This window comes from Anguilla anguilla, chromosome 2 (genome assembly GCF_013347855.1).
Source record: "Anguilla anguilla isolate fAngAng1 chromosome 2, fAngAng1.pri, whole genome shotgun sequence".
Classification (NCBI taxonomy): Eukaryota; Metazoa; Chordata; class Actinopteri; order Anguilliformes; family Anguillidae; genus Anguilla; species Anguilla anguilla.
Window position 1 is genome coordinate 25,645,547 of NC_049202.1, and position 253,539 is coordinate 25,899,085.

A 253,539-nucleotide genomic window follows, 5' to 3' on the forward strand; every position below is an offset into this window, starting at 1 on the left:
TCAACGGGTGCCTCTGCACTTAAATTATTCACATATCCATAGTAACCGCTCTGTTAGTGCACACATGCTGTACTGTTACTGAAAGAGACCAAAAGGAGACCAAAAGCACTATCGAGCATCTAAAAGTATTTAGGGCTGGAGTGTCTCCAGGCTAGTTTGAAGTTTTAAGTCCATTGTAGGATATGTAGTGTTTATATTTTGGCCTTAGAGAGGGAATCAGTGAATAAGAATATGGCCTGGCCTCCCTGTCACAGGCATCAAAGCAAATGTGATTGGGGCAATATAAAATCCACTGATACCCTAATCTAGGCAGACAATCTATGGGTCTCTCCCCCTCCGAAGAGACAAACCAGATGACACAGGACACCATATCAGGGGTCGGAGACCCTACATGCCTAACATTTCCCTTTCCCATGTCCTCTTTAAGTTTGAATGCAATCTTTAGGTAGGCCAGTCCTTGTCATAAATTAGACTGACCCCCTTCCCTTCTATCCTACACCTTAACTCAGCATCACCCAATCAGGGCAAAACATCCTCAAGCCATTCTGGGTAAGGTATTTAAGATTGCCATAAGAAAAAGGTTGTTGTATTGCGTTGGTGTCGGAGCCTTGAAGAAGAAGTTTTCCTCTTTTTATTTTGGCGGTGGTTCCTTGGTTGCATGCTTTTAGCTGGTTTCCTTGTGGCGCTTATACTGGAAGTGGGTGATACTTTGGCAAGGTCTGGCCGATCCGTTTTTTTTTTTTCTCTCTCTCTCTCTCTCTCCTGGTATTTCTAGATTAGTTGTTTAATGTTTTGATGTATGTCATCTGTTGTGTAATTTAGAAGTTGTGTGCCTGCATTCAATAAAGAATGTATGTTTTCAATTCATTATAATTGACTGCTACTTATTGAATTCAATTATTTAATCTTAAATCCTGGTATAGAGCTTGTTTTGACTTGTTGGTTGATTCCACCAGTGCACTATAGGCTGACCTATCAATGAATTTGGCGATTTAATTGATAATTCTCATTTTAAATAATAATTATTAAATGAAATCACATAAAATATATTTTACATGTAGGTTAAGTGAGTGGTTCTAGCATGCAATATCACTTGGTTCAATATTCAGAGTGCTGAACATCTTAACAAGGACATTGATTGTGTCATGGTTCTGTGTTTCTGTCTGTTTTCCCTGTTGGGCCACCAGATGGCAGCACTTTTGTTTTGTGTCCTGCTCGGTCCCCTGTTGGTTAATTGTATTATTGCTTTCAATTATTTTATTATTGTCTTGTTATTTAATCATCGTCCCCACCTGCCTCTCGTTTTCCCTTCCCTCCGGTTTGATTGTTCTTTGAGTTCACCTGTGTCTTGTTACCCCTGTCTATTTAAGTTCTTTGTCCCCTTGACTCAGGTGCTGGTTCCTTGCGTTTGTCTCTGACCATATGTACCTACCCGTGTACTCTGCCTGCCCTGCCCTGCCCTGCCCTGCCCTGCCCTGCCCGTGTTTTTGAGTTCCTCTTGTTTTCTGTTTTCTTAGATATTTTGGAGTTTGTGTTTTTGCCCATCGTGGCCTTTGTTAATTTTCCCTTTTTGAGTTTGTCTTTCCTTACTCTGCGTTTGGGTCCTCCCTACCCGTTATGTGACAGATTGTTGGAACCGCTGGATTCAGAAAATAAACATTCTTAATTAATCCTTGCTTGTTTGACACCATCAACAAAAGAACCATAGAACTTGTTAGTGTATCCATACACAATATGGAATAAGTATTGTTTGCATCCATGTGTAGGCCTAACTTTCCCCTAAGGGGGAAAATATAATACAATTGCACTTGCCCATACTTAAGCATTTGTGAAAAATATACTAACTCACAGTTACAGTATTGCTTTTGAGCATAACAGATGACGGCCCAAGTGACACAAAGTTTCTCCCACATTCCCTGCGTTTCCTGACACTGCTGAAAGGCAATAACACAATTATTTAATGGAAGGATTGCCACAGGAGCTGAAGGGGTACAGAACTGAACAAATTCAGCAGGGTTATTTAATCAGTGCAAGTGGTCCCATCTTAAATGGGTCAGAGAAATAAGCTTCCAGTTCTCTCTTCCACTGTTTACAGTCAATGGCAATATCCCTTTGGGGGGGGGGGGCAGAACTTCAGCTTTCACTGTTGGATTCATGAGGCAGTACATCATATTAACATTGTGGGAGAGTGCAGCATCCCAGAATATGTTGTCCTCTCATCCAAAGTGTAAGGCCCTGTTCCATACCAAATGCGACCAGACTGATGGGTCATAAGAATTCTGCACGAACAGACGTGGGTTTTCGGTTATGACCTTCATGATGCATATATGTTAAAAGAACATGACAAACAAGGCAGGTTCTGGGAGAAAGTAGCAGAGCCTCATTCAAAGTTGAGAATAATGTAACACGGCACACTTTTCTGTATTACACGTGGAGAAATGCATACTGTCCCTATTCTGTTCTGTATATTCCCACACTTGCACATTTCCATGTACCGTTCAGTGTAGTTCCAGAAAAAAAAGAAGGGAGGGGGGATGCGCAAATAATACTGAGTGTGCAAGTCTCAGTTGGCAAGAGTGCAGTATAATAAAATTTACAAGAGTACCTACATTTTATGTTTCAGTATCTATTGAACACTCTGTTTTATTTAGGTTATACTGAAATGCTCTTCATTGAAATTACAATAATGATAAATACGAGGAAAAACAGACAGAACCCCTCAGCTAAGATTCTATATGTATAATCCTGAAGACTTGCTGGGATTCCCAGTGTAAGTCAGACACGCAAAGTACACATGGCTCTCAAACAGTATATATAGGGAGTGGAATCTTTTAATTTTTTATATAGGGAAATAAACAGAATGCACAATAGTGATATAGCCTATTATGCACTTTCTGCATTGTCTCTGCACTGACCCACCAGAAATTATATTTGGTTTGATTTTTTTTTTTTTTGATTTTGTTTTGTCTAGCACTTGAAGTATAACCATGAATTAAGAAAAAAAAACTTCCAGAGTATAATTTTTTCTAGGGCAGTCTCTACGACGGGATTATTTGTGACTGTATGGTTAAATTGAATGCATTCATCATGAATGACACTAAAATACAAATTAATCCCCAACAATGAATAGTCTGTCTTGTCTGAAGTCACCAGCAAATGTGCAGTACATTATGTGATCACTTGGCAGAAACAGTGAACCAGTCTATCAGTTTTTCAAGGCTCTTTCATAAATTCCCTCTTCACAGAGAAACAGCAGAAGAAACAGGCTAAATTATGAGCTGTCAGAAACAGTGCGGATGCTAAAACAAATGTGCCACACAAAGCAGGCTACCATGATTTAAAACAGCAGTCAGGCTTATATTTTCACCAACCAGGAAGCAGAACATTTACCATACAGAGGATCAACAAAACTGTGGAATTCAAAAATATTTTTTGCTATATTTAAAGGGGAATTGCACTTTCAAACATATATGGGCTTATTATGTTTATATTGTTCTTCTAATGAATGTGTCGACCTTCATTTTTCGATTAGTTATTTCGTTTTAAATGTCTAACGTTAGAAACAAGGACCTAGAGGTAAGCAACAAAGCATCGTAAAATATTAACAAAACGAAATAACTAATCGAAAAATGAAGGTTGACACATTCATTAGAAGAAAATTAGAAATAATAATACAATTAGAAATAAAATAAGCCCATATGTGTTTTAAAGTGTAATTCCCCTTTAAAGCTCAGAACTGACAAAGACACTGAGAGCTTGTAAACATATTCAGCAAGGGTTCCAAAGGGCTAAGGGAATGCTCCAATGAGATCTTCTGGCCACCACCAGCATAGGCGGTTTTACCATAGGTCATAGGTAGGCAATTGCTTGGGGCCTCGTCCGCCAAAGGGGCCTCATGAATTTGTTTCCTTTTTTTTTTTTTTTTTTAATTTATAAAACATTTCTCCTTTCTTGTCACTCCAAACAAATGATAATCTGTAATAGATAAAAATAAATCTATCCACATGTAAATGTGGGCTTATCCAATTAAATATCTATATTTGCCAATATTTATTATCACCCACATTTCACATTTAATGGACTATTCCACCTTGACCTTCCTGCATTTTCGCCTAATCAATGACGTAGAAATTTGAGTTGCCATCAGAGGCGGAGAGTCACTATCTTTGTTACCATGAAGCGTTTTCAAAGTGTATTTGAGATAGTGATGGGCAAAACAGTTCTTTTTAGTGTACTGAATCAGTAGAATCAGTTTACTAAAAAGATTCATTCACAACAACAAACAACAAGGCTGAATCCTTTTGACGTAATTTACATAGCGACTGTATGCTCAGATCGCCTAGTTTCACTCACTATGGCCAAGCAGAATCGATAATGTTTCAGAAAATATATAACTTTTAAAGATGCAATCTTCTACTGGGACTTTTGCAGTTTATTGAGAGTGTGACTGAAAATGTCGGTGCCGCTGACTATAATCGAATGTTTTTCACATTTACCGTTCGATTGATCAAGTACCATTTAAAGTACATTTTTATGAGTTAGTACTGTCAGATTGTGCTAGCTACTTCACATTAACCTTGTACGGCAATCAATAAAGGCTAACAGCACAGTACCACTTAATTGTAGTCACTTCTATCCCCACTGCAATGAACTAAAAAAGGCGACAAACCTTGTCGCAAGACCTTTTCTGTGAGAAATGTATTGTCAAGCTCACGCGCATACACTGCTGGCGACATTCTAAAGCTCCGTTTTGCCCTCCCTAATACTACAACTTCTGTCTCTGCTGGTTGCGGTGAACCAGCTACAGTGTGGGAGGAAAGTGTCAGAGGCAACACCGGCAGAAACCAGCAGCCCACCACAAACCAGACACCTGCTCGGACCGGAACTTTTACCCCTAGAGAATAGTGGATGTTCAAATGCTTTATCAAAAAGCATGTACTATACTTTTGTCTTGAAAGAATTAAAGATTATACACTTATACTATAATCTTTTTCTTGCCATATCGTCTTCTTCTAACTGACTAAAGGTCATTTGAAGTTCTTCAGTTAGAATTCTCATTTGGGTCTGTCCTTTAGTTCTGTGGCTTTGTTAACTGAAAAGAGCTGCCTCCAAATAGTTTTTGTTCACTAGCTATTATTGCGTTAAGCAAAATGGAGAAGGGCCTCACATTGGTCTTTGATGGGGCCTCCAAATCACTAAAACCGCCGCTGACCACCAGTAGTCCATGATTGGATAAGAAGAGGAGGATCTGGAAGTCTCTGTGGAGTCTCAGGCCTGATAGCAACACTAAAGGTTAAAGGGACACTTCTGGCAGTATAAAATGCCATTGAACTCTGGGGGAATCAGTTTATGGGAGAGGAGGTTGAAAAAATGTAGTTGTATCCTAGAGCAGTAGAGTTGTTAATGTGAATGGCTTCAGTAAAATCAACCTGTTCAAATGGATAGCATATTTCCGGGGTGTTTTTCATGTTGCCTGGGGTTTACCTGCCATCTGGACTTTCTATGGAAATCCAGGAAAACTCAGGTAACCAGGTTACCACCGAAGTAAGATGGTTGATTTTGTGGCTTCTACTGTCAGCTGCAGAGTTAGCATATTGGTTTTTCTTTTGAGAACAGACATGTAATCAAAGCGATATAACCACATTTCTGAAGGGTATTCAAAACTTAATTCTTTTATGCTCTTCTGACAGCAATTCAGCAAAAAGATTTTCTTTTGTCAAATACTATTTTCACTGATAACACTGTTAATCATGCATACTTGATTTTTCATGATCATACATTAGGACGGTTTCAAAGATGATCAATATGCATGCAGGTTGCTATGGAAAAATGACCCCAGACTAGTACTTGGGGCACTTTCTCTCCAAATCATGTGTTAATTTCAGTTAGCATGGACACAGGCTAGGGCACTGGGAGACAGTAGAATTATTTCGATGCAATTTCATTTCAGCTTGAATTAATTCAGGTTCTTGTGTTGCTATTTCATAGTTCAATCAAGCTGAAATAGTAGGACCTAGTTAGAGTTAAATGAATTCTGCTTAGTTGCATGTTATGCTCACTAGAGGTAACTGCAAGTAATTTCTCCAACAGACCACTTGTATTTGGTTCTGTTAAACAAAAAAAATGCAATAAGAGTCATCTGCAAAGCGATAGGTTGGCAGGACATATCCCATGTAACAATGAGAATCGCTACCTATACAACAATAAGATTCCCAAAGAATTAAGTGTAAAAACCACAGACATTCAGCCCTTATAAACACAGAGTAATCATTCAGATAGTGCTTTATACAGTCACACAATATACAGTAACTCTGACCTTGAGTTACTTGTGTTTCTTCCTTAACTTCTTTATCTTTTGTCCCCTTTTCTTGACTTTGCTTATCATCATGACGATATACAAAACAACTGCTCCATACATGCAATTATAAATTCTAGCTATTGGTCAACATCTACTTCAGCAAATAACATTCGCCAATTTCAGTATGCACAGGTATTAAAAAAACATATTTTTACAAAGTCGATTGGCCACATGTAATGTTATTTCAGCAAACAGAATATTTTCAAAAAGCTTGAAGGATGTTACATTTCGTTCTCTTGTTCCTTGCTAATTAAGAAATAAAATTAACTATTATGTTGCTAATAGAGATTTATCATTTCAGTGGTCAAAAAAATAAATAAAAATTAATTAAATTTTTTTTTTAATTCCTGTATTTTTTCTGATTTAACAAGTCTTGAATCAGGCTAGCTACATTGCAAAGTTCATTCATGTTCCTTATTTTTTTAACAAAATTAAAAATGACAATTCAAAGAAAATTTCAATGCCTGACACATGCACTTTTTTGCTTCCACTAAAGTCAAACAATACACTATGAGACCATGTGACACTCATACACATACTTCACTGACAAATAATTCTTAGATAAAGAGTGGGGGACATTGAGTGTGAAGTATTTGTAAATCAGCCATGAAGAAGCCATCTACTTAATGGATGTGTGAAAAATCAAGTCAAACTCCTTGGCCTTTGTTATTTGATACTGAGGCAACAACTTCACAGAACATTAATAATAACGTCAATATTTGATTAACGTATAATCTAAAACAGTCTGCAGCATTACACCGAGGCACCTTGTACACCAATATACACCTTGGTTACACTAGAAAGCTTTTGAAAGTGAAAAACAAAAATAGCAACAAAGCAGGTAATCCCAGGACTGAATTTAAAAACCTTGAGTAAATACTCACTAGTATCTGTACAGAGACTTAAAAAACACCCAGACACACTTGAGTATTTAATGTTTATTAATAGTGGGGATAAATGAAAGAATATAATCAGAAACATGAGTTCAAAAGCTCAGGTGGCAGCAATGTTACTTGTTTCTGTACCCATTGAGAAATATGTCTATGTCAGAAAATAATTAGGCCCGACTGGATGAAATCCCAGCTTGATAAGGAACGTGACAGAAACTCTGATGTACCTGAATCACTTTACAAACTGCAGTTCTGGCCATATTTTAGTATTGAAAAGTTAAAATGCACATTGGAAACCCGATGATCAAGAGGGAAATGCAGATGCCTCCCTGGGTCACTTCCAGCAAAAGCATAGTGCAGTAATATATCTCATGGTCCAGATTGTGTCTGGTCCATGCAGGTTCTAACTGTTACTGGGAATTCTATAGAGTAATGCATAAATTGAAGTAATGTCACCAATAGGCAAAGTTTACATCGGCAGGGTATCCTTCTCCTCATTACTCGGTGGAGATTCTTCTGGTTAGGTACCTGCAGTTTGCCTGTAAAAGCTGCACAGTCCCTAAGAACAGCAAAGGTCATCTAACTAACATTAATTTGATAATGAAGGTAGATTTTTAAGATATAAAGCTAGCTAAAATAATGGCTTTTAAAAACAATAATATCCAAAATTAATCAGTAATTTTCTTCTTCTTGAGAATGCAAGACCAGAGCAGCTAAATTTCCAGTTTCTCTCACTTTGTTTTTTTTTTATTTTAATTTTTATTGGTGTTGTCACCCCAGAACAAAGACATTTTGTATATATATATATAAAAATAAAAAATAAAAAAACAGAAATTACATTCCCCAGTTCCTCCAAATCCCCGCTCCCCACCCACCCCACCCACCCCTACATAGTGTTAGTCAGGATAAGATGACAGAGACGGGCAGACAGACAGAGACAGACAGACAGACTCCGTAGGTTTATAATGAATCTCAACAGGTACTGATGTACAACATAAATATGCAAATTAATAATACTACTGCTACTACTACCACTAAAAATAAAAATAATAAAAATAAAAATAAAAATAAAAATAAATAAAAATAATAAAAATAAAAAAAAAAAAAAATATAATAATAAATATAAAAATAAAAATAAAAATAAAAATAAAAATAACAATAAAAATTAAAATAAAAATAAAAATAAAAATAAAAATAAAAATAAAAATAAAAATAAAAATAAAAAATAAAAAAAAATAAAAATAAAAATAAAAATAAAAAATAAAATAAAAATTTAAAAAAGAAAAGAAAATTGAGGTCTTAGTTCACTGGCAGATTCAGAGTTTTCAGGAAGGGGGCCAAGGTGTCATGATATTTTGATGTTTGATTTTTGTTAGATGCAGTGATTTGTTCCATTGAGAGATGTTCTGTTAACAAATTGAGCCATTGTGATGTTATTTTGTGTCTGTATTTCTGTATGTCTGTAAGTGAGTTTCTCTCATTTTGAGCCCCCTGCTAGGATCACCAGCTTCTCTTCTTATAGCAGAGCGCCTCCAGGTACGCTTCCTTTATCAGAACTATCCACTATCATGTGGAAATGGTCGATGTTTACTCCTCTGCACAATGCTAGCACACCTACTAGCCTTTGTCTCCATCTGTCGCCCTCCAACTTACCCATTGGTGTCACCCTCCGTGTGTTCCACTTGACCCAAGGGTTGGAACAACCCTCTATCCCTCTATACCCCACCCACTCCCTCATCTCATTCCACGCTCATATTCAGCTAATTGATTGGCTAATTGATTTTCTCCCAGACTTTGCCTGTAGTCCCTAGGACAGGCTCAAAGACCTCTATATCAACCACCCCTGTTATCCGTCTCATCACCTTTCTCCTGTGTACAGTTCTGAATTACACACCAGTCTACTTATCTTCTGCTGTCTGCACTACCATCTCCTGTTATATCCTCGGTCTATTTTTACCATCTCCTCCTTGATCCGTCCTCTTGTTCTTCTCTCCTGTCTGTCCACCCCTCTTCTTCTGCCACCCTCTCTTGTCTTGTTCGTCTCACTCTCTACTATCCTATGTATCACCACTTCCTGTCCTTCATTTCCTCTTCTCCTTCCTAGTTATGTATTCTCTTCACTCTGTTTATTTCTAGGTCTTGATTTCACATACTTTTTTTGTCTCTCCAAGACTGGCTGGAACAACATCCATTTGTAAAGGAGAAGTGATACTACTTAGACACGTAAACCAGCTATGAATTTTGTCTCTGCCTTGGCTTTTGTCTGAATCAACCACTGGGAACATCCAATGATGGCCCTGGCTGTAGTGCCAGCCAATCATAAGGCAGGCCTGCACAATTAAACAAATGGATAATAAACCACACTAAAAAATACATAAATCAAACGAAATAGTTTCTAAATAATCTTTCATATCTATATAATACATGGTAGTGCCATCCAGGTTTTACACTTGTTTTATCGCTAGCCAATAATGAGGAAACAGAATTCTTTGGTATTTGGGCAAAATTCAGGCTAATACACCTAATAGAGGTTTAACTTTGAATATATTGTAATATTATACATTGCATATCCTGCAGTCAATTTCAGTAAGGCAAAAAAGTCAGCATCCCAATCCAGCAAAACAAAGAGCTGTGCATTAACATACATAACGAGCAGATGAGATTGTCAATACAGGCCTTCAAAATATAAACACAATCCTGTTTTATTCATTAAAGTTAAAATATACGTATCTGCTTCACTTGAACTGAACATTTTGCACATACCATTTCAAATAATTTCAAATGACAAAGAACTTACTGTCTGACTGAAACATTATCAGTAAATAATTTAAACCATTTTTGTGCAGAACTGTAGAATGAAGAGAAGTATTACTCTGGAGATGACATCTACAGGATTATAAATACAGCAAGAGAGATGCACTCAGCTGAAAAGATCTCTTTCACCTCCTACCAAAGATCTCATTCTTATTAAGTGAATTATGATCACTTATCATCACAAGTCTTTCAGCAAACGTCAGCATTTGCTCCTAGAACTACAGTAAATTCTCCCGTTTCTTGGATGTGTGAAAATGACAACAGTCTTTGGATAAACATCCAAAGACACAGATGTACAGACCTGGCAGCCCTTCCCAAGATATGCAGCTCAGGTGGTGTGAAGAGGGAGCTGATCTTGGGCAGAGGGAGAATGAGTGAGGCTCAATGTGTGGCGGTTGCCAGTCTGAACGCTGAGGGTGTGGGGATGATTCATTTCAGAACAGCACAGGTCACCATGTATAACAGTCCAACACGCTTCCATTTTAAGTGAAATAGCCAATATTAACTAAAAAAACTGCATAACTTTTATCTCATGGTATAGCTTCTGATCTGTAGTCACAAATTTAGTTTAATTAAAAAAAGAAATAATTACATGTTTAGTAGGATGCATATTCAGAGCATATTCTAATGTCATTGGTCAGCACTGCCGCAGTCAGGATTTGATACCAAAGTGCATAGTAGGCCTACCACCAGGGATCCACCAGAGATTTTGGGCCCCATGAAAAGATTCCTACCAGCCCACCAGCCCAGGCCACCCATCCCTGCACAATTACCATCGCCACACCACCCGAACCTAATAATGAACCCATTCCATATTTCAAAAAGCTCTACCACTGCAGGCTTGCAGCTCTCGTAGAAAAAATAAGTTCTTCATTATTAATCCTTTGTTCTAATATTTTTGAGGGCCCCTATGAGTCAGGGCTCTTAGAATGGTCCTAACCCCAATCCCTCACACATATAATGTGCTGCCTATCACTGCCCTAAAACCAGTGCATTGACTAGATGAGTCATCCTGCTGAAGTCTGTATTCAGATTTTTCTTAGAATTCACTGCAAAATTTAAATTGTCAGCTTAGGGCTGCGGGCAGCATGCATGAAAAGGGCTATTGGAACAGTGGATAACTGGCTTCACAAAAGGAAAACAATATAAACATAATCTTTCTTCGGTGTATTTGTGCTTTTATTACAATAACACATCTGCATCTTGCCATACATCTTAATAGTGATAACGAAAAAGAACTTTTGACAACAAGCACATGTTTACAGCAGAGATGTATACATCATGTTGTCAGACTGGCTTTGTTTTGTTTTTTTCCTGCAGGTTTTGACAAGACAGGAAAGCAGAAACAGTATTGTACAATATCAGTGCATGACCCACCATCAACATTAGGTACATACACCTAAAACATAGAGGGCACGATACAATTCTGACTTAGTGTCATTATTACTAAACCACATAGATATTGATCACAATCAGTGATTTTATATGCATTCGTGTGGCAAAGACAGATGTCACAGGGCCAGGGATTTGAGGGAGTGTTGTGGATTAGACCTGGCGAACAGACTACACCACTTTACTGGGGGGGGGGGGGGCACCATTCCACATTCCACTAGAGTCCATTCAACAGAGTCTATGCACTGTTGTATTTTATCCTACATGGGGTGGTAACGGCTAATAAAGTAGCCCCTCTGTTTTCAACTAACATTGACAAAGCCCCCCCCACATTTCCAAAGCGGGCCATCTGAGGTGGGCCATGGTTTTGACCGACTCTAGCTCGAGGGAATATGAACATTGTACTATGCCTCTCCATGCCTATGCAGTTTATATAGTGGGAGAGAGTATGTTATACAAACCAAAAGGCACCCAAAGCACACACCACATTAATACTGAGAGACAATCTGAACACCAAGCAATGACCACAGAGAGTAAGCATGCACCCTTCTCCATATCGTCAGTCCCTGCTCTTCGGACCAAAGACACTTTCCTCTTTTTCATGCAACGAGGTACAGAATCACACATCTATACAAATACACCTAAAACGCTGATACTCAAGTCATTTATTCGTTTGGAAGGTGACAAAACAACCAATACCAATGTCTGAAAACAACCTGGCTTGCTGCAGGGATGCACAATCTACACAATTCGATTAATTTAAGTTCCATAAAAATCATTAGAGCAAGGAAAAGTACAGAGAGAATAAGAATGACGTTTAGGTATCTCCACCTCCTGGAATGATTACAGTTGAGGCATTTTACATATTTATATATCTATACAATATACAAAAACATTCATAAATCAAACGCATGACAGCTCTGCGCACGCATGCTGCAGAGAGCACAAAACACGCACAGCTCTATTGGTTTGTATTTATATACTGTATATATGTATATATGTAAAATGCATACAGGGAGCAAGAATGTAATGCTAGCAGAGCACAAGGCACACAACGTGCCTTCGAAACTGCTTTTAAGACAAAGACATATCTGAACTGTATTCAGATCTTAATTTATGCATTATTCAAATATTCAGATTTTAATTTATGCATTATTCAATATACAGATGGAATCAGAGAGGAGTGGGGTCAGTAAAAACGTGCAGACCATGGAGACTGGGGGAAGTAGAGGAGACTGATGGTCTCTCTCTCTTGCGCCCTCTAGCTGAGTGAGTGGATATGATGACGCTTCCTGTTGCCTCTGTCTCCCCCAGCTGGGCGAATGCGGATTCATTGGCTCTAGTCATAGAAGCTGCGATCACTGTTGGAGGAGAGGCATGGGATTGGTCAGATACCAGTGTGCGGTTGGGGGGGGAGGGGGGTTGGGTTAAGTGGGGTGGGGGAAAAGGAGGTTATACTGGCACTGGAAGACTGTTTCTGTTCTCATCCTCCCTTGCCTTCAGTCTCCTGGCCAATCAGGGGCCTCACAATGAAGCTGGGAGGGGTTCGCTAGGCTTTGCATGGGCTCCATGCAGAAGCCCCTCCCCTTTCATTTGCTCAATATGTGCTGTGAAGGGTCTGAGATTCAGAGCACAAACACATTGGCTCACGGTGAGGAGATTTTGCTCTCCATTTTTGGAGATAATTCAGTGGGCTTTGTCAGGGGAGTTGACCGTCTGCTCATGTCATATATCATGTTTCCATATTTTTTGGACAATGACATGCACCTGTCAACACAATATGCAATCAAGGATTCTCACTGTCCCCTATGCTCATGTGACACTGTTCTCTAATCATCACCTGGGATCAAAGCCAGGTTTGTATGCTGCTGCTTACAAATGTGTAACACACGTAGCTTGTGAAAAACACCAGCCATTAATAGGAACACATACAAGTGTAATTCAGTAAAACGTTTCAATAAACAATATGAAAATGAATGGGACCATGTGCGTTTTATGAAAGGATCTGCATTTCCTGCTATTAGTGCCAGTTATAATGGATTGGGTGACAATGCCATCGGTATGAGCTGACTGGGAGGTGAAGAAACCAAACAGAAAGAGCAGGAAATGCAAATTTTCATAAATCTGAGCTGGAGCGGTTGGAAAGGAAAGCAGAACAGACAGGACTCTGCAAAAATCCCATGTTTGTATTCATAAACATATCTGTGAATCACAAATATGACTGAGGAGTAAGGTTGTTACGGTGTCACCGGTTAACAGCACGTCATCGTGCATGATCTGACGGCTGGATTAAAATGGATGGATTAAAATACATCTGTCCACTTTTTTTCCTGCTTCCATAACAGGTGGGCTGTTTATATTAAGTAATTATTTCTTAAACTATGCATTTTATTTTCCATATAGGCTACTGCAATTTTCGTTAAAAAATATATATTTTTTTGCTGTGGGTTTTCGTTAACATTAAACTAATCCCTAGTTAAACAGCAATTAAACTAATCGTATGAACTGTTCATTGCCTGATTTCTTAGTACAACGGTTTCAAAAAAGCTGTTGACTCTCACAATCTAACAAGCTGATGAACAGCATTTGCTTGCAAATGATTTATTTTGTCCCCCTTCCAAGTGTTCATGTCCACCAAATTTCATGTTAACAAGTGCAAAAAAGTGTAAGGGGACATAGCTGATATTGCATCACAGCCCTATGTGCGTTACCTGGCAGGGTTGTTATTATGATACATTTTTCTTTCAATTTCTTTCAAAAACTACCTGTTTATGTTTTGCAAATGGCCGCATAATACGGTGATACCTAAAACTGTGATATTTTTGGACAAGGTGTCATACCGTGAAATACTCAAACCATGAAACCCCTGCTGAGAAGCCATAAGGACCCGAAGGTGGGCCTAGATAAACAGAGCCCTATAAATCCTACAACCCGATTTTTTCCTAACTTTGATCAAAGTTACAGCCAAATTGTGTTCTTCAGGTAAAACGGTAATAGGGAATCTTTATGGCTTACAGCTATTTGGACCAAACTATTGGAAAAAATTGAAAATGTGCCTTTTCTGTTGTACACTGTTGATGTTTCTTTGAGAGCCTTTATTCTTGTTTCACAAATCTGCACCCAGGTAAGTGTCATTAGAGGCAATACAGATCCAGACTGAGAGTACAACTCCCATATAATGGGTTAAACATTGAGCAGACTTTGACCCTTTCATTACGTTCCTTTTGGGAGCCTGGTCAACTGTGGTACACAGACGCAAGTCCATCTGTGGAGTCTGGCTCAGCAATTTGAGTGCAACTAGACAGTGACAGGGGGCTGGGCTGTGGTGACCGTTTCTGCAGTGGAAGTGAGATTGCTGGGGTTAAGTTGACCAAGGCCAATGCTGGCTGCAACTCGGGCTTTGGAATGGAGGCACTGCTCCCTGTAGCAGTGTTGGACCCCTTACCATGACTGAAGTCTGCTGGGCAATGCACCGGGGAAAGGGGGTTACATTAGGATGTTATTGCCGCCGTCCAACCTGGTGGTTACAAAACATAATCATAAGCAAAACAAAGGAAGGAAATGCAACAGATATGGGGGAGGGGGGGCGCTGCATAGTGTGCATTGCTTACTGTATGTTAGAATCATCGGGAGCCGTTGCACCTTCTACAAATTCTAAGGAAGCAGAATTTTAATGATTTAATAGTTAAGGGACTGTACAAATTCCAGGATACTGCATTTTTTCACAAATTCAAAGAAGTTTACATGTTAAATATCAATCAGTATAATCATAACAATTACTGAACAATAATTGTCTGTTACAATCTTAATTGCAATATATTATTTATAACACAAATATTATTAACAAATCCAAAGAATTGGTGCTATCAGAGGTACACTCTGGGATGTTACAGTAAATGTTCACAATTGTAAAAGTTCCATGAATACGTAATTTATCTTTTGGATAGATTACTTATAAACCCTTTGCACATAGCTGATTTAATCTACACTTTATTTTCCAGATCTATCCTGATCCGATTCTATTAATATTTTCTGATTTCAAGGGACAGCTGCCATGCTTTCTCAATCTAGGTTTCTGCTAAATAAATCACATTTCAGAATATAATGTTCTAAAGCACTATCAATACCAGGATACACACATACCAAGTAAATACAATACATTCAGTGTGGATCAATGCACAGCATGTTAAAGCTCATTTTACCCACAGTCTGTTCAAACTGTGTGTGGAATGTTTATATTTTTATTGGTAAAAAAACAGCTTCTTCAAAAAACTGAAGTGAGGAGATCATATGAATCTGGCCCAATCCTGGAAGCTACAAGAAAAGTCATATAATTTCTAAATAGACATCTGCTGTTAAATGATCATTTAAACACAGAGGTTTTCAAGTATAATATCTGTAAAAATTTATTTTCATTGATATTCTTTCAGCAAACTATTTTAGCAATAGATACAATGTATCTTACTCTTACTGACCCAAAACATAGGCTATACTGTAGGTAGTCTGAAGCATTAAGCTTCACACTTGCTTGCACACACAATTATTTAGCTGTAAGGTAAATGGTATTCATGACTGTGTATAAAGATGTGTACTGTAAACAAACAAAGTTTCTTGCTAGCTAATCTAATTAACGTTAGATAAGATTTGTTAACTAGCTATCAACTAACACATTATCAGTATTCTGGTTTCATTTCCTCACTTTTCACTCACAACTAGTTTCTCACCAGTATCAGCTTCAGAGTGTCATTGAATTACTGATACAGCCACAGATCACCCAGCTCTTGTAAGGAAAGGTTTTTCTATGATACAAAGCACGGACTTGCAATGGTTATGTTGAGAGGACTATGTCACAGCCTGCACTAGTTGGCAGCCATTTGCAACACGGCTTTGATGAGTGCTAACTGCGGCTGGAACCTAGCCACCTATTTCCCATAGCCCTTAGTCTAGTCAACCAAGGGCATTCTCAGGATCCAGACGAATGAACTGGTTAATCTGTCAAAGTTCTGCTGTATACCACGTTTGATATGTAGCACAGAGTGGGCCAGTTAATTAAAGTTGTTTCATTTTACATTACTCCACAAAGCCGCATAATAGTTGTGACTATGCTGGAATGGAGTGGATGTTATGGACTCTGCACCTGACTGCATATGGGAGTGTGAGAGGGGAGTGTAAAAAGTGGAACTGACAATGGCGAATATTTGGGAGGGGGGGGTGTGTGAGGGTGAAGCAGAGTGTGTGGCAGCAGAGGATGCCAGGGCAAATGGAGAGAGAAGTTACTCACGCTCCCTCTTCTCTGAGCAGCGCCAGGAACTTCTTGACTCTGTACTCTGGGTGCATCTGGAAAAGAAGCTGAACTGTTACTTGCCTTCTTTGGACTTGATAAACACTATGAGGACATAAGCATGCTAGTGACTTAAGCATGCTAGATGCTGATGGCTTGTGATGGAACACATCTATGATAATTAGGGTGGCATGTTTTTGCTTCCTTTTTTCAGGACCCATGAGTAATGAGAGCCACTGGCAAAGCCATCAAGACAATCTGCAAGAGGTCTCCAGGATCTGCATCCTTTGCAAAATTAGATTCTCAAATATAGTGTAATAATATTCATAAGATTCATTGTTAAAAAGATTTGCAGTCTCCCATCAGGGACCTGTTTACCAGCAGCACATTTTTTCCCACATTCTCTTCAGCCTATTGCACTCTCTTTCAGGAGTTCAACTTGATTGTCTGCTAAAGGGAAATTTCCAGGTTTCATGTAACCTTAAATCCCCCCCCCCCCCCCCCCCCCCCCCCCCACCCCCCCCACAGTTCCATGTGAAAGACCCTGTGTGAAAACCTGATAGTGACTGTAAACAAAGATTAATTGACATACACCATATTTACAAAATACGTATTACTTTAAGAAGAAATTTTAATTTCTTGGCTTTGAGACCAAGAGACACATGTGAATACATTTAGTAAAACTTAAATGGTAATATTTTTTAAAAATCAAAGGATAAGTAAACCTTTGCAGCTACCATGGTCAGGCAAAGCTACTGAATACATTGAATCATGGTTTTAAATTATAGTGTTAATCTGAGTCCAGGTAGGACCTGCAACACCTGGGTGCTGAGTTAGCTATAAAGCTATAAAAGTTGGGGTATCGTGTACACAGCAGAAAAAGTGGAAAGCTATGCATTTCAGCAGGGGCAATTCAGCATTTCATTTTAAAAGGCAAACATACCAGAAGGCAACATTTTCCGTTCTCAAGTAGGGCACTTTTGTTATACGACTATACTAATTTTACCATACTAATGTTTGCATGGATACTAATATGTTAGTAAATATATGATATGAAATTTTTTTTCCACATTGAAAGGCCCCTTAAGCTACAGTGCTGTGAAAAAGTATTTTCTCCATTCCTGATTTCCTCTATTATTGCATATTTGTCACACTGAATGGTTTCAGATCTTTAGACAAAATGTAATATTAGATAAACACAAAACAAATTTTTAAGAACAAAAATATTTTAATTAATGAAAAAAGTTATCACACACCATTATCTCCCATGTGAAAAAGTAATTGCCTCTTTAGGGTCTCAATGAACCAATTAATCGAATTTAATTGATAAGTAGATTCAGCAGATTGAACACAGCCAGGCCTGATTGCAGCCAGCCCTGGAGAACCTGAACCTCACTCATATTGAACCTTACCATCAGAGGGAAGTAGTTACCACAAAGTTTCTACAAGCACACTATGCCACAATCAAAGGAAATTCCAGAAGAGATGAGAAAACAAGTTGTTGAAGTATATCAGTCTGGAAAGGGTTGCAAAACCACTTCTAATGCTCTGGGACTCCACTGAACCACAGTGAGTGCCATTATCTCCAAATGGAGAACACTTGGAACAGTGGTGAATCTTCCAAGGATTGGTCAGCCTGCCAAAATTTCTCCTAGGGTGTAGCGACAACTCATCCAGGAAGTCACAAAAAAACCCAGAAGAACATCCAGAGAACTGCAGGACTTTCTAGCCTCAGCTAAGATCAGTGTTCATAACTCCACAATAAGAAAGAGACTGGGCAGAAATGGGAGAGTAGCAAGGCGGAAACCACTGCTAACCACAAGAAACGTGGTGGTAGTATGATGGTGCAGGGATGCTTTTGCTGCCTCAGGACCTGGACTTGTCATTGTTAAAGAAACCATGAATTCTACGCTGTACCAGAAAATTCTTAAGGAAAATGTCATCTGTCTCTGAGCTAAAGCATAATTGGGTTATGCAGCAAGACAATGATCCAATACCAAAAAGCAAGTCAACTGTATTTTTGAATGGCTGAAAAGAAACAAAGTTTTTGAAGTGGCCTAGTCAAAGCTCTGACTGGAACCCAATCGAGATGTTGTGGTAGGACCTGAAAGCAGTTCTGCGGTTTAGAGTGATCTAAAATTCCTCCACAGCGATGTGAAATACTGATATCAAATTATAGGAAGCGTTTGGTTGCAATTGTTGCTGATAAAGGTGGTGCAACCAGTTATTACATTTAAGGGAGAAATTTACATGTGTGATATGGGTGTTTAATAACTTTTTTCACGGGGGGTGTTTGATAGCTTCTGATTTTAGATCACTAAATAATTGAAAAAATGTGTTTTTTGTTTACTCAGGTTCCCTTTGTGTAATATTACATTTTGTCTAAAGAAATATGCAATGATATCAGGGCAAATACTTCTTCAAAGCACTGTACTTCCCGGGGAACTCCCAGAGAATATGAATATTAATTCAATTCAATTTTATTTGTATAGCGCTTTTTACAGAGACACAGTTACAAAGACACTTTATTGTAGGAATACAAAAGAAAATTTGGCCAAAACAACCAGGCCAGAATGCCAAAAAAAGGAGCAATTGAGGTTAAAAAAAACTCCTTAATGGGAAGAATAACACTCATTTCGGAAGGGAAGAAACCTGGCTACAGAGGGAGCCCTCATCCTCCGCTGGCCAGCTCAGTGTAACAGTTAAGATAAAATGAACAATAACATAAATGTAACAAGGGATCTAGCGTAAATGCAGTGTTTCCCATTAATTACCTAGACTGTGACGGCCTGCCATGGTCTAATTTGTCCCGCCACAGTTTCATAATGAACCGAAAATATTTTTACACTTTTTTGAATTTGTGATGCCTCAGTACCTTCCAAAATAGCTGTGCGTAATATAACACCTGTTGTTTACGGCGTTGTCGCCCTTTTTAGCACAGTCTGGCTTGATTGCCAATTCATTTATTCAGTAGGTGAGAGTATAAGCTTTCTAACGATATATAACATGTCTAATTTTGCTTTTGGAATAGCGTTTTTTAGGTCACAGTAACCGAAAATTTTCTTATCATCGCATTCACTTTGTGGTAGCAGTAAAAGATGCTGCACCTAACGAAACGTGGTCAACGATGTTTCGTAATTTCTTGGAAAATACTATTATTATTGAGGACTTCTGGGGCATAGCTAAGCCATATGTTTGCTGATAGACCTAGCTAACATCGTTTTCTGGGTCAAAACAGAAGCGAATAGAACAGTCTCATTGATTTACTGTCTCTGTCTCTCTATCTACTGAACACAGATAAAATTTCATCATTGCTATGTAAGTATTTCTGCTCAATATATTTCGGTTATATACGTTATTTTTGAAATTGAGTGTCTTTAAATAGGTTAGTGGTATTATGTAATGTGGATATTTCACACTGTAATGTAAGCGTTAGTTAGTAGTGTTAGTTAGTAGAGTTTTTGTGAAGCATGCAACAGTGATGACGTGAGAGTTGGAACACTGCCAAAATGTGGTGGACGGTTGAAAATTGTTTTCATATCATCCCATCCCCATACAAGAAAACATACGAGAGTACAGAGTATAGAAATACATACAAGAGTTAATTATTACACATTTAGTTACTGTACCGCTTTGTGTGACAAAATTTTTGCACTATTTTTGAATCTGATAGCAATGTTTCATCTTAAACCTTCATAAGGGGCTCATTTATATGCTTTATAATGGACAAAAAGCATTTTATTCATTTTTGGAGAGGTACAATACAAATGTCAGCTACAAAAGGCGATGAGAGTCGATGAATACCATGTCCTCTACCTATAAGATAAATCATAAATCTGTATTAAAGGCCCCCACGCATGAAATATGGACTTCTGTGTTTATGTGTTGACCAATGTGTTTATGATTAAATTGCTTACTAGAGCACAACATTGTTTACATGAGCACAAAGTTCTTCATAGATCTAGCCTCTTAATTTTGCTCTCAAAGTGCACCAGATTGATGCATTTAACTTTAAAATGTACAAAAATTTATTTCGGGGGAGCATGTCCCCGGAACCCCCTAGAGGGTCCGAGGTCCACCCACCATAGTCTCACAAAATCCTGTGGGAAACACTGAAATTATAAAATTGGTTGGGCAGGTTACACTCAGTGGTAGCTAAATACTATAATATTGTAATACTGATGTTGTTAAAATGTGAACAGGGTGGTGTGTTTCAATATTTCTACCAGTGGTAGTAGCATGGATAACAAAGAGGATTGAAAACCTGAACACAGTTCTATGATATTTGAGGCTACAAGTCAGGCTCTTACCTGCAGAGACATTTCGATGAGCATCAGAAGCTTCTTGATGCCAATCCACACCCTTTTGCCCTTCACCTCCTTGGTGATCATGGCTCGCTCACTGTCCTTAAAGCTGCCCAGAAGCTAACAAAAAAACACAGAAACCTGGGTAAGCACCATTCTCACTGATCTACAACCTACAATGGCACCATTACGTAGACCTCAATTAATGTTCATCATTGCAGAATCAAAACCCAACGATACATTTTTGCCTGTCAAATCATGAAAATCAGGCAAGGTGCAACGTTAAGGTAAGAAGAACTAGAAATACTGCCACGCGGTTGTATGCCTCTGCCAACCAGTAGCCAGTTTGGATATAAAATGTCATCACTTCATCATTTTATCCTATTAGACATTTGTGTAAAACTTAAAAATAATTAGCATATGAATCATTGAGTTATGGCCAAAAACATGTTTTGTCACAGTGACCTTGACCTTTGACCACCAAAATCTAATCAGTTCATCCTTGAGTCCAAGTGGAAGTTTGTGCCAAATTTGAAGAAATTCCCTCAAAGCGTTCCTGAGATATTGCGTTCACGAGAATTGGGACGGACAGACGGACGGACAACCTGAAAACATAATGCCTCCAGCCACGGCTGTGCCGTTTTGGCAGCATAAAAATGCTCCACACCATCTGTTCCACCGTTTCTCTCAGCCTGTCCTTCTCTCACTTCTGTGTTCCTTCTACCACTTCTGCCCCAAGATGCAGTTCCTTCTCCATGTCTGCATCCACTCCTTCTCTGCTGCTCTCTTGCCCCAGGGAGGGAAATGCCCTCAGTCACCAGGTCATTGAATATGAATATAGTGACCATGAAGGGGGGGGGGGGGGTTGTATTTTCTGTACAGGCTAAGAGTTGGCTAACCAGAGGACTGTGCCACCGAGCCTCTCCAATACGACATTTTTAATATTACCCCTTCAGGAGAGGACGGACAATATAGTGCATGTACAACCTAGCAACTAGATCAGAAGAAGCTTATTGCAATTGCTAAGCGCAAAAAAGCTCTTTTGAATCTTTCCACTGTGGACCATCACCTCACCACTACAGGAAAAAATTCTTCTTGCTGGATGGGCCCTCATTGTACACAAAAAGCAACATTTTGAGCATCTCTTCCAAGACGCATCTCTTCCCATGGAAAAAACAAAGGAGATGCATAGCTAACCAAAAATCATGTTTTTGTTTTGTTATATGCTTCTGTCATTCTGTCAGAAGTTATTGTATTGTTAACCAGTATGTGTGATATTTTGCCTTTATTAAACAATGTTAGTTGTCACAAATAAATAAGCATTTACACCAGAAAGCAGCTAATGCCCTTTCCTGAGAATCTCACAAGGGAATGCTGACAAAAGCAGTAGGTAACAATAGCTATCTACACAGAGGTTATTTTGTCTAAAGAAGTGAAATGTCCCTCACTCAGCCAGCATTTAACCGGATTGGGACTGAATTTATTATATGAGAATGGGACCTATAATGATTGCTACATGATTAGTACTATTTTGTTTAACATTTTCTGATGAAAATTGACTGCTTATTTAATGCACCATTTAATGTGAGTCATTCGCAAAGAAAGGCATTCATTTTGACAAGGAAAATCCAGCGGCAGCAGGGCATGGAGCCAAGCTGGCTGTCAAACCCTGCCCAGGGCTCCTATCCAGCTCCCTCCTCTCGTGTACTTTCTGTCTTTGCCTTTCCTCCACCTCCCCCTCACCTCCAGGGCCTCCACCAGTTGCTCCCCAGTGGCGATGTTGGGGATGTGGATGGTGGTGCTGAAGGCGTCCAGCATCTCCATCTCTTGCAGAACGTCCTTACGGCTTGTCGTTCCGATGATCAGCAACTTGCGGCCCTGAGGGGAGGAATGCGCAAGGGGGGGGGGGGGGCTTTAAGTGTTACCACAGGTACCTCCTGTGCTCTCACACAACAATCCTTCCTCCCCTCTCACTCAAGCGGAGTGTTACTCATTTAGGCACTTATACATCCATTGACTACTCAGTGGTTTCAGTGGTGACTCATTCTTGATTCATGCTAGCCCAGGCCACCTACTCGGATATGGCTTAGTAACCAAGCCCCAACCACAGCTCTCCCCATTAGGGCTGGGGTCACTTTCACATGCACACCATTTCAGATGAAAGGTGGGAAGCATTACAGCTGTACAAAGTGAAGTGATTGTTGGGATTACATCTGGATTAATTATAACAGGAATATTTACCCGAGGAGGAGTTTTCTTCAGCAGGACAAGCAATGCTTGCAGGACCAGATTGGAGAAGCGAGGTCCGATTGGGACGTAATCTGAGATACAAATAAGGCAGGTTTTACTTCAAACACTGTGCCCAGCTAACCCTGCCCACTAGAAACCTACCGTTTAGTTAAGGGGGAAAGCAAGCAAATCTCTGCACAGGTTTTTTTTTTTTTTTTTTTGCAAGAATTATTTGAAAATATTTCTGGGCCATTTGTGAATGCAAAAAAGTATAAAACAACATATCAGCAAAGAATTCACAGATTTCAGTTTCCTGGACCTTTAAATCATTCTTAAACAGTTGCATTAGTGCCTTATCAGTGGAATATGTACTGACACAAATCTTAGCAGATAATATGGGAGAACAGATATACTGGTCAGCCTCTGCCGACGATGTTAACTATCTGTGCAAAATATGCAGGTAAATGAACGGGATTTTTCTGCCTCTAAAAAGAACATATATTGAATTCTTAAATAATTTGCTAACAAATTGTTAAATTTAAAATTTTTATTTATACAGGGGTAGTAAGTACTTATACTTTGTCACTATAATATTTTTATTTTATTATTAAGTTTTTACTCCGTTACATTTGAGTGAAACATACTTTTTACTCCTTACATTTTCTTTCAGACCTTCAAATTAGTTGTAACAAATCTTGCACGTTCAACTGGAAACTTCTGATTTATTTATTTCTCAGGATAAACTATCAATCAAATCCTGTGCCCACGATGTGCACTTTAACTCAACTTTTAATTGAAACAGCTAATCAATTGCCAATCAATGGGAAATAAACCCGCCCACATCTGTGCTGATTGGTCCTTGTGCAAGGACCATCCATTAGACCCAAGAGGATCTTTGATTAGATACTACCTGAAGCAGATTTAACAGCTGCAGAAGATGCCCACACACCACAACCAAGCGAAGACATTGGCAAAACAATGTTTTTGCATTCACCACAAGATAAGCACCCAATGCCCGATCTCCATGAAATGTTCTGTTTTTATCAGTCCACAGCAATTATTCTAGAATGAAGTGTTTCCTTTGCCTTCCCCGATCTCATGAATTTTCTGCCTTCAAAAATTCTCCATAAAATTTGAAGAAACTTTATTTTTTGTTTCCTAACGTTAGCCTAGGGTTAACCAGCAAATCAAATTCTAATTAACCAGCAAACAAAATTCTAGCTAACATAAGCTAGTTAGCAGTGTGACTTCTCATGACTGATTAACTGAAAGTGCTATCACAGCACTTGCTGGACTAGCTAATACTAGTTTGACACTAAGCTGGCTACACATTTTCTAGCCAAGTACACTGAATCTCCCTCTTACATTTTTCACAACAGTTTGTGAAGCATTTAGTGTAGCTATATGTTTATATGTAGCTGAATGTAGAGGAGTCTCTGGGGAGGAGAGTGAGTACGGTATGGAATAATGGATAATAAATGGATAATAATCGAACATCACTTTTCAGTGTGCTGTTTATTTTCAATGAAATAACAAGACTTAAATTTTTTTTTTTTTTTTTACATGTCTCAAAGAAGTAGCCTACTATTTTATCGACTACATTTTATGAGAAAACGATGTATCTACTTAGCCAACGTAGATAACACTCTCTTTCAAGCAGCCGTTAGAACAAGTCACGATAAAGAAATCAGCATCCAGGGCTAATACAACCCATTTTGGGAAATTTAGTAAAATAAAATGGCCATATCAAACACATTCTTTCAAACTAAATTGTTTAGAATAAAATCGAAACAAAAACATTTTATTAAAAATAGGGGAAGAATGGGGCCTCCAGTGGGGTAGCCCATAGAGCGCTTTCCACATGCTCATTGCGAGCCGCGACGTCAGCGGTTCGAATCTGACCGCTGACCTTCGTCGCTGTCTCTCCCTCTCTCTCCTCCTAGTTCTTCCTGTCAACTGTGTTCGGTACGATTTTTCGGTACACTGGATTTTTTCACACCCCTATATTATAGGCAGTCCCCAGGTTAAGAACGTCCGACTTACGGACAACTTGTACTTACGAACGGACTGCCATAAAGCCTATTATATTAAAAATTAGAGTTAAATACAATAGTTTGTAATAACGAACGAACGCACGCACTACTTTGTGACGCTCATGAAAACATTGCGCGGCTTAGTATATAGTATATATTTTACTATATATAAGACAAACATTTGACTAACTGAAGCTAAATAAGAACCGTATGTACCTGTTCCGACTTACCAACAAATTCGACTTAAAGACAGACTTAAGAACGGATCTTGTTCGTAACCCAGGGACTGCCTGTATCTAAATGGACTGATGCACATATGAAATGAAATGGCCTCACTGAGATGATATTAAGATCGGATGTACATGGGTTGGTTTTAGTTTTAGAGGCAGCAAACTAACTGTGCAGAAATAACTGTGAAAAGACAAAGTCCAACCTGCAGATCTCTGTTCCCCAAGTACAACTGCAAGATATAAGTACAGATTCTCTCCTTACATACTAGTCTTGCACAGAATGGAATTTGTGAGCAATTAGAAGTTAGGCACATAATGGACATGTAAGCTCTTCATCAGCCAAATCCCCTCCCTCACTTTTCGTATAACCTTTCAGAGATACAGATGAACGTGGTGCCAGGTGACCACCATGGGAGGGCCTCTGGTTTGTTTGTGGGAGGTGACAGGAAAGAGGTACGAGCAAAATGGCCTTACCCAGCAGGCGCTCAATGTCATCCACCACCACACAGCTCAGCTGTGACTTGTAAGCATCGTCAAAAATCTAAAATCAAGGTGGGAAAAGACCGTTTGAGACATGTGACTAAAACCACAAAGCACTGGGGCATGAGAGACCCTAAATATTGTATGGTGTGTGTCAGTGCTTAGAACAGCTAGACTGTCATTTATCATAAATCCCTCTGCTCAGCCCTCTAAAATAATTAGGATGAGCGTACAACTTATTTTTTGATTTTTAGGATATAAGCATGAGGACAAAAGTCAAGACTTACACAACTTTCAATATCGGGATGCTTACCCATTAGATACATATACACACACACTAATAATTTCTCAGCAACCCTTGTTATTAAGCGACTGATCAGTGTGCATTATTTCTCATGTGTGGAACAATGGGTCCATTCACCTTCTTAATGGCCTGGCATTTGGCGATCTCCGAGTGGCCAATCATGTTGTCTGGAGAGCAGATCTTGATGAAGGGGAACTGGGACTCCTCTGCAATTTTGGCCGCCAGGGCCGTCTTCCCACTATGAGGGGGTCCTGGAATAAATAGAGAGGTATGACTCCATATGGTTGAGCGTGTTCTTTCCCATGTCTTCTGTCTTAGTGGAACATTCCCAATAGACCAGCCTGTAGAATGAGCCTTTGAAGCTGCAGTAAGCATTCCAGATTATAGGTTCAAATGGATTGTCAACTGATTCTGCCTGGACTGAAGGACTCATAAAGTGATGCATACTGCATCTTAAAAAAACCGTTTCTTGAATATCTAAGGAACAAAATAACAAGATTATATATTGTTTTACATGTAAATATACAGTATATGTGATATGAGAGCAGAGTGGCTCACCCTCTAGTAGCACAGCTACCAGGGGCGTACGGTCGCTGTTTTTGGTCTGCTGTACCAGCAGCTCCCCATCGTCCATGACTCTGGTTACAGGGTCACCCCACTTAATGATGCCATTCATGGTGTAGCTGGCATAGTCCTCCTGGTTTGTGCCAAAGGCCTGGGTGGTCGGGAGAGGAAAGACAGGTCAGACAGCAAAACCAGACTTTACCAAACATGACCAGTCTTAAGCAGATATGACCAGACTAAACCAGACATGGCCAGACTTAACCAGACATGACCAGTCTATAGCAGACATCACCAGTAAAATACGCATCCAGTTGTATCGTAATTTGATCACCCTTATATTTGCTTAACACCCCCTTCCTCCTGTTGTCTTCATTGTATCCCCTTGTCTGTATTTCAAACTTGTTACAGAATTATTTTCTTTTTTTTTAAACATCAAGTCACCAAGTTAACATGTAGCGTGTTTACTCATCGGAGCATCACTGTAAAATTTGTAACATTTGAAAACTGGTCTGATTTTCAAAAAAAATGTATTTTGGTATGGGCTATGTACACATTCAACATTTCACATGGTGACTCATGTGGTAGGCTGTCTTGTAGTTCATATTTCATTCATTCCATGCTTACTGTCTATTGTGTAAAAAAACAAATTCATAATAATAATAATCATAATAAAGTAAAGTAAATTAATTAATTCAGCCTTGCATTTTTGTAATTCACAAGTTTTTTGAAAAATGCAAATGATACTGCAAATTGATTCTATTGGCCTTATTTAACAAAATCAAAATAGTTTTCCATTATTATTCTAGAGTTAAAATTAAGCAAAATTAATTAAGCCATTTAAAAAAGATATTAGCATAATTAGGTTTGCTGGGAGGTTCCGAAGATCAGGAGCAGGCTACTTTATCACATTTGGAAATATTTTTTCACACAATGTGTGGAATAGCTTGCCTGGACATGTAGTGGACGCAGAAACACTGGGGGTACTCAAGGCCCGGCTTGATACAGTGTTACTACCTAGCTTTAAGGTAAACTAAGCATTAAGTAGTTTAGTGGTAGGAATAGACGAGCAGTGTTCGGCTGAATGGCCTGTTCTCGTCTTACGTTACGTTACGTTATGTTATGTTATCTTATGTTATGAGCAAGACATCCTCAATTAATTTACAGCATCAAATGTGTCACCTCTCTGGAGCATGTATGTTGTGTCATCATACTGGCCGGCCCATCATATCGGTCACAATCTTAGCACTGGCCAGATACCAACTTTCTGGTTTTCCTTCCGATCGTTGGCAGATACTGAAACAACCCCAATATTATTGCACATCCGGAAATAAAATGCTAGTGCAAAATGTTCCTTCTTTTGCACAGACTGCCAAAACACCCAGACAGTGTGAGGATTAAACTAAAGCGGAGGTTCGAGGGTGGGGTGGGGGGGACTCACAGGCTTGATGTCATTTTCCAGGGAGGTCAGGAAGTCATCTCGACTGACCAGCAGCTTCTCTGCCTTCTCCATGTCCACCTCCACCTTAGTGCTGGCCTGCAGAAAAACAAGGGTGCTTGAGCTATAGTCTATTTGACTGGGGGGGATACAGATACATCTGAATTTCATGCACCTAATTTTCACTAAGATAATGGAGACTGAACAGAATCAAATTTATGGAGGGAGGCAGACGGAATGAGAGGAAGAAGAGAAAGGTGGCTCACAGTAGATGATGACAACATACTATGGTAAGACAACCACAAAACCACTGTGAGTATTGCATAGTAAGATAAATTTTCTGTACACTTGTTGATTTGCTCTGTATTTCGTGTTACATCACAGTGAAAAACAAGCACTTAATGACCAAACCTGCTTTCACATTACACTGGCTGGTAAAACTGTACTGTCCTGAAAATACGTATCACACACCGGGTTAAACTCCCTGGTCACAGGGAGTATCAGCAATTCCAGTTTTCATCGGCGTTTTTTTCGCCGACAGACAGAGAAAGAACAAGCTCATAAAACAAACAAATAAACGCACACAGTTCCCCTTCAGTCGTTCCGGGTAATAACAATAAACGAAAATGACAAAGACAAAATAGACCAAACACAGCAAAATCTTTTCTGCCTTTCTGCTCTTCAGCCGTTCAGCTCTCCAGCTTTACCAGCTCTTCAGGGTTCCCGGTCTTGGCTTTGCCACCATGGAAAGTGAGCACACCTTAAGCCCTGGGCTGATTTGTCAATGCAACCCAGGTGTGCGGCCACTCAACTAGTAGTTCTGCAGTCCATATCTGGTGAGATCCTCCCCTATGTGTCCCACAAAATTTCCCTAGAACACAAGCTCTCAATCACAATTGACGGCACCACAGTGACTGCCTGACACTCTGCAAAGAGCCTGGGGGTGGTCCAGGACAACCAGCTTGATCTCAAGGAGCACATCAAGGCAACATCACGGTCCTGCAGATTCCTTGTGAACAACATTAGAAGGATTCGACCATACGTGACTACGCACTCCACTCAGCTACTGGTCCAGACTATGACCTCCTGTCTTGATTACTGCAACTCCCTCCTTGCAAGCCTGCCAGATTGTGCCATACAGCCACTACAGATGTATCAAAATGCTGCTGCCTGACTCGTCTTCAACCTTCCCACACCACTGGCTACCGGTCGCTGCCAGGATCAGTTTGAAAGTCCTGACCCTCACCTACACTGCAGCCAATAGGACGGCCCACTGCCTACTTGTAGGACATGATTCAATTCTATACGCCTGCACGACCACTCTGCTTTGCAGCAGCAGGGTGCCTTGCACCCCCTCACATCTGGGTAAAGGGTTCTCGCTTGTCTACCACGGAGCATCTCCACCCTAGCTCCCCAGTGTTGGAACGAACTCCCTGTCCCTCTACAAACCACTGCCTCATTGCCCATCTTCCGCTGTGGTCTGAATCTCTTCAGACGATACTTGGACTAACTATCACCACTGCGGATCATTTCTATCACTATTCCCCTCAATCAATCATTTCTATCACAATTTTGTGCTACACGTACCTCCTGTGCCACTCATGTTACATGTACCTCCATCCAGCACTTATTGTAGCTTGTATCATTGTCTTAATGTTGTAGCTTGTAATGCTCCTAGTTTGACTTAGCATAGGTCAGAGTAATGTTCAATGTGTGAACTGGACCATATGTGTTCATAGCTATGAATAACTGTACAGAATGAGAATGACCTTATTGAACCTGTGTTTTGTAGTTGTTCCAATGACCTTTGGTATGTACTTAGACAGAATCCTCACTTCCCTGTTACCAATGCGAAAGTCCCAAAAATAGAATGGCGGTTACAGTTTGGAAAGAAGTACCTAAAAGAGCCTGCAGAGTTTTTGAAAAAGGTCCATTGTGAGACAATTAAATAAATTGGTAAATTGGTTTACAAGAGCAATCAAGGAGAATAATAGAGGGGTGATTTAACAATTTATCTAATTGTCTCACTATGATTGGCTAGCAGCCTTATTGAATTGTCTCATAATAATTGGCCAGCAGCCCTAATGAAAAGCAGCTGTTACTTGTTCAAAAGAAGGTGGAATGTCTTAATCATTGTACCTGAACACTGGAGGCAACATGCTGAAACATTTGTGCATGATTCTGCATTGAAGAAAACAAAACAATAAATAATGACATTCTTTTGAAGCTTTGTAGCCATTTTTTGAGTGTGAACCAATTTCTTTTCAATTGATGATATTTCACTGGTTTCAGTGCACCAAACAAATTAAAATGGGTGAGCGCGGTGATTTCTCTTGCTATGAACTGATTATCAATATAGCAAATGAATAACAATAAATAAGAAAGGGAGTTTTCTGCACATTTTTCTTTGTGCCATACGAGTGTGTAGCATTTAAATGTAGTATCAACCGATTCGCTGGAGCATAAAAAAAGGATTATCTTTAAACAAAATAGTACTCTCAGTTCCCGTTTATTTTGCTTGATTAACAACCAAACAATTAATTCACTGAATTATGAAAACCGATAGGCCTATGAGCCTACAATCCCAGAGCTTTGCTGAACTGTATCTCATGTTATTGTTGCGTTTTCTCCTCATCACCGTAAATAATGAAATTAATGTAATTATCACCATGCACGTGGATAGCCCATTGGAAAATGCTGCAAAAGTTTTTGATGCAAAGAACAATAACACTATAAAAAATTGGTGATCATTCCGGAAGTGCTTTTATTAATTTATAATACCACGATAAATGTTAATGTGACTATCGCTGAACAGGAAGTTTGCCGTGAATTGTGGGCAATATAACCTTGCCGGGTCTGCTCTGTTGCAGAGATATTCCCTTCAGAAATGTTGGGGGTGGAGGTTCGTTGTCACTAACTTCACTTGACTTTTAACCATCGAGATATACAAGAACTGTGGGGCTTTTTTTGGCGCCAGTGCATGCGCACTGGGTACTTAAACGTGAAGGGCTGAATCGGAATTGAAAAAAAATGTATACACTACATGGCCAAAAGTATGTTTATTTAGTGAGTTTGGCCACTTCAGCCACAGCCATTGCTAACAGGTGCATAAAATCAAGCAAACATTGGTAGTAGAATGAGTCATTCTGAAGAGCGCAGTGACTTTCAACGTGGCACTGTCATAGGATGCAACCTTTCCAACAAGTCAGTCAGAAAATTTTCTACCCTGCTTGAGCTGCTGCAGTCAACTGTAAGCGCTATTATTGTGAAGCGGAAACTAGGAGCAACAACAGCTCAGCTGCGAAGTGTTAGGCCACATAAGCTGAAACAGGCCCTTTCCTGTTTCAGCATGACAATGCCCCCGTGCACAAAGCGGTATCCATCAAGAAATGGTTTGCCGAGTTTGGTGTGGAAGAACTCGACTGGCCTGCAGCTCCCTGACCTCAACCCCATCAAACACCTTTGAGTTGGAATGCCAACTGAGCTGGGGCTTTGTGCCCAACCTGACTCATGCGCTTGTGGCTGAATGGAAAGTGAATCCCTGCAGCCATGTTTCAAAATCTAGTGGAAAGCCTTCCCAGAAGAATGGAGGTTGTAATGGGAGCAACACCATATTAATGTCCATGGTTTTGGAATGTGATGTTCAACAAGCACATATCGGTGTGATGGTCGGGTGCCCACATACTTTTGGCCATGTAGTGTTTCTATGTCTGTGCAGCTCAGACTTAGTTTAGTGTGAAATACTTTTTTTTATTCAAAAGTACATAATACAACATAGTATAATTTTATCTGAGTAAATTCATAGTTTTGAATGGACTTCAATGGGGAAATTTGCTTTTTGGCATCAGAGGCCCAATGAGCTGCAATACCTCTAGTAACCACTGGAGTTTGCGAACTTCAAGGGATGGTAAATGGTAAATGGACTGCATTTATATAGAGCTTTTATCCAAAGCCCTTTACAATTGATGCCTCTCATTCACCCATTCACACACACACTCACACACCAATGGTGAAAGGCTGCCATGCAAGGTACTAATCAGCTCATTGGGAGCAATTAGGGGTTAGGTGTCTTGCTCAGGGACACTTCGACACGCCCCAGGCGGGGGATCGAACCGGCAACCCTCCGACTGCCAGACAACCACTCTTACCTCCTGAGCAATGGTGCCCCCAACACTTAAATGGCAACAGAGGGTAGATCCAGGTCTCAAAAGGGATTCCCCAAGTGAAGTCTGAAGCTGAAGTTTGCAAGGGTGGAGCAAAAGCTGGACTGGGATGCAGCCTTTGTGGATCTCAAATCAGTCTGTTTGTCTAATGTCGCCCTCTTGTATACAGGAGGTGAACACACATTTTATGAATTTTAGTGCATTTGAAAGCACAGTTTTCACAACAGACAATAGGCTACAATGTAGGGTACCAGAGATCATCCAGGGGGGTGGGAGTAGTAGAGAGAGAACACCCCCACCAGTTGGATTATCCCTTTCCCATTTCAATAAAAATTTAATTTAACTTTTGAAAATAATCCCATTTTTCAATTTCCTTTTTTTGGCTTTAAAAAACCACAAAAAGATATACACTTGCTATTTCACAGTACTAGCTGGGAGTTGGAGCATGTCCACACATAAACCCAGTAAGCATACATAAGTTACCATGACGTTTGCATGATGCAATCAAATCCATTGGTAAGACAAGGTATTTACAGTGTTTCCTCGCTGGCCCTACATCCCCACTATGCATTGAACAGCGACGTCCAGGCAACTCAGGGTCAAATGCTATAAGGATGAAGCCACACTGATTGCAGGAAAAAAAAACTTTCAATACAGCGTTCGTTAAATGTCTGTCAATCGTATCTATTTTGAAATTATGGCACAGGAATAATTATCGAGTCAACCTTAACAGATCTCTGGAATGGGGATATTGCACCATTGCTTCAGGTCGCTTCGCCGGTGTAAGTACACAGATGGCATCCCCAGCACTCACTGTATGCTTCTCATTCCGGTCCCCTTCCAGAACAGGTGGCACTTTGACGTATGAACCCCTTATTGGACATGCCGCTAAGCATGCGTAACTATGTACTAATTCACACAGGATCTTACCCGTTATTACGCTGTTGGCTAAAGCACTGCAAGTCAAGTAGTGAGCTAAAGCAAGTGAACTGTAGAAAGGCCTGTATGGTAGGCCTAGCGCAAAGATGAAGCTGGCAGTCCAGCAATGCACTGGGGTTACAACTAAATAATCGCATATAACTAATGCAATTATTGTGACAACAGACATTATCAACAACTTAACATTTCTATAGGTAAGCGCCAAGCTGTCAAGCTATTTAGCAAGGGAAAATGCATGGGCAGCAAAGTGATACATTTCCGTGACAGGAACTGAACAGAAGTTAACGTGGCTTTATCTTGCATATACAGATGACCTATTGTTATTGCATCTTTTAATGCTCGTTGCCATGGTAACATGTAAATGTAACTGAATCTTTGCATGAATGATAGGTAGCCCTGGTGTGGGTCAATGAAGGCTGACCTTGATGTGGCGGTTCATGGCTGTAGACTGGGCGGCCCTGACAAGCCCCTCCAGCTCGGCACCGCTGTAGTTCTTGGTCTCTGTGGCCAGCTCCTTCACGTCCACATCGGAGGCCAGCAGATTGAATTCTCTCATCTTGGCTGTGTGGATGTTCAGGATCTGAACCCGGCCTTTCTCGTCTGGCAGTCCTGGATAAGGAGAGGGAAAAGAGGGCATGAGACTGAAGGAAGAGATGGGGAGGATAGACAAGTACAAAAAGGAAATGTGCATGCACTTCACACGGTACGGATTGAATGAAAGTATGCTAAATGTACATAGAAATGTACATAAACATGTACATGTAAATTACATGTATGCAAACTCTGGGGGAGGATGTAAGAAGTAAGGCAGTAACATGTATATGAGAGCCAGAGGAAACCAGTGGTGACAACACCCCAACAGAAAAATGACCCCTGTATCAGCCCTTTTAATTCATTTAGACTCAAAGTAACATTTCACTGTTGATTGACAATTAAAAACCAATTTGGCAAATCCAGGGATCACTTAAATTACTTGCCAATCTGTGTTTCTTAAGAACAAAATCAAACACCAGCATTTATTTGTAATTTGAAGAGAACAAGAAATATTTTGATTTAATCCAGGCCGTAAAGCAAGCGACAGACTGGGCCACCCAAAAGAGAGGAAACTTAATTGCATATTGGCACAGTATACAGGAAATTACAGAATGGAAGGTTTATGAAGGAAGATTAAGAACCAAGTAATAACAGACACAAGCTATACGCAACCCGAGGAAAGGGACCGGTGATATGCTTGAAAAGACACTGAAGTGCTTGTGCTTTTCATAATTCTTACCTATCTCCATCTTCACCTCCAGCCTTCCAGGTCTCAATAAGGCTTCGTCAATCAGATCAGGCCTGTTGGTCATTCCTGATGGACAGAAAAGAGTTGATATGGGTGTCTCACATAGGCCATAGAAAAGAGCTCCCTCTACTGCTTCCTGCACCCAAACAATCGGTGCAACCAGTTTTCGTTGTTTTTAAAAGTTATACTTTCACAAACAACAAAAGAAAATAAACTAAGCACTTGTAATTCTATTGAAATTTTGACATATCCTTTTATCCTTAAAGCAAAAATGTATCCACTGCTTGATGATTTGGTATTACTCATTGAAGACCTTCCTGCTGAAGATCAACAAGGTGATTTGCATTAAACATGCATGGCGATGGAAAACCTGTTAATTGTACAAATATGTTACTGTGCCTGGTTGACGCTTACTCAGTACTGACTGCGCCATGGGTGCTATATGGGCAGACATCGTGACTTGCTGTATAAGCAACTGCTTGGATATGTCAAAATTTTAAAGTAAAATACAGCTCCACAAGGAGGAACACAGATGGAATTACTAACTCAGTTAGCTGGCTAATGTTATTCTACATCATTACAGGGTGAGTAGTATCATATCACCAAGGTTCAAACAGATGACATGGTATGACTTAATTATCAGATAAATAAAATTAGCCAGCAAGCGAGCTATCTTGGTTTTTGACATTGGTAGATGGATTGTTGAGAAACTGAGCAGCCAGATAATACAGACCTTGCTGTCCTAGATAGCCAACTACATAGGAAAAACAGCTTCACATCCCACTCCAGAGGTGGAGGTGGCGATGTTCCTATGGGCTAATATTGGACTATGTATGTACAGCAGGATTGCTCTGGTCATAGCGCTGATTCAATTGGTTTTTGTGTCCTTGATTTTAAGAGTAGGCATCCTTTTCCAAATAGTTCTACATGTTCTGCTAGGTAGCTGCCTTAATGCTAGTGTGAGTCCATTTAGTGGGCTGCCTATAAAAAGTGTCCTCCAGCTCTCCCATGCAAACATCAACTACATCAAAAGGAAATGTATTATTTTCCAGTTAATAAATTAGAAAAAGGTAAATATACATCCTGTCGTTATAGCTTAAGGAACACTACAAATGTTTAAAAAATGTAATAAAATTGATCGCACAATGGGGTGGTGGTGCAGCAAGAAGGCTGTGGGTTCGAATCTCAGCTTGAGGCCTTTCTGTGTGGAGTTTGCATTTTCTCCCCGTGTCCGCGTGCGTTTCCTCCGGGTAATCCGGCTTCCTCCCACAGTCCAAAGACATGCAAGTAGGCTAATTGGAGACTCTAAATTGCCCATAGGTATGAGTGTGTGAGTGAATGGAGAGTGAATGGTGTGTGTGCCCTGTGATAGATTGGCGACCTGTCCAGGGTGTATCCATGCCTCTCACCCAATGCATGCTGGGATAGGCTCCAGCACCCACCGCAACCCTGCTCAGGATAAGCGGTATAGATAATGAATGGATGGATGGATGGATGGATGGATGATTGCACAAGGTCTTTAACCATTTTATGCCGTCAGAAGTACCTATCCCAAAGCCAAGCATTAAAACTACACTGTAAACACAAAAATAACTGAACACACACACACACACACACACACAAACATTTGCGCCCAGCCGTACCTATGACCAGGATGTTGTTGAGTTGTTCCACGCCGTCAATTTTGGACAAGAGCTGGTTGACCACAGTGTCGTGGACACCCGTGCTGCCCGCCATACTGCCTCGCTGTTTGCAGATGGCATCAATCTCATCAAAGATGATTATGTGCAGGCCACTGTTGGCACCCAGCTGAGGGGAAAGGGGTCAGGGTTAGCAAAACTAAAAAGGTAATCTTGACAAAAACTATTTGTGTTGTTGCATAATAAAAAACAACAGAGAGTCATATGTATCTGAGGTAGTTGTTGTTCACTCATTTACAAAGTTGGGGAACTGAAAAATCTCTGCTAGCTGCAACCAGTTTTGAACCAGAACAAGGCTATTGTTTTTGTGGCTTGCTGTGGCCTTCCTGCAAATGTACTATGAATATGATTGATGTGGGTTCAAATCCTTGAGTAGGTGAATCAGATGTAGCCTTTGAGGTGAATCTGAATGGTTCTACAAAAAATGCATCTGCTGAGGGAAGATGGCACACACTGCAGAGATGTGGTTACAGCTTCTCCAGGCTACGCACAGTCTGAAAACCTAAATAGCAGCACAGAATAAGGTATAACCTAGCCCCAGTACAAGAAACTCCCATGGGGCTTATTGGGAGAAATTACTTTAAAGTTCAAGAGTTATTGAAGCCATATATTAAAGGCAAACACATTTTGTGAGAAACTGAAAAATAGCCATGCAAAAGTGCTGATATTGCTCCATAAATCAGTCATCGTTTATTTTTATTAAACGTGTATTATCTGGTTTATAAACTTAAGTTTATAAGTGCATCAAACAATGACCTGGCACCTCGGGTAACTGGCACCTGGGTCTCTCAAAAGTCTTCGTGGAAGCCAGGAGCAAGTCTGAAGTGCTGTCTATGACCACTGACCACGTACATCTATCACAAAGGTCTCTCATTAAGCCAACATGGACGCACAGTTGTGAGACACCACGTAACGTGTAGGGACAGGGTCACTGGCTCCCACACTTTCCTACTGCGCTGCATATTAGATGATGAGGAACGAGCCCATCACTGTCCCATGACCTGATGGACACTGGGGGGCTGGATGCAGGTATTGGGGGAGGGGCTATTCCAGGCTCTGCCACACAGGTCTGTAATCTTTCACCCGATATTTATCTCTCAACACCACATGCTGGTCACGTTTTCTTTTACCCTTTATTCCAGCGGCAAACAGTGTTTCGCGGTCCATACTGACTCCTGTCTTCCGTTCAGAAAAGTGTAGCATTGACTGTGACAGTGCAAATGTGAGTGGGTTTGTTTGTGGGTGGGTGTGCGTATGAACGAACATGTATGCGTATGTGTATACACGGCTGTGTGTGGCACCAGTGTGACTTTTTTGATGGGGAGCCTCACCCTCTTCTGCTCGTCCTCAGCGTCGGCAAACAGCTTGCGGATGTTGGCCTCGGACTCGCCCACGTACTTGTTGAGGATCTCAGGCCCGTTGACGATTTTGGGCTCGCGGGCGTTCAGCATCTTACCGATCTGTCGCGCCATGAGGGTCTTCCCACAGCCTGGGGGACCGTAGAGCAGGATGCCCTTCACATGCTTGCAGCCTGAGGAAAGACGCACAAGAAACATCAGTCCCTGAGAAAAAGAAGGGATTAAAACAGATAACACATACCACACTTCAGAAGAAACACATATTTTTTTTATTTACAAATGTCTTTCAGAAAATTGTCATTGTCTCACTCTCAGTTCTTGAAAGAAGAGGCCAAGTGACACAGAAAAAGAAAGCAAGAGCCGGAGAAAATGAGAGAAAAGCAGGGGTAGAGAGAGAATAGAGCACAAATGAGGAAATAAATGCACTGGGAGCTCTGAGGCAGTTAAAACAAAGCTTCAGATTTTAAAGTGCTAATGGTGCAAACCTATATGACTCATATGTCAATCAATCAACATGGAACTTGAGTATTTTTGGCACAGTCCAGATGGGTTAATAAATGCTAACCCCAACTAGACCTGCTGAGATTTTTTACAAGCCCAAGTTACATTTAAAAAGCTTTCTTTCTCACAGTGAGAATTAAAATATGTGTAAGATGTGTAAGCTAGCTAGTTAGCGATATTTACCTAACAACTACAATGTTAACTATGTGGGGGTATGTTGACTTTACTGTCCAGATCATTTAACCAATCAGACTTTATTTAGCTCAAGCTAAGCTCACTGACATGTTGTGTGGAAAAAGGCATTTAGACAGCAGACTTCTGTCATTGATACCATTTACTTTAGGCAGGCCTATACAGCACAAAACAAAAAATAGGTTTGTTTTAACAAGTGTTTTGCTCTTGTAATGAGAATTAAAATCTTATTTTTATTACTTTCTCTCTCAAATATAAAAATATTAGATTAGGTAAGGGCTAGAAGAAAATTTCTTTGACTAAATTCAACTTGCCTGACCGGCTTGTAGCCAGTAAAAAAATTTTTTCACCCGACCTGCAAAATTTACACCGTGGGTAAGCTCCATGATCTCCAGTCCTGATCACAATATTTAAGTTCAGCAAAATACAAATTCAGATTAAACAAGATTTTAGTGTAAATGTGTTGTGCTAAATGATGAAGTTTGTTCAATTGCAAGAACTGTTTCACAGCATCTTAAATACTTTTTGACAGATACAAGTCAAGACTTGATTTTAAAAATGCTGTTGGTAGATTTATGCAGTTGCATTTCAGGAATTACAACTGATGGGTTGAGATAATCGATGAATCATTATACCCTTATGAAATACCTTTCATATATCGTCATTTGGCCAAAATGATCACATGTGAACCTAACTGTCTATCTGCTTAATGCTATTTATTATTAATCACATAGATTAAGAAGAGTTGGTGGATACTGTCCTATATATATATTAAAATACAATATTTTAGCAGTTGAAAATATGACACTGGTGTTTTAGCTTGGAGGAGCTACAGTAAAGAGCTGAGACAATGTTCTGAGCCCCTGGGATAAGAGCACTTCCTGTGCTGACCTTTTAATGGACTGTTGAAATCAAACAGTGGTGTAGGCATTGGGGAGACATTGATGCAACATTATCTTTCTGGGTTTGCACGCAGAGACCTTTACCACCAGCTTTTACACAAAAATGTCCAATTACATCCTCACCTTTATGGTTTTGGGGGCCACCAGCTCATTACGGCTACCATTTTCCAGTCACCACATTAATCACAGCTCTCCTCAAAGGGCAGCTCTTATTGTGTGAGTGTGTGTGCGTGTGTGAATTCATCCACTGATGTGAGAGTAAGAAACTTCATCACCCATCAGATTCAGCCTTTCTGCTGGCACTACACTATAGAAAGAGGAGAGAGCCATAAGAAGGGATGAATGGTTGTAGGGAGGCGACAGAGGGCTGTAGGGAGGGGAGAAGGGTTGTAGAGAGGGGCAGAGGAATTTAGGGAGGGGACAAAGGGCTTTAGGGAGGGGAAAAGGGTTGTAGGGGGAGAACAGAGGGCTTTAGGGAAGGAACAGAGAGCTTTAGAGAGGGGAGAAGGGTTGTAGCGAGTGGACACAGGGCTTTATGGAGGGGAGAAGAGTTGTGAGGAGGGGAAAAAGGGCTTTATAGAGGGGAGAAGAGTTGTGAGGAGGGGAAAAAGGGCTTTATAGAGGGGAGAAGGGTTGTGGGGAGGGGACAAAGGGATTTAGGGAGGGGAGAAGGGTTTGTAGGGAGGGGACAAAGGGCTTTAGGGAGGGGAGAAGGGTTTGTAGGGAGGGGACACAATGCTATAGAGAGCGGGAAGTGCTGTAGGGGGGAAAAGAGAGTGGTAGCAAGGGGGCACAGGGCTTTAGAGAGGGGGAAGGGTAGTAGGAGGGGACAGAGGGCTTTAGAGAGGGGAGAAGGGTTGTAGCGAGGGGACACAGGGCTTTATGGAGGGGATAAGGGTTGTAGGGAGGGGACAAAGGGCTTTAGAGAGGGGAGAAGGGTTTGTAGGGAGGGGACAGAGAGGTCTAGGGAGGGAACGGAGGGCTTTAAGGAGTGGAGATGGGTCGTAGGAAGGGGACAGAGGGTTTTAGGAAGGGGAGAAGGGCTGTAGGGAGGGGACAGAGGGGTTTAAGAAGGGGAGAAGGGCTGTAGGGAGGGGACAGAGGGGTTTAGGAAGGGGAGAAGGGCTATAGGGAGGGGACAGAGAGGTTTAGGAAGGGGAGAAGGGCTGTAGGGAGGGGACAGAGGGGTTTAGGAAGGGGAGAAGGGCTGTAGGGAGGGGACAGAGGGGTTTAGGAAGGGGAGAAGGGCTGTAGGGAGGGGACAGTGGGAGAATGTGAGTAAGAAGCCACAGAAGAAGGACTCGCCCATTTGCTCCACTATGTCAGGAGGGAAGACTCGGGAGGCGAAGGCCCTGCGGAAGATATCGGAGAACTCCTTGTCCAGGCCGCCGATGCCCATTCGCTCAAAGTTCCAATCAGGATTGATGATAGACTGGCGGGCTTCCCTGGTCTTAGCCTTTCCTACAGGAAGAGGAAGTGGAAGGTACAGTAAATAGAGGGTAGAAGTAAAAAAGAGAATAAGGGGGTAAATGCATGGGAAAAGGCATGCACGTACTGTATGTATGGCGCCTGCTGAAAAGTTGAACTTTTCATGTGATCATTCAACACATCCAAATACCACAAATGTTGCATGAATCAAGTGCTATGATATTCCTGTATTCACCAAATTTTAAAACTTCTTTATTTGAATATATTTATTCACCTTTGTTAATATGCTGGACATCAACATCAACAGCTGAATGTTTTTTAAAATGGTTTTTATTGAACAGCAGAATTATTCACCATTATATGATTGTCACTAAGTGCATTACTGACATGAAAAGCTAGTCTCTATGTCAAGTACTATGACTGAAATATAGTGAAATATAGTGACACTTTTTCTGGTTCACATGGATGATTTGCAGACTGGGCAGTTTTCCTCCGGATTAACACTTACCAACCAGGGTGAGAGAAGAGCTCTCAGCCTTCTCGAAAATCACCTGACTGTTGCCCAGCAACAGACCAATGTCAATCTGCAGGGAGGAAGTACATCAGAAGAACAGACCAGGACAAAATGTTCAGAGATCTGAGCTGAATGTTGACTTTTCAACAGTAACATATTACATACTTGGATATTATTGGTAGCAGCACAGCACAATGGCTAGGCAATTAAATCCTTTGTGTGTTGAAAAGCAAGGTGGAACATTGCTGTCAAACCCCCGCAATGAGAGACTTCCTCTGAACTTTAAACATCCATACCACGGAAATATTAAATGGATATGCAGAATGAGGGCATGTAGCATTCATTGAGCAGGCACATGCAGGCACTTTAAATGTGTGCAAACAGAACTGCTGGATCCTAAGCGTGTGATGCTGGAAGTTCTCTGTACCTTGTGCTTCTTGCCGGACGCTGGCTCCCCCTTGAGGATGCTGGGGTCCATTGCCTCAATGTCCTTTATTAGCAGGCCAAACAGCTTGTCGCAAAAGCTGAATACCAGCTGAAGAAAGAGGAGGTGCAGAGTTTAGATGGTAAATCTGGCTTCTAGGTCTGTTCACCCTGATGCATTGATTTACAATGGCTTCACACTCACTGACAGCATAAAGCATTATTGGTCTCTACTGCTTCTGCACTCAGCATGATGGCTAATTTCCTGAACCATTTCAAATCGTAACAACATTTTTATGAATCTTTGACAAACATATACATTTTTGCTGTAAATATGTAAATTACTTTGTTAACAAACAGGCGTGTTTGGCATTTCTCATAACTTACTCACCACACTGCATCTGAGCAGACAAAAGCTAATATTTTGATTTAATTTTGGGTTAAAGTTAAGAGAAATGTTGGTTAAACCCAGGCCTCTATAGGGGATTGAGTCTGAAGATAAGAAGCTGAATGACAGCAAGCAAGCAAGAGACTCAAGGATCTATTGCAGCAGCGTAGATACACACAGCACTTAACCCTCCGCTTCCCTGGCCTACCCCTGTGCCACGCCCTGCTTGTCACTGTACCTGCTGCCCCACAGTGAAGCTCTGGCTGTTGAAGTGCTGGATGAACTCTTTGGCCATCTTTTCTGAGTCATAGGGGCTGCTGTCCACATTCTTCTTTTGCAGGAAGTCGATCTCAACAGTCATGGTGCCCACGCACTGCTTGGACTTGTCAAAGTTGTAGCTGGCAACTGCAGGGGGTGGATGGGAACATTGTCAAGTAAGAGTGCAAACTACCAGGACTACAGTTTTTGGAGTCTCCATCAACTGTCACCTCTAGAATTCGGCTGTTATTTTGCCCCTATAGGTGGCTGCAATTGCACTGGCTACGTTTTACATGCAAGTGTAGCATTGCCACAAGTGAAATGTTGTTAAAGCACTATATTTAAAACTACTGCCATATTACTAGGCCAAATGTGGAACTGACTCCAGCAACTCTCCATTATGAATCTGAATCACCATTGCAAACTGCCAGAGTGACAAAGGCATACAAATACCAGACCTGATTTCCCCCCAAAATCAACAATGGTTAATTACCCCTAATTGATTTGCTTTTACTCCAGCTCCAGAGAAACACAACCTAGATGATTTGTGAACACGCTGTTCCACGATGGAATAGACATATATGATAATTTGTTTTAAAAATAAATGAAGCTAAGCTTCAAATAAAAGACGCTAGACCCCTGTCAAAGTTCAAAAACATAAATATGAATTTCTAGCATACATCTTGATTGTTTTTAAATGATCATCTGTTTATCACTGATTGCACCGATAACAATCAACGGTTATGCAGAAAATTCATGTCTAAATTTTAATAGCATTTGAATGAATTATTGTTTGAAATGTCATTGACTTGCTATGCGTCTGACTTGCAAGGTCTATCCTGAGAAAATATTACTAGTCTCAAAAAACCAGGTTAAATAAAATTAATGTCCAGTAGCAACGTCCTTTAATAAGGTGGTCACCGTTTCATGATATTCTTTTCTTTAGTCGGGAATATGATTCAGCTGCCAGTTTTGACACCCACTTCATAGTCGATGACAATCCCACATATGAGAGGGAGGTGATAATATAAAATTTCATTACAAGCTGATACCCGACAGCCGTTCACCATGAAATCACATGCAAGAAAGCACTTTGGGCATTTCGTTAACAAGTGCACAGTATGCATTTGCGGTTTCCATCTATACGGATCAGCCAATGAGCACATCTGCTTTAGTGCAAACGATCCAGTAAAAATAGGCAATAACAAAAGTTTATTTGAAAAAGACCAACCGCTCAGAGAAAAATCATTCAAAGCAGGCATTTTCCTGTTCTGGGAAAATAAGGAAAAATCTCTCACTGAGGCACCCTTTGATGCTACCGACTTAAAGGTCCTAATTGATCGTTCTGAACACAGTGTATGTGAACAGGAGCGCATTCTGCAGAATGGCAACTCTAGTAAGGAAGGCTAGTTGCCTGGCAGCCTCACAGAACAAAAAATCTGATAATGCGGACAAGCTTGTTTGTTTGCACCTAAGGTAAAGAAAGAAAATTGCATTTCTGTTTTAATTATTTGTAGATGATTCAATTTGGACCAATTACCATCGGGCAGGTTTGGATTATACTCGTTCCTTCATGTAACAAAGATTCATTTGACAATAATGTGCAGAGGCTGCTGAAAGGAGACTCTCTCTTCGGAAGCAGAAGCCGCAATGTCTAATCACCACGCATGATCAAAGAACAAATGTGCAGCTCTACATTCCCTGTGCCTAACAACCGTTTCCGCAGTACTGTGCCTAATATTGATGACAGGGGGTCTGTACAGGGTTTAGTCAGCAGGGGGCACTAGAGCCAGAGGTACAAAAGAAACAGAAAGGTTACTGTACGGAAGGAATCGCTTCCTCTTAAGCCGAGGCCGCAGGCTGATGCCGACACCAGAGCAGCGTGGGCGACCATCTCCCCCCCTGGTCCCGATCAATCAGCCAGGGCCCTTTCCCTGCCACCCAGGGGCTTCGCTTCTTTCTGTGGGCCATCGATCAGCCAGGCACAAGGGGGAGTACGGCTTATTCAGCTGTGCCTGACAGCTGGAATACAGCATTTTTAAAGACCCTGTACAATAGCTCCCCCCCCCATGTAAATTATAAGAGCTGACTAAGCCGTAAGTTAAAGATGTGAAATTACTTTTAACAAATTCCTCTGACTGGCATGTCTAATCTGTAGTATATATTCACTTCAAGCCCAATTCTGAATGGCAGACCACTAAACACAGGTGATACAGGTTGGTTCAAATGTAAATTGGTTTACAGTTGATGATTACGTCTTTTGGGCAGTAAAAGATCTCGCAATATAAGAACCGCCACTTTAGCTCTTTATACAGTGGATTGCGAAAGTACTCACCCCCCAAGGACATTTGGACATATTATAGTGTTACAATCTAGAACTAAAATTGATTGATTTTTAATTGGGATTTTCTGTCACTTATCTACACAAAGTATTACAAAATTTTGATGTTGGAAACAAATCCTTTAAAAAAAAAAAAATCAACTACAAATAAAAAACAGAAAAGTCTTGATTGCATACGCATTCTTCCCTTTGCTATGACACCTAAATAATCTTTGGGATTTTAAATAATCCCAAATTTGAAGATTCCCCGTAGCACACTTAAATCCATTATTAAAAAAAAAAACAAGCACGAAACTGTCCTGATCCACGGCGCACCTGTACAAAGTGTCATGAGTAAAACATGGCTACCTATATATCTAGCTAGCTATGGCATGTCCTCACCTCTGTAACGTTATTTGTTGTCCTCCGTGTGTCCATACATCTGTATCGGTGGTACGTGCTAACTAGGTCAACTAAAGTAGGCGAAACGCTAACATGTTAGGGTTAGCTAAAGTAACGTTAGGCGATAAAGCTGTGCTTAAAAATCTTGTGTCGTTCGAAGTAGTGATTTTGGGAGATGCACCTGCACATGCGTCCTACTAAACAAAGCACCACCTGCGCATTCGTCCCTCCAAACGGCCCTCTCAGGTCGTCCATGAGGGAATGGGTGAGTGAGTGACCACAATTTGCCACGCATAGCCCACGGCAGCAGGCAGTTGTGCGCACCGTGGGAAAAATGGACAGAATGTGGCACAACCATCCACCAAATCTGTGCGACTGGGCAAGGAGAGTGGTGGCCAGAGAAGCCACCAAGGGGCCAATGGTAACTCAGAAGGAAGCTGTCGAAATGGCAACTATTACACATGCGCTCCACAAAACTGTGCTATATGGAAGAGCAGCACGGAGAAAGTCATTGCTACAAATCCGCCACGTCAAATCCCATTTAGATTTTGCCACAAGGCACGTGGAAGACACAGCAAAGATGTGACAACAGGTTCTCTTGTCAGACCAAAATTGATGCAAAATGCTATGTGTGAACAAAGTGAACCCTGCTCATCTCTCTCAGAACACCATCTCCACGGTGAACCGTGGTTGTGGCAGCATCACCGTTACGGGGCTGTTTTTTATCGGCAGGCACTGGGAAATTTCGGATTGAGGATTGAGGGCAAGTTGGATGGAGGCAAATATTGGAAAACCCTAGAGAAAAATCTGCTTCAGTCTGCAAGAAACATTGGACTGGGGTGGAGGTTCACCTTCCACCTAAACACACAGCCAAGCTACACTGGAGTGGTTTATAAATGGAATGGGCAATTCAAAGCCCAGGCCTCAATCTAATAAGAGAATCTGTGGCAAGACTTGAAAGTTGCAGTTAACCAATGCAGCCCATCCCACTTGAGAGAGCTTGAGCAATTTTTCAAAAGTCACACAAGCCACACAAGCTCACAGAACGGGACCACCAAGTCCTGAAGCGTGTAGCACGTAAAAATCATCTGTTCTCGGTTGCAACACTCACAACAGAGTTCCAAACTACCTCTGGAAACAATGTCAGCATAAGAATTGTTCATCAAGAGCTTCATGAAATGGGTTTCCATGGCCGGACAGCCGTACACAAGCCAAAGATCACCATGCCAAGCTTCGACTGGAGTGGTGTAAAGCACATCGCCATTGGAATCTGGAGCTGTGGTAACATGTTCTCTAGAGTGATGAATCACGCTTCACTATCCGGCCATCTGATAAACGAATATGGGTTTGGAAAAATGCATGGTGCCAACTCAACTGGCCTGAACAGTGCCAACTGTAAAGTTTGGTGGAGGAGGAATAATGGTCTGGGGTTGCTCATCAGGGTTTGGGCTAGGCCCTTTCATTCCAGTGAAGGGACATCCTAATGCTACAGCATACAGTGACATTCTAGAGAATTGTGCACTTACAACTTTGTGGCAACGGTTTGGGGCAGGTCCCTTCCTGTTTCAGACAGGAATGCCAATGCCCCCGTGCACAAAGCAATGTCCATAAAGAAATGGTTTGCTGAGTTTGGTGGGGAAGAACTTGACTGGCCTGCAAAGAGCCCTGACCTCAACCCCATCAAACATCTTTGGGATGAACTGGAATGTCGACTGCGAGCCAGGCCTTATACCCATCATCAGTGCCCAACCTCACTAATGCTCTTATCACTGAATGGAAGCGAATCCCAGCAGCCAAGTTCCAAAATATAGTGGAAAGCCTTCCCGGAAGAGTGGAGGCTGTTATAACAGCAAAGGGGGTATAACTCCATATTAATTACCATGGTTTTGGAATGAGAAGTACATATGGATGAGGTGTTCAGGTGTCCACATACTTTTGTAAATGTAATGTACAAAGCCTCTTCATCAAAAAATATAGTATACAGCAGTTACTGCGAGCACACTCTTGCTGTACAGGAAACAGTGATACATCTTGAAATTATAAAAATCACATGATTATGATGTCACTTCTGTAATAAAAGCCACTGTTTAACCAGCTGTCAAAACTCACTCTACAAATTTTCTCATATTTTCAGAGGAAGATTCTCTGCCTGAAACAATCCCATGTTTTTTGTGTCATTGCACATTAGTCTTATCGTTCAAGGTGCATTACTTATAGAGGGTATGCACTGACGTCACTTTCCCACCGGAATACGCCTCCTCAGTCGGGACTGAGTGGCAAAACATCCTGCGACACGGCTGCCTTTAGTAGAGGAAACTGCAAAACCGGGAGTAAAACAAACAATTATCTGCTTAAATTAAAGGCAGTTGGACTCGACAGTGATCCTTACAACTTACCAAAGAACCAGTGGTCCATGGACATTCAACAAGAAGTTGGAGCTATCGTTTCACAGACTACCAAAAGCTAAAGAAGAGAGAAGCAAATGCATCGCTGCAATTCGCAGAAACAACTCGAATCCAGGCACCGAAACGTGGATTTGCGGTTGTTATTTTGTGTCAGGAATGTTGGAATTTTGGGTAAAATCATACCTTAATAATTTATATGCTTGGCTAGCTAACTCTATCTAACCATCCCCCCTTTGTTTGTAGAACACAAGGCTCATCATCATGGATGTTTTTTAATAAATGCTGACAAAAACGTTACAGTTACACAGAATATAAATGAAAGATGCTAAATATTTAATTGATTAGTAGTCAATACAGTACATAACTTAAGGTATGATTTTACCCAAAAATCCAACATACCTGACACAAAATGACAACCACAAATACATGTTTCGGTGCCTGGATTCCAGTTGTTTCTGCGAATTGCAGCGATCCATTTGCTTCTCTTTTCTTTAGCTTTCGGCAGTCTGTAAAATGATAGATTCAACAAGAAATTGGAGCTATTTGTACAGTCAATCGCACAACAGCTCTTTCCCATTTTAGATGTGTTTTTTGTGTTTTCGCGGCATTCAAACTGACCGCTAACGCTGCCACTCAGTAGTCTTTCTGCCACTCAGTCGGTGTAACGGCAGTGACTTCCACTTACTGTGACGTCATGTGCATACCCTCTATTAATTGAATGTGATGAATTGATGTACTATAAGCACACAGCTAAATGCCTTTGGAGACTGTTGTCTCTGTGACTACAGGATAAATACATTTTTAACTTTGTGACTTACCTTCTACTTCCTGTCCAATGGAAAGGCCAGCCCATTTCCTCTGAAATAAGAAATAGCTCATCAGTGCCTCCTCCACTATGAGCTAACCTAAGTGCCCTAATTCTTGATAGATGGCACTCACAAACAAGTAAAAAGAACAATACATACAAAAATGTAAATCCTATAACTATATACATAAATATGTAATACAAAATATGACATATATTAAACATATATGTATTAAGCATATATGTTTAATATGTCAAAATATACTGTTTATGTTACAAATCATGAGTCACTACTGTTCATATGAATGCCATTTTTAATTACGTTGAATAAAAGTATGTACTTTTTTGACATACTAAATTATTCCTTGTATTTAGAATTTTATAATTGAAAGTGTACGTATACATACAGTATATTGACATACACAACTTAGTTGTTGTGGCTGACTCTGAACATTTACAGCAGCAGTGACTTTTGAGTTTGTAATCAGTTGTATGGGCAAGAAAGGACAGTGTCATAATTGCATAGTGACCCGAGTTTTAAACAAAATCCAAAATTCTTAAAAAATAAATAAATAAATAAATAAAATGGAATCAATCAACCAATCTAAATTCAGGTAAGGGAGAATAAACTTACATTTTTCAGAATTAACAGTCCTGCCAAGAAGGCAATTCTCAGCAGGCTGGGTAGTGTAGTGGTAAGTACAGTAGTACAGTAGTGTTTACTGTACTACTGTACTGGGTAACACTACTGTAAGATGATCAGTTAACTGCTTGACTTCTGTTTCCACTAATGCTTCATAATGATGTAATTATATTTTACAGGTCTGGCTGTAAAATATATTCAGTCTAAGGGGGTTTACTGTGGTACCTGAGTTGCTGCGGTCATGTTTATTGAAGGAGTTGGAGCGGGCAGAAGCAGCAGTTAGTGCAGAGACAGAAAAAGAGAGAAAAGGTGCATGCAGGTAGGCTGCTAAAACAGCTGAAGAGGTACGTCGTGTCCCAGTGTTGCAACATGGCAGAGCTCACGGCCAAAAATATCAAAACGTTACAACAAACAGTTTGAGATAACCTCAATCATGTTTTTCATGAACGTGTCCAGCTACAGTATCTCAGTGCTTTCAAAGAAACCTATTATTTTGAAGGAAAAAAGAACATACTCCATTCATAAAAACTTGAATATCTCGAGATGCTTCGATGTCAGTAAAATGGAAAATGTCAGGACACACTAAGTTATTATTCTTTTTAATTTATCTCAGGATTTGTTACGGTATACAATATTAGTCAAAACTAATAAGTGAAATCAAATTAGATTAGATTAATTGAAAAACAGAGAGCACTACAGTATGCTTTTTTGAAATGTCCAATTTTGACTGAAATACAAATGACCCTCAATGGTTCATCACCACTCTGTCAGCCATTTTGTAAACTAAAAAACTATGTTAATTTTCACCAAGCTGTGGCTGCATCTGATACAACTGAACTTCTTCAGCAGAGATTATTTTCAATAATTAATAAAGACTGACTAATCTTTCAGGAAGTGCAGCATTCTATTCCTAAAAGTCCTACATGTGCATGCATATGTTAATACAGTGAATGGAGGTGTGCATGTGTCCAGTGAAACGGTGCTTGGTGGCTTTCAGATGAAACGACACCACCCACCTGCGGTAAGCTGAAGGCAATGGTGCCTGGCACCACACTGTGGTGGGTTTTTACAGTGAAGACAAACTTGTGGGCAGGCGTGGTCTTGACAACGACATGCCTGCAGGGAATGAAAAATAAGAATGAAAAACACAGCGTGTACAGGTGTGGCTGTTTACATTACTTTACCTTAAGCATGCTAACTTGCTGAAAAAAAAATTTACATTCATGCAACCAAATGGATCAAGGTAAGCACTCGCTTCAAAAGAACACTGTGTTCCACAGAGTAACAGTGAGACATTCAACTCTATGGCTTCCTAAATGTGAGCCTACACAGTCTATGCAACAGGGGGGTCATATCACTCCTATTTTTTCAGATTCAGTGGTGATGCTAACTAGCTGGGGAGTAATATTCTGACCGAACTGATTGCTTGATCTTAAATACTATTAAATTGTACAATACACATCTCAATTAATGTGAAAACACTGACAATAACAAAGGATGGAAGGTTTTGAAAAATAATTTCATCATGCAGCTCTAAACTGTAGTTGAAATTCCAAATTGACTACATTTTTCCAGTTGATGATTAGCATTATAAACATATGGATAAAATTACAGGTCAGTCAATACTCAATGAAAGGGTCACAAGCCAATAAACAATGCACATCTGTCACTGCAAATCAATACCAATCTGAGATGCATCTGCCTCTGTAGATCTAGAGCAAACCTAGTGCTGCAGTGCCAGAGATGGTCCTGGTTTTTGTTCCATCAAAACCAATAAGTATATAACTGGATTAATTTTCATGAATCAGGTTTAATCAAGCTCAGATCGAACAGAACCCAGAAACAGAAACCAAATCACTGGCACAGGACCAGGGTTGCCGACTCCTGAATAAAGAGGATCATCACAAAACATGTCAAACGACCTGGCGTTCACCCCTCTGATGAAACAATAACCCTTTGGTTAACTGACAGATCGGTGACATCAGAAAGCCCCGGTTGCTCTATGCCAAAAGCCTTGATCTGCTGAATCCATATGAATGTAAAACTGGTCTATTGGCTCATTGAACGGGCAGTGAAAACCCATGTGGATGATGAATGGCCACTGCAAAGCAGCGGCATTGTAAAAGTGAAAGCACAGGCTAATATTTCAGGCTCTCTCTCCTCTGCCACAGTGCAGTATTGGCCAGACGGAAAGGTCATGAACTGGTTGCAGTTGATTTTAAACAAAAGGCAGAGCTAGCGTACACACTGCGGATAGAATTATACCTTGTGTGCTTGTGCCTTAAATTCGCAGCCAATCCCATCTAAGCTGACAAGAAAATGGGCATAGCTTTTAGGGTTTGAGAATTAAAGAGACTGCTTTTGCAGCAGACACAAACCACACAGCTGATCTTGGGGGGCCACAGGGCAGTACAAAGGCAAGGGCATCTCGTTTCAGATCATTCAGCAGGAATATTAAAAAGGGGGAGAGTGTCAGAAAGGCTATGGTCATACTTACATCTTTTGGTTTAACAACCATATGACTAATCATACTCACTGCTGTTACGTGCCAGTTTACATGCACATTTGAGAGGAGCAAAGGCCATTCCAGTATGTACAAGTAACAGAATTCACAAAATTAACAGAAGTAACAGAACTCACAACCGCATTTAGAACTGGTCGCTAATAGTTCTAATAATGTAATTGATGTAATGTTGCACAGACTGCTGATTTCCAACAATGTAGTTTGTTGTTCTCCAGAAATGTAGAAATTTGTTGCAGTTCATCTTTATAGATACATTATTGAGCCATGCCTTCTTTGATCCATTTTACCCTTAGTTGATCATATCATGCAGCTGGTGCACAGACCTCAAAGCTGGTGGTGTTCATTGCTGACTGGGCAAGTAGCTCACTGCGCAGGCCCTACCAGCAGTCTACTGGGCTGCTACTGTGCGTTCACACACAGCAATGCTCATATGCACATTTACTGTATTAAACATGTGGTTCCACTCCCTGCTTCAATCGAGCAGGACTAAATAGTGCAGTTATTGCTCCCTCCCAGGACCGTACCGTCTGTGAACTTAGCAATAAAATGAGAACACTCAACCATATCTAGCACTAGAATGAACACAGCAAAAGTACGGGTTCTCATGTTTGCCCATTCGAAGTAGCCTAATTAAAGGCAATAACACGATCTGGCACCTAAAGTGACAGTGAACAAAGATATGCATTGAATAGATACTATTCATTTATGAATAATAATTTCTCAGCTATCTTGGTCAATAATAGATTGGTCAATCGCTCAGGTGCAAGGCCAAACCAATTTACTGCAGGTGCATAAATTCCAATTAGAAATATTTTGGACCGTGTAAAGAATCCTGCACTGCTCATCAATAGGAAAAAAAGTTCCTTCTCATTGAGGTGTAGGAAAAATATTACATATATTTAAAATGTGCCTTGAGAGGAGCACATCATCCTATGAAAAAGAACAGATAAATAACTGCACAGCAGTTTTAGGCCCGAGCTCAGGCTGATCTAGAAATTTCTATGATCTAGTGTTCTGCATTACTATATGGGCCTCTGGTTGCCAAGAGGGACAGTGAATGTTGTTTTCCTGTCCAGAGTTGTACTCACTGTCCGGACTGCAGGTCTTTCTCGCTCACCACGGCGCAGTTTGTCAACGACAGCTCGTCTGTCGGGCATCGCGCGGCTTGCATAGTCTGTAGGAGCGACAGGGAAAGAGAAACAAGAAAGAGTCAGAGCAGTTACCATGGCCTGGCTTCACCCTTGTGTAAAATGTATAATATAGGTAAGATGCATTTTACTCGTGTTGACAGTGACCTTTGTGATGTGCTCTGTAAAGCCACGAACATCACAGGAAGCAACATGTGCAAAGCTGGGAAATGCATTCTAATCAGACCTCATTCACTTAAAACCCCTCATCAGTCCCAATCAAGTCGCAAGATCTCCAGGCTCAGATGATGTGGGCCAGAGAGCTTCCGCATTCAAGATAGTATTTGTAAAGGCTGGATTTACGTTTGTGTAAGATGTCACCTTCTCCAGTGCTGTGCTTCATGATCTGGTGGTCCGGTGCATAAATAGTCACCTCCGTACACAGTAAAATGTCCAGTGTTCATTCAGCTCTAACAGTGTTAATTAAACTCTTGGAATGTGTGACCAAATGCTATCTATTAAGAGTTAAATTAACACTGTTAGAGTTCAATTACCACTGGACATTTCACTGTGTAGCACGTTTGGCAGCCGGCAACTGGCTGGTATTCTGACCAGAGGGGCAGGTGCCCGCTGCCCTGCACAGGCAGCCCCAGCTGCTCACTACTTGATAGCAGTTTCACACTGCTACCATAGGATTCCACAGAGCAGATGCATCCCTTGCCGTGTGGCGCATACCCCATTTTTGATGTAGTTTGGCTGAGGTCTGATGCCTCACAAGTGATTTCTGTTGCACATACCAGAAATGGCTTATTCACAAGTGTACTAAGATAGTAGTCTTCAGTTAAGAGTATTCACATAATGATAACTTCATTTATACAGGAATTTGCACTTTCCATAAAAGGACGCAGGCCAAACTAATAATAAAAACAATTACAAGTACAAGTAACTCTAGCCTAAATTAGCATGTCTTTAAAAGAGACTGAGTTGAAAAATAGTTAATGTTCACTTGTGTACTTCTCCTAAACTCAGGTAAGGTGTCCCCTAGGTCCAGAAGGCTAAACAGTCTATTGTTTCTGAAATAAATTCCAACCAATGCCACTGTCCTCCCAAAACTAAAAAACTAACAAAGGAACACAGTCATCATGCAACCACATTGGAAGTGGATGTCTATACATCTGCTGAAGTGTCAAAGTGTCAAGGTCAGAGTAACTCGGGAGTAATCCCTCCTGTTCTGCCTGGCAGTGAGACACAAAAAATCCCTGTTCCGAGAGCCCAGCTGCCAGAGCTCATAACACAACCACACATTCACATCCTCAGCACCGGCACTTTCGCAAATTCAATCAGACCTCAGGGCTCCTGCCAGTTTCAACTCATATCCCACAGAGGCCCCATGAGAGGTGGGGGAGGGGACTGCAATGTAATTCACAGCAGCAGTGCTTACTGTGTCAAGACTACTGGCACACATTTCATTATGGGACAGATCGACTGGTATAAACTGCCACCCAAGTAGATGCAAATTTCCAAGTTAATCCCAAAGGGGCAATGACCAAAAAACATTAGGAAAAATACATATAACTAATAGAAAAGTATTCAGAAATATACAATGGGAATTTAAAAAAATTTTAACGGCAAATTTTTATTTGCAAAATGGCAAACTTAAAAAAAAAAAATATATATATATATATTTACCTGTGGGCTCTGTCATACCCAGCTAATGACCAAGCACATGCGTGAGACTGTAAATTGAATCCAGCCTACTTTCATAATAAAACCCCCAACCAACTGGTTCACCAACTGCACCAGCAGTTGTGCAAAACGTGATGCAAAAAACTAGCATTTCCTACACTACATTTCAATTCATTTTCCAAAGATCCCTTTGGCAATGCTGCTGGTTATTTTAAGATAAGGTCAAAATAGCCCTGAGCACCAATACAAATCGATGAATATACCATTATTATTCCTTATAAGTTACTCTGGATATGAGTGTCTGCTAATTAACAGCAATTGTAATTCTATTTTTGAAGTTCACCTACTATTTTTATTTTTACTTTTATTTTACAATCAAGTAGTTAAGGAGAAGCGCTGTGCTAGAGGGTGCAGACAGAGCTAGAGGAGGGTAAAACACAGCAAGTAGGCCACACGGGACATGACATTTTAAATTTCTTGGTCAGGAGTTCAGCTTCCAAGCCACTCCTTGCTGTTAAAACCCTCATTAGGCCAGATTTTGGAGAGTCCCCTGTGTCAGAGCACACAGTTGGAAAAGCCAGCTCAAGACACTTTTACTTAAACAGCTGATCTCCGGCATATTCATGTTGTCTCTACAAATATAAGGGAGTTCATTTCAAATACGTACTTCTGAAATAAGAAAATATGGACACTGACCGAAAAAGTCATATTTTCATACTGAATTCAGAGAAGTAAAAAAAACTATTCAAAATACAGCCTACTGTGTAGAGCCATAAACAAATTTTAAAAATGTGAATGCTAACTGCACACTTGATCATCACTGAATAAATATCATTACCCTTATGAATGGATGTATTTTGTCAATGATAGCTAATTTACACACTTCTTGGATCATCTGTTTAAATTTGGTCAGAAGCCAAAGATTACCTTGCATATACAAGTGGAGGCTTAGCACAGACACCTGGCTCCTGCTCTACCATGCAGATTGGATTAGGACAAGCCTTACAACTGACCATGTCACTTGAAGCTTTACATGTGGGCATCCTTGACATTGCACGATGAAGGGACATATTCAAACTGCAATGTTCTTTTTGTTTTTACCTTTCCATGAAATATCCATAAAAACAAAAATGCAAGAAAATAAAATGCAAATATTTAACAGTGCAAGTGAAAAGTTTTGCACTTTGTTTTCGTGGCTTTTTTCTTATTTTCTTTGTTTGGAGTGCAAGTATCCTTTTGGTTTTTATGGACAATGACTTCATAGCTACACACCCTTCAGCATAAGTGCTACTCAGGTACAGATATCACTTTGATTTTGTCTTACCTTTCCACGAAAACCATGCTTGTTCAGCCTTTTCCTAATGGTGGGGTCATGAACTCTGTGTTGGCAGAGGCCTGTAGATCCCTGGATGTACCTTTAGGGTTCTTTGAAATTTCTCAGCGCATCATACGTTCTGATCTTGGGGCTAATTTGCTGGGACGACCACTCCTGGAAGACTGGCAATTGTCTTACATGTTCTCCATTTGTAAATGATCTTCCTCATTGGGGAATGATAGCTTCATATTGTTTGGAAATGCATTTATATCCCTTCACAGACTGATAAGCAGCAGCAATTGCTTCTCTGAGAACATCACAGATATCATCTTTCCCCTCGACATGCTACACAAACCTGTTACACAAACTTGAAATAACGAAACCAAAGAAAATGGCAACGTAAAATTTGTGTGTGCGCGCGTGTGTGCATGTGTTATGAGTCACATAAGGCTAGATTTATCTACTGTTAGTATATGGTGAGGACCATAAAAACCCTTAGCTATGTCCTAATATGAGAAATCACAGTACTGAAAGAGGGTGTGCTTTTTTTTACATCACTGTAGCAAGCAATACATCCTAATAAACATTTGCCAAATGTGATGTTATAAATAAATGTGAATGTCACCAACTAGGTGGCTCATCCTGTTCTGCTAACACAGAATGTTCTCACAATGTTACTGGAATGCTTTGTCAATGTAATAACATTGCCACTACATGGCAGCAACACTGTGAAAACGTTTTGTGTTAGCTGAAAAGTATGCTCACCTCAGCACTAAGCCCTATGTAATGTAGAATCATTGCCAAAAACCCTACAGTGTGCATCTGACTGGAGTTGTATGTGTTGGGAGTGGAATTACAAAATGAACAACAACGGCATAGCACTTTCTCTGTCATACCTTAGTGGAGAAAATGCACAATGTGAAAAACATTACCTCCGCAATTACCTCCACAATACTATAGTCACAAAGGTGTGACTATAGTATTGCTTGGTGCAAATATTAAAGATTCTGGGTGCCTGTAATGGGGTGAAGATTAGTGGGCGACTGTACTGATGCACTGACAAAAAGCAGATGGCTGCAAAGTAACAAGCACTAAGCAATCAGCCCTCTGCACAGAACATATCAGTATATATTTGAATTCTGAATTATATGCCTTTCCACAAGAAGCGAATTGAATTATTCAATCTCAAAAAAACAAGAAACTTTTTTTTTTTTAACCAAAACACCTTGCTCACAGACTCTTACCAACAAATCATGCATTCCCCAAGAAGATATGCACACGAATTGAGACAAAAAAATGAACAGGCTAAATAAATAAAGCATGAAGTCTATTCCATTGACTGTGCCCGCATTACATTCTGGTTGCCATGGGGATGCTTTTCCAGCAGTAAAAGAAGAAAAAAAAAAGTTGGCTATCAACGGCCAATTCCAAACAAAGGGAACTTAATTTAAGAGAAATTTAATCCCTTGTTTTTAACTGAATGGCTTTCTTAATTACTCGCTAAAAAAATGCTAGCTTTGCATTTCTACTGAAAACGGATATATCATACAAGCTTTGTAAAAGGATAGACCAATAAGCACACTTTGATGTGTGTAAATCTTTTGTTACATAATTCTTGGACTGCAGCACTAACTGCAGCACTTCTTTGGTTTGGGTGACAACAATGCGCTGCGTTACCTGTGCTAGCAACAGAGCAGCCTAGCAGCTGGTCAGTCAATGCCTCTGCGTGTGCCTGCAGGTGTGCGCATGCACAGTGGCCTGTGTGACAGAATGCGCTAGAAGCAGTGAGCCAGTGAGAAATACCCACTGCAGGCATGGCTCCCTGCCCAGAGCAGAACATTTACCTCATACGGTATAGGCAGAGGCATACATCACTCCATAAGGGCTGCCTGCCGTCAGTCCCTCAGACCTGCAGTATTTCTTCCACACTCACAAGTCTATAAATACTACCCCTAAGTGTTCTTCATTAATCTTGACAAAACAAGAGCGCTCCTTCACTTTAAGCACTGCCAGTCATCAAAATTGGATAAATTAATCTGGCAGAAGAAAACTAAAACCAAAAGGAGCTGAATAGAATGGGGGAGGTGCCTGGTTCCTGAGGATCCTTGTAAATTTGCTACTTCACTAGAAATGTGTGGATCCATGTCTGCTGTGACATCGTAGTGCTGACTACTCATACCAAATTACTACTGCAGTGCCGCTGATCTGCTCCCTTTTCTCCCTGCTATTGATCACCAAGGAGACTTTTCCATGCTTGAGCTGTAAATTGTTAAATGACAAGAATGACGTAACTGAAACTTCTACTTAGTTAATATTTAATCTGGGGAAATGTGGGAGCAAAATGAATCTGTTGCATAATTAATCCCTTTAAATTTATGTTAGTAATACTATACTACTTCGCGATAGGCCTAGACATTAATTCTGAAAGGTATTAAACCATATTTTTAAACCATTATGATGTTCCTGACAATGCCCAAATGAATGCCCAAACAATAGGTGACACTGCTTCAAAGAAAACTGAAATTCTACATGAAACATCCACCTGATCAGTAGCAGTGTTACACTGACAGGCATTCAGGTTCTTTCTGCAAAACACAGTATGGGGCATGACCGCACAGAGCTCTGACAGAAGGGCAGTATGGAAGCGTTCGCCCTCTTCCTCCATTTACCCAGCATGCACAGCAGCATGTGGAAATAATGCTAATTAGATTGGCTTTTGAGCAGCGTGGGCTTGCTCTCTGTAGCACAACTCGCATGGTCCAGACAAAATAGTGCATTTCCACTACGCAGAGACGGCTTCATCCGTCGCGATCTTGATGGTCTGAGTCTCCAGCATCTTCGGCCACACCGCCGTTGAAGGAACAAGAGCCAAGATCAATCTGCGCTAAACAGTGCTACCAAGACAAGTTCAAGTTTATTTATATTATTTAAAAACAACAGAAGTTGACCAAAGTGCTGTACAATGAAAATTAAAAAGATGCATAAAATAAATAAACAAAAGGTATAAAATGCAATACACAACGACACAACACATGCCAAGCATTAAAACTCATACGCCAATGTAAAAAGGTGTGTCTTTATACGGGATTTAAAAGAGTCAATGGAGGGAGAAGACCTAATAGAAAATGGTAGACTATTCCAGAGCCTTGGGGCCGCATTGGAGCAGGCACGGTGGAAAGGTGGAGGGGAGCACAGCCCCCACTTTAATGCTTATATCCCTGCGGCAGAAGAAGAGCTATGAAGAGCTAAGAAAGGGCTAATGATCCCTCTCGCAGCCTAACGAACGCTCAGTGTCTTCTTTAAGGATGAGGTTGTGCCCTCTGGCCTCCTCGAACCGCGCCGGGGATGATAATAGTGAATGACACCGGCACGTGGGGGACAGGACGACGTTGCAATCTTGCGGGGACCTTGCAACAGCGCTGGGTAAGTACGGAGGGGACTGTCAAAGCCGTCCTGACTGTCCCACGTCCCTCGGTAGTGTCTGCCGCACGGAGGGGGCTGGTTTCACCCAGGAAGCTCACCCACATTTTCAGCATTAAGCAGGCAAGCCTTCACAGAAGCAGCGAGGAGGGCTTGGTGTTTTAGACTGGAGGCTGGATAGGACTTTTTCAATGGAATACTGAGACAGAGGGGCGGTATGCAGCAGTGTACACCAGTTAGAGACCTGGATACGTAACTCCAAAATTGCGGGTTCAATTCTAAGGTGGGACACTGGCAATTGGACCCGTGAGCTTTCAGTACACATCCTGGTGGACTGGATCTAAAATGTTAGCTGTGCGAATCATTCTGGACAAGAGCAACTGCTAAATGCTTAAATGTGATGTAAATGCATCATACTGCTTCTCCATCCTAACACACAGCAAAATGTCACTAGTGTCCTCAAGTCTAAAGTGGTAGTAGGAAAGTACACAGCAAAATGTCCAGTAGTAGTTCAACCCAATGAGAACAAAATGTAATTGGTTAGTGTTGAATTAACACCAGACATTTTACTGTGTAGGGCAGTGGAGTGTAGCTATTAACAGCTATTGCTGTTATAACAGTTGTCTAGACAAATAAATCAAAGTAAACTACCAAAAACACTGGCCTGGTCCCTGTAGTAAAGGGGTAAAAGCCACAATGCCAGACACACTTCTCCTAAGGATGCTGGTATGTTCTGTGTCTACTGGTAGAATTTCTCCTTTTGCCAAACAGAGAGGGAACCTTAATGTTGAATATGTCTTCTTATACAAGCTCTCATGGCGAAATACAATTAATTCAGAAGGTCCCGTCAGTTTTTGTTTGTTGTGATTTCTAAGGTCACTGAACCTGCAAGTTTGCAAACTCAGGTAAACTACTCCACTCTGACACACTACTCCAAAATATTTTAGCAAATACATGCATGCATGCAGTCCATGCATTCTGAAAAAAAATGAAAGCACCAAAGCAACCCTACTCGGGGAATAAATCCAGGTCATTCTATTGAGACTCAAACGGAAACAGTGCTGTCTGACCTTTTCCAAACATAAACTTTATTGTTGTGTGTCAACTTTCCAGAAATAGATAACAAGTTCCTGGTTTTTTTTTCCCTTAAAAGTAGTATAAATTGCATGTCAAACAAGCTGATTGTTAGCTACATGTAACCTCAGGATGTGAAGATATGTCATGTTAGCCTGACCAAATGTAAGAAAAGGCCGCGTTTCCACCGCAGGAACCAGGGTCTAAATTAAGTTCCGGGGACTTTATTTTACCCCCAAAAAAGTAGTACTTTCGAAAAGTACAGGAACTTTTGGGGTGGGGCGCAAGCGCTGAACATTGGTCGAGTACTCGCAGCATTTTATTTCAACCACCATTTAAAAAAATCTGCAGCCGTAAACCGATTTATTATTTATAAAATAATAACTTGAATTCAAACATTATGTTATGCGGCGCAGTAGCTTACTTTTGGTTATAGCCTGCCAACGTCTACAGATAAGAAATTAAGATTGAGGATTATAACGTGTGCTCTTCTGTTCTTTTCTTGCTTTAGCATTAAGTTGGTTTTTTATAAAATATTAAGCATTCGTGCTGGGACAGCATATTACGTACCGAAACATTCAAACGATTTAATTCAGTTGCTGAATATTTTCATCCGGATTTTCTTTGTAGCGTGTTATAATTGACTCAAAATGCTTGACACTATAAGCCGCGTTTCCACCAAAATTACCCGGAACTTTCAGTCCCAGGAACTACTTTACCAGGAACTAAAAGGTTCCTTCAGCCAATGGTTGTCTGCGTTTCCACCGGGGTCTAAAGTACCGCGAAGATTAGGCAAATTAGCCCACTGACGTTGTCGTCGGTCCATCTGTCATGATATCTTCTGTAACCCCATACTACCACCGAAGTAGCCTACATTATTTTCTAATAACCGGGACAGCCCGGAGGGGTTTATTCCACTTATATACAACGGGTTACCAACAATGACTATATATGGTTACTTTTGTATTTATTGATTTTCATATATCCTCTCAAACACATTCATTAACAGCAGAAAACATGCACACGTTGTAAACAATTTGCTGTTTTATTACTTTCTCGTCGTCAATTCCATATAGGCTAATCGCAAAATGACAAGAATACAACGAAAACTCGGACTTGCGTGAAAATGTAAATTAGTAGTGGTACAGCCACCGTTTGCTTTCCTTCGAAGTTACTGCTAGCCGAGCAGCGAAGTGTGCCCTCCAAATGCGAACCATGCACAATAAATGAGTCCATAGTCTTCCTGGTCTTTTCGTGGAATTGAAAAATGGCAGTAAAATTGAGTAAAATTACGGCAGTCTGAAAAAGCTAAAGGGAAGATTACTAGAATTAACCTGTTATTTTACCCGGATAAAAAGTGCGGAAGGTGATTTCCAGTTTGCTTGTACTGTATCACCAATGTTAATTATGCAGAACTACCGCATACCTCACATAACTGTATCAAACGTTTTGAGTCAATTACAACGGGCTAACAAAGAAAATCCGGAAGAAAATATTCAGCAACCGAATTAATCCGTTTGAATGTTTTGGTAGCCTACGTAATATGCTGTCCCAGCACGAATGTTTAGCATTTTATAAAACGAATACTAAAGCAAGAAAAGAACAGAAGAGCACACGTTATAATTCCAAGACGTTGACAGGCTATAACCAAAAGTAGGCTACTGCGCCGCATAACATACAAGTTTGATTTGAAGTTATTATGAAAATTAATTGGTTTGCCGCTGCATATTTTCAAACATGGCGGGTAATGGCGGAAAATAAATACAACACAAATGCTACGAGTACTCGACCAATCAGAAATGTTCAGCGCTGCAAGCTCCACCCAAAAGGTTCCTGTACTTTCGGAAAGTACTACCCCCCGAGCAGGAACGTTTTGGGGGGTAAAACAAAGCCCCCAGAACTACATTTAGACCCTAGTTCCTGCGGTGGAAACGCACTGAGTTCCTCAAAAGGTTCCTAGTTCCGGGGTATAGTTCCTGCGGTGGAAACGCGGCTTATGTGAGGCATGCGGTAGTTCTGCGTAATTTACGTTGGGGATACAGTAAAAGCAAACTGGAAAAAAATCACCTTCCGCACTTTTTGTCAGGGTAAAATAACAGGTTAATTCTAGTAATCGTCCCTTTTGCTTTTTCAAGCTGCCACAATTTTACTCTGCGATTCTGCTATTCCACAAAAAGACCAGGAAGACTAGACATATGGACTTTAATTTATCGTGCATGGTTTGCATCTGCAGGGCACGCTTCAAGTATTTAGCTGCTCCGCCAACAGTAACTTTAAAAGATGAAAGCAAACGGTGGCTGTAGCACTGCAATATTGATATAAATTTTCACGCAAGTCCAAGTTTTCATTCTATTTATTCTTGTCATTTTGCGATAATATGGAAATGACGATGAGAGTCGAATGAATCAATTCAACAGCCAAAATTGTTTACGATGTGTGCATGTTTTCTGCTATAAATGTTGTTACCAGTTATTTGTGGAATGTGAATGCATTCTGTCGCCTCGGATGTCAAGATATGAAAATGAATGTTCACATAAAAACATAGCCTAATGAATGTGTTTGAGAGGATATGTAAAACAGTTACAATCTGTATATTGGTCTGTTATATCCTGTTTGTTGCATAACAATGGTCCAAGTGGAACCACCAAGGGGAGTTTTGCTTGACAATGGTAAAATAATATGCCCAAACAGCCACGGAAAAATATTTTAATTTCAGGTGATTAAGTCGATAAAAATCAATAAATACTAAAGTAACCATATATAGTCATTGTTGGTAACCCGTTGTATAAGTGGAATAAACCCCTCCGGGCTGTCCCATTATTAGAAAATAACGTACTTCGGTGGCAGTACAGAAGAAATCATAGGACAGATGGACCGACGATGACGTCGCTTTTTCATACGTCAGCGGACTAATTTGCCTAATCGTCGCGGGACTTTAGACCGTGGTGGAAACGCAGACAACAACGGGCTGAAGGAACCTTTTAGTTCCTTGAAAAGTAGTTCCTGGGACTAAAAGTTCCGGGTACTTTGGGTGGAAACGCAGCTTTAGATTACCTTTGCATGAAATGAATTAAAATGCAGGAATGCACTCAGCATGTGAAATTTTTGTGGTAAACCCTTCTATCAAAACCACAATGCAACGTCCCATTTCTGTTTGAGTTGGCATGTAACAACTCATCTTCAACCTATCATCCTGAAAGATACGATATAGAGGGGGTCAGGGGTTTGCTCTATATAAAATTGTGGAAACCAGACTCTCGTTATAGGAAGGGGCTGGTGAATGAGGTTGGTAACAGTCTGCCCATTCAAATTCAGGCCCAAATATACATTTCTCAGCCAAAACCCACCAACCTGTTCAGCACAGCACATAATATGGTAGAAGCTGTTCAGTCAGACAACAGAACATCTCGCTAGGATTTCCGTTCAGAAAAGAGGCCAGCGCGCTTGGCAGCTCGGGAAGCACAGGCAGCAAGCCGTTGCCATGGTGAAAGATCCACAAAGGTGCAAGCCTGCCTTATCTTAGCTGCCAGCCCACAGGCGTGGGATCTAGGTCCTGGGCATCACACATGGGTGTCTGTTTAATTTGCTCAATTTGTAGGCTACAGTCTAAATTTTCCTCGAGTGGGCCTGAGAGTTAAGAGCGCTAACAAAGGGGACCCTCAGTCACCAGGGTGCCCATCAAGGCCGTCCCCAACGATCGGCTCAGCGGACGCGAAACACGCACAATGGTCAGCTAGTCATTTTAAGCCTAAAAGGAAAGAAGCATCGACGGACACAAGATGATGCGCGGTTGGCAGGTCTTGTCATTAGATACGCCAGCATCACTCACGGCATCTGTATTAGGCAGAACAGCCGCCCGCGAGCATCCCTACGGTCTTTAATTATGCAGAGGGAGGGGAACCTCATCTGTGTTCAGACTGCCAAGAGCAGCACTGGCCCCTCCCCCATATATCTTCAGCTTCGGCATCAGGGTCCACGGCGCTTAACCCAATCCTGTCCTTTCCTCTACTGCACTGCTTTACGCAACATCTACCTTAATCTTTACTCATTTGTTCTTAAAGAGAACCTCCACTGGAAAAAACTGAACTGAAAATAGTAAATTACTAATCTCACATTTGGTTCCGGTTTCAAAATAGTTTTTTTTGTATTGTTTCTAGACTATACTTCATACTTTTTAAAAATACTTTATAAAACACCTACAGCAATTTGTTTGGGGCAATGCACCACGGGATTGCTGGTGAAAATTCTTCTTTTAAAAAGACAGTTGATGGTTCACATTATCTAGAGGTAGGCTACTGTTTTAAGAGTCACTGATTGGATCTGAATACAAGGTGTGTAGTTGGATGTGACCACATTAACGCGAATCATCAATGATGAAAACCACGCCCCTGGATATTCAGCCTACTCGGGAGTGGAGCCACAGCCTCCAGCAGTCTTAGAATGCATTGCTATGTATCATTTCAGTTTATGTTATAATGCTTTTATTTTGGAAAACAGAGCTGTAGCTATGCTCTCAATAAGCCCTTGAGGGAAGTGAATCCGATTTAGAATTTATGACCATCACTAAATCTTTGGGTAAAGGATGCAAGGGTGAAAGACTAAATTGATTATCTTCTGATAATGGGATGTACTGTACAGTTTCCATTAGTGGAGATGCAGCCATTACAGAACATTGCAACATTCATTTGTAACACTCTCCTAAATGGTGTATAAACTTTTGTGTATCACTGCGATTCGGTACATGCACCACACGCCAAACAAACAAAAAACAACGGCTCACTTAATGCTTCCAGCAACATCTTGGCCTACCCACGCGTACACACACCCCCTAAGCAAAACAGAAATTTGCCATCAAAATCTGATGAGCCTTTCTTATGTTAAAGTGTTTGTGGCATAAAAACTGTAAGGCTAAATCAACAGTAGCTGTTGTTTTACTGTAGTGAATAACAGGGTAGCACAAATACTGTACCTACACAGAAAGCCACACTGAATTCTGTAGGGCATGTCAATGGAACACCGGTTGGGTTTTGGTCAAGAGATGAAGCAGAGTGTGTTCTTTAGGGGACTTGAGGTGGTTTTCAGTGGTTGCACATGAAAACCACCTCATGTTTTAGTATTTAATTATTGACTGTCTCCACTCTCCTGAAATGATAGACAGATGCTGCATTTACAAGATGGGCTATATAAAAAAAACATTTTAAATTTAGAGAAAAGAAATACTGGTTGAAAAGATTTGTTAAAAGGAAACTAGTGCAAGGTAGGCTACATGTAGCCTAGCCAGCCTATACCGTGCACAAAGTAAATATTTGTCATTTGACGTTTTTCAAACTCAAAGTCATAGATTATGATTAACCAAAACGAGACTAGACAGCGTTTCCCTGTCAGTTTCTTAATGCTGATGATAGCCAATGTCATCCCCAGCACTGATATTGATTGCACAGTCCATTTAAAACTCAAGTGAGTGGGAAACAGCAAAAAGCTGCAGAGTTCAGTGGAGTTCACACCTGCTGTGACAATCCTACAGCAAACAGATCACAGCAGAGCCAACCTGGCCTCCTCGTTCGACCCCACCTTCCTGCGGCAGCATCAACTGTGGTATTCTGGGGAGCCGCTACACAGTGACGGACCGAAAATGAACAGCGGAGAGACGAGTGAAAAAAATTCAAAGGTGGCTGGTGAATTAGTGATTTACTGAGGGAATGCAGGTACACGCAGTTAACATTAGGCAAAGGCAAAAAAAAAATATGTATGGGATTTACTGACCAGACATAATGTGTCATGACCAAGAAGTATTTTTGGTGATTTTTCATCTTCAATTTTGCAGCTAGAATGTTGTTATTTTGATCCAGTTCTCAAATGTTGGTTTCACTTTTTATTTATTATTCAGTTTCCGTTGGTTAGTCAAGAACACCTCCGGTTAAAAACCCATTGCTTGCTACCTAGCTAACAAGCTAGCGGAGCTAATGCCACCAGCCACCCCACTCACAGTTCCTGGTTAGCACTTCACGGTTGTCTCTTAGAACACTGACAGAAACTAGTACTAACCAGCGACTAGCAATTGAAAGTGTGATTACTCTGGTCCAGCATGCAAGTTTTGCTTATTTTTTTATTACTATTTTTTGTTGTTTGCACCAATATAATGCAAAATGGAACATTGCACTGGCTAAAAAAAAAACCCATATAACTGTTTTCTCGTCTTGCGTACAGAAAACCTCTGCATCACACAATCAGTAAATACACTGCCTTGCCCCTCCTGATCTGATTACAATGTTACAGCATTGACTGGAGCATAGACAGCAAACGTTGACCAGCTGGTGATTGGCATTAAGTCTGATCATTTTGAAAAGTGTTATCACAAAATGAAAAAGGAGAGTTTGAAAACAAAAATGCCATTTGGAATTACAACATATTATTATGAAATGAAATAATGTGAAAAGGACAGTCATGAGGTATGAATGATTTATGTCAAAATGAAGAGAGGTATTTATTATTTATTACTATTTATTCATATATCCATTTATGTATAATTCCACATTTATTTAACAATTTATTTCATCATTGGTATGTTTAGCCCTCCATAGTACAGACCCAGTTTTCAAAGAATCAGGACCCAGAGGGGACAATTCTTGCAGCAGTAAATTAGATTTCTCTGGGGGTCGCCCATCCAAGAATTAGCCAAGCCAAGCCCTACTTAGCTTCAGCCCGATAGCTTCACTGAGCCATGCATAATTATTCATGTATGGCTAACTGGGCTAAATGCACTAAAACCAGAAGAGGATTTTGTAAATAGGGTGCAGTATTCAATTCAATTAAGTAATGGTGTGGAAATATTGACCAAGAATCTAAGCTCTTATTATGGGCATACTCACACTTGACCTAAATTGTTGTATGAACTCAAGGAACACACTACAAAGGGGCCTTTGAACCTTTAAAGTTTACATTGTATTCAAAAAGTATGGCCAGAATTCAATCAACATTTGTCTTATTCCTGCGAATCCCTAACAGAAACCCGCAATTGCCAATAAGAGCCGAGCTAAATGGGAAATGGAAGTTGTGGAACAGGACAGGAAAATGGCGGCAAATACAGAGGACTTCTGCTGCCTCCCAGATGAGCAGCAGAAATGGAACACACCCGAATTATGGCAACAGTATGAATGCTTGTTCAATGCACACACAACAAGAGCAACAAGTTTCATCTGACTGTCAGCATCCATGTTTGTTTTGCTCTAGAGCCACATTGTATCACATGAGTTTAAGCAAGATCCCAGGTTCTGAAAGTTGGGACTTTGATTGATCCTGAGTATAAATGTTAAGTGTGTGATGCTCTGTTTTGGCCAAATCGTCTAGTGGGGTCTCCCACGTTTTCAATATCAGTTAGGATTTGAAAAGTCCTGCAGAGTGCACCAAGCATTACACATAAATGTTTCTTTTTAAATCCAGAAACAGGCCCAGTGACCCATTTTTCTGGCTACCATGGCCAGAAGACGACATCTGGGGGACTTTGAAAGACGGATGGTTGTTGGGGCACATATGGCAGGAGCTTCAGTGACTAAGACAGCTGAACTTGCTGATGTTTCACAAGGAACAGAGGCTAAGGTGATGTTAGCATGTAAGTCTAAAGGAAAGACAACATCAGCTAGGAGCAACAGTGGTTGAAAGTGCATACTCCTCGACCATGTTATCCATGTAGTGCGAGATTTTGGCAGGCTCGTTACCCATGGACGCCAAACGCACATAAAACACAGAGTAAATTTGGCTGAAATACTGCCTCCTGTCAGTCAGTTTATGAGAAAAACAGAAAAAAGCGCATGAACTCAAGTTTTACCTCCTTGTATATGTCAGTGTCAAACTCCAATGTCCTGGAGGCCTGCAATGCCTGAAAATATGTGTGGTATCCTTTCGATCAGCAGCTAAGAAACGACCTAAGAGCAAGGTGCATGGATTCTGTAGCCAATCAAAGACTTCACTGAAGTGAAGCACACTGAAAACAAGCAGACACTATAGCCTTCAGACATGTGCTACACATCAAGTCGGTGTTGGACAATACGCATCGGGTAAAACACGATACATGGGTTTTAACAGAGACTGACTAAATGCAAATGTTCCAGTGTTCCCCTCAGTGTTCTGTAGTGTTTCAGGCTTGGAGGACAGGTTTCGGGTGTATTGGGGACCTTCGGTTTTCCTGTGCGCAGAGCCAGTGAAAGGGAGGACACTGCGAATGCAGAGCCTGACAAGCTGTGACAGCACCGCACCGCAACTCCCACGCTTCTGGACTCGAAGCCAAGCAGGTCCAGGCTGGGGACCAAATAGGCTAACAGCTAAAGGCCTCTGCTGCAAACTGCAGTGAGAGAACAATCGCAGGGATGCAAACAGGCAGCGATGCTAAAGCCAAATTGTTCGCTATATATGCTTTCAAAATATGGCACATATTATGGTATAACTGCCATCATATGTAGCATGACCACATCAACAAAAATGTGTTTTATAATCAGGATTTAGCTTAATCTCTCCCCGCCCCTCCTCCCCCAGACATACTTGGATATGCAGGATATATTTATAAGGTACGGTATGTTCAGAGCCAGAGGGTTCCCAATCTAAATAACTTGGCGTTAAATGTAAGCAGCAGAGGGAAAACCGGGCTGATCGAATGTTAATTTTTGATGAGGGGAAACGGTCCAGAGCAATGCGCCATCTCACTCGGCCCGCGAGCCCACTGTGCGTCTCAGAGCGCTTGGCTGAACGGAGCCGCGACTGCACCAACAGTCAGCGCCCTGCATTACGTCTGGGAAAATAACATTACCCATTCACATGTAAATGACGCTGCATGCACATGTGTATAATCTACCGAGGTGGTACTCACATTAGCAATGTCTGCTCATTTAGGCCTAACTGTCAAAAAATACTGTATTGCGATAGGCCTAATTCCTTATGTAGTCTAACAGTATAACAAGGGATATATGTTTTGAATGTTTCTGCGTTCACACTACAAATGAGTAAGACCCTAAATCAGGGGTGTCAAACTGCAGCTGCGGTTTTTTCAGGTCTTTGCAGCTTTCTTCCAATCATAAGCCAATTGAGGACTTGAGGTTCTCTGGCCAAAAAAAGACTTTTGTGTTAATCACTGGTGCTAAAACACACCGAAAACCAGCAGACACTGCGGTCCTCTAGGACTGGATTCAGACAGGTTCCCTAGCTCATACAATGCATTATCCCATAAAAGCTTTCTCAGTAAATTGCAGCAAAGCCCACACAATATGACTTCTAATTGAGATAACTGACTTACTGAGCAAGTATCCACCTTACAATCAGCCTGTTACAGTAGATCCATATTCATACCGTGCAAAAATCACTCTGATATTGAAGCGTCATAAGATACTTAATGGTAACCACGCACAATTCGTCATTAATTCCAAGCTAACAATACTGTACACCAAACCTAAATTTGGTGAATTTAAATAACTTGGTGCTGAACTAAATCCAGTTATCTCAATTAGAAGTCATATTGTGTGGGCTTTGCTGCAATTTACTGAGAAAGCTTTTATGGGATAATGCATTGTATAATTTAGCTAACAATAACATTTATTATTACAGTGGCCCAAGATATAGCCTATATAACTAAAAGTAGTAAGAAATCAGTCAGTTTACGAATACTGAGAAAACTATTGTACAGTACCAGACAGTATTTAGCCTAAGTGTTACGAATGAGAAAGCGAGGAAGAACAAATTAATTAATATTCTCCAAACTTTGCGCCACTTTCGTTAAAGCTTGTCATTAATTATTGACGACTCTCTGAACAGCACAAACAATCGCCCGCCAGAATTGTGGGAGTGGAACAAAAAAATTAAAAAACAGCTGAAGCCTCAATGAGCTTGAGGCTTCCAAAGTATGGCTTGACAAAACGATTAACAAAATCACCCCAAAATCAACACACAAGGATCCAAAGAAGATCCAATTGTGCTTTAGTGTAATATCAGGGCTGCAGAGCTGTTAAAGCTGAAGCCTATATTTTTTCTGTGTTGCAGCCTGGCTCTTCTTCCTATAGGAACATCCATGCACAAGTGAACATGCAATTTATGTTTTCTGGGAACATGCAGTAGGCCTATAAGAGGCTCCTCGGTTCAGGTATTTTTGGTGAATTTCATCTACATTACATTCTACATTTAGTAATTCACTTACTCAACATGCTGTCAATTTATACATCTGAATATTGACAGAAGCAAATCTGGGTAGCCTGAAGAGTACAATGGCAGTTCCCCAAGTGGGAATTGAACCTGCTACCTCTAAGTTACGAGTTTCTTAAGCATTGTTTCTGGTTGTTCAACTGATATATTGGGCCAATCATGCAAATTACAACTGTCTATCAGACTATAACAGCAATGTATGTCTGTACTGCTGATAATACAGAGGCAATATTTGCCATGTTTAGCCTTGGATATGGTTCTCAGATCTTGGAATCGAGTCCACGGTGGATACTACAATCAGAAGGCTGGCTGAACCTGTTAACTAAGGGAGACTGCATAATCACCTGGCATGGAATGTAAACAATACTTTAGAACCTGCCAGCACTGTTTAGAGCAGGGTTTCAGACTGCAGTCCTCAAAGGTCACAGTTCGTGCTGGTTTTCCATGTGTCTGAACACTTGAGTGATTCACTTAAATCACTGATTCGCTACACAGTCCAGCCACATTTTCAAGGTCTAACTTGCATATTTGTCGAAAGGAAACCACAGCCACCAGCAGAAATGGTGACTCTACTTGACTTGAGTTTGTAACCCAGTTTAAAATAAGCAAGGAAGTCCTGATGTGAGGCTCTTAGTGATACAGTAAGTGAATTTCCAGACATTCTGATGTAGAACTCCAAAGTAATCCTCACAAAAAGAACAAAGCCACCCCGTTCTGAGAACAGGTCCAAACCAAACTTGCACATGACTGAGACCCTGCCCGTCCTAGCGCACAAAGTGTCAAAATGAGACAGAAAGCAGGAAAGGTACAAAAAAAGACAAAGAGAGGCTATGAGAGTACCCTCTTAACTCATCAGTACCAGTTCACGCTCCAGCAGTGCAACATGCCCCAGCCTTCATTCAGTGCGTTGGAGTGCACTGGCTTTATCAAATTTGCTCGTCACAGAAACACAGATTCTATCTGTCAAGATGGATACAGTGTGATGGCTTTATGCTTCTTTGTCAAAAAGCCCCAGATGTAATTTCCTTGACTGCACAGACTGCACTGCGTTTTGTAGGCTGAACGATGTGCGTAATGGCACTGCCTCATTTAATTACGTTTCCCCAACATCCCTGCCTTGTCTGCTCCTCAAGACGAGAGTTCTCTAGGGTTTGACCCTACACGTGTGACAGAGAAACGCTCTCGCACTTAGACCCACGCTGTCCCCATGGCTAACTCCCCTTGGGAAAGCAGGTGCTCTTGAGGGAGAGGAAATGGAAATGAGCAAGCCATTAAGGAGGGTTTTTTTTTGTTTCCTGGAGAACAGCTTGTCATGAGTTTGCAGAGTGCTGACAGAGCAGTGAGGTTCCATTATTGGAACCGTTTCAAGAGGGCTGGCCAAGCAAGTAAAGCATGGCACTGCAAAAGCATGTTTAAAATGCAAAGCATGATGACACAATGCATTTCCTCATGACAAGAGGGGAAGCTGAAGACACACCTAAAGACACCGTGAGTGATGCTTTATGAGCCCCCAAGCCACACACGCACACACACTGTGTATTTCAAAAATTCCAATTCTGTCAGGGTGGGTGTCTTCCCTGGCTGGGAAACTCGAAACAGTGTGGGGTAATTGGAACATGTCAGGGTCCCAGTCACAGTAAACCAAACAGAATAGTACCCGCAGTTCTGCTTAGTAGGAAAAGACAGTACTAAAACATGAAGACAGCCTTTCGGTTTAGATTGCTTGCTTTATCTTCAAGGTATATGAACAGTTACAATACTATACATTTAGCTAACTTCGTCATTTGCTAACGTAACAACAGCTGTTAGTTACGTCGATTCTAATGAATAGTAATATTCCTCGTTAGCCACCACATTTCCTTTTGCTGTTAGCCTACGTTTTCAAAAATGGGCAGCCTCACAGAATGGTTTACACTCTCAACAGCGCATTGCGTATTGGTAAGTAGCTAGTCATTGTTGAACTAATCTTGAAGAAAGTTTAAATACTTAGCTAACTAACTAGCTAAATAACTTGTATAATATTCCATAATGCTAGCTAACTAGCTACCATTATGGAATACCAGACAGCGGCCAACAACATAGATTTTTTTTCACCAGCCAACTTATTACTAACTAGCCAGCAAGTAACCAAACACCTGAAACAATCATTTCAACGTAACCATGTCTAATGATGGGTTCAGCTAGCTAGCAAATTATGAGATATTGCTCGCTTGCTAAAGTTTGCTCACGGGTCTAAACCGCCCGGCAGAACAGATAGTCATTTAAATTGCTCTTCTACTATAGCTGCCTATCTTGCCAGGTGGCAGACAAGCCTACCAGCTAATTTACTTCAGTTCTGTGCGCGATACTGGCAGACTGGCCAGCTTCATAACCAGGGGCAGAGCACACAAATACATCTTCCGGGCTGGTTGAGGTTTGAATGACGTGCATCAGCGCTACGTTTGTTAGCTTGACTGACTGGTTCACAGAAACTTTTAACTTCCCCACTTTTAACTTATGTCATTCGAGACTGGCGGCGAGAATTTCGTACACCCGCTTTAATACATAATAATTTAAAAACTTACCCGGGCCGCCATCTTCGTGTTTGTTGTTACTCAGCAGCAGTCCAGTCACAAGCTTCCACACAGCACCACTGACAGCGCAAAACAGAGCTTAGGGTAGTAGTGTACGCTTACGTTGGGACTGGTGCGCGCACGTACAGTGGGGTGTTCACGGTCGTCAGTCATAAACAGGGACTGCGCAAATTCACTGATACATATAAGTGTGAAGTGGAGTAATAGTGTAGCGTTCTTTTTTTGTTTTTTTGTTTTAATCAATTAATACTGTCTAGATTTGTGAAACCATAGACGTGTGAACTTTTTCTTATAAACTGACGAATATTTTTGGATCAGAGACGCATATGTTGACAAATCTTAGATCTGGCAATTTATCTTCCGTTTCAGTGAGCCACCGGCAGATGTAGCTGATCCTCGTATATGCAGATCATTAAATTCGCGCAGCACCTAAGCAGGCATGTGTACGAAACTCAGGATACCTGTGAACTGGAAAACACTGGCTGCATTTCGCCAACGTCATCGTTCTTTTGAACGACTGAATCAGATTGTAATTACCCGGAGCAGTTAAATTGTTGCAGATGTCTGGAACTTATTATTTAACGTTATGATTGATTTAGGATAACATTTTTAAATAATTAGCGTTGAATGTTCCTACACACGCATTCAACTTCCATTCATTAAAACGATGTCTTTATCAGCAATCCCAAAATGAAAAGATATTTTGTAAATAAAAAAAAAAAAATAAGCGCCAGGTGAAAATGGTGTAGCATTTGCCATTTGCCACACTGTATGACCACCACCACGTGGTCAAAATGCATATTGCCCTCATGTTCCAAATTCTGTGTGCGTGCGTGTAGAAACAGTCAACTTTCATTAAAATGTCTTTATCAAACAACATTAAATCATTAAACCACATAAACACGCAAACACACGCACGCACGCACATACACACACACACACACAACAGAACAACATTTGATACTATGCATCAAGGCCATGTATTGTACACATTGGGGGAGGGGACGTTTATGTTGTCAATCTCAATTGGATACGACATATATCAAGTCTAATTTTGAAAGGGGACACAGCCAAGAGAATTTGATATACCCTTTGTTATTTTGAGTCAGGATGTTTTGTTAATCATCTTTTTTTTAATAGGTGCGGTGTGTAGAATTTAGTGCCATCTAGTGGAGCAGACTAAACCTAAATCCAAACGAAAATGCGTTTCACTTGCTTAAAACAAGCCTGAAGGAAAATTATACCTAAAACAAATAAGAACTAAAGATGGCAGCAATACAGGTGTGGCAGAGCATCATATGGGAAGATACCCAGCATCTGGTGATGTTTATGGGTCACAGACTTCAGGCAGTCATGGAATGCAAAGGATTTGCAACTAAGTGCTAAATATGATGAATTTATATTAATTTGTGCAATTACTCATGGTCCCCTAACATGGGGAGACTATATATAAAAAGGCTGTCATTCCTACACAGATCACCCAATATGGATGTGCCTGAGCAGATCATATCAGAGCTAACAGCCTGCACTTTAAGTTTATTCATTTCAAATCCAATGTGCTGGAGTACAGAGCAAAAACTAAAATTGTGCCACTGTCCAAATACTTAAGGACTGCGCCGTTTATAATGCACACTACAGCATACAAAGGATGAAAAAAATGGAAACTGTATAGTACACCCGGAGCCCTGAATAAAAAGTTGCTCCCCCAAAATCTGTCTGTCCCCCCAATCAGAGCAGTCTAGAACCAGGGCTGGTGCGATTTATAGCACACAAGGCTTCATCCATTATGCAGTTCATGAAGCCTTGTGTGACCATTGTCAATGTTTACCTTCCAGTTCTGCGAAGGCCTGGTTAATCTTCTGGCAAATGCTGTCTTTCAACAGTGTAGATGGGACTTGAGTGCCACCTGCTGTACTGAGGGACCCTGAGCAATGACTTTTTTTCTTACATTTCAAGTATTCATTAAGCAATGCGATGAAGACAAGTTTGTAAACGTGGAAGAAAAACTCTTCTACCGTTAATCACGAGAGCTGGAAGTTTGACAGTATGTCCGTTCTGCAATGGATTTCCAGATGAAGTGTACTTCTGCTCGGCAGCTGGATGCACGGATGCACACCTGAAAATTGTAATCACTGGGATACTTTTGTATGTAATGTGGTCTGCAAAACCTACTACCAAATTTTCAAAAAACAAATTTTCTTGTAGTGCGTAGTTTTTCCAATGCTAAATAAATAAATTATTTAAAATTGCCACTGAAATAAATAGGCATAACAGCATTTGTTTGCTTTGGTTATTTATACTGTAAATTATTTTCATTGCATAGAGGCTTGCAATATTCAAAAATTAGCAACCAAGTTTAAGTAAACCTTTTTCTACTCAACAACTTCAATGATTCAGAGATAAATTATTTTTATCTAAATGATTTTTTCCTGAAGTGAATGTGAATTAATTCATTTTGTGACATTGGTCCCAATCCAAAATATGACCTGTGTGTTTGCCAACAAAAGTTCAGCAGTTTTTTGGGAAACTGTTTTTGGTTAATTCCTAACCTTGGCTTTCATCCTAGAAAACACTGCAGATATGCATTCTATAGACAGGTATAAAGATCCTATGTTCACATTGTGCTATATTGCAAACAACTGCATAAAAAGAGGTAACAAAAATTTAGAAACTGATCAAATTCAAAACTAAGGGGAATAAATAGGCTCCTAATTAGGTTGTTGAATATGTTTAAATTAATTCTTTCCCTTAAACTTATTAACACAATGCAGGTTTGGCTCGTTATCATTTGCTCCGTCTTTTAATTCTTTATTATTGACAAAATAGCTAATTTTAGTGTCCATGTGTCCGCACCCCCAATTACGGGCCTATTAATTCACATCAAACGTAAACTTGATCCATTAAATGATTTTGTAACTTCTTTTATGCAGTAGTTTGCAATATAGCACAATAAGCAGAATCTAAACGTGATTTTTATTCTTTATGGCATGCATAGCTACTTCTGACATGTGTCTTAAAAGGGTAATTAATCCCTGTAAAAATAAAAAACACATAATTAAGAAAAATCTACAAGTGGGTCCCCAGTCGGAGTCTGAATGCCTAGACAATAGGCTATGTGCATTAATAAGCCAGTATGTATGGGTTAACACACAGGCGTCAAACTCCAGTCCTGGAGGGCTGCAGTGTCTGCTGGTTTTCAGTGTTAAATCACTGATTGGCTAAAGAATCCACACACCTTGTTCTTCAGTCCTTAATTGGCAGCTGATTGAAAGGAAACCACAAAAGCACGCAGACAATGCAGCCCCCTTGGGATTTAGTTTGACACCCTATGGTTAGCAGGAAAAACGTTTATTGATGAATAATTAGTGAGTTATATAAATTAAATATATGTTTTTTCCAGTATTACAGAAAAGGCTGTGCAGATAATTTTTGTGAAGGAAGAGAATGTTTTCTGCTTGTATGTTAGAGGAAGAACGCCTGAGAAAAGGAAACGATAGTCTCCTCTCATTCATTACAATCTATCCTGTTTCACAGGTTCTTTAATTATCCGTTGCGGCTCTTCTTTGCCATGACCTGCATCACTACGCATTCAGAAACCATCACATTTTTTTACCGTATGTATTTGGTTTCTTTGAATTTAGCATATTTAATATTCATATAATTTAACAGGAAATATATTTAAGAGTTCTATGTTCCTAACTAAACAGCCCAAGCAAAAACGGGTATCAGCCATTCTAAATGGTAATCTATGAATTGCACGTCTTCTGTTTCCTATCCATTTAGTGAGTGCTCTTATCCAATGACTTACACAGGAAAGTATCTATAATCAGTAAATAAAGAGCAGCATTAACATAGAATAATGAACACCTCCTTAAAGAAACAGTTCTTGCATTAACTATATGGTTATCAAAATCAGTTGTCCAAACATTGTCAAAGATATTCATACAATTTGTTCTAATAATAAACTGATAAGAGCACAGTGGGCAACTGAGTGTGCCAACAGCACGGAGGTGTGTAATATTAGGAAGTCACTAAACAGTTTTAAACAATTAACTTATGTCATAGAACCGATTAACTACAAACTTTTATCGTTGTAGAAAGGCCATTTAAAACTCAATTACATAAATTTAAATGCATTTAGCAATTAATAGCAATCAAAAGTAGGCAACAATAAAGCCTTTTTGTTGTACAAGCCTGTTTACAATTACATTACAAATACACCATTCTTTCACACTTACATATATAGGTTTACTTTCCTGGATAGTAAACAATAGACATGGTGCCATCCAATGCATGTTACAACCTGCATTTGATCCGTCTATGAACAAGGGCAATTGAGATAAAGCTGACTGGATAAATGGAATGTATAAACAAGACAAAAAGTGACTCTTCTCATTAGAAGGATCCAAAGATAAGCAGCCACCATTTTTGCTAAAGTCAGAAAGGCCACCTCAATTAACTGGCATGCAATTCAGCCTAAAAAAGGACCTGCAAAAACACCCTTAACTGACCATGGCACATTGTGGGTGAGCTTTAATTGCAGAGATTGAGTCATTTTAAGGTCTCCTTGTCCTTGGTAAGAAAATGCAGTCCTATTATTTAACATCTCAACTCATTAAAGATAAAATTTGAAGATAGGGACAACCTATTGACACACAAAATTCCACGACTAAGAGAGGACAAGGGCTTGTACAGACAGACAGAAGTAAATTTAAAATGGTGGAACAAACTCCCTGTTACAGTCAGGGCAAGTTAGTCTTCCACCACCGAATGAAAACACACCCGTTTAAACTGCATCTTGGCTTAATGACTTTATCACTGCTTGTTGTTTAAACTGTACGTATGCACTTTTGTAAATTGTGCTGGGTAAGAGCATCTGCTAAATGCCTAAATGTAAACACTGAGGACAACGTACTACAATGGGGTGTCAAACTCAAGTAAGGGCAGCCTGAAAGGTCTTATTTGTGGTTTCCTTTCAATCAGCAGCCAATTAATGCCTTGGGAACAAGGTGTGGGGATTCTTTAGAAAATGAATGACTTCAATTAATCACTGGTGCTGAAAAGTATTAAACCAGCAGGCACTGCAGCCTTCCAGGGCAAGAGATTGACAGCAGTGTCCTAGAATGTCCTGAAGGAAGGTTTTCACTTTGGGGTCAAATCTTTAAAAACAAGGCACCAGAATGCTTTCGAGTTTAAGTGGCTAACTTCAGCAAACGAGGCTATGACAGTGGAAAATCATAGATGGGACACCATGTACAAAAGCTTATAAAAAAGATCAATACATCTGTTGCCAATGAGGTGATGACCCAAAATGTCTTTTGCAGAAAACACCACATTAAACGTTAGAAAGCTGAAGTACAAAAAGTCAAGAAACCATAACGCTTTTGAAAAAAAAAAAAACATTTTATTTGAACTCATCTGAACATCAGATATACTCGGTAATTGTTGGTCAGCAAGAACCGCTTGTACATTTGATATTGATGGCGTAAGAAACCCAAAACAAGCAATCATTCTTTTTTTGGTTTGGTTGGGTGGGAATCAGTGGAGGATTCTGTGGCCTAGGGGCTACAATACGAAGTTCTTTCAGAATAAGATAAAGGCCGAATAGGGGAAAAAAATAAAGAAAAGAAAAAGCCAAACAAAAACCTACAGAGTGGAGACCAGTTTATTAAATATCAGAGGCTAAATAAACTGTAAAGGAAAACTGCAACATAAAAAGTCCATGTTAAACACCGTTTCAGTTTTAGTGGCCAAAAGGCCTTCAACCTAATTTTGTGAAGGACACCGCAGTGACACAAATGTGTTCATAACACAAAATCATTTAACACAGGCTTGGCCCCAGTCAGTGAGGATATGACACTACGAGATCCTATGATGATGTCATAGATGAAATAGAGGATAACTGTGTAGCTGCATCACTTGCCTGAAAAAATTAGAACATAATATACCCATTTTTTCAAATATGAAAGAACCACGTAAACTTAGAGAAAGTAATTTGGGTGAAAAAATGCCAATTTTTCTATGACGGGTTGGAACCCAAGCTTATGCTTGACAAAATACACAAGCCATAAAGAAGATTGTGCTTGCCTTATAGAAGTCTAACTAAAATCAGACCGTGGGGTGATGACTTTTAAACATGGTTTGTGCCACTACAAAATGAAAGGAACACACCAAGGCAGCCTTGCAGTATCATAACTGATAGTGTGTCAGACGATGAAAAAATGTTTGGAAAATGGAGCCTTCTGATGAGCACGGTATCGTTCGGAATTTAATTTAAGCCCGTGGTAACCAAAAAGAGCCTGAAATACAGCCTATCGCGGCTTAGCTCACAAATCACATGAAGGTAAATAAATGTTGCTCTTTACATAAAAATTGGTTAAGCAGCAAGTTATGACGGCCAGTTGTTTATTCAGTAACAATAAAAAATCCTTTAAAAAGTAGAGGGCCATTTCGTACAAGTAATAGTTTCGTCAGATCAGATCTTGGCCATTTCTCAGCCAACTCAGCAGAACAAACTGGTGATGTTTGCACCAAGGGTCAGCAAATCCCATCATAACGCAGAATATCTAGGTTTTGAGAAGTCAAAAGGCTCTGATTTCTGGCAATAAAAAATGAACAATCCTATTCATAAAATAAATCAAATCATGCAATTACACCCTTCGGACTCCCAACAAATCAAGTATTCAGTGCAGTTTGATGCTTTGCACCAGCCATACACCAAGCAAAAATGAACACTCATTCATTCTCAGTACTCACTAGTACAATAATAAGAGTGGCATGAATCTCATTTGTTATTATTGAGGGGGGCAAAAACATTGTGAATCACTGCCAGCCTGACGCGAAGGTACAGTATTGGTATTGTCCACCCCTAATCAACAGAGCATCGAAAATGTACAATTGCAAACACTATATCTACATTTGGGGGTGCTAATATGCTAACAAAATGCTCAAAGGCAGGGATGAGAGATCCCACATTATAGAAGGGCTGAAGCCCAGCTGATTTTAGTCTCATCTTTCCATTAGCCACAACCTTACCCATGGTTAGTTACTCAAAAGAAATATTAATAAAATAGGCAAAAAAGAAATATAAAAAAATAAAAATAAAACAGACAGCCAACCCTGTGTCCCTTGATGAATCCTGTTACACATCCCAGGTGTAATGAGTTAGCCCTGTAATAGAAACTCCTTTCAAAATGGGCACACACGGTACATCTCCTCTGTGCTCCTCACAAATTGCAGGACACGGTGTACTGAACCCAAGTGTAGATTATGGCAACATGGTTTTCAGTGAACATAATTCCCAGCAAGCAACTTACTAAAGTAAAAGTTATTCTTCAACAAGAACTTTGCAACACTCTGTGCCCACAGCAATGCCACCTCTGGTTAGTATGCAATCGAGAACACAGTCAGGAAGTCAGGCAAAAGACAGGCACATGGCAATAACTGCTTCTCCAGCTTTACCATTCAATTAGAAACTGGCTAGCCCTCAGAACACACAAGCACTAATTTGCCCCTCCCTCACATGTTGTCCTGACAACAGTAGCAAGGCACCACTTTCAAGACCTGTTCCAAAAAAATGCTTATAGTCAACAATTTAACTAGTTTCAATGGCAAAGTGTTCAACATCATCCTGAAACCAGCTTTGACACTAAAGGCTTCTTAAATCAGCTCAACATGCTTAATATCAGTCTCAGTTAAATTCCCCATCTTTTCCCTTTTCCCCACAACACAAAAAACAACAAATAGGTCACTCGTTAAACCACAAGACATTTCTTGAGAAGGGCAAACTGTTCTGCAAGAGATACAATTATCCACAAAAATACAAAATATTTATTAGAAAAATTACCTTTAAAAAATACAAACTGGCGGTTGGCATGTCCTACTGGAACCTTTGAACTACCGTTTGAGTAACCATCAATATGGGAAGAGTAGGCAAGAGTTCAGCTTTGACCAGCAGACACCCCTACCAACAGACCAAAAACTAACATGACTGTAGCAGGTACTAACATCACAGAATATGGAAAAGATGTTAATTGTCCTCTCAATGAATGGGCAAAGAGTGGTTAAATTCCATACAGTTAACCTCCTCTACAAAAGCACTTGCATTTGGCTGATCATTATAAGAGGTGAAAGCAGGAGGTGCAGGAGAACAGATTGGTAACATCGTGCATACACAAGGACACAGCCAGGAGGAGTACTGTGCGTGTCATGTGACTAACCTGCTAGACCCTTCCACACATTTCCGTCCACCAACCACTCAATGTGCTTGAGTAAGAAGTACAACAGGGGAACGAGGGAGGTATTCTTAGACCACTTTGACCATGGCGGGTTTTGCACACTGCATATCTCTGGGCGTCGAGGCAGCAGCATGCCTCTGGATGGCAACAGAGTAGACTGACTTATTCTGAAAGAGATGGATATATTTATATATTTATACTGTATATGCTTTTAATTTTTTATTGTGTTTGTACAGTTTTCCCTGATGGCCTGCAGGGCCGCTGAGTATTACAGAGTACTGAAAAGGAATACCAAAAAGAAAGGGGGAGGAAATGATGCAATTGAAAAGTTCTGTCCGTTGAAAGAGAAGTTAAAAACTTTCCGTAGGGAACCGAGGAATCCTGGTGCAGTTTGTGGGTTTTTCTGTAGTCTTTTCCATTCCCGACCCTTTCCCCCACCCCTTCTCCCAAATGTTCCATACACCGGTCACACACATTCTCCACAGCCGAGGTCTTCACTTCTGTGAATGAGACGGACGACCGGTTAGTCCCGCTGCCGTGCTCCGTTTGAACATGCTGGCTTCAAAGAACACCTTTTCTTGTGTCCACGTCTCCGTTATAAACTTTAATTTAACAGTAAGGCTTAAGAGGGAAATCTATTAGACAACTATATTGGTGTCTATGATGCTTCTTTATTTAACTTTTTCCCCCAAGTAAAATATTGCTAAATGATCACAAGGACTGTAGCCAACCGAAAAACTCATAAGGCAAGCTAGCTTCCCAATTTATGTAGTTTACAAATCTAGCCGAAAAACCAAGCTTGAAAGTTTAAAAGGCGGTTTCCGAAACCATTTTTACCTATGAAATGTCATTTATTAATCATGAGATTATACTGATTGCATTTATAGCTATTAGCTAGCCTTCAGTTATGGTACACTAGAAAATTACAAGAGTTGCTCCTCTTTATGAAGGATGTTTTGTTAATTTTGGTAATATTGTGCAGGTAATCTAGTTACTGAAACCATCGGTTTCAATATCAAACCATGCAATTCACATCTCAGGTAAAATTACAAATAAGACTACATTTAATTAGCCATATAACAATGGGCTAAGATAACATGCACAGATGAAAAGTAGTCTAACATGCTACCTGGACAGATAACATTCTATAGGAATAATTGGCGTGGCAGATCTATGCTTACCTATGTCAGCTTCTTTGCTTTGTTGTAGAGCGAATCCACCACTTTGCTCATGTTCTGAATGGTTTCCAGGGCTGCCTCATAGGTTTTGTCTACAGGGGGCTCATCAAATATAATCAGCACTCCCTCTCCCTGGTCCAGTATTCCTGCTCAAACAAAGGGGAAAGCACAAGGTCAAGAACAAGGACAGCTGACAGCTAGCACACATGGCTGACGATGATGCTCCAGTGCACACAGACCAAAAATCTGTAATGTGACTGGGGGCCATCTTGCCGAAACGTGGTACAAACTAACTGAAAGTCACGCGAATTGGGACTCAACCCAATCCTCAGTAAGGGCCACTGTGAATGTTCTTATCTGTCCACTGTCCTGGCCCTAACCAGAAAGATGTGGTTATGTGATCGTAATGCGACAGATGGAGATTACGAACAGTAGCAGGACATGGGAGTTGAGAGTGAAAGGACACGCTGACCCCCAGGGCTTGCGAGATTAGCTTGGGCGGTTTTGCCATTGGGAATCTGGCAAGTGAGCCAGTCGGTTGGCATGAAAAGCAGAATGGCAGTGCCAATTTTCACCAAAGGGACTACACAGATCTGCTTGATAAAAGGGAAGACAGCAACTGAACAAAGCTACTGCATAAAACACAGACAAGAATGTACAGTGTGACGTGCAAAAGTACAATTTTAGTCATATTTACCGTGGAACTTCTTGTCCAAAATCATCTGCGACAATTTCCTCTCGACATCTCCCTATGAACGAGGAAGCACAGTCTAGTCAGAAGCACTCACAGAACATGATGCTCAATATTTTGCATTTGCCATTCTTGCTAATTTGTACAACCAGTCACCCTACTTAAAAAGACATGAATAAGTGACAAACCCATCAAAAATAAAGGAATATTACCATATACAGTACCACTCAAAAGTCTGAGTACACTTGCTGGGAACACGGTTTTTTTAAATATTGTATAAATTTCTGTACATGCCTGAAAATAAAAACTTGTTATAATAGACACAGCAAAACATAAGGAGTGTGACAATAATGTTCAAGAAAATTTTAAATTGTCTCTTAAATCTTGGATTCCTCAGAATAGCCACCTTCGCCTTGATGACAGCCTCACAAACACAAGGCATTCGGTTCGGACGTTTCAGCAGGAAATGATCAGATACGTCTTCCCAGCTATTCAGCAGATCTTGTATTTCAGGGGAAGATAACTGCAAGTTTCGCAAACTAGTGACTTCAATGGACCTGTGCTCTGAATTTGATGTCACCTTTGGCCTGCCTGACCTTGTTCGGCCATTTTCTTCAAATCGTTGGATGAAGTTCTTGAGATTTGTCTTAAAGATTGCTCTCCATTTCTAAAAGTAATTACTGACCGTTTTTTTTTGCTTAACTGAGCATATTTCCCCATTTTCTGCTCACTTACACTCAGGAATGAGTTGGAAGTTGCACCTATTCTACCTGTACTTGCAGCAATAATGAACCCTCACCTTTTAACAATGATTGTTGACAAGAGGTTAATTAGGTACCATGCTAGTTAAATCAGAGAATATCCATTTAAGCCAGGGTTCTAACACGGTTATACATATTTCAGAATTTTAACAGTGTTGGGCTAGACTGGGTCAGACTGAAATCCCCTTGCTTTGTGTGATTTCCATTTTCATTAAAAAATTTATTTTTAATGCAATTCACCAAAGGTTATCTACTTGTACATGTACAAATCATATAATGAAATATTAAGTGTTCACAGGCAAATTAATACAGATTACAGCACAAATCATTATGAAGAACCTGGTTTAAAGCAGGTGTACTCAAACTTTTGACTGGTACTGTACAGGTTAAATACCCTCACCATCTTCTCCAGACAATTATTCCATAATGCATAAAATAAATAAGACCAACTGGATTTGTCACCATAAATGAAGTGCAGCACATCAGAACCACTTCTGTACAGAAACACATTAAGCTGTGCATTTCATAAAACTACCTTTCCACAAAGGCACATCAGTCAATTGACTAACCACTGAAAATCCAAATAGTCCAAGGCTTGAGGAACTAATAATTCCTTCTAATGTCCCACAGAATTAGGAAAAGTAAAACTTGCATCAAACAACTAATTGATGCATGTAATCCCATTGTGTACGTGGGTATAAAAATAGTTCTGTATGACAGTTTTTGTAACTTGACAGAGGATGAAAGAGGTAATCCGCTGTTAAATGCTCCTGCACTACCTTCCCTCAAACTCCCAATTGTAATTTAACAATTGACCGTCTGCTTGACGTATGAATGCCTTTGGTTCTGGTACCAGGCCAGCCTCATCAGGGTGTCACCTATTGTCTGTCGACAGACTTCAACTGGAAGCAAGAATCCCATTTCTGCAGTGGACGTATGGTACTCACCAGGAGCAGGTTCTGCTCCGTTTGCTTTTGTGGTTTTAAAATAATCGCTTTCTGAGGTTTCACGATCAACACTTGATCCTGGCATGCCACTCTGTTTCATATCATTTCTATTAGATTAAGCTGGCAAATATAGAATGGCAGCCATGGAATGGCATGTGGTTGCGTATGCATTTTGAGTACTGAGATTGCAGCACATTTTGTGCAACTGCAACCAAGCTAAAAGAACTGAACTAAGCAATGGTTGTGAAAGCAGACCATCCTGAACATGACAAATGACATACACTGCCCACCTGTGTAAGGACCCAAAAAGCAGCTAATGTCACACCAACAAGAAAGAGAGACAGACTAGTACAAACAAACCTGGCGGTCAGAGAGGTGTGCTAAAATCTGCTCTTCCTGACACATTACCCATCATCTCTTCTGTCCCCTGGCGCTTGCTGTTCCATATTACCATATGATGAATATTCATGATGACAGCCTGCTGGCTCTAAAGGATAGGACGGCATTGGGAACTATACGGTACCAACCAATCAGAATGATCTACCAGCATAATTTTGCTTATGGAGAAAATACTGGCTGCCAAAAGAATACGCAAAAGATTATAAATTAAATGATAACGCATAACAAATCACCAAGTAAATGCACCACTCTGTGATTAATATCTTCCGCAGTTTTTTTTCTGTCAATCTTCTTTTCTTTCAGGTTTTTATAACACCTTCATCAAATACCAGCGGCTTCCAAAGACATGAACAGGTCGTACCTTTGAGAGTTTGATTAGAGTCGATATGTGTTCTATCTGCAAAACAAACACAACCAGAAAATATTAACAGTCAGACGGGGGAGGTTCTCAAGCACAGACAGAACAAGCATTCAGAGCGGATTATGAGGGCTTCGAAAAGACGACCGCCACACGCCTGTACTCTGGAGAAGGGCTCGATGACACGGATGAGGTTCTGTTCCAGCAGGTTGTCGTAGAGTTTGGCCAGGTGGGTGCTGATGATGGGGTCGTCCCTCAGCTCTGCTCTGTATTCTGTCAGGGCCTGAGAGACAGACCGAGTTACAATAACCTAACCAACATTTCACTGTCATTTTTGTTGATATTACTATAACATTAACATTGTTTTATTTAATACCGTACATGCATAATCATTTGGGAGATAGAGGTGTCAATGTGTATATGTGGAAGGAAAAACACACCTTTTCAAAATCTGCCAAGGACCTGTTCTTGCTGGCTAGCGCCACACATTTCAACGCATCTGTCTGCAGGGACATGGAGAGCAAGACCGTCAACTCACATCTGACTTTGACATAGCCATATTTCCACTGCTGGAACTTCAACACACACAAACCGGAAACGGCTAATTTCTTAACTTTCTTTCTGGGAATAGTGGGGCCACAACTGAACAACTGGGTGTTAAGCTTCAGCTAGTATTGCTTGTTCCATTGGTACTATGTAGCCAAAAGGAGTCATAGGACCATAGAATTATTTTTATTTTTTGCAGAAACATGGGAGTGCAGCTACTGAATGCCAATTACTGAGTAAAGCTGTGCATATTAAATGAGAACAAATAAACAAGCAATAATGCACTATGAACACTCTTGAACGCCGCTGAATAAGTGGCCAAGAGCACCGAAACCTGATTCATTGTCCAGCTGCACACAATCATGTGCTCCATTGTAAACCTGGATTGAGTACCTCCATAGAAACCTACCAACCAGCCTTATTTCAAAATGTGGATACAATTTTTAAGACATAAAATCATGGTGGCAATGTCGTACACCGGCTAATGAACTGAGCTTGTAACTGTGGGCTCGATTTCCAGTGGCGGCTTTGCGGCTGCACCCCTGAGCAAGGTGCTTAACCTGACTCACTTCAGTAAATATCCAGCTGTATAAGTGAATTGTGTGCGAAAAAGTAATATTTAATAAAAATCATCACTGTGAGCCCATATGGGGCCTCGGCTAAAATACTGAAATGCAGGACAATACACTAAACCCTTTTCGTTTTGCTCCTATGAGAACTCCATTCTAATTTTATCCTACCCTAGAAAACAAAAAAAAAAAAACTACAACTATCCTTGCTTCCTATCTTTATTTTCCCCCATTTTCACTATCCCATTTATCTGCTGTAATACAATCAATGCACGGGCCAGATGTGGATTTATTTCCCCAGCTCAAAGGAAACAGCAGTTGTTTGTGAAAAGAAAAACAACTCTGCTCCATCCAGCTGATTCATTGCCTAGCAGCGATGCGACCGGTGGGGTGACCGTCGTGACTGATACTGGAATGAACGCCTCACTCTGTAACTCAAAATTTTGCCTCCTGGAGGACGGAGCCAAACTACATCGGCAACAAGGCTACAAAAATACCCGTCTTCAGGGGCTTGTGTTCAGAATGCTCAGGCTCCGAGCCAAAGGACGCTGTAAAAAGAACATTGTAAACATTGAAATAGTTTTTTTTTTTTTCCCACGGGAGGACTGGAAGGAAGGAAGGGCCAGTCCAAAAACAGGCAGTGACCGTGGCTCTTACCTGTCGGCCTGCATACCGTAGGGCCAGTTTGCCGCTGATGAGGGCCTGTACGTCCTCTGGCCTGCGAGACAGACAGTGAAAGAACAGGGTCACTGGCTCTGATTCTCTTCAAAGCCAGACCATCAATGCACTGCACTGCCCCCCCATAGGCTCCCATCAACAGCTCCCGTTCACAAGCAACCAATATTTATTTATTATGCAAATATGGGAGAAAGTAAACTCGCACGTGATCAGAAAACCACCCAGCTCCAATGATTTATTTTTAAAGGTATATTGCAATTCCCTCTTCTGAACATGAACAGCAAACCCTAAATTAATTGTTTAATATGCGTTAATAGAATTCATGAAGCATTTCAAGACGGAACCCAAGAAACTCATTACATCTTACCCATCTCAAGCAAGGGACCTTAATAAAGTTCATTTATAAATGCTATACTACCACCTTCCCCAGGCTTTTTTTCCTACTCCATACAGACCCCTTATTGCCTCTTCCAAGACTGAGCTTATCATAAGCCGCGTTTCCACCGCAGGAACTATACCCCGGAACTAGGAACCTTTTGAGGAACTCAGTGCGTTTCCACCGCAGGAACTAGGGTCTAAATGTAGTTCTGGGGGCTTTGTTTTACCCCCCAAAACGTTCCTGCTCGGGGGGTAGTACTTTCCGAAAGTACAGGAACCTTTTGGGTGGAGCTTGCAGCGCTGAACATTTCTGATTGGTCGAGTACTCGTAGCATTTGTGTTGTATTTATTTTCCGCCATTACCCGCCATGTTTGAAAATATGCAGCGGCAAACCAATTAATTTTCATAATAACTTCAAATCAAACTTGTATGTTATGCGGCGCAGTAGCCTACTTTTGGTTATAGCCTGTCAACGTCTTGGAATTATAACGTGTGCTCTTCTGTTCTTTTCTTGCTTTAGTATTCGTTTTATAAAATGCTAAACATTCGTGCTGGGACAGCATATTACGTAGGCTACCAAAACATTCAAACGGATTAATTCGGTTGCTGAATATTTTCTTCCGGATTTTCTTTGTTAGCCCGTTGTAATTGACTCAAAACGTTTGATACAGTTATGTGAGGTATGCGGTAGTTCTGCATAATTAACATTGGTGATACAGTACAAGCAAACTGGAAATCACCTTCCGCACTTTTTATCCGGGTAAAATAACAGGTTAATTCTAGTAATCTTCCCTTTAGCTTTTTCAGACTGCCGTAATTTTACTCAATTTTACTGCCATTTTTCAATTCCACGAAAAGACCAGGAAGACTATGGACTCATTTATTGTGCATGGTTCGCATTTGGAGGGCACACTTCGCTGCTCGGCTAGCAGTAACTTCGAAGGAAAGCAAACGGTGGCTGTACCACTACTAATTTACATTTTCACGCAAGTCCGAGTTTTCGTTGTATTCTTGTCATTTTGCGATTAGCCTATATGGAATTGACGACGAGAAAGTAATAAAACAGCAAATTGTTTACAACGTGTGCATGTTTTCTGCTGTTAATGAATGTGTTTGAGAGGATATATGAAAATCAATAAATACAAAAGTAACCATATATAGTCATTGTTGGTAACCCGTTGTATATAAGTGGAATAAACCCCTCCGGGCTGTCCCGGTTATTAGAAAATAATGTAGGCTACTTCGGTGGTAGTATGGGGTTACAGAAGATATCATGACAGATGGACCGACGACAACGTCAGTGGGCTAATTTGCCTAATCTTCGCGGTACTTTAGACCCCGGTGGAAACGCAGACAACCATTGGCTGAAGGAACCTTTTAGTTCCTGGTAAAGTAGTTCCTGGGACTGAAAGTTCCGGGTAATTTTGGTGGAAACGCGGCTAAATAAACAGTTTCAAAAGCCCTTCTCAAATTCATGGCCCACTCCATTACATACTGTGCACTGTGCAAGTATAGCATTTCAGCATAGTGGGGTAAGGAGCTCAGCTGTAACACTCACAAGTTGAGCATGATCTTGCAGAGGAGCATGTACTTAAGCGCGGTTATAGCTCGGGGGCTGTCGATGGAGTCGTAGCCTTCGAACGCCTCGTAGAAGTAGGAGTAGGCCGTCTTCCAGTCCTTCTCCTCGGCGGCGTGAATGATCCCTGCGGAGAGGGCAGGACGCAGTCAGCTTTCTTCATGGCGGCACAGAGTACACCTACGTAAGACTGGCAGGTAAAGCCTTCAGCCAGAGTAGTTCTCATTACTGCCCAGTGACAGTCCTTGTTAGAATAGGTTAGGGCACTTCCCTTTACCTGAGAGACAGGTGTAAAGACAGTCTGGCCAATCAGTAGCACTAATTGATCAGTAGGGGTGAGACAAAATATTGTTGCATCGAATTTCGCGATACAAAACAATGGCGAAACGATTCGTGGCACTGTATCGCATATTGTGAAATTAATACGTGATTTAAAAAAAATTGATTTATTATTATTTTTATTTTACATTTCATCGTTACTCATTACTCATAATCATACTAATATTCTTAAAGAAAAACATGACTTTGTCCTAGAATTGCCTCTAAGACAAAGTTGCCGATGATCACAATTGTAGCCAGGGTGTAAAATTAACACCCGCCAAATGCGGGTGATTTTGCGGAGAGGCTGGTAAATTTGTGAGGCTTACACGCCACAGTGGCGGATGCCCAAACTTTGTCTGTACTGTGTTATTGCGTTATTTACATGGCAGTAACCTGGCAACCCATCTCGCGTCACGGCCACGAGACTCGTTGAACTCGGCTCCTCATTGGCCGGTTCCGCCTGCCCTTTCGCCTGACCAGGAAGTAGCCATCCGCTAACACTATGTAAGGCAAATAAGCCAAAAACAAGCTGCCCCTTAACTATCTAAGCTTCGCCTGTGACTTTACGGGAGGATTTTAATCACAACGCCTATCAATGCGATACACAATCTAATAGACTGTGTCACAGAGTGGACGGTGAACCCAAGCACAAACATCTTCATCCGTGGTCACATGAAGACAACAAACTAAAATAACAAAGTTAGTTCGCCAAATAGCTTTTAAATGGCAGACTAACCCTACAGCCTAACCAGGGCAAAACTCGTATTTTGTTTTTAGTCACCCTGCTTATGAGCATCGTGTCGGAAGCATAAAGCAGAGAGCACAGAACGACAGCCCGGCGTTTATAAGACGTCACACCGAGAGTCAACAACATTGCCATTGTCAACATACTTAAATAAATACATGAAGTATAGCCTTTAAGTGTGGCTTATGTTTCATTTGGATATTTAGCCTTTAATATTGAGGTTTAAAAAGTAGAATTTGCAAAAGTACATCGTGTCAGTGCAAAGAATTGTCTTGTGTTATAAAAAAGTAATCAGTGTAAATTAAACTAAACTAGGTTGGTTCTATGTGCATTATTATTTATTTATTTGTTAATTTATTTTATTTATTTCCAAAGGTTTAAAGGTGGTTGGCATGTGAATCCAAACATATCTTATTGTTATTGTATGGTTATTATTTATTATTGTTAACCTAAACTTGCACTTTATTTTGAGATGTTAGAATTCGCACTGCAATTACTCAGTTAATTTGACATATTAGTGACATTTTACATTACATTGTTCAATAAATAAGAAGACTAGTTCAATGAAGTGTTTTTTCCATTTTTTTAAAAGGAGTATCGTATCGTGAACACCGTATCGTGATATGTATCGTATCGTGAATTTTGTGTATCGTCTCACCCCTATCGATCAGTTAATTAATTGGGTGGAAAGCAAACCAGGGATGCATTTGGATTCGATGTCCAGATTTGAGTATCCATGTTTTAGTCAGTTGCTCATTTAAATATGAGACAAAGAAACACAGCTAAGGCCCTCAAGTATGGAGATACTGATCCCGGCCACAAATCAATCCAACGGTCGCTCTCTAAAACGAATGGCAGCTTCCTGCCATTTCAGTTTGGCATTAGTGTGGTCGCCGCACGTGTCCCAGCTACCACACCTCTTCATTCACTCGCACACAGAAAAGGACAAGCGCTGGCTAAGCGCGCATGTTCACCACAGGGTTAGCAGGCGGCGGTGGCTCACCTGACTGCATGTCCAGGGCTGCCTGAAGCTTGGGCGGGCAGTAGATAGCGTTGGCCGTGGTCCTGGCAGAAGTGAGGGCGGCTCGGGCCTTGGGCAGGTTGCTGAGCGCGTGGTAGGTCTTGCTCTCGAGCAGCTGCACCTCCACCAGCAGGGCCTTGTCGTCCATTTTCTTCAGCTCCTGCAGGAGCTGAGAGCCTGCAGAGGGGGGAGCAGCAGTAATGAGCATTTAAAACTTTGTTCCCTACCCAATGATCTACATGGCCGCACTCCCTCTGGATACCATAAGTTCTCCTATTGAAAATAATAGACCCCAAACATAATAGGTGTATAAAAGATCTTCGGTACAGCTCAGTGGTAATCAACTCTGTTCCAGGAGATCTACCATCCTGTAGGTTCTCATTCCAACCCTAACAACGCACACATCCTTCAACACCTAAAGATCTGCACTGAGCCAATTAGTAGATTCAGATGCACCAAATTAGGGTTTAAATGAAAACCTACAGGATGGTACATCTCCAGGAACAGGGTTGGTTACCACTGGTATAGGTGAATGAGTTCACTCAGCTTCTAGAGGACCAATATGGAGAAAAACAATCTGTGCCTCCCACAGAGAACAACACTTCAAAACTAGCAATACGTTTCTTTGAACAATTAATTTCATCACTATGATTTAGGGAAGGCATTCCCTAAAATCAAAAGCGGTTTGATCTTCTCCGCATAACTCCTCATTGAACAATCACAGCATGGATCTAGCAGATTTGTTACAAAGCTCCTAAACTTGTAAGAAGCTGACAGAAAGGAAAGCGGTTTATTGAAGTTTGAAAGGGAGAGATGGGTCAGATAAGAGGCTGACTGTAGAGGGAACGGATTGTTCGATACTTCTAGGTTTTGAGGCCAAAACTGAGGGCACCAACTGGACAGCCCTGCAACAAGGAACAGAATTACATTTCTGTTTGTTGTTGTAGAACAACTTAGTGACAGAACACCCTTCATGCAAATCCCTCATTGTGCTCATTGTGGCCGGAATAACAACGATCAACAAGGAACGTCGGATTGAATACCACCAGAAGAAGGGCAGTTGACAAAGCGCAGGGAAACGAGCTGCAACTCACCGAGCAGCAAGGCCTCCTGGTACTTCTTTGTGTCCAAATACAGGGAAACTAGACGAGCCTACAGAAAGGGAATGACAAGTAAAGATTGTTACATCTACCATCCAATTTCCCTACATTCATAAAATAAATCACAATATCTAATAAATAGGAGCAGCGAAATACCAAAGCTTGGAAATACAATATTCGATAACAAACTCACAATACTCAAACCAGCTGGAAAAAGCATAGGGACTAATTTTTCCTTGAGGGGGGAGGAAAAAAAAAAAAAACCACCATGTAAATTAACTTAGCACAGCCATGTGCTGAGCAGCCAGTATGCAGAGATCTGCTGCTCCCTTCTAGGTCCGACTGGACGAGGCCGCTTACCTCCAGGGCCTGGCGTAGGAAGGTCCTCTTCTCCACCTTGGCCCACTCGATGCACTCCAGGCAGAGCTCCACCTCCTGCCCCGTGGCCGCCTCCATGTCCAGGAAGAGGTCCAGCAGGGAGCGCACCAGGCGGGCCGCCTTGGCCTTGCTGATGGAGATCAGGAACGGCCTCACGTACTTCAGCAGGCCCCCCAGCTCTGCGGGAGGGAGCCAGAGCGCACAGTCCCAACACACTTAGAATCGGGGGTGCGGATCTGAGGGGAGCTACTCTTACACGCCAGACTTCACTTCTTAAGCTAAATTCATTTGTCAAGAAATGCCTTGTAAACTTATCTTCTTGCCAACTGTCAAAGATAGAACAGCATGTGGCCATCTTAAGATGATTTTTATGAATGATACAGTAGCTAACGCTCTCCCCAAATCTACCATTAGCTGCCACATAGGCTATTTGCCCCGTAAGTTGTACTAATGACAGCAGTCCAGTAAACCATAATCTGTGCTCATTATTAAATCGGACATGGAATTTTTCATGGTAATAATGTAAATCAAAAAAATTCTGACAGATGGAACTGATCACTAGTACTGTAACTGACTTGTGTCAACACAACACACGTCGATTCGATTGCCAACCAGCTCAGGGAAGCTGAAGGAGTCTGCACTCACTGGCAGCGATGCGCAAAGGTCTTACCCGCAGCCTGTCCCGTCTTGGCCAGGAGAGATCCCAGCTCCAGGATGCTCTGCTCTTTAACCCGAACAGCTTCCTCATCGTCCTCCTTAACGTCTCGCTTCACTGAGGGAATAACAGGCAAAGTTCAGGATTAGTGTTGATTACAGACCCCCATGGGCTTGAGAAAACGGGACAGGACGCGCAAGCTGTGCAGAAGCAACTGGCTGTTCGGTCATTCTAAGGCAGTGGCAACAAACTCTGGTCCTGGAGATCTACCATCCTGTTGGTTTTCATTTCAACCCTAAATTGGGGCACTTGACTCTAGCTCAGCAAGATCTCTAGCTGCTGAAGGTGAAGCTGAGCTTCGTTAGGGTTGGAATTAAAGCTAGATCTCCAGGAACAGGGTCGGTTACCACTGTTCTAAGGTAACACTCAAACCCTTGCCAAGCAGCAGATCACAGAGTTCTCCCTGGGCGAGTTCTGACACACTGCAGCAAAATCTGCAATAGCTTCCCAAAACACAATTTTATTTTTTTATTTAAACTTTATTTTACCAGGAAGTCCCATTGAGATCAAAATCTCTTTTACAAGAGAGACCTGGCCATTAGGTTCAGGTTGTCAGGTGTGGATTTTTTTTCTTCAAGCAAGTAACCCAGGTTCAAAATGTTTTCATACTTCTTAAGCTTAGTGATCAACCATCCTTCCCAGGGGAACAGAACAAAATAACCCTTGCCAAAAGTAAAGTGTTAAGAGGCATAGCCTCAAAATAGAATAACTGAGAAAATATTTTGGGAGAACTGGATGGGAAGTCATATCAATACAGCATGCTTTGCAACAACAATTATAAATTATTAGCTTCAATTTTTTTAAAGCAGGGACCATAGATTATAATCACAATGTAAAAAAGCAGCCAGTGCACCTATTCTAAAATCATACCAAGCACAAGAGGAAAAAACAAGACAGTCCAAATCTGTGTAAAATACACTGGCATGGACACCATCATTCATCTTTTTAAAAACAGCTTGCATGCAGCAAAATATTCACAAAAGCTGGACTTTTGCTTTTGCCAGGTGACAATAAAAACATCCTGGAGAGCATATCCAAGTATTTTGATCCTGGTATTAGTCAAGCACTAGAAAATACATACATGACACATTTTTTAAGCAAAGAACGGTGCACTTAAGTCTATATTTAAGCTGCCACTTGCATGTCATCATAATTAGCAACTAAGACAATTTTTTACAGAACAGTCTTAATGTTTTTCTTTGCAAAGAACACCTGACACTAAAGCTTTGCTTCAATTTTGTTGCTTGGCCATAGGTTATGCACTTCATTTCGTTTGGTGATGGTAACTGAATTTCCAATACAGAAGCTACTCTGACACGGTTCACTTCTTAGGTGAAATGAACATGTAAAGGGACTCCCTTGTAAGAATCCTTCCATGCAATCACCGGTAGAACAGTATTGTATGTGCATAACAACAGCATGGCCATCTTGAGACAGTCATCTTGAGAGTTTTTGCAAATCATTGAGCTACCCATTTCAAAGGCAGAGACTAAAATAGAACTCATGTTTTGACCTACGCGTGGCATTCCTTGATACACTTGTTTGCCCACTTCGAGCGCAGTGGAACAGAAAACGCTAGCCAGCTAACGTCATACCTACCTACCATAATAATGTGAAGTCACGCACCATTAGCTTGCAACTAGCTAGGGGCCAACACAACCCAACACCTATTTAAGTATGCACTCTAAGTATTGCAACGCCTGTACATAAAAAGATAAGTAACATTAGACTACATAATAATAGCCAACTAGCCAGATACTATAACTTGATTCGAAGCTTCACTTCTGGGTGGAGTGAATTAACGTTGACTAACGTTAGTTCACCAGGCCGTTAATTACGAAACAACTAGGTCTAGTCTTGAGGAACGATGACACCAAGTTACAAGTTTTATTCGTTAGAAAATCACAAAATGTAAATGTACAAATTCCTAGCTAATTATCGAACTCTAACGTTAACCATTACCGACTAATATCAGCAACTAACCTGCTACATTGATGTACCGTTAGCTAGCAAGTTTGTTTAATAGATGATGCTGCACAGCTAGCGACCTAGCTAGTAATCAGCTAGGTAGCTCATTAGCAAGCAAACCATGTTTTGGACAAAAACGCGGTAATATTCACCGATTAAAAAGATTCGCCTACATTAAATCCAAAACGTCTGCAAGCATATTTGAGTTTTTACTACAAAGTTAGCCAGCGATCCGCCAAACGTTACATGACTTGCCATATCCTAAATTGAAACGAGCACATCTTTGGTAGCGCCAACTATGACGCTTAATAAATAATAATAACTTGGCTACCAAACTAAGATATTCTGGATGTATTCTACTAACGTTAGCCACGTACCTTTCTAGCAAACAATGTAATGATGATAAAGCATCCAACAGCCAAAGACACTGGCAGTGGTGAGATTCCGAGCTTTACCTAGATAGCGAATACCAACGAGCTAGTCTTGCTAGCTAGCTAGCTATAGAATTAATTTACACTAGCTAGCTAGAATCGAAAGTCAAAGGATATATTTACATGGTGCCGATGTACAAATATAGAAGTGAACAGAATAATGTCTTTATTTAACAATGGGTTTTATTGAAAAAATGACTGAAATGTGTTGGCTTCAAGCACAGAAATCCAAGTTCACTCACAACCAGGGTCTCCATTTCCCGGCCTACCACGTCTGTCTCACAGTGAGTCAGCAGCAGCAGCAGTTCAAGATGTTAGCTAGCTAGCTAGACTACAGTAACAAGCAAACCGGCTCCCGCGGGTGGACAAAATGCACCTGGCAATGACGGAACCGCGAACAACCACACTCCTGATCCAACTTACCCAACGTTAACACACACCACGACCACTTAACTTACCTATTGAATGCAAAATGTCGATGGACGCGTTGCGGTCCGTACTGAGGAGAGATTGAGCCCTCTGAAACTCTACCACTGCCGCGGCCGCCATCTTACCTATTCACGGGCAGCCTGCCCAAACAAACGCGACAGCAGCAGGAAATTGCCGATAAAGCTTTATGGGAAATCGAGTTAATGGTCAACCTGGTTTTTGGCGGGAATTGTAGTCATTGAAGGAAAGTCATCCGGTTCAGATTTTTTCATTAACGTCCGATACAATATAGGCCTTACTAATGTAATTATTTACCGTAAATTTTCGCATATGATTAACACATTGCCCATGATCATGACCCATGATGTCCATACATCACTATCTATATATAATTTACCTTGCTACAGTATTTGTAACCCACAATAATGATCATGTGTTATTAATGTAGGATATGCGCTATGCATAAAGCTTAATTAGGCTGTGTAAGTGATTTCTCGGTAGACTATTCAGTGCATGGACATGTGGGCTCGTGGAATTCAGGATGAACCAAAGCTAAATGCACAGCAAATGCTTATATTTTCATGTCATCAATTCTTACATATTGCTATGATTTTTAAGCCAGACCCAATTTTAAGAATGCCTTCACATTGTTATAATTGTTAGCCTACAGTCGAATGCTCAATTGTGTGTGTATAGCCTACGTGTGTATGTGCTTGTTTATAGAATTAACAGTAACCATAAATTACATTCCAGAATCCATAGCTACTTTTCTACGACAATTACCAATTCTTTTTTAATAATCATTTTCCGTAACATTGTGATTCACATAAAGACATAACTAATAAATAAGCCTAAAAGCTCTTTCCATTCCCTCCTCCATTCCCTCCTAAATTCTAATTTTATTATGTTCTTAATTCTATTTTGCAAATGCAGTTAACAAAACACGATAAGCATACTTGTTTGTACTTTAAATGTGTTTAAAATGTATATTTAGGCCTATGCCATTTTCTTCTAGCCTAGCTTTGCTTTTGCTACATAGCCTACCACTGGTAAAATATATAGCCTAAGTCTAATAATAATAAGAATTGTAGTCAGCATCATCCTCATCATCTTCAGCAGCAGTGGGATCATCATCATAACCTCAAGGACATTATGACTTATTCTATTACCTTATAAGCTACCTTTAAATTCAAGGGGAAGACAGTGTGCTACAGTAGACCTCCGGTTTAAAAAATGTTCTATAAAATGAATAGCTTACTTGGCCTTCTATTATGGGAGTTTTAAATTCAAAAACATGGAAAACTACAAGAATTAAATGTTTCTTGTAAATTTAGCTCTGAGTCGTTACAGTAGGCTGAAGAATATGAACATAAATTGCATACGATAATCCGGCCGGCCCCCTTTTTTGTTGCGTTCTTGTTGAGATTTTGGGATTGAATGGTAAATACAGCACCACGGACAGAGCACACAGCGGCGCCCAACCACAGCCGAGCGATGAACAATCCGCCAAGCGCATGAGCCAGCAACAGCACACAGCCGCGCTCAAATCCGTCTCTCTACTGGCGAGGACCAATAGCATCATATCAGCATCCCCACCATTCCCCCCTCCCCCAGTCTGTCTGTCATCACCGGAGCTGCAGAGAACCTGCGGATGCCTGCGTCAAGGCGTGCGGATTCTGCTTATTTATCTGAAAACTGATTCTTTTCATTTTCGGAATTTGTACATTTTTGTTTTTGAGGTAGGCTATACATTCCATTTGAGATGACCGAGATACCTCATTGAAGCTCAAAACATCAAAGGGTAACAGAAATATCAATAAACGGTATCATTGTATAATATTTGCCCTCAAAGCAAAACGCTTTAGTTGATCTAATTTTATACTAAGGCTATTCGTCATTAAAACAAATAATGCTGTCAGGGGGTTTTCAGGAAAGGCGGAATCAAACGTTCTAGAGACCGTGAAAAAAATCAGCACAAGTGGGGCTTTTTAGCGAAAAAATTTGGTGATATTTCACTGGTAGTGTCATAGTGGAATAACATTGATCCGTCTAAAACAAATATTTATAACGAATTTTGGTAATACATCGGTATTATTTCACAAACTGCAAAAATTCAGAACCTTGGACAGTGGCCGACATACGCCGCCGTTAAAGCCTGGAAATTGGTGCGGTCGGATTTAAAAGATCAAGAAAAATAACTGCAGAACTTTGTGGACTATTTGGATTCTGCAAGAAAGCTCAACCACTTTTTTAAATCTGTGAGTATTCAAGTATTTTATTTAGGTATTTATGTTCTTAAAGTCAATTCCTATTTAGGCTACTTCTGCCCTGAACTGAACTGCCGCAGGGAAATTGCTCCTCAGCCTATACGATTGATAATCTAATAAACAATGCCCAATTCGAAATACCTTACATATCAAAATATATTTGATTGCGGCTTGAATATGATGCGAGGGTAATGAAAGAATATGACCTTACTGAGAATTCCATTTTGCTGAAATAGCTTACTCTGTTGCTGTGGAGTGTGTGTGTATGAGTGTGTGCGCTTTAGCGGTGTTTTTCTTTTATAAAATTCTTAAGACCTAAATAACAGACCACTTAGACTTAACAATTTGGTTTATTAACGCAGATAATTTCCCCTTCCTAAGCCAATGGAATGAAAATGATACACAGAAGGCTACAGTATTACGATATTGTATTTTTTATTCACAAACGACCTCAGCTTGCGGCGTTTTACTCAGTTGGCTTCCATTTTATTAAACCGAGGCTTTATTGACCTTATTATGCTTTAATCCAAGTCGAGTCAGGTTCTATATTTGAAGTAGCCTACCGAAAAAGACCCCGATTTATCTGTAGTAGACGAGAATAGGCCTTCCAGAGAGGGTTTTAAAGACTCAATAACATGAACATCCGCGCATGAAATTCGGGATACTGAGACCTAAAATACAAAACTAACCTATATGTAGCTTAGCCTGCTGCGTCATAGCATAGCCCACCGATGATAACCTTATAGATAGCCAAGTGCAAAAAAGGGGGCTATTTTTCGAGAAATATATAGATTTCCATAGACATAGGTCATATTTCCCTGCAAGATACGTTAGTGGATCAGAGATCTCATTGACAAGAAATTACAGTTAACAGTCGCCTATAACACAAAAAAGTCTCCTATCTTAAATCATATGTTACATTTAAACAACAGGCCATGTTAAAAAAACAAACACATTTTTTAAATCAATCATAATGTCATATTAAGGCTCAGGACACGACGTCACAAATATTTATTTAGGGTCATTGCAGACACCTAACTCTAAAGCTCTGTCATGTTCACTATCTTGTCCTCCGGTCTCCGTGGTTACGGCGAGTTCCGCTGGATGTCAAAACTGAGCATGAGGTCTGATTTGGCGGAGACTGACCAATAATTAGATTCTTATGAGTACATTGTTTACATGAAAACAGGAGCTGTTAAATGCCCCAGAATGTTTTTGATATTTTGATATTGGGTCTCTCTGCAGACAGTTAGAGAGCTAATTATTTATTCTTATGCCAGTTCTCTTGAAAACTTAGTTGAAAACCACCAGGTAGACGCCATATTTATTTTAAAATTGTGTGCTCCTTTCCACAGCTTCAATGATTGCAATTCACAAAAGTAATGAAAAGAAAGAAATTGAAGGAAAAATGGTACTGGGTAATTTTGTTCCTTTAAAGCAACCAATGTGCTTTGTGTTTTCAAAATAATTCACATGCTATATAGAAAACCCATATATAAAAACACAGGCTATAGTTATCTACGTTCCATTCTTATTAAATTCTTTAAGAGTAACTGAAAATGGTTCTATACTGCATTGAAATACTCTTGAAAAATAGATCAAATGTGAATCAGTGAATGTGATCAGTTATCCTTTTTTTATTCTTAACATTGTTCAGGCACGAAGAGAAAGAGAAAGCATAAAGCCCCTCTCCACAGTGTTCTCAGAGTTCTTCCTGGAGACTGGCTTGACAAGTTTTGGGCACCTGAGAGGAACTGGCCCTCATAGGTGCCTGTTCTTGAAAGCAGCCAAGGCAGGATCTCTTTTGTCCTCCTCTAATCCAGCGAGGCTTGTGCACGCCACCTGCCTGCCCCCCCACTCCCCGCCGCCATGGGCACCGTGCTCTCTCTGTCCCCCAGCTACCGTAAGGCCGCGCTTTTCGAGGATGGGCCTGCCACAGTGGGACACTACACAGCCGTGCAGAACAGCAAGAACGCGAAAGACAAGAACCTCAAGCGCCACTCGCTCATCAATGTGCTGCCGTGGAAACGCATCGTGGCCGTCTCAGCCAAAAAGAAAGGCTCCAAGAAGGTGCAGCCCAATGCCACCTACCAGAACAACGTCACCCACCTCAACAACGAGAACCTGAAGAAGTCGCAATCCTGCGCCAACCTCTCCACCTTCGCCCAGGACTCCGCCGCCCCCGCCCTTTCTGGCTCCAAGACCTCCGGCAATGTGGCCTCCTCTGTCAAGAAGGCTCCCCTGGGTGGCTCCACCGCCGCCCCCGGCACGCCCAAACGGGTGATCGTTCAGGCCTCCACCAGCGAGCTCCTGCGCTGCCTGGGCGAGTTCCTCTGCCGGCGCTGCTACCGGCTCAAACACCTGTCACCCACTGATCCCGTCTTGTGGCTGCGAAGCGTGGACCGCTCTCTGCTGCTCCAAGGCTGGCAGGATCAGGGCTTCATCACACCGGCCAATGTGGTCTTCGTCTACATGCTGTGCCGCGACGTGGTCTCCTCGGAGGTGGCCACAGAGCACGAGCTGCAGGCCGTGCTGCTCACCTGCCTCTACCTGTCCTACTCCTACATGGGCAACGAGATCTCCTACCCGCTCAAGCCCTTCCTTGTGGAGAGCTCCAAGGAGGCCTTCTGGGACCGCTGCCTGTCAATCATCAACCTAATGAGTGCCAAGATGCTGCAGATCAACTCCGACCCGCACTACTTCACCCAGGTCTTTGCCGACCTCAAGAACGAGAGCCAGAAGGAGGAGGAGAGGAGCCGTCTGCTCATTGGCTTGGACCGGTGAGGCCTGGTGGGCTGGAGGTGGTCAAAGGATGGCCACCGGCGGGGCAGCAGTCTGCTCTCATCTGGCATTTCTCAAAGGTGATACGTATCGTGTGCTATGGGAGATTGTGCACTGGACCTTGTTCACTAGATATAGTTCATCTAGGACGCAAAATCCAAATCCGATCCCATGCTCAGGTCTTTTTGAAAGGGACAATTATGAAACCTTCTTAGATGAATTTTCTGATATTGTGCCTCTAAGGCTAAAAATCCCCTAATTAAGAAAGGTTGAATTGGTGTGACAATAATAATAACCCCATACCAGTCATCTGGCAAGACTGAAGCAATCAAGTACCATCTCTATCATCTTTTTATTTGAGGAAGCAATAGCAGCAATGTGAGACGTGAATTTCCTAATGAGGCTTGTGGAGAGGGATATCAGGGCAGGGTGTTATGGGCTGCAAAATTGCTCAGAGAATTGCAGGAAGACAGAGGCTAAAGTCCAGTCTGTATCCACTCAAAATTTAACTGTATTTCAGAAATTTTGAAAGAAGTCATCAATACAGAGATATATACCTGCTATCAATACAAAAAAATCTTAATTAAGCATGTTATCAGAGTTCATTTTCAGGTCAGAGATGAAAGTATGACTAATAAGCAAAATAATATTTAAAACAGCAAGATTATCTAAAATAAATTAATACCCCCCAAATGGCATACATTTCCAGAGCCTCTTAGTTGTGAATGAGTATTGAGCCACAACCTAATGAAATGCCAGACTTGAGCAGATTCTCTGTTCCTAATACATATACATATATATATATATTATACATAAAATACACTTAGTTATTAAAAACGACAAACTAGACAAAAGACAAGAAAAGAAGAAAATACACACACACACACACACACACACACACACACATAAAAAAGATATGTCTGCAGCTCAGAATGTGGAAAGGACTGCAGACACTGTTGTGTCTCTTGTCACAAGACCCTTGACGGGTTGAAGGACTGCGCTACCCTATCATGAGAGCCGGGGGGAGGGGCTGGGGATTGATTGACGTATTGGTGTCATACGTGACTGGATTACCACCGACATTGCAGATGACTGGTCCATTGCAGCAGTGGTCTCTGCCTGCCTGAGACCTGGAGATGCTGAGCTCTTCTGCTCCTGACTGCAGTGGGGTGTGATGATGAGGCCTGACAGTACCGCACACATGCAGCTCCTCGCTGGTGCACAATGGTTTACCACCGAGGTGCATGTGCGTGTGTGCGTTTATGTGTGGGCATATATGTATGGGTCAACCAGTGATAAAACAAAAAGTGCAAATACTTGTGCGTGAGGGAGTGGAAGTGAGGGATGGGGAGAAATGGCAGATGAAAAAATAATGACTGAAGGGGGAAGCATGGCTTATATTTGGGATGTCACAAGAATGGTTATCTTTCCATGTCCAGCTCAAGTGTTATTGATGTCCAACTTTATTTTCTGGGGAAGGAATGCATCCTTTTCTGATTTCCTCAACAGGCTAATGTCTGAGGTTTATTTATTAATAGCATTAATTTATTTTCAGGAGGAGCTCCTTACACACATTAAAAGTCAACTGGCATTTTCAGAGGGCAACAGTTTCTTTGCGCACTCTTTCCCATTACATTTTCAGCCAAGGATCCAAGGTGCATTTAGAGAGCACTTGATTATCTGGTTATGATTTCTAAGACTAGTTATTTGTCTGATTGGGATTTTACTTAAATCTAGTATGAAATCATTTTGAAATCCCCAAAGAAATTCAAAAGACAGATGTAACACCAGTGCCAAACCTTCGAGGAAAATCCAGTGAATCTAAAAATAAAAACTCTTAAGGTCTGTAAATTCTGAAATGAATACATTGACAGCATACAGTTTATTGAATTCACGAAAAAATATTTAATATTTAAATACTTTCCTTGTGAATGAAATGACAAAAATTGTAGAATAATAATTTTATCATCAGTAACAAAAACAATCATTAACAAAATGTGTTAGAGAAAGACTGTTAGTAAGAAGTAGTACATTCAACAGATGGGAAAGACGATAGTGTTGAGATCAATGTATTTGAATTGGTGGGAATTTTGTATTTTAGGGCAACGCAACAGCAGATCTATCAAAATTGGAAAAGAGGATGGAAGGATCATAGGTGTGCGACAGCCTGTATAACAATATGAGTAAGGCACATATTCAACTATGATGAGAACATCAGTGATGTGTTGAAATTGGAGTGAGTCATATGGGGTGCTGGTGTATAGGAGGACAGATAGTTTCACCTGGGGGAACATTTCAGAAGAGGGCAGTCAAGTCTCCCCAGACTATGTAATCACACACTGCCTTTTCCTGTTTGCTGTTTGAGTACATTGGATTAAATGTCAGGAGTCGTGCAGGGAAAGTTCTTGTCAACTGCTGTAGGGAAAAGCAAGTTTACAATCTGTTTGGAGTCCATATGACAACGGGAAGACCGTTGTTTGGTAGGCCAACCACCACCGCCTCCTTGAATCTCATCTCCCATAGGAGATTTTGGTACTGTCTGTGTGGAAACTAGAATCAGAATGTGAGAATATCCCCTTCTTTGAGGAAACAAACACCAAAAAGCAGAAAGTATTCCAGAGACTGTGAACTGCTGCCAGCTCTCTGCGACACAGCTTTCAAGGGGAAACTGAGGAGCTGCCAAGATGAAAAGGAACAAACGCCACAATCAACAACAAAAAGGAACTAAAAAAAAGTATTCAATAAATATTTATTTGCCCGCTTTCTTATGACGTCAACGGTGATCAATTGTGCATGCTTTTTTTCAATAATTGTGTCTTTAGATTTTCTTTCAGGAAATGACAAATGGTGACAAATATATGCACATGTTGGTTACATTTTTTTTTTCTCTCTGATGTTCCGTGCTTAAAAAAAACAAACATTTGATGCAAGTCGTCCCTGGATACTGCGTCATTGTGCTCTTTTCTTATCTTCTGCATTGGTTCTTCAAAAAAAGAAAAAAAAAAAAGAAACTAGAGACAAACATTGGACACTGGAGACAGACATTGGACACGTACTGCATACAAGTGTCTCTGTGCCCTGTTAAATTGGCGTGCCATCCTCATGAAACGTGAAGGAGACAAATCTCCGTCATGCTCAAGAACTGACCCTGCACTACGAGTTTACAAAGGCTTGAGAAGTTGAGGACATGGTCGACAGCTGTGTTGTTCCATAGGGACAAAACAGGGACACACACTTTACTTTGTTTTGGGATTTTCTCTCGAGAGACAGCAGGACTTGAGAGGGAGCGGGGGGTGGGGGGGGGGGGTCTTGGGGTAAAAACAGGGGACTCTGGAACCATCCACCTGAAGATGTGGCTACCCCGATTCACTACAATGTGCCAATTTTTTTCACTTGCAACACTAAGTAGTTGATTAAGAAATACTTTTCAAAAGCTTAAAAAAACAAAAAAAGGTAACTGTTCATTTTTTCTCTTGGTTCTTTTGTGTATCTTGTTGCGTACATCTTTGTTGATCAAAAAAACAGTGTTATTAGATGATTAAAAAGGAGATGCACTCTCAGTGACTGCATGTGAGTGTGTGTGCGTGCGTGAGAGAGTGTGTTTGTACAGAAGAACGTGATAGGCTTATCTCACGGGGACAGGGGAAGAAAAGACTAGGAGAGATGGGTTGTTTTAAACGGAGGTTGGGAATATTTGGGGATGGATTCCGACTGGTGGGAGGGGGTGGGAACAGGGCGTTGAGCTGTTATGATTGTTTACTTTTAAAAAAGCCCTCGCTGTAACTGAACCTTTTTTTGGTTTCTGCTTACTTTTATTTATTTTTGTACTGTGATGGAAAATAAAATGCACTGATCGTTCATGGCGCACAAAAGACTGGCTCCATATGTGTCTTCGATGTCCAGAGCAGGCACAAAGTTCAGTGATCTTTGATGACCTGTCAACAATAAAACACAGTAATACCATTGGGAATAAATCTTTTTTTTTTTTTTACAGCCGGTGGTAAGGATATTCAACTGACATCAAACCAATAGATATATGTTATATTACCTATTTACATTAATATTACCTCTTCACAATAATATTACCTGTTTACATTAATGTCAGTTGAAACACAACACGTTGCTATCGGATCCTCTAGTCTTATCAAAAATGACACAGGCCATGCAAATTTCTTACATGAGCTCTTTATTGACCAGTACAGCAATGAGCCAGCATTACAGAGCCTTTAGATACAAGTCACCATTGCATGATGAAATAGAGCATACACCAAAGACATTTCTGGAAAAATGCTAGGCAGTCCAAGTATAATTTTGCTGTTCTTCACAGAAAGCAAAAGGCACAGGGGCTTTGTCGCACCTGCTGGAGGAAGAAGCTCCGCCCATTTAGTACTGGATCACAAAATGTACAACAGACTGCATAGTCTTCATTGGTAAAGCATTTGTTGGAAGTGCGTCCTCTCACATACCAAGCTGGAATGGGAAGCAAGCTCATCTGGATTACTGTGACTTCCATATTTATTTATTTTTTAAAACAAAACAAAAACAAAACATGCATCAGAAATAATGTATCAGAAGCCCTGCATGCACAGCTTTGGGTAAATTCCCATCAATAACTGATTCAGCATCAGTTTACAAACCTGCTCCTAATGCAAACAACTATGCAAAAAACTGACACAGGGTCAGTTCCTGGGGTTCAGCTTCATCCACCACTGCTCACAAGGATTACAGTACAACAGCAGGTTGATGGTAGAGTGCTATCACCTTGGTGAAAGAATGCACAGAAAACCTGGGGTAACTCCTTTTGGCAGACTGACATGTTTTTTAACTGGGAATGTTACATAAGGGTATGTTTTAATACATATGGAGCTACTACATTAAAGGCCAATTCCAATATCCCTGTGATTTTCCTGACAATGGGCCTCATTCACAAAACGTTTCTTAAATTATTCTTACTTTTGTTCATAAAAATTTTGCTATAAAAAACCAATATGAAACATGTGCAGCCGTTTGTTTTTGTGTATGAGATAATGCTGACAGTTTTTTATTTATTTATGTGCAATCCTGTTCATGTATTAGTATAAGGAAACAGCCTTGAACAAATATAGATTTAAAAAAAAAAGATGAAAGTCAACATATTTGTGGAAAAGTTCTTACAGTTTACGATCAAATATGATCGTACACATGTTTTGTGAATGAGGCCCAATGATTATAAAAGATTCATATTCTAGTATCTCCTAGTATTTAGAATAAAAGCTGACTCACCGGGAGGAGGGACCTAAAGTGGCCATTTGTAATAACGAAAAATGCTGGCATCATCACAACTTGGAGGAATTAAGTTGAAGGGCAAATGCATTCAGTTGGGCGGCATTGAAAAACAGCTGCTCCAGAGCAGATTTTCTTTTTGCATTCAACATTAGAAAATCAAAAGAATAATAACAACAAAAAATTTAAATAATTGGAATAAAAAACATCCACTAATCAATACTGGAAGAATTCAGGACAAAGCCTAGAGCAATCATTAAAAAACAAACAAAAAATTCTAAGGGTTTCAAATCAGGTCAACATTATATTCACACAGTTTTTGTTTCCATGAAAAGAAATTATGATCCCTGTGATTTGGTCCAATCACTGTCCTTAAAGAACAACCATTATGAATATATTACATAAATATGTCAAATACAAAATTAGGCACATATCATTAACAAGCATATATATACACACTGTATGCAATTTTCCCTTTAGCGTGCAGGTAGCATATATTTACTATGAAAATCTAGTCTAAAATCATCACATATACCTTTAATATGCTTACAAAAAGGCTGTTAGCCGTTAGCTATTGGCCATTACGAAAAGAATTATTTGTTTTGAAGGCACTCAGGTAAGAGAAAAGACAGGAAGTCTGGCTACCCAGTAGGAAACAGAAATATTGATTTCCACAGAGAACAGCATTGAGACAAGGTTTGGAGGCAACTTGCTCCACCAATTAAAAAAAAAGAATCTTTCTCATGAGAGAAGGCCCTCTCAGCAATATTTTCAGCAGTGACTTACATTAAATCTCGATTGATTCAGGCTCCAATTCGGCTGTCTGGTTTTCATACCGCAGGTGATAGATCTGTCAAGGATCCTGCCACAGTAATCATGCAGTACCTGAATATTTTGAAAATATTTGGCTGGAATGTACCTGTTAAGCATCACTGTGCGAATGTGCTAAATAAACTTGGTGTAAAATGGAAATTAAGAAACCAGTATGAAAACTGCTGTTGTCAATGGACAGTAACATATTGAAACCTGCTCTTTCTGTATCGTCCTGTCAGTAAAGGTGTTTATGGAACACGATTGGAACACATGGCTGAGGGTGGCCTCTATTCTCCTGTCTTACTGGCCATGAGCATCTGGGGCCCTGAGATGCTCTGCCCCTCTAGAGGGTCTGAAGCACCGAGCCACTGCCTGAGCCACGATCCAAGATCTGAGCCTCTGCCACTCAGGCAAGGCATGACATCGCAGTGTTGTCAGGCCCATCCCATGCTCCACTGCAGCGTTCTAGAGGCTTCCGCATTACTCTATCGCAGGCGAGGCGTCTGCCAATCAGACTCCACGGGACGTCTGGCAGCCGCCATTACGGTGCGCTCATCGTCCAGCTCTGCAGCTTTGATGTGGGCTCTCTTCCCCAGCTCGAGGGCGCAAGGGGTCATGTGATCGAAGCCTGTCCTCGCAGGACGCCAGCTTACGCTCAGCGGGGCTCCGAGCCAAGCCTCACGCAGAGACGGGAGGGGAAGGCAGAGCTCCGCTTAGTTCTCAGGAACATATCTTTCCCCAAACACGCAAACATCAACCAACTGCGGGGGCGTCCATTTCAGGTTAGCTAGCTGTTCGGCTATATTTCATTGATGGCTACTTCGGTGAGAGCATTGTAACTTTGGGCTGTTCATTTTTCCAGATTATTTTAACTGTACGACCTCAATCTTTCACCAATCTTTCTTCCAGGAAGTTATACTTTACGGTGAGTTGTGTATGTATGTATCAGCACATAAATGAAGGGGTGATAGCGAGCCTGGAGATTAAAAGGGGGGCCCCCTGGGGGCCACGTGCCACTAGCATAGCCCTCCATGTGTGAGCCAGTGCACACAACCTGTCCGCGCTCTGACATCACTGCGTCTCACTGAAGATGGCTCACACCCCCAGTCTCATAACACTCACTCTAGTGCTGCCAGAAGCACTGCGTGGATTCATTAGTGAACGACGCAACACGAGGTGCGGCAGGTTCTGGTGAGTGCTCAGTGTGTCGTTTTCAAGTGGAGAGGCTTCGATCAACCGAAGACGCGCAGATGACAGTCACCAGGCCCTGGTTCAGAGTGACTTTCTCTTTTCTCCCGAATGCAGAGATAAATAATGGATTTCACAGAGGCTGCAGTTTGCCACTTTCTCTTCTCTGCCGGAGTCGTTCAAACTAGGCCATGCGCCCTGGGAGCTCCGCATCAAAGCGAGCTGCCACCGCTCCAGTCGGATTTGAGTCAATGCCGCGCACACATGCACCCACACTGCGGCACAGCCGGGCGAGATGATCAGAAGGACAAAATAAAAGATAAATAAGTTTAAAAAACTATATTTTTGAGTTCAGGACTCAGACCCGGTTCTTAATTAACAGTGACAAATGCAGGAAAACTGTTCCTGGTTTGATTTATTGAATTCTCTTATCCCTGACAGATTCTGATGGCCACCAAGGGCAAGACTGTAGTGTTCAAGGTTTTTCAGAAGGCCAAACAACACCTAAAGTTATGACAATGTTTAAATGATATGCTAACAACGCTATCACAGTAGCCGTACAGTTAGAGGGAGTGTTTTAAATTGAACAATGTATCAGGAGTGAGTAATGGCTCTGACAGCTATCAACATGGAAATAAAGACAATTCACCTGTTTGTTTCATCACATTCTTTACATAATGTTTCAACAGAAGGACTGGCAAACTATCAAAGCCAACAAAAAGGTGTTCCAAACCTCTTCTGGTGCACGACTGCAGAACTCTTTGGTGGAATAGGTTCTAGATCATTCAAGCACAAGGGCTTGCTTAATGCAAAACAAGATTTCACTTACAGAGCAAATAAAGAATACGTCTGCTATTTTAGAAAACATCTTTTTTGGCTTGTAAAATGTACAATCGCTAAAACTTGGCAAACAGCGGAACTCTATCACGGTTAGTGGTGCTTTGCGGTCTGGAGCAAAATAGGCTGCTAAAATTAGATATGTAGGTTAAACGATGACTTTGCTGTGACGTACACGTTTCAAAGACACCCATTAAACAAGTAAATGGTCCTTCTTTACTCCGACAATAAGAGGACAGAAAATAACTCCTCCCACTCCTATTTCTATTGCCAATTAAACTGAAGCTTTTTGCAGGTCTCCCTGCACTGGAAACAGTAGAGCAGAAAGGGTGCCGGCAGATAATGAATGCTCCCTTCTCTTCTCAGTCCTGTGTTGCCCACTGACAGAGAGCCTGTGCTCCTCAAGTGCCACTGCGGCTACAAGAGATGCTAATTAGAGTCAACAGGCTCAAGAAAGCCTTTATCCATTGATACCAATGAGGATAATTCTCAGACGTGAGCGCTAGCCGAACATGAATGCTGACAGAGATTCTGCTATTCTCCGGCCTAAATTAAGCTGGTGGTCACATTACAAAGAGCATGTCCTGCAAGCTGGCTATCGGTTGTCATTAGTCTAAGATCTCTACTGTAATACAAATATAAATGTACCAAACTATGGTCATTGAAAGTACATCTGAACTAAAAATCTTGCATACATAATGGGAACGCATGAATATATACTATAAAGATATAGAAAAAAAGATACACATTTTAAATTAAGGCTCAATTAAGATTTTACTGCTCCTCTAAGAAGCAGTTTAAGGGTCTGAGGATGTGCTCAGCACATCCTTCTCAACATAAATCTGGGCTTAACGATGGACACTCTGCCACTGTAACAAGATGAACATCTTTGAAAGAGGTCATCATGCTTTTTCCATCAAAAATATGGTATATGGAAAAGCTATCCCCCACCTCCGCATGAGCACACACACACACACACACACACCCGTGCACACAAACACACAGACACACACCAGAACTTTGCAGGTGGATGTCAGGCAGGGTTAAGGCCCTGGAATGTACCGGTAAGAATACAGGCTGTGGTAAGATCCTTTCAAAAATAAACAAGAATGATTAAAATAAACCAGTACTGACGGAGGCAAACCTCACAACTAAAATGGCAGGAGGGTAAAAGGAGATGCAGGTGCTCCAAACTAACTATTCATGACTGAAATGAAAAGAAAACAATGATTCGCTTAGGATATGCATGTAGGGAGACACATCAGGTTGCTCCTTGAAGATGGAAACAATGTTCAATATTACATTCAAATGATGGGACAGTTTACTCTGATCTGGATGGGTTTTTAACTGAGGTTTCATGAAGAGCACCTGAAAGGGCAGACAAAAACCATTAATCCAACACACAGCCTACAGCTTTAAAGAATGTTTTCTCAAATCAATGAGAATGGAACCCATTTCTCACTTCAGAGGAACATTTTCATACTATTTCATAAAAACTGAAGCTTGCTGTTATTCTCAGAGAACCACGAGTTCCAGGAATTAAATGACTAATTATCTGTCATGGGATGAGCGTGCATATGCATGCTAAGGGGATATTACAGTTTATCTACTTCTAAATACATTTAGCCTAATAGTTTTAACTTGTGGACAGATCGTTCTCGCACCTAAAATTCTCCTTTGCGCTTCCGACTGAGGTCCTTTCCTTCAATATTTAACGTAAAACATATTTGGTATGGTTTCATCAAACACATTCTTCATATGATTTTCTTTTTTCGATTTTCTTTGTAATAATCGACTTATAGAACAGACTGAAACAAACAGAAATAATCTAGAAAAAACATCATCAAGCAGACCTGTCCCCAAAACTGGCCTACCATCGAGGTGCCCTGCCCCCAAAATCCTGGCGAAAGACCCCTTTGATCCCATCCCCCGTTAATTGCCTGGCACTGCCAGGATGTAGCCGGATCGGCTCTTGGTAAAGTCTGGCTGCGATTGGTTGATCTTGGTCTCCACAACGACGGTACACTTCCTGCCATGCATGCTGCACTGGATGGGGCTGACGATGTTCACCTGCAGCTTCCTCTTCTCACTGCAAAGAGAAGAGAAGGAGTGAGACTGATGCGATCAGGGGAGCAGCAAAGCTAAGGAAGCCTGTAGCGAGCCCTCCGTTTGCCCTCCCTCCACAAGGCAAACTTAGTTACCTCTTTGGTTCAGGACCAGTCCTGACTGTTACACCAGAAGGCTAATTAACAGACCTCATCCACAGCTCCAATGTCTCTTAATTGGGACTCCCAGGAGAGAAGGCAGTTAGGCTAATACTCTAATTAGAAACAGACATGGTGGCTGAAATATCTGGTTTCTGCGACCTAAATGTGGCAGTGGATTATCAGCATTTGACTCTGGAGTCTGCATTACTCTGATTCTTAACACTGTGGTGATGTCATTGGAATTATGGGACGTGGAATATCCTTCACACGTGGAATATGTGCGCATAATAGATGTCAATCTCTAATGCTGTATTCAGAACAGGATTGCAACATTAAAGATGAAGTGTGACCTGTTCAAGTAACTGCACTGAGTTCTTAAACTTCCAAGGGATATACTGTGGCATTCTGCTAAGAAAAACTAAAATATAGATGGACTTGTATGAGGATTATAATCAAAGATCTTAAAGCACATCAAAGAGTAAGGGAACCTCACCCCATTCAATATTAAACGGGATTTAGCAGATGATGCATGGCAGCAAATCTATGCATTTGACCATCCTCCACATACATAAACACGAAGGTGAAGATGAAAGAATTAATTAGACATTTTGAAAGCCTGATTGCAGTGCTGGTAGCATGGACATTTCCTGAAGACCCACAGCTTCTGGTGAAGGATTTCATTGGCGTTAATGAAAGCTGTGCCCTCAGTCACCGTCTGACTGGCACTCAGCATTATAGAGTCAGTCAGGGGAACGACTCTGTGATGGATGCTGCAAAGCTACACAGAGATAAGCTTCAAACCCAGAAGCCATTTAGGCTAGGGCACAACTTCCTGTTTCCTAGAGACTAGTTGTTAACATTCACCGAGCAAGAAGACAGAGGTTGAGCATCACTCTCTGTGTATTGTTGCTTGGATAGCCTGTGGCTTAAATACAAGATTAGCGACATCCAATCAATATAAATGGTCAAGGATAATGGAAGAGAGAGAAGTGCCCCCCCCCCCCCCCCCCTTCAGATTCAACTCTAAAGTGGCTAAGATTTTAGCTATGTGCTTGTCAGCTTGCGTTAGGCTTTCCTGTTCAATGGGCATTTTTCACCCTTTTCTCTCTCAGAGGATCAATACAGGCGAAACAGGGATTAGCCAGACGGATGGAGGTGAAGAGGGAGGGAGGAAGAGGTAGAGAGAGAGACAGTAGCATGTTACTTAGGAGCAACCAAAGTAAAAAGGCAAATGCTCTACAAGCACAGACTGGTACTATGATACGATACATAGCTAAATTAAAATGACAAAAGTAAATTGATACATAATACAAAGTGTCCTTAAGTATGCAATTGTGTAATATCAAGAGTCATCCCATCAGATTTGTTTACCTTTACAGTGAACTATTGGCACAGCTGAGCCTATACTTGAGGGAATGGTTGCTTAAAGATGCATCATTAGTTGCCCTTAGAAACTTAAAAACAAGGTCATGCAGGTACACATACAGAGAACTTGTGCGGGCTGAAGAAAGCACTGGTGGATCATGAGAGTGGGCAGAAGCACCCCATATGAGTTCTGCCTCAGTCAGCAGCGAGGATGAGACTGCTAAACCATTTCCCTGAGTGAGAGCATGTGCAATGCTGATGGCGGGATTCACCCACAGTTAGGCCTCCATAAGTAGGACTCTAAACTAAGGCCAGGGTCCCTGGTGAGATTAAGAACCAATAGAAAGCCAGAAACGTAGGGGAAACATGAAAAATATTTCAAAAGACAATGACAGAACGGATGGTACTATGTTCACCTTGGAATTTGATTGTGCAACATCCAGTTATGGTTACAGATCAGGCTTCCAGTTGGAGTATTTATTATAAAAAATATTCCACGGCTGTCCTCATTTAATAGGGAAATCACTGTAATATTACAGCAAAGGGAAAACAATGCTAATATCTGGTGACTAGACAATTCACCATAACAAAGGCTGCTATGTAAAGCCATGTGCAAAAAGAATAACAAAGCATTTCTCAAATGCTGTTTATACTCCTACATGCTCACCTTGGTCCAGTACGTGTGTGTCTATACATTACAACAGAAATGTGTGCCATGGGGCTCCTGGTTACTATAGCAACCCACTGAACCCTTCCATCTGTCATGGTTACCCGTTAGCCAATGGGACGCTTCCATCGATACATGTTTCTCCCTCCCTTTCCAAAGCTGCATTGTTACTCTCTCTTTCTCTCTCTCTCTCCATATATCCCATTTGCTGATGTGAGCCACATGGGTCTTATCACACTTAGGAGTGACTGGCAGTGGCAATCTCTCCCCATTTTTACCCAGAAATCCCTGCCCTTTAAGACACACCGGTAAATACTGACTGCCCCTATGCTACTGGTCTCTCTCCACCCCTTGTCTCTTCACCCCACCCTCTCCCTCAATGTATTTCACCTTTATTTCCAAGTCACAAAAAAAGGAAGGCAGGCCACCAAACCCTACATTTACCAATTCTCTCCTGCGTTGTGGTTGAAGGAACATTTAGACTGTGGTTTAGCACTGGGGGCATAAACACCACCTTAGTCAACTCAAATACACTGAAGTTTTAAAGCCATGCCTTGCTTTGATTGTATGAGATGATTCCAGGATAGTCTCATTTGTATCACATATGTACAGAGATACATTTTGTAAGCTATTTTACCGCAGCTCTTCCTGCAGTATGGCCTCATGAAAAATGTGTTCAAAATGCAGATGGTAAGTGGACAATAATTACACTACACTTTTCACATTGGCAGGTGTAGAGGTGGGTCTTTGTCATGCCCCTGGCTTTGTGTGCCCTTCACACCAGGCAACTATCCTCACTGCCCTATAATCCATGTTCTCTCCCTCTCATTCTCTCTCTATCTCGCCTTCTCTCTCTCTACTAATGAGCTTAGTGTTACTGGCAGGTAGAGGGATGGCCACACCTATATCTTGGCATCAAACCTGGGTGTGCATGACATCATCCTTCTCTGGACCACCAACTCATTTGAATCAAAAGTAAAGCCTCGGTGTGTATCGTAACTAATACTGAGTTATGGAGACTCGGTAACAAGTCCTGGTGTGTAACCTCTTTTTAAAATGAATGTCCGTGCTCTGAGCGCACAGGGGCAGAAACACAACCACCTTTCCAGGACCCTGTAAGGCCAAGCAGAGGGATGGATGTCTGTGCTGGGAGCATTGCTAATGTGGCAAATTATCCATGATTTACCGTCTCTGAACCACCAATCAACAAATAAGAGGGGCCTTGAAATGTCACGTCACATCATAGACAGACCGACACTGTGCACTAAATATACACCAGGAAAAGATCTCTATGTATTGTAGAGTTTCTTGGAATGACGCTAAATGTTGAAGAGAATCCATCAAGCAGCTCATTGTATTTGCAACTGTACGTCTAATGTTCGCTCTAGAATGAGTCCTCCAAACGCCACGTCCAGCCCTGCTACCAGCAATGGCACAAGGCGTGCACTGAGACCAGGGTTAAAAGCAATGGGGCCAGATGCCCAGAGCCAACAATGCGCGCACTGATTCCGAGCGGGACTGAGAATCATTCAGGAGGCAGAGGAAAGCTTAAGGAGACCAACAAATCCCAAATCCATACCAATCCCTTGATGTGAAATTACAGCCCTGCAGAGTTAAAAGAAACAGTTTGGTGCTGGTATACTTAAAAAAGAAAAGAAAAAAGGGAGACCCCCCCCCCCCCCCCAAATCTCACTCCCCGCTTCCTTTCTCAAAACCAGCTACATCCTGGGTGCCTGAACACTGTGAAAAGACCAGCCTCTCATGATCAATAGTTTGCATGTGTAGATATCCCTGTCCCCCTGCACAGAGGAATGAAGGGTTGAGAGGGAGGAGAGAGGACCAAGATCATCCACAGAATATTTTCCATCACATACACAAAAATCCCTATGGCAATCCTCACACAAAGAGCTTTCAATCCTAAAATACTCCATTCTAATGAAGGCATGTCCCTGCAAGGCTGTCAGGAATAAGCCAAGCTGGGCAGAATTTAGCAAATGGTTTTTATTAGCTGCGTTTCAGCTTACAGGGTTTTGGGATTACTGCCCTCTCTACCACAATCATATAGCCCAAAGAGTTCCCCATATTTCTTGTTCTCAAAATGTCACAAATACAATTGAGTATAAGCTGATAACTGTTGGTTCGGTCAAATTCTTTGCTCTCCTCAGAAAGACCTTCTGGTCCACCTCTTGCACACATGAACCCCCGTTTCATTAGTTTCATTATTCGCTGTCAGACCACAGACCCTATTTTCAGACCAGTGTCAAATCAATGTGTACCTAAAAAGAATGGGAAGACACAGGAACACTAAAACACAGCCCGCCAACCTGTACAATCTCAAATAAAACATACAGATGGGCTTTGGGCAGCACGTTCCTCTGAAACTACTGATCTTATTAACAGCTACCTCTACAAAACTGTTCTTGAATGCTCAATGCACTTTTCCTCATGGATCAGCAACAGCATCTGCAGTCAGTGGACTCTGAGCCCAAGAGCAGAACTCCTCCACCTGGGCCCCCAGGTTTACGGCGCTCGCACCTGCGTCGGAATGTGGGGGCTGAAGCCGCTACATCGCACCTCCTACCCGCAGCAGATCATTAGCAACACTTATGTAAAGATGCATCTCATTAGAAGCATGGCGCAGGGCTAACAACATCTCTCCAGCAGTTTCAGGTAAGCGGGTACTGTAATCTCAGCGCGTCCGGTTCCACCAACGTAACAGAAATGCGGTAATGCAAATGAATACAGCTAAACAGCAGGCTGCCAGCTAAAAATAACCATCAGAAATGTGAGAATGAAATCATCTTTATAAAATTGGTTGCAAAAAAACAAACAAACAAACAAAAAAAAAACTTTAGTGCAGCAGCCTCCTTCCCTAGCCCCCACAACAACCCAAAAAAAGAAACAACCCGAAAAAAACAAAGAAGAAAAACAACGCACAGCCGATGAAAGCCTCCGCATCCGATCTCTATTAAGCCGCGGGTGAGAGGCGAATCCGTAGCCGATTTCTTCCATTTGCCTCCCCTCTCTCTTTCTCTCCCCTTTCCTGATTTTTAAATACAGGGGGCTAAATTCTCAAGGAAGAGATTACAAAGTAGGTCATTTATGAAAAAGGAGGGGGTACGGTTGCGGCAAAGAAAGTATTTAATCCCCCCCACTCCCAACAGCCCGCAGATTACAGTGAAACTGATTCTGGGGGGGGGGGTGGGGGGGAGCGAGCCTAGCGCCGCAGCTGAGGGGTGCGCTGCCAAAAAGCAGCGCCGAATCAGCGGGCGAGATGCCATGGCTCTCATTTCCTTTCTGTCCCGCAGCCTGGCCCGGGTCGATCACGTAGGTGGGGCTGCAGCCAAATGGGACTGAAGCAGGTGGGGTGGGTGGGGCTGAATGTCTGCTTCATGTCGAAGGGAAGACCCCTTTGATGTGAAAGCGCCATTTTGTGGGTTTGAAGTCACCGCTATTGTGCCCCCGAGACACTTCATTAGTGCGGACAGGTTTCTTATATACAGTCTGTTGTGTTAACATCATATACATCATACAGAACCAAAAGCCTGTCTCATTGCACTGCAGCGGTTTCCGTTATAGGTTTGTAGCTCTGCTAATTGAAGCCCTTCTGCAATTTGCTCTAATATCAGCTGATCCTTTGAGAGGCAGTCAGGAGTTGAGTTACTTCTCATTTCCTGAGCTTACTGGAGACTTACCCCAGCAGAAGGCACAGACTGCTGAGAATGCGACCTGAGAAGTTTTTAGCCCAGCAGTGTGTGCTGAACAAACTACAGCTGTATAAAGTCTGCAGTTAGGCTTCAGGTGTATCAGTGTGCAGTTAAGATTGCAGCTGCGTCAGGGCACAGTTAAGACTGCAGCTGTATCAGTGTGCAATTCAACTACGGCTGTGTTAAGTGTGCATTTAGATTGCAGCCGTATCGGTGCACAGTTAAGACTACAGCTGTATCAGTGTGCAGTTAAGATTGCACCTCTATCAGTGCACAGTTAGGATTGCAGCTGTATCAGTGAGCAGTTAGACTGCAGGTGTATCAGAGTACAGCTGTATAGGTGCGCAGTTAAGATTGCAGCTGTATCAGTGTGCAGTTAAACTGCAGGTGTATCAGAGTGCAGCTGTATCAGTTCGCAGTTAAGATTGCAGCTGTATCAGTGTGCAGTTAGACTACAGCAGTATCAGAGTGCAGCTGTATCGGTGCACAGTTAGACTGCAGCAGTATCAGAGTGCAGCTGTATCAGTGCGCAGTTAGACTGTAGGTGTATCAGAGTGCAGCTGTGTAAGTGTGCAGTTAAGATTGCAGCTGCGTCAGGGCACAGTTAAGACTGCAGCTGTATCAGTGTGCAATTCAACTACGGCTGTGTTAAGTGTGCATTTAGATTGCAGCCGTATCGGTGCACAGTTAAGACTACAGCTGTATCAGTGTGCACTTATGATTGCAGCTGTATCAGTGTGCAGTTAAGATTGCACCTCTATCAGTGCACAGTTAGGATTGCAGCTGTATCAGTGAGCAGTTAGACTGCAGGTGTATCAGAGTACAGCTGTATAGGTGCACAGTTAAAATTGCAGCTGTATCAGTGTGCAGTTAGACTGCAGGTGTATCAGAGTGCAGCTGTATCAGTTTGCAGTTAAGATTGCAGCTGTATCAGTGTGCAGTTAGACTACAGCAGTATCAAAGTGCAGCTGTATAGGTGCGCAGTTAAGATTGCAGCTGTATCAGTGTGCAGTTAAACTGCAGGTGTATCAGAGTGCAGCTGTATCAGTTCGCAGTTAAGATTGCAGCTGTATCAGTGTGCAGTTAGACTACAGCAGTATCAGAGTGCAGCTGTATCGGTGCACAGTTAGACTGCAGCAGTATCAGAGTGCAGCTGTATCAGTGCGCAGTTAGACTGTAGGTGTATCAGAGTGCAGCTGTGTAAGTGCGCAGTTAAGATTGCAGCTGTATCAGTGTGCAGTTACATTGCAGGTGTATCAGAGTGCAGCTGTGTAAGTGCGCAGTTAGACTGCAGGTGTATCAGAGTGCAGCTGTGTAAGTGTGCAGTTAGACTGCAGGAGTACTAGAGTGCAGCTCTGTAAGTGCGCAGTTAGACTGCAGGTGTATCAGAGGGCAGCTGTATCGGTGCGCAGTTAAGATTGTAGCTGTATCAGTGCGCAGTTAGACTGCAGGTGTATCAGAGTGCAGCTGTATCAGTGCACAGTTAGACTGCAGGTGTATCAGAGTGCAGCTGAATCAGTGCGCTGTTAAGATTGCAGCTGTATCAGTGCGCAGTTAGACTGCAGGTGTATCAGATTGCAGCTGTATCCATGCGCAGTTAAGATTGTAGCTGTATCAGTGTGCAGTTAGACTGCAGCAGTATCAGAGTGCAGCTGTATCAGTGCGCAGTTAGACTGCAGCTGTATCAGTGCACAGTTAAAATTGCAGCTGAGTCAGGGTGCAGTTAAGATTGCAGCTGTGTCAGTGTGCAGTTAGACTGCAGCCGAGTCAGGGTGCAATTAAGATTGCAGCTGTGTTAGTGTGCAGCTGTATCAGTGCGCAGTTGGACTGCAGCTGAGTCAGGGTGCAGTTAAGATTGCAGCTGAGTCACGGTGCAGTTAAGATTGCAGCTGAATCATGGTGCAATTAAGATTGCAGCTGTGTTAGTGTGCAGTTAGACTGCAGCTGTATCAGTGTGCAGTTATACTGCAGCTGTATCAGTGTGCAGTTATACTGCAGCTGTATCAGTGTGCAGTTAGACTGCAGCTGTATCAGTGCGCAGTTGGACTGCAGCTGAGTCAGGGTGCAGTTAAGATTGCAGCTGTATCAGTGTGCAGTTAAGATTGCAGCTGAGTCAGGGTGCAGTTAAGATTGCAGGTGTATCAGTGTGCAGTTATACTGCAGCTGTATCAGTGTGCAGTTAGACTGCAGCTGTACCAGTGTGCAGTTGGACTGCAGCTGAGTCAGGGTGCAGTTAAGATTGCAGCTGTATCAGTGTGCAGTTAGACTGCAGCTGTATCAATGCGCAGTTGGACTGCAGCTGAGTCAGGGTGCAGTTAAGATTGCAGCTTTATCAGTGTGCAGTTATACTGCAGCTGTATCAGTGTGCAGTTATACTGCAGCTGTATCAGTGTGCAGTTAGACTGCAGCTGTATCAGAGTGCAGCTGTATCAGTGCGCAGTTGGACTGCAGCTGAGTCAGGGCACAGTTAAGATTGCAGCTGTATCAGTGTGCAGTTATACTGCAGCTGTATCAGTGTGCAGTTATACTGCAGCTGTATCAGTGTGCAGTTAGACTGCAGCTGTATCAGAGTGCAGCTGTATCAGTGCGCAGTTGGACTGCAGCTGAGTCAGGGCGCAGTTAAGATTGCAGCTGTATCAGTGTGCAGTTATACTGCAGCTGTATCAGTGTGCAGTTATACTGCAGCTGTATCAGTGTGCAGTTAAGATTGCAGCTGTATCAGTGTGCAGTTAAGATTACAGCTGTATCAGTGTGCAGTTCTTGGAGGCAGAGCTTCGCTCAGGTCAGCCACCAGACTGAGAGTACTGCTCTGCACTTAGGGCTTTCTGCTCTTGAGAGGAGGATGCTGTTTCGTTGACAGTGCATGGCTCACCACACATGTCCCCTAAAACAGACACTTCTAAGGTCCCTCCGCTAAAGTACAGGAGATTTCTGTGCTCACATCCCTCCTGCTTTAATTTTCTTCCATTTGAGAGGAGGAAATGTTGTTCCAGAAAAATGTAGGATGGTTCGTTTCCTGGGATTTTACTTCTGGTACATCAAAGTTAACAAGTGTTTTAAAAAATTCTGTACATATTTTCTGTGTAAATGTATATATTTTTCAAATAAGCATATAATAAAAATATATTATTGTCATTACTGTAATATATAGCACAACAACTTAGATATGACACAGCACACAGCCTGTTACCTTACGATTTAACACCTGCTCCTGTCAGTTTCTTCATTCATATACTGTATATGCCAATGTGAGGTGAAAGAGACTGACTTGTCTTAAGACAAATGCAGGAAGTGGGCATGGACAGGTCTGATTTTATAACACCAAAGAGCACATTCTGACAGCCTTCCATCTAAGAGGTGGCACGGTTTGATCACAACTTACGGAGTTTGAGCACGGCTTAGGCAGAAGTACACAGGGAATTGAACAGCACTGGAAATTAGGGGAAAAAATCTGAGAAAAAAAAAATAACTACATGAAAGCACACCACACAATGAATTTAACTAAGAGGAACATAAATGATTCTAAAGGAAATATGAAATGGTTTTATAAAAAAAAACAAACAATTGAGACTTGATGACTTGTAGTCAAAATGACCAATTTTGCACTTGACTAGAGACTTGCCCATTATTTCCTGGGACCTGACCGAGAACCCAAAGAAAAAGACTTTCAAAACTGTGACTTGATTCCATCGCTCCCCCACAGTCTCCAATCAAATCCAGACTGCACCAGTGCCAACTGAGGCCAGTAGCTCCATAAGGTTCACATTTCATCGCTCTCTAGCGATCCTTCTCGGGTGCCCATGGACTGTATGACAAAGTCGCATATGAAAGGTCTTCCTCTGACTCAGCTCAGTGTGAGATCAGCTATCAGCTGGGGTGTGAAAATAAGCAGGCTGGCGACATCATGTGTTTTGGAGGAAAACCACAAATGTCTATAATCCTGAGTCAGCAGTATATACCACGCATGAACATGGCTGCAATTGCAACAATTCAGTTAAACAGACATTCCAAATTTGGTATGAGGTGTATGGAGAGGATTGTGAGTATAAGGCGGTGAATGTGCGTATGAGGAGTATGATGGTGAATTTTGGCATGAGGAGTATGGAGGTGAATTTTGGGATGAGGAGTATGGAGGTGAAAATTTGGGTATGAGGAGTATGGAGGTGAATTTGGGTATGAGGAGTATGGAGGTGAATTTGGGTATGAGGAGTATGGAGTTAAATTTGGGTATGAGGAGTATGGAGGTGAATTTGGGTATGAGGAGAATGGAGGTGAATTTGGGTATGATGAGTATGGAGGTGAATGTGCGTATGAGGAGTATGATAGTGAATTTTGGTATGAGGAGTACGGAGGTGAGTTTGGGGATGAGGAGTATGGAGGTGAATTTGGGTATGAGGAGTATGGAGTTAAATTTGGGTATGAGGAGTATGGAGGTGAATTTGGGTATGAGGAGAATGGAGGTGAATTTGGGGATGAGGCGTATGGAGGTGAAAATTTGGGTATGAGGAGTATGGAGGTGAATTTGGGTATGAGGAGTATGGAGGTGAATTTGGGTATGAGGAATATGGAGGTGGATTTGGGTATGAGGAGTATGGAGGTGAATTTGGGTAGGAGGAGTGTGAAGGTGAATTTGGGTATGAGGAATATGGAGGTGGATTTGGGTATGAGGAGTATGGAGGTGAATTTGGGTAGGAGGAGTGTGAAGGTAACTGTGGGTAGGAGATAACAGTAGGTTACACATTCCACTGTTCACAAGCCACCCGCCTCTCTGATAGGGAGTCAGGTTGTTTCTTTTTTTTTCCAAAAGAGGAAAAATAGGTCAGGTCAATAGGCTAATCCCAGTCCACATACGTACAGTAAACCCCACCCTCTTCTCCATCACTCCATCTACCCAGATCCCTGCCCCGTTACAACATATAGAGCCGAGAGAGACAGGTGCAGCCACAGACAACAGCTCACAGGATAGAGATACACCCAGACAGGCGAGGAAGGGGGGTGGGTGTGCCTGTACATGCATACACATGCATGGGGATGAATGGACTGTGAAGCAGTCATGCACATGCATTAAGTGCTTACATCATCTAACACAGGACCATGGGGTACAAACCTGAGGCCCAAAGCTCACTCACTGCACAGAACAATGGTAAAGGAAAAGAAACAGTAAAACATTAAAGCTTTAAAGAAATGCAAAGAATTGGCTGATATATCACAGCTGCAGCAAAGGTGTCATCAGATGCCTCAAACAGAAAAAACAGAGAGGGTATGGATTTATTTAATGGGGGGATGAGATGGAATGCTGGGAGTATTTTGGATGGGGAAGTGCAAACACATGCATTGAAGCAGGTATACATACAGCATAACACACATGCGCAGCACACACACACACACACACACACACACACACACACGAACACACTTACACACACACATACATGCACGCATACATACACGCAGGGAGAGAACCTGCCATTAGTATTCTCAACCTGAAGGGTTATTAATGGACTAAATATCAGACAAACATGGTTGCTATGGGAACTGCATCTGCAGCAGCCAGGAAGGGAGAGAGGACGTGAGAGGAGCAGGAGGGAGAGTGAGAGAGAGGCAGTGAAGGATTCAGAAACAGGGCAGCTCAGCTAAGCACAGGGAGGGACTGGAAAGAAACAGAGAGGGAGGGATAGAGAGAAAGAGGGGGAATTGTGAGGGAGGGAGGGAGGGGAGGAGAAGAGGGGCTTTAACCGTGACTTCTTCAAGTCTAAAACCCCAATTCAGCATAAACAGTGACCTTGAGAGAGGAGACAGACAGCACCAGCCAGTCACAATGGACTAGCTTTCTGTCGGGGTTTGTTTTCCTCAAATTCAAACCCATTCTCTTTGCATTACAAAGATTCTATTAATCAAAGAGGGTCTAGGTATTTAAACCCATGACTCTTGTACTTCCTAAGCAGCGTAAAACATTTTATATTTATATATATCACAATGCTGATGGCTTAGTACAATAGGAGGCACATAGACAGGTAGGCAGACAAAATGAACAAAAACAATGAGACAACTCGCATAAATATTTCACTATTCGGATTTATTCTCCCTCTGCTATTTAAGTCACACGTCCCTATTCAGAAAAGAGACTTCAACAGCGGAAGAGAAAAAAAGAAAAGAAATGAATGAATGGGATTTCTCAGTCTGATGAACTGATAAACATGAGATAAGAGGTAGCAGTGTAGCATAATGGGTAGGGTAGGCTTGTAACTGTAAGGCTGTAGGATTGATTCCTGGGGGGCGCTGCCATTGTACCCTGGGAAGCACTTAAGGTACTTAACCTGAATTGCTTCAGGAAATGTTTGTAAAAGAAAACAAGCTGTGTAAGTAATTTAATAAGGGGCTGCTTAAATGCAGCAACTGCGACAGCGGAGGAAGGCAACGTCTGAGGCTCGTTGTGTGCCGTCAGTTCAGGCCACTTGATAAGACTGTGGGATACATTCCCTTTACCCTTACCCTGCGGCTGTCTCGCGCGCCAAACTGTGGACCAGGCCATTCACGGCAATGCTGCATGGAAATCAGGGTTATATGAACGCAAGGAGCATTCTATAATCAGTGACACCTGGGATCGTTTAGCCATCCTGTCAGGAGTCATGCGGAACAGCGGATCTGTTTCTGTCGAGCTGTGTGGGCTCGTCCATTTACTCAGTCACCAACATTTATCCTTACTTTTGGCGATAACCAGACTACACTCTTAGGTGCCACAGCCAGATCTTTCATCAGTGATATCTGTAATCGCCCGAGTGCCCTGCATGTTCTAAAATCAGAAAGGGGTGGACGCACTTGATTAAAGACTGAGTAGGCACAGACTATGGGCTGGTCAAGGCACAATCAATACAGAGCCACAGCGCACTATTCAGCTGAGTCACTCGATGGGGGAAGCGGGGTAAAGAGAGAGGGAAAGAGATTGAGAGAGAAGGAAGAGAGAGAGAACAGAAGAGAGTGTTTTGTGAAGAGGACAATGAGCCACCATCTATTGCCTACAATGCCATTGCAACGTCAATATAGGGGAACTGATATTCCATTGCAGACCAGTTCAGTTCGTAAACGTGTTAGTCAATGCAATAAATGTGTCAGTCAATGCAATAATAAGACGCCTTTGCATGGCATGAGGTAATGTGGCATGCTGTGCAAATCTCACAGGAACATGCCAATCATATTTAGCGGAAATTAGGCTAAGATCAAAATCAGAGATCGACAGGGAGATACAGGTTTTCAGCTAAAATGGCATGACAAAGTAGTTGGAACATAAGGTGCACAATGACATCTGGATCCAGACATTTATGATAGACCCAGAAATATCACAAAACCCTTTTACATATGGTAAACTTATTTGCTTAATACGTCTTCTAATGGCTCATGGTAGCATCAATCAGTGAAAGAACTGCATTATCTTTGGGGAAAAATAAACAAGAAAGGATGCAACATGCTTCTGTGGAAGGTCGAGTGACCCTTGATTCACTGTGTTAACTAGACTTCATGCTCACAGCTATGGACAGCTGCTACTTTATGAGAATAGTACTTTATCTGACCTGTGTTTTGTATTTGCTGCAATGACCTTCGGTATGCACTTACTGTATCTCGCTTTGGATAAAAGCTTCTGCCAAAGAAAATGTAATCACGGGGGATGAAAAGATGTTAATCAGGGCTGCTGGGCACGGTGTGATTGGCTCAGGTGTGGAGGATTGCACTGTCTCAGGTCAGGCATAGTTAATGGATTTAAGCAAGGTGGGGCACTGGGTGTGTAATCTAAGTACTTGGTTAATGGGCAGGTAGCGCAGATGGGCGGGTGCTGGGGTGGTTGGGGAACAGATGCACCCCCCCTCGCCCCTCCCCCAGGCACCTCGATTCCTGCCTCCTGTGCGGAGTGAATGCGAATGCGGCAGCTCGGAGCTAAATATAGAGCAGCCCCACAAAGCAGCCAGCTCTGCTCCTTAAATATTTCATCTCCAGGGTAGGGAGGAAGACAGGGAGGGAGGGAGACAGGGAGGGAGAGAGAGAGGGAGGCAAAGGGGGTGGGGTGGGTTGAAGCAAAGGAAGGGATAAATAAAGAGAAAGGGATAAGAATGAGATATAGGTTGAACCGTCTGAAGAACAGTATGATACTGCTAATACAAATAAGGCAATCAGCAATTATCAGACAGGTCACAAAAACAAACAGTTCTTTTTATAACATGATGTAATCTTCTGTTGCAAAACATTATATTTATCACCAATAAATGTATTTTGGTATCATAGTGGGCTCCACCTTATAAATATTGGTTCCACATGCATTATGAAGAATAATGGTTATTGTTTTATTCAGATAGATCAGTAAGCTGCTACAAAATGTCCAACGCTAACAAAATTATGTTTGGTAGGCGGCAGCCTTGAAAAACACTGTGTCCTTCTCCAGCTCCACAAATTCTGTCATACATAAGGATAAAGACATGAGCTGTGAGTCTCCTTCAGTGAATCACTGGTGGGTTGTGTAAGCCGGGTTTTATGTGAGTGATGCATGTTCTGTAGTGAAGGAGAAAACCTTGTCAAAGGATAAACATGAAAGTGGCTCTGAGGAGAACTCTTTGTTCGTACAAAGAAAGGTGCCTAGATTTCAGAGGATTCTTTTGTTACAATATCCTGACAGATATTTGGAACTGTCTAAAATGTTACGTCTCTATAAAACCCTTACTGCAGGTATTTATGAAATGAATAATAAAAATAGCTACAATTCAGTTTTGGCCTTCAAATACCTGAAGCATGGCTAAAAAAAAATACTGCTCCATTCTGAGCCAGAGCACGAGCTTTGACAGTGCATACAGGTTTATATTTGTTTTTTGTGACCCTGAAGAATCTGAATTATAGGTCATTTAACAAGGCTTTTCATTTGCTTTATTCTTCATGTTCCAATTTCTGTTTATATATTTATTGCTTCATTATCATTCTTTCGACCTGTACCACTGTCGCCCTATTCATACCACTCGTTCTGCTCAGTACCACTCTTCTGTTCGCTTCTGTTAATACACAGACACTTCAGTTCTGATTGCATCATTATAATAATTTCTCTCTGCTACAGCACATTTTATAGCCACTCTACAGCAAAATCTGAGGCAATGGGTGCACTCTGACAATGTAAGCACAAGGTCCCTCTGTTGTGTACAGAAACATAGCACCGCCTTTTGAAAAGGTAGCAAAAACATGCAAAGTGGACTGCATGCCTATACAGAGAAGTTCTAATGAGCTAGATGATAATATATTATTATACTGTATTAACCTTTAGCAGGTTCCACATTGGAATCAGGAGTCTTATGTATTCATATGTATAGCAAAATCGATAGTACAATGTGAAATTTCTAAGAACATTAAACTGAATGGTTAAATGAGGAACTGCTATGTTCCTCATTCACTGATTTCTAAGGCCTGCCTATAATAACCTATGGGCGGGCTTTGGAAAATGAAGATTGCAGAGTGACGGTATACATCAGAAAGTGATCTTACACCGCAGAAAACGCAAACAGCATTGGCATTTAAGGCAGCAGCCGAGCACTAGCGGAAGCTAACATTCTTCTGAAGGGTCATTTACCCATTTTCCTGATAACTCAAAAGCATGTTTGATATGGCTAATCAGAATATACATAAAAGATAAGTAGTTCCTCTTACCATCGAACCATGAGAGTACACTGGTCCAAGAATAACTATTTGCCTTTCAGATTTCTGCAACTGCAGGGGTAGATTACCTGCGATCTTACTGAAGAAATATAATACCTCTCTGTTCCTCGGTGGTTGGTTAAATGCATGTATATCACATGCTGTAACCATTAAGGCCCAAATAATTTAGACTACATTTGGCAGAGACTAATTTTTGAGGAACTTTGTTTTAACCAATACCCTGAGAGTATACGTTTTCAATACATACAAACTTTTTACTTGTTTGCTCCTTGCATAATGATTTCCTTGTAACCATGTTTAAGAACTTTTAAAAACAACTTTGTTCACTTTTGGCATTTATTGCCCTCTTCGGACATCCATGCATGTTTCTTGCCGCTGCCATGTCACAAGTCGTGTTCCTCTCTGTACAAGAGTACATTCCATTGTGTGACTCCCCCTAGTGGAATGGAGCACTTCCGTTGTATGAACTGGATTTGCAGCGATATTCCTCTTCTGCATTTGTTTTCATTTTTGTATGAACTTTTTTTGAATTTGCATTGTTTCTGAACTAGCAGCACATTTCCTTTCAACCTTTGCTTCGCCATACAGCAGTGTGTTCCCTCTCTTGCAGTATGTTTCTGCTGTTGATTTTGGTTTAGCTTAGCTTTGAAATCTGCATCGTTTCTGGATTTGGAGCATGGTTTCCTTAATGTTTGAGCTTCCACCTTTGAAGAGAGATTGCCCTTGAGGGCCACCCTAGGAAAGTATACAAGTATACATACAAGGGTACATGAATGGGACTCCCCAGCAATGTCATTGTTTAATGCCCACCCCAACAGAGAAGCAGGTGTCATATTGGCAGGATCCATTCCAGATCGAGCCAGCTCCTTACCTCTTGAAGTGGCTGAGGAGGGTGCCCACCAGCTCCCCAATGCGGCTCTCGCCAGCGGGCACCACGCCCTGAAGGCACACGATGAGGTCCCGGCTGTCCTTGGTGTGGAAAACCACGAGCTGGTCCTTCCCAGGGGACACGCTCACCCCCGTCACCTGACACGACAAAGGGACACCATGCAGAATTTAATTTCAACAGGGTGTCATCACCGTTACCGGCTCATAAACTTTCCTTCATTATTTTTGACATTCTTGACCAACATGCAAAAGCACATCTTGCTTTAAGAGTTGAACCCATGTAGCAACAGCAGTCTAAGCAACATGACAGCATAACCGCAATACATTTCAAGAGGAGTACATTAACCAAGAAAAAACATCTCAAATGATATCAGGTCTTCTCAGGTTTGAACTGAAAACAAAAAATGCTGAAGAAAGAAAAAGGGATTCCCACACTATTGGGTAAAGCAGTGGGTTCTGCTCTATAGGCATGAGTGAATGCATAAAGAGGGGAATAAAATGGCTGTCTCAAATAACTCAAAGCCAAAAAATACGAAGTGAGAGATATTTTTCTGGTTGTTTGGCAGGTGCACATTCAACCCCAGTCAAATGGCACAAAACATTCAAACAAATTGCACCATCTAATCATTTAGAGATGAGATAGATTAGAGTGGCATCAGGAGTGCTTGCCAGCTGGACATTAAGCCATCTGCCTCTTGTTTCAGGATTGCTACATTACAGGATTAATACAACTATGCATGTGTACACATTATTAAAAAACTTTAGATTCCAAATGAAGGCTTGCTAAATTCGTACAACATTGAACAGCACTGAAAAAAACAAACAAAATAAGAGGTTTCACAGTGCAGAGTCTCCTACTGCAACCTGACCCGACACTACCGCAGACACGCGAAGGGCTGGCAAAATGTACCGCCAGTAAACGGGTCAAATGCTGCCGTTTAGACAACTTGCAGACGGAGAAGAAGCAAAAGGCCAAAGCGGATTGCCGTAATGATCTCCGGTTCAGCCTCTGGTCCGCCGCCTGCAGACAGACGTAATGCCTGGTAATGGGGCCCGGTCTCCCGCCTTCCTCTGGTCTCCTTGCTCGGCGACGCGGTTTCGACGACGGCTCGTTGAGCACACTGGAAAAACAGCTGGGGGTGAAGGCGAGGGCTAGAGCCGCTGGGTTATAGGGGGGGGGGGGGGGTCACTACCAAAATAACTACTGAGATAAAAGCCCATGCGCATGGGAGCCGGAAGCATCCGTGATCCTTTTTTGTGCGTCTGAGGGTCCTCTGGGGGCAAGGAACACTCAGACTTCTTCGGAACACCGAGGCGATGGGCCTGCTCTGCAAACGCATCCCTCTGCAGTCCTTGGCTCAGGACCCTCTGCCCCAGTCTTGGTTAAGAGCTGTACCCAAAAGGACTCGCTGTACCCGGTGGCCTGTGCAGTCACCAGTAAAACTGCAGGATGGGCACAGAAGGTTGGAGGCCACGTGAACTGTGTACCGTTTGCAGTCATGTGGCCGTTACCGGCAGGGCCCTTCCTCCTCCTGTACGCAGTGAAAGAGCTCAGAATGTCCACGGTTACATAACCCTAGGCTGAATCACTCTGGACATCCACAGCACAGAAAGGCAGCTGCCCTTGGTTCAAGCGGAGAAATCAGGACAATCAACAGAGCTGCTGGGGTGGGGGATTCTTTGCACAACAAAACTGAATACATAAAGCTAGCCAATTTTTTGACATTTTTTATTGAGATGCTAAGACAAAAAATGATATATATACATACACAATAATAACAAAAATGATTAGGATTATCTTAAAAAAGAATTTTGAATGTGCAAAGAAACTCTGGGTTTCTATGGCTGCATTAAAAGAAACCTGGGAAAACCTGGAACAAAAAGCGAAACTAATTCAACTGCAATTCTCCACAAATTCTGCAAGGACATCGTGGCTTTGTTTGGCTTTGTTTTCGGTTTCTGTTGCCCGTTTAGTGTCCCCTTACAACATATGGGACTTGGTGAGCATGTATGGCAAAGCGGATTGTGATGCCAAGTGCCTGTGTCTATTTTTACAACAATCATTTAAATATCATATAAACTGCAAATACAAATGCTGCTGATTTTACTGTGAACAGCTGTGTTGTGGTGACTTGAGGTGAAACTGAACACTGTCTGGGAAAAAGGCCAGTGCAAACAATGCTTTCTTACCAATATCAAAAAGTCATATCTAATTCACACACTGGGTCATCTTTGAACTACATATAACTATATAGGGTTTCACAGCAACTAATCAGTGCAGGTAGAGAACACAAATTACATGAGGGCTTAGAAAAGTCGAGAGGGAGGGAGGGAGGGAGCGGGGGAGTGGGAGAGACAGAGCAAGAGAGATTGCAGCAGAAATGCATAAATAGGAAGTGTTGAACCGAGCAAAGGAAAACAAAAGAGGGAAAGGCGGAAGGAGAGAGTGAAGCTCCTAGGAGGAGGGCAGAATCACACAGAGGAAGCAGATCTGTGAACACATGCCCGAGCGCTACCAGACATCAGCTGATCCTCCCTCCTGCACCGTTGCCATGACAACCCTGTCTCCCGGGAAGTTGGCATGACAACGGTGGAGCGCGCGAGAGAGAGAAGAAGACAGACGCAGGGAAGAAGTGAAGCGGCGAAAAATGTCGAGAACGGGGGGTCGATCAGGGCAAAATTAAGGAATGAAACGGAGGTGCCCCGAAGCGGCTGGATCCAACCGCAGCGCATCCTGAGGTCTTTTCCTCATTTGCATTTTTCCTCCCTGACCCTGCTCTCCATCCCCCCCGCTCTGCATTGGCCTGCCTCCAGACGCCTTTCACACGCTGCGCAGACCGAGCTGAACGCTGCTGTATTCACACCATCCCTTCTCTCTGTCTATGTCTCCCCCTCCCTCCTTTTCTCGCTGCCTGTCTTCCTTTCTCAGGTTCTGCACGTTTTGTACTGAACAGAGCTGTCAAAACACTGTCGGTTCCGTTCTTTGGTGTACCCCATCAATACGACTCTGTGTAAACACATTCGCTTTGTCCCGCTTGAACAATCGGGGAGACTGCACAGCTGGCTTCTATATTTAGCCCTAGGCACGTGCAGGGGCTCCTGATCTCCCCCCGACCCCCTCCCCCAGGATATACGAGGGCTTCTCGTCTCCCACCAGCACACACACAGAGAAATCATCCAAAGAGCTTTGGCTTCGTGCGACAGGAGAGAAATCGCTGATGGTCGCTCGTCGCAAGGTCAACTCTTCGGGTTTAAGCCCGTTAAATCCCACACTGATCCCGCTGACAGTTCAAGGTTCTGAACCCCTCAGCGCTTAAGAGGTGACGGTGCTTTTAATGCAGTATGAACACAATGTGGATTTCATCAACCGAGCTCAGATGGGCAAATCCGCATGGACTGTGTCCTGTAACGGCATTACAGAACATACTCAATAATGAAGTTTGTAGAGTGGATGCAAAAAATTATAATATAAAACAAAAATTTCTGCAACACCTGAACGGAATATGTCAAACGTGAAGCATTGTACAATATTCATGAAAATCAGGGGTGGCACATTTTAAGATTTCCTAGAAACAACGGCAAACTGATTTGTCCTTGCAATTACTGAAGTACACTTTTTATTTATTATTCCACCATATTTTTGAAAGATAATAATAAAAAGAAGAAAAAAAAAAGATTTTCCAGTTATATTTTTTTGTTAGTTTACTTGAGTAAGCAATGCTACAATATGCTGTGCGCTACAATGTAACAATGCTATATGTAATACAACATAATACAGTAGCTCCTCATCTGGGAATCAAACCTCCAGCCTTGGAGCTGCCCAATTCCCTGCACTGCCACTTTATATATATCATCTCATTGACATATGATAAATGCTTTTTAGCTGACAAACTGTCCAATATTAACAAATTCTCTGTGTTGACTGAAGTAACTAAAGTGTTTCAAGTACCATTGTAAACAGCACCTGTTAGCCATGGCAAAGAAAAACATGTTTTTTCCCTTTTTGAATTGGAATTAAGTCAAGTGGAACATAAAAGCACTCCCCAATGCAGAAAATGTCACCAGAAGAGAAAACAGAGGAACAACAGAAAGATGACCACTGAAAGCACAAATCTCTAGTTACCCCGTAGCACTGTATGGTGGAGGAGGATGACGCTGTATATTACGTACGTTGTACAGTGGGATGCTCTTCATGGGCTTGTACTGCTTGAGGGGGTCCATCTTGTACAGATGTCGGTCAGTAATCAGGACCGTGCGATCCTCCGACTTGTGGAAGCGGTTGATCTAGGAAAGGGAAACCCACCGTCACTGCCGCGGCAACGCAATGCGTTTCAAATCAGAACTCCGCCGGCGAGCGGACGACAGGGCCCGGCTGCCGTGAGGTCGAAGGAATGCAGCACTTCTCTTCGGGGCGTCAGGGGAAGGAGCACCTCAAGGAGCACATCAAGGCAACATCACGGTCCTGCAGATTCCTCCTGTACAACATCAGAAGGATTCGACCATACCTGACGACGCACTCTACCCAGCTGCTCGTCCAGGCTACGGTGACTTCTTGCCTGGATTACCGCAACTCTCTCCTTGCGAGCCTGCCAGCTTGTGCCATACAGCCACTACAGATGATTCAGAATGCCGCTGCCCGACTCATCTACTACCTTCCCGAATTCTCCCGCGTCACTCCTCTGCTGCGATCGCTCCACTGGCTACCGGTCGCTGCCAGGATCCGGTGCAAAGCCCTGACCCTTGCCTACACTGCAGCCAACAGAACAGCCCCCATCTACTTGCAGGACATGATTCAATCCTATGTGCCTGCTCGACCACTCCGCTCTGCAGCAGCATGGCGCCTTGTACCCCCTCCCACCTGACCAAAGGGATCACAGAGCTTCTCCACCCTAGCTCCCCAGTGGTGGAACGAACTCCCCATCCCTCTTCGAACCTCCCCCTCACTACCCATCTTCCGCCGTGGACTGAAGACTCATCTCTTCAGACTATACCTGGACTAACTACCACCACGCTGTATATTTCACTCTAAATCTCCCCCCCCCCTTCATGATGCTTGTTATATGTTGCCCCATCCCAGCACTTTTTGGTAATTTGTATTTGTCCTAATACTGTAGCTTGTTCTTCTGCCTAGTTGGCTTTGCAGAGGTTAGGTCTGAATAGTGTTCACTGTGTGAAACTAAACTGTGTTCTTGGCTAGAAATAGCTGTACAAAATAAGTATTGTATCTTATCGAACCTGTGTTTAGTAGTTGTCTATGACCATGAAATGCACTTTTTGTACGTCGCTTTGGATAAAAGCGTCTGCCAAATAAATGTAATGTAATGGGAACCCACCTTGCGGACGTTGCAGGCGAAGAGGACCCTCATGAACTTGTCCTTGCGTTGCAGGTCGTTGGACACCAGGGTGAAGGAGGACGCCATCTCGGGGCTGTCCCGCTTCTACAGACAGATAATGGACAGACGTGTGAAAAATAAAATCTAATTTGAAGGAGTGGAGAGAAAGCATGGCAGAACAAAGCCTCCTGAGTGAAGGTAGAGGGATTCTTGGCACTCACCAGGTAGTTGCCTTCCCATGCCCTCTGTAGGCCCAGGTCTGCCCTTTGACCTTTCAGAGCCTCCAGAGTGGCCACCTTGGCCCTCATTTGCAGCATCTCCTCAGGTGACAGGCCTTTGATGAGGGACCACGCCCACCACCTGCCCCCCACCCCCACGCCAATGAACACAGCGTGAGACACAGCGGTTTCTCAAAAGAAGGTCAAATCCTACTTTTATCACAATACCATGCTCATTAATACAGACAGGCCTGAGGCTACAGGGAGCGCTCGCAAGCACAAAGTGAAATATTAACTGAGCACTGGCGCAGCGTTCTCTGCCGCGGTCACACGGAGGCAAAATGAACGCCGACCTGTTGTAGATGCTCCTCAGCGACTCCTCGAACCTGCGCAGGACTTTGGGCGGCATGGGCCACTTGATGTGCTTCCCGTGGTCCTTCATGGTGCGCACGTGTTTGAAGCAGCGGTTCATGTCGCGGATGTATGTCCGCACTTTGTAGCGGCGGTAGGCACGCAGGAAGGTGAGGGCGGCCCGCATGCGCCGATAGCGCATTCTGGCCACCGTGCCGCGCCACACCTACGGGCCAGGACAAGGAAACGGGCAGGTATTAAAAAAACTGCTGCATGAAAACGCATGCACATGAGTAAGCAGGAAATGCACCCAAGGGTGATTCAGGGCCAAGTAGTATACCTAAATAAATATGATGCATTCGGTAGAATATGATACATTATTGGGAGCCTGCTGGAAGCACTGCAGTTACAATGATATAACTCCCTCCCTGGGTTAACGATGCATGGTACTAGGGCCCCAGAGAGTGATTTCCCATGTAATCTACCCTAGTTTTATCACTGTTGTGCTGCAAATAATATATTTAGCTCGCTGTATAGCAGTATAGCCTGATTCGCAAATGGACAAACTACACAAGGGACACAAAGGGTCGTGCAATGTCTAGTGAACTGCCTCTGATTTCAGAAACAGGATTAAAGATTAGGCAGAACCATCAATCAACGTCACCTTGCATCAAAATAGCCTAACATATACATATTTAAATACTTCGAAAATACAAATACGATACAGATACTGCAAGACGAATACCCTATGCAGGCATACATGATAAATGCTTTTGAAATACTGGATTTACAAGTCCTTTGGGACAAGACGGGGCTGGTCACTTTGGGAGGTCATCAAGACATCACTCAGAGGAATCAATGAGAGATACAGATCAGGGAATAGACTGACCCCAACCATTATGTGTGCCACCAAAAAAAAAAACCAAAAAAAAAAAAAAAATGATCCAGAGTCAGTGCAGAATCACTCTTTGCCTCCCACGTCACATGACCTCAGTGGGCTGACTCCCATAGGGTCCCTGCCGCCCTCATTATGGCACTCGGCTCTGTAAGTAATGGAGGAGGGGGGAGGAGACCCACTGGGGGAAAAGCATTCATCATCCTCTTCCTCCCTGACACAGGAGCAGGGGTCTCCAGCTCAAGGGGGTGACAGAGTGCACTGTCCAATATTTTTTTTTGTTATTAACATGTAGACTGGTGGGGGTTGGTCTGTGAGAAAATAAAATCAAACGATGGTTGGCTGGTCCACTGATTCAATGTGTATTTTCAACATTAAAACATGTCATGTGGGGTTACAATTAACATTTTCTACATGCTTCATATTCCATAATACATACACTTAAATGCGAAAGTATTGGGACGGTGACACAATTTTTTGTTGTGTTGGCTCTGCGCTCCAACACATCAGACTTGAAATAAAACAATGAAATATGAGATCAAAGTGCAGACTGTCAGCTTTAATTTTAGTGTAATTACATCCATACCGGGTGATTTGAATTGCAGCCCTTTTTACACATATTATATACATAAATACAGTGTAAAATATATCATAATGTAGACACACAGACAGCTGGAAAAGGAAGGATGTGTGGTAAGCAGTGCTTAATTTGAGGCAGAGCAAGATGCCTCTTTTTTTCACACCTCTGGAATTTCTGGCTGCCTGCAGGATCTCAAAGCTCAGAATCAGCACCTTACTGGTACATGAATCTCTTATGATGTACAGTTTAAAAAAATACATATGATCTTGTCCCACTTACATTCATTGCAGTTTCTCAATATATCTTGTCCCACTTACATTCATTGCAGTTTCTCAATATATACTCAGTCATGTAATTTACACTTTTCTTAGTGTTATTTGCAGCAGTGACTGCAGAATGCATGTTATATTAATTGCTGGGCATCGTGTGCTGGTATGACTTACACATTGAGCACTAGAGTTAACTGTACTGTAATCAAAAGTAACGGCAGGCCGCTGAGCTACAGGCATGGATTAACATATCAGGACACAGCGATCAGTTGCACAGGTATTCCCATTAAGCTCTGCTGTGTTTAGCGATGGGAGAAGCAGCAGCCTGGCAGCACGGCGCCCATTCCCCTACTTGAACAAAGGCGCAGGCGGCGGCTATTGTCTGCGGGAGGGTGGGGACGAGACAGTGCCCAGGGGACCGGGGACAATGAGCCCGGCGCGTACGCCCCTCCTCCTCTCCTGCTGCCGCGCCGCCCGAGCGGCATTTTAAAGACTCGTCCGCAACGCGCCCCTTCGTAGCCGGGGCCCCTGACGCAGTCTCAGCAGCTCATCAAAGGCAAATGGAGGATCACTGCCTGAGACAAAGTGTGACAGATTGCTCTAGCCTGTCAGCCGCTGAAACCCGCTGCATTTACGTCAGGAGTTGACCAGGAGCATGCTGGGTAAATCCCTGATGAACATGGCAGCCTAGCGGCAGATGTAATCCACAATTTTATGATCATCAGTCACAGGTTGGACAAAGAAAGGGAGAGCAGTGACTGGAGACTAATTTGGTCTGAAACTATTAGAATAAAATCCCATGGTCTTATTTTTAACCAGCATTCTTCTGACTCCTGTCCTACACAGTGCTGGGGAGTAAATTAACAGCACACAAATTATAGAATAGATACCATCTGCCAGATAGAGGGTGAGAATAATTTGTATTAAAATCCATGCCAGGGAGGTGGTGATTTAATGGTATATTAAAATGGCATGAAAAATGAGGCCCGGTTGAAGCTTTGACAGCTCAGTGGGTTCAAGCATATCGTTATTTCAGAGAAGTGAAGTGCCCGGAAGTGCCTGGAATTATCATGCCTAGCACTAAACCCAAAGCTGGTGGGAAGGTGGACGAGGGTGGCCCAATTTCCCCCCAAAGCCTTGCAAGCCAAGCTCCTCCACTCAAATGCTCACGAGGGACATTCCTGCGGTCCCCCTTCAATTCGATTGATCGGGGAGAGCGGCAAACAACAGACAACAGAGAGCAATCGACGCACCGCAAAACTCGACAGCGCATCAAACGCTTCTGACCGCAGCCGGCCAACTAGGACAGAAAGGCGCAGGAGAGACGGGAGAAGCGTTTGCATAAATCAATACACAGCGTTGGCTAGCTGCGCCCCGCATCATTATGGTGCCGCACATTCTCCGTGACCTCCAGGAGGGTTTGATGGCGCTTGTTTACACTGTGCGCTCTGCCATTTGTCAGTAATTAGGGTAAAGACAGCCGGTTCCTTGTGACACATCAATCTCCTATTGGACAGATGTCAACCTCCTCCACAGGCAGTTCATTATACCAATACCATTAACCAATATCACATTTTCCCTATCCTACGGAAGGAAAATTACGGGAGCCCAGGTGTCCGGATTAACTTGCCCGTACAGAGGATCTGTGTCCAAAGAAGGATCTGATCAAACCAGATGATGTTTTCACCACATGTTTTTTTGTATACCTTCATATTTGTGATGGAAAACCTTATATTTTTATGCATATTTGATGATCTTTACACATTCAGTGATAATTCAAATTTTGGTGGAGTCATATATTTCACCCATTGTTATTGTGTAGCCAATGATTATGTTCCAAGCATATCAATACACTGAGAACTACCTAGGTTGAAATGCATGTATTTTCATTGTTCAAACAAAAAAATAAACAAAAACCTGCTATATTATAACATTTTTTTCAGAAAAATGCCTATAAGATAAATATTTTATTTTAGTGTGTATTTTTGTTTATTTGCTTATTTTGAGAAGTCGGCATTCCTGTTTGTTTATCATTTCGGAGCCAAAGTGCTAGCAATTTTATTTCAACCCGACCCATGGCCAGATAACACGCTCCTCATGTTTCAGCTTGAAAGATGGCTGACCTTCTGCATCTGTTGCCCACACTGCAGAGAGGGTGTGAATGTCTGTGCATGTGCACATGTGCGCAGAATTAATGAGCTCGCCCACAGCAGTGCATATGGGGCTCTGAGCCAGTGGACCAATGGAAGCCGCAGGCTGCAGTATCGGTCAGAGGGTGAAACATTCGTGACCAGGGGCGTAATCAGCTGCTCTCTACATTAAGATATAAATGTGTCCCTCTACAAACCCAGCTCCAGTAGGACATAGGGAACAAAAGGCAGCAGAAACATAAAATGTGAGCCAACATCATGCAACAAAACAGCCAAAATTAGCAATATAAAACTGGCTTTTATTTGGTACAAATCAGATTTTACGTGGGCGACAACTGATTTTAGATGGACCCAACACCCAATTATGAAGAGAAAAGTAGGTCCTGGTTTTCATCGCTGGAAGGTATGATTCATTTCCGTTTAAAGGCCATTTCTTTGTTGCATCAGTGTCAATAACAAAGATGAGCTATGCATCATATAATAAGGAGCTTGAAAGGCTTCACCGTTTGTGCTATTTCTGTGTTTCTACCCTGTTCGGCTGACCCGCGGTAAGTCAGTAATTCTGCGGGTCATATCACTGGTGTTCTGCTGTAATTGGCGCCCTGCCATCACGCCAGCGACCAAACTGAAATTATTTCCCCTCAAAATATCCCCGTTCTGCGGTACGGTTATAGAAAGCACAGTGCTGGAGGCTCCTAAAATACACAAGCTTTCATTGAGCTACCAGACTAGAGGCAGGGGAAAAAGCAGAGGGCAGAACTATCCATTTTTAGGTCAGTGGTTTAAAAGCACACGTTTCCACTTACGTAAGCGAAACAAAGAAGGCTTAAAATGGCGACAGGTGTATTAGCAGCGTACACCGCACAAAGAAGTCAGAATAAATCACATCTACAGTAAACATTTTTGGATCACTACCACCACAATTTTGCCATTTGGTACATAATTACTCCTGTTTATTGCTCATTTGCATGCATGCATTAGTTGGTGACCCAGCAGTCTGGTTACTGGTCTCTTTTGAGTCTAAATGCAACACAGTTACATTAGTTGAAAGTTAAGGTTAAAATGCAGTACATTTTTTGCAATGCTGACATGTGCATTCAGTAAAGCTCTCACAACTACCTTCTGAATCCTTTTTTGAGCACAATTTTGAGTATATATTAACATTTACATGCATGTGTGCTGAGTGGTTGTTTAATATCAAGCATTTGCAAGCTTGCTGGAGGTGTTGTGTAGGTCACACAATGCTTTAGTTGTGTGGTGTAATGATATCCTGTAGGGAATGCTATTTCAAGGCAGTGTGGCAGTGATGGAAGGACCCACTTGGTCACCTATGGTGTAGCATCATTTCACAAACAGAACTGTGCGATTAAGAAAAAGGTAAAGCGGCTGACTCCGGTAAAGTGCTGCATTCTGCAGCACAGCACTTCTAAAAGTAGAAAAACAGAATACGTAAACCGCCATCATCAGACACTCAGACTGACAGGGTAAACGAGACGGGTGGGCTCAGAGCTATCAAATATTAATTAAAAAGGAGTAATGAATAATGCAGCACCTCCGTGTCCTCGTGTTTTCGCCCCAAGACTGGTTCAGTTAACCCCTGAGACGCCATGCTTCATTGGGTTCTGCTGGTCTCAGACTTGGTGTTTTTTAATTTTTTCTTGGCAGGAATTGGTCGTGACAGGGTTCCCACTGATTTCAAGACATTATTTTCCAGGATATTTTATGAGACCAACTTCCCCAATGCTCTGTTTTCAAAACACGCGTGCTGTGGTGCAGGCAGAACGGGACATGGACACAATGCTGATGGTGAATGCAAAGCAAACGGAACGCAATGCGCTGGTGGAGCTTCAGTGTAATGCTACGCTCTCACCAACTGTCTATTAAATGGGCGCTACTATGCAAATCATGTAGGCGGGTTCCGTCAAATAGATGCCTCTATAGGATCAATATGAACAATTGCTGTACAGTAGCCTAGCATAGAACACTGCCGGCACCTGATCTGAGTTTCGTGAGCCAGAGCCAGCTATACTGGACACCTTCATTTGCATAGAGCAAAGATGGAGTACATTCTATGCAAAAACAGAACTGGCGAAGGTACCACACCACTTGCAGAATGCACCGCGAGGCCTAGTCCATTTAAAATGAATAAGATTAATTTAGTGCCAGATTCAATGAGAATCCCCAGTAAGGAATCTGTTTGTTCTGGAGACGTTTTTGAAGATGAAAAATGAAGACAGTCACAAGATCTTGATTGTCTGGTGGTTGTAAAAGAGAAAGTAGCATGTGGGAGCATTTTGAATACACTAATGTTACTGACATAAGCAAGTGCATAGTTATTACTGGAAACAAAATGTATGGCATCGAGCTGTAGAGAGGATCTTCTCAGTGTGTGGGGAACATAAATAAAAAAATTTCTTTATTTTTTGAATTTTCATTACAACCATTTACAACTTCCACTGTTTAAAAGAGAACAGTCCAAATATGTTTTGCAGTTTTGCAGTTTGAACACACCTCCAAATGGTGAGAGCAGCTGTCGTCAGCAAAGCTGTCAATGTCAATAATTTTAGTTTGGTGTCAATAAAATCCATTCGTGTTAAAAGCAAAGGATGGTTTTTTAAATTAAAGTCAAAATAAAAAACTGAAACCAACACAAACACTAAAACCAAATAGAGTGTCAAAAAACTAAAACTAAAATAAAAATGGCCAGAAACTAATAAAACTAAACTGCAATAGAAAACTGGAAATACACTGGAAATAAAAACTGATTCAAAAAATTTTAAACTAAAACAAATTCACCCTGGATCGCACGGGGCTTTGTGCACTGGATCGCTCTGTGGTTTTGGCCTAAAATGTTTCATCAAAAATATTTTCCAGGGCAACTAATTGCTTTCCAGGACATTTAGGGCAATTTCATAATTTTCCACAACTTTTCCATGGCTTGAAAACGGCATCAAAAAATTCTGTTTTCCATTTTTTCCAGGACGCATGGGACCCTGTGTGTGCAAGAGAGTCGTGACCCAGTGCATCGTCTCTCCTGAAACATGAAACAGGGGTGTGTTCCGCTGCTTTCAGGAGCTGCGAGAGGTCCGTGGTCTTTAGATAAGTACAAATAGAGCGTGTGAGACTGAAGATTCTCACCCATCCAAACATTTTTTCCAAGTCATCATAGCCATTTTTGGCTGTGTGAGGCTAGACAGTCTCTCAGATTGGGGAGCTTGGATAAGACTTCTGCAGACTTCATTGTATTTTGGCAAATAAAAGAAGGCGTGTTGCCTGAGGGATTGGTGCAATCCTGGCACCTCCAGTGCTCTGGGCTTCACTGGCACAGGGCACGCGGGTCTGAAAGATACTGATAAAGAGACTGCCAAGCGCAGGGGAATCTGACACACAGGAAAAAGCTGCCTGCAGCAGCAGTGTGTGTGTCTGTGTGTGTGCGTGTGTGTGTGTGTGTGTGTGTGTGTGTGTGTGTGCGTGTGTGTGTGTGCGTGTGTGTGCGTGAGTGTGTGTGTGTGTGCGTGTCTGTGCGAGTGTGTGTGAGCGACTGTATGTGTGTGTGTGTGTGCGCGACTGAATGTGTGTGCATGTGTGTGTGTGCATGAGCGACTGAATGTGTGTGTGTGTGTGTGCGTGAGTGACTGAATATGTGTGTGTGCATGAGTGACAGTATGTGTGTGTGTGTGTGTGTGCGCATGCGTGCATGTGCGTGTATGTGTGTATGTGTATGTATGTGTACGTATGTGTGTGTGTGCGTGTATGACAGATTGTGTGATGCCCCTGCTCTGTATGACCTGCCCTGCTGCTTCACTTCAGCACTGCTCCAGTGCATGTGTGAGAAATTGTGTGATACCCTACTGCATGCTCATCTGTGTGTGCGCATGCGTGTGTATATTAGTGTGTGTGTGTATGCTTGTGCGTGTACATATGTGGGTGTGTGTGTGTGTGTTTGCGTGCGTGTGTGTATATGCGTGTGTGCGTGCGTGTGTGTATGCGTGTGTGTGTGTGCGTGTGAGCATGCATGTGTGTGTGCGTGCATGTGCATGTATGTGTGTGTGTATGTATGTGTGTGTGTGTGTGTGTATGCGTTTATGACAGATTGTGTGATGCCCCTGCTCTGTGTGACCTGCCCTGCTGCTTTACTTCAGCACTGCTCCAGAGCTCTGACGCACCTGCAGGACAGCAGCCGGGACTCCCCCCTCCCCATCGGCATCTGATAGCCCCACCCCTTCTGTGTGCAGGCTTCCATGGTGACAAAGCATAGGGAAGCTTGTGATGGACATCCGGCCAGTCAAGGACGGCTACCGTATTGAAAGAAGGTGTACAGAGCCACTGCGGGGTCTAGTCCATAATGCGGCTCATGCAGCGTGAATCTGGATGGAGTTTATCAGGACAGCATTAGAAATGGGCTGGAAAATACATAGCTATATGTTTAAGTTATTTCCTAGGAAGAGTAGGCTCTACGGCTCCGGCAGCTGTCCTAGAAATACAAAATCTCAAACATATTACATTACAGGCAATTAGCAGACGCTCTTACTCAAGAGTGACTTACACAACTTTTATATACATTGCATCAGTTTATACAGCTGGACATACACTGAAGCAATACCTTGCTCAAGGGTACAATGGCAGTGGCCAGTTATTTACACTGCCGCCACAAACACATCTGTTTGTTTCACCCTAATGACAGGCTCTTCCTGCATTATTAATGTCATCTTCAGTCATCCAATAGCATGTTGGAAGAATTCCAACTCGGGCGAAATGTTCAGAGAGGTTCCCATAAAGTGTGATTTATTGAAGAGAGTAACTGCTGACCGCAAAGCACACCAGCTGAAGCAGGGTAGGGAAAACAGCAAGCAACTTGCAATGGGTATGTCCTTAGCAGGGCTATCCATTACGCACAGTGATCTAGTCACACTTGTGTAACAGGATCGCTGTCATGTTAGCACACACACTGGATGGCTGGCTGTAGGCTCCTGCTGAGACATGAATGAGAAGCGAGCAACGTCTCCTTCCGTCGTCTGCAAGCCAGCTGTACTGCATGCACAGGTACGTTCAAGGTCACTCGGCGAATCGCATCCAATATCCTCACAGCGCCCCCCCCCACCCCCCAGCGAATCCGTTACCAAAGAGCCGAGGCCATAAGAGATCTCCTATCCGTTTGTATGGCGGCAATGAGAAAAAGCACCGTCTGGCTGCGGCTTTGTGGGGTTAGCCTGCGGACGCGTCGAGGCTAAAGCCGCAGCGGGCGTGCGCTGACCCCGCCGCTTCAGGGCTGGTCGCATGACGTCACTGCAGCGCTGCGCTTTTTAATGGCGAAGCTGCCGCGCGCTAACGAGCCGGGTGCTCGGGGGGGGGGGGCTGCCGTTTCCCTCCGACACTGACAAGTGCAGGACGCTGCAATACTGAGGGACAGAGCAGGACCACGTGCTCCATTTCACCATCGCGGTCGACGGGTATTCATAACGCACCATCAGACGGTTAAGCGCCTGGCTGCCAGGGGGTCCTCCTTCCCTGCGGAGCAGCCGCGGTGACCTCTGCTCCGGGGGGACTGATAGACAGGGTCCGGGGACCAACCGTCTGAGAATATTTATAGTGACGACGCCCCCCCTTCCAGAATCCAAAGGCTCGCCGCTCAATGCAGAGGTCAGATAAGCGATCCCTGATAGGAACGATTTAACGCTTTGACGTCCGCTAACACACGTTCCGCATCTCTAGGGGCATTCAGCCAGACTTTGAACCGCGGGGTCCTCCTAACGGGGGTCTGATTCACACACTAGGGGATACAAACACTACACTCAGCGGTTATGATGCTTCTGCACTTAGGGGGACATGAACGTGACTGTCACAGCTTGTATTTTGAAGCGTCTTGAAATTTCACCTTACTGACACCATGACGAGAGGCAGCAGCACAAAGCAAATCCCCAAAATGCACACCATGGGACACAAAGTACCCGCAAAGACAGGTACTGAGAGATCGCATTCGTTCCATCTCTCATATAAAACACATCTGTCAGCAGGTGTGGTTTGAAAGGTCCGTGATATCGCTGAGGAAAGTGAGCGACGGAGCAGCCAATGAAAGCAGACGTTAGTTCAGGGCTCTGATTGGGGTCTCATTTCATCTTCACTCCTGATGCAGAGCCGATCCCACAAATCAAAGTTGACCGAGCGCACACATGTCAGATATGTACCCACAAAACCACGCTTTCAGTTTTCCTCAACCACCGTGTCTGGCGGGCGAACAGGATGGCGGCAATTCTGACTCTCAAGGCCACTAGTGCAAACGTGTCCCCAAAAACCTTGTGACTTACATAATCTCCATAAGGTCCATATGGGCACAGCATTATGTTTGTGCTTCACTACCTGAACAAAAGCACCTGCGTTGTGGTTAGTCTGGGTAATTTATACAAATGCATTCAAACTGACTGACCAGGTGGCAAGTGAACAATTTGGAAAGAAACCGACTGGAAGAAATAGGTGGCCTCAGTAAACATTAAATTGTTTTATCAATCCAGCGTGAAACCAAAATTTTGATATCATTTCTTTTGCTTTTAGTTTACTACAAATATCTGTTAAATCTGTACAGCCATTTAAGTTGCACCGCCATTTATGCACCCAGCAAACATAGACCTTTAAAAAACATTATAAATAAATGAAACTTACTGAACACAAAAATAAACTAAAATAGCCATGGTTAGTAACAGCATGGCTAAATTACATTTCCCACTTTGGTTGCTGGCAACATTTAAGTTATCCCAATTTTCTCAGGTAATTTTCTTCTTGGGTAATTTTGTTCCTATTCCCCTAGGTAGCCATAGCAACAGAGATTCTTGTTGTGTATAAAACAAGATTAACAAGAGATTTTCCTTAGGACAAATCAAGATCGTTTTTGTAATACTGTCATCCACTGTAAGGTACAGTACTGCCCCTTAGACTTTAACTACACACTGGCCTTAAGGGACATCCATCTGTTCGTCGGCAGTACACTACACAGCCTGGTGATACTCTGTTAGGGTGCGGATGGAGGGGAGGCTTGGGGTTTCCCCTTTTCCTTTCCACACACCATTCAGTGATCTGCAGCTACATTCTGGGCAGGGAGGTGAGGAGCTGGAGATAGTGACTTGTGGGGACAGAACACTGAAGAAGATCTAGATCTTCCCAGTGTAGAGGAGCCATGACAGCCTCCGCTGCGATGCACAGCATGAGAGAAGCGGTTTACCACCTGATACCACCTTGCCAGGCAGTGATATTGCACAAGCAGTCTCTGTCTCTCCCTCTCCATCTCTCTCTCTCTCTCTCTCTGTCTGTCTCTCTTTCACACACGCATGCACAAACGCACACACAAAATGTAGGCTAACTCTGCTTGCCCTCCAGTAATGATGGATTAGGTCAGGCATTCACAATGCACAACCATCAACCATTCGATAAAATGATCTCATGCTCCCATTGTATTCGACATCCTAGAGCTGTCAATGCCAAAAAGGAAGGGACATGCAAATGAGAACACCACATAACTCTTACTTTCTCTGTGCTATGACAGTGCTTTCCAACACACATCACTGTCAAATATGTAACTGCATTGTATGCAGCTTATTTCGGACAAAATGTTCTCACTACCTGGGCAGCCAGTGGGGCAGCTTTCCGAGGAAGCATTCTCTCAAACAGTCTAATAATATCATGCGCTTATGAAAATGTCTAACCTAAGCCAACGTATTCCAATCACACAGAACATTACATGAATATTTTCAATCTGGAATGACATATAAATGCGCTTATTTGCGTGGTTGGTTATCTCTTTTTCCTCTGATAAGAGTGTTCTGTCGCAATTCAGACTCGTCGCCACCTGGCAGAGGTTTGCAGTGTGGGTGAACAGTGCTCACTAATTCAGCCGTGTGTGGGAGAGAGAAAGGAGAGAGATAATGCTATAATGCTGTAAGTAATGTAACACTTAGAGGGCCTTAAATGGCTGTGTATCAGCCAGTTCCAGACAGCCTTCGCTAATGGTTCGAAGCCTCTGTCTGCCGGGTTTTTTCACACATTAAATAACATAACCAAGAATCCATTTTGAAAAGAACAGGATTCTCATGATAGAAAAGCTAATAAAATGCACATAAAAATATATTATATTATATTAGTTTTCATTCCCTGCGGCCATGGAAACTACAAGTATAACACTGAAGGGATAAGAAATGGACTTTCAGATGTTTGCGTGAATTGGAGTTCAGTACTGACAGTGTTATTAGGACTATGTATTAGTACTCAGTATCAGTGGAAGGACTTTACAAGTGAATGTTTCTCTGAACAAAGCAATGCCTCTTTTTAAATTACACACAGTACCTGGTTAATAGAGACGCAGCAGTATTATACCAATACATATGAAACGGGGAGCAAGTAAATGACAAGCCAGTTAGTTTAACGTGCATATCATTACATGATATGCACGTTAATGATTCTGGAATCTATTATCAATTCTCTTCAGGGTAGAATCCAAAGAATAATGATAAGTCTACCCAGATGTTGATATTGTGCTGAAGTGGTCAAAAAAGGCAAAGAGGATGCTGGTATATACAGCACTATTTAAGTAAGAATTAATAGAGAGAATTCATTTTTAAATGTAATGTATAATGCTTTTGTCAGATCTCATTTATTGTGCTACATGCTAAACTAAGCTCTATTCTGAGCGACACTTCTTCTGACAGGTTCTTGATTCATGGCAGAAAATTGGCAGCAACCCGGCATATATTTCTTTAACTGCGTACCAAGGCTTATCATAGCCACAGTGAAATCTGTGGTGTTCAGAACCACAAATCCACAAAAGAATCAGCAACACAAAGCATAGGGTCGCTCAACCTCTTGGTACAGATGACTACATGGAATACTTCTACTAAGTTCCTCAATTTTATGTCACAGCCTGGTTTGTGTAACAGTTAAGTCTGATTAACTGAAAACAAGTCAGGAAACATGAGTCATTTTCCAATCAAAACTGACTGACAGGACTAAAACCTGCAGGTCGCACAAGTGTGACGGGAGTTCAGCGGGTCAAGAGGTGAAGGGTCAGAGGCGCTCACCTTCTGCAGGAAGAGGACGATGCGCTGCACCATCTCGGCCCGCTGCTCCTCCAGGGTGAAGAGGGTGCGCGGCGTGCGGATGAACACCTTGGTCTTCCCGTACGCCGCGTCGCCTTCGAACCCGCTGCACTGCAGCAGCTTCTTAACCGCTTCGCGGTCCGACGGCAGGTCGTGGTTGGGCCACGTGAACTCCGAGATCATCTTATACCTGATGAAGGTAAGGGTATCCCAGCATGCCTTGTGAGTCTTCAACTGAATGTTCCCTCTTAACTTATTGGTAACCTCAAAGGTCACCACCATGCTGAAAGACCTCTTATTCAGTCAGGGCCAGTATGCTACACTGCTGCCCCACACTATAGCAATTATGATAATCCCTTTCTTTCTCTTTCTTCCTCAATTTCAATCATCTAATACAGGCAAAAAAATACATATATATTTTTGCAAGAAAAAAGTCTTTCCCTGCCGGAAAAGACCTTGCTGTTTAATTCTGAATCATGCACCCTACCAGCTCCCCACAAGCTCTGGTTCTATCCTCTATTCATCATGTACTGTTGTAGAACATGACATAATCTACCAGCAAAATATTGTCACAAATATTGAGAAAGAAAACAAGGAATGTTATGTTATGCAAACTTTTGCCGCACTATCTGATCTGCTTTGACCGCAAAGGTCCAGGGCGGCGATACGAGACAGTGGCTGTGAGCCAGCCGGGCAGAGGAACGGGGCAGCTTGTGATAAGTTTGTGTGCATACCGCATCTGTGCCAATCAGATAACCTGCAGTCCAGTTTCATGGAAGAAAGTTGACCAGAAATTGCATGTTTTAAGTTTACCTTGGCACTCAATGTGGGGCTGCAAATATCCAATTTCTACTCTAATTTGGAATGTCCAATCATCTGCAACCGCAACCGCGCAAACCCCAGAGCCAACTCAGGAGACTATAGCCATTTGTAGTTCTCCTCCGAAACACATGGTGTCACTACTACTTTCTCACACCACAGAAGGCCAGACGGTTTGTTTAAATTTCAATGAACTCACAAGAATTCTGTTTGCTATGTCTGAACGCAATTTCTTTAGCTGAAAAGATTTTAAAAAAGATAAATTCCTAAACTGTAAATGTAGATGCAAAAATGAAATAATAAAATAACAAGAACAGCAAAGTAATCAATTAGTATCAACGGCTACCAGTACATCCATATATGAATTCAAGGCCTGGGGACCTCCGGTCATGGAACTCATGACTTCCAGCCAATGGCGGAATGGCAGAGAGCTGACAGGCCAGGACGAGGATGGCATAGTTACCTCTGCAGGAAGCGGGGGTAGGTTTGGCGGTAGGCGAATCCCGCGCGGCGTACGCGCACGTTCTCCAGCAGACCCAGGTACCCCACCTGGTGGCGGCAGCGCTCCTCTTCGAACAGAAGAGGTGACTTCAAGTCGTTAGGCTTGATGCAGCGCACATAGTACGGCTCCTAGAGACACACGGGGGGGGGCGAGTGAGGAACGCATGCCCACACAAGGCTCTCTCACCTTACATTACAATTTACCATGTCTCATACCACAGTTCCATACCATTTTGGGTAGCACTGTAGTCCAAAGGATAGGGCACTGTACTTCAGCAAAGCAATTATACCAAAACACATTTAATACATATCCAGCTGCATAAATGAAAGCGTATATGCAAATATTTAAGTTATATTAGGTGGTCTGAATAAGACCCTCAGTTAAATGCTTTAAATATAATGTAATGTCATTTTGGTTGAGTAGCAATGATAATTTGCTTTGTGACCAAACACATCAGAATAAATTACATTGAATTTAGCCAAATCAAATCACTTCCTAAAAATTACTTTAAAAAATCCATGCTTTTAAATGACATGGCAATTCTTGACTTTTTAGTGATCAAATATGATTATACGAAAAATGACTTCGAAATCCCCCCCCCAACAAACAAACAAACAAACAAAAAAACAAAAAACTAGGCGGCCCCACCCCAAAAGTCTTCCCATCTCAGTACATACCATCATTCACCAAAAATCTCATCACGCAAGAGAGACAAAGAGAGAGAGAGAGAGCGAGAGAAATCTAAGTCTTGATTTCAGAAATGTGACCTCAGCTGGGGGCCCCTGATGTCTGCCTCGTGACGGAAACACAGTGACTCAAGCCGCCAGGTTCGAGAGCCAACTGCTAGCGGGAGGCGGACGCCCGGGGCTCCCTCACCTTAGAGGCCAGGTTCTCCACCAGCGCGATCATGGAGTTCTTGAAGAGCGTGGCGGCCGTCAGCGGGCGCTTGGTCACTTCCGTGATGCTCAGCTTCCCCTCCGGCCACATCCCTTTCAGCACGGGGTTGGAACTAGGCAGCGGAGAGAAGGAGAGAGGGACTGCAGCGGCTTCCACACTAAACGACAGAAACTGCCCAACGTACATACCAGCCATTTGCAAATTAAATGTATCAGAAACTTAAAAGACAAAACACGTCTGAGTGAGCTGAAAAATGATATTACTTCCCGGCCATACTAGGGCTCTCTCCCATGATAGAGAGAAAGAAAAAGAGGGAAGGGAGAGAAGGAAGCTAAGAGGTGTGATGAAAAATGGGAGACAGAAATAAGGTAGAGAAGCTAAAAAAGGTAGTGTGGATATAAGGTAAGGTATATGGAGTGAAAAAGAAAAGTGAGAAAGGGGGGAAAAGTTTTTGCCAAGACAGCACAAAGCAGGGGTAAACATTACTGGTAATATCATATTTTATCATATTACTAGTAAATTTGAACCCATGTTTCACGAAATATATTGAAACAAGGTTGGACTAATCAAATGTAAATATGGAATCACTGAGGATTTCACATCATACATCATTCAAATGACACTGCATCTCAAACAGGGCATCACTTATAGAGAAAGAGAGATAGAGAATAATGCCAATGATGTAATATAACAATGTAATATAGTTAGAGCCCACCTCCCCCCCACCTCTGCAAAACACACACCAATCTCACTGGAACATGAAGCAGAACAATCTCCCTACTCCATTGGGGGTGTTGGAACAGGCAGCATTAAGCAGAGCAGGAGGTTCTCACCTGTTATACAGCAGCCTCTTAAAGTCCTGAAACAGAGTGTCCTTGTTCTTGTCAATGAAACCTGTAACAGAGTACCTACACACACATAACAAACACACATAACCAACAAAAACACACACACACACACACACATACAAACACACACACTTAATTAATTTCCTCCAGACAATGCCAAGGGACAAAAAAAATACAAGACGACAAAATCCAACCAGGAAATAAAAAATTACGGTGACAGAATCACAGATCACGCATGGCCTGCTGTTACATATGCATGAGTAAGTCAGAAAGTCTAAGAGCCATCTGTGTGATCAGTGTTTTAAAGGCCTACGGGGAGAACAGCAGAAAAATGGGCCTGTTTCACTGAACCACTTTCATGCGTCCACATTGCTGCATAGTGCACCTCTGAGAATCATATATTCATAGGCCTCCAATTTCCCATGGACCATATTGTATTTACTAGGACATTAAACACACAGAGACGAAGAGAAATTTACTGACAAGCAGCAGGGTTGAATTCATTGATGGTTTCTGTTCCTGTAATTGGTTATCTATGCTCTGCCCAAGTCTGTTTGTCTGTTTTTCTTGAATTATACATCATCTTTGTTCGGAACATGACATGAAAAAAACAAAGCAGGTGGAAACCATGACAACAATGCTCCTCGATTGCAACATGTTGGTAGGGAATGCCATTAAACCAAAGAGCCTTTGAACATCTGAAGAGTGGCTCCTCTTGTTTCCTTCATTCCTTTATTTAAATATCCACACACAATTTATTGGCCATTGTATACTCACTCCAGTCTAAAATTCAGGGTGTGTGGGATGGTATATATAAGACAGACAGAATGTTTGGTTTGGTCTGGTTTGGTAGGTGGAGCCTACAGCAGTTGCTATGGGCAGAAACAGAATGACATGAGTAGGACTCATGGAACACATTCAAGGACCTGTCCTATGCACTGTTGGCGGTATGCATTCCAGACCTATAACGAGCAGGTGAGAAGGGGTTTCCTGCCTGAAGAGGCACTGTCCCTGATCCAGGGTCAGTTCCTGGTGGCCCCATCCAGTTACATCACTGCACTTACTGAGAAGCGAAACACCGAGACCTGGCAGGAGGAGCTCCTGTGTACTTACACCACGTCGCCTGCATAGTGACGGATGCGGAAGTCCCGGTCAAAATCCAGGCTCTTGTCTGTCGGAGAGAGCTGGAAGGAGAGGGAGAGAGGGATGAGAGAAAGAATAAAGGACGAAAAAGTATGGAATAAAAAAGAGAATAAGGGAAGAGAGAGTATCAGGTGAGAGAATAAGGGATGAGGGATGAGAAAAAGATGCAGGGATGAGAAGGAGTAAGGGATGAGAGAGAGAATAAGGGATGTGAGTGAAAAGAAGAGGAGGAGAGAGAGAACAGGGGGAGAGTGTTCAGGTCCAGTTGCTGCAGAATCAGAGCTCTGCTGCTGCGATTAGGCTGAAGCAACCTGGCGTATGAACCTCCAGGATGCGCCTTCACGGGAAAACTGGGGCGGGCGCTCCTGAGACACCCCACCCCTGCTCCCGCTCCCGCTGGAGAGGGGGGTCAGTGGTGCACGTGTGGGTGACATGAGAAAGTGATCCATTTCTACCTCTTCAGTGAGGGGGGTGGGGTGAACAGAGTATAAATCTGGCTGCATGAAAAATAAATGAGAGATGTGCTTTTATCCAGCTTCAGGCTCCACAGTACAGGAGCCAGCGACGCCTCTATGTAGGCCATGCTTCCTGAGCGCAGGGAAGAAATCTGATTCTAAATTCAGATGCAGGGAACTGCTGCAGCCCAGTGCCAGCTTGTTAACGCGCTTTGTGTGCGCGTGTGTGTGATAGGATGTGTGTGTGTGTGTGCGTGTGTGCATGTGTGAGTGTGGGTGCGTGTGTGTGTGTGTGTGTGCGTGCGTGCATGAGAGATTGTGTGTGTGCATGTATGTGTGAGCTTGTGTGTCGTCAGGGACAGCGCAGGGCCCGCAGGGGGCTGCTGGGAAACAAAGGAACGACATCTCTGCAGCTGTTATATAAGACCTGCCGCCATTCATAAAACACATCCTGAGCCCACATCAAACGGCAGAGGCCTCAGCTCCGGTAAAGACAGGAGGCAGCGCTGACACGGGGCCCGGGTAGCCAGCCAAGCCGGCGGAAAGCCCGGAGATTAAAGCCGGGGAGAACAATGACACAAACGAAGATCTGAAGCTTCCCCGACCGGCGGCCGGTTACATAAAACCCTGAGGCGTTCGGAGGAATTAGCGGAAAGATACCCGCAGCTAACGTCCCTGCGCCTGCGCCTCTTATCTAGCGCGTGAGTTTGGGGATGGTTCTCCGATGCGGGAGGCAACCCTTCGGTTTTCAATGCGAGGGAGGCCCCGTCTCTGCCTCCTTCTGGCTTGTTTTTACTCATAATCACGGCGCTTACTGAGGCACAGATTCCTCAGGGCAAGAGGGGAGGCAGCCATTTTCAGCAGCAAAATGGGCGGGCTGGTGTATACTCGGCCACGCCTTCTAATTCCTAGCCGCCATTAGAGCTCGACCGAGTTCTTTCCATAATTTATACACCAGAGGTGTATGATGGGGTGATAGTGTGCAATGTTTTGACGCTTTCCTTAATTCCCCATCTCAGAAGGGAGGGGATGCACAGGTACAGGTTTGAAGTAGAGGAAAACAGAAAGCCTTTGAGCCAAACCTGGACTGACCAGGACTGTCCTCTTCCACGAGGTGAGGTCAGAGGAAGCCCACATAAAGACTTGGGAAATGGCTTCAGCTGGCACCTCCCTGCTCGTCCGTCTTACTTGGCGGCTGCAGCTTTAATGCGGTTGGTGGCCCTGCAGGGATGACCAGGGAGACCCGGAAGAGCCGGAATGGCTGCTCTGCCTTCGTCTGTCACAGCCAGCCAGCCTGAGCTTCACGACGCTGGCTGCTAACAGCTAATGACTAACCAACACATCCCTCAGAGAGCGAGGGAGAGAGACCGGCAAACTACGGTTTCCCTCATCACACACACAGCCACTCAACCTGCTACCTTTACGCTCCTCATTGACGAATTACATGATCAAACTTCCAACAAAAGGGAGCACTGCCCCAGCCAATACTACTGTACGAGCCCTGAAACAGATCCAGCTCCTGCCATGAGGCAGTGTTGCCGTGACTATGGCCGCACCGGTTGGCGACCGCGTGACTACCGTGCACGCGTGTCAGTGGCACATGGGAGGGCTGCGCTGCAGTCATCTCTGGGGTAATTACGCCGCAGCGGGGGGTGGGGGGGGGGCTCGGCGGGGCTCCTCTGATCCAATCCTGGCCCAGGGGGTGATGGAGAGGTCGACCGCCTCCTTCCCGCTGCGAGTTTGCCTTTGCCCGCGTGTGCAGCAGCGGGACTATCCTCTCACCATGGGTTCCCCTGCTCTGACCCCATTTAAAATGCACCTGTGCTGTTTCCCTGAATAGAGGAGGCATCACTACTTATTTAAGGTATCTGCTATTTACAGCTGATACACAAAATAGTGGCCTAGTGTGCCCCGTCATAAACCTTAACAAATTGCAATAAAACAATGTGAACCGCTAGTGCTAAATTTGTTTTTATTTTTATAGCCTAATAGTACAATTCCTGCCCAGAGCTAAAGCTCTATCATAAATTCAAAAAATAATGAACACAAGGTGATTATTTTCAAAACTAAGTGCAATAAACGTAATCACGTAATTCTGTCTGAAACTTAAAGGGATAGTTCACTTTGAGATAAAAACACATTTTTTTGTTTTTGATTGATCCACAGAGTTTTTTGTATGTGATGAAAATATGTATTCAATTTAAAATATTTACAGAAGTTTCTAATGATCTGCCAACTTTATAAAGGCAAGTGCAGGACATTCAGGTGTTCATGGTCTAAAGCAAGAAAATAAATATCAAGCGACTCCAAATAAGCTTGCACAGCAATATTTATGCCTCCAGGGTGTCTCAATTCCCAATGTTTTCAGATATCTGAGGTTGTACTGCAGTTTTTACTCATAATTTAATATTTCAATTTTAATGTCGAACACTGATCTGACACATGTCAGGGTAACAAAAACATTAGCAATGCAGTTTTACTGGAAACTTCACAAACCTGTTACTATTGGGAATAAAGACAGGTTACATGCACAGCAGTAAGCAGACATCTCCATGGTAACAATGGGCCTGCAATGTAAAGCTATAGACCAGTGATCTCCACAAGCAGGAGGTGACTGTAAAATGGCCTCGTCCCCCCAGGTGTACAGGGGGTTTGACTTGGCCAGGATTCCTCGTGTCACTGCTACATTAACTCCTCCCAATGGCTTGCCAGGTACCCAGGGACTACCAGCTGTCACCAGTGAAAGATACATGGCTCCTTTTGATTGGTAGATGCTCTCTCCTATGACGCTGTGCGATCTGTAATGTGTAATCACCAGAAGAGTGCACATGTTTATACTGTGCTGTTCCTTGCAGATTAGTGGGTGTGTCACCAATGAGTGGGTGGGGCAAGGTGATTCCAGATTATTAAATAATGAATAAAAGATCCCTCCTATGGATTATCTGAGCCTCCTATAAGACAAGGCTTCTTTTCAGTGTCATAAGGGTCACATAGATAATGAAAATACCGACTGGGGGTATGAATACATTTGATAAATACGTAATCCTATTTAAGAACGGTCTTACTCTGTGTTTTGGGTGCCATGGTTAATGCACATACTTACATCTACTTGATAGGACAAACTGACTGAGCTCTTTCATATCTCTCAAAGTATATTATTTAATATCTGTGCAAATTATAATTCTGTTCAAATGACTGGCTTTTGAGTGAGTGTGTATCTGTGTGTGTGTGTGTGTGTTAGAGAGAGAAAAAGAGAAATATCATTAAATAAGCACATACAGTATGTACTGTATAGTGAAACATTTTAAAGCCATTTGTTCAGTATGAGGCACAGGCCATTTAGATGGCTTTGAAAGGCTGAGTCATAACAGGTCCTAAGTTGAATTTTTCAGAGAAAAGTGTGTTCCCTGTACAATGCCAGCCCCAGAGACAGTGCCTGGGGAGAGGGCTGAGTACTAAAGGAGAAGACCGCAAGTCAACCGGGTGTTTTGTCAGAGATCAATCCCAAGGGTGACATTCACAGATGTCAGACAGCAGGGGGCAGCATTAAATGGAGGAGGGGAAATGGAGGGACAGGTGGCTGCTACTTCTCAAAGAGGGGCAGAGGTAAACACACACACACAGACAGACGGACAGACACACACACACACACACACACACACACACGCCCACAGATACATGCACACAGAAAGACAGACAGACACACACACACAGGCACACATACACAGATAGTCAGACTCACACACACAAGAACACATTCAGGCCTCACAAGCACACAACAGCCAAAGACAGCAGATATTGTTTTTTCCTCTGTCTATCTCATTAACTGAAGGACCGAGACACTGGAGGGGATATCAATATGGTGTTTTCAATATCCCCTACAATGCCGGCGGCTCACCGCTCCACGCCCGCGTGACACAGATATCGCAGGTCCCGGCCTGGCGATAAGCTACAGGCTGCCCCGCAGGGCCTCTGTGATGATGTGGAGGCTGCGGGAGGCCAAAGCGAACCGCTCGAGCGAATGAGGGCGCACGCGCTGCAGCGATCCGCCAGCGCCGCCCCGCTGGGCGCAGCGCAGGGCTTCACCGAGGCAGGCCGCCAACCATCCCCGCTAACTTTCAGCATTGTGGCTTCTCTGCTGGCTGGCTGACAGGGGGCGCCCACCCCCCGAACCCTGCATCCAGGGCATTTTGTGCGCTCTCAGTTAGCTCAGCGCCTCCCTCCCTAAATGCCCCCCCTTCCCGCTGCCCAGCACACCGCCGTTTCCAGGACCCCCCTCCCCCCCCCCCCCGCCCATCCTCCGCCAGCAGGGGGCGTCTTGCCAAGCTGCGGGCGCCAGTCGGGGCGCGGTCAGGGATCGCATATCACACCTCGCCCGCTGCAGCTGCCACGCGGCTGCCCGCGGACGACGAGCTGGGCTTGGCTTCCGGCGCGGATTTACGATTAAACGCTCCTCAGAGCACACCAACGCCACAGAAAGCCACGCTGCGGAGGGTGTGCCGTGACCAGAAACAAAACAAAGAACGGGAGCGGCGCACGGGGAAAGAACGACGAGCGGCCGTTAAAAAGGATACGCACGCCCTCCACCAACCTCGGCGCACGTGCTCACATGGGCAGCCCACGTGCGCGGCGTGTTCTAATGAATGGGGCTGTGATTACTACCCTCTTCACAATGACATCACAACTGCGCCGACTTACAGCTATATATACCCCGGGGAACGGAAACGGCCACAGAGAGGGGCGGGCGATACGGCGCGCCAGCCCCTGCCGTACTGACGGATGAATCACACCACAATTGGAACTCGATTTCAAGGAAGCGCGAGAGCCGTGCGCGGCGTCACCACTGAGCACGTGCGGGGGGAGACCGCAGGCCGGAATCTGACCAAGCGTGGGGGGCCGAGGAGGGCGATGGGCGGGGCTCCCGGGCGAGGCCGGTTGCCGGCTCGAAGGTTTCTGTTAGGAAGCAATTAAGAACGTGTGGTGGAAGGCACAGTTTAGACTGCTAGGAGAAGGAAGGAGGTGTGGGGAAGGAACCGTTTTGCACAGCATGCAGGGGATAATGAAGACCCTTTAATCAGACCAAGGAACGAGGTGCTCCTTAAGCTAAAGTTAGTTCTGCTCATGCAAAATGTACCACGAGAATAGCAAAAAGAAAGGAGAATCCCGAGGTAAATGGCCCATTTACTTTCTAAGCATGGAAAATAGAATATAGGAATATATTTCCTACATGGACCATAGGCAGTATGGGCTTGAGTGAAAAACAGTGGTGGAGCAGAGAAGTATACATGTGCAATGTCAAATCTTAGCACAATATATAACCATGAGAAGGAAGCACATATTTCATAATGGATTAGTGAACAGTCCTTGGGACCTGAGCTTGCCCTTGAAATGCTGTCCATAAAAAGTCACACGGTCCAGTCTGAAAAACCTAGAAATTCTCCAACATTTGAGAGTCTCGGCAGTGAGGCAGGAACATTACTTTTGACAGACTGTTGATCTCTTTACTGCCACTCCTGCAAAACAAGCTCATCCCTCTCTTTGCCTTTAACTTGTGCCATCTCATCTTCCTCCGAGTTTAACCCTATCTGTCTGCCACTCATTCCCCTGTTCTTTCTCTCACACTCTCGCCCTCACTCTCTAACAAACTACTTACAAACAAGCAAACAAGTTTCCAAAACAGCTGCGGTGAAAATACAGTATGCTTGCAGGTTGTTGATATGACAGGATGTTAGAACAGGATTAGATTCTCCTGAAGGTGCAAATACAAAAAACTGAATTATGAATGAGGTCTGCAGGACACAGTCTGAAGCAGGCACAGTCTAAGAAATCTAAATCAATGTTTGCAAAAACCAATAGGTTTTTGATCCTGTTTAACTTAACTATACTTAATTTAACACTTAACTATGTTAAACTCAGTTTAAGAGATTTACAGTCAGGTCACGGTCAAATGCAATTATACAGCCACCATGGGATTAATTTGAATCTTTAAAGAATGGAAAGTGATTCAAGACTTTTGATTTGGAATGTCATTAACAGAATTCAGCCCAGCCCTATTTATTGGTTTAATAAAATTATGTAAAGATTGCTGCAAAAGAAAACAAAACAAACACAAAAAAGCTTTTCAGAAAAGTATCTTTTCCCTAGTTATTGTCAAAATGGTATACATTAATTCTGAACATAATACATATCCAAATAACTTTAAAATTATCACTGATTTCGAAAGACAAATTATTAGTCCAATGATTAAATTAACTGCATGACTTTGGAGTCAAACCCATACTACATTTTGGTAGTTTGGGTTAAGTAAAAGCCCATACTACCCCAACCCTACCATGTCTATGTCGCCACACAAGCTTCATACTGCAAATGCAGAGTTTGCTAAAAAACCGACAGCTTTATTATTTCGGCAGCAAGGGAGACATTGTACCTCAGCAATCTGACAGAGGAGTTTCTGGGCACGTGCAAGGGCTACACACAATGACCGGGCTTTGCCCACCACTCCAGGCCCAGGAGGATATGACAGGCCACATCCATATGTAGCAGGGCCAAGTAACGCAGCTGAGAAACTATCCCATCATTCACGGAAAAAGCTAATCGGTCGCTCGGTCAAACCGGCAGATTTTCGGCATGACTGTGAACTGAACCACGCACGGACACACCGCCACAGCCGCTAGCGGGGCGCGATGACTCAGGGGGGAAAAAAGCTGTGAGCTGTGAGAGATAGAGACTAGGCCCAATGTGCTGTCTGGTTCATTTCCCCACTCTAGAAGACGCAATATTGACTGACTATCATTGGCTACCAGTGACATCACTGCCCAGAGCAAAGCGATGATGGAGGGAAACTTTAATTGACGACTGTCGCCCTCTTGTGGTCTCTAAAAGTAAGTGCTGCCGTTCGAGGACTGGTATTTCCATCTCTGGTCGATTACTGGTGCATTACCACACCCTAAATCAAAGTGGAATACCTACATTATTAGTGAAAAATTTCATTGCATTGGTCTTAAATAGATAAGACTATCTTAATATATTTGGTCAGCATGCAAAAAACTATAGGTATATTTTTTTAGTAGCCAATCTTCAAGAGAAATAAGAAAATATCCCAAAAGGATGTGGAGCGTGATGGGACAGCAACGCAGAAGAAACTGCCATGTCCAGACAGGACTTCCATCGCCATGACAGGACAGCGAGCGTAACTGACAAGACGGAGACTGACTGGCAGAGGGGAAGGGGGGGTATACCTTTCGGCTGGTGTAGTGGGCATGCTTGCCCAGCTTGCTGTTGAGCGCCTGCAGGAACATCTCGTCCGTCACCTTGCCCACGTTCATGCAAGCCTCGTCCAGCACGGAGAATATGCCCTTGTGCTGCTGCTCCACCAGGTCCACGATGATCTGGTTGTTGAAGTAGTCGATCTGTCACAGACACAGAGGGAGAGGCTGCTGTAAGACTCCAAAAGTTGGTAGATAGGTTGCGAGGGAGGAACTGCAATTAATCAGTGTTCCTTATTCTGCAGAAGGGGAGTCAATTCACACAAGGAGATGTATGTCCCAAGTATTTATGCCTGAGCATTTATATAATTTATATCATTCATGGCACATCATTCATGTTTACCTTAAGTATTAGCGAATCATCGCACATTATGTTTTACTGGTCTCCCAAATAACATTAAGAAGGTTAGATTTAGTACTTCTGAGAGAAAGCTCAGGCAGAACTCTTTCCCCATGCCCAGGCCCTCTCCCATCTAAACTACATAATTTTTATTAATTACAATCATGGATAATATTGATTATTTGTCGTGTTAGTTAATAAAGTATGATTTTAGTAAAAGCACATGCGTGCGCATACACACACACACACACACAATACAATTTATCCTCACATTTTAACTCCAACATTGCCATTAGGCACCTTCACTGATAGCGGCATTTCCAAACAAGTCACTATGTCTACCCCGATTTTTCTTTCAAGCAACATACTTTCAACATATTTGAAATCAGATTTTCTTTACGACTTCACAAATGTTTATGTGCATTTCTGGTGCAGTAGGTCACAAGACCACAAGGTATATGTACACTGCCATACTCAATGCCCTGTGGAGGGCTGAGGCTCAAAACGTGCCCCAGACAAAACTTGCCACCATCTTGAAACTCAGGTGTAGCAGGAAGCATGTTTGAGTAGAACAGGAAGTGGAAGAGATGTAACAGGAAGTGGGAGTGCAGGGGACATGAAATGGGCTTACGTGCTTCCAGGGGATGCCCTCACGCTGGTACTCATCTTGCTCCTGTCTCAGCACTAGCTGGATGAAGAGCTGCTGCAGTTTCTCATTACAGTAGTTTATACAAAACTGTTCAAAGCTAATAAAGAGGGAGACAAAGAGAGAGAGAAACAGAGGGAATGAGTGTTGGAAATAAAGAGTGAAGAAGAGAAAATGAGAGAAATGGAGAGAAGAAACACAGAGGGAGAGAAAGGCATTGAGGGGTATACCCTACTACCATTATTTTGCCTTAGTAAAATGAGTAAAATAAATGTTAAACATTGCTTTAAATGGTCAATGACGATTCAAGACAAATACTGTACATACAGTACAGACCTTTTTTTACTGTAGTATTATCCGAATACAAATAATACATATACATTCTCAACAGAATTGAAGAAAAATGTTATTTGGTAACTCCAAACTGCCCGCTGTGCTTACCTGTTGTTCTGGAAGATCTCAAAGCCGTAAATATCCAGCACACCAATCACCGTGTTCTTCCCGTGGACTTTGGCATCATAGTTTTTCACCTCAATGATGTCATTGATTCGTCCCACAATCCAACAGAAGAGGCGTTCGTAGATGGCCTGCAGAACATGGCACACAAAATGAACCCAAATGGAAGGTCATTTGGCTTTTAATGCCTGTCAAGGTTGTAATGTTACAGAATATGACCTTGTTGAGGCAAATGCTTACACATTAAACTCAGCATCATACACATCCATTCACCAGACAGTTCTGTTTACAAGTAATGTTCACATTGACAAATTTTCAGCAATATGAGCAACTGAACTTTAAATTGAACAGCAAAAAAACTGAAACCGGCTCCAAGCAGGGCAAGGTGAAAAAATGTAGTGTATAGCACTGCTATGTGCAATGGAATTAATTAGGTACCTCGCCAACACTGGGTACTCGATTAGAGTATCAACAGAAGCACACACAATATGACGAGGAAACCTTTATCAAATATTACAGAACATTCTAGTTGTGTCTCACAGGTATTTCTGGTGCCCTGGAGGAAGCATAAAATGTCAAATAATTACCACTGAGCTCCTCAAAAACAACATGCTTTGTTGCTCTGGGCTAGATCTTCACAGTGATAATGTTCGGCAGCTTTATTAAAAACCAAGTGAATTGCAAAATAATCTGCAAATCCTGTAAATCTCTCATGTTCTGATTGTGAACCAATATAGATAATAGCCTTGAAAGGGCTCCATTTAATGCAAGTTTCACTAGTCGACACAGAAAAGGCTTTTTTGCTTTACTGACAATATTTGGATATCAACCAAATTGATGAATAAAGATTGATGGCATAAGGAAATTGCAAACTATTAAACTATTACTGTAAGTAAAATTGAAATTTAACAAAAAATCGAGTCCTACTATTAACAATAACCTAATCGTAAACATTATTTGAAATGCAAACAAAATTGGGCATGAATGCAAATTCAAACCCAAGTATGCAAAGCAGAAGAAAAACAGAAGGACTTGCGGCATAGGCGGCTACCTTGGCCAGTGCATCACGGCCATAGCTGGCCTCCTGGTCCGTGTGCTGCTTGTCGATGACATCACGGCCTGTGGCCACTGTGCGGTAGAGCATGGCCTTCTCCACATTCTCTTGTTTGGTGGCCAGGAGCTCGGCCAGCACGGACACTAGCTTGCTGTTCTCAATCAGCGTCACATCCCCATCGCTGCCAAACTTCAGGTTACCCTGGAGGTCACACACACTAAAGTCACATGTTGGCATCTTTAATGGAATCCAGGAAGTGACTGTCCTGGGCTAGCAGTGTGGAATACTGGGTATTGCCCAGGACCCAGAATGCTATAAGGTCAAAATCTACAGAACACTCTTTTTTTAAATGTTTCCAATTTAAAGGTTCCCATTTTCAGAATAAATATTTCTCATGCACAAAAGCATGCATATCGAGCAGTATATGTGGTCCCTCCGCTCATGACCAGGGAGTTGTGGGTTTAGACATTAGGAGAGTGAAAATAGAAATTGCCATGTAAAAACACTCTTAAAATTGTTAAAATACTGTATGTGTTCTTGGGCACAAACATTTGCCAAGCAGATGAAAAAAATAATTCAGCCACCCTGGACTTCCTTCAAAGGAAGGACTCATGGGCAAGGGTGCTAAAACTATCATAGACTGCTTCAACATACTCTTAATGACTTCTAATAAACCATGGTCTGAATAATAAGACAATGATAATTAATATCAATCAAGAATAAATCCAGCGTCCTTGCTGATTGATGGGCTGAATAAATATAACTGATTCACAGATGCTACTAAATGGGCAGTGAAACTTCATGGAGATCAACAGGACTTAAGAGATAAGGCATGGTCATATGATTCAATGCTATGACTGAAACAATAATAAGCATAAGACCTCAGTGCATGTGCCACATAGACTAAGTCTTTGGGACCAGATGAGATATCTGCAGTGCTACAACTACACAAATGGGGGTGAAAATTCTAGATGTCCACAGTACTACAACTATGCAAGTGGTGGTGAAAGTTCAAGATGTCTACAGTACTACAACTATGCAAGTGGTGGTGAAAGTTCAAGATGACTACAGTACCAACACTGCGCAAACCAGGGTGAAAGGTCAACAGTCAGGCAGAGATGGACACAGACAGAAAATTCCTGATGTCTGTGACCTATCAACATCATCAGAGTCTAGATATCTTATTTTCAGGTTGTCCTACAAGCGATACAAAAACGCTTTGCATTTGAATGGATCTCTGTGGGAATTGGGGGGTGGGACTAGATTCAGCTGTAAATTATGCTGATACAGTATGGAACACATTTGTTGGCTAAATGGCTTTAAGTCATCAAGGGTCCAAGGTATCAAATGAGCCTCAAACCACCATGCTGCTGCCAGATAGGCACTAGATACTACAAGCATTGTTTCTCCTGATTAATTTTCCTGTTGAACTCAATAGAAAAAATATTCAGGAGAAACAATGCTTGTAGTATCTACTGCATATCTGGCAGCAGCATGGTGGTTTGAGGCTCATTTGATACCTTGGACCCTTGATGACTTAAAGCCATTTAGCCAACAAATGTGTTCCATGCTGTATCAGCATAATTTACAGCTGAATCTAGTCATACCTCCCAGTTCCCATAGAGATCCATTCAAATGCAAAGAGTTTTTGTTTCGCTTGTATGACAACCTGAAAATAAGATATCTAGACTCTGATGATGTTGATAGGTCATAGACATCAGGAAGACATGGCATGCAAATGATATGCAACCAAATACAAAACATGACTCTTTTATTTGACATTATGTTAATTTGTCTACTGTATAAGTGAATTTCCTTTTCTAGCTTTTCCCCAAACAGTTCACTGCAGCAAAAGTAAACAAGCAAATGGTGGCACAGGAGGTCTCAGGAGTGCATTTGTTTAATTCTTGCTAATTTTCTGAGCAATGATTTGTTGTTAAGACCATTAAAAGCTTAATATTTTGCCATTTTGGGCTTGGCCCATTTTTTTTGCCCAGGAGTGTAGACAGATCATGTCTGTAGGAGGGACAAATGTTACCAGGTGCAGGATGGTGGCCAGGATCTTGTAGACGGTCTGGATTTCGTCAGCCGTAAAGCCAATCACTTTCATGGCATCAGCCACCGCTTTGAAATCAGCGCTGTCATTGATGGATGACTGAACCGCAAAGAGAACGAAGGATAAGAAACAACCCACACAAATCCAAATGCATTTCAAAAATCATCACACCTAAGCAAAACGACTATAAGCCTCCGGACTTCCTACACATTGGCTTCATCATCATCTTGATTAATTATTATTATTATTATTATTATTATTATTACTAAATAGGGACAGTGCACATCTGTTTTATTAGTCAGCAAAAGTAATAAAAATAATATTCACAATACCAATCAAAGTAAAATTGTTATCATCATCATCCTCATCATCACTATCAGGTGAGAACTGTTGCAATGCTAAAAATAAGCTATCGAGATGCGTTGAAGTGTTTACAGCAGGAGGATAAGCTCTCTCAGACCGACCAAACACTTCCCCTGGTATTCATTTTCTCATCAAACCACCAGCAGTGTTTTCAGTGCAGAATCTGCCCTCACAATAAGCCGCAAATAGCAAGTAATGCTGGTCTGTCTCCATCTGTTTGCTCACTTTTCTTTTTGGTTCCTTCTCGTTCAAAACTCATGAGTACAGCTGAGATGTCAACAACAGCAGAACTGCTGTATTTAACCGTGCACATAATGCTCCCAATAAAAAAGCTCCTTAAACCACATTACATAACCCTGCAAATGGTGATGTCACTGGCCATCACGCAATCATGCGGTCGTAGACGGCCAACAAGCAAACACTGTTTATTACAGCATGAAGGTAGCAATCAACAGTGTGAGGTAATTCATCAGTGAAGCCACCGCTGCATAGATATTAGTGTTGCATAGACACTTGTGTCTTTACATGGAGATTTTGGCAGCAGTAGCCCGTAAACAGATGAGAAAACATGTTTTTGCAAAGCTGTTACATGATAGGCCTGTGAAGAATGCTTGTGCCACATGTTCATACAATCGGTGTCATGGCAGCAGTTCCATTTAGCCATATTTGGCACAGCACAACTAAAGTGCTTTTGACACAAGCAAGACGAAGAAAATGTTGATTTTTGCTCTGATGATGACCTCATCCCCGATTCTGCCATATATGGTCATGACACACGCTTCCTCACACCTCCCATTACCAAACTGTCAGTTACTATACTGCCGTTTCTCAGCCAGCTGTCCTTTATCTGTTTAGTGGGACGCATTTTGCAATTTGGAAATCTGCAGTCCATTTTTTACCATCTACCACTCATCTTCTGCCCTTTCTGATGCAATGCATTCATGTGTATTTAAATGACAGGTCCAAAAGATAAATTAAAGCTGTAAGATACTCTACACGACATGGGTGAAATCCTTAGACAGAAGGTTCTGGAATGAGTAGCCATCGTTTTGCTTTTGAATGGAGTGCTGTGATATCACCAGACACCTGGCATAGAACGCCATCATTTTGTGATGTTTGCAGTTGTCATTGACAAAAGAAAAAGACAGTAAATGTAAACTTGAAAGCGAAAGACGGGCTTTTCTAGTATCAGAAAGCAGTCAAGGCCCTGGGCCGGAACACACCTTGACCTGTCCTCCGACTTTAATGTAGCTGTAGGCGGTTGGGTCCTTCTGGATGTGCAGTGATCGCAAGAGAGGGTCGGGACCCCCTTTCACCAGCTGAAAGGGATTTATAGAGGTCAAGAAAAGCCCAACGCAGTTACTTCAAAGCCCTAATTAAGATAATACAGTGCAGCCTAAGGGAAAAAGCATTACATAATACAGCGCAAATAAACTTTAACAGGTTGCGGCAGTAATGAGGAGCAAGGGTAGAAAGACAATCTGGGTCATAATCAAGGTCAGCATATTGGAGATTGAAATGAGAAAGGGACATGAATTAAAAATACCGAAGCATGGTCAGGAGAGCTACAGGGTCTGCTGGTTTTTGTTTTCACCTTAAAATCAGCACCCAATTGAGAACCAAGACACCACGTGAGTTGAGTTAACTGTGTAATCAACTGCTCTAATTGATTCATGAAGTGCAGAGTCACCATGAAAACCAGCAGACCCTGTAGCTCTCCAGGACCAGGGTTGGAGACCACTGCTCTATACAGACCAGGGGTGCACAACTCCGGTCCTGGAGGGCCGATCTGCGTGCTGGTTTTTGTTCCAACCAATTACCATTTCTTACAACTCTATAAACTATGCTGCTTCACTCCTGTGCTTGAGTACAGTGAAATCTCTAGGATACACTTGCAGACGGTGACTCTATCTGTTGCTTATACACGTCAGATCACGATATGATTGGGCCAATTCAATAAATGTTGAGAAATGTTGGCACAGAATCCTGAAATGGGTTGGCCCCTGTTGTGCACCCCTGATACAGAAACACTCACCTGGTAGAAGGAATGGAAGCTTCTTTCGCCCTCCTGCTGGAAGATGACTCGGGACTGAGAATAGGACAGGGGTTCAGAGTATAAGAATGGTAAACAGACAGATTTATCAAGGTAAGCATATGGGCTGAATTTACATGTTTACTTTTTACATCAGCTCTCTTTGTTGATTTTCTTTTGAATTGGGGCAATTTGTCTGAGGTTCAGACATAAACAATCCTGAAAGATAAGCATCCTTTTCAGCATCACTCTTCTTTCGCTCTGGCGCACCCTACCTTCTCCAGTAGGTAGTTGTTGATGTGGCCCCCAATGGGGTCCCCTTTGAAGTCAAAATTGATGTCCATGTACTTCCCAAAGCGGCTGGAGTTGTCATTGCGGTTGGTCTTTGCATTCCCAAAGGCCTCCAGGACACAGTTCGATTTCAACAGCATGTTCTTCACCCTGAAAACAGGCTTCCGGCAATCAGTATAAGTCCATACATCAACACGCATAGGCATACATACACAAATGCAATGTACTGTGCACCTATACACAGACGTGGATGCACAGACGCACACAGACACACACAAGTGTGCACACATGCATGCGCATGCATATGCATGTACACACACAGACACTGGCAGGCAGACCACCTGCATGTTTTAACTGAAAAAGCAGTCTCAGAAAAGTTAAATTCATTGAGTGGTAATTGCAGTAAAACATCAGTGGAGAATGGCTGACCGCAGAATCACAAATCGTGACATTCCATACTCTCCACCAAACGGAAAATACACTATTGCGATTATCCGTTCTCTATGGTGACCATATCTAAGAGCCGCTGCACGCCAACATAAGTGATTTGCTCTCCATTTTACACCAGGCAGATTGAAGCCTCATCAGCCATCTGCTGTGCCGTCTTTGTCTTGGTGTCACGTAAACACAAATATTATGCTTCGCTGCGCAGTTTCCAAGCTGTACACCTCCTCCGGCCCTAGCATTCGGAACTGCGTGGGAAAAACCTATGGTGGGCAGGAGAAAGCGTCTCAAACGCCAACGCGTTAGTTCTCTTTCTCCTCGCACAGGCTGTGCAGACAGAAAAAAATATGTGTATTTTTAAAAGAGGCAACAGCAGGCTAGGGGGAGTGGCTCTCTTTCACAAGTACACAAATTACTACGTTTAGCACCTCGAAATTCTGACTTGTTCATTGAACAAAACTGCCAGCAACATTAAAGCAGTAAATTCCAAGCTGTAAAGGAGTCCATGTTTACAACTAGCCTTTATCTGTTTGACTTAACTGTGGCACTGGATGATTATACATCATATCGGAAGAGAAGTGACATGAGGAAGTAACATGAAAATTATCACCTTGTTGCACAAGGGACATAAAATGAGAATGTTTGCATTAAGTGTCTACAGCATGCAATCGTTGAACCGGACATGGGAACAAGACAGAGGCGTTGTGTGTTTGACACACCTGGTAATTTTTCTGATACAGGTATCTACTTGTCAAGAAATTTGCTAACATTGAATTCTTGCAGCTCTGCTCATGAACAACATTGAACGGAAGTAATGATATTCATTAATATATACTATATATTTATTACAATCATCAGATAGCAATCCAGTCTCAGTTTGGAAAATAGCACCCTCCTACACATCTGTTTTTATACAGGCAGTCCACGGGTTATGAACGAGATCCATTCCTAAGTCTGTCTTTAAGTCAAATTTGTAGGTAAGTTAGAACAGGTACATACGGTTCTTATTTAGCATCAGTTAGTCAAATGTTTGTCTTAGTATATAGTATATACAGTATTTTACCTTTCTATGCATATAAAACACTTAAGAAACACTTCCAAATACACTAAAACATCTCAAACATAACAATACAAACAAACCATTGTATTTAGCTAAAATTTTTAATATAATAGGCTTTATGGCAGCCCATTCGTAAGTACGAGTTGTCCGTAAGTCGGACGTTCTTAACCCAGGGACTGTCTGTACTTTAAAATACCTGTTTACCCCTTTAACAGTCAAAGTTCACAGCCTACTCCTAAGGGATATTATCAAAACTCAAGTAATAGCCTGCTGTAGAGAGATCCCTCAGTTCGATGAAGATGCCTGTCCACATAACCAGGATGTCACCGTGATTTGTAATAAAACAGTTCCTGCAGTGAACCAGATTTACTTAAGTAAGTGTCCACTCAAAGGTGGGTTTCTTGTCTCTCACCTCTCCACCTCTGCTCGCTGGTTGGGGTTGGTGATTGCAGCGATGTACTGCATTATGTATTTGCTGGCCTCTGTCTTCCCGGCTCCACTCTCACCTACAATGCAATGGCAATAATGTTGTGAATGATGTCTGTGTTGCCATGACAATGAGACTTCTATATGTAATATTTGAAAGTATGTATCAATGTTAATTCCAGCACTATGGATGTGTTGGAGCTACACTGTTAACTATGCTATGGTAACATGGCATTCAGAGAAAACAATGAATGGCCTTAATTTACTAACTGCCTAACATGTAAAGACCGAATAATGATGTCCGATTAATTAAAAATAATTTTAAGCTTTTATCCCACATTCTCCCCAATTTGGAATGTCCAATCATATAAAGCCACACCCACACTGCTCGGCTGCCAATGTGGAAAAGTGTAGACACACATGGCATGCACTCTTCTCCAAAGTAAGTAATGTCACAAAGAGAATTATGAGACATGGATCCCAACCGACTGAACCCTCCCTAACCCTGGGTGACACTACTGCCAATTATGCATAACCCTCTTGAGGTACAAGTCACATGTGGCACTAACACATTTGGGATTAGATTCCAGAAACTGGGGTTCATCCATGCACTAGAACAGTTCCTTCACACCACGCCACCCAGCAACCCCTTCTTGTCATTCCTGAGAGTACATTTTGGTATGGTGAATATTATAGGTGGAATATGGATGATTTATATCCTCACCAAAGTTGAAAGTGTCCAAATTCATTCTTAATTCTAACTAGATTTATAAAATGTACAGATTTTTTTTTTAAATGTAAAAATTCAGGACTGCCCACAATATTGTGCTCATGAAGCAATAACATTGGGTTTACTTCATAAAATGGGGAAGACTCACTTCAAGTGCTCCTTTCACCACTAGAGGGCACATCACACGTAATCAGTCCAGTACTGTGTCCACTTTGGATAACTTTCAATGTTTTCTTTATGAAACACATTTGGCCTTTCTGGTCTGAACTCAGAAAAGACTCCAAAGAATTTCCCACAAGAATTTGCTCCACCTATAATTAAATATCATTGTACCAGGAAGTTAATGTTTCATTTAAAATGACAGAAATTGAAGCAATTGGGAAAATGACCATTCGTTCTGGCATGTTTTGATTAGACAAATTGTGGGAAGGTTTGGCAGGGATTCAAATCACTTATAATACACTGAGATGTAGTTGAGAAGATGAACATAACTCAATGCATTCTGCATAGCTGATGCCATTGATACTTCCCAGACAAAAGGGGTCTGAAAGTTTGAGGCTGTGACGTAAGCGGACGTCCCTTTTTGTCGCGCCGATGTGCTCCCCCACCTGAGATGACGATGCAGGTGTCCTTATTTCTCCTCTTCATGGCCTTGTAAGCAGCGTCGGCGATGGCGAAGAGGTGTGGCGGCCGCTCGTACAGCTCCCGGCCCTTGTACTGCTCGATGGTGTCGCGTCCGTAGATGTTCATGGCGCGGTACGGGTTCACCGACACCACCACCTCCCCAATGTAGGTGTAGATCCGGCCCTTCTCAAACCTACGGTCATGCGCGCAAGGGTCAGTCACCTGAAAATTCTGATTTCTGAATCGGCGTCAAGATGTGAATAAGGCATTTCATTCGTAATTCTATTCATGACCTAAAAACCGCAGTCATGAAAAAGTGTATTGATTTGAAAGATGAAGGGGTGAAAAGGCTTCCGCATAAAGAATTCAAAAATCAAAGCAAAACCAGAACTTAGTGACCCAGGCAAACTTTGGGCTGAAAAAATCAATAAACCTGCTTTTTTACCCCAAAGTTACACTTTCATCTTCTTTGTTTATTCATGTGCCTTCGACCCCCTTTCATTTCTCCATCTGCATTTTGCCTGCTATTTACTGTCAATATAATTACCTCACATATCATCATAATAACACTGGATTAGTAGATTTGACAAAAGGGACAATAAAACCCAGAGAAACTGATTGATTGAACACATCCTGGATTCACAAAAAATTTTTTTGGAAAATTGAACATTCATTTCAAAATCAGGTAAACCTACATCTTAAATGATGACTGTGAAGTTGCAGTAAACTGTAGAGCATCGCATTGCAGTAGGTGATTTTTAAATATGCTGCAGTCTAGGCTGGTTTTAGGATGGACAGACCACTGGAAATGAGATCACAGGCCTATAAATTATATCATTTGTTAATACCTTCATCAAAATCTCAGAGTGCCCTTTCCTGTTTAGAAACTGGCTGAAGTCAAGAGGAAGATCTAGAATGACGTGCGGAAATGTCTAACAAAATGAACGACACCTGCCAAAAATATGTAGTGCAGCAGAAGCCCCTTTCACTCATGTGTCTTGACCCGTAAATATTCTGGCAATTTTCCATGTCAGTATCACGTGAGAACAGAGCCGGAGTCGATTTTCCGTGTAAAATGTTCCTCAAATTTGCTGGGTTGGGATCAAGTAAGATTTATGGCTCTAGTTAATATTTGTCCTTCATTGCTATGAAAGGGTAGCCATCCTGCTTTGCCTCATCCAGAACAGTCACGTCATGAGTGAACAGACTTCACACAGAATTTTTCCATATAGGAGAGCTGTGTGTGAATGGAGAAAAACGACCTAACATGGAATTGACCCCGGGAGTGTTGCGATTTCCATGTGTGAAAGGGGCTAGATACTGCCACCAGTGCATAAATGAAATCCTCTCACAGTGGGGAGAAAAGGAGCCACACAACATACTTCTTTCAGGCATCAACAATCCACCACAGAGGTTAAAACCTGCTCAATGCAAAAACAAAGCGTTGCACCTTGTGCTGAGCCTGACACAGGGCGCACTAAAAAACACCAAGACGCCCTGCACTCCAGCTGGGACAGGGACCTTCTGGATCCAGCGGGACGGGTGGAGCGCTGGGCAGAGGCTGGAGACCTTCCATCGTTGCCCGAATTCCTGGCCCCTCTGGGGGCTGCGAGCGAAGTCCAGCAGATCGCAGCTCAACCGAGCTCCCTCAATACGCCCGCCGGCCCCCTGCCTCACTTCCTTCCTTCCTCCGAGAGGACCGACCGCTCCCTAAAATAAAGCACCCATTCTTCTCCATTCCTCTATGCCCCCCCACTCCACAGCAGGATTGATAAGGCCTGCTCCTGGAAGACGTCTGGCTAGCCACAGCGAAGAGCTGCAGCTTTGTAGATGGTTTCTCCCTCAGTCTTCCATTCTTCACAGGAAACAATGATAATTATTCCTGTTCAGGGAAGGAATACTAATCATTCCTGTTGGGTATCACAACATCACCAGTCATTCCTGTTCGGGACGACAAGCGTGCTATGCATTCCTGTTCAGGTTCATATACAGTACTCATCGTTCAGTTCAGGACAACAGCATAAATCACTGAGACTGCTCAGGGCAACGCTGCTAACAACACCTGTTCAGAGCAGCCCACAGTGCTAATGTTTCCTGCTCAAAAACGCTGCAGTGCTCATCAGTCATCGTTGGGCCTTACGCATTGAGGAAAATCCCATTTTCGCATTAATATTGTCATAAGCTTGGACAGACACATTTTCCGTAAGGCATTCCCACAGTTGTTTGCTTTCTACAGTTAACTTTCAAATAAAATTAGCCTAAAAAGGCCATCGCCTGTACAAATGAATAAGAAACATGGTAGAGATGGTACAGTACAGTTCAGGGAGGTACCCACACTCCCGAATGGCTTTGTATAGAGTGGAAAATAATGCACTTCTTGGATAGCAGGGCTTGAGAAATTGCATCTAACAACCACAGAACTGTTTTTCTTGATAAGGGATCTTGGAACAACAAGACACATGGGATTTATATCCTGTTGAGTGGAAGAGTTGAGTCTGCGCAGCCTACTGTGGCAAAGTGCCATTTTCCAGGGCAATATGTCAGGCAATATGTGCATTAATGAAAGCAGGGAGGGGCACTCTGAACGTACAGATGTTTAAACCATCACGTCTCACCATAAGCAGGTCACTGTACTACAAAGAGACAGCCTACATTTAGTGCATATACTGTACCTGCCTCTAGTAAAATCAGGACCGGCTCAACCACTGTGCACTAGGAGTGTCATATCCATTTCTGATTGGAAAGGGATCAATAAGCACCTTGGGCTCTTCTCTTGCATCATAGTCAGCAGAATACCTCATCATTTCACATGGGGTATGTCCACTATATCAGACTGAATGGGTTTTTACAGTTGATTGCATTTTCAGTTTTCAGGAAAAGGAAATATGAGCTACTGGGAAAATGGTTTGTTGGCTGTCGCAAGACACACCAAGGGCTTTCACAGGTTTCGTTTTTCACAGAACCACGTTGGGAGCATTGTAAGTTTTTACAGGTGAGCCACATACAGTGAACAGCAGGATATTAACAGGCTCAGTCCACGCAGAGCACCTGCAGGCCAACGGTAGGCCCACGCTGGCAGCAGTAAACCAACACCCCCCAAACCCATGCCTAAACCGCAATGTAATACTCTGGTCAAGATTTCCATGGCCCTAAGCAAATACCTGTGGACTGAGTCAGACAGGCAGACAATCCTGCCTTTATTGATCAGGACCCCAGCACGGGGAGAGGCAGTGCAGTGTGTGGGATGCTTCCAGGACAAACTTCTCTCACACAGGTGGAAGTTCCCCACGGCCTCTTCACCTAAAACAAACTAACTACACTGCCATTGTGTGAGTGCTTTCTTTCCATTTAAAAATAAAAAGCAAAACGATCCCATGCCTAAGTTAGTACATTACCTGAAGTGATTAATGCTGGCACTTAAGTGCTAACAGAATTCATATCAACGAAGTTCTTGAATTTTATAAGGATAAGAGTGTCTGTAAAGTGAATGTAATGCAGTATAAATGTAAGCATCAGAAGGCAAAATATGAAGCGCAACGACACTCAACATTAACTAAAATATACACTCACCGGCCACTTCATTAGGTATACCTGTTCAACTGCAAACTGCACCCGTTAACGCAAATATCTAATCAGCCAATCACGTGGCAGCAAATCAATGCATTTAGGCATGTAGACATGGTCAAGACAATCAGCTAAAGTTCAAACCAAGCATCAGAATGGGGAAGAAAGGTGATTTAAGTGACTTTGAACATGACATGGTTGTTGGTGCCAGACGGGCTGGTTTGCGTATTTCAGAAAATGCTGATCTACTGGGATTTTCACGCACAACCATCTCTAGAGTTTACAGAGAATGGTCCAAAAAAGAGAAAATATCCAGTGAGTGGCAGTTCTCTGGGGCGAAAATGCCTTGTTGATGGCAGAGGAAAATGGCCAGACTGGTTTGAGCTGATAGAAAGGCAACAGTAACTCAAATAACCACTCGTTACAACCGAGGTATGCAGAAGAGCATCTCTGAACGCACACCACATCAAACCTTGAAGCAGATGGGCTACAGCAGCAGAAGACCACACTGGGTGCCACTCCTGTCACCTAATGAAGTGGCCGGTGAGTGTACTATCAAAGTCAAAATCCTGAATATCAAGTCAATTCAATTAAAAAAGATTGAATGTAAGACAAAATCAAGATAAAATTGTCGCATTCAGATAATCGGTGCCAATATCAAATTTTGACAAAGGAAAACAAGACGTTTCAGTTTATAGACCACCACTGGTCCATCAAACATAAAATACATAGTAGGGAGCTTTAAAACATGTCAAACAGGGAAACTGGCTAAACACAATTCATACAGGTTTCCATGTACGGTACTTCACCCAGCATCAAGGGGCAATAACAAGGAACTGTGGTTAAGACACTCGACTGATGATTAGGGGATTCAAATACAGCCTGAGAGAGTTCTGCACCCTTGCGTCAAGCGTTAAAATACTTGTCCCCTTGGGTCATTATGTTACTTTTGCCCTTGGAGACACAGGAAACGTTACTAACACTAACAGAAGGAGCACTATGCAGTGGGGATGAACTCGCCACTGGGGATGACTCATCTCTTTTAATTACCAGGCTCTCTGATAAAGGTCTCAGTGTTGACTCACTGAGCCCATAGCCCATGAACCCAGCGGTTGCTTGGTTCTCCCTCACAACGGCCGGGAGCTGTTCCAGAGGGACCAACCAAAGCACGAGCTCTCGCATGTCACGACATGCTTGGGTGGGCCGTGGGAGCAACGGACACGCTCGTGCACGCCCGGCGACACGCGGCATGTAACCGGACCGCCGGGGGTGGCACGGTCATGGCCGCATTCTGGGTAGGTGTCAAAAAGGGCCCTTTGTGCCGGGTTTGCGGGCAGGCCTGTGCGCTCGCTCCATTGTCTGGCCATCAATCGGGGGTCTGTGTGACAAGGGCACAGCCTGGAAAAGGGGGGCGGGAGGAGGGCATGATAACAATTAAACAATAATAACTCAGCTCTGGTGAACTGAGGATTTCCTACAGGGTTTCAACTGCTGACAAATTTAAAAAATCGTTTGTGAAAATTCTCTACGGAACATGCCGCGTTTGCGAGATGGTCGGTGCATTGTGTTTTTGCGTGCATATGTGTGTCTGCTGTGTTGTCAGGGACAGCGCAGGGCCCATGAGCAATGAACATCATCACACAAGATACACAGTACAGTATGAAAATAGTCACTGACTTGGTGACAGTTAAAGTGCTTCACGTGTATGTGCATGTGGCAAGCATTGATATTGGCATTGACACAAGAATATACTGTAGCGCAATTTGACCCAACATGAAAGATATCTAGATTAGAATGTATTAAACATTCCCCGGTCAAACATTGTTTGTTAAATAATGCAGTTAATGATATATCCCTATAAAGAAATTTTAAAAGCATTGAACAAATAGGCTCACTGGTGTCAAACAGTACACCATGCATTTAACATATCCCACAGTTACCTCACTAGCTCCAATCCAAAATCACAATGCAGCAACATAAAATACTATGCACTTAGATTTACCTGGTTGTTACAAAATTATTTTGTAAATGTACACTCATGAAGGCAACAATAAACTGGCAGTGTTGTAGTAATAATTTCACATTCATTATGACACAGATTTTTGGATTTCGCAAGATGCACAACAGTATCAGAAACCTGATGAACCCATATTTTATTCCATGGCTAAGCCTTCCGAACAGTAAAAATCATCAAATCCTATTTTTGTTTTACTTTGCTGCTCGTACAAATACTATGCTCATGGATGGTTTCAAAATGGATCCACCAGAACAGGTATACAACCATGCCATGACATCAATCAGAATTGGTACACTACCATGCCATAACATCAATAAGAATGGGTACACTACCACACCATTACATCAATCAGAATGGGTACACTGACATGCCATGACATCAATAAGAAAGGACACACTACCATGTCAGGACATCAATAAGAATGGGTACACTGACATGCCATGACATCAATAAGAAAGGACACACTACCATGTCAGGACATCAATAAGAATGGGTACACTACCACACCATTACATCAATCAGAATGGGTACCCTGCTATGCCATAACATCAATCAGGATGGTTACACTACCATTCCTTGATATCAATCGGAATGTGTAAAATGGGCACACTTCCATGCCAAGAGGTCAATTAGAACATGATTATTCCATAAGTATGTGTGAAGTCCAATTCTTACACTCATGGTCTTCTTGTACTGAGATGGGGCAACAGTTCATTATGATCTTATAAACTGTGTTCAAGGCTATATTACACTGGCAAAACTGACCTGCATTTGTCTATTCCCCCATTATTTTCAAAGGTTATTGAACCATGTAAAAAAATAAATGAATTGAATCCAATTACAAAAGAAAAAAAATTCCTCAGTTATTTTCCCCCTCATTACAAATGACCATAAGACATCTCCTATTTCATCATCTCTGTTCCATAAAAAGGAACACGTCCACAACCAGACTAGTGCTTTAGGATGTTTGAGAAATACATCAGTGAGCACATGTCCTTGACCACATTAGAAGTGGAATTTATACCTGTCCTGCCGTTTCTGAAAGAGAGCAATAAATCATCTGCATGACATGATGTCCTTCTATTCCACACCTCCAAGAGGGACTGCAGAAGGTGTGGCTCCAGGCCGAAGGTCTCTGCAGAGGGGGAGGGCACAACAGAAGCCTCCCATGGTATCCAGCCCCCATTTCCCAGCAGCCCCTGGGTGGGGTCCAGCTGGCAAGAGATCAAGGGTGTTGCCGTTATTCTGAATGTACTTCCTGCCCTGCCAGACGCACTTCCCCTCACAGCTGGTCCCACTTAACGTCTGCAGCGCGCTGCCCCTGTCGCCCGGAGCTGGACGGGCTCCTGCTCTCGCCTCCCTCTCAGTCCCGTTTCCCAGCCCTCACCTCATCTCCCTCCTCTCTCACTCCTCTCTCACAGTCACAGGTTTTTAGCCCTATTCTCGCTCAACCACACCTACTACTAACATTCTCTCTCCTTTTCTTCACTCTCCTTTTATACTTCATCCCTTATTCCTTCTCTCCCTTTCTCACTCTCATACTCTCTGCTATTCTCTCTCATTCCTTATTCTCTCTCTTTCTCTCTCTCTCTGGAATGTTTGTGCTCTCCAGAGATTTGTAGGGGGAAAAAGTTGCCATCTGATCTCCACCCTCAGCCACAATCGGGTCCTCTGCAAGCAACCAGCCTCAGCCCTCCATCTGCCCTTTCCCCCGCCAGCGACCCAGTGGGCGGGGCCATTCGTTTATTTCCTCTCTGCCCAGAGGCTTGAGTTGAGTCAGAGGCCCATCCCTGCGAAAAACTCCCTTCAGCAGCCCACCAGGCTGCCATTCCCCTTTGGGACTGAAAAGGAACATATTACAGACCTCACCAAAAACACAGCTACAAGTTATAGCCTTGTTTGGGTGGGTCCCTGAGGTTTGTGCACGGCTTGCTGTGGTGGGGCGCGACTGATGAAATAAAAAGGGACATAGAGCCTGCAGAGCTGGGGATGAACAGCACAGGAACTAGTAGGCCTTCTGTCCTTAAAAGCCCTCTCAAGTGCTTAAATGTTCATGTTAAATCTGAATCTGCAATAAATCTGGATTTAAATTAACGTATTTGATTTATCTGTTTTAAGAACTACAAGTGTGAATGTGAGTTATGTGGGGGGGGGGGGGGGGGGTTGTGAGGGAAAACCAAAATGGGGTAAGTTAGTAAATGAAAAAAACATCTATGATTGCTTGCCATAGACAAACAAGCAGCCATTAAGATTATTACCTCAACCTCATTATAGTTCATTAGTGCGTTACTTCAGGTTATGTCAGGTTCTGCAGGTAAAGAAAACAATAAAAGAGCCCAGGTTGCCTGGAAAGAACAGTAATCCTCCCTTAACGAAGCACATAACCTTTAAAAAGCCAGTACAATACAGATTTATTGTAGGGGAGTCCTTCATCCTTGACACGCAATCACATTCTCCCCTTGTGGTGTGTGTGTGATTTCCCCCCCACCCCCAATCACAGTCCCAAATCCCTCCCTCCTAGGTCCCCAATCGCAGTCGATCAGAGTTTGAACTGCACCTTTGGCAGTGATTACAGCCTTGACATTACATTACATTACATTACATTCATTTGGCAGACGCTTTTATCCAAAGCGACGTACAAGAAGTGCATTTTCATGATCGTAGACAACTGCTGAATCACAGGTTCAGTAAGGTACAATTACTTATTTTGTACAGCTATTTCTAGCTGAGAACAACGAACACTATCCTGGTCTAACATCTGCAAAGCCAAACTAGGCAGAAGATTAAGCTAGAGTATTAGGACAAATACAATTTACCAAGAAGTGCAGGGATGGGGCAACATGTAACAAGTGACAAGGAAAAAGGGTTGTGTTTTTTTTTTTTTTTTTTTAATATATATATATACACAGCATGGTGGTGGTTATTCTAGGTATAGTCTGAAGAGATGAGTCTTCAGGCCACGGCGGAAGATGGATAGTGAGGGGGAGGTTCGGAGAGGGACGGGGAGTTCGTTCCACCACTGGGGAGCTAGGGTGGAGAAGCTCTGTGATCCCTTTGGGCGGGTGGGAGGGGTTACAAGACGCCCTGCTGCTGCAGAGCGGAGTGGTCGAGCAGGCACATAGAATTGAGTCATGTCCTGCAAGTAGATGGGGGCTGTCCTGTTGGCGGCAGTGTAGGCAAGGGTCAGGGCTTTGAATCGGATCCTGGCAGCGACCGGTAGCCAGTGAAGTGATCGCAGCAGAGGAGTGACGTGGGAGAATTTGGGGAGGTTGTAGATGAGCCGGGCAGCGGCATTCTGAATCATCTGTAGTGGCTGTATGGCACAAGCTGGCAGGTTTGCAAGGAGAGAGTTGCAGTAATCAAGGCGAGAGGTCACCGTAGCCTGGACGAGCAGCTGGGTGGAGTGCGTCGAATCCTCCTGATGTTGTATAGGAGGAATCTGCAGGACCTTGATGTTGCCTTGATGTGCTCCTTGAGGTCCAGTTGGTCATCCAGGACCACCCCCAAGCTCTTGGCAGAGTGAGAGGCAGTCACTGTGGTGCCATCAACCGTGATTGAGAGTTCACGAAGCAAGGAGGTCTTGTGCGGGAAGAAGAGCAGCTCAGTTTTGTTGAGGTTGAGCTTCAGATGGTGGCTGGCCATCCAGGTGGAGATGTCAGCCAGGCAGGAAGAGATCTTATCATTGACCAGAGTGGCCGAGGGGGGGAAAGAAAAGAAGAGTTGTGTGTCATCTGCATAACAATGATAGGAAAAACCATGTGACCTTTGAGTCTTCTTGGGTATGAGGCTACAAGCTTGGCACACCTGCATTTGGGGATTTTCTCCCATTCTTCTCTGCAGATCCTCTCAGGCTCTGTGGGGTTGGATGGGGAGCGTTGCTGCACAGCTATTTTCAGGTCTCTCCAGAGATGTTTGATCGGGTTCAAGTCCAGACTCTGGCTGGGCCACTCAAGGGCATTCACAGACTTGTCCCGAAGCCACTCCTGTGTTGTCTTGACTGTGTGCTTAGGGTCTTTGTCCTGTTGGAAGGTGAACCTTCGCCCCAGTCTGAGGTCCTGAGCGCTCTGGCACAGGTTTTCATCAAGGATCTCCTAGTACTTTGCTCCGTTCATCTTTCCCTCAATCCTGACTAGTCTCCCAGTTCCTGCCGCTGAAAAACATCCCCACAGCATGATGCTGCCACCACCATGCTGTACTGTAGGGATGGTATTAGCCAGGTGATGAGCGGTTCCTGGTTTCCTTCAGATGTGATGCTTGGCATTGTGGCCAAAGACTTCAATCTTCGTTTCATCAGACCAGAGAATCTTGTTTCTCATGGTCTGAGAGTCCTTTAGGTGCCTTTTGGCAAACTCCAAGCGGGCTGTCATGTGCCTTTTACTGAGGAGTGGCTTGCGTCTGGCCACTCTACCATAAAGGCCTGATTGCTGCAGTGCTGCAGAGATGGTTGTCCTTCTGGAAGGTTCTCCCATCACCACAGAGGAACTCTGGAGCTCTGTCAGACTGTCCATTGCGTTCTTGGTTACCTCCCTGACCAAGGGCCCTCTCCCCAGATTGCTCAGTTTGGCTTCTTCCATTTAAGAATGATGGAGGCCACTGTTTTCATCGGGACCTTCAATGCTGCAGAAATTTTTTTGTACCCTTCCCCAGATCTGTACCTCGACACAATCCTGCCTCGCAGGTCTACAGACAATTCCTTTGACTTCATGGCTTGGTTTTTGCTCTGACATGCACTGTCAACTGTGCGACCGGTGTGTGCCTTTCCAAATCAAGTCCAATCAATTGAATTTACCACAGGTGGACTCCAATCAAGTTGTAGAAACATCTAAAGTATGATCAATGGAAACAGAATGCACCTGGGCTCAATTTAGAGTGTCACAGGACAGGGTCTGAATACTTATGGAAATGTGATATTTAAATTTTTTATTTTTATTTGTAATAAATTTGCAAGGTAGAGCTCCCGCCTGCCACGCCGGCGGCCCGGGTTCGTATCACGGCCAGTGCCCCAAAACCCAGCCACTGGGGATGCGCAAGTCAGTGCATTCGTAGTGCCGGTCCCAAGCCCGGATAAATGGGAGGGTTGCATTAGGAAGGACATCTGGCGTAAAAAATATGCCAAATCTGTTCCGCTGTGGCGACCCTGAACAGGAACAGCCGAAAGAAAAAAATAAATAATAATAATTGTTAATAAATTTGCAAAAAATTCTAAAAATGTTCTTTCGTTTGTCATTATGGGGTACTGTGTGTAGATGAGAATAAAAATGACTTTAATTAATTTTAGAATAAGGCTGTAACATAACAAAATGTGGAAAAAGTTAAGGGGTCTGAATAATTTCCAAAGGCACTGTATATGTACAGTGAGCTCTATAATGTTTGGGAACATCATTTTTTCTTTATTTGGCTTTGTACTCCACAGTTCTAGATCTGTCATCAAACAATTCACATGGATAAAGTATAGATTCTCAACTTTTGTTAAAGGGGATTTTTATGCATTTGGTTTCACCATGTAGAAATTACAGCACTTTTTAATACACTTTTTAGCCCTCCCTTCAGGGCATCATAATGTTTGGGACAAATGGCTTCACAAGTGTTTCTCCTTAGCCAGGAGTGCTCAATTTCTTCCTTACACTTCCTTAGTCACAAGAGAGCTTTCAGTATCTAGCCTTGATTTTTAGCTTTTGATTGCTGTCAATCAAATGTTTGTCAAATAGATGGTTGTCAGCATGAGGATCAGAGTTGTGCCAATGAAAGTTAAGGAAGCCATTATAAGGCAGAGAAATATCAGAGACAGGCCGAAGACCAAATAATTCTCACCAAAATGAATAAAAACCCACAAACATCTGTCTGACAGATCAGAAACACTCGTCAGGAGGCAGGCATGGATGTGTTAGTGAATACTGTCTGCAGAAGACCACTAGTTAGCCGCAAAAACAGAATGGCCAGGTTACAGTTTGGCAAGAAGTACATAAAAGACCCAGCAGAGTTCTGGAAAAAGGTCTTGTGGACAAATGTGACCATGATTCACTTGTATCAGTGACGGCAACGGCAAAGTATGGAGGCCAAAAGGAACTGCCCAAGATTCAAAGAACCCCCGTTTATCCACGTTGGTTATGGTTTGGGCATGTATGGTTGCCACAGATACTAGCTCATTTATTTTCACTGATGATGTAACTGCTCATAGTAGCAGCAGAATGAATTCTGAAGTGTACAGAAGCATCTTATCTACTTCAAGCAAATTCCTCCAAACTCAATGGATGGTGCTTTAACCTAAAGCAAGAAAATGATCCCAAACATACTGCTACAGTAACAAATTAGTTTTTCAAAGCCAAATACCTGACTTGAAATAACAATAATAACAATGAATATGAGGTTAAGGTTTTTCCTACGTACTGTAGGCCGCAAAATATGAATGTATATACCCTCAACGTAATGCCATATTCATTGTTTTATTTTAAATCCAATTTATTAGAGTACAGAGCCAAAACAACAAAAATTATGTCACTGTTCCAATATATTTACATTTAAATGCAGATTTTACAGATACACATTCATTGGGTATGAAGGTTTCTGGAGTTCTAATCAGATATCAATGATAGACCATGTTTACATGTACACTAAATTCTGAAAAATGACACTTATTCTGGTTTGGTTTATATTCCGGTTGTGCCGTTTACATGAATGATGAATAGCCCAAACTTATTCCTGTGTGCACAATTAGCCAAATACTCCGTTTACATGCTGAGGTCAGAGCGAAACGCCGTCCTTGTAAGTCTTCCATGTGCATGAAGTGTAAACAAATCAATGGGTCTGAACCACTGGTATTGTTTTTCTTCTTTAGTTTAGTATTGTTTAGTACTGTTTAAATTACAGTAGTTCTGTGAATGTTTACTAACTTGTGCCATTCATTTTTAATAACAGATGCATTAAACTTTTTAAATGCAATTAATTGCATTTTCTTATTTTGGCGTATTCGCATGAGTTAATGAGAAAGTCTTTTAATACAGAAATTAAGAGTTGTCTCCTCAAGTGTTAATCCATAAGTGAGGGCTTTTTCTTTTTTTCTTTTTTTAAAAGAAACAAGCTAGCTGACTCCAACTGTCAATCTGTACATGCACAGACTGTGTTTTAGAGTTGTAAACAGAATAAGGTGTTTGAATGCTTCTCCTTTTGTGGATTATTATAGGTGATTGCAACCTTATTTGGATTCCACATATTTGGAATAAGGCCTTAACTGGGTTTTGCTTTTCAGGATAAGGTGTTTACATGGGCTGCATCCGAACCAGAATACTTGAGTTTTAATAAATAAAAATAATGATGTGCATGTAAACATGGCCCCTGAGAAGCTGTCTCTCTCTTCCATTTTACAATAGATAGATACACTGTTTTGTCTGTGCAGGAGAATAGGTTGTACTTTTCCTTTCCACTAATTGGGGGGGAGGGGTGAAGTTACATTGAATTTGGATTTACAGATTTTCGTTGTAGTTACTGAAGGTAGTGTTCCCTCCTAACTCTGTACCTCTGGATCAAATCTTCAAATGTTACAAATTTATTGTCTTGGTGACCTGGTGAAGATGAGTAATCCCTTTGTGTTTCCATGTGCTAAAGCAGAGGGGCTTTGTGCAGCTTGAAGTCAGGGTTGTGCCAAAAAAGGGGCCGACTTACAGGGTGTCAGTGTGGACTTTTTCTGACTTTCCACCAGGCTGTCAGAGTTGAAGACATTACAGAACTTTTTGAAACAGTTGTGTTGTTAAACCATATTACTGATGAATGGTAAATCAGAAATGAAATTGTCTTTACATTCAGTCTGGTCCAAATTAATCCAAGGGCTGTTATGGAGGTTTGGCTGAATTAATATCAAATTGTATTTGGCTTGCAAGGTGTAGTGGAAGGTAATTTTTTTTTTGCCAGAAGTATTTAAAGAATTCAGCAGGGAAGTCATCAGGCCCTGGCACTTTGTTGTTTGGTTTTTCTGTACACACTTTATGGACTTCAAATGCATTTACAAGCAGGTCAATGTTAAGGAAAAGCTAAATCCAGGGATTTGTACTGACATCATGATGACATCTTGATTAGCTTAGCTGAATGTTATTCCATTCAATTCCTTGCCCAGTCCAGGTTTCCTGAAATGTTATAACACTGGGAAATAATTTGGTTCTTTGTACAAATAGGCCTATCCATCAATCTTCTAACCTACCCTTAATGTACTTTGAATGTTAAACCAAGCACTTTTCCCAACCTTATTGTCAAATACTTATTTTTCCAGGGAATTTAAATTAGTGAAAAGCTGCAGTTTTACATGGAACTTTGTGGATATTTTCAAGTCCTAATGAGTATCATGTTTAGCAAACAAGACAAAATGGCCTTGAAATTCTGCCACAGGCCTGGTACAGCAAGCCCAGCACAGAATACCCTTCCATAAGCCAGAATCTTCTAAAGCCCTAGGCATCTGTCTACAAGGCACATGTAACAAAGGGGATTTTCTGATAGGTTCTGCAAGTACTTATTGTAAATAGCAGGCCTGCTCCTTGGATGAGGATGCCTTAAATACTTAACACTCCCACTTCTCAATGGTCTAATCAGTCGTCAGTATGTCAATTCCACAGCCACAAAAAACGCCAGCAGGCTCAAGATCACTGAACTATCCCCCATCACCACCAACCAACCTTCTCCATTCCCTACCTTATCCCCAGTCCAGACTCCACTGAATATGTGCTAAGATATGTATGTATATGATATGCTATAGAATATACTATATATGAATATATCCTTTTCTCTGCCTTATTCCCAATCCATTCTGAGCTGAAATGGTGTAGGTACAGTATATATAGTATACAGAATGGGCAGCATGATGGTGGGTACTAGAAGGAACTGGGTTTGAATCCCGGGCTGGGGCTTTTCTGTGTGGAGTTTGTATGTACTCACGTGCAAAGACCTGCATGTTAGGGTAACTGGCGGGTGTTAACAGTCAACCTACCCTGGATAAATAAAGGTTAATATGGAACTCCACTCATTCCCAATCTACTCCCTGCTGAAACTGTGCCATAAGACCTTAAGGCATATGAGATACTACAGGTTATCTGTTCATATGTCCTGACAGAGGAGGATGCAAGCAGCAAAACTTGACTGCCAGATCTCCAAACCCCAATCTCCCCATTTCTCACTCCCTGTGAAACATCTACTCTGCTAGCATTTATCATCCCCGGGACAATGCTTATAATGTAAGGGCCTTAATGTCAAAATGGCCACTGGATAAAAAGGCCAAAATGAACAAAGCAGCCCTTGACTTTTGTGCCTCCTCGTGCGGATGAGCTTTACTTGAAATGTTTTGGAAATGGGAGCCAGCCAGCCAGGTGTAAACAGCTTGGTGGAAAATCTGATAGCCGCGTGTTATTGTTTTGCCCCAGCATCCCACTGTCTGAAGGAGGTCAGAGCTACTCATTCCATTCCACCTCGGCTTGCAGCGTTGACATGTCTGAGAGGGAAAAGGGGCTGAAAAAAGATGCTTTGTAGGACGTTGTTCCGGGATTCAATAAAAAAGGCTCATGGGGATCTGGACTTTCTGCTCGGCTTTGAGCCCTCTGGTAAGCCGGTTCGCGCTTTAACACTTAAGCCTGCCTCGTATGCGAATGAAATAACAGATGTGAAAGAAAAAGAGCTCATGCAACAAAGTCAGACATTACTCAGCGCGCTATTTGAGGAAACCGCCGTGACTTTTATTAGGGCGAAAAAGGGGCACAGAAAACCACAATGGAAAAGGGTGTGGCATTAGCAGTGTGTATCCAGTGTGGGTACTTTCCATCCCCAGAAACCAATCCAGAAAACATCTTACCGAACCTTATCCCACCTATTGTGATGAAGCAGATCAAACCGATCCAGAGTCAGCCCTTAGGGGTAAAATTCTGTCAACAGTGTGTGAATCATCCACCAAGTCAGTCAGTTTACTGACTGGCTGTGAAAAGGGTTTTGTCACATCAATACTGGGCACTCATCCAGGTGGACAGACAAAAGGGAGCTGAACAATGTAATCAGTAACAACAAAACACCAGGAAGTAAGTTCCTGAAATTCCCATTTCTGGGACTGCCAGGGATTACTGAAGTCACTGAAATGAAAATTCAGTGGCTAATGGTCACAGATTTCCAGAAACATTTCAAGGGCATTATATGCTTGTTTATTCTGTTTGAAATTAAAACAGACATATTACACATTCTCAAAATTATGAAGATATTAGTCATAAGAGATACTTTCTTATTAACAAATAAATACAGTTTTGCTGCATTTGTACAGCTAGATTCCACATTCACCACATTTGTTTCCTTTGGGGATTCTTATGGGATAGAGGCTGACATCACATCTACTGCAAACTAAAATGCCCAAAATGGTCAATAATATAAACATGACTTCATGTGTTAATTCTGGGCTGTGTTCTCCAGAATCCTGGTATGCAGCCACCTTGTGGTATGAGTGCTGCAAAGATAACACAGAACATAAGCCATGGGGGGTGTGGGCACAAAGGCATACAAATCATCCAGAGCCAAAGGCTACATGGACAAAGACAAAATGGCGACTGGCTAATGGGAGGACCCCGCACATCTAAGGGCTGGCCAGCACCCGCTCGCCAAGGCCCACAGTACACAAATGAGACGTCTGCGTGGCGGTGCACTTATTTTAGGAAAAGGGCTCGTCTTGAAAACATGGGCCCTGTTTATGCAAGGCCAGTAATGTGTTTCAGATTACAGGGGGTTGTGCGGAAATTCTTGTGGCGAGACTGGTCTTTTCATTGCTGAGGGAGGGAGAGAGTGAGAGAAAGTGGGAGGGACTTTTTCATATATGTGTCCACGCAAAGGACCTTGTGGGGAGAAGACATTTTTTCAGGGTTACGGTGCCTTCTCTTGGTCTTTTGAGGGTCTGAAAATGACAGCTAGGCACGAGCTAAGACCGAGAAGGGGAGACGACTAAAGAGGAGGCAGAGGAGAAGGCACTGCGCAGAGCCTGGCGTCAATTATTCTCGGGCACAACACAGACCGCCTGTGCTGAAGGTAGGAAATGCAATGTCTCACTGCCCTTAGTGAGAAAGGTTCCTTCTCCCCCCCACCAGACTCTCCCTGGGGACTCATTTTACTCTCGCACACATGGAGTAATGGAGAAAACCTTTTTATATGATGCATCTGGGGAGAGACAGGACTTCTCATCAAAGCACCCAATCCCTCTTTCCCAGTCATTTTCTCCACGGCTCCTGGTCTGGTGATGGAATGATTTGCCGTACCCTGCATATTTCTTTTCCTGTGGGCCGCAGGGCAGAGAGAGGCTGTGCGGCGGGGCACAGGAGATTACGTAAAACTAAACAGAGAGAAAAGCCCACAGTTCAGTTCAACCCCATCTATAAATACTTTTCAGGGGTTCATCTGAGAAAAAAAAAATGCACCGCAACAACGAAAATTTGAAATAAGACAGCGTGTATTAAATCAGGGTTTGGCCAGTAATGTTTGAGCTAAATTTAACCGTGTGCTGTGGAGATCGGCACCGTCTTGTAGAACGATGTGTTCTGAGCAGGAGTTTGTTTTTGTGAGGGGAGGAACAAAAGCCTGAGCACAAGCGAGGCTTGGGCGGGGAGGGGCTGACCCTCTGCCAGGGAGGACTGTACCAGTATATTTGCTGAAATGAGAACATGGAATGTACAGCAGTCAGGGGGCGGGGGGGGGGGGGGGGGGGGGGGGGGGAAGGTAGCGATGCAGACGACCAGGGTCACGTGACCGCTGGTCGTGCAGGAGAAACTGCGGCCGCTCTGTTTACCGACGCTGTCCAAACAGGAAGAGGAAGAGTGAACTTTGACCTCCCCTCTCACTCCATTGCATCTGCTCTCTCCACCTGATCCACGAGGAGTCTTTCATAGCTGTGTTTCCATAGTGAAATTGTGAGGCGGCACCCGTGAGGCGGTTTGTGCATTACATGTTAGGCCTAAGTGGATCTACAGCAATGGCACACCTAAAATGCTAGTCGTGCGTCTAATTGTCCTGCATTTTCAGGGTAGTTAAATCCTTCAGATTGAAGGAAAATGGATATCCGCACATTGGATGATAGCTCCCAATATTTTATTGACTAAAAAGCAAAGCAAAGAAAAGTTTCAGACCAACAGGGTCTTCGTCAGGCTTCATTGGCCTGATGAAGACCCTGTTGGGTTGAAACGTTGCTTTGCTTTTTAGTCAATAAAATATTGGTAGCTATAATCCAGTGTGCGGATATACATTTTCCTTCAATCTTCACATGTACTTTTATCCTGCACCTGGCCAAATAACTGGTTGGATGTGCACACAGCTACTCTACTGTGCTAGTTAAATCCTTCATCCATGTGTGGGATATCACCTTACTTTGGTGCTCTACTTTAACAATACCTGCAACTGTTACACAACACACAGACCTTTAGACTTAACATCATGAGCAGCAGACAAAACACACAAGTACAAGTAGAGTGCTTCAGGGACACTGCAACTGAGAACGTTAGCTGGGGATACTCTCAGTTTCCACTGTTTCATTTGGAGATTCGCTGAGATTAAAACTTAGCCGAGAACATTACCTTCTCCTCTCAGAGTGTCCTGTTAGCACCGGGCTGACAAATATGCTCTATTGCATAATGAAATGGATCACCTTTTCAATTTAGAGAGTAAAAGTATACATAGGCAAAACGGAGAATCGCTTATGTCTGCGGCACCATTCTTCAGTAACTTCTGCTCTTGGAATCATCTCTTTATGTTTTTACATCTGGAGGCAAGAATAGCCTACTGATGGCTAAAGCACAAACCTTCACTCATTGTTTACCTACAGAGAATTTTATTCATATTTAAATGGTAAATGGACTGCATTTATATAGCGCTTTTATCCAAAGCGCTTTACAATTGATGCCTCTCATTCACCAGAGCAGTTAGGGGTTAGGTGTCTTGCTCAGGGACACTTCGACACGCTCAGGGCGGGGATCGAACCGGCAACCCTCCGACTGCCAGACAACCACTTTAACCTCCTGAGCTATGTCGGCCCATTTAATTTTTTATATACTCTCCTTCACCTTTATAGTACATGTACATGATATATACATTTACATATAATAATTATTCGCGCTAAAGCAACTATTCTAATAGTTATTCTTGTTAAGCTTCCAGAAACTACAACCTCTGATAATGCCCTTCTGTCTCCCATGTGCACAACCGTGCAAAAACGTGTACTACAGGCTGCAAAAATGAGGCAGTGGGGAAAAGACAATAACGGACTTCCGTCTGTCTTATCTAAAATTTCATGAAAACCCAATGTTGTCTTGGTCAGGTAAATAAGTTAACATGTCAAGACAACCCCATGCCCATAACGTGATATGATTATAGTCAGTCACACATATAGTTTGATTAAAATTATTAAGATTTTTGGGTAAACTTATTATTTAACACTGATCATTTAATCAAACAATGGTCTGAGGTGATGAAATTCCATCTCTGACAGCTGTCTGTGACAGTAGACCATGACATCACATCATCATCCATAAGTTTGGAATGGATCACAAGAGCATGAGCATCCCCAAAAATATATAGAGCCAGCTGCTGATTCTTTCACTCTCAAAACCAGCATCCGAGTGGCATGGTTATTGTGCTGGATGACTGCTTGCCCAACGAAGCTGGCACACCCAGCCAATGGCAAAGAATCAATACTGAAATGTGGGATGAGATGCCCTGTCACTGCTCCATTCCAGATCATTGGGTGCATCATTTTAGCAATGTACAGAACGATTATTTTGCTATCCTTACACGAGCAAATTATTTGTAACATGAAACAGTATAAGAAAAATGCTTTAGAATTCATATGTACAAAACCAACAAAATGCTTCAGAATTCATTTGTGCGGAATGAACTGTGTCAGAATTCAGTTGTGCAGACTGAACCAAGTGCTTCAGAATTCAGTTGTGCAGAATGAACTAAGATCTTCAGAATTCAGTAGTGCAGAATTAACTAAGTGCTTCAGAATTCAGTAGTGCAGAATTAACTAAATGCTTGAGAATGCAGTTGTACAACAGTGAGGAAATGAATGGAATAGCATTCACAAGAAACCTCCAAAGAGCAGGCGTTGAATAAATCTGATCATTTGTTCAGGAAGTATAATCCTCCTTGCCTTCATGATACAGTCCATTGGCCTCTGAGTGGCATGATCTGGGGAACATGCAGTCCTTTATCACTGTGTTCTGATTAATGATTGATAAATATGAGGCTTACGTGCAGGCTTTCAATTTTTGGCTGTTAACATCAACATGGCAAGAAGGTTCTTCCACCAAAATGGTATTGGATTGTCTATATCTTAACCTCCACAGTCGTGAAGTTTTAGACACAATAAAATATTAATATATAGACAATACCCACAATTCCTCAATGAAGCGAGGAATTATTCATTTGCAATTCCATTACAGCAACAGACATTTTTTCAGGAGAAATTATTCAAGTATCATTCAGGACATCTGTTCACTCGGTCTCAATGGGTCCTCCCAGTGACACAGAATCTCTGAAAAGCACAAAGGAACACTCTGGAATTATATGGTGGATTTTTTTCCACAACTAGTTGTTGGACAAATACAAGAAAAACTGCCACTCATTCCAAGATGTTCCGCAATTTCTCACCAAACAGACTTTGAAGCAAGCTTAAGTTTAATACATTTAGTCACTTAAAAATAGGGCTGAGATGATTAGAAACTTTGAGGAATCGATGAAACGGAGAAAAAAAATTATTGACAAATAACAATTTTTTTGTTATTTGAATTGAAAGCGTATTCAGCTATTGAATCGGTCGGGCTCTAGTTCAGAATAACAATGTAGTACGAAATATTTAAATATAGTATTGGAAGGAGCACTAACAACTGCCACTCAAGTGGACGAAGAAGTGAGAGAACAGCACATCATTTCATACAATACAGAAAGAGTGGGAACACCCAAGAGGAAATTTGAGCTTAAGATAGAACTGGTATTTAAAAAAAGTATGTACATTAAAATGGGGAAAAACAAAAAACTGCAAGTTCTGAACTCCGGAAGGCATAGCTCCTGCTTTAAAACATACACAGGGTTTAAATAATAAACACACTGCTAAATCATAAACATGCTGCTTCTTTCTACACAGTTTCTAAGGATTTGTGTGGAAAAGAGAGGACATCCTATACCCCTGAAGAATTAACTTACGCTGCCCGCACTGTGAGTAAGTGCTGTTAAAGAAACACAAACCCCCATGGGATGACTGTGTCATCGGCTGCTGCTACTGTGTAATTCGGTTCACAGAATTCGTCATGGCTTACAATGGGTTGTTGTCCAATATCTCCACTACACTGTTTAAAAGGGGGAGTACAGAAGCCTTTTTAGGCCCAATAAATCAAGCGGTTTCAGTCAAAACCATTTTGTTGTACTTTTTCTATAAACGTTTTGCATTTCTGCAGATCTTATCTTGGGAATAACGCCCATCTCTTCTCAGATGGTTAAACATAAGTCATCTTGAAGTGACTGCCCTGCCAAGATATTAATGACTTTTACTTGTGCTTCTCCAAGGGAATACCATTCTTATGTTCCATGTTTATGCTGCTCTACATAAAGACACACAGAAAAAAATGTTTTAAGCACCAGGGGGGGAGATGATACCAGAGAATACCTTACCTGTGCACTGGGCTGATCTACAAACATATTTGTGTCGAATACTGTTAGCAATCAGTTTGCCTTGGAAACACCTTTAGCAACCACCAATGTAAAAGCAGATATACAAGCAGTGTTAGAGCATTGGATTTTATCAGAAGTCTAAAGGTTTTCCACTTATCTACAGTGCACTGTTCCAAACATTGAAGCTCCACGATTTTGTAAACTGCCCCGTAAAATGTGTTAATAAATACCACATACTGCAGTCAGTTTTATGGATGCTCTAACATTTCTCACATGCGATGTTGTATAGCAACATAATGTTGTGAAACATTATGCCATGAGCACAATGCTGTGAGGGATCCACATGTTTAAAAAATAAAATAAAATAAAAAATAAAAAAAAGCTTTTCAACCTCCACAGAGATTACAGTGACTGAAAGAATATCCCATGGAATAAAGCAATGCTGCAAATAACTGAGGATTACAATCTCACTCAATCCTGTGAGATTAGGATGCGAGTCCTGGACTACAATCCATGATGAACTTGATCTGAATAACATCAGCCACTAGGCATTAAAGGCGACCATTATTAATAGCAGTCCATGTTTCCTAAAAGAGGACTCTGACTGAGCCCCAAGGAATGCGTTAAAACAGGAAAATGCCAGTAAGAAGAGCCAGCCAGCTGCTGAGCATCCCTGATATTTCCTTACTGTCTCAATCCTTCCTGACAGTAGGCTCTGAAATTAATGCTGATCCCCACTGCCAGATGTTCTGAAGGAAATGACTTCTGATGAACACTGGTGCTGATTAACTTTGAAAATAAAAGGGATCGACTTCTTGTGAATTAGGTTAGGCTACTATTTAGATTAGGGTCACAGACAAAGGATACATTTTTTATGTTAACATTAAGAGAGGCAAACTGTTTACATGACTTTCAGGAAACACACGTCAAAGGCGTTGTCTGCTATTTTATCTCAAGGATCAGAATTAGAGAAATGCCACACTAATTGTTTTGGAATGGTTCACTGGTTTGCCAACATGTTTGTAGCAGACCGAGGAAAAGATAAACCAGAACTTCCATATAAAGGAATGAGTTCCATGACTATCAGATTATATCCATACTGTCCATCATACGGTAGGATCTGAAATGATGAACACAAGTTGTGGACAAAAGGGAGTTTTTCAAACAAGGGTGATGTGCTCATACCAGATTCAACAAGAAAAGAGGTTGATAAGTATTGGCTGATAAGACTTCCCGTAAATTTTTCTTTTTTACAGGAAGAAATCTTAGTAACTTCTTGCACAATCTCTAAATATGGATTGCCTTTTGTTCATATCTACAACGTTTATCATTTTATTTGGGGTGAGGATCAAAGTTTGTACATTGTTTTATACTTCCCTTTTATTAACACTGTTATCTTTATCCATTGCATGCTCTTGATTGCAGAAACAACAGGCTGAAAGGTTCCCATCTCACCTGAAAGATTCTTTCGGAACAGTTGGGAAAAGAGTGGAGTCCATGGCTAAACATGGGTGAGCCCAATGAACTGTTCTTACTGGGCAGCAGCTGGCCCAGACATTTCCACAGGCTCTGCCACTTCCACAATGTTATACTTAGAAGGCACATTCCCAGCAGTCCGAGCAAAATGTTTAATGTGAAGTTAAACTGAGCGGACGCGCTGTGCAAACTACTAAGGGCAACCGAGGAGAAACGCAAAGACAGTTTTTTACACGGCCTGCGTTCATACTCGGTCCAATACATTCATTGGTTCACTAGGGGGTTTGTTGACTGCTAACTGAACATGACCAACGCGAACCAGCTTTCCCATTTTCCCATGAAAAAGCACCATAAAACGCATGCTGTCAGGAGGCGAAAGGTCACAGAGATCTCGGCAGCCATGTGCAGCACAATGCTAGCCGCTCTGGGTGGCCTGTGTCCCCCTCCCTCACGCCTGGGCACAGATGTGAAAAAGGGGCGGGGAAGGAAGTGTCCCTTGGCCACGCCCTCTGCTAGCAGAGGCCTATGCTGGCCGCGTTGACCTGAAAAGGCCCGCTGGAGGAGAGAGCAAATCAGGCAGAGCTGGGCGGGGCTTAGAATAGAGCTAGCAACCACTGGCCACAAACTCCAGAAAAATTATCAGGTCCCGACAGAACTTCTCCCTCCCTCAATTCATGGTCATGCATCACTTTTTTCTAAGCGTCTATAATTAAAATATGCTCGGTAGAAAATCAGCATGGTAGAATTGAGCTGCGGCTCTAAAATGGTGCTTTAGCTGTAATAGTACTACTGCTTTTGCTATACTTACATCCCTAAAGGGGGCATGCTAAATGACATGATAATACTACATTAAAACAATAGCTTACTGATGCCAACAACAATGGAAGATACTTCTAAGTTTTCAATTTCAATTTCACTTTATGATCGCTAAACCGTAGTCAACATGGAATATTTTGTGAAAAGACACGTGAAATGACAGTAAATCAAAAGCAGTGAAAAATCTGGGAAAGTAAACGCAGTCATTCCGTGTGCCCCAAGACGCAGATAACAGACAGCCTGTACAAATCCACACAGCCGCAGCTGGTGCGCTGCTGATCTTCTGGGGGCCAGCTAATCTGTGGTAGCCCCGTCCTGGCCTTTTGGCAGCACTAGTCACAGTGGACAGGCGCTGCTCTGTTGCTGTTGCTGCTCTTCTGGGTGCCAGCTAATCTGTGGTAGCCCCATCCTGGCCTTTTGGCAGCACTAGTCACAGTGGACAGTCGCTGCTCTGTTGCTGCTGCTGCTCTTCTGGGCTTGAGGTGGGCAGTGGCTGAGCAGCGTGGCTCCATCCGGCCCCTCTTGCACAGAGTCCCACAGTGAACAATGCCTTCTCTATACCTCCAGCCAAAGAACATGATGGGGAAAGAATATTGGCGCAACACCATCACCTTAAATCTCTTGCTAAATAAACATAAAAACATCATGGGCTGGATATGGGTCCAAGTAAAGAGATTCAAAATTTTTGTAAATACGCTCTATCCCTCCCTTTTCGCCCAATCATATTCATCATCAGCACTCATTGCTGCAACCTCTGCTATGGATTCAGGAGAGCACAGACGATCAGTCCGTGCCACTTCTTTTCATGTTGCAGTCTATAAGTCATGCTTGCACAGATGCAAGTCGGAGGATGACAGTTCACGTGCAGCTCAATAGGCGAACGGCAAACACTTGATTGGTCAGCAGGGGTCGTCCTGCACGTGACGAGACACTGTTGTCCTGGCTGACTGAATCCCTTCATTACTTGGGCAGCCCTTGCGCCAACTGTGTGCTGCCCACCAGGGATGCCAGACAAAGTCAGCACTGCATGATCTGGATTCAAAACCAGACCATGGAGCCGATACACTAGAATAGTGCCTTAACAGGATGAGGCACCCAGCAGCCACTGAAAATGTCATTTTTCTTTCTTATTTTTCAAAGATCTCTGACTTCAAGCCATGGGCAGAAACCATACTAGGCAATGCATGTATCCTGTGATGGGTTCAGAGTTTTTCTCCTCTGGATGTAGTAATGCCATACAGTATCAGGCAATACTAACGACGTTGGTAGTTTATGTACAAAACAGATGTCATTAGGGAACAAAGAGATAGGCCCTCACAGAGAGGACAGACATGCATACCCAGTCAAGGCCCCAGAGGGTATTTAAACAAGGCTTCAAGACCATTGCGTGGAGGGTTGCTGTACCGTAAACTTGTGTTGTATTTCAGTGACCTTCCCACTGGCCAGTGTGATTACAATAAACTTTTAGTTTCTTCAGTAAAGTGTTTGTTGTCTTGGTGAGTTCCTGCATCCTCCTGACTTTGACTCCATGGAAAGAAGCTGGGTCCTAACACCTGTTTCCCACTTTTCCAGCCCGGACATTTTTGAATGGCTAACACACAAGGTCCCACCAGAGAAATTAAACCTCAGTACACCCTCACAATGGCCAACACGTCACCTTCACATGGTAAAGAACCTGCACAATGGAGTTTTGATTCAAGTCCAAAAAGACAAATCATTAACTTCATCCAGATCCAGTTGGAAATGCAAAACCTGATCTTGCATTACTGCTGAACAAGACTGTTTCAATGCATAATTGGCCGTTGGGTCACAAAGGAAACTGTGCACTGCCCGCCAGGGATGCCAGATAAAGTCAGCACTGGAGAAATCAGTCAGCGGGTTGACACCAGTTATACACCAGGTACCTACAGACCACAAATGAATGAATGACATAATCACTACAGTTCAACTGTTTGCCTGTGCAGCAACATGGTTGTGGGCTGACGCCAACACATGTTTTGAAGAAGAGCATGTGCTTGTCTGCGTGCTCCCAAGTTGATGGAGGAGGCAGCAGCGTTGAATCCAGTATATAAATACAAGTGACATTCCAAAACAGAAAAGAATACAACTATGAGACCAGTCTTGTCTCTGCTAGTGACAAGAGCTCTTTCTAAGGGAATGCCAATCATATTACACATACCATTGCAATGCCCAGAACAATTCACTTTAAAATGTTCCAAGGGTGAACCTGCAATGACAAAACCCAGAGTTCCAGTGTTCGGTCTAAGCTGGGGCCAAGTACGCATTTGAAATGCCTTAAATTTTTCAGGTGACAGTAAAATAAATGAATAGACTACTGAATATTGCAGAGAACCTAAACCAAAATGAGGGCCAAATACCAAATTAAAAAAAAACTGGTTCAAAACCTTGCTGAAAATATAGACTTTCATTTTAATTTGACAATATTCACAAATGGACTTTATGTCCAAAGGATTAAAGTAACTAAAATAATAACTGTATGACCCGAGTTTAGTTTGGGTGGATGTGGCAAGCATTTTTTAATCAGGATAATAAAGTACAGTAGATTTGAATAGACTACCACAGACATGCTGTGTTGACTACCCAATTCAGTCATTTTTAAGTACATTAATTTTCCTCCAGAAAACTTTAAATAGGCTTGAAGTTCCAGTCTGTAAATACAGCAAACTTACATCTTAAGTGGCAAATTTATAGTGTCATAAAACAACCCTGGTGTTCATTATTAGGCATAAAAAAGAATAGTCTAATGACCATATACTTTAAAAAATATAGCCTAATCGTGGGAGACTAAAAAGGGGCCATTTTAAAATCACAGAACTTGATTCATATAGGCTAGAATAAGCTTGAGCTTCCAGTGTTTCTTCCTGTCATACACAATCATTAACAACAGCAAAACAAAGAGGAGATTGATTCCAAGGTTATGAATACAGGGTGGTGAGTGTACTGATCTTGCTAAACTGATAGGAGCAGTGTTGACGAAACAGGTACAGTCAGTTCAGATTGAATCGGTATTCACACCACACAGCTCAGGATTCCAGTCAAACAGGTAATTCAAACTGACAATGACATGATTTTCTTTCTTATTTTTAACCGTGACCTGAACTTCACTGAGCAAAGGTATTCTACTTTAGAAAAGAAAATGACTTAGCTTGTTGTTAAATGTCCCTGTCTCCTCTTTTATATCATACAGCATTTGCATCTGCTTGGAGGAATAAATCTGTATGATAGCGCCGATTACAAGGCCATTTTCACATACAAAATTCCACTGCATTCAAAACAAACAAACATAGTTTATGTTGTAGATTATGTTTATACATAAGTCTCAAGCATAGCAAATACACCGCAACTCTTGCCCACCTTAACATTTGAAATGTATTTGCATGTTTGCCTTAAATCACTCTTTTAACCCTTGCCAAGGAACTTCTAAGAAATGTATGGGTGAATAACCCTTTTCTTTCTACCATATCTCCAGTCAGGACACACTTCACAGTGCTGTGCACTTCTTGTAATAGGTGGTGTTTTTTTGTGAATTTCTTTAAAGCATTACTGCAAATACAACAGCCTTTTGGGAGAAAATGCAGCTCCAGACATGCTATTCCCAGCCATATCTATAATCTCTCAAAATCTGATCTGATTGGCAAATCCCATGCCACGATGCAACCATTTCCTTTCCCATGTGGTTTTTAAATAACCTTGTTAAAGCAGCAGTTACATGCCTTACATGCATGCTTGAAATTAAATTCCATATTTTCAGGTAACAAGATTGAATTTTGTTCAACAGTGAACTACTTTGACACAGTTCTTCAAGCAGTGGAGTCACACAACACCAAAGGAGACCAGAGAACACCTTCACACAAATGCGTATATTGCATATCAATTTTCATACAAGTATGTAGTTCCATGTGTTCAGTCCACTGGGCAAAAAGATCCAGGTCTCCATCACAACAGATGACATCATTGCAACTGGGCGTACCTGAGCTTGGTTACAACAGGACCTTGACTAGATGAGAGGCCTTCACTAAGGAAGTCCATAACAATAAAATTCCCATTTTTAAAGAAGAACTCATTATTTAATCTCCTCACTAACTGCTGTGTGAGAACACAGGACTGTCAGCAAAAAGAAAAAAAGAGAGCTAATGTAGTCTACTACAAGCTGTATTCCCAGCTGAGAGGTCTATGTATGTTTATGTATGTGAACACATAAAATGTGCACTGGACAGCATGTACAGAAGAACTCTGCAGCAGTTCAGCTCAGAGGAAACTGACCTGGGACTTACAATCCTGTACAACTGTGCAGCTACATGTACCTAATAAAACCTTTCACTGCCACGTTTCTAGCGCAGCAACCCATGTCAGGTTTCAGCCACAAATTCAGCGTAATAATCAATAATCAGCGTTTTAAGGTGTTCTCATGCCCATGCTCAAGAAAGACCACCTGAGAAGAAAAATGGACTGCTCTCTTGTAATGGACATTTCAAAATCCAGATGCACATCACATTTTTCAGTGAATATTGTGTGGGGGAGAAATTCACAATCTACCTCGCTGGAGGACAAGCTTTCTTAATAATGCTCCGTGAAAGCACAACAGTAAAATACATAAGGAACCAAGAATGTAAATAATGTACCTCCCTTCCTACACATTAGACCTTACTGACAGCAAACTGAGATAAAGGAAAATGGCCTTTGGAATTGGTTTTCATATTTAGTTGACACTAGTCTCTCCCCTCGAAAAAGGTTTGCATTGTCAGACTAATAAAATTTTATCACACTGACATTTTCTATTAATTCCACTAATTAATTCCACTATGTTTACTGTTTGCACTATGTTTATTTTATGTTTACTGTTATGTATCATCAGACCAAAGCAAATTCTTTGTATGTGAAAACCTACTTGGCAATAAACCTGTTTCTGATTCTGAAACCATCAGTAAATCAATACAAACTGCTATTCTCTCCTGATATTTTCATAGCGTATGGTACGTATTTAACGATGCGAGAATCGTAATAGGTTAGGAAGCTGAACGATGACTCGTATGGATCCCTTAAAGGTTGCCCACATGACGAACTGGTCCTCTCCATGCTTTTGTCTCCACGGTTGGCTACTCCTGCACATTGAAACTGCAGAGAAGAACGAAACAGAGAACACATGCCTACCTGAGTTTGAGGTTAGTCATGAATTCCTCCAAGGAAACATTGTCGAGAAGCACAAAATCCGCCTTTCCAAATTCCAAACTCTCGTGTTCAGCCATAGTAGCCTTCTATTAATGGAAATATTATCTTCAAAAACTTTCAAAACTCCCGGCAAAATGTTTTACAAACGTCCGACTACAGCAAAAGTAAACAATTTATGTAGCAGTTTATGTAAAACGTAAACGCGTGTCAATAACCATTGTTTGTGTGTATCCATACACCGTGATATGCGGTAAAAAGATACCCGCAAAATAAATAATAATGTTAATTTCCCTAGTTTCTGAGGGAAATGCAGTTAGAAAGTGCTAGCAGTAGCTTGCTATCGATTTCTAAGTTCCCTTATTTCCTGAGTTAAACTACTGCGGTTCGCCCAAGTATTGAAAATAAATTGGCTACATGAAGGAATTTAACTGTCCGTTTCTAAAAAGTGGTACCGTAACTCCGTTATAATTCTCATGTTCCTTGCTATTCCATTTGCTTGAAACTATTACAGCCACCCGGTCATGACCATTCTAACGCACTACTGGTACTGGTCCCCAATTCACCTGAGCACGGGAAGACTGCGCAACTACCGTAAGTACTGTATAAGAGGAGTCTAAACTAAGAATGTGGCGAAGAAGATACAATATAAAATGAGCTCATTACAGTGACGCTGCTGGAACCGTGACCATGAGCCAATGCTGTAGTCGAAGTGGTATCGCGACTTAATATTTTTATATGTTCTTATATTGCTGTTCATCGCTGTAAAAGAACATTGAAAAATAAAAATGATTAAACATAGCATAATACAAGAGATTTGTGGGTGGATGTTGTCAGATGTTTACAGTGTGAGAGCTGAACGTGTGCCACCTTGCGGACTAAAGTGGCATAAAAAATCTGTACGAAGTTCATGTAGAACGAATACCAGCCGTTACTGTAAAAAAAAAAAAGTTTAAGAGACCCTGCAACAGCATAATTCTTTCTGTTACACTAATCTACACCACCATGCTTGCTATAGTTGATATTTGCTATATATATATATATATATATATATATATATATAGCAAATATCAACTATATATATATATATCCCACTTTATTAGGTACACCTTGCTAGTACCGGATTGGTCTTCTGCTGCTGTAGCCCATCTGCTTCAAGGTTCAACATGTTGTGCGTTCAGAGATGCTCTTCTGCATACCTTGGTTGTAATGAGTGGTTATTTGAGTCACTGCTGCCTTTCTATCAGCTCGAACCAGTCTGGCCATTCTTCTCTTGCCTCTTCCATCAACAAGGCATTTTCGCCCAGAGAACTGCCACTCAAATGATATTTTCTCTTTTTCAGACCATTCTCTGTAAGCCCTAGAGATGGTTGTGCGTGAAAATCCCAGTTATATCAGCAGTTTCTGAAATACTCAAACCAGCCCGTCTGGCACCAACAACCTTGCCACGTTCAAAGTCACTTAAATCACCTTTCTTCCCCATTTTGATGCTTGGTTTGAAGTTCAGGAGATCGTTTTGACCATGTCTACATGCCTAAATGCGTGATTGAGCTGATTAGATATTTGCGTTAACGTGCAGTTGAACAGGTGTACCTAATAAAGTGGCCGGTGAGTGTATATCCCTCCTTTTAATTTCATGCAGTTATTCATTCTACAAAACTCCATATTGTTGTTCTGTACCGTCCTCCAGGTCCACTCGGCTGCTTTCTGGATGAGCTGGACACTCTACTGAGCTCCAGATCCTCTGATGACCTGACCGCATATCACACTTTGTTGGCAACTTTCATATCTGCCCTAACATTGGCTATGACCTAATTTTTCCAGCCGAAGATCAGTGCATGCCTCTCTAACCCACATAAACTGTTCTCCACCTTCTCTTCCCTCCTCATTCCCCCTCCATCCCCATCTCCCTCTTCTCTTTTCACAGATGACTTTCTGGCTGCCTTCGAAGGAAAGGTGGCTAACATCCGGAACTTCTTTGCCCATACAGTGAGCCCCCCTACTCCCCGGGACAAACCCACGTCAAGACTGACCTCCTTCAAGAGGCTGGAGGACTCTGATGTACTCCAAGTCATCACTTCTCATTGCGCAACCACCTGTTCACTTGACCACATCCCATCTACAGTCCTCCAGTCCATATCCGGCGAGATCCTTCCCTATCTGTCCTCTATTGTTAATACCTCCCTTGCCTCTGGATAAGTTCCTTCTGATTTTAAGATGGCTTGCATTATCCCACTCCTTAAGAAACCCACCTCAGACCCCTCTGATATAATGATCTATCAAACCGTATATGTAATGTTATATTAATAGGTAAATAATAGTCTCACAATCAGGTGTCTGGTAAGTGCAGCTTTACTCAAATATGATCAAGTTACAACAACTTCACAACAGCTGTCAACCATCAGTCAATCCAACCTGTCTTTACGACAGCTACTGTTATCAGTACAGTATGCCTCTACCTTTTTTGTCCAAAACCCTTGAGCAAGCTGTGCTTAAACAACTAACTTCTTTTCTCCATCAGAAAAAAAAACTGCTAGACCCTCACCAGTCTGGCTTCCGATCCGGGCACTCGCCACTGCAAGAGCCTCTCCTCTGTCCTGATCCAGACCTGTCTGCAGCCTTCAACAGGGTTAACCACAAATTACGCCTCTCCACCTTGGCTGAGGTGGGTATTTCTGGGACTGCCAGGTCACCTGGATGGGGTCTGCCTCTGCTCCTCATCCCCTTGTTACAGGAGTACCACAGGGATAAGGACTGGGTCCTCTGCTGTTATCCATATACACCAGATCTCTTGGTTCAGTTATTAATTCACATGGCTCCACCTATCACTGTTATGCTAACGACACACAACTCTTCTTCTCTTTCCCCCCCCCTCTGCCTTACAGGTTAATGATAAAATATATTCCTGCCAGGCTGACATCTCAACCTGAATGGCCAGCCACCACCTGAAGCTCAACTTCAACAAAACTGAGTTCTTCCCATACAAGACCTCCGTACTATGTGAGCTCTCAATCACAGTTGATGGCACCACAGTGACTGCCTCTCACTCTGCAAAGAGCCTGGGGGTGGTCCTGGATGACCACCTGGACCTCAAGGAGCACATCAAGGCAACATCACGGTCCTACAGATTCCTCCTGTACAACATCAGGAGGATTCGACCATACCTGACTACGCACTCCCCCCAGCTGCTTGTCCAGGCTATGGTGACCTCCCGTCTAGATTACTGCAACTCTCACCTTGAAAACCTGCCAGCTTGTGCCATACAGCCACTACAGATGATTCAAAATGACGCTGCCCGAATCATCTTCAACCTTCCCAAGTTCTCCCACGTCACTCCTCTGCTTAGGTGACTCCACTGGTTACCGGTTGCTGCCAGGATCAGGTTCAAAGTCCTGACCCACGCCTACACTGCAGCCATCAGGACTACTTACAGGACATGATTCAGTTCTATACGCCTACTCAACCACTCCACTCTACAGCAGGGCGCATTGCACCCCCTCCCATTCGGGTAAAGGGTTCTCACTCATCCCTATCACAGAGCTTATAATAATGTTCACTGCATGAACTGGACTGTGTTCTTGGCTATGAATAACAGTATGAAATGAGTATTGTACCTTATCGAACCTGTGTTTTGTAGTTGTTCCAATGACTTTGATATGCACTTTTGTACCTCACTTTGGATAAAAGTGCCTGCTAAATAAATGTTTTATTTATATATATATATATATATATATATATATATATATATATATATATATATATATATATATATATAGCAACGTTTAATCGGAAAACCCTGTCTTGTTGGATTGTTGAGTATTAGGCTACAGTTCACATTTTAAGACTTCAATTGCAGCCTATCCCTCATCATGTTAAACATCTGTCTGCTTCATGTTCCTGAAACCTCTGTAATATTATTTTTCATTACATGTTGATTCCAACAATTGTATGTTTACTTCAGGTAGGCAATTTTTCCTCCAGTTAGCCTTCTTTGTCTTGAAATTTGAATCTCAGACCATCTTTGGTCTTTGGTGCAAGTGCCTCCACCGCCTGCCCCTTCCTGCAGACATACCATCACTTTGAAGTGCCTGAAATGTGTAAATCTGACTGTTTTCATGGGTGTGAATAAAACTCCATTCTCTCCTCTAATCCAGAACTTCTGGCTCTTATTAAATCCCATGTGGTTTCCTTCTCTCACCCAGGGTACACTCCTTCACAACTCAAGCTCCTGAATTTCCCCCTGGGAAAAATAAAAATAATCTCTTCTATACTCTAGGGCAGTCAAAAGAAGTCTGTCTCACTTTGCAATATTCAGTCTGACCCAACATTTCTCAGAGTATTCCTAAGGAAATTATGCTGTCATTCTCGGTTCCTAACTAATTCCTTGAAGACACTTTTTTAATATCCGGTAAAACCATGGTATTTCAGTATTTCTAGGGATCAACTGCCAGGTTTTTCACTCCTTGGAGGGCATAAACCACATATTATGTAAGCTGTTCTGCCTGCCAGTCAAAGTCCAGATTCATCACAGAATCCTCCTCCAAACACAGGAATCTCTTCAGTCTTGCAGCCACCTATCTTTCTGATATGATTTAAAGTATATACTCAGACACACGTGCAGCACACTGAACCAGAGGAAGTATAATAGACAGGTGGTACCTTGAGACAGCACACCTGTTGAACACCACTTCATTAACCCTGCATAAAAAGCCCACTTTCATGCATGCCCTTCTGTGCAAAGTAAAGTGCTATTCAGGTTTTAGAGAAGTGCATGTGGCAAACAAACCTAGAAAACCTGGGGAGATTTAGCAAAACATTACATTTATTTAGCAGACGCTTTTATCCAAAGCGATGTACGAAAGTGCATATCATGGTCATTGGACAACTACAAAACACAGGTTCCATAAGGTACAATACTAATTTCGTACAGCTATTTCTAGCCAAGAACACAGTTCAGTTCAGGCAGTGAACACTATTCTGACCTAACTTATGCCAAACCAAACTAGGGAGAAGATCTCAGGCTACAATATTAGGACAAATACAAATTACAAAAAGTGTTGGAATGGGGGGACATGAGTGTCATGAAAGGGGGGATTTAAGGTGAAATGGAGTGCATAGTCAGGTATGGTTGAATCGTACAGATGTCGTACAGAAGGAAACTGCAGGACCGTGATGTTGCCTTGATGTGCTCCTTGAGGCCCAGGTAGTTGAGCAGGACCACCCCAGGCTCTTTGTAGAGTGAGAGGCAGTCACTGTGGTGCTATCAACCGTGATTGAGAGCTCACGTAGTAGGGAGGTCTTGTATGGGAAGAACAGCAGCTCAGTTTTGTTGAGGTTGAGCTTCAGGTGGTGGCTGGTCATCCAGGTTGAGATGTCAGCTTGGCAGGAAGATATTTTATCATCACCCTGTGAGGCAGAGGGGGGGAAGGAGAAGAAAAGTTGTGTGTCATCGGTATAACAATGATAGGAGAAGCCGTGTGAATTAATAACAGAACCAAGAGATTTGGAGTGTATGGATAACATTGTTATGCCGATGACACCCAACTCTTTCTCTCCTTCCCGCCCTCTGACACTCGGGTCTCTGCTCGCATCTCTGCTTGCCTGAGGGACATCCAGAGCTGGATGGATAACCACCATCTTAAGCTGAACCCAGGCAAGACGGAGATGATCTTCATCCCTGCTCCATCCTCTAACCTTCTCGACTTTTCTATTTCCCTGGGGGACACTGTGGTGTCATCATCACCCACCGCAAAAAACCTTGGAGTGGTGATGGACAACAGACTGTCCCTCTCCCAGAACATCACGGCGGTGAGTCGAACGTGCAGGTTCTTCCTGTACAACATCCGGAGAATCCGCCCCTTCCTCACCACCTACGCAACCCAGCTCCTGGTTCAAGCGATGGTCCTGTCCCGCTTGGACTACTGCAACTCGCTACTGGCTGGTCTGCCAGCATCCGCCATCAGACCCCTGCAGCTCATCCAGAATGCTGCAGCGCGTCTGGTCTACAACCTCCCCAGACATTCCCATGTCACCCCCCTGCTCACTGACCTCCACTGGCTGCCTGTTATGGCTCGCATCAAATTTAAGTCCTTGGTGCTTGCATACCAGGCAGCTAAGGGGTCAGCACCAGGGTACATTCAGAGGATCATCAGACCCTACACACCAGCCAGACCTCTCCATTCGGCCACCTCTGGACGCTTGGCACCTCCCCCTCTTCGCGTCTGCACTTCCCGCTCCCGTCTGCTGTCTGTCCTGGCCCCTCGCTGGTGGAATGACCTCCCCGTGACGGTCAGAACAGCAGAGAATCTCACCACTTTCAAACGCAGACTGAAGACTCATCTCTTCAGGCTGCACCTCTCCCCACCCCTCTCTAGCCTATAGTTCAGCTCACTGTATCTAGCTAGGATAATTTGATTATGTTAGTGTATCTGGCAGGATTGTTTTTGTATGATTAGGTGTGATTCCAGTGCTAGTTTGTACTTGGTAGGATTCTTGCTTGCTGAACAAGCTTACTCTACAGGGTTGGAGTCCTGATCGATGTGGTCACTTCTGGCACTACGATCCTTACTTCACTCTAGTGTTTCTTTTGCGCCTCTACATCATGAAACCTATGCACTTGTTGTACGTCGCTCTGGATAAGAGCGTCTGCTAAATGCCTATAATGTAATGTAATGTAATGTAATAACAGCAGAGGACCTAATACAGATCCCTGTGGTACTCCTGTAACAAGGGGATGAGGAGCAGAGGCAGACCCCTTTCAGGTTACCTGGTAGGACCTATCTGCAAGATAGGAAGTGAACCAAGACAGGGCAGTCCCAGAAATGCCCATCTCAGCCAAGGTGGAGAGGAGTAGTTTGTGGTTAACTGTGTCGAATGCTGCAAACAAGTCAAGGAGGATCAGGACAGAGGAGAGGCGTGAGGCTCTTGCAGTGGCGAGTACCTCTCTCAGTCTTTGTTGAGTGCCCGGATCGGAAGCCAGATTGCTGAAGGTCTAGCAGGTTGTTTTGATGGAGAAAAGAGGTTAGTTGTTTAAGCACTGCTCGCTCAAGGGTTTTGGACAGAAAATGTAGAAGCGATATGGTTCAATAATTCTTTACATCAGACGGGTCCGAGGTGGGTTTCTTGAGGAGTGGGGTAACGCGAGCCATCTTAAAATCAGAGGGAACATGACCAGAGGCAAGGGAGGAATTAACAATGGAGACCAGATAGGGAAGGATCTCGCCGGATATGGATTGGAGGAATATAGATGGGATGTGGTCAAGTGGACAGGTGGTTGCACGATGAGAAGTGATGAGTTGTAGTACATCAGAGTCCTCCAGCCTCTTGAAGGAGGTCAGTGTGGCTGTGGGTTTGTCCCGCGGGTAGGGGGGCTCACTGGATGAAACAGGATTACTATGTTAACTGGATAACTGTTCTGAGTAAAGCCCGGAAGGTGGTGGGGGGGGCGTGGTTTGTGTGTTGGCTGCAGAGAGAGAGTGGGCGGGGCGGCTCTCGGACTCTGCGCCACAGCTGTTAGAGGTTGCTAATCAGCACCGCTCTTTAAATGTTTAATTGTTTAACGATGTGCTGATTACCTTGACAGTGAGCATGGGTGTTTTAAAAGGCGTTCGCTGAGGCAGACGGGGGGCTGGTGATGGAGGAAGTACGGCGCTACGGCAAAAGTACTGTGAAAACCCATGTAACCAGATGAACGAAAAGCCGAGTGTTTGGCTTCAATAAAAAGAAGTGATTACTTCGAACTCGTATCTCTCTCTCTCCCTATATGCGAGCGGTGCCACTCACCTTGCTACAGGCTCTTTTTTTTACTTAGTCTATGTTCCAGATTTGGGAGGTTTCCGGGTTTCATCCAGCTAACTCACTAATCCTGCTTCGTGAAACATGCCCGGTTATGTTTGATCTGACTCTCTCTCTCTACGACTGTGTAAGAGCCTTACTTTTACATTTGGATATTTTTGGATAAGCGGAATCACTATGCTTTTACATTTGAATATATTTGGATAAGGCTAACCACTTTGAATTAGATTCAGCTTGTCAGTGTGCACTGGGCTGGAACAATGGTTTAGCTTGCCAGTTGTTGAGAGGGTGAAGGGAATGCAAAAATAGATTTTTAATTTTCATTGTTTTGTAGTTTTTCCTTTTGTCTGTTAAGAAGATGCTGAGTTTCTGTGATGAACCCCACCACTACTTGTAGAATTAAACATAGCTTGCCAGATCACCTGCATCACATGCAGCTCCTTATACATGAAAAGTTGGTCATCCAAAGGTTAAATACTTGGAACAACAGGGAACAGATGAGGGAGGATGAGTGTGATGGAAACATCTGAACTGCCCATTCAATTAACCTAAAACAGGCTAACTAACTAATACAATTTCCTAAAATGAACAACTTCAAAAAATGTAATATAATAAACAGTGATTTGCCCTCATTCAGGCAAACCAATGTTCTGGCAGTATGCCAAACAATTACTTTTTGTAACTTTTTGGCAACTCCAGAAGAAATACTCCTGTCACTGTAACATAAAAACTAATCAGATGATGTGGAAAAAAGTCATATTTCATGAATTTGAAAACAATTTGGATTCATGTCAGGCACACCAGCATGATGCAATAGGTAGTCTGTATATTTGTGGCCTTACTGGACGATGCTGGGCCTTTTTTTATTGGTGTGCTGCTACTCAGATGCAATACAGGTTCACTGATTTTATAATATGTGGTCTGGCTGATACAGTGAATCTATTAATAGGAAGAGCCTTATAATCTGTACAACATCTGGCGCCATCAATGTAAAAAATTAAGATCACAACTGTCTGATGTTGTCTTATTCATGTGTGTTATTCCATTTTATGCCAAGAGCCAGAACGCTGCTGTCACTGGTCTATAGGCTACCTCAGTGGACACATTAACCACTGAAGATGTGACGCGGCTTTACAGATCTAACAGGCCCCATTGTGTACAAATCAGGTCAGAGAATATCAAGCGACAATACCATCCAAGCTAAGCTACTCCCACCACAAAGAGGCTGGACATGGCCATGGTAATGTTTGAATAAGTTAAGCAAGATAAATAATCTCAAATAAGGTTTAAAAAAAAAGCTCAAATAAGTAAAAACAAATCTGCACAGGAAATATAAGAGGTGGAAAAAGAGCAGGGATAGGCTGGTACTGGATGCAGAACCAGAATCACTGTGTGGGATCAACCTCTCCAGGCACCCCTTGAACACCACATGTGAGTTCACCACATGCAGGGAATGAACTTTGTACCCACTACACAGTATAGTGAATTTGACACCATGATAGATATCCAAGTAATTTTAACATGCAATAAAACATGCAAATCTCTACTTGATAGTGGTGAGATCAGGAAAAAATTATTTGAATTTGTGAAATCTCATCATCCTGTCACATCTGTACTCTGTACATAAGAGACTCAATGACTCACTTGGTGGATTTGCACTCTTGTTGTGTGTAGCTATTAAAATGTGTACCTTAATTGTGTAGTAGAATTATACTGTATATATTAAACATTAATAGAGTAAAAGGCATTATGTGCTGTCTTACAGCCAGAGGGCACTGTTCACACTGCAATTGTTATGGCCCGAACTGCAGCCTAATGTGTGTGAGACAATATTTAATGCTTGCTATAACACAAAATGGCCATCAGGGAGCATTAATGCCTCCTTCTGCTCACCTTCTGACCCTAACTTTTTTACTATTTGTTTTTGTCACCTGGTATGTTCCATGAAAATAATTTAAGAGAAGGGCATTTTGTGTTTACAACAGGTGATGCTTATAGTGAAAACATGCTTTCACAATTTAGATATCATCTCCAGAACGTAAGCAATCTTGCCCGGTCCATCATGTCCTAGTATGTTTATATACTAACATGTAGCATTCTGTTCATTGATCTAGTATGCTGAATAGCACAGACAAGTGTTTGTCTGGTAAAGACCTGTGTTAGGCCTGAAGCACTTTTCTCTATTAAGGGAATCTGTGCAGTTGTTATTTTGAATTTTATACTGTTCTCTAGTTTGAAATTACTTGTTTTCATTGACAACAATTAAGCACCACTTTAATGGGCTCAGCTACTTAAAACAGATCACCCACAGGTTTGTTTTTTTTGTTGACATTGTAGCATGTTACATGTCACCTGTTAGACCTGATTATGTCAGAGCAAGTTAGCCTGGTCTGATGCTATGCTGACATGTATATAAATGGGCTTCCCAGAAACAGTTTTGTTCCTTAGTTAATGGACCTTCCCTTTCAGCCTGTTTGCTTTCCTCTCTCATGGTGTTATTGGCCAATAGGGCCAATAACACCATGAGAAGTTACCCTTCATAAATGGGTCAGCGCAAAAATGAATTACACAGTGTTTTCTTCACACAGACCGGTTGTAAGGTGATAAAATCAGATTATCCCCGAAATGTGAGCTACCTCTGGATTTGACTTTTTGTCCAATTGGATTTAGAATCTCAGAATCTGCAGTATTATGCTTACTCTATAAGAACACCAGTTCCAAAAAACTTTGTCTGGAAACCATTTGACCTGATCAAAAGCTTCTGCCAAGGATGTCCCCCTCTGGTCATCTCCCATTGTTGGCTACTGTAAACAAGAACGCTTGCTAGATCTGAGGTAATGGTTTTTGCCATTGGCTCTTACAGAACAGTCTTTGTGGAATCTGATAATGTTTGTATATTTGCATTCAATCAGGCTGCCCAGAAATGTACAATAGCTGGTCATGTCCCCAGTGTCCTTGCTGGTTTACTTTATAATGTAGCAGCCGTTTTTCACCTGATCCTAAAATGAAAATACTTTTCTGAAAATTATATTAAAAGATGGCATCATATTTGAGCTGGCTAGTTCTGAGAATACTGATTATTTTTATATTAAGCTAGATTAATGATATTTCCCTCATGTAATTTTTGATTTTCATCAGAATTTCTAAAACATCTCCACAATGTCCCATGAGTGTGTCAAGGTCAGCTGCACAATATTGATCACTCAAAACACAAAATGAAGTATTTTCTTTAGGTGTAATTTAAGAAATATGGACCTACAAGTTTGTGCTGATCGAATACAGGCACAAGGCACCATAGATTCTTTGACATTCAGGATGGTTTGCAGTGACCAATGAGTCTTAAAAGCCTTCTGAATAGATTCTGTGAGCACTTACATATACTGTGGCATTCAGGACATGTTTTGAAAGTATGAGAGTACTGAAATGTGACACCTCGACCCTCAACCCCCCTCCTCACAAACGTGCATACACACACGCACACACACACACACAATTGTATATTGATTTTATTTTATAAGTATAGTACAACATGAATAAATAATAGAGCCTGCTATATTTATTAACTAAAGATAAACTTCTAAAAAATTGTCTATTTGAATGTTATTATTCAGGGCTATACAGTTAGAGTTAGAGTTCAGGGCTATATGCCATATTAATTTAACATCTGCACATGCTGTTAACTCTATACCGTAATGATAAATAATTACATAGTTTGTAATTCATGTTATGCAACAACTTACACCGTCTGAATTTTATTATTATATTAAAACCACTATTTTTATGCAATAAAGTGTATATTTAATATCATATAACTATATAGGCCATACAAGGCAGTGCAGAGTTGCAGTGAAATGACTGTCTAACCCAGACATTTTCTGATATCAGTGACACCAGTTTATTATTAACAGACACTGCACTCTGGGAAACATTTCTGATACATACCCTCAATTTTAATTTTAATTAAATCAACACATAAACTCGGTAGTTAGCTAAGCCACTGATTTGCAACTGTAATGTATTGTGCACACAAGGAGCATTAGAGGAAGTGAAGAGGTTGCTTGTCAGATGCGGGGAACTAAACTCTGGCCTTCACTAAACCCACTCTGCAGCACAGAATCATTACATCATGGGCAAAATGCCAGGGAACATGTAATACCTGCCAGGATGCTATTCATAGCCACAATATCCTGCCTGACAGATATATTGTGATTGTACAATCCAATGAAATTTGACCAAATGACATTTTAACTGAGAATGTATTCACTGCAAATTTGCTAATAGAGATGATAGAGATGCATTTTTTAATTTCAGGAATTTTCGGCAGTATATTTTGGAATAATTTGTGGTTCAATAATGTGTAAATAGCTATTGGGTTCAATTTCAGTGCATGGTCATTACTGTAAATCAATCATATGACATGGGTAACAATGGCTAGATGTACTGTTTGTTAGTTCATGTTTGTGTATGAGTAAGACTGTGAGGCAAAAAGCTGGGAAGAGAACATTTACAGGTCTAATTAACAGCCTGAGTTGTAGCTACTGATGTGATTATGATCCATATGAACCAAAATCTTTGCTTTGACCAATAAACATGGATGGATAAGAACTGTATAAAATGGTTTCATTTGCAGCATTTGCTTGATGTTTCCTTTGTTTATTCATTCAATGATAAGGAGAATCCAGTGACTTTCACGAGTGTTGCATCTGCTGAAAGCGACTTGATATGACATATAAATAAAATGGTAGTGCTGCTTTTATTGCTAATAATGTCAACCAGATACTGTGACAGCTTAACTTCAAACCACCTGCTTCTTGGAAGAAAACCATTCAGCAGAGGCTTGCTGACTGATGATGGTGGTTGGAAACATGCGGAAACATTTACGCTAGAGGCATAAAAATAACGCATGATGTTTGTAGGAGAAGGTCAATCTGTGGATATCCGTGACGTCCGTTGTCAGCTGCTACATCATTTGATTAGTGTCAGGTAATTTATGTACTTGTAATACCGTACGTGTTTTTAAGGTGCAGCTCCTAGTGAGCTCACATTTATGCAAATATTTTTCTTTATTTTTATGGTTCTAATTTGTATTCACTCTAAACTGCAGAAATGACTGTGCCTTGTTACGCAGAGGTTCTAGAATGTTCAAAGTTGATGGGAGGCAGGATGTCAGGGGGCTTATGAAATAAACACAGGCCTGGAAGATGAATCCGCTGATGACTTTTGGGCATGCTAGATGACCAGAAAGTCACATGGTATGAAGCAATGTTATTCTGTTTAACCTGTGTTGACTAGTGGTGCTTGGAAGCAAGTATGTCACCAATCAACATTTTTCATTTATGTTTTTCCAACATATAATTATCACTGCCTATTTAATAATATTATAAGCAGTTTGTAGACAGTCTTATCCAGAGCATTTGCATTTTTTTTGGTCAGATAACTTGATGCAATGGAAATGTCCTACAAAAGAATAAAACCTGAAACCATCAGGTTACAAGCTCACGTCCCTAATCATTATACTATACTGCTATCACTGTATTGCATCATTATACTACAGAAACTCTCTATAATTGCATTTATGAAAAAAATGAAGACCAAGTAGTACTACCTTTTATTTTTAAACAGTGTCTTTACTAACTTTTTTTATTATTAGACTGAGCATAATTAAAGACAGTAATCAAATATCCCAGTCCTTAGATATGTTGTAACTTTATTTTATTAATTTCTAACTTTTGAACTGTAGATTAAATAGAGTAGTCGAGATGACTGATTATGCAGTAGTCTTAATTTGACTTAAATAAAAAGACAACAGTGTCATCTTTTATCCTGTTCATTTGTGAAACAGGTTAAGAAAAACACTTTTTTTAAATATGTCGTTCCGGCACAGACATAATCAGGGTAATTTAAATCTGAAGAACAGCTGATGAGATCAAAAATGGTTGAATTGATTCAATGTGGCTGAGCAAGATTGTGAAATTAATTTCTTACATCTCTGTGTGCTGTGATGGTTATTTTGCTCTTCTCAGCTCATTGTGTGTTTCAAAAGCATAATGTAGCATTAGCAAAAACATTACAGTGCTATAGAAATACAAAATATGCACTCAACACAGCTGTAGTAAAGGCTTCACAGACAGCTCTGCAGAAGCAATCATTTTGTTTCCATAATTACATTGGGATAAAGTCATATCTTATTAATCATTCCATTCATATGGCATTATTCACATTATCTTACCTGAACTCTGCTGTGGAAAACAACTCATTTTTTTAAAAAAGGCCATTGAATTTATCACACCTTACACAATAAAGCACTGTGGTCCATTTTACTTAGGTGTATGAGTTCAATGGAAGGAAGGTGATAAACTTTCAGTGTCCATCTGAACTGCAGTTATTCCATGAGGCTCAATGCAATACTAACAATATTGTCCTTTGGTGAAGCTGTAGCCATGCTGTCACAAAAGGGCGACTAAACCGTTCCAGCATCAATGAATAGCACTTTTAGAGATCTCTTTACTGTATCACACAAATAACAATATAAATAATGGACTAAATATTCTGGAAGAAACTGATTCCTTTTCTATAACATGTGGGGACACATACAATAGACTTGTGATGTGAATCACGTGCAAACAGTTTATTGTTGCTTCAGTAGTATAAGTCTTAATCTTTCTGTTCCCCCACTATTGTTCTGTACAGTTCTGCATACTGTATATTATGTGCAGGCAAACATAGAAAGGGTAACCTACAAAAGGTTGGATGAACCTGACTGCAAACCAGATGCAATGTCATTCAGAACAAACACAATTACCAAAGTGGAGTACATCCAGAGAATGAGTTTCATTGAGCTGACTTGAGCTGTCCCAGGTCAGTGATACAGCCCACTCTCACACGGGAATTTTGCCATGGCAGTCCACTTGGCATTGCTCTCATTTGATAAAGCAAAAAGCCACCCCGCGGTTGGCAGGAACCTTTCAATATTTGACTCATGCAGCCAACCTTCACCCTGTTTGCTAGCATTTTGGTCCTTATCATGCATTGCTGGCACAAAACTTGCAAGTTACATAATATTCCCATGGATGAGTGACGTGATTGATGTTAATTCTTCAAAATCAAAGTCAGCTTTATCTCTGACCCATACCCACTATGAGGCCTGCCACTGGTTGATTTCTCACAGGAGTAAGGATGATTACTGCACAGCAACTGAATATGGTCAAAGTCCCCTGCAATAAACCAATAGGTACAGGAGGGTGCGTAGTCCTTAATAGCCAATCAGAGAGGTGCATTGGCCTCGGAGTAGAGGCTGTAATCAGCAAACTGTTGGCCTGTTTGAGAAGCTCCAACATCAATAAACCTTAATGTCTGAACTGCACAAATACTTGAAAGCATCGCTCGGCGTAAAAAGAACTGCAAGCTTAAGGGATCAGACTACGAAGATAAGAGTATTCTGGACAGTGAAAGGGAAGACACTCTACTCAAAGTCTAGAAGTGCTGAAATATGCTGAGTCTGTTATTCATCCCATTGTTTATGTTGCTTAATTAATACTCTCTGATTTCATATATTATAATATTTTTATACAACTATGGGCACCAGGCTGAAGATTACAGGTCAGGCACCAGGATAAAGTGGAGGCCATTGTGGTACCATTGGCCTTGTAATATGTTTTGTTTACTGCCTGATCTAGGCTCCCCATATAGAAGCTTACAAACATTTCATTAATGACATTAGTGCGTACGGATGCTATCCTGCACGCATGAGTAGGAGCTACGGACACACAACTACAACCCGTGTACGGATGCTATCCTGCACACATGAGTAGGAGCTAATGACACACAGCTACAACCACCGATACAGATGTATGGACACACGAACGCTACAACCACTGATACAGGACACACGGAGGACAACAAATAACGTTACAGAGGTGAGGACATGCCATAGTTAGCTAGCTATATAGTTAGCCAAGTTTTACTCATGATACATTTAGGATATGACTAATCCCTGGAACCTAATCGCTACTTGCTGATCTCCGGCTGTATATGTAACGCTACGGTGCGCGTTGTGGGGTCTGGACGGTTTAGACATTGATTGGCTTTGTCTCATAACTAAATACACACTTTAATTTCTGGTTGCAAGTTCAATATTCTGGACAAGGTTGATCCACCAGATTTCAACGAATCAAGGAAATTTGCAATTTAATTGACAATTACTGTCTGATAATAAGCAAATGAAATCAAATTAAATATATTAAACTTGTTGGATAAGTGATCAGTACAACTTCTTTCTCGTATTCAGTGCCAAACATTAAAAGAGAGTGTAAGAGAGTGGTGCTGAAAGTCTGCACTTTAACTTCGGATTCATTACTTTATTGCACACACAATGAGCTGGATTACAAACTCAAAATAAAAACAAAATTGTGTCACTGTCCCTAATATTTTTTTCATTTAACTGTATATTTGTGTGAACTTTCAGTCCTCTAGCCATGGCATTTGTATCACGTTTAATGGTACAAATATCATTTATTCACTTGTTACACAAGTTACACAAGTTATCATGGCAACATGGCTTGTTACCCAAATCAACAAAATGATCTGAAAATGTTCAGGTGAGCAGAATCTTTTGTGTTTGGGCAACAGAATCAAATATTCTTATGCCCAAACACAATGAATCATACCTTATTTTATTAAGTGGTAGCATTTTTATATTAATTTAATTACAGTAAAGCCTGTAGCAATTAAGGTCATATAATATGACTAAGGTCATATTGAGGTACTGCTTTTACAGGGTGCATTTGACTTTGTTTGCGCTTCACCTTGCACCAGGACAATGACCCCAAGCACATTGCCAAAGCAACTGAACAGTTTTTCAAGGCCAAAAAGTGGAATGTTCTTTATTAGCCAAATCAATCACCTATCCTGAATCCAAATGAACAAGTGTTTCACTTGCTAAAAACAAGACTGAAGACAAAATGCCCCAGAATCAAACAGGAACTGAAGATGGCTGCAGTACAGGCCTGGCAGAGCCTCACCAGGGAAGCTAACCAGCGTCTGGTGACGTCAATGGGTAGTCATTGAAGGCAAAGAATTTACAACCAAGTACTAAATATGGGGACTTTATTTCAGATTATGTTAATCTGTCCTATTACTTTTGCTCCCCTAAAATGGAGGGACTATGTATAAAAAGGCTGTAATTCCTACACAAATCACCCAATGTGGATATAAATACATTAAAATGAAAGCTGACAGTCTGCACCTTCGTTTTATTGAAAATGCAATGTGATGGATTACAGAGCCAAAACAAAAACATTGTGTCACTGTCCCTAATATGTCCCTATTTTTGCATTTAACTGTATATTGGTATGAATTTACAGTCCTCTGACCATGGCATTGGTACTAAGTTTTATGGTTTTATGATAATTACTTGCATTATTTGCTGTACTCAGTTCATGGCAACATGGCTTGTTACCCTAATCAACAACACATTCAGAAAATGTTGAGGTGAGTACAATCTTTTGTGTTTGGGCAAATAAATCTAATATTAGTCTAATCTTTTATGCCCAAACACAATGAGTCATACAGCATATCGTTTTATTTTCAGTTATAGCATTTTTATATTCATTCAATTACAGTAAAGCCTGTAGCAATTCAGGTCATATTTGTACTCCTGCTTTTACAGGGTGCCTTTGACTTTGTTTTTACTTAAGCAAGACTGTTATACAACTGCAGCACTGTGCCTGTTACTCATTGATTAGACTCTAGCCTATGCTAGAACAAAATATTACATCCTCCTCCAAACTCACTCCACTCCATTCCCACTAACTCCAGGTCCAGGATGAGCTCTATCCACTTAAAATCCTAACCCAATCCATTTTGTGAAAAGTCCAATTGACCTGGCAAGATGCACAAAACATAACACCTCTTTCTCTGATCCATCCCCAGGGAAGCAACACAGTTCTAAATAACTAGTCAGAGATGACCAATAGATTCTCATTGAAACAGCCATTTATTTAACTTGGAAAACAATTTCAATAGAAAAGAAAAAAAAACATGCACATTTCTTTAAAAATATATTATTTTTAAATATACATGAAGATGATTTAAATTGGGATGCAAAGAAAAGGCAATAAAAACAAAACGAAAAAGCAGGGATTTTTAATGGTCAAACATTAAAAATATAACTGGTGTGTGCAAATGGTGGACCCATTATTAGACAAACAAAAAAATCTCCACCAAGCTGAAGATACATACCACACTTTCTTCAGCTGGCCCAATAAACAGCCTTACAGATGACAACCAGCTTTCCCTCAGGACAATACATTCATTAACTTGACACCAATCCTGGCAAGTGAGCATGCAAGTGCTGGGGTTAGAACTGGTTACAAACACTGGTTGAAAAAATAAAAGAACGTGGGTAATAGAGAGTAAAATACTTGTACTCAGGGCAAACTACAAGCTGTTTAGTCAGGCATTCTAGAACCAACTACAGTTCACTGTGCCAAGTACTGAGGCACAGGATCACAGAATCTCAAAACAGTAAAAATGTCTACCTGTTGCTATGATGGGTACACACTAACAGTGAAATTTGCATGTTTTCATTTATGTGTTCAGTTCATGTCAGAATATTGAAGCAGTTTAAATCAGACCGAAACAAAGCATTGCATTGGTTTAAAACGACTCCATAACACTTTCTGAACAGTTTGGTAAGGTCCACACATGACCATACATGAAATGCCACAATAATAGACTGAATCCAATATGCTACTTTTCAATATGACCCAGGCATATATCTGGAAGATTTTTAAAATCACATTACTAAGACAGATTGCAGTCCTGCTACAGAAATAGGTGCCTGTGGCTCTGGTACAGCCTATGTCTGATGACTGCAAATGAAGACAATCAAGTATATTAATGTGAAAGCTCTACTGTGAAAGGTCCATCTGAAGGTCTACTGAGACCATATAGATTCACCAACAGAGGATGTGTTGACTGCACAGCAGACAACTCACTAACAGCAATCACATTAAAATAATGCAAATATTTGTTGGTTATAATGACAAAGAGACTGTTTTTCAAATGAGCTGCACAGTCACAGGTTTGGGAAATGTTATACATGACCCATATACTTGACTATAGTATGCTCAATTTCATATATGTAACTCAACTTCAGTCAGTTTTGAATGAATCAAAAATACTGGGAAGTGGTAACACTAACAAAATTTCAGTATGCCCAAACAGATTAATAATCCAGACTTTAGACTCCTGGACAGGATACCTAAAAATGGCTTTACAGCTCATCTTTATCAAAGGCTGTCAAAGGACCAGAGCTTGCCATCTTAATCTGTAATATGATAGCAATCCAAATGAATGATTTCAGGGTCCTTCTTACAGTACATATTAAGTTTAGGGCTTGCTCTCATCCCTCTTTTCCACTTCTCTTCCATAATATCACCAGAAGGCACTTAGACACGACACCGATACTTCAGAATTTTGAGCCTCTCTACACAGCTCCCACATGTCAACATACAAAGGCCACCAATTGCTTCTTGGTCTTCATTCGGCCCTTGCGCCTCATTGCTTTCCTGAAAAACAAAGGCCTGTGATTGGGTACATACCCCCTGTTATGGACCCTGGTGACAGTGCTTTCACAACCACCATCCAGACTACACACTCATCCAAACTTCTATGGAGGGAATGGTGATACAATAAGAATTCCATTAATTCCCATGACAACAGTGATCTATGAGTGAATTTTGTTCAACTCAACTCAATTCAGATTTCCTTTTGGTACCTAAAAACACAACAGGTGGGACAGGGTCAGTCCTGGTGGAAAACAATTGTCCACTAAATTTTAAATCACTGTCAATCAAGATGGTCTACAGAGTCCAACAGCTACTACTGAGATTGGTCTCTCATGTTCTTTTGTCTTCTCTGGACTCCTCTCCATAAGTTCAACCAAACGCAAGATCCATCTTGCTTGCCCTCTTCAAGACAAGAACTTCACAATTTGTGTTGATGGTCCCTCACTTGGCAAATCTGTAGATAGCCAGATTCAGAGGCTCTTTGCTTGGCATACACCAGTCATCAGCCTCTTGGTTAATTTTGTAGTGCCTCAGTGCTGTCTTGTTGTAGACAGGCAGCTTCTCCACTGAATCTGTTGACAAAGCCTGGAGAGAGGACAACATCACAGTAAAGTACACATAGAAGACATTTTCAAAAAAATGTTGAAACAATGTTTTAAAACAATGTTTACACTTTAGAGTTTTTTTTAATATAAATTTTGGTGCGATGAGCACTACAAATATTTAGGACCCTTGCATCAGTGTGAGCTGCAGTGGAAATCTAGAAAACTCATTAGATCTCAGAGAAACCATCTGGATGGACAGATAACACTCCTGGTAAGTAGAAATATAAGTTTATTTTGGGCAAACTGCCCATTTAAAGGTATGTAGAGCATTCGCAATGGAAAATGGTAAATGGACTGCATTTATATAGCGCTTTTATCCAAAGCGCTTTACAACTGATGCCTCTCATTTGCCAGAGCAGTTAGGGGTTAGGGGTTAGGTGTCTTGCTCAAGGACACTTCGACATGCCCGGGGCGGGGTTTGAACCGGCAACCCTCCGACTGCCAGACAATCGGTCTTACCTCCTGAGCTATGTCGCCCCTATACACAATACATACATGAAATAAAATACAAAGTAACTGTTCATACAGTATATGACCAAAAGGATCTGGACATCCCTTGGTCTGGGGCTGTTTTTCATGGTTTGGGCTATGTCCCTTAGTTCCAGTGAAGGCAAATTGTAATACTACAACAGACAATCACATTCTAGATGATTTTGTGCCTGCCATATAGATTGGGGAAGGCCCTTTCCTGTTTTAACAGGACAATGCCCCTGGGAATACAGCAAGGTCCATATAGAAATGGTTTTGTGAAGAAAGGTGTGGAAGAACTTGACTGGCCTGCACAGAGCCCTGACATCAACCCCATCCTACACCTTTGGGATCATTTGGAAAGCCAACTGCAAGCCAGGCCTAATCGCCCACTCAGCGCCCGATTACACTAATGCTTTTATGGCTGAATGGAAGAAAATCTCTGCACCAATGTACCAACATCGAGTATAAACCATTCCAAGATGAGTGGAGGTTGTTATAGCAGCAAAGGGTGAACCAACTCCATATTAATGCTCGTAATTTTGGATGAAATGTTGGATGTCAGGTGTCTGCATACTTTTGGCCATGTAGCGTACCTAGTTTCAAATATTTCCCATTTAATTACTTTTAAATAAGTCAAATAATCCAAATAAATGTATTTCAAAATACATCAAACAATCAAATACATATATTTGAAAAAAAAAATTTTCCCCCAAATAATTTAACTGCATGTTAGATGGGCTGTTCTCTCCAGTGCAGTATTACCTTCATGTGAAGGACAGCGTCAGTGCCATAGCCCTCCATGGAGTACAGCTGTAGATCTCCTTGGAAGTACTGAGCATATAGGCGTGAGATTGGGAGTCCGTAGCCAAACCCAGCCTGCAGATGACACAGTAAAGCGGTTATAAACATTACTGTCCCACTGATATCACCAAATTATAGGACCTCCACATTAGTGATTGAACAGGCTTCACTGTTCGTTCAATCAATGAAAATCAGTTAAACCGTAGAAAGAAAGTTGTTTTGATTGGTTCAAATCAGTCAACTCTGACATGATATGGGGCAAATGGTCTACTAAAATGTTTACAGTTTGCGACAAGAGGGAAAGGAAATTGAGGATAATCCAAAAAAGGCTGGGAAAAAACTACTGTTGAAAGAAGAAAAGCTTACTACTCCACACCACCACATTCTTTATACTAAGAATGCTCAGAATGGCTTCAGCTCATGTAACAACAAGATGGCCCAATAAGTTCAATAGCATACAGTGCTGTGTTTGTGGTCTTAATAGGATCATAGCTACTATTGGACGCAAGCAATGGGCTGAAAAATTATGATGTAATCAGAAAACTGAGCTGGAACGCACATTTCCTCAACCCATTCCAGCAGTGACAGCACTGTGTATAGCTAGCCTATTTGGATTACTAGGTTAACACTAGCTTTTGCTCATGACGTTACGACAAACAAAAGCTAGCACAAGTCCACTTCAACTGGTCCCATCTATCAACTTTCATGAACAAATAGCAGTACCCCAGGGTCCTATCAAATTCGGTATGGATTCGGTAAAGCTATCACTAGCTTTGAGTAAATGTTAACAAATTTACGTAAGCAAGGGTGACAAATTCTATGTTTTTTATAGCGCTAGGCTTAACACATAATAAATTAATGTTGCAGAGCAGTCAAATTAGTTTTTATTTAAAATGAAGCAGCATATCTTTATATATCTTTGCTTGACCTAGGTGAAGTTTATGAGTATTATACTGCATAAGGTATTTTATAAGCCAGTTATCAGCATCTCACGCATTCTGCTGGACAATTTATTTTTCAGAATTTTGTTGTCAGTAATCATAGTAAAATTTATTAGATTTTTGGGTATTTATGTTAACAAGGAACACTAAATCTTGCAGTGGCAGAGCACCATGGCTGATTATTATCAGTGGAAACCTTGATAAGCATATACTTATAGCCTAATAATACCACATAATAAAAAGTACAAGTTGGGACTCAACTGCCCAACCCTCCCCCCACGGCCAATGTGATCATAGATGCCTGAAGTTCAAATACAGTATACAGATGATTGCCCCTCTCTAATGCAAATCACTATCAAGGGCATTATGTAGAGTGTCTGCTTACCTAGCAAGCAGTAAACATGGTGTGCATTTGAAAGTTGCAGCAACAGATTCGGAGAGAAAAGCAAAGGAAAGCTAAGTGATACAACACTATGTAGATGATGTAGCATGCACTTGTAGTAGAATACACTCTAGCAATGTGTGCAGGGAAAGATGTAGCAAGGGAGACCCACCAGTGGCGCCCTCTGGTGGTGGTCCATCTGCGGAGCAGGGGCGGTTGAGTACATGTAGCTGAAGAGCCTCTCAATCTTCCTGAAGGGGACTCCACCACCCTGATCACTCATCTGCATTAGAGAAAAACAGTCACAGTCACCAAAGTCATTCGTGACACAGTGGTCAAACCAGAAAAAACACACGGTTGAGGCAGAGGCGTGTAGTTATGACTACACTGTGCCAGTTAAGAGGACGTGTCAAGACCTGTATAATTTGTAAAGGTAAGAAAACAATGAAAATTCCCTTTTCTCATTCCTCTGTGTAATCACTAACCCATATGCACAGCTAGAAACTGATTCAGCCAATGGTGGGGAAATTCCTGCAAAGCCAGATTGAGTTCGAGGGCTCATAATTTACCAGTCAGATTAGTTATATGATTAGTTACAGGCTATAAAACCTTAATCATCCTATTACAAGAAAGGCTCAACCTTACATAACCCATTCATAAGAAAAGGATAAAAGGAGCAAATGTAAGGAGACCTTTACAGAGGGCTATGTTATATCAATGTGATACCTGACTTAAGTTTAAAGGCCATGCATGGTTCTTGAATCTGAATGCACATACCTTGATTGTCAGGTCTTCTCCACCAATGGCAACCATGACTTGAATGGGTGGAAGGAAGCTACTTGCTTCATGGTTTTCAATTGTGGCCCTCATAGCATTCTGGGGAAGAAAAAACAGGACTATTTCTCCACCATTCATATGAACTAATAACTAACATTTCCAATAACATTTCCTGTATGTGCAATGAGTTTGCATTCTTACCTTGAATAGCTCAAACAGCACGTGGTATAGATGGGAGGGAACATAGACCATGTGAATGGGTTGCCCCTTCTGGTTGGCTGGGTGAGAAAAAAGAAAGGCATCCATTCAGAATTGTACAGATGCAAAAAAACAAACAGCATTATTCTCCTGGGCATTTAACCGGATGTGTTTGCACAGTTGAACATAATTCAGAGAGTAATAGGAATTCAGTCACCCAATGTCAATATTGACAGAGGCAGCCACCCTTCTACAATGGTCTATTACATGCACTCTAGGGCAGACGACAGATTGTACTCAGAGTCATAAGATGAACAAGCCATTTGTGCACTGAAGCGTACAAAGAAAGTTATTTGTAAATTAATAATGTGAGAAAGTAGAAAAGAAAGGGGACTACCATCAATTCCACATTTAATCCAAGTTATGTCATGCAGAAAGAGAACACAAAGCACACTACTGGGTGTCGCAATACCACTTACTATTCAATTCTTGAAGATCCAGGTCAGGTGAGCCAAAGTAATACTGGTCACAGAGCAGTTTGGCACTTTCATAAGCATCTGGAGGAAGGGAAAATGAAAACCACACAAAATTAAGGGAGGGAAAAGTATGGTTTTTGCAAAACTGTAAAAAATAAAAGACACTAAATCCAGAGATAAATGGGTCCAGATAATGGTTCACCATCTCTGAAACCAGAGTACAGAACACACGAGCCATTTTGTCGTCTTTGTCTCATTTCCTGCTCAGTCAAACATGCTGCTCTTACAGCCACACAAAAAAAATTATAAGCTGAAGTTTCACAATACCTCTGACAACTTCTGCGACTTCACAGTGAGGGTCAATGCACCCAATGGTGTTGGGGTGAAGTGGGTTTGTAGTTCCATCAAAGATCAGGGCTGCAAAAAGGGAAGCAGGGTAGAGATGTAAAATTAGGTAAATAACAGCAAATTAAAGTGGGACAAAACCAGCACAAAAAAAGCATGACTGTCAGATGCCAGACAGATTGGATCAAATCAGATTTGATAGTTTCAAGACCAAAAAAGCCTTTGAGGCAAAGGGTCAAAACTACACTTTCGAAAGCCTGACAATCTGGTGCTAAATTGACTGTAGATAACGATGCCATTTTACCACACAGGCTTCCAGTGGTTTGTCCATTATAAAAACTGTTAAACATGGGAAATTTTTTAATCATGCCAGGTTTCATATGGTGCCCTCGGCATACACCATTTATGTGTCAGCAGTTCAAAGTGTTACCGTCAACATTCACAAGAAACACTTTGATGCTGCCAATCGTCTTTGTACAGCTGAAATAAATTAAATGACGCCTGAGCAGCTGCCAATTACTCAATGATGGCACTGGACTTCAATAAAGTCCATTGATACAGCCAATTGAACCTTAGCAGTATCAATAGGAAAATCGGTTCAGATAAGGAGTGAGTGGTGTGATTTGAGGTCTGAACTTACTATGCTGATTGATGAGCATTCGGATGGAGATACGGCTCATGTAGAAGCGGTCCAGGAAGTACTGGATGTTCTGACTAGTGACAGGGTCCTGGCCAAAGGCCTCCTTATACTCAATCACGCCCTGTGCCATAGTGGGCACCACGTCATTGTGCCTGTTCCTAATGGTCACCAATGTGTCCACAAACCTGGAAGGCAGACAAGTGGAGTTGATCACACTGTATGAAGCACGAGAAATCAGAGGACCTGGACAGAACATTGTACAGAGGCTGTCACTTACTCTCCCAGGACTTTGTGGTCTTCTGGGCTTTTGTCAAGGAAATCAAGGATTTCCATCAAGCTCTGGACATACCTAAAGCACAGAGACAGACATGATCAGGTCAGGCTCACAACATACAGCGCAGTCCACAAGTTTTTGGATGGAGACACAATCGTTGTTGCTTTGGCTCTGTGGTCTGGCACATTGGATTTGAAGTAAAACTATCAATATGATGTTAAAGTGCAGACGGTCCATATCCATATACATACATCCATATCCAGGAATCTTTGTAAAAATTACAGCCCTTTTTATAGTCTCCCCATTTTAGGAAAGCAAATTAATTGGACAATTGGCTGCTGAGCTGTTTCTAGGCCAGCTGTGGGTCTCATCAGTTCATTCACGAGAAAGCTTACAAAAAGACTAAAGTTGATGCTAGGTTGGAATTTTCATTTGGAGTCTGTTGCGGTTGTCTCTCAATGAGGACCAAATAAGAGTCAATGACAGTAAAACAGGCTATCTTGGGGGTGGAAAATCAGGTCAGATCAGACTTGGCCAAAACATTGGATTTGTTCAAATCAACTGTTCAGTACACTGTTATTGGTATTCTCATGTTAAAACTGAAGCCTAGCAACATAAAACCTAGGGATTGTTCTCCTCTATCCTTATTTCACAACAGAGTAATATTTTTGATGTTCCTTATCTTTTTGACATGGAATGCCTTTCTGTTTAACTGCTGCTCAGTCTGAACCCATTTAGAATATGAATAATATAATCTGGCTGATTAAATGGCTATTTAAGTTGAAAATGTCTTGCCCCTTACTCAGTTCCTATTCAGGATTTCAAGGGCTATCTATATTTAGAGGAAGAGTGTTGTACTTTTCCATTCTAACAGTACAACTGATATGACTCTTGCTGTGCCAGGCAACTGAAAAAGATCCTCACAAACATCCGCAGAATGATTTTGTGACCTGTTCAGGATTAATGCCATTTATTGTTGATGTCAAAACTATTTTAAACTCTCCCCAGTTAAATACACTTCTCATGTACACGTTTTGTGATGTTGAGAGAAGACTATGAGCTTACTGATTACTCCCCAGAGTTGTGGCACAAATCTAATTAAAAAAACAAAGCCACAGAAGAATTTTTAATCACCAATGTACTTAACATTACCCTGAATGAAAGACATGCACTTCTCAATTTGATGTCACAAAGCAAATTTAAGTTAATGAAGCTTTAATAAATCAAGCAGCTGTCAAGAGCTAATCTGCAAAAAGATAATACTCCCCCTGGAGTTGTCCCCTAAAACTCCAACCATTTTTCCTGTTCTCCAGCCATCATGCAATTACTGACATGTCCGGGGTGAAAAGGAAATCACGTATTAAAGTTTATGGTAATTACTGTAAACTGAACATTTTGGAAAAACTACTTATGTGGAGAGAATTTGCAGTGTGGTATTGAGAATCAGAACAACAACTGGATTCAACATGTCTGACGGCAGTCAAGCTGCTCTCTCAACCCTCACAAGAAGTGTGGAACCAACCCAACGTCATAACCAATCAAGGAGCAGTAAGGCATGGACAATCAACAGTTTCAAAACACTGAACCAGAAGAAGATAAAAACAAGCCAAGACACTATATCTTCTGATATGACAAATGTAGAATACAGAGATACAGGTGGAGGGAGCATAAATCATAAGATGACTTCACAGAACAACCTGTTTTTCTTCACTGCAGGATGGCATTTCATGCTGTTGGCACCTTCCTTGCAATTCAATCATAACCTTTAGAAAGATTTTGTATATAATCTAATTATGCCTCTTAAATCTGAGCAAGGGGGTAATTTATGGGGGGATTTTTTTAAACTAGCAAAATAACCAATAATTCAACATGAGAAAAATAATTAATTGTAATAATGGGGATTTCAGGTTGTGATTGGGGTATACTGATCAGTAGTCTAAAATATTTCCTTAGAATTCACCAGAAACAATAATTTCACAGCTGTATTTCACAAGTTACACCCATATTCTCAGTACCAATTTTTTAAAAATAATTATTTTTAAAAACCTTTTCATCAAAAATAGCAATATGACCTGGCTCTATTACTTTACATTTTCCCATCTGCACATAAAATGCTGATCCAATCTACAGTCATATACCTACAAAGTCATGTACACAGATATACAGTCATCAATGGCAACTCTAAGAATCAACCAGTCATGGGAACTGAATGTTCTGGTCACTCAACAGTACAAAAACAACGCGAGCTCACAGCTGAGGAGGAAGCAGGTCCCACGTCCCACCCCGCATACGTAGCCTATTTGGCAATGTGTTAAGCATTTAGAGAACAGCAAGCGAAACGTGTATTTAGGAGATTACAACAGTGTACATTCACGTAATTATTTCTCATTTCAAAGTATTAAATTAAAAAATACGCGGCAATCCAACGTATGCGAAAATAGGCTGTTTTGACCACTGTGATAGCTTGGTTTCGTCTTCCTTCTGAAACCGACGGCCAAGCAAACCTCGAAAACAACGGACCACGTGACTGGTAGTGAAAGGAGGAACCGAATTAGGACAAAGTTCACTGCATTGCGCCAAAGGGCAGAACTTTACGATGCATGAATGTGGGACAAAGGGCATACTATTAATAATATAATACGATGCCCCTTGGAAGCTTCGCTTGGAACGAATGGGTGAATTACAAATGTTACTCATCAAACGGCAAAAACTGCTAAAAATACATTCTGATGTTTCTTATGCTTTTAAAGAGCTACGTCTCAAACAAACGATAACATAATTGATATGCCACTTAGCGAGTCAATCCCGTTAGTTTTAATATTTTGTTTCACAATAATTATCTGGAGTCAAAAGTAATTTAGCTTTACTTCTATGGGTACTTATTGGGATTTGGGACATAAATAAACATACTTGGGCATTTACATACAGTTGGCTTAATATTTTGCGCATATATATACTCACACACACACACATACATATATATAGAGTACGCACACACACGTATGCGTTTACGTTACCTTCCGCTCATACAACTGCAAACTGCTAAATCTCAAGCTGACACTGCATAGTAATGTCATGTCATTAAAATCACCTGATTAAAACCTACTGAGCCTACTATTGCACAATTTGACTGGGGTGATTTCTTTACGATTGGGCCCCATTAAATTGAATGATGTTTGCTTTATCAGCTTGTCTTTTCGAGGAAATCGTAAAATGTCCCACCCATAGCTATGACACTATTCTCTTACCAGCTATGCACCAGCTGAACTGATGGGGTGGTCAGCAGTCGGTCTGGCAGCAAGTTGATCTCCTTCATAATGTTGGAAAGACGCACAGGCAGTTCTTGTCTCAGGAAGGCAAAAGAGGTTCTTTCACAGGCATTTGTGGAACCTGAAAAAGGGTTTAACCATGATCTTCAACCATGGCACCAGCAGCAAGCATGCATCATGGCCTCTGTGATGCATAAGGGGTTACTTTCCACAAAAGAGTTTGGATGCTTGAAGCAGTAGCCAAGCCAGGGCACATATGAACAAAGTCAGACTGCTTTGTCAGCACTGAAAGTTGATGAGTAGCCTACTTTCTTGAAACTGAACAGTTATCTGAAGCTCGTGATCTCACATTTTTCAGATGGTGAATACATAAAGGCTCACCCAGGGCCCTTTCTCAGCTTAAAAAAAAAAAAAAAAAAATATAAGCAGAAAAATCACAAAATATATAGCCACCATTTCCTCTTATCTTTCAAAGCTGAAAATAACCGAACTAGTATACAATAACTATAAATAAATACATAAATAAATGAACATCACCGTTCACGTACGTTTGCAAACCTCAATTAACCTATAGTTAATAAAACGAGCATATTTTGACATGCAGTAGGCCACTCTTTCGGTGCATCGTTTCTCAAATTCAGAAATCACCGAGCACTATACATGACAAAAATGAATCCACGTGACATTATTAACATAACATTATTGTAGTGTCTTGTAGGGTTGAGAAAGACAATATTATAGATATCATTGTGTTGTTTTCCTGTATCTGCAGTGTGGTGGTAGCCTGCCCTGTTCATAAACGTGCTGAAGTACGAGTGTAATTTACTGCAACGTTGTCTTGGGACAATATCTAATGGCCCCTTTAAAAAAAACAGTGCTTTTCACCACTGCACAGAAATCTCTTACGATGTTACATACACAATATCCAGCATTAAGCGATATAGTAGCTAGCTGTTGACTTCTGGCTACCCACCGTTGACGACACATATTCTGACGCAATGCTAGCTCTGAACTTCGTGCAGACAAATAACAGACTGGAACGCCTGGGCTGCAGTTAACTATGAATGTAATGTTGCCAGATTGCAACCATTTCCATTATGAAGGACTTGTAAAAACTGATAGCATATATTCCTGTGTTAAATATATTACTAGCACGAATCTAGCGCTAATAATTCTAACAATCAGGTGCCCGCATTGAAGCTGAAGCTTGCACTATACGCTCCTAAGTGTGACGCCAAACCACTGCATTGCACGGTGAAATAAAACAGGTAGCACAAGTAGATACTTACCGAAATCAAGGAACTGTTTCATAGACAGAGGTGAAGGCGAAAACTTGGAAAAATGATCAATGTGTTTTGGCACATTGGCCAAAGCTGCATTTTTCATTAGAAACCTCACAAACTTCATTGCGGAAACAAACCGTAACAAGTATTACAAAACAAATCTTCCGATTAATTACTGACACGAACAAAATGTTATCGGGTATCCCCAAATTGCTGCTCCCTCTTTTGAACTCGTGCTGGTTTTGTACAGCACAAATACCGCATAACAATGTTTGCATCCAATAGAGTGGCGACAGAAGCCACAGATCTACCCAATGAAACGAAGCGGGGGGCAGTCCCAGCCAAAGCTCCTGCAAAATAGCTCGTCAACAAGCGTACTTGACCGGAGAAGCATGTTTTCCTGACCCTATATTTGTGCCTTCTCTTGAAGAAGCGTGCTTGACCTCTTGTCCTGGTTGCAATCGTGACGTCAAAAGTTCTTTCCACAGATCACTTTGAAAGCACATGACCAACATGGAAAACTGTCAAAATAGTATCTGACGTTGTGGTCCAAGCAAATTAGCTCTTTAAATCTTAATTTCAGGTTGTGAAGCATGCAGGCAATTATTTTACGTTAAACGATATAGCCTAGCTGTATTTTTCTGATGAATTTATACCACAAATTTCTCCAGTATATGAAAATTATACAAAGTCAGTTTCTTGTAAGATGGATATGCAACATAAGCAAACAAACACAAACAAACAAACAAATAACAGTTTGTACATGTAGCTTTTTTGTAAATGTTGACAAATTAAATTTGTATAGTGTCTTATAAGGGCGTGTGGGGCACTTTTGCATGGAAGACAGAAAATGTAATGAAACTATTTTCTAATTTATTGACAATGATTCTTATGTAAAAAATAAGTATTAAATATAATTATACATTTTGGCACCAATAGACTACTTGGACTATGCTCATCATGCTGAACTGGCGGTCTGAACAAAAGAACTGACTGCTTTGCTTAGGCCACCCTGTTTCAATGCTGCCTCAACAGAAAGTGTATTTAGAATTTCATATAATTCAGAAATTTGGTAATCCTTCTGTTATTTTTTTTTTACTGTTACTACACTACACAATGTTTTTTTTTTCACTGTACAGGCTATGTATAATGTATGTCTGGACATGGTATGTCCTCTCACAGAGGACAAGCAGTTGATAAACTGTCTGTAAACAGCCACACCACAAACTGCAAAACTTTCCGTGGCATGGGAAACTGCCTTTGCATACAAAGTTCTGAGAAAAAACGCCCTCTACTGTCTGTTTGAAGCTATGGTGATATATATTTGAAAAACACTGCGCTCTTCCAAATAATTGCATCAAATCAACAGTTATATAGCTATTTAATAGAAAACTAAACATCCTACTTTTGCTTCTCCAGTGCACATAAAAGACTCTGTTGGAAAACATGGGAGCCACAGTTTACCCCTCTGAGGTGTCTCACATTGTAGTGGACCAGTTGCAGATAACATTGATTGTTTACCACCAAACCCAGTTAAATTGACCCTTTGTGCTACATCCTCTACCCCCTTGCCCAGTCAAATTGTCTCCCTTTGATATGCAATACCATTCCTCTACCCCCTACTAGTCCAACTCCCCTACACCTTGTTTCTTCCCCCCCAATGTGTGGTGTAAGATAACCATTTGGCCCTTTGTTTCCTTGAAGGAACAGGTTATAAGTATTCACTGTTTCCGTCATTTGTTGGTTCTTTGTTTATCTGTACTTGGGTAACAGACCCACTAGTTCCTTTGCTACATTAAACTACCTATTTTGAAATGAAGACGTGCGTGCATTTATTTTTCTACTTACAAAAGTACAGCGGAATAAATTGAACTCTTAAACATTCCACAGACTCCAAGTGATTTTTGAGGGTGATGGTGCACTTGAGTAAACTTGCAAGAGAAAGCAGGAGAGAATATTTAGATAAATGTCAAGTAACACTAAAGCCGCGTTTCCACCGCAGGAACTTTACCCCGGAACTAGGAACCTTTTGAGGAACTTTTGTTCCCCGTTATTTAAGTAAAGTCTTTGTTCTGTCGACTTCTGGAGTTTTTGCGTTCTTTCCCGCACTCTGCATTTGGGTCCATTCCCGCGCCCCCCCTGACAGCTATAACCAAAACTAGGCTACTGCGCCGCATAACATACAAAGCCGCGTTTCCACCTCAGGAACTATACCCCGGAACTAGGAACCTTTTGAGGAACTCAGTGCGTTTCCACCGCAGGAACTAGGGTCTAAATTTAGTTCCTGGGGCTTTATTTTACCCCCCAAAAAGTTCCTGCTCGGGGGGTAGTACTTTCCGAAAGTACAGGAACCTTTTGGGTGGAGCTTGCAGCGCTGAACATTTCTGATTGGTCGAGTACTCGCAGCATTTTTTTGTATTTATTTTCAACCGCCATGTTTGAAAATATGCAGCTGCAAACCAATTTATTTTAATAACTTCAAATAAAACCGCGTTTCCACCAAAATTACCCGGAACTTTCAGTCCCAGGAACTACTTTACCAGGAACTAAAAGGTTCCTTCAGCCAATGGTTGTCTGCGTTTCCACCGGGGTCTAAAGTCCCGCGAAGATTAGGCAAATTAGCCCACTGACGTATGAAAAAGCGACGTTGTCGTCGGTCCATCTGTCATATGATTTCTTCTGTAACCCCATACTACCACCGAAGTAGCCTACATTATTTTCTAATAACCGGGACAGCCCGGAGGGGTTTATTCCACTTATATACAACAGGTTACCAACAATGACTATATATGGTTACTTTTGTATTTATTGATTTTTATCGATTTAATCACATGGAATTGAAATATTCTTCTGCAGCCGTTTGGGCATATATTGCCGCTGTCAAGCAAAACTGTCGTTGGTAGTTGAACTTGGACCGTTATGCAACAAATAGGATATAACAGGCCAATAGTCAGATTGTAACTGTTTTATATATCCTCTCAAACACATTCATTATGTTTTTATGCGAACATTCGCTTTCATGTCTTGACATCCGAAGCGACAGAATGCATTCACATTTCCAATATAGGCTAACTGGCAACAACAGCAGAAAACATGCACACGTTGTAAACAATTTGCTGTTTGATTACTTTCTCATCGTCAATTCCATATAGGCTAATCGCAAAATTACAAGAATAGAACGAAAACTCGGACTTGCGTGAAAATTTAAATTAGTAGTGGTACAGCCACCGTTTGTTTTCCTTCGAAGTTACTGCTAGCCGAGCAGCGAAGTGTGCCCTCCAGATGCGAACCATGCACCATAAATTAGTCCATAGTCTTCCTGGTCTTTTTGTGGAATTGAAGAATGGCAGAGTAAAATTACGGCAGTCTGAAAAAGCTAAAGGTACGATTACTAGAATTAACCTGTTATTTTACCCTGACAAAAAGTGCGGAAGGTGATTTCCAGTTTGCTTTTACTGTATCACCAATGTGAATTACGCAGAACTACCGCATACCTCACATAATTGTATCAAACGTTTTGAGTCAATTACAATGGGCTAAGAAAATCCGGAAGAAAATATTCAGCAACCGAATTAATCCGTTTGAATGTTTTAGTACGTAATATGCTGTCCCAGCACGAATGCTTAGCATTTTATAAAACAAATACTAAAGCAAGAAAAGAACAGAAGAGCACACGTTATAATTCCAAGACGTTGGCAGGCTATAACCAAAAGTAGGCTACTGCGCCGCATAACATACAAGTTTGATTTGAAGTTATTATGAAAATAAATTGGTTTGCGCCTGCATATTTTCAAACATGGCGCCTGAAAATAGACACAAAAAAATCCTGTGAGTACTCGACCAATCAGAAATGTTCAGCGCTGCAAGCTCAACCCAAAAGGTTCCTGTACTTTCGGAAAGTACTACCCCCCGAACAGGAACCTTTTGGGGGGTAAAACAAAGCCCCCAGAACTAAATTTAGACCCTAGTTCCTGCGGTGGAAACGCACTGAGTTCCTCAAAAGGTTCCTAGTTCCGGGGTATAGTTCCTGAGGTGGAAACGCGGCTTTGTATGTTATGCGGCGCAGTAGCCTAGTTTTGGTTATAGCTGTCAGGGGGGGCGCGGGAATGGACCCAAATGCAGAGTGCGGGAAAGAACGCAAAAACTCCAGAAGTCGACAGAACAAAGACTTTACTTAAATAACGGGGAACAAAGGGAACAGAAAGCCTCGCAGGGCGGCTATTACAAACAAAAGCCGCGTTTCCACCAAAATTACCCGGAACTTTTAGTCCCAGGACCTACTTTTCAAGGAACTAAAAGGTTCCTTCAGCCCATGGTTGTCTGCGTTTCCACCGCGGTCTAAAGTCTCGCGAAGATTAGGCAAATTAGCCCACTGACGTATGAAAAAACGACGTTGTCGTCGGTCCATCTGTCCTATGATTTCTTCTGTAACCCCATACTACCACCGAAGTAGCCTACATTATTTTCTAATAACCGGGACAGCCCGGAGGGGTTTATTCCACTTATATACAACGGGTTACCAACAATGATTATATATGGTTACTTTTGTATTTTTTTTTTTTATCGATTTAATCACCTGGAATTGAAATATTCTTCTGCAGCCGTTTGGGCATATTTTACCGTTGTCAAGCAAAACTGTCGTTGGTAGTTGAACTTGGACCGTTGTTATGCAACAAATAGGATATAACAGGACAATAGTCAGATTGTAACTGTTTTATATATCCTCTCAAACACATTCATTATGTTTTTATGCGAACATTCGCTTTCATGTCTTGACATCCGAAGCGACCGAATGCATTCACATTTATATGTATGACTGGCAACAACAGCAGAAAACATGCACACGTTGTAAACAATTTGCCGTTTGATTACTTTCTCATTGTCAATTCCATATCGCAAATCGCAAAATGACAATAGAACGAAAACTCGGACTTGCGTGAAAATTTAAATTAGTAGTGGTACAGCCACCGTTTGCTTTCCTTCGAAGTTACTGCTAGCCGAGCAGCGAAGTGTGCCCTCCAGATGCGAACCATGCACCATAAATTAGTCCATAGTCTTCCTGGTGTTTTTGTGGAATTGAAGAATGGCAGAGTAAAATTACGGCATTCTGAAAAAGCTAAAGGTACGATTACTAGAATTAACCTGTTATTTTACCCTGACAAAAAGTGCGGAAGGTGATTTCCAGTTTGCTTTTACTGTATCACCAATGTGAATTACGCAGAACTACCGCATACCTCACATAACTGTATCAAACGTTTTGAGTCAATTACAACGGGCCAACAAAGAAAATCCGGAAGAAAATATTCAGCAACCAAATTAATCCGTTTGAATGTTTTGGTACGTAATATGCTGTCCCAGCACGAATGCTTTTTATAAAAAAAATTTATAAAACGAATACTAAAGCAAGAAAAGAACAGAAGAGCACACGTTATAATTCCAAGACGTTGGCAGGCTATAACCAAAACTAGGCTACTGCGCCGCATAACATACAAGTTTGATTTGAAGTTATGAAAATAAATTGGTTTGCGGCTGCATATTTTCAAACATGGCGGTTAATGGCGGAAAATAAATACAAAAAAATGCTGCGAGTACTCGACCAATCAGAAATGTTCAGCGCTGCAAGCTCCACCCAAAAGGTTCCTGTACTTTCGGAAAGTACTACCCCCCGAGCAGGAACTTTTTGGGGGGTAAAATAAAGCCCCAGGAACTTTCCTCAAAAGGTTCCTAGTTCCGGGGTAAAGTTCCTGCGGTGGAAACGCGGCTAAAGAGAAAACTCCAAAAAACGCAGCAAAACAAAAATACAAAAATCCCAAGAAACATGGAGAACAGAGCTGGCTAGGAACAGGCAACGAGCAGGCAAGGAACAGGCAACAGGCAACAGGCAACGGGTAGGCAAGGAACAGACAACAGGCGACGGGCAGACATAGGCAAAGAGCATAAGGCAAGCAAGAAACAGGCAACAAGCAAGCATAGGGCAAGCAGGAAACAGGCAGCAAGCAAGCAAGGATCCAGCACCTGAGTCAGGGAAACGGGAGACTTAAATAGACCTGACGCAGACGAGACACAGGAGGGCACAATGAAAAATCAGGCCACAGAGAGGGAAGGGAACACGAGACAATAAGCAACCAATAATGGGAAAATTGAAACCAATAAAACAATTAACCAAGACACAAAGCAGAGGTGCCGCCATCTGGCGGCCCAACCAAGAATAACAAGGGGAAGACACAGGACCCTGACAATAGCCTGCCAACGTCTTGTAATTATAACGTGTGCTCTTCTGTTCTTTTCTTGCTTTAGTATTCGTTTTATAAAATGCTAAGCATTCGTGCTGGGACAGCATATTACGTAGGCTACCAAAACATTCAAACGGATTAATTCGGTTGCTGAATATTTTCTTCCGGATTTTCTTTGTTAGCCCGTTGTAATTGACTCAAAACGTTTGATACAGTTATGTGAGGTATGCGGTAGTTCTGCGTAATTCACATTGGTGATACAGTAAAAGCAAACTGGAAATCACCTTCCGCACTTTTTGTCAGGGTAAAATAACAGGTTAATTCTAGTAATCGTCCCTTTAGCTTTTTCAGACTGCCGTAATTTTACTCCATTTTACTGCCATTCTTCAATTCCACGAAAAGACCAGGAAGACTATGGACTAATTTATAGTGCATGGTTCGCATCTGGAGGGCACACTTCGCTGCTCGGCTAGCAGTAACTTCGAAGGAAAGCAAACGGTGGCTGTACCACTAATTTAAATTTTCACGCAAGTCCGAGTTTTCGTTCTATTCTTGTCATTTTGCGATTAGCCTATATGGAATTGACGATGAGAAAGTAATCAAACAGCAAATTGTTTGCAACGTGTGCATGTTTTCTGCTGTTGTTGCCAGTTATACATATAAATGTGAATGCATTCTGTCACTTCGGATGTCAAGACATGAAAGCGAATGTTCGCATAAAAACATAATGAATGTGTTTGAGAGGATATATAAAACAGTTACAATCTGACTATTGGCCTGTTATATCCTATTTGTTGCATAACAACGGTCCAAGTTCAACTACCAACGACAGTTTTGCTTGACAATGGTAAAATATGCCCAAACGGCTGCAGAAGAATATTTCAATTCCAGGTGATTAAATCGATAAAAAACAATAAATACAAAAGTAACCATATATAATCATTGTTGGTAACCCGTTGTATATAAGTGGAATAAACCCCTCCGGGCTGTCCCGGTTATTAGAAAATAATGTAGGCTACTTCGGTGGTAGTATGGGGTTACAGAAGAAATCATAGGACAGATGGACCGACGACAACGTCGTTTTTTCATACGTCAGTGGGCTAATTTGCCTAATCTTCGAGGGACTTTAGACCGCGGTGGAAACGCAGACAACCATGGGCTGAAGGAATCTTTTAGTTCCTTGAAAAGTAGTTCCTGGGACTAAAAGTTCCAGGTAATTTTGGTGGACATGCGGCTTAATAAATTCATTCCAAACGGAATGATTTGATTTTAAAAAACTCTGAAGTAAAGTTTATTTTTTGTTGATATTTCATGATATCAAATATGCACTTGCATTATAAATGAATTATTCTATGTGATCCTTATACATATGATGACAATCAAAGTATGTTGTAGAGCATGCTTGTGAATACACTGTGTGTGAGATATGAGTGTGGCTGATGCCTCACTAAACAAAGGGTAACCTATAACCCCAATCACTTAACCGGAGTGAAGCATGAGTTCCTGGGCTCATTACCTCTATAAAACAATGTAAACAGCTATGTAAAATGGCATTACAGTATGGTGAAGTTGAAATATTCAGGTTTTCACTGAGATAAGCTTCACTCTAGCACTTAAAAAAAGTGATCTGTGATCTATTGATGACACTTTCTTTCCAACACCACAGCCTACCTACCGAGAACATTCATGCATGTAAAAACTAAATTGAATATGCTGCAACATGATTATTTACCAGAGTTACTCAGAATTATATGATCAGAGCATTCAAGAGTGATGTCATATAATGCACAGATAAGGATTACACCATTAGAATCTCCATTTAGTAGAGTACAAATTGTCAGTAACTTTACAGCAAGTATGGGAAAGTTATTGGCAGAGTACAATTTGTCAATAACATTGTAGTAAGTATGGTAATGTTTCAAAGTGTTCTTAAAACATTTAGCAAAAATGATGTACTTTATGCAGTTACAAGCCACTGGCTAGTGACTGCATAAAACATTTCCCACATCACACATCTGTAGTAACAAATATTTTGTTAACCAGTTCTTTACATGAATGAGGTTGAAAGTTCTGTAGACATGCACCACCATGTAGAGAAACTTACCTGGACAGTAATTGCAAACGACCACTAATCAATGAAAAGGATGACACTATATTTTAAGTAAATATAATAATCTGAAATATAATTTCTCATTAATCATTTAATAGATTTGTTTATTGCTTCTGACACTAATCATTGGGGAAATACATACTGGTAAATGCTTTCCATTTGTAGACCTGTGTGTAAACCTGTCCTGTACTTATTAATGTGAGATAAACATATATGGAGCTTTTCCTTCTGTTATGATAATGCACAAATCTATGTTGTCATAACATTTAGGGGCTGTTTGTGAGTTTGCGCTTTCAGATTAGGATCTGAGTAAGCCCTAACATTTTTACGTGAGTTTTGTGCTAATCAGGGTACGTGGCATTAGCTCATTGGCCATTTCCACATTTATCTATGACCTCAGTATTTGTTAGGGTGTATTGTAATGTGGGCCATGGGCCATGCAGGGTTTCTGAACCACTGAAATTTAGACCAGAGATTCTGAATAACCCTTCCTGAAACTCATCTGCCAGGAGTGAATTATTGAGCTCCAGTAACTTTACATTACTACTCAAATGTTTGCCACAGTCAGACTCCCCAGACCCCCACCATTGAAAAACATTGAAGACTATTTTGCAAAACCAAATGGATATACCTGATGAATATGTTGCGATTAATGAAGCGTCTCCTGTGGGTTTCATAGATACTCAGGTGTCACGTCCATCAGGCAGAGGGGGAGGCGTTGCAGCTATTTATCAGTCCTTATTGAGTCTAGCGCCTAAGCATGGATATATGTTCTCCTCTTTTGAAGTTCTTATTACTAACTGTGTACAGCCCGATCTAGCTAATAAAAGTGCTAGCGGGCAGCCTTTTTTTCTTGTGTCTGTTTACAGGCCACCTGGGCCTTATTCTGATTTATTAAGGGAATTTGCTGAGTTTTTATCACACCTTGCAATTTCAGCAGATAAGGTCATAATTGTTGGTGATTTCAACATACATGTGGATAAAAATGGTGACCCCCTAGGAACAGCTTTTGCCTCTATTATTGATTCCATTGGTTTTGTACAGAATGTTTGTGAGCCAACTCACTACCATGGCCATACCTTAGACTTAGTTTTGTCCCATGGTATTAGTGTGGTAAATCTTACCATCGCACCTCATAACCCTATACTATCAGATCATTTCCTTATTACGTTCAATATTAAGGCATCAAATCCTCCTGTATCAGAGCCTAGACATTACTACAGCCGCTCAGTAAACCCTGAGGTTATTCCAAAGTTTTTAAATATGCTTCCGGAGTCATTCCTCTCCACAGAAGAAAAGGCTGATGAAAATGCTGATGGCCGCTCTGGACCAATTGACTAACCAGCTAACCCTTACCCTCAGGAACACTCTTGATGTTGTTGCCCACCTTAAAAGAAGAAACCCTAGTCAGAAAAAGCACACTCCATGGTATAACGATACCACCCGGGCCCTGAAGCAGTCTACTAGAAAATTAGAGCGAAAATGGCGGTCAACAAAGCTAGAAGTATTTCATCTTGCATGGAAAAACAGCTTTCTTCAGTATAAGCAAGCTCTTGCTTCTGCTAGATCTGCCTTTTTCTCAAAACTTATTGAACAAAATAGACATAACCCAAAATTTCTATTTAGCACTGTGGATAAATTAACTAAAAAACAATCATCAGAGTTTTCATCTTATCCCTCCAATCTTAGCAGCAATGACTTCATGAACTTCTTCGATCAGAAAATTGAGGCTATTAGAGACCAGATTTCCAAACTGTCTCCATCATGCACTATTTCTGTTCATGTTAATAAACAGCCCCGCACCTGGTTACAAAAGGAAGATTTACAGACAGCAGTACTAAGCTGTTTTACGCCCATTAGCATGGTTGAGTTATTTGAATTAGTCTTCAAAACCGACGACCTGTATACTCGATCCTATTCCTTCAAACTGGATTAAAGAACTATTTCCAGTACTAGGCCAGCATATACTAAAAATCGTTAACACATCCCTAGTCACAGGATACGTACCTGAGTCACTAAAAATGGCAGTCATTAAGCCATTATTGAAGAAACCAAACCTAGAACCCGATAAATTGGAAAATTATAGACCTATTTCAAACCTTCCATTTCTTTCAAAATTATTGGAGAAAATTGTTGCTAAGCAACTAAGTGCATACCTTAGCTCTAACGGTATCCATGAAGTATTCCAATCTGGGTTTAGACCCCACCACAGCACAGAAACCGCACTTATCAAGGTTACAAATGATTTACTACTGTCAGCTGACCGTAACTCTGTGTCGGTTCTTGTGCTCCTCGACCTGAGTGCAGCTTTTGATACAATTGACCATGGAATTCTTCTGGATAGACTCCAGGCCTGTGTTGGACTTCATGGACAGGCACTCGCATGGTTTGGATCATACCTATGTGACAGGAAACAGTTTGTCAAATTAAAAGAAGATGAGTCCAGCTCCTCAATAATGAAATACGGTATTCCACAAGGATCAGTACTAGGATCAGTACTCTTCTCACTATATATGCTACCACTTGGCAATATTATCCGGGCACATGGCGTAGAGTTCCACTGTTATGCGGACGATACCCAGATTTATATTTCAATGTAACCTGGCGAAGCACTGCCGCTTTCACGGTTAGAGGCCTGTATTGTAGATATCAAGGTTTGGATGCTTTCAAATTTTCTGCTCCTAAATTCAGACAAGACTGAAATGTTGGTTTTAGGTCCCAAAATATTAAGGGAGAAATTGTCTACTCTCACCTTAAACTGTGATGGTTGTTTGGCTGAACCTAATATGGTCGTTAAAGACCTTGGTGTCACCATTGATCCTGATCTATCTTTTGACACCCATATAAAAAACATATCCAGAATTGCCTTCTTTCAGCTGCGCAACATAGCTAAAATTAGACATTTCCTGTCAGTCGGGGATGCTGAAAAATTGATCCATGCGTTTGTTACATCTAGGTTAGACTACTGTAATGCCCTGCTTTCTGGCTGCCCTAATAACTCGTTAAAGAGTCTCCAGCTTGAGCAGAATGCAGCTGCTCGTATCTTGAGCAGAACTAAGAAGTATGAGCACATTACACCAGTACTAGCGTCGCTTCACTGGCTACCCATTAAGTATAGGATAGACTTCAAGGTTTTGCTCCTGACTTTTAAAGCTCTGCATGGACGTGCACCTGTGTACATATCGAACCTGCTCCTACCTTATAAGCCCACAAGGTCACTCCGATCTCAAGACGCAGGCTACTTGGTAGTCCCGAGAATTTCCAAGAACCTAAAAGGTGGTAGGGCATTCTCCTACAGGGCCCCACTACTGTGGAACCAGCTTCCAAAATTTATAAAGGAGTCAGACACAGTCTCAATATCTAGATTAAAAATGCACCTCTATGCTCAGGCTTACAATCAGTTGTAGTCTGGAGACAGGGTGCGAGAAGCCTGTAGTCATAGAGCTTTGTAGGTGGCAATCCTTTCCTTACTGTCACCTGTCAATCAGCTGTGACCCGACTTTACATGGGCTGGCTCTTGATAGGCGGGTATGGTTGTCTACCCCTCATGACTGCATGGGCTCTCCATCCCTGTCCTAGTAGATATGCAGCCATATTCTACTCCTGGCGGGGTCCCCCCAATACATTTCACTGGCACTTTACTCACTGTCTGCTATATTGCAAATTCCCTAATTGCCGTTTCCACCCTCTTCCCCACGCTGCCGGCGGGGCTCTTGCCACAACCCTCGAGAGTGCTTTGAGAGTCGTGTGGTCTCCCCCACCTCTGCGGTCCAGCCCCTCCTTCATCATTGCCTCCACCCTGCCCACATCTGCCGCCACCTGCTGTTCCCCATCACCGCCACCCGGCCCCACCCATCATCTGAGCCACATCACATATCATATCTTGTGCATAAACTGGCTGACATGCTGGTCACCAGTCGGCACCCTGAGCCGACCAGAGGAGGATGGGTTTCCCCCTTGAGCCTGGTTCCTTCCAAGGTTTCTCCCCATCTGCCACAGGGAGTTTTTCCTTGCCACTGTTGCCTTAGGCTTGCTCCTGTGGGGGTTTAGGCTAGGGTTGTCTGTAAAGCGTATTGTGACAACTGTTGTAAAATACGCTATATAAATAAAATTTGATTGATTGATTGATTGATGTGTACATTACATTACAGGCATTTGGCAGACGCTCTTATCCAGAGTGACATACAACAAAGTGTATAACCATAACCAGGAACAAGTGTGTCGAAAACCCTAGAGAGAAGTACCGTTCCAAGTGTAGGGAACAACCGCATAGTTTAACTTGGACCCTGTAGGTTAAACTGATTAACACTAACACAAACAAGAACAGCAACAACGCAGTCTATGCAAAAATACAAGCAGTAGTTTAAGACACACGTGCATTGATTAAGTCAACTACGAAACAGCTACCTAGTTACAACCCTAAGCTAACAGTCAATTTAGAGATTACAGGGAGGTAGGGAGGGATGGGGAGAGGTGCAGCCTGAAGAGGTGAGTCTTCAGTTGTCGCTTGATGTGGGTCAGAGTCTCAGCTGTTCTGACCTCCACGGGAAGGTCATTCCACAATCGTGGGGCCAGAACAGACAGGAGACGTGATCGGGAAGCGCAAGTGCAAAGAGGGGGAGGTGCCAGGCATCCTGAGGTAGCGGAACAGAAGAGTCTGGCTGGCATGTAGGGTTTGAAGATCTTGTGTAGGTATGCTGGGGCTGATCCCTTGACTGCCTGGTATGCTAGGACCAATGTTTTAAATTTGATGCGAGCCATAGCAGGCAACCAATGGAGGGTAGTGAGGAAGGGAGTGACGTGGGAGTGTCTGGGGAGCTTGAGGACCAGACGAGCTGCAGCATTCTGAATGAGTTGCAGGGGTCTGACAGCAGATGCCGGTAGTCCAGCCAGAAGAGAGTTGCAGTAGTCCAGGTGGGATAGTACCATTGCTTGGACCAGGAGCTGAGTTAAGTAGGTGGTGAGAAAGGGGCGGATTCTCCGGATGTTGTACAGGAAAAATCTGCAAGCCCGGCTTACCACTGAAATTTTCTTGGAGAGGGACAACCTGTTGTCCATCACCACTCCGAGATTCTTGGCACAGGGTGATGATGTTACTAAGGTGTCCCCTAGGGAAATGGAAAAATCAAGGAAGGGAGAGGTTAGAGCAGGAAAGCTCCGTCTTTCCCGGGTTGAGCTTCAGGTGGTGATTGTCCATCCAGCTCTGGATGTCCCTCAGGCAAGCGGAGATGCGGGTAGGGACCTGTGTGTCCGATGGGGAGAAGGAGAGAAAGAGTTGTGTGTCGTCGGCATAACAGTGATAGGACAAGCCATGGGCAGAGATTACAGGGCTAAGGGATCCGGTGTATATGGAGAAGAGAAGGGGACCGAGGACTGAACCCTGGGGAACTCCCGTGGCGAGGGGACGGAGCCGCGATACTTTACCAGCCCAGGGAACCTGGAAGGAATGATCTGAGAGGTAGGACTCAATCCAGTCAAGGACTGTCCCGCAGATCCCTGTTGCTGCCAGGGAGGACAGGAGGATGGAGTGCTCCACAGTGTTGAAAGCAGCGGAAAGGTCTAGCAGAATCAGAACAGAGGAGAGGGAGGCTGCTCGTGCGGCATGAAGTGACTCATTGACCGAGAGAAGTGCAGTCTCTGTCAAGTGGCCAGGCTTGAAGCCAGACTGGTGGGGGTCAAGCAGGTTATTCTGAGAGAAGAAAGCAGAGAGTTGGTTAGATGCAGCTCGTTCAAGCGTTTTGGATAGAAAAAAAAGGAGAGATACCGGGCGGTAGTTCTGGATGACTGAGGGGTCTAGTGTGGGCTTCTTCAGCAGTGGGGTGATGTGGGCCCTCTTGAAGGATGAGGGGAAACATCCAGAAGATAGGGAGGAGTTCACAAGGGGGGTGACAATTGGGAGGATGCCTGGTGTGATTGCCTGGAGGAGAGACCAGGGGATAGGGCCGAGAGCGCAGGTGGTAGGGTGGTGGGAGGGCAGGAGCTGGGAAACTTCAGAGTCTCTGAGGAGAGAAAATGAGGAGAAACAGGGGGTGGAGGGCGCAGAGGGTGCGGGGGGGGCGGAGGGTGCAGGGGAGGCGGAGGGCACAGTGGGCACAGAGGGCGCAGAGGGGGCGGAGGGCGCAGAGGGTGCAGGGGGGGCGGAGGGCGCTGAGGGGGCGGAGGGCGCAGAGGGCGCAGAGGGCGCAGAGGGGGCAAAGGAGCTACGGATGTCTGCAATCTTCTCATCAAAGAATACTGCGAAGTCATTTGCAGTGAAGGAAGACTGGGGTGGGGGAGGCAGTATGCTTAGGAGAGAGGAGAAAATAGAGAACAGTTGATGAGGGTTAGAAATGGAGTTATGAATTTTAGTTTGATAGAAATTTGCCTTAGCGGCAGTAACAGCAGAAGAAAACTCTGTCAGGAGAGACTGATAGGCTGAAAGGTCGGATGGGTCCCTGGATTATCCCCACTTCCTCTCAGCAGCGCGGAGGCTGGCCCTGGAGGTGCGTAGGATGTCAGACATCCATGGACTGGGAGGGGATGAGCGTGCTGGCCTAGGGACAAGAGGACAGAATGAGTCAAGTGCTGAGGAGAGAGATGAAGTTAGGGTGGAGGATGTAGAGTTAGTGGGGCACTTGGAGAATGATTGAAGAGGGGGGAGGGAAGCAGTAACTCTGGGAGTGAGAGAAGAGGGTGAGAGGGAGCGGAGATTACAACGGACAGTGACAGTGGGGGTGGGAGGAGGAGAGGGAGGATGGGGAGCAAGAGGGAGGGAGAAGGAGATGAAGTGGTGGTCAGATGTATGCAGGGGGGTAACCGTGAGATTGGAGCTGGAGCAGTTCCTCAGGAAGATCTGATCTAGTGGCTATATGCTCATTTCCCTGGAAGAGCTATAGGGGACGTAAGGTAAGCCAGGGGAAATTTTCCCTCCTGTCTGAGCTCTGGTCACTCCAATCGGCCTGGGGAGCCAGCTGAACCCCCTGACCTGCCCACAGATCAATCAACACCTCCACAGCTGAGAAATGTGACCATTATCTAAAGGGATGACTAAACATGCACAAAGTACTTGTAAAGTATAATTGAATGTAAGCTTTTAGGTAATTGTATTCCAGACAATTTCAGGAGTAGTCTATATCAGGTATTGGTAGGATTTAATTTGATCTTAATCATTTCTTTAGTTCTTACTATTTTTTTCAATCCTCCAAAATACTTGTGGCCATAGACAAGCCATTTTATTTTTTCTGTGTTTTTCAATTATGCTTTTTGTAGTTTTCATTAATATACATGACTACATGAAATGAAGAGGCGGCTCAGGAATAAGACCGAAAAAGTATGTCAAAGTGCAATATTCTTACAGGCCCTTACAGACCACTATTTTTTAAGTAAAGCATGGAGCTGCTGTTATCACAAGATGAAATCCATCTTATCCTGGGCCTAGTTTCCAATATGTTAGATATCTATAGCACAACATTTTCCCATGGTAATTCCCCAAAATACAGTGGGGGCTTGTTCTATATCCAGCATGCAGTACAGGAATAGATCACTGCCATATCATTTTTAGCTCTTGTGCCCCTAGGTACAAGTGTAAATGTGGATATAACAAGGCTAATCTATTTCTGTCCTTATAAGATTTGCATGAAATGAGCAATGAAATGGGCTTCTTTGACCAGTTTGAGTAATTCCTATTTTACTAAAAATGCTTTTGTAAATTTACACCTTAATTTATTATTTCTCATTTTGCTCAGCTGCAAAGTCAGATTAAATATATATAAAAATAATATTTAAATATATTGAAACTCAAGTTTTTTCTTCTATGAATTTCCAAATTATATAAAACATAAAACACTGAAAATGACTTAATTCATTGTTTGTTTGTTTATTGTCATCTTGGGACATTATAGTGATTCCCTTGGGACAGACAGGCTGTAGCTTGACATCATTTTCATTAATTTTCTTTGTTGTTGGAACTTCTTCAATGTCCAGGTCTGTAACATTCACTGTAATGATAGTTGAAACCTCCACCTATAGATTAGACATAGAATAACCTTGTCTTGTAGCATCAGTTTTGTTTTTTTACCTTTAGCATTGGATACACCATTCAGATGTCTGCTAATTTCATCCTGCCTGCACTTTGTGCATCTGTGTTCATTTCATATCTTACAATGAGATTGTTTGCTAATTATGTAAGTTAATGTTATTTTCAGTATCAAGATTTGCACATTATTTAGCACATAATTTAATTAGAAACAAACAATAGTTTGCACTTCAATGTGATCTTAAAATGTTTTAATGTGAAAAGTTGATATTCAACCTACTCCTAGAGACAACAACAGTTCATGTTTAATGTCATGTGTCTTCAGAACGAAACTTTCTGTTTTATTTTGTCTACAATCCAGGTGACTCATCACAGTTAATATTTTTATTTTTTATACTTGTTTAGTCTTCGGAGAGGCACTATATATGAATGCACGCTCAACATCCTCTGGACAATTTTAATATGAATGGTCTGGACTAACATCCTTTAATTAAGGTAGAACCATCCACTCTATACAGTAGACTTCGTTTTTATTCACCCCATTGATGAAGATGAACAAAAGCCGTATTAAGTGAAGTATATAATCACTGAGGTTTAGTTTATGCTCAAAAATCTGGAAAAACATATTTTATTAATAATTTTCTTCCTGAAAATACCCCTAACTATTCTTTAAAATAAATCCAACAAAAGCAAATCTATATACAACTATATACAACTTCAGGACCTATATAGTGGCCTGTAATTATTTCCTTTTTTACACATTTGAAATATGGTGGTCAACCATCACCATGACGAAAGGCAGAGAACCCCCTGAAGCCACCAGGCAAAAGGTTATTGACCCCTAGAGATCAGGAGATGGCTACATCAATCCATAAATGTTAAAGCTGCCTGTTATAGCTCGCATCAAATTTAAAACATTGGTCCTAGCATACCAGGCAGTCAAGGGATCAGCCCCAGCATACCTCCAGAAGATATTCAAACCCTACATGCCAGCCAGATCCCTCCGTTCTGCTACCTCAGGACGCCTGGCACCTCCCCCTCTTCACACCTGCACTTCCAGAACACGTCTCCTGTCTGTTCTGGCCCCACGATGGTGGAATGACCTCCCCGTGGAGGTCAGAACAGCTGAGACACTGACCCATTTCAAGCGACGACTGAAGACTCACCTCTTCAGGCTGCACCTCTCCCCATCCCTCCCTACCCCCCTGTAAATGACTGTAAGCTTAGGGTTGTAACTAGGCAGCTGTTTCGTAGGTGACTTAGGTGCATTAACTGTCTTAACTACTGCTTGTATTTTTTCCATAGACTGCGTTGTTGCCGTTCTCGTTGTGTTAGTGTTAATCAGTTTAACCTTCAGGGTCCAAGTTGAATATTGCGGTTGTTCCCTGCACTTAGACCGGTACTTCTCTCTAGGGTTTTCGTCATACTTGTTCCTGGTTATGGTTATACACTTTGTTGTACATCGCTCTGGATAAGAGCGTCTGCCAAATGCCTGTAATGTAATGTAATGTAAAGAATACCACAGCCTACTGGTGTGTAACTTATTAAGAATTGTAAGACCCCAGGAACAGTGCTGACTAACCAGCCAGGTAAAGGACGAAAGTCTTATGTTCCTGTTGTCATTTCACCTTTTATTTGGTTAACTGTTTTTCTCTTGCACAATCTTTGTTTCGGTTTGTACTATGGGCGTGGTTTCCTCTAACTCTCTCTCCCCCCAGCTGATCACTCTCACGTGTTCGGGTTGCATTCTCACACACTAGTTAATCAATCGCACTTTATTCACCTATTCCCTGTTTGCATGTTCAATTATCTCTCATTTCACTCACCTGGTTCACCTAGTATATATTCTCTGTTCCCCTGCTCTTCGGTGCCAGATTGTGCCTCTGTTTAAGGTGCCTTTCTAGCGGTTTTCTCTTGTTAGTTTGTCTCATGCTTGATCTTGCCTGTTTTCCCGACCACAGATTTTTGCCTGCCGTCTTTGCTTTGTTGATTTCCTGTTCTGACCTTCGCCTGTTTCTCAACTTTGATTTTGCCTTCTGTTTTTGTACTTTTGCCCCGGTGGATTTTCTGGTTTTGATGCACGAACTGACTACGAGACTGCCTGCTGTATTGTGTACCGTTGCATTAAACATCTCCTACAGGAGTTTTGCCACTTCGCTGTCTGAGTCTGCATTTGGGTCCACTCAACTTTGACCTGTGACAAGTCTATCTTGCCCCCATGTGTAGTGAGACAGATTGGTCAAGAGGCAAAAAGACAGATTCACTCAGTGGGTTTACATGGTGCTTGAAAAAGTCGATTTATTATATTAGTCTGGCTAAAACTGGACTTTTAAAAAACATGTAAACATTGTAGTCCGACTGAAATCATACTAATTCAAATTTTTCAAAGTTGGACTAACATACCTAGATAATGCGGTTGGGGGTCGATTTACTACGGCATATATACGTGTCAATAGGCCAAAAAATTGGCCTAGGCGTTCTGTGCATGTTCCGTAATTTACATAGCAACTACTGTGTGATAACGTTTCAGAAAACATATAACTTTAAAAGATTTAATTCAATCTTCTACTGGGACTTTTGCCATTTATTGAGGGTGTGACAGAAAATCTCGGTGCCGCTGACTATAATCGAATGTTTTTCACATTTACCGTTCGATTGAGCAAGTAGCCTACCATTCAAAGTACATTTTTATGAGTTAGTGCTGTCCGATTGTGCTAGCTACTTCACATTAACCTTGTACAGCGATCAATAAAGACTAACAGCACAGTACCACTTAATTATTGTCACTTCTATCACCACTGTAATGAACTAAATAAAGGTGACAAACGACCTTTTCTGTGAGAAATGCATTGTCGAGCTCACGCGCATACACTGCTGGCAACGTTCTAAAGCTCCATTTTGCCCTCCCTAGTATCATGGCGAAAAAAACACATTTCTGGACAGACGAGAAGACCAGCTTTATGCTATCACAACTGAAGGAGTTAAATATCCTAAAATACATGGATGGAAGAAAAACACGGAATGGCGAACTATTCAAAAAAGTTGTGATAAAATTAGAGGAAGCAGGATTTATAAGAAGCCTTGGTCAGACATACCTCCGGTCAATAAATCGATACAAGATGTCCAAAGCTACCATTTGAAGTCACTTACTTGACAATGGCCTTTATGTCGGAGTTGCAAGAAGACAATTCACTGAAAAAGGCATAGTTAATTCACTAAACTACCTCTGAACTACAATTTCAGATTTCTTTCAGGCATGTTCTGCTAAAAAGCTTTTCGGACATGCAGTGTTATGTTTGCCATCCAAAGAATGGAGGTAATGTTAAAAATCCTACTGTTATGACCCCACGCTGCCTAGCACTGAGATTAAAAACAGACTAGACCAAAGAAAAATTACAATTATATAAGGGAAACATAAAATAAAATTGCACCCCTACAATGATTCTGTAGACCAGGTAAAAACTATAACACACAGAAAACAAGTTGAAAAACAAACAATAAAACAAAGCGCAGGGAAGTAGTTTAAAAACAAAAGGACGCAGTCAAAAAATTTGTTGCTGTCTCTCATACAAATCACGATACAGCACAATGAGACCAGAGACACACAAATATATAATAAGGTCTTGATATACACTACCACTACTAAATTTTTAGAACACTCCAATTTTTCCAGTTTTTATTGAAATTTATGCAGTTGTCTCAATGTACTCTGAAATTAAAAGCATAGAACACATAAACAATTGTAGATAAAAAAAATCATGGAATTGTTCTGTTTAACACAATTAATTCAAATTATTTGACTCATCAAAGTAGCTACCTTTTGCAGATATAACAGCTGAACACACTTGTGGCATTCATTCTGGAACTCAAATATTAATTGGAAAGATCTTCCAACACTGTTGCAAAAGTTCCCACAAATGTGTTGCACTTGTAGGTTGCTTTGCTTTCACCCTTCTCTCCAGTTCAACCCAAACCAACTTGATGGGGTTTAAGTCCGAAGACTGTGCTGGCTATTCCATTATTTGAAGCCTACAGTCTCGTTCTTTTTTTCTAAGGTAGTTCTGACATAGCCTGGAGGTATGTTCTGGGTCATTATCTTGCTGTAGGATGAACCCCAGACCAATTAGGCGTTGACTAGAGGGTATTGTATGGCGCTGTAAAATGCTGTGGTAGCCCTTTTGATTCAGGGTGCCAGTCACTCTGTGCAAGTCGCCAACTCTAGATTCAGCAAAAGAGCCCCAGACATTAACGCTTCCTCCTCCATGTTTGACAGTTGGTGTCACACACTGATGAACTATCCTTTCACCTACTAGACGGCGTACAAAAACTCTGCGTGATTAAAGGAAGATTTCAAATTTTGATTCATAGGTCTTCTTCCAGTCTTCAGTAGTCCACTGCCAGTGCTTCATGGCCCAGGCAAGCCTCTTTTTCTTATTTAGCCATTTTAGCAATGGCTTTTGTACTGCCACTCAACCTGTCAAACCTGCAGCTTGAAGTCTTCTCTTCAAAGTTGAAACTGAGACTTGCTTACTTCGGCCACTGTTAAGCTGTGCTTGAAGCTGTTGTCCTGTAAGCCGCCTATCACGCAAGCTGTAGACTCCCAGAAACTTGTCTTGTGATTCTGTTGAGGCTTTGGGTCTGCCGGACCTCTTCCTGTCAGAGTTTCCTCCAGTTTCCAAGTGCCTTTCGATGGTGAAGGAAACTGTACTCCCTGACACCTTGGCTTGCTTTGCAATTTCTCAAAAGGAAAGACCTACACTTTTAAGGGTTACAATGGTCTGTCTGTCTTTCTTTGTTAATTGCCTTTTTCTCGCCATTATGTTAGCAATATACTACTTCCTGCAGTGCAATATTTTCCAAATAATGCTTTGGAGGGTGTAGTAATGCAATCTGTTCCAACACTGATTTTATACAGCCAGAGGGTTTTTAAGTAATCAACAAAAGTTGGGACACCGGTAGGAATTGTTTGCATCAACTTTCAAGGCTTAATTTACTTCCATTACTGCAGAAAAGCTGTAAATTGTTAACCAATTACTTGTTCCCTGAAAAGGCCTTTTTCATAACTTTGAAATTTACATTATTTTTCAGTTTTTTGTAACCTAAACCTTTTTTTTTATGACCTCTGGCAGTTTACCACTTATTTTTTGTACATTTTCAGGTCATTCACTGGACTTGAACTGCTTAAATTTCAATAAAACTGGAAAAATGGGAGTGTCCGAAAACTTTTGACCGGTACTGTACATGGGGCCATATTTAACGCCTAGTGAAACATGGTGGTGGATGTTTTGGGGTTGTTTCACATCCCCAGACCCTGGGGCCCTTGTTAAATTGGAACTACAAACTCCAGCATGTACCAAGACATTTTGTCCAAAAACCTTGAGAAACGTTTGATCCTTGAGAGATTTTTGACAGTTTGATCTAAAGCATTCAGGTTTGTGTTAACTCATGCATTCCCAAACAATATTATGACGTCCATCATTCCACAATAAGAAAGATCTTGCAGAACATTCAGTACAGTTGCCAGTCTACCCAAGAGTTGGCATCAGGCCTCAATGTCCTCAAACAGCAATGAGCTGAAGTAGTTTTGAAGGAGTGGGCCACTCCTCCGATGCAATTTAAAACACTGATAAACTAATTCAGAAAACAAGTACTTCAGGTTATTGCTGCTCAAGGGGATTTATAAGCTACTGAATCATGTGGTGCTCCTTTTCACTGAATGTTTCTGTATGTTGGCTTATTCTTGGTTGAAAAGATAATGGAGAAGTAAAATCTGTTATTTGTCACATGAGGCTAGATGTATCTACTGTTTAGGACTTGGTGAGGACTTGACAAAGGTTAATTATGTCCTAACATGCTAAACCATAGTCCTGAAAGTGGGTGCGGTTTTCACATCACTGTATTAATTTATAACTGCTTCCTTATCCCGGCTCTCTATACATTACATTACAAGCATCACCTTCACTCTAGTGATGTGGTTTTAAAGTTCCTTTATGCTCTATTGAACTTGGAAAGATAAAGTAGACATGCATGTGTTTTAAGTCATGTCCTCCCTGTAAAAGAGACTACAATCACTTTATAGGGTGGTGCGGTGGTGCATGAGATAGGTCTTGGGCCACAACGGTTTTGGTTTGAATCCCTGCCAGGAAAAGCTTCTGTTTGAATGTTCTCCCCATTTCTTCTGGGTACTCTGGCTTCCTCCTGCTATTCATGCTGGTTAGGCTAATTGGAGACATGGCCATTGAGTAGACATGTTAGGCTGTAGGACTAAAGGAATGTGAGTGAATGGATTGTGTGCCCTGTGATGGATTGGTTACCTGTCCAGGGGGTATTCCTGCCTCTCGCCCAAAGCATACTGCGATAGGCTCTATCCCACCCAGCTCACAGACAATAGATATACATATTTATGGTAAATGGACTGCATTTATATAGCGCTTTTATCCAAAGTGCTTTACAATTGATGCCTCTCATTCGCCAGAGCAGTTAGAGATTAGGGGTTAGGTTTCTTGCTCAAGGACACTTTGACACGCCCAGGGCGGGGTTTGAACCGGCAACCCTCCGACTGCCAGACAATCGGTCTTACCTCCTGAGCTATGTCGCCCCTATTATTATTATGCTAGATTAATAATTCATGTCTGCAAGCACAACTTGTGGACTGTGGCATGAAAAGCACCAAAGTGCATGCCCTCAAATTGACAGTGAAGGATGCAACAATGGGCATGGCTGGTACATACAACTGACCGTGTCAAATTGGCAGAAAAAATCATAAATAACAAACATTCCAATTCCAGGTTGTTCTTTCCAGTGATAAGCTTGACAGTTTACAATGACTATGAAAAGCCAGGATGGGTTTCTACAGGTGACCCATCTATTCAGCAAATAGAGAAAAGTACTTCAAATGGATATGAATGCATCATATGAGGAAAGAAAGGCCAGGTTAATTCATTCATTCATTCATTTATATAAAAGTCATATAGGGCAAAAAAAAAAATTCTGAAATATGCGGAGGGGTATCCGCAAGGATCTTGTTGCAGAACACCCAATGCTGTAATTAAAGATTTATAGAATCATGTGACTGCTACATGTTAAAAGTACATTTTCTATATTCAGGTAAATGTAATACTTGGGTATTAGCGAAAAGAGAGGGAAAAAAGGCATTAAAGAGTCATACTGAAAATATAATCATGATAGAAACCTAGAAACTCAGGAACAAACATTTTCACAATATTTAAAAGATTGCAACACTTGCTAACTCCATGTGCAGTAGACTCAGTCACCCATAGTTTGAAAATGTTCTTCATTCAGTGACTGCCACAAAAATCGGTGACGTGTGCTTGATTACTTCATGTTCACCATTAGTATATTACCCATATTGATAAGATTTTGGGAATGCTTCCAAGATGTGATGGACAAGTCCTGAACAAAACCTACTGCCATCCCTTTCTTGCTGCCTGCAGGGGGAAGATTGAGTGTTATATGAGTTTGCAGCATCAGGAACAAAGGACAAGAGAGAGGAACAAAGTGCTATATCCTGATAACCATATCCTGATAACCTTTCTTCCCTGAGACACTTACCTGTTATGTACATGCTCCATTGCCCTGCTGCACATCTCAGTGGTGCATCTTAATATAGCTTGCATTTTTGTGTCACATCTAATTCCAATAATGGCTTCATTACCCTGCCTTTAGATAAGAGCCAACAGGATGGCCCCCGCCTACTTACAGGACATGACTCAATACTATACGCCAGTTCAACCACTCCTTGCACCCCCTGCTATCTGGGCGAATGGTTCTCGCTCGTCCCTACCACGGAGTTTCTCCACTCTAGCAGTCCAGTGGTGGAACTAACTCCCTGTTCCTCTATGAACCACTCCCTCGTTGCCCATCTTCCGCCGTTGTCTGAAGACTCATCTCTTCAGACTATACCTGGCCTAAATAACTATCACCATTCTGTGGGGCACTCCCAATCTGGGATCATTTTTATCACTTAAATCCCTCTCTTTCATGCAACATATGTACCTCCTGTCCTACCTCCATGTTACATGTACCACCATCCATCACTTATATTGTACTTTGTATCATTATCTTGATTATGTAGCATGCCTCCTAGTTCAACTTGGCATAGGTTAGGTCAGAGTAGTGTTAACTGTGTGAACTGGACTCAATGTGTTCATGGCTATGAATAACTGTTATAAAATGAGTATTGTACACCTTATCAGACCTGTGTTTTGCACAGTGCTTAACTTCGGTAAGCACTTATAAGTGCTTAACTTCGGTAAGCACTTATAAATGTAATGTAATGCAATTTGTGAATATCATAATGAGAGTGAATTTCAGTAGTTTGGTTATTTTTCTGGTTATGTGAAAACAGACATTTGAGTAATAGAACTAACAAAAACTAACGCTGTTAATGGCGGCATGTTGAGTGGAAATAGCAGCTACACAGACCTTAAATGTTGGCATTGACTGCCTTCATCAAGGATGTGTTGACAAAAATGCAGCAATACTGGGACGCCACAGTGCATTGGATCCACAGCCTGTCCAGCGGCATGCATACAGCACCCTTGTAGAAGCGGCCCCGGCATGCAATATTGCCTTCACCACTGAGTGGTCGCAGGCTACCAGCAGGGGGCAGTGGCCTCATCCAGAGCTGCAGATGATCCAGGTCTGGCTGTCCATCTGAGAAAGTAGGTTCTGCCTGGGGACTGCTGCCATGGTGGGTCCGCTAGAAGTTCCACCAACATTGAGAACCATGGCACAGCTGGCCACCGAGGGGCTACTAGAAGGACCCGGTGATGGCCCTGGTGGATTCTTCTGTGCAGTATCTCCAGAATCTGCGCGAATGGAGGGAATGCATACAGAAGCTTGTCCGGCCATTGATGCACAAGGGTATCCTGCCCCAACGGACTGCCCTCCTCCTCACTGAACAGTGTGATGTCTGAGCTGGAGCAAAGAGGCCGGTGTTTACTTTTCCAAACTGACACCAAATCGCCTGGACCACATCTGGGTGGAGGTGCCACCTTCACAAGGGAAGCCTCTGCTTCGAGAGACAGCCTGCCACCTGGTTGCGTAGACCAGGGAGATGTTCTGCCCACAGAAAAGCCAGACAAAGCTGGGCCCACATGAGTAGATGTTGAGAGGGATCCAGAGAGTGCTTGGACCTCGTGCCCCATTGGTGTCTATGTGGAAAACTGTATACATGTTTTCTGAGCCGAGAAGGACATGTTTGTCCCACAGGAAAGGCAGGAAGTGCTGAAGAGCTCAAAAAAGCAGCCCTCAACTCCTGCTTGCTTATGTTTTCTGAGGCTGGACCAGACTGATACGTTGATGATTCTAAATGGCACCCCATCCAGTCAGGGAGGCGTCTGTTGTCACCACCTC

The 253,539-nt window shown here is 42.0% G+C and overlaps 5 protein-coding genes across 8 annotated transcripts; 1 reads left to right on the top strand and 4 right to left on the bottom strand.

Annotated features, from left to right (window-relative positions):
- Positions 1–11,217: 11,217 nt before the first annotated feature.
- LOC118220129 (vesicle-fusing ATPase) lies at positions 11,218–72,975 on the bottom strand. Of its 3 annotated transcripts, XM_035403773.1 has the most exons (23): positions 72,830–72,975; positions 52,550–52,635; positions 49,954–50,053; positions 49,163–49,170; positions 48,308–48,347; positions 42,343–42,509; positions 41,721–41,828; positions 41,288–41,363; positions 40,657–40,812; positions 37,730–37,929; positions 36,342–36,507; positions 34,690–34,764; positions 33,838–34,025; positions 28,318–28,413; positions 26,874–27,030; positions 26,433–26,566; positions 26,006–26,072; positions 23,281–23,360; positions 22,783–22,917; positions 21,046–21,159; positions 16,736–16,791; positions 14,900–14,971; positions 11,218–12,815 (listed from the first exon to the last, which is right to left on the bottom strand). In XM_035403773.1, the coding sequence occupies exons 2-22, from the start codon at positions 52,616–52,618 to the stop codon at positions 14,941–14,943; spliced, it is 2,223 nt and encodes a 740-aa protein (XP_035259664.1). In that variant the 5' UTR covers positions 52,619–52,635; positions 72,830–72,975; the 3' UTR covers positions 11,218–12,815; positions 14,900–14,940. The 3 variants fall into 3 exon arrangements, with proteins under 3 accessions (XP_035259664.1, XP_035259662.1, XP_035259663.1); XM_035403771.1 differs by lacking the exon at positions 49,163–49,170; XM_035403772.1 differs by lacking the exons at positions 14,900–14,971; positions 49,163–49,170.
- A 5,250-nt stretch (positions 72,976–78,225) lies between these two features.
- Positions 78,226–96,424, bottom strand: LOC118220134 (26S proteasome non-ATPase regulatory subunit 11-like). Its single transcript, XM_035403783.1, has 13 exons — positions 96,295–96,424; positions 93,393–93,494; positions 92,705–92,901; positions 92,339–92,396; positions 91,227–91,421; positions 89,140–89,284; positions 87,182–87,242; positions 85,850–85,912; positions 85,567–85,692; positions 85,413–85,448; positions 82,951–83,002; positions 82,257–82,399; positions 78,226–81,575 (listed from the first exon to the last, which is right to left on the bottom strand). Exons 1-12 carry the CDS (start codon positions 96,383–96,385, stop codon positions 82,257–82,259), a joined length of 1,269 nt encoding a protein of 422 aa, XP_035259674.1. The 5' UTR covers positions 96,386–96,424; the 3' UTR covers positions 78,226–81,575.
- A 1,292-nt stretch (positions 96,425–97,716) lies between these two features.
- On the top strand, positions 97,717–105,171 carry LOC118220143 (cyclin-dependent kinase 5 activator 1-like). 2 transcript variants are annotated; one of them, XM_035403802.1, is made up of 2 exons: positions 97,717–98,004; positions 100,190–105,171. In XM_035403802.1, exon 2 carries the CDS (start codon positions 100,402–100,404, stop codon positions 101,314–101,316), a length of 915 nt encoding a protein of 304 aa, XP_035259693.1. In that variant the 5' UTR covers positions 97,717–98,004; positions 100,190–100,401; the 3' UTR covers positions 101,317–105,171. The 2 variants fall into 2 exon arrangements, with proteins under 2 accessions (XP_035259693.1, XP_035259692.1); XM_035403801.1 differs by lacking the exon at positions 97,717–98,004 and adding an exon at positions 98,077–98,523.
- Positions 105,172–105,482: 311 nt separating this feature from the next.
- Positions 105,483–198,526, bottom strand: myo1d (myosin 1D). The gene is made up of 22 exons (XM_035403756.1): positions 197,964–198,526; positions 169,243–169,451; positions 167,891–167,984; positions 165,959–166,124; positions 165,687–165,740; positions 164,875–164,970; positions 163,271–163,387; positions 161,230–161,433; positions 160,164–160,309; positions 159,708–159,822; positions 158,710–158,880; positions 150,987–151,057; positions 149,859–149,933; positions 149,005–149,137; positions 148,090–148,256; positions 146,790–146,997; positions 133,836–134,059; positions 133,486–133,624; positions 133,265–133,369; positions 132,102–132,215; positions 127,915–128,069; positions 105,483–111,502 (listed from the first exon to the last, which is right to left on the bottom strand). Exons 1-22 carry the CDS (start codon positions 198,056–198,058, stop codon positions 111,346–111,348), a joined length of 3,015 nt encoding a protein of 1,004 aa, XP_035259647.1. The 5' UTR covers positions 198,059–198,526; the 3' UTR covers positions 105,483–111,345.
- Positions 198,527–215,899: 17,373 nt separating this feature from the next.
- Positions 215,900–228,093, bottom strand: pdk2a (pyruvate dehydrogenase kinase 2a). The gene is made up of 11 exons (XM_035403791.1): positions 227,811–228,093; positions 226,501–226,642; positions 223,256–223,327; positions 222,979–223,163; positions 222,321–222,410; positions 221,997–222,074; positions 221,521–221,597; positions 221,320–221,418; positions 220,715–220,825; positions 219,181–219,294; positions 215,900–217,927 (listed from the first exon to the last, which is right to left on the bottom strand). The coding sequence occupies exons 1-11, from the start codon at positions 227,926–227,928 to the stop codon at positions 217,784–217,786; spliced, it is 1,230 nt and encodes a 409-aa protein (XP_035259682.1). The 5' UTR covers positions 227,929–228,093; the 3' UTR covers positions 215,900–217,783.
- Between the last annotated feature and the right edge of the window lie 25,446 nt (positions 228,094–253,539).

Coding starts and splice junctions, on each gene's coding strand:
- myo1d (XM_035403756.1), bottom strand. CDS start 198,058: ATGGCTGAACACGAGAGTTTGGAATTTGGAAAGGCGGATTTTGTGCTT. Junction 169,452..197,963: donor ATGACTAACCTCAAACTCAG/GTAGGCATGTGT, acceptor GCATGACCGTAG/GTTTGAGAAGGGCCGGATCT. Junction 164,971..165,686: donor GCTTCCATTCCTTCTACCAG/GTGAGTGTTTCT, acceptor AATCCCTTTCAG/CTGGTGAAAGGGGGTCCCGA.
- LOC118220129 (XM_035403771.1), bottom strand. Junction 41,364..41,720: donor CGTCCGGCAAGAAGCACAAG/GTACAGAGAACT, acceptor TCCTCCCTGCAG/ATTGACATTGGTCTGTTGCT. Junction 21,160..22,782: donor AACTGGTGGAGGCCCTGGAG/GTGAGGGGGAGG, acceptor TTTTTTTGTTAG/CTTCTGGGCAGCTTTAAGGA.
- LOC118220143 (XM_035403802.1), top strand. CDS start 100,402: ATGGGCACCGTGCTCTCTCTGTCCCCCAGCTACCGTAAGGCCGCGCTT.
- pdk2a (XM_035403791.1), bottom strand. CDS start 227,928: ATGAAGTTTGTGAGGTTTCTAATGAAAAATGCAGCTTTGGCCAATGTG. Junction 221,419..221,520: donor TGCTGTTTGAGCTATTCAAG/GTAAGAATGCAA, acceptor TTTCTTCCCCAG/AATGCTATGAGGGCCACAAT. Junction 220,826..221,319: donor GAGAAGACCTGACAATCAAG/GTATGTGCATTC, acceptor TCTCTAATGCAG/ATGAGTGATCAGGGTGGTGG.
- LOC118220134 (XM_035403783.1), bottom strand. CDS start 96,385: ATGGCGGCCGCGGCAGTGGTAGAGTTTCAGAGGGCTCAATCTCTCCTC. Junction 92,397..92,704: donor TCCTACGCCAGGCCCTGGAG/GTAAGCGGCCTC, acceptor CCCTTTCTGTAG/GCTCGTCTAGTTTCCCTGTA. Junction 85,449..85,566: donor AGCCCTTCTCCAGAGTACAG/GCGTGTGGCGGT, acceptor TTTGTTTTGCAG/ATAGAACACATATCGACTCT.